At 44.9% G+C, this 288,358-nt stretch overlaps 1 protein-coding gene across 1 annotated transcript; it reads left to right on the forward strand.

Annotated features, from left to right (window-relative positions):
* The first annotated feature begins 104,921 nt into the window (after window positions 1-104,921).
* Window positions 104,922-225,066, forward strand: LOC146829758 (nicotinamide N-methyltransferase-like). Its single transcript, XM_085606724.1, has 3 exons — window positions 104,922-105,091; window positions 171,105-171,312; window positions 224,223-225,066. Exons 1-3 carry the CDS (start codon window positions 104,944-104,946, stop codon window positions 224,656-224,658), a joined length of 792 nt encoding a protein of 263 aa, XP_085462850.1. The 5' UTR covers window positions 104,922-104,943; the 3' UTR covers window positions 224,659-225,066.
* The last annotated feature ends 63,292 nt before the right edge of the window (window positions 225,067-288,358 follow it).

The raw sequence follows: 288,358 nt of genomic DNA on the forward strand, positions 1-288,358 counted from the left end.
AACATCCTACTCACAGGGTAATAAGGCAGGGACACACCTAGCAAGACATTTGAGGATTCGCAGGGAAAGTGAATATAGAGGAGAACTATGGCTCCCTTCAGAAAAAATGGAAACCTCAGACAAGGGAAAGGCACAAGCATTAGGGCAGTTCTATACAACCCTATATACCTCAAACAAGGTAGACCCGCAGGTTTAGCAAGATTACCTACACAGGATAGATCTGCCAGAAGTGAAATGCACACAAAACTAACTCTTGGGGGAACCCATTAATGAGGAAGAGGTTAGACAGGCCATTGACTCACTAAAGCTGCATAAATCACCGGACCCAGATGGCCTGACAGCCCAGTTTTATAAAACGTATAGTGTATAATTGATCCCTCACCTAACTTCCCTCTTTAATTATATAGCAGCAATGGGGAGAATGACACCAACAATGAGAGAGGCAGTCATTACAGTCTTGCCGAAACCAGGTAAGGACTTGGAGAACTGTGATTCCTATCACCCCATAGCACTCCTCAATCGCGACACAAAGCTCTACTCCAAGATCTTAGCCACACATATAAAGAACTTAATGCCTAACTTTATCCACCCAGATCAATCGGGCTTTATTAAGGGATGGCAGACCCAAGACAACATACGGAGAGTAATACACTTAATCGAGAAGGCCAATAAAAAAATATCCCAGCAGTGCTTCTTGGTCTAGTTACAGACTACTTGACTGGGTACACTGGTCCTTTTTATTCAGCACTCTGAGCTGATTTGGCCTCTGCGAGTCCTTCATTGCAATTGTCCGGGCTAACTATGTGGCTCCCTGCTCCACGATAATCGTAAATGGAATGAGCTCGGATGTGTTTCAACTGGGGAGGGGACTGCGACAGGGGTGCCAGCTTTATCCCTTCCTCTTTGCCTTGAGCATGGAACCTCTCACAGCAAAGATAAGGGAACACCAAGCGATCAAAGGAATAAGCTTTGGGTCAGTGGATCATAAGATCTCACTATTTGCCGATGATATCATAATGACCCTAAAAGACCCCCCAAACTCCCTGTCTACACTGCAAAAATAACTCAAACTCTATGAGGAAGCAGTGGGCTTTTGCATAAACATATACAAATCCTCTCTCCGTAACTTAAGACTACCCAATGTAGAGCTGGATGATGTTCATGACCTCCTTTCAGTGGGTGCAAAAAGAGCTTACTTATCTCAGTATCAACCTGACTCCCAAGATTGCTGGCTTATTTGTGGCCAATTGTCCTTCACTTCTCCACAAAGTACAGAGTGATCTTAAGCACTGGGCCCAATGTACCTCTCATTGCTAGGCAGGATACTTGCAATTAAGATGGTAATTCTGCCAAAGTTCCAGAGTTTACAAGTTTCCATGGAGGGAGATTACCTGAAATCAGTTTTCACTTTCCTGACGAGGTTTATCTAGCAAAATAAAAGAGCCCGCCTCTCTTATAAACCTCCGTGGCATCCGAGAGCTGAGGGGGGGCTAGTGCTTTCAGATTTTAATACAAACCAGCCCAATTACATGTCATTGCAGAAAGGTCTCAAATAAAGTCATACAAGCACTGGCTCCATATGGACCAGGCGATAGCAGGGCTGGTTATTTGGGACTTATTGTGGAAACCGAAGGCAGACCGTTCGCCTAACACATTCATAAGCACACCCATGAGAGCAACCTTACAAGTCTGGGAATAGGAGGTCAAGATGGCTGATTGGACACCATTTCAATCTCCATTCACTCCTATACATTACAACCCAGCCTTCCCACAAGTGCTGCAACAAGGGTCCTTTGATGCATGGAAGGAGAGGGATTGTCTCATCCTAACACACCTATTTAATAATTGGGACAGCCTTGCCTTTGAGAATTGTAAACAAGACTTTCGGCAACCGAACACCAAACACTACCATTACTTGCAAATATGACATTGGGCTTTACAATCATACATTAGCAAGGCAGCAACATGGGAACTCACACAATTAGAGCGCTTCGCCAAAAGGGTCAAAGTGAATAAAGGCACAATATCTTTTCTGTACTCCTTACTTCTTCACACTCTGCCTTCCTCAAACCATGGCACATGGCTTTTTGGAAGCATACACTGTGACACAAAGTACAGTAGGGACAATGGAGGTTGTTGTTGGGGGGATATAGATTGCCACAAGCACTCTTCGGGCTTGTGGGAAGCACATTACAAACTATGTTATGATTGTTACCTATATTCTGCTAAATTCTACTGTTTTTCCCTAATAAATCAGATATATGCTGGAGAGATTGTGGCATGTTGGGCAATTTTGGGCAATTTTGCTCACATATGGTGGGACTACCCAATGACGCAACCATTTTGGGTTGAGGTTTTGGCCCAAATCAAGGACATGTTAGGATATCCACTCCCAGAATCCCCCGGATATGTCTTGCTGGGCCTGCAAGACTCCTTTTTGGAATCTCAAACAAAAACAGATTGAGATATAGTGTGGCTCTGCTTAGGAGCGGTGAACTGGTGATAGCTGCAGTATGGGTGAAGAGAGAGGCCCTCATCTTGACACAATGGCATGCCTAGCTGTGGCAGGCAGTCACAATGGAAAAAATGAGTGACATATTTAGAGATGATTTTAAGCATTTTGAATATGCTTGGGGTTCTCTTTAGGCCTGGGCGGTAAATTCCGTTCCGCTCGCGGAATTTGCAGAATTTGCGGAATTTCGCGTTCCGCGGAGAACGTGAAATTGCTCAAAAGTGTGCTTTCCGCGATTTTGCGAAATTTTTGCTTGTTCGCGTTCTCAAAATGCGTGTTCGCGAGATATTTCTCCCCGAGCACGCAAACAGCAATTGTGAACAGGAAAAAAGCATCGCGAACAAGCAATTCCGCGTGTTCGCGGAATTTCTGCGTGTTCGCGGAGATTTTTTTCCGTTTCGCGGAGATTTGCGTAACGCGATTACGCAAATTCCGCCCACCCCTAGTTCTCTTATAAGCTATCTTTACAGGGGCATTCCTCTTGTGGCCTACCCCACCATAATACGTGCACTACATCTATTTCAGTTCTTAATAATAATCTTCAATACAAAAAGATGTCCCTATACAGTATAAACTTACAAGCATCTCACCTGAGTACCATGCAATGTTTTGTTCCCTTTTTTCTTTTGTTTTGCTTATAAGGAGGGAAGGGTAGAGATAGGAAGGGAGGGAGTTGTTCAAGGGGAACAATTGGAACTATGCAGGCTCAGAGTGTGAGGAACAAGCATTAATAAACTTGGGCAGAGAGTTTCCATGAGAAACAGGGGAACGCTATACATAGATATAGCTGCTAGAGGCTTTCTCATGGATTTGTGATATGATGTTGACTGACCTGTATTGAAATTTCATATGTTATAAGACAAAATGACAATAAAAGTAACTTGGACAAAAAAAAGAAATTAAAATCACTAATGGACTCCTACGCCATGGATCAAACTCCTCCCATATTTGTAACTTACCTGTGAAATTCATTGGTAAATTCTAAAATTATCAGAAACTGTTAGTTTTTTTTTTCAGACAGTAAATGTGATGTACCACTCCTAATATGGAATTACTAGTAATGGAACATTTTCCTTCACTTTTTTCACAGAAATTAATGTATGTAGCAAATCAAAATATTCCCTTCATTTTTAAAAAAATTATCAAGACATTCTATTAGACAGTTATATTGACCCTTTACTACTCTCTTCTAAAGAATCCCAATCTGGTTTAGTAACTTGCTGGAGCCCAGACCCTGTTGCGGCACCCACTGCAACTCCCGTTTAACATCATAGTGGAGTCACAAACCTTCATGGGAGTTGAAAAAGCCATTTCCAATAATACTACTATTGTTTTTCAACAACATTTCACATTCAAATATACTACTGAATTGAGAAAGTTAAATTTCTGAACTTAGAAGACATGTAAAGTACTCCATTTTATATTTTAGAGTCACACTGTACTTGAAACCCTTCCCCCACACTCCTTCACCTCAGTTTCCATAGCAACAGCTTACGAAACATTCTACTGTACCAGTAATCCAAACATTCAGCATCTTTCTTGCTGCAGCACATCAGCTTCCAATTCAACAGTAGGAGGTGGGGGTGTCTACCTTAAAATGTTAGCATATCTAGTGTATTGTAACTTTTGAAGATTTGTCTACAGCAAATCAGAAATATAGTTATTTTTCAAACTAACATACTACCTATTTTTAAGTATGTAATTTTTATCAGCTGCCAATCACTTCTCTCCTTTTAACAAACCAGATTATCTCCTCCATCTAAGGTGCCTTTCATTGTACAGCTACAAACTTCTTCTGCATCCTTCTGCTCCTTCCTTCAAAATGCTTACAGTATGGATTGTGAGTCAAAGGTATGTTTTCTGGAGCAACATGTTTGGTAGAGTTAGCGGTGTTATTTCTACATAATGTGGATAGTGAATGGTTCAGGCAAAGAGGATTAAAGTGGTGCCAATTGCTGCCTTTGGTTAAAAGCATTTTGTATTTACAACCCCCTGACCTCATCATGTTGCACTGTGGTGGCAATGACCGAGGCACACTGACTGGAGTAGAGCTGGAAATCCTAATGAAGGATACCTTTGCACAACAGATGTTGCTTTTCCCTCACAGTCTTTGTGTACTCTAATATATGACAGACCGAAATGGAAGTGGTCAAATCAATTCGGTCCACAAATTGACAGAGCCTGGAAACATGTTATTAAACTTGTTTCTGCTTACCTCAGAGACCTTAGCATGGGCTCTATCTACAACAACAACCTGTGGTTTGACATGCATGCAATCTATAGAAGTGATGGAGCTGACTTAACAGATGAAGGCAGCAGGGTATTTCTCAACAACCTGAAATTGTGCATCCGCACTTGCATGCAGCTCCAACAAACTCATAATGAACACAAAGGCTCTTCTCAGAACCGCCCTATCACAAAAAATTGAAAAGTATATATTTTGAAACTACATTTTTCAAAAACATTTTTCAGAATCACACAAACCCATCATGGATCCACAAAGCAAAAGCATGAACTTCACGCACAACAATACACTTTAGATTTTTTACTGCAATTTTAACTCTATAAATATTAAAATGTTTTTCTAAGTAGTTTTGCAAATGTATAAGTGTGATTGCAACTGTCTGTTTCACTTTGGATATGTCTTTAATGGGCTTCACAAGTGTCTGAGTTGGTGTGTCAGTGTCTAAGTGGGTGTTTGGGAGGGTGTGTTAGTCTCTGAGTAGGTCTCTGACAGGCTACATCAGTAACTGAATGGATCTGGGAAAAGATGTGAAAGGATGTGTCAATGTCTGTGTGGGTCTGTGAGAGGATGTATTAGTGTCTGAGTGAGTCTGTTAGTAGGTGTCTTAGTGTTTGAGTGGATTGGTGAGGGGGTGCGTCAGTGTCTGTATGGGTCAGTGAGTGGATATGTCAGTGTCTGAGTGGGACTGCAAGTGATTGCACAAGTGTCTAAAAGTGGGTGCATCAGTGTCTGAGTGGGTCTGTAAGTGGGTGTATCAGTGTCTGAATGGTTTTATGAGTGGGTACATAACTTTATGAATTGCTCTGTACAGTTTGAGTAAGTATGTGACTCTATACATTATTGAATGAATTAATATCTGAATATGTTTTATTTATATATTTTGGATAGATGCCTCAGGGACTTTACACAGGGGCTGCGCTGAGCACAGTGACGGGTTCACAACTCCGCCCATGTGGAAACCATCAAGTTCTCTTCCTCAGCATGCATGCATTTCCTTTTGCTCACTTTATACTTTGATTTCTTTGATAATGGATCATGGTCGTCTTACAAGATTGTGTTTTACTTTTGTTGTGTCCATGCATACAGTCTGTTTTTCTTTCTCAAACCTTTCCCAAAACCCCACTTCCCATCCATTCATCAATCCCTAACCCTCTTCCCCCGGGCTGTGTGATTTATATTGAAGTGTGATGTGACTACATTAAATGTACACCAACAATTGATCACACGCTTGCTGGGGCAGATGTGGTGAAAGCAACACTAATTGAATTTTAACTAAGGCAGGGCAAGGATCTTCTTCTGCTTGCCCACCCATGCTGTAGTTTACTTTGTTCTACTACTCCTCCCACAGTCTCTCAGTCAAGGGACTTTCTCTTTCTGTTTTTGAAATGCTATTGCCAGTGTCTACTACTACCACCACAATAATGGCATCTTCTCCGTTCATTTGGGAAACCAACCATGCAGCCATCAGTGTGCCAAACTTCAGCATCAATCACAGGTAAGATACGTTTGGTGGGAGGTATGGACCCTGAGGAGAGACTGACAGTACTATTATGACAATTAAAATAACTCAGTGAGGGGTACTGCATCTATCGGTTTGTGTGTTACAAAATCGGCAGATCTTTTAAATCAAACACTGGCTGCGGGCATGCAGCAGCAAGGAAACAAAGTAACAAACCATGTAACTTAGATTGAATTCAGAAAACAGTAACCCACCACAAAACATTAACATCGTATGTTTAAGTAAATAATATAAAATGTAATATCCCCTAACAAAAATAAACTATCCCACTCTGACCTAACCCACCCCCCTCCCTAACCCCAACCAATGTCCACAACAAAAGTCCAAGTCCCAATGTTCGATAGTGAATCCCAAATGCCCAAAACCCCACCCACCAACAAAAGGTATTAAAAAAGGGGCAAATGACAAGGTCCTCTATAGTCGGCGGGCCTTCAGGTGTTTATCCACCAGGATTTTTACCCGCTTCTCTAGGTTCTCCTCTAAGCGGGCCATCCAGCGGAGCAGCTGGTCGCGAAATGCCCTGCAGTTACATGCAGGGTGGGGGACAGCAGTGGTTGAGATGGAGGAGCGGCGGCGGGCGGCTGCCGGACCACGGCGCCGTGAAACTGGAGGGAGGGCCTGAATGGGGCCCGGGGCATTGGAGGAGGCTGCAGCTGCAGCCGCCTCCTCCTCCTCCTCCTCCGCCTGAGCCACCAGCCGGCGATATTCTTCGCAAATGGCCTCCAGTTTACGGTGCCGGGCCCTGGCGGCCAACTCCTACCTCGATGGTTTTGGTGTGGATGTGGAAGGAGTATCTATATCAAGAAAGAAAAAGAACATGTTGTAGCCAATACTCTTAGCAAAACAAACACTAAAATCATTCAACACATAGTGTCACAGTATCACTAGCAAGCACAGTACATAACATTTGTGATTTGGTGGTAAGTATCTATACTCCTACTTCCTTGGACTCTAACATTTTTGGGAGTTTCCGACATTATACTCATACTATGTACTCCGGTACACCAGTCGTGTTGTTCTTATCTCTAGTTTAGTGCAATTACATAACCTTGTTGTAGCCGGCATGCCAGCTCAGTCAGCTAAGCTTGCACCCAAGAGAAACAGATATGAGTCACATGATGCATACTCACGTTAGTTTTATTGACTACTACTGTCTGCAGGTGGGGAAGCTCATATTTTTGTATTATGCCTTACGGCCGGTGGCACTGGCCATACTCTGTCTGTTACATGAGGGCAAATGAACAATTTCACTTACACCCTGCCCTGGGTACTACAAAAAGACTGATTATTTATCTGATCCAATGATCATTGCTTATATTTATATTATAGATGGTAATACGACATCAGGTCAGTAGCGGTCGCTGGGTGGAGTGCTGCCGGGCGGTGACGTGGGAAGGTGCAGGGTGGGGATAGCAAACTATGGATTAAGGACAATCACAGGTAATTAAACAATACATTAAAAAAAAAAATAATTGTTGCACGCACTGCATCGCATTCGGCGGTGCAGTGCGCACAATGAAAATAATTGTATTTATTTTTATGTTGATTACCTGTATTTGGCCGTAATATATAGTTTACTTGCCAGTGCCACCCACCCTGCCCCTCCCCATGTCACCGTCCGCCAGCACTCCCACCACCAACCGCTACTGCAGAGGGTACTTCGCTTTCATTGATTGTGTAACCATAACCAACAGATAGGCCACCCTTTGCAGGCTGGCTGAACCAATCGAAAATACATTAATCGGTAGGGAGTGGTCCCCGGAGTCAGAGGAATATATATATATATGTATATGACGTGCTTGCAAACTACTGCGAGTCAACTGTATGCTGATAATACTACCTATATTCCCCCACGCTTTGCTACTGTGGCGCAGTTTCTTTTACATTTTCTTCAAAGTAAGACTCTCCAGTGACACTTTCCACCTATGCTGTCTATTGATGATAGTACATCCAGGCATACATCCATTAAAGTAAACGTTTATCCTTCTTTTTTATATATCTCATAACAAACCTTAGTTGGTTTCACCAACAACCACCCATGCTTCCGCTCCTTCCTTGCTTTCCTTGGCTTTGAGTTTGAACCAAACACAGCTGATTCTTGCTATCTAGCACTATCCACCCATACTTTGTCGCCCACCCAGGCAGGCATTCTCTTTCACCTTACACCCATCCGCATGCTTCCAACAACATATGCTTCTCTGCCAGTCAGTCATATTATTTATCTTGCCCGTTCTTCCACCCTTCTTTCCCTCTTTGTTAAACACATCCATCAAGGTCATCTGATGTGAGTTTGTCTTCTCCATAAAACCTTCACAGCTGATTTTGGAGTCAACTTGAAGAGGCCATTGGTTACTCAACTCATGCTGCTAATGCTAAGTAAAGGGTCTCTTCTTCAAACGTTGTATAATGTACACTACAACTTAATAAATAAGTCGCACAGTACAGTGAAGTAGTGAACACACTTCTATCTAGTAGTAATGTATGTCAAGAAGCAAATGAATATAACTTACCACCTTCAGCCACTGCTGCTGGCTCCCCCCCTGTCGCTCCTGCAGGTGCCGCCAGTTCTCCTGCCCCCTCCGGAATGGCCGCATCGCCGCTGGCCCCGCCGGCACTGGTAGTGTGCCTAGAAAAAAACATCACAAATTTTTAGATGCCTGGAAACCTCCCCCTATTTTATTAGTGTTCACTTGGAACATTGAAAAAAAGGTTAATACAACATACATCAGCACTAGAGTAGTAAGTACAGTCAGTAGACAGACACTAGTAGTGATATGGTTCCTAGGGTCATCTAGTCCTACTCTACTCTTTTGAAAGTTAGCCTGAGCCATGTGTAACCCTTTTAGATTCATCATGTCGACTATTACTCTTTTGGTGCATATTTAATTATGCCTGGCAGCTTATTGACATGTGCAGTAGACGCCTTTGAGGCCACATGACTGTTGCGTACAAGTGAAGAGGTCGAAAAACAAGCCACTTTGTTATTGAGATTGGTTAGTCCGTATTGCTTAGCAATCACATACATGTTACACTTTTTGCCATGACTGCAAAATGCTTGCATTCACCAGTATACTATCTAACGGCTAACGCGCAGCATTTTTCTCATATAATAGGCGGAAGATTCCCTTCTACATACCAGAGATTTACAGAGCTTATGATGCATGATGCAACCAGTATTTCTACGTTCTACGGTGAGGGGTCTTCCAGGATTCAAAAGATCTTGTCTCTTGTTCTTGTTGTCATGCACTTGTAAATGTTTACTGTTTTAATCTTAGGCTTTTTGCTGGCTTATTGACGATGGCTGTAGTAAATTAAATTTCATATAACGACGTACAGAGTTTGTTACTTGTTTCAAATAAACCTTTTGAACTTACACATAGACTCTGTGGTATTTGGTGTGGTGGGGTGGACTTACACAAGTAAGTGAGCAAAATCGTGTTATTATGTTCTGGGTTGTCTAACTTGTCTGTCTCAGCCAACATCAGCATTGTGCATCTTTTTTGTGGGGGGGGTCGGGAGTGGGACCCTAATGTGAGACACTATAGCTAATCGGTCAGGGGATCGTGGGTTCTTCGGACTGAGGTGTGATCAGTAAGGTCCAACCTCCCATCGCCAACATCCTATTTTGTTGTGCATAGTTCTGTATGTGGCTTTGCAGAATCACTATGTGGTAAATAAAAATACCGGACTGAATTTCATACGGAATCTTAAAATAAAGTAAATAGCTCAAAATAACAAGAGGCAGAATCCGTGGTATAAGAGGTTTTCTAAATGGGCTTTATTCCATTCAAAATGGCCGACTCGAGTCGCGGCCTTCAGGTTCCGTCACCACGAGGGTTCAGGAAGTGAAGTACAATATTTTATTGACAGACATGTATTTTTATAATAAGTGCATTACAATGAAACGAATGTAGAAGGCGTAACATTTGATAAGAAAAGTGACAAAATAGGTACGTAATTGAAACTAGGCGTAATAAGGAATAAAAGAAACATGATTGGTTAGGATTATCAGACATAGGTGGATCTATAAGATAATACTTGGCATAGATGCGCGCGCAGCAGCATGACGTGTAATTGACGTGCAACTAGGGGGTGAAGGGGACTTGACATTTAGCTCTACATGTGGAGACGAGAAGTCTGGGGGGTCAAGTCAACCTAATCCCAAATCATATCTAACATCCTATGTTTAAAGAACTATGTTATCCACAAGGAAGGACTTTCGGACAGAATCTATTCTATACTGACTGTGTGTGCGTGTACAAGCGTCTAAGTGTCTATATGAGATGCAAGGGGCAGAAAACTTTCCATGGCAGCAGGGCTATGAATCACTTGCAGGAGGACGGACAGGCTGAGTCCTTTGCTTGTGAGCTAAAGGAAATGTTTACCTAAATCACTAGACAGGAATGCATCGGCTGGAGAGCAAAATAGATAATTCGAAGGTGAAATACAGCTTCTTGGCAGGCATGCGAAAACTGGCCGAGGCAGGCACCGTTAGCTGCACAGGGAGTAGGACAAAGTTCATGGATACAGATGCGAGCTCAAGCTGAAGCTGTCAGAGACAGAGAGCAGGGAAAGGCTTTGAGGACAGAATTGGGCCTACTTGCCTGAACTGTAAAAATGTAGTGACTTAGCCATATAAAGTCGGTGGCCTTTCATACCTAGGAATCGAATATCCAGCCCATCGATGGCGGATCTGACAGAGAACATGTCGACGGTAGACACACATATGTTTGCGTCTGGGAAACTGGAACTGGAGGGAACATACATGTACTTGTAACATGCATATAGATCCGTTGGGGTCCAAGATAGGGGACATAACTGATCAGGAAAATCCACATTTCCACATTCCCTCCTTGTCCCCTACTTGCCCTTCAAAAGATATCAATCTTCATCATTCCATCGATTTGCTCATGGAGCATCATTTCTTCTTCCTTCTTCTTCCGGCATTTTGAACGAGAACTTTGATATGGAATGCATGATGTGGCACACAGACCACAAATCGCTGGTCCACATTGCAGACATAAACAACAACTGAAGAGCATAAGAAGGCCAATACCTAGGAAGGATAGAACTCTCCATCCCCAGGCTGATATCACACTCCAAAACCACCCGGACCACGTCCAAGTGCCTGGATTTTCGTGTATCTGGCTTACAATCTTATGAAGGCGTGTTATAGCTTTATATACAGATGGCGAATTTTCTGGTATGAATATGCAGCAGCTGGATCCGATGACCCTGCAAGCTCCGCCCCTATCGGCCAGGATGACGTCAAGGACAAGACGATTCTGGAGAACAACAATTCTCATCGCTGATTGTTCCTCTGTCAGATTGCCTAGGGCGGCTATAGTCTCGTTTACTACAGCTTCAAGAGTCTTGGTGAGTCTGCGTATCAGCTTACTATTTGATATTGTACCTATATAGGGAAAGATACCTTTATTGAAATCTACATACTTGTCCCATGCCGTCTCAGTATAATCGACAACTGGGAGATCTCTTCGCTCTCTATTGCGTACTAAATGAACATTTCGATAATAATCAGGGGGAGCTAGGAAAACAGGTGGCAAAAGGAATGCTATGTAACAGGTACCATCCCAATCTAGAGGCAGACGCATATATGCCGTCTGACCACATATAAAGTAAGAATGGTGAGAAGCTCTAAATGAAGATTTGCCTTGATCACTATATTCTATTGTAGTAACACATTTACTATGGCCCATATGTATGGAACCAACTTTTCTCACACATAATTCACCCTTAACTGGAAAGACTGACATAGTGGGCAGAATTAGTTCAACTTCGGATTTGACATTCAGAATCATAAGATTAGGCGTAAAATTACCTAATTTATACACTTCATTTTCTAAATCAGTTCCTGTTCTACTGGGGCGACCCTCCTTATTAGGATGACAGACTTTGAATAAAACTAGATTCAGATTTCCCCATATCCAATGTTGTTGATAAACGGCTGTGTCTGGGTCTATGGAATTTAATAAACTAAACCATGCTCCACAGGAGCCATTGTGTGTAAATGGATGTGGAAAGAAAGGCAGAACTCCTTTGTTATTCTGATAGGGAGGGAGTCGGCCACACACCCAACAATTGGTGGCATTACTAGTCTGATGGGAATGATGTAACATACTAATGAATGTGTTATTGCGCAGCGCAAGTCTATAGGACAACTCATGTGGCGGTAGGTCACTAAAAGAATGTTCATCAGTTATATTGAAAACACGTTTAGAAACAGGATAATACATATGCAACAATATACTTGCAGTAACTATTAAAAAACTCAAGGAAAACAAAATTAATAAAGTCACAATACAGTGGTTACGCAGTAATTTACAATAAGCATGTCGTTTCATTATGATTCTGGACTCTACATGATTCAGACCTAAGGGACACATGTCGGGACAGATTCAACCGCTTCACCTTGGAGAGGACTTAAACAATCAAATCGTCCGACAGCTTGGATCTGGACCTGAGTTTCTGCTTATAGAGTTCGGTGCTACTGGCCTCAGCCAAAGGTAGCTTTGAGTCAATGGGGGAAGACACACGGGAAGTACTGTTTGTGTCAGGAGGAAGTCCATAAAATTTTTTTATATGGCTGGAATGCACCCATCCTTTTCTTCCTTCGATCTTCACAGCTGTTCTGGTCGTCAACAGGACCAACTTAGGAAGCCTCCACCTTGGCTCCAGTTGGGTTTTCCGATCAAAATTTCTGATGAGAACATAATCACCGGGAATTACATCATGAGGTTTCACCTCGGTGTTGTCGGGAAAAGCTGCGACTACCTGTGAACGACAAGATTGTAGTGCAGACATCAAGGAAGCCAGGTAATCTGTCAGCATATTACAGTCAACATCAGTTATTTTACGGGGTATAGGCGTCCCCCACATATTCGGTGGTCTACCAAAGATCACTTCATAAGGGGATAGCCCTGTTCGAGAGTGTGCTACCATTCTCATGTAGAATAGCGCAACTGGTAAGGCTACTATCCAGTCCACACCTTTTTCCTGACATATTTTAGACAATCTGATTTTTAAAAGTTGATTATGTCGTTCCACGAGACCTGCTGCCTCGGGGTGTCGGACACAGTGGAATTTCCACTGATATCCCAACAAAAGTGAGACATGTTTCATTAATTCGGATGAGAAAGGCTGACCGTTATCTGAATATACAACACGTGGTAAACCGTACCGTGGGAAGAATTCTCGAACTAGCTGCTTGGCAGTAGTCGGGGCAGTGTAATCTGATACGGGATACGCCTCTGTCCAACGGGAGAGAGCGCAGACAACTACGAGGACATATTTGAATCCTCGACAACGTTCCATCTGAATATAATCCATCTGGAGGACTTCAAAAGGATGGTCAGGAGGCTGAAATCCACCCTGCTCTACGGGAACACTCTTTCCTGGATTAAACTGACAACATATCATACAGGTACGAACTTTTTGTTTAGCTGCTGCTCGTAAATGTTTATTGAACCAAATGTGCTGAATGCTGTCTAGCATAGCCTTCTCTCCTAAATGTGCTGGACTGTGAACTGTAGCTATAATGGCTTGAACCATGGAATCAGGGAGAAACCATACAGATTTCTCCTTCGTCATCCATCCTTGATCTGTCTGGATCCCTCCTAGTTCAGTCCACTTCTTTATTTCTTCTGCTGTGGCATGTGTCTGTATGTCAATTACGTCAAGTGCGGGATCCTTAATTGTCATACACTGTGTTGGTGTCTGAACTATTGGCTTTGTCATGTCTAATGTGCGATTCTGAGCAGTCTGTTTAGCTGTTCTGTCAGCTAAGTCATTGCCTTGAGAAATGGTATCAGTAACCTTCGTGTGTGCTTTACATTTCATAATCGATATAGCAGTGGGTAGATGTATTGCGTCTAACAAGGCATGAATGAGGGGTCCATGCTGAATGTGGGCACCATGGGAGGTTAAATAACCTCTCTCTCGCCACAGCACGCCGAAGTCGTGTACAACTCCGAATGCATAACGTGAGTCAGTGTATACATTAACTTTCTTATTTGTGGCTTGAATACAGGCTTGCGTTAGAGCAATAAGTTCTGCTGCTTGGGCTGACAGAGTATCTATACAATGTGTCTCAATAACTTCAGTGTCTGTTGTGACTGCATACGCGGCCACTAAATCTCCTGTACTTGTTCTCATGCACGATCCGTCTACATACAACGTCAGGTCTGGATCTAACAATGGAACGTCTGTCAAGTCTTGTCTAGGTTTCGTCTTTATTTCAATGATTTCAACACAATCATGAGCTAGTGGGTCTGTTCCAATTACAGGTAATAGTGTAGCAGGATTCAATGTATTACACCGTCGGATCTCTATGTGTGGTTGAAACAATGTCAGTTCATAACCGGTAAGCCTTGCTATGGTCAAGTGTTGTGTTTGTGTTCGGTTCACAAGAACCTCTACTGCATGTGGTACTTGTACTGTCAATGGGTGTCCTAATACTATGGCATCGCTTTGTCTGATAGCTAAGGCTGTCGCTGCCACTGATTTCAGGCATGCAGGCAAAGCCTGAGCTACGGGATCTAATGTACTGGAAAAATAAGCACATGGCTTGCGTGATCCTGCTTGATCCTGAGTGAGTACTGACAAGGCAGTACCTTCGCGTTCTGTAACAAAGAGTGTAAAATGTTTGCTATAACATGGTGTTGCTAAAACAGGTGCTTGACATAAAGCTTCCTTTAGGCTTTCAAAAGCTTGTGTATGTTCCTGAGTCCAAGGGAGAACAGTCGATGTGGCTGCCTCCTGTGTGGTTAACTGAATGAGTGGTTTTGCTAGAAATGCGTACTGAGGGATCCACTGCCTACAATATGAAGTGAGGCCTATGAAAGCTCGCACCTCCTTTTGTGTCTGGGGTATTGACATATTAGCAATTAACTGGATGCGATCTGGTGTAAGCTGCCTTCCCTCCTTGGACAGCGAGTGACCAAGATAAATAACTCGCTGAACACAGAATTGCAGCTTAGAAGGGGACACCTTGTGCCCCTTGTCGGCTAGGAAATGTAAAACTGTCAGAGAAGCTTTTTCACATTCTGGCTCGCTTCTCGCGGTGATCAGCAGATCATCGACATATTGAAGCAGTGCAGTATTGACTGGCATGTGGATACTGTCGAGTTCTCGTTTCAGTGCTTGGCTGTAGATGCTGGGGCTTTCTGTGAATCCTTGGGGAGCGCGTGAGAATTTAAAACTGCGCCCATTTAAACTGAATCCGAACAAGTATTGGCTTTCCGGATCTATTGGGACGCTGAAAAAAGCATTCTTGAGATCGATTACAGTAAAGAATGTTGCTTCGGAATCAATTGCTGTCAACAATGATGATATATCAGGGACCACAGGGAATTGTGGTACAATACACTTGTTTAGTTCACGCAAATCAATAACCAATCGGTACACTGGTGGAGCAGTAGGGTCAGTTCGTTTAAGAATCGGAATTATCGGTGAATTACATACATTGGAGTCTGTTTCTACAACTACTCCCTGGGCAATCAGCTCATCAATGATTTTCAGCAAAGCCACTACAGCATCATGCGGTAACTTGTATTGTCGCATTCGTGGTAGTACCACTCCTGCTTTGAGTGTAACTCGGTATGGTGTAATATTCATGCAACCAACATCCGTAGGGCCTTGTGCCCATAGATGTACTGGTAACGTCTGTAGTCGGGGATCCATGTCTCTAGACACATAGTGACCTTTAAAATCACGTAAAAACAACCTTACTCCTTCCGGAGAACAACATATTATGGCTCCTAATGCTTTCAGAGTTTTAATTCCTAACAGATTTTCTGGGCATGATTTAGTAAGCAATAAATCTGTAGTTCGTGTCAAAGGTCCTATCGTAAGTGGTAGAGGCTGTGATACTTCATTAACAATAGGTTTTCCTGAAAAACCAAGGGAAACATTTTGAGAGCCTGAGAGGGGTGCCCCCGGAACTTCACTTCGTTTTATAGTTGTTCGACTTGCCCCTGTATCGAGTAAGAATTTTCTATCTTGACCTAATAATTCACTATGTACATAAGGTCCTTCTTGATCTACAGGAATCTCGATAAGCGGTAAGTCAACTTCCCTCTCTAGGCTGGTTCATGCGTAGCGCTGATACTCAGGGTATTCATACTGTGCAGTCTGATACATTTGTCGTGTTGTGGTTTGTGTGGCAGTAGCAGGCAACGGTGGTGCAGCTGGCACAAACTGTATGGGTTGCTGTGAGGCTGGCATGGACTGTCCATGCTGCATAGCTCCTTGCTCATTCTGATCTTGTCTAACTAATCGTGGTCTCTCCTTTGCAATACCTGTAGCTATATTACGTTTCAGGACTGGACAATCGTGTACATAATGGCCTAGTTGTTTACAGTAATTGCAGGTTCCTTTTACAGGAACTGCAGAATCACCAGAATGTGTCACACCCTTTTTGTGACCATCTGCTGGTACTGTCTGAGAAACTAGCATTTTCATTTTTGTATCCTTCATGCGTCTATGCTCGTGTTCTTGTTCATCCCTAATTCTATTGTGATGATACTGTAACATTTGTAGCATTTGCGACGGAGTGTTACTTTGCCAGGTACTCTCGAATTTCAATATTCTATTCTTCACTGGGGGCAATGCATTTTCCACTAATTTCGTCACAAATAGATGTGGATATGAGTCACTACTTGCTTTTATACCACTATTTATACCAAAACATTTTTCAAATCGAGCATAATAATCGCTTGTGTCTTCATCTTGCTTTTGTTTGCAGGCGGTGATTGCACCCCAATCTTCCTTTTTTGTAGTTAATAAACGTGGCAGTACCTGTACTAGTAAACCTGGTAACAGTTTAACTTTATCCCCGAGCCCTGAACCTGCAGTTCGGCCCCTTTCTTCCTCTGCCAATGCTGTCCAGTCTATCTTTTGGTCTCCCACTTCCCACTCTTTTTCTTTCAGTTTTTCATAAATGCCAGCAGGCAAAAGCACCTTTAATATCGTCATAATATCAGGAAAGGTGTACTCTCCCATTAGTAACATGTCTTTAATTTCTCGGTGGAAACCCGCTGGGTCCTTGTCGTGACTAGGTACTACTTTCTTCATTTCTAATAATTCCATTTTTGATATGGGTGTGTAAACAAATACACGGTGAAACTCATTGTCTTCGCCTTTTATTGGGTGCACTTCTCGTAAAGGATTTTGTCTATCCATATAGTACGGCGTTCTTTCTCTGTGGGACAGCGAGAGAGAATCCGGACTTACAAAAAGGACATACTGTTTACGTGACACTAATATCTCTTTAATTAGCTTGTTACTAGAACCTCTCCATCTGTTCGTGAGTAGTTCCGTTAATATATCAGGTAAAGGACCAGGGTCAGCATGTTGGCTCTTATATAATATGAGGAGTTGCTGAATCATATAGATTCCAGCTAAACGTTGTTCATCTGTACTGAGATTGAGAAACGTGTGTGCTACGGTCTCATCACCGTATTTTTCAGGACTAACGATCCAGTGAACAGCTGATCTGGCTAATTCTTGCTCATCCATGGAATCGAGGAGGTGGTAACCCCTTCGTTCTCGTAGTATTTTATCTGCGGCTTGAAACGAATGTTCAGGAGACTTCAGATTTATTACAGGCGTCGGAAACGTTCTGTTATTATTTGGGCATACAGAGTGTATGGGATCAGAAAAACATCTAGTATTTTCACAGGATCTTCCTCTGCCTACATAGGCTATGGTCTCTGACTGTCTTGCGGAATTCCCTGATTCGGACACTTCATCTTGCTCAAACTCGTCTGTTCCCAATCTCTCTTCATGAATACGTTCTATTTCTTTACGGATTTTTCGGCACATGGCTATTATACAATTTTGCTTATCGTGTCTCCCTTCTGATATATTCTGACTCCATCTTGTAAGAGTAAGCATTGCATTCGGGTCTACCCCCGGACGATCTTGATTTCTGATTACACAGTTTATGAGGAAACGTAACAGTTCCCCCTGTATCTCTACTTTCTGGAATTCCATAGCTCTGCTAATACATCCTGGATCTCGTCCTGTTTGAACAAAATGATATATGTTATCTAGATGCGTAATCATCCCTGGTAACCTCGCTAAATACTCTGCGGCTCGCCTGATACGTAATGATGCCAGGACCATTTCGTCCTCTTTACCAACCACCGGATCATATCTACAATTTACAAGGAGTTCCTTAAGCGTACGTTCACTTACAAACTTAGGTGTACGTGAATGTGCTGACTCTTGAAAAACAAGTTTATTTATTCTAGGTGGTGTAAAGGTACTGCTAGCACCTCCCGTGGCCCCATCTGGGGCGTCGGGTGTGAATGGGTTCGTCGAACGTGACACAGCAACTATGGGTGTCGATACCCCTGTAGAGTCGACTGCGGAGACAGATGCGGAAACAGATGTGCTTGCCGAAGTTTGCGTCGGGACTTGCTGTTGCACGGGGACAGATACCTGATCCTGACGTTGAACCCCTCCGCCGGACGGTCTATGTGGTGTGGCGTTAGCATACTCGGGAGCTGCATCATCTAGATATGAGGAAAGAAAAACGTCTTCTGCGGTTCTGGGATGCCCTTTTTGATGTACCTTAATTGGAAATAATGGGGGTGGCAAGTCTTTTGGCATCTCTGGATCAGCCTTAGGTAGTCCTTCGGCTAGAAGGGGATACATACCATTCATAAGAGCATTTCTTTGTCTATTTACTTGTTCTGATTTCACTCGGATACCTTCCTTAATTAATAGATTTTCTTCAACTTTATTTGAACTTTCTTTACTCCTCTCTTCTTGTCTACGTGCTTTTTCTGTTCGTCTATGAGATTCTTTACGCCATAACTCAACAGCGTCTTTCTGTGACTGTCTGACCTTTCTTTTCCATAACTCTTCCTCCACTTTCATGATGCACTCTGCATCCCAGGTTCCCGCTACGGGCCACCTTTGACTTTCCGGTAATCCCTTGGTATAATCTACCCATAGATCAAGAAACAATATGGCATCTAAGCCATGCTTATGGTACATGAAATGTCCTGGAGTGTCTCTAGGAGGAATAGGAACTGCTTCTTCAAGCACCCCTTTTCTGGTAGTAATCTGTCTTAACTTCGAGAAGAGCGGCATATTGACAACTGATCTGATACTTACTCTTGAATTTTCTTAATACAAAAAAACACAATAATGAACGGTGAACAATGGACAATCATTCATACCACAATATGCAAGACATTTTCTGAATACTTTAAACATTAAACATTAAACATTATAACAATGATCGACAATGATGACAGTCTGCTTAACTAATCACCACGCTGAATTCTTGACAATAACTGAATACTTCGGAATACTTGATATACTGCTAAACAGTACATATACACTGCTAAACAGTGCAGACCGGATTTGTGTACCCAAATCCGTCTTGACCGGCACAACCTATGTGCGCGTCAACACGCCTCCCCGGCGATGGTACTCACCGAGTAGCTTCTTGAAACGGAAGGCCTCAGAGAATGGACAGGACTCGACGACTGCGGACATCGGACCCTCTGGACATCGGGATTTCGGAAAACCTGGTGGGCCTCTGTATACCTCGGATCTTGCTCTCTCAGCTAGGCTCTGGTCGGGATACTTCGCACTTCTCACCGCCTCGTCTGGGTTGATCGCAGCCTCAGTCGCCCCCGCTTGACCGGAGGGAGCTTACAGGAAATCCTGCTGGTACGCGTTTATGGTCCGTCCAGCTGTGGCAGGAGACCGGGCCTGCAACGCACCGCCGGCGCGTGAGATGAGAAAGTGTCCCTATTCGGGCGCCATTATGTGGTAAATAAAAATACCGGACTGAATTTCATACGGAATCTTAAAATAAAGTAAATAGCTCAAAATAACAAGAGGCAGAATCCGTGGTATAAGAGGTTTTCTAAATGGGCTTTATTCCATTCAAAATGGCCGACTCGAGTCGCGGCCTTCAGGTTCCGTCACCACGAGGGTTCAGGAAGTGAAGTACAATATTTTATTGACAGACATGTATTTTTATAATAAGTGCATTACAATGAAACGAATGTAGAAGGCGTAACATTTGATAAGAAAAGTGACAAAATAGGTACGTAATTGAAACTAGGCGTAATAAGGAATAAAAGAAACATGATTGGTTAGGATTATCAGACATAGGTGGATCTATAAGATAATACTTGGCATAGATGCGCGCGCAGCAGCATGACGTGTAATTGACGTGCAACTAGGGGGTGAAGGGGACTTGACATTTAGCTCTACATGTGGAGACGAGAAGTCTGGGGGGTCAAGTCAACCTAATCCCAAATCATATCTAACATCCTATGTTTAAAGAACTATGTTATCCACAAGGAAGGACTTTCGGACAGAATCTATTCTATACTGACTGTGTGTGCGTGTACAAGCGTCTAAGTGTCTATATGAGATGCAAGGGGCAGAAAACTTTCCATGGCAGCAGGGCTATGAATCACTTGCAGGAGGACGGACAGGCTGAGTCCTTTGCTTGTGAGCTAAAGGAAATGTTTACCTAAATCACTAGACAGGAATGCATCGGCTGGAGAGCAAAATAGATAATTCGAAGGTGAAATACAGCTTCTTGGCAGGCATGCGAAAACTGGCCGAGGCAGGCACCGTTAGCTGCACAGGGAGTAGGACAAAGTTCATGGATACAGATGCGAGCTCAAGCTGAAGCTGTCAGAGACAGAGAGCAGGGAAAGGCTTTGAGGACAGAATTGGGCCTACTTGCCTGAACTGTAAAAATGTAGTGACTTAGCCATATAAAGTCGGTGGCCTTTCATACCTAGGAATCGAATATCCAGCCCATCGATGGCGGATCTGACAGAGAACATGTCGACGGTAGACACACATATGTTTGCGTCTGGGAAACTGGAACTGGAGGGAACATACATGTACTTGTAACATGCATATAGATCCGTTGGGGTCCAAGATAGGGGACATAACTGATCAGGAAAATCCACATTTCCACAACTACAACAAAAGTAGTATCATGTACTATCCGATCCAAAATACTAGTCAAATATCTGGTTGGCCATTTTGTTTGTGGTAATTGTCAAAGCCTCAACATTGAGAAGACTAGAAGAGGACAACCCAAAGGACAGGACACAGTGGCTAGAGCTATTGGTCAATCAGAGTTTTATTATTCCAAAGAAAACCTTCAATAAAGAGTGGGCAACTGTGCAAGCTTCACTACAGACAGAATAATAGTAGTAGTAGTAGTACAGCGAGTCATAGCAGAGGCAGTTAGAAGGAACTTAGTTAGAGGCAGCGATAAACAGAATTTGGAAACAGATAGTCAAGGTCAAAGAAGCTTTTGTAAACAATAGAATTAGAAAGTGGAACCATAATTTATAGTTCAGAAAAAAAAGATGCAGTAAAAGTTAGGGAAATATAACTGTCAATATAACCACTGGAGGACTTATTAGGGCCAGCAGGAGCCTCGGTAGAGGAGCGGTCCTGTGGTTCCCCCGCCGACTCCGACCCCGTCTTCTTGCCCCTGGGTGGTGCTGATGATCATGTAAAATATAATAAAGAAAGAGACAAACATTAAGGAGTGCTGTGAAACAAATAATAAATCATTTGGAAAAATAAGTCAAACAACATTTTAGGAAACAACAATTGCAATAAAATTGACCTATCTAATCAGATGGATCGACTACTGGCTCACACAATTAGAGCGCTTCGCCAAAAGGGTCAAAGTGAATAAAGGCACAATATCTTTTCTGTACTCCTTACTTCTTCACACTCTGCCTTCCTCAAACCATAGCACATGGCTTTTTGGAAGCATACACTGGGTCACAAAGTACAGGAGGGACAATGGAGGTTGTTGTTGGGGGGATATAGATTGCCACTATCACTCTTTGGGCTTGTGGGAAGCACATTACAAACTATGTTATGATTGTTACCTATATTCTGCTAAATTATACTGTCTTTTCCCTAATAAATCAGATATATGCTGGAGAGATTGTGGCATGTTGGGCAATTTTGCTCACATATGGTGGGACTACCCAATGATGCAACCATTTTGGGTTGAGGTTTTGGCCCAAATCAAGGACATGTTAGGATATCCACTCCCAGAATCCCCAGGATATGTCTTGCTGGGCCTGCAAGACTCCTTTTTGGAATCTCAAACAAAAACAGATTGAGATATAGTGTGGCTCTGCTTGGGAGCGGTGAACTGGTGATAGCTGCAGTATGGGTGAAGAGAGAGGCCCTCATCTTGACACAATGGCATGCCTAGCTGTGGCAGGCAGTCACAATGGAAAAAATGAGTGACATATTTAGAGATGATTTTAAGCATTTTGAATATGCTTGGGGTCCTCTTATAAGCTATCTTTATAGGGGCATTCCTCTTGTGGCCTGCCCCACCATAATACGTGCACTACATCTATTTCAGTTCTTAATAATAATCTTCAATACAAAAAGATGTCCCTATACAGTATAAACTTACAAGCATCTCACCTGAGTACCATGCAATGTTTTGTTCCCTTTTTTCTTTTGTTTTGCTTATAAGGATGGAAGGGTAGAGATAGGGAGGGAGGGAGTTGTTCAAGGGGAACAATTGGAATTATGCAGGCTCAGAGTGTGAGGAACAAGCATTAATAAACTTGGGCAGAGAGTTTCCATGAGAAACAGGGGAACGCTATACATATATATAGCTGCCAGAGGCTTTCTCATGGTTTTGTGATATGATGTTGACTGACCTGTATTGAAATTTCATATGTTATAAGTCAAAATTACAATAAAAGTTACTTGGACAAAAAAAAGAAATTAAAATCACTAATGGACTCCTATGCCATGGATCAAACTCCTCCCATATTTGTAACTTACCTGTGAAATTCATTGGTAGATTCTAAAATTATCAGAAACTGTTAGTTTTTTTTTTTCAGACAGTAAATGTGATGTACCACTCCTAATATGGAATTACTAGTAATGGAACATTTTTCTTCACTTTTTTCACAGAAATTAATGTATGTAGCAAATCAAAATATTCCCTTCATTTTAAAAAAATGTATCAAGACATTCTATTAGACAGTTATATTGACCCTTTACTACTCTCTTCTAAAGAATCCCAATCTGGTTTAGTAAATTGCTGGAGCCCAGACCCTGTTGCGGCACCCACTGCAACTCCCGTTTAACATCATAGTGGAGTCACAAACCTTCATGGGAGTTGAAAAAGCCATTTCCAATAATACTACTATCGTTTTTCAACAACATTTCGCATTCAAATATACTACTGCATTGAGAAAGTAAAATTTCTGAACTTAGAAGACATGTAAAGTACTCCATTTTATATTTTAGAGTCACACTGTACTTGAAACCCTTCCCCTACACTCCTTCACCTCAGTTTCCATAGCAACAGCTTACGAAACATTCTACTGTACCAGTAATTCAAACATTCAGCATCTTTCTTGCTGCAGCACATCAGCTTCCAATTCAACAGTAGGAGGTGGGGGTGTCTAACTTAAAATGTTAGCATATCTAGTGTATTGTAACTTTTGAAGATTTGTCCACAGCAAATCAGAAATATAGTTACTTTTCAAACTAACATACTACCTATTTTTAAGTATGTAATTTTTATCAGCTACCAATCACTTCTCTCTTTTTAACAAACCAGATTATCTCCTCCATCTAAGGTGCCTTTCATTGTACAGCTACAAACTTCTTCTGCATCCTTCTGCTCCTTCCTTCAAAATGTTTACAGTATGGATTGTGAGTCACAGGTATGTTTTCTGGAGCACCATGTTTGGTAGAGTCAGTGGTGTTGATTAAGACTTATTTCTACATAATGTGGATAGTGAATGGTTCAGGCAAATAGGATTAAAGTGGTACCAATTGCCGCCTTTGGTTAAAAGCATTTTGTATTTACAAACCCCTGACCTCATCATTTTGCACTGTGGTGGCAATGACCTAGGCACACTGACTGGAGTAGAGCTGGAAATCCTAATGAAGGATACCTTTGCACAACAGGTGTTGCTTTTCCCTCACAGTCTTTGTGTACTCTAATATATGACAGACCGAAATGGAAGTGGTCAAATCAATTCGGTCCACAAATTGACAGAGCCTGGAAACATGTTATTAAACTTGTTTCTGCTTACCTCAGAGACCTTGGCATGGGCTCTATCTACAACAACAACCTGTGGTGTGACATGCATGCAATCTATAGAAGTGATGGAGCTGACTTAACAGATGAAGGCAGCAGGGTATTTCTCAACAACCTGAAATTGTGCATCCGCACTTACATGCAGCTCCAACAAACTCCTAATGAACACAAAGGCTCTTCTCAGAGCCGCCCTATCACAAAAAATTGAAAAGTATATATTTTGAAACTACATTTTTCAAAAATGTTTTTCAGAATCACACAAACCCATCATGGATCCTCAAAGCAAAAGCATGAACTTCACGCACAACAATACACTTTAGATTTTTTACTACAATTTTAACTCTATAAATATTAAAATGTTTTTCTAAGTAGTTTTGCAAATGTATAAGTGTGATTGCAACTGTCTGTTTCACTTTGGATATGTCTTTAATAGGCTTCACAAGTGTCTGAGTTGGTGTGTCAGTGTCTAAGTGGGTGTTTGGGAGGGTGTGTTAGTCTCTGAGTAGGTCTCTGACAGGCTACATCAGTAACTGAATGGGTCTGGGAAAAGATGTGAAAGGATGTGTCAATGTCTGTGTGGGTCTGTGAGAGGATGTATTAGTGTCTGAGTGAGTCTGTTAGTAGGTGTCTTAGTGTCTGAGTGGATTGGTGAGGGGGTGCGTCAGTGTCTGTATGGGTCAGTGAGTGGATATTTCAGTGTCTGAGTGGGACTGCAAGTGATTGCACACGTGTCTAAACGTGGGTGCATCAGTGTCTGAGTGGGTCTGTAAGTGGGTGCATCAGTGTCTGAATGGCTTTATGAGTGGGTACATAACTTTATGAATTGCTCTGTACAGTTTGAGTATGTGACTCAATACATTATTGAATGAATTAATATCTGAATATGTTTTATTGATATATTTTGGATAGACCTGCAATGCCTCAGGGACTTTACACAGGGGCTGAGCTGAGCACAGTGACGGGGTCACAACTCTGCCCATGTGGAAAAAATATATATTATTTTTGGGGGAGGGGGCTCTGTGGCCCCCCTTATATGGGATGATTGTGGCTCAGGGGACCCCATCCCTTGAGATCTACCCTTCACTTTTACTTTTAAAACATCTGAGGGGGGCCAGGTAGGCTCCTTCTAGGCTGTGTTTTTCTCTAGTTACCCCATCCCCTGGGTGCTGGCCACACTACTGGGTGTCCTGATTCCATTCAGGGCACTCAGTCATTTTTGTTTATGACCGCGAGGGGATCCTCAAAGCCCCCATGGCCCCTGCCGGCTCCCCACGTCCTGTGTCAGCTGGCATTGCTTTTGCACGGAGGGAGCTGCTAAACATTTATCTCCATCTGTCCAAAAGCAAATTTGCTCTGCTTCAAGAACAGGGAGAGCATTTTCTGGTCTTGCTTACTTGAAGCAGAGCAGAGTTTGCTATGTTGTCTCCCGCAAAGCCATAGCAAACCACAATTTCCTGTGGTGGGCATCTTGGAACATTGCTGGGGCTGCTACTGGGGGGACGGGTGGCAGTCCCCAGAGACTTCTATGGCTCCTGGAAGGGTACACACGGCCCCCTTCTATTGTAGAACACAGCCCTGGAGACATTGTGGTCCCCAGGGCTACACCATGGGTTCACAGATTCTCTGACATACCCCCACACACTCTCATATAAACTTTCATACATCCACTCAAAATTTCACACTACTATTCTCAAAGCCATTGACACACCCAAAACAGTACTTACAGACCCAATCTTGGATTCATATGTCTACACCTACATCCACTCAGTCATCCATACAGCCACTCATACACCAACTGGCTCACTAATACAGCCAATGGTATATCCACTCATACATCCATACAGCCACTCACACACTGCAAGTAACTCATATAGCTACTCACACACCTACTTACTTACCTAGAGAGTCACTCACACAGCCATTTACTCACCTTTGCAGTTTTACACACAGTCACTCACTTATTCATACAGATACTAACACATACTCGCTCACCTGTGCAACCACTATCACAATTCCTCACTCACACATATGGTCACTCATTTACTCCAATGCTCACCTATATTGCCTTTAACACAGGTTACCCACCCATATACCACTGACACATTTATTCACAAACCAACATACCCATACATACACTCAGTCACCTATACAGGCCCTCACTTACACACTCACTAATCCATACAGCCACTGACCCATCCATGCAAGCAGTCACACGCACTCTCACCAAGCCACACAGATACTCATACACCCATCCAGGAACTGAGACACACAATCAATCACCCAGAAAGCCACACACATACCTACTCACCAACCCACACAACCACTTAGACACCATCAGACAGACTGATAATGACATTCTCAATACCTACTCACTCACCCATACGTTCACTGACACACCTAATCTCTCACTTATGCAGTGAGTCACGTACTCATCCATACAGGGAGTCATACAACCACTAAATCATCAATACACCTTGTTATATACATTTAGCACTCATAAACATTTTGAAAACCTCCACAGTCAATGGATGATATCATCAGTAAAGTCGTCAGAGGTGTAATTTGAGATGTAATCAGTGATGTCACTGACCATGTCAGGAGGGATGTGATATGTGAGGTCATAAGCAGTGTAAGTTATAGTTAGCTCAGCTTACTATGATGGCTGAAATTCTCTGTTTTTGTACAAATTAAATGTCAGACTAACCATAAAGTTCCTGTAACATGCTTTTTTTGCTGAATATCTAAGGTTTTTTAAATGCTAATTCCTAACTTTAACACCCCAAAACCCGTGATTTTTTCAGTGAATTTCTAAGGATTTTTAAATGCTAATTCCTAATTAAAATGTCCCTGTTAAGAGGCAAGACAAGTGAAGAAAGACATTGAAACGAGCAGCAAGAAGCACAAAAGGTGCAGAACAAAGCCAAAGAGGTGCAGAAAGAGGCAAGATAGGTGCAGAAAGAGGCACAAGAGGTGCAGAAAGAGGCAAGAGAAAAGGAAGAAAGGTGTAGAAAGAAGCAAGAGAACTGAAGAAGTAAGCAAGAGGGGCACAGAAAGAAGCAAGAGAAGTGATTAAAGAGGCAAGAGAGGTACAGACAGAGGCAAGAGAGGTACAGAAAGAAGCAAGAGACACACAGAAAGAAGCAAGAGAGGTGGTGAAAGAAACAAGAGAGGTGCAAAAAGAAGCAAGAGAAGTACAGAAAGAGTCAAGAGAGGTACAGAAAGAAGCAGGAGAGGTGCAGAAAGAAGCAATTGAGGTGCTGAAAGAAGAAAGAGGTGCTGAAAGAGGTAAGAGAGGTGTAAAAAGAGGTATGAGAGGAGCAGAAAGGGGCAAAACAAGTGCAGAAAGAGAATGACAGGTGCCAAAAGAGGAAGAAAGGTGCAGAAAGAAGAAGACAAAAGAAGAAAGAAGCAAGAGAAGTGCTGAAAGAAGCAAGAGAGGTGTAGAACGAAGCAAGAGAGGTGTATAAAGAAGAGAGTGAGGTTCAGAAAGAGGCAATTGAGGTACAGAAAGAGGCAAGTGAGGTGCAAAAAAGAAGCAAGAGAGTTGCAGAAAGAAGAAAGAGAGGCACAGACAGAGGAAGAAAGGTGCAGAAAGAGGAAGAAAGTTGCAGAAAGAAGCAATAGACGTGCAAAAAGAGGCAAGGTTAGTGCAGAAAGAAGCAGGAAAGGTGCAGAAAGAAGCAAGAGAGATGAATAAAGAGGTAAGAGAGGTGTAGAAAGAAGCAAGAGAAGTGCATAAAGAAGCAAGAGAGTTGCAGAAAGAAGAAATTGGGATGCAGGAAGAGGTAAGAGAAGTTCAGAAAGAGGCAAGAGAAATGCAGACAGAGGAAAGAGAGGTGTAGAAAGTGGCAAGAGAAGTGCAGAAAGAAGCAAGAGAAGTGCCAAAAGAAGAGAGTGAGGTGCAGAAAGAGGAAAAAGTGAGGTGCAGAAAGCGGAAAGAAACATGCAGAAAGAGGCTAAAGAAGTGCTGCAGAAAGAGTAACAATATTATAGAAAGAAACAAGAGTAGTGCAGAAAGAAGCAAAAGAGGTGCAGAAAGAAGCAAGAGAGTTGTAAAAAGAGGCAAGAGAACAGCAGAAAGAGGCAAGAGAAGTGTAGGAATAAGCAAGAGAGGTGCAGAAAAAAGCATGAGATTAGCAGAGAGAAGTAAGAAATGTGCATAAAGAGGTAATAGAGGTACAGAAAAAGCAAGAGAAGTGCGGAAAGAAGCAAGGCAGGTGCAGAAAGAGGTAAAAGAAGGCAGAAAAAAGCAAGTCAACTGCAGAAAGAGGAACAAAGAGAAAGAAATGTGCAGAACAAGAAAGAGAAGTGTAGAAAAAAGAGAGGGAGGTGCAAAAAGAGGCAAGAGAGGTACAGAAGAAGCAAGAAAAGTGCTGAACGAGGCAAGTGAGGAACAGAAAAGCAAGAGAGATGCAGAAAAAAGCAAGAGAGGTACATAAAGAAGCAAGAGAGCTACAGAAAGAGGAAGAAAGGTACAGAAAGAAGCAAAAGAGGTGCAGAAAGAAGCACAACAATGCAGAAAGAAGCAAGAGAGGTACAGAAAGCAGCAAGAGATGTACAGAAGAAGGGAGTGAGGTGCAGCAAGTGGCAAGAGAGGTGCAAAAAGAGGTAAGTGATGTGCGGAAAGAAGCAAAAGAGTTGCAGAAAGAAGCAAGGGTGTTGTAAAAAGAAGCAAGAGAACTGCAGAAAGAGGCAAGAGAAGTGCAGAGAGAAGCAATAGAGGTGCAGAAAGATGCAAGAGAAGTAAAGAAAGAAGCAAGAGCGGTGCAGAAAGTTGCAAGAGATTTACCAAAAGATGCAAAAGAGGTGCAGAAAGAAGCAAGAGAGTTATAGAAAAAAGCAAGAGAACAGCAGAAAGAGGCAGGAGAAGTGAAAAAAGAGGTTAGACAGATACAGAAAGTAGCAAGAGATATGCAGAAAGAAGCAAGAGAGGTGCAGAAAGAAGCAAGAGATGTGCAGAAAGAAAAAGAACTGTGCAGAAAGTAGCAAGAGAAGTGCAAAAAGAGACAAGAGAAGTACATAAAGAGGTATGACATGTACCGAAAGAAGCAAGAGAAGTGCAAAAAGAAGCAAGACAGGTGCAGAAAGAGGTAAAAGAAGGGCAGTAAGAAGCAAGAGAACTGCAGAAAGAGAAAGAAAGGTGCAGAAAAAGCAAGTGAAGTGTAGAAAGAAGAGTGTGAGGTGCAGAAGGAAGCAAGAGAGGTTCAGAAAGAGGCAAAAGAGGTGTAGAAAGAAGCAACATAGGTGCAAAAAGTGGCAAGAGAGGTGCAGAAAGAGGTAAGTGATGGGCGGAAAGAAGAAAAAGAGTTGCAGAAAGAAGCAGGAGAGGTGCAGAAAGAAGCAAGAGAGGTGCAGAAAGAGGCAAGAGAGATGAAGAAAGAGGTAAGAGAGGTGTAGAAAAAAGCAAGAGAAGTGCATAAAGAAGCAAGAGAGTTGCAGAAAGATGAAATTGGGATGCAGGAAGAAGTAAGAGAAGTTCAGAAAGTGGCAAGAGAAGTGCAGAAAGAAGCAAGAGAAGTGGCAAAAGAAGAGAGTGAGGTGCAGAAAGAGGCAAACGTGAGGTGCAGAAAGTGGAAAGAAACATGCAGAAAGAGGCTAAAGAAGTGCTGCAGAAAGAGTAACTATATTATAGAAAGAAACAAGAGTAGTGCAGAAAGAAGCAAAAGAGGTGCAGAAAGAAGCAAGAGAGTTGTAAAGAGAGGCAAGAGAACAGCAGAAAGAGGCAAGAGAAGTGTAGGAATAAGCAAGAGAGGTGCAGAAAAAAGCAAGAGATTAGCAGAGAGAAGTAAGAAATGTGCATAAAGAGGTAATAGAGGTACAGAAAAAGCAAGAGAAGTGCGGAAAGAAGCAAGGCAGGTGCAGAAAGAGGTAAAAGAAGGCAGAAAAAAGCAAGAAAACTGCAGAAAGAGGAACAAAGAGAAAGAAATGTGCAGAACAAGAAAGAGAAGTGTAGAAAAAAGAGAGGGAGGTGCAAAAAGAGGCAAGAGAGGTACAGAAGAAGCAAGAAAAGTGCTGAACGAGGCAAGTGAGGAACAGAAAAGCAAGAGAGATGCAGAAAAAAGCAAGAGAGGTACATAAAGAAGCAAGAGAGGTACAGAAAGAGGAAGAAAGGTACAGAAAGAAGCAAAAGAGGTGCAGAAAGATGCACAACAATGCAGAAAGAAGCAAGAGAGGTACAGAAAGAAGCAAGAGATGTACAGAAGAAGGGGGTGAGGTGCAGAAAATGGCAAGAGAGGTGCAGAAAGAGGTAAGTGATGTGCGGAAAGAAGCAAAAGAGTTGCAGAAAGAAGCAAGGGTGTTGTAAAAAGAAGCAAGAGAACTGCAGAAAGAGACAAGAGAAGTGCAGAGAGAAGCAATAGAGGTGCAGAAAGATGCAAGAGAAGTAAAGAAAGAAGCAAGAGCGGTGCAGAAAGAAGCAAGAGATGTGCAGAAAGAAGAGTGTGAGGTTCAGAAAGAAGCAAGAGAGGTACAGAAAGAGGCAAAAGAGGTGTAGAAAGAAGCAACATAGGTGCAAATGGTGGCAAGAGAGGTGCAGAAAGAGGTAAGTGATGTGCGGAAAGCAGCAAAAGAGTTGCAGAAAGAAGCAAGGGTGTTGTAAAAAGAAGCAAGAGAACTGCAGAAAGAGGCAAGAGAAGTGCAGAGAGAAGCAATAGAGGTGCAGAAAGATGCAAGAGAAGTAAAGAAGGAAGCAAGAGCGGTGCAGAAAGTTGCAAGAGATTTACCAAACGATGCAAAAGAGGTGCAGAAAGAAGCAAGAGAGTTGTAGAAAAAAGCAAGAGAACAGCAGAAAGAGGCAGGAGAAGTGAAGAAAGAGGTTAGAGAGATACAGAAAGTAGCAAGAGATATGCAGAAAGAAGCAAGAGAGGTGCAGAAAGAAGCAAGAGATGTGCAGAAAGAAAAAGAACTGTGAAGAAAGTAGCAAGAGAAGTGCAAAAAGAGACAAGAGAAGTACATAAAGAGGTATGACATGTACTGAAAGAAGCAAGAGAAGTGTAAAAAGAAGCAAAACAGGTGCAGAAAGAGGTAAAAGAAGGGCAGTAAGAAGCAAGAGAACTGCAGAAAGAGGAATAAAGGTGCAGAAAGAGAAAGAAAGGTGCAGAAAAAGCAAGTGAAGTGTAGAAAGAAGAGTGTGAGGTGCAGAAAGAAGCAAGAGAGGTACAGAAAGAGGCAAAAGAGGTGTAGAAAGAAGCAACATAGGTGCAAAAAGTGGCAAGAGAGGTGCAGAAAGAGGTAAGTGATGTGCGGAAAGAAGCAAAAGAGTTGCAGAAAGAAGCAAGAGAGGTGCAGAAAGAAGAAATTGGGATGCAGGAAGAGGTAAGAGAAGTTCAGAAAGAGGCAAGAGAAATGCAGACAGAGGCAAGAGAGGTGCAGAAAGTGGCAAGAGAAGTGCAGAAAGAAGCAAGAGAAGTGCCAAAAGAAGAGAGTGAGGTGCAGAAAGAGGCAAAAGTGAGGTACAGAAAGTGGAAAGAAACATGCAGAAAGAGGCTAAAGAAGTGCTGCAGAAAGAGTAACAATATTATAGAAAGAAACAAGAGTAGTGCGGAAAGAAGCAAAAGAGGTGCAGAAAGAAGCAAGAGAGTTGTAAAAAGAGGCAAGAGAACAGCAGAAAGAGGCAAGAGAAGTGTAGGAATAAGCAAGAGAGGTGCAGAAAAAAGCAAGAGATTAGCAGAGAGAAGTAAGAAATGTGCATAAAAAGGTAATAGAGGTACAGAAAAAGCAAGAGAAGTGCGGAAAGAAGCAAGGCAGGTGCAGAAAGAGGTAAAAGAAGGCAGAAAAAAGCAAGAAAACTGCAGAAAGAGGAAGAAAGAGAAAGAAATGTGCAGAACAAGAAAGAGAAGTGTAGAAAAAAGAGAGGGAGGTGCAGAAAGAGGCAAGAGAGGTACAGAAGAAGCAAGAAAAGTGCTGAACGAGGCAAGTGAGGAACAGAAAAGCAAGAGAGATGCAGAAAAAAACAAGAGAGGTACATAAAGAAGCAAGAGAGGTACAGAAAGAGGAAGAAAGGTACAGAAAGAAGCAAAAGAGGTGCAGAAAGAAGCACACAAATGCAGAAAGAAGCAAGAGAGGTACAGAAAGAAGCAAGAGATGTACAGAAGAAGGGAGTGAGGTGCAGAAAGTGGCAAGAGAGGTGGAGAAAGAGGTAAGTGATGTGCGGAAAGAAGCAAAAGAGTTGCAGAAAGACGCAAGGGTATTGAAAAAAGAAGCAAGAGAACTGCAGAAAGAGGCAAGAGAAGTGCAGAGAGAAGCAATAGATGTGCAGAAAGATGCAAGAGAAGTAAAGAAAGAAGCAAGAGCGGTGCAGAAAGTTGCAAGAGATTTACCAAAAGATGCAAAAGAGGTGCAGAAAGAAGCAAGAGAGTTGTAGAAAAAAGCAAGAGAACAGCAGAAAGAGGCAGGAGAAGTGAAGAAAGAGGTTAGAGAGATACAGAAAGTAGCAAGAGATATGCAGAAAGAAGCAAGAGAGGTGCAGAAAGAAGCAAGAGATGTGCAGAAAGAAAAAGAACTGTGCAGAAAGTAGCAAGAGAAGTGCAAAAAGAGACAAGAGAAGTACATAAAGAGGTATGGCATGTACCGGAAGAAGCAAGAGAAGTGCAAAAAGAAGCAAGACAGGTGCAGAAAGAGGTAAAAGAAGGGCAGTAAGAAGCAAGAGAACTGCAGAAAGAGGAATAAAGGTGCAGAAAGAGAAAGAAAGGTGCAGAAAAAGCAAGTGAAGTGTAGAAAGAAGAGAGTGAGGTGCAGAAAGAAGCAAGAGAGGTACAGAAAGAGGCAAAAGAGGTGTAGAAAGAAGCAACATAGGTGCAAAAAGAGGCAAGAGAGGTGCAGAAAGAGGTAAGTGATGTGCGGAAAGAAGCAAAAGAGTTGCAGAAAGAAGCAAGGGGTGTTGTAAAAAGAAGCAAAAGAACTGCAGAAAGAGGCAAGAGAAGTGCAGAGAGAAGCAATAGAGGTGCAGAAAGATGCAAGAGAAGTAAAGAAAGAAGCAAGAGCGGTGCAGAAAGTTGCAAGAGATTTACCAAAAGATGCAAAAGAGGTGCAGAAAGAAGCAAGAGAGTTGTAGAAAAAAGCAAGAGGACAGCAGAAAGAGACAGGAGAAGTGAAGAAAGAGGTTAGAGAGATACAGAAAGTAGCAAGAGATATGCAGAAAGAAGCAAGAGAGGTGCAGAAAGAAGCAAGAGATGTGCAGAAAGAAAAAGAACTGTGCAGAAAGTAGCAAGACAAGTGCAAAAAGAGACAAGAGAAGTACACAAAGAGGTATGACATGTACCGAAAGAAGCAAGAGAAGTGCAAAAAGAAGCAAGACAGGTGCAGAAAGAGGTAAAAGAAGGGCAGTAAGAAGCAAGAGAACTGCAGAAAGAGGAATAAAGGTGCAGAAAGAGAAAGAAAGGTGCAGAAAAAGCAAGTGAAGTGTAGAAAGAAGAGTGTGCGGTGCAGAAAGAAGCAAGAGAGGTACAGAAAGAGGCAAAAGAGGTGTAGAAAGAAGCAACATAGGTGCAAAAAGAGGCAAGAGAAGTGCAGAAAGAGGCAAAAGATGTGCATAATGAGGCAATGGGTGTGTAGAAAGAAGCAAGAGCGGTACAGAAAGAAGAGAGAGAGGTGCAGAAAGAGGCAAGTGAGGTGCAGAAAAAAAGTAAGAGAGGTGCAGAAACAGGGAGAAAGGTGCAGAAAGTGGAAGAAATATGCAGAAATGAGCAAGAGGGGTGCAGAAAGAAGCCAGTTTAGTGCACAAAGAAGCAAAATAGGTGAAGAAGAAGAGAGTGAGGTGCAGAAAGAGGCAAGAGAGGTGCAGAAAGAAGCAAGAGAGATGTAGAAAGAGGCAAAGGAAATGCAGAACGAGGAAGAAAGGTACAGAAATAAGCAAGAGATGTGCAGAAAGAAGCAAGAGAGGTGCTGAAAGAAACAAGAGAAGTGCAAAAAGAGGCAAGTGAAGTGCAGAAAGAGGTAAGCGGGGTACAGAAATAGGCAAGAGAAGTGCAGAAAGAAGTAAAATAAGTGCAGAAATAAGCAAGAGAGGTGCAGAAAGAAGAGAGTGATGTGCATAAAGAGGTAAGATAGGTGCAGAAAGAGGCGACAGACATGCAGAAAGAGGCGAGAGAGGTGAAGAAAGAGGTAAGAAAGGTGTGGAAAGAAGTGAGAAAAATACAGAAAGAAGCAAGAGAGTTACAGAAAGAAGCAAGTGAGGTATAGAAACAGGCAATTGATGAGCTGAAAGAGGTAAGGGCAGTGCAGAAAGGGGCAAGAGAGTTATAGAAAGAGGCAAGGGAGGTGCAGATAGAAGCAATAGATGTGCAGAAAGAAGCAAGTGAGGTCCAGTAAGAAGCAAGTGAGGTACAAAAAGAGGCAAGAGAGGTGCAAAAAGAGTCTATAGAGGTGCAGAAAGAGGCAAGAGAAAGGTACAGAAAAAAGTGCAGAGTGAGGCAAACGAAGTGCAGAACAAGGATGAAAGGTACAGAAAGAAGCAAAAGAAATGCAGAAAGAAGCAAGAGAGGTGCAGAAAGTAGCAAGAAAACTGAAGAAAGAGGTAAGGGAGGTACAGAAAGTAGCAAGAGATATGCAGAAAGAGGCAAGACAACTGCATAAAGAGTCAAGTGAAACGCAGAAAGAGGCAAAAGAGGTACAGAAAGAGGCAAGAGAAGTGCATAAAGAAGCAAGTGAATTGCAGAAAGAAGCAAGAGAGGTGCATAAAAAAGAGAGTGATGTGCAGAAAGAGGCAAGAGAGCTGCAGAAAGAGGCAAGAGGGGTGCAGAAAGAGGTAAGAAATGTGCAGAAAGAAGCAAGAGAAGTAGAGAAAGAAGCAGTAGAGGTACAGAAAGAAGCAAGAGGGGTGTAGAAACAGGCTTTTGATATGCTGAAAGAGGCAAAGGCAGTGCAGAAAGAGCAAGAGTTGCAGAAAGAGGCAAAGAAGGTACAGAAAGAAGCAAGAGAGGTGCAGAAAGAAGCAAGTGAGGTCCAGTAAGACGCAAGAGGGGTGCAAAAAAGAGGCAATAGAGGTTAGAGAAGTGCAAAAGGAGGCAAGAGAAGTGTAGAAAGAGGAAGAAAGGTGCAGAAAGTGGAAGAAAGGCACTGAAAGAAGCAAGAGAAGAGCAGAAAGAAGCAAGAGACACGCAGAAAGAAGCAAGAGAGGTACAGAAAGAAGAGAGTGAGGTACAGAGAGAGGCAAGTGAGGTGCAGAAAGAGGCAATAGAGGTGCAGAAGAGAAGCAAGAGAGGTGCAGAAAGAAGGAGAAAGGTGCAGAAAGAAGCAATAGAGGTAGAGAGATAGGCAAGAGCAGTGCAGAAAAAAACAATAGAGGTACAGAAAGAAGGGAGGTACAGAAGAGGCAAGAGAAGTGCAAAAAGGTGCAGAAAGAATCAAGATAAGTGCAGAAAGAGTCAAGATAAGTGGGCAAAAAGAGGAAGAAAGGTGCGGAAACAAGGAAGACAATTTCAGAAAGAGGTAAGAGAAGTGCAGAAAGAAGCAAAAAAGGTTTTCACACCATTAGTAGCAATTTAACACCCATATTTAGCAATAAGTAACAGGTGACCATTTGAGCTTTGCAAAGTGCCTTCCACTACGTTGTAACACATGTCACTGCATTTTTCGTAACATTTGAGCCCTTTGAGCTAGAAACAAGTTTTTTTTGTTCATAACTGCAGATTATGCTGCAGATGATGGATTATGTGGAAAATGTGGAACATTTATAATAATGCGAAAATCTGCGTGCCCGAACAGTCACATAATTCCAGTGGCCCTCCTCATACCGCTGCCTAGTTCCAGAAGTGCTCCTCTGTGGTTGCTTCTTTTTATAGTTTAGCTTCTATGGAAATGAGGAAGACTAAACCTGAGTTTACCACTCCACAACAGAGACTACCATTCTACATAATTACTCTCCATAAGGCATAATCCCACTCCACATAATTGCCATACACTGAATAACTTTTACTTTCTATCCACATAATTTGACTGCACAACATACCCATAATTCCACTACACACAACTACATCCACTCCACTCCAAAAAGCATTAGTAAAACACTTTTACATTTACAATGTCAATAGCTCTAACTTTTGCAAATTTCAGACCTATTACATTCCAAATGCTTGTTTAAATAGTAGTCACATTTGCAGAGTGGTGGAGAAAGGGGATTAGGCCTCCAACCAGCGCCCAGGACTTCTGCTGCGTAGGACTTCTTGGCCCCAAAGTCCCTCAGGAGTAAAGTGGACTTCATCCCCTAACCAGTAGTGTGCCATGAGGCGTGCTTGCAGAGTGGTGGAGAAAGGGCGGCGTGTTCTCTGAAATCCTCTTAGCAATCCCATTGTGGGACTTACTGGAGGTAACAGTAGGGGTAGTTGGCCCCAAGGATATCCTTGTGGGCAATTTACCCCTCATATCACCCGCAGTAACTCTCACACAGCAGGATTGCTAAGTTCTGATAACAGGCCATGCCCCCTTTACCCACCACTCTCCAAATGCACTTCCTGGTGTGTTCTAAGTTGGGAAATGAAGTCCCTTACACTGCTGGGGGTCCCTAGGAGCCAACTATTTTACCTGTTACCTCAGTAAGCCCCACACAGGGGGACTGCTGAGAGGTGGTCACAGGCCACACCCCCTTTCTCCACCACTCTGCAAACACGCCTCCTGGCATGCTCTTGGATGGGGGAAGAAGTCCCCTTGCCTCTTTAGAGTTCCTAGGAGCCAACTAGCTCTCCTGTTACCTCCAATAAGCCCCACACAGCTGGATTGCTGAGAGATAGTCAGAGGCCATGCCCCCTTTTTACACCACTCTGCAAATTTCCCCCCAGTGCACTGCTGCTTGGGGGATGAAGTCCACTTTAGTCCTGAGGTTCTCAGGACACAAGGGGGCCTTACTGTCCTACCACCAGTGCACCAAGAGGTGTTTTTGCATAGTGGTGTAAAAAGGGGTGTGGCCTGCAACCACCTCTCAGCAATCCCACTGTATGGGGCTTACTGGAGGTGGCAGGTGGACTAGTTGGTCTCTAAGGGACCTCAGCAACAAAGGGAACTTCATCGCAAGAGCATGCCAGGAGGCACATTTGCAGAGTAGTGTAGAGAGGGTGCGGGACCTCCTGCAAGTTGCCAGACTAATTTCTCCCCCTATTTTAGGAAGGGGGATGGGTGCCCCCCTCCCCTTGATTCTTTTTGGGCCCTGGGGACCTCATCCCTCAGGGCCTATCCCCTTTTTTAAAATTTAAAATAAAACAGGAGGAGACCCGTAGACCCCTCCTGAGGCCAATTGTGGCCCCAGGGTCCCCATCCCCTTGCCCTGGCCCATATTTTCAATGTATGTTTTTTAAGGAAGCGGGACCCCGTGACCCCACTTTCTTGCGACAGTTTGTCCCCTGGGGACCCAATCCCCAGGGCCTGCCCTCTATTTAATAATTTTTTGCCTTTTTTGGAGGGGTCCCGCAGCCCCCCTCCTGCGGCCGATCATGCCCTGGGGACCTCATCTCCTGGGGCATGGCCACATCCTCTGTTTATTTTGAATTAAAAATGGGTAGGGGGTCCTGCACTGCCCCCCCACCACAGCCATGTTCTTTACTTGGTTAGGTAATTGTCAAGATGTATATATTTCTTCTTAAGGTTCTCGTCAGAGAATCAGGCAGAGTTTCCTCATCTTACAGGGTTTGTCATTTGTGAAGCATTTAGTTGTTAAAATTAGTGTGCCTTATATATTTATGATTCAATTATTTTAAATATATATATTGCCTACTGGCAGACACCAGTAGGTAGTTATAGTTAGGACCTAGTTTCCATAGGAAAAGGGTTTTTTGATTTGCCAATATCTTTGGCGCCATTTCATGAATCTTTGCTAAATTTTCAAAACTAATGGCCTGCTCACTTCGGCTGCTGTGTTAAAAGTTTTGGGGTGATTCATCAAGCGGGGGCCAAGAAAAAAGAGGGGTCCCAACACATGTTTTTCTGCCGAACTGCTGAATGGAATTACATCACATTTGGCAAAAAAGGTAACTCTTGGTTCAGAAAGCGTTCTTTTTGTTAAATTGTGAAAATCCGTTCAGTAGTTCCTGAAAAATGTAAATATTTACAAATATCCACATATCCCCACAAAGTATCCGCGAACCCTCCCGATCTTGAGCCTGAGATCTGATTGGCTGCCAACCAGGAAGTGTCGGCAGCCATCTTGTGACTCCGTTGAAATGAGTCATGTTGGACTTGGCCCTTTTTGCAGGGTCATCCTTGAACTTTTTGCCTTCCTCCTATATTTTTTCTGACCTGTTGTTGGCTGTTTTATGACTTTGGGCACTTTACCACTGCTGATCAGTGCTAAAGTGCATATGCTCTCCCTATTGTAAATGAATGTATTGATTAGTGATTCCATGATTGACTGATTTGGTTTACCTGTCAGACCCTAGTATAGTGCACTGAGTGTGCCCAAGGCTTGTAAATCCAAATGCTGCTGGTAGGCTTGCAGCACTGGTTGTGCCACCCACAGAAGCAGCCTTGTAAAATGTGTCTAAGGTCTGCCATTGCAGAGCCTGCGTGCAGTCTGGTACTGTCATGCTGACTGGGCAAGTGCACCCACTTGCCAGTCCCTAAACCTTCCCTTTTTTTCATATCAGACACCCCTATGGTAGGCCCAAGGGCAGGGTACATTGTAAGTACAAGGTAGGACATGCCCTGGTATGTGTGGCATGTTCTAATAGTGAATTACTGCCATTTTCATTTTTCACTATTGCAAGGCTACCTGTTCTCCATAGGCCAGAATGGGCAGTTTGGTTATTACATTTTATGATCCTAAACTGACTCAGGGAACATGGTAGAAATTCGAATTTAGTATGCCGGAACTCAGAATGATAAAATACATCTTTTAGTGAAGTTGGTTTTAACATTCTGTGTTTGAAAATACCACTTTTAGAAAGTAGGTATTTTCTTGTCAAACCATTCAAACCTGCCTCTGCAAGGCTGTGTATTCCCTGTCTGGAGTTTGAGTGACAGGGCTTGAAAATTCCTGGAGACAGGGTGAGTCAGCACAGGGCTGAATAGAGAGATCTCCATGTAGATGAGTGGGAGGAGTTGCACCTGGGACCTGAATAGGGCTGTGCTTTCCCTCCACAGTGCTGGCTCCACCCCCTGTGGTGCGTCTGATGTCTCTGCCCTGCACTGTGAAAGGAGAGAAGGAATCCTGTCAACAAAGTGCTCCAGGGCTGGGCTTTCCCTCCACAATGCTGGCTCCACCTCATGTGGGGCGTCTGATATTTCTGCCCTACACTGTGAAAGGAAAGGAGAAGTCTGGTAAACAGAGTGCTCAGGAACTGGTTTGGACTGGGCAAAGGCCCCGCTCCCCTCAGAGAACAAAGGATTTTGGGGTATAAGTAGTGGGACCCTGATCCCTAGAAATTAGATCACTTTTGGAACAAGAAGAAACCTTTACTGAGGAGCAGAACCTGAAGAAACTGAGGAGAGACTATCCCTAAGCTGAAGTGCTGCTTGGGGGATTGGCCTGCAGTGGTTTGCCTGCCTGCCAAAGGAAGGAGAAGAGACGTTGTGTGCTTATTTCAACTTGTAAGGATCTCCAAGGGCTTGGAACAGAGCTTGCCTCCTGCTGAAGTCTTAGACAACAGACTTCAACCCCCAGCTCCCCAGAGTTCTTTGGAAGTGCCTGCTGTTTTGGGCCTTCTGAGGGACTGCATGTTGCAAGGAGCTGGAAGCACGACTCAACGAAGCCAAAGCTTGTCGCCGTAGCTGCTGCTGCCGTATCACTTCTGAACAAGGGTGTCGCCGCTGGAGTTGTCGCACTGCACCGCATCGAGAGAAGCGTCTCACAATGAAGAGGAAGTGTGTCGCTGTCGCTGCTGCCTGCCGTCGCACTTCTGAACAAGGGTGTCGCCGTTGGAGTTGTCACACTGCACCGCATCGAGAGAAGTGTCTCGCAATGAGTAAGAAGCGTGTTGCCGTCGCTGTTGCTGCCATCGCACTTCTGAACAAGGGTGTCGCCGCTGGAACTTTCGCATTGCACCGCATCGGAGAAAGCGCCTTGCATCCCCGAGAAGCGCGCTGCCTTTGGAGCTGCTGCCGTCGCATTTCTGAACAAGGATGTCGCCGCTGTAGTTGTCGCATCGTGCGGAAGCTTCACACATCGTGGGAGAAGAGTGTCACAGTTGGAGCTGTTGCCATCGCACTTCTGAACAAGGGTGTCGCCGCTGCAGTCCACGCATCGAAACGAGAACTTCTCGCATCCCTGGAGAAGCGTGCCGCATCTGGAAGATCTTAACTTCTTTATTTCTTTGCACCAGAACTTTGCCGCATTTCAATCGCTGTGACATTGCTTGTCGTGGAAGCGCAACGTATCGTAAGGTACATTGCGCAAAGTGTCTCATCTTAAGAATTGAACTGAACTAAGCTAAAAACTACCATCTTAAAGTAATAGTATTGTGTATTTCTGTTGTTTATGGTCTTGTGGTAAATCTATATAAAGTATACGTATTTTTGATATAAAACCTATGTGGTGTCCATTTGTAGTGTTGTCACTGGATTACTGTATATGGTCACAAATGCTTTACACACTGCCTCTGAGATAAGCCTGTCTGCTTGTGCCAAGCTACCAAGGGGGTGAACAGGGGTTATTTTAGGAGTGTACCCCCTTACCCTGACTAGAGGCAAGGGTCCCTATTTGTCACTAGTGCATACCTCTGCCAACTAGAGACCCCCAAATCTAACAAGTCACAAGAAAAAACTTTTAAAAAAAGGAAAATTAAAAAAAAAGGAAAAGAGGCAGGGTAGAAACATCATGACCCCCTAGGCCTGTTGAGGGGGTCCCACAGGGATTCCAAGAGCCAAAAAAAGCATTTTTTAGAACATTTCAGCATGAGTGGCATAGGGTCCGCGGATCCCGCAGAAAGTTTGTTTTAAAAAAGAATTGCAGGTTCCTGCGCTTCATTTGTTTTAAGCCCCCCAGAGGGCCTGGTCCCGGGGGCAATTAGGAATTATGGTTCCTGGGCCTGTGGGGGCCCCTGCTGCCCGGGGGGACTGCCACCTCCCTGGGGCTAACTTGAAAAAATAATAACTATAACCAACAAAAAATAATCATGGAATTTGAACAAGCCATTTCAGTCAATCAAAATATAAGAAGACACCTACACCAATCTGCATATTCTCTACCAAAAGGAAGTAAAGGGTGCACACAGTTCAGGGAGTCCCCAAAGGTATGGTGGAGGTATACACAGATAAAACATTACTCTCAATTTAGTGGTAGCTGGACTGAGCAGTTAAGCTTGTCAGAGGGTAGTGTTAAGCATTTACTGTACACATTCAGGCAACAAACCATGTCACACACTCAAAGCCTAAATCCAGACCAATTGTTGGTATAAAGAAGTTGTTACTTTGTTGTTTTTATTCTAGAACCAAGTATCACTTAGTGTAGGTAAGTTATACAGTATATCAAAGTAGTAATAATTTAGCTTAGAGAAAGCTTTCTGTAATTATCCAATCAATCCAATCCAGATTTAGACTTTACAATGACAAAGGTATGCAATGTGATGTAATGTTACAGTTCCATATAGAGGAAAACAAGGTTAGTGACTTACAGGTAAGTACTCGGTTTTGTAGTTCAGTTTCAGGCTGGTGTTACAACAAACAAATGATGGACGGAATGCTGACAATGCAGACATTCTCCCCAGTCAAGAGATCTGGGTTAAATCCATCGTTCTTTTGCCCACTACGCCACCCCAGTTTAGACATGGCCATATGCAAATCAGTCTTGACCCTGTGCCTCATGGGAACAGTCCAGCCCGAACTGCCAAGCCATGTCTTCCCTGGACCGGAATCAAGCATCCTAGGACCGGTTTCTGGCTATCAGCCGTCATCAGCCAGGATAGCTTGACTCCAGTGGCGTAGTGAGCACGGGTCCCACGTCTGGGAATACCCATCCCACTTAGGGCGAAAAGCGTTACAACAAACAAATGATGGACGGAATGCTGACAATGCAGACATTCTCCCCCAGTCAAGAGATCTGGGTTAAATCCATCGTTCTTTTGCCCACTACGCCACCCCAGTTTAGACATGGCCATATGCAAATCAGTCTTGACCCTGTGCCTCATGGGAACAGTCCAGCCCGAACTGCCAAGCCATGTCTTCCCTGGACCGGAATCAAGCATCCTAGGACCGGTTTCTGGCTATCAGCCGTCATCAGCCAGGATAGCTTGACTCCAGTGGCGTAGTGAGCACGGGTCCCACGTCTGGGAATACCCATCCCACTTAGGGCGAAAAGCGTTACAACAAACAAATGATGGACGGAATGCTGACAATGCAGACATTCTCCCCCAGTCAAGAGATCTGGGTTAAATCCATCGTTCTTTTGCCCACTACGCCACCCCAGTTTAGACATGGCCATATGCAAATCAGTCTTGACCCTGTGCCTCATGGGAACAGTCCAGCCCGAACTGCCAAGCCATGTCTTCCCTGGACCGGAATCAAGCATCCTAGGACCGGTTTCTGGCTATCAGCCGTCATCAGCCAGGATAGCTAGACTCCAGTGGCGTAGTGAGCACGGGTCCCACGTCTGGGAATACCCATCCCACTTAGGGCGAAAAGCGTTACAACAAACAAATGATGGACGGAATGCTGACAATGCAGACATTCTCCCCCAGTCAAGAGATCTGGGTTAAATCCATCGTTCTTTTGCCCACTACGCCACCCCAGTTTAGACATGGCCATATGCAAATCAGTCTTGACCCTGTGCCTCATGGGAACATTCCAGCCCGAACTGCCAAGCCATGTCTTCCCTGGACCGGAATCAAGCATCCTAGGACCGGTTTCTGGCTATCAGCCGTCATCAGCCAGGATAGCTTGACTCCAGTGGCGTAGTGAGCACGGGTCCCACGTCTGGGAATACCCATCCCACTTAGGGCGAAAAGCGTTACAACAAACAAATGATGGACGGAATGCTGACAATGCAGACATTCTCCCCCAGTCAAGAGATCTGGGTTAAATCCATCGTTCTTTTGCCCACTACGCCACCCCAGTTTAGACATGGCCATATGCAAATCAGTCTTGACCCTGTGCCTCATGGGAACAGTCCAGCCCGAACTGCCAAGCCATGTCTTCCCTGGACCGGAATCAAGCATCCTAGGACCGGTTTCTGGCTATCAGCCGTCATCAGCCAGGATAGCTTGACTCCAGTGGCGTAGTGAGCACGGGTCCCACGTCTGGGAATACCCATCCCACTTAGGGCGAAAAGCGTTACAACAAACAAATGATGGACGGAATGCTGACAATGCAGACATTCTCCCCCAGTCAAGAGATCTGGGTTAAATCCATCGTTCTTTTGCCCACTACGCCACCCCAGTTTAGACATGGCCATATGCAAATCAGTCTTGACCCTGTGCCTCATGGGAACAGTCCAGCCCGAACTGCCAAGCCATGTCTTCCCTGGACCGGAATCAAGCATCCTAGGACCGGTTTCTGGCTATCAGCCGTCATCAGCCAGGATAGCTTGACTCCAGTGGCGTAGTGAGCACGGGTCCCACGTCTGGGAATACCCATCCCACTTAGGGCGAAAAGCGTTACAACAAACAAATGATGGACGGAATGCTGACAATGCAGACATTCTCCCCCAGTCAAGAGATCTGGGTTAAATCCATGGTTCTTTTGCCCACTACGCCACCCCAGTTTAGACATGGCCATATGCAAATCAGTCTTGACCCTGTGCCTCATGGGAACAGTCCAGCCCGAACTGCCAAGCCATGTCTTCCCTGGACCGGAATCAAGCATCCTAGGACCGGTTTCTGGCTATCAGCCGTCATCAGCCAGGATAGCTTGACTCCAGTGGCGTAGTGAGCACGGGTCCCACGTCTGGGAATACCCATCCCACTTAGGGCGAAAAGCGTTACAACAAACAAATGATGGACGGAATGCTGACAATGCACCTACACAGGGCAGGGGTCAGGTAGGTAAAGGGAGTGTACCCTCAGCTGTAAGGGGTGGCTGGGTGCAGAGGTAAAAGGAGAGGTTGGGGTCTAATGTTGAGCAATGTAGACAGGGGATACTCGTAGAGCACCGGCCACAGGTAGGTATATATATGATTCTAACCTTTTTAGATACGTTATCGGATGCACCCCTTGTTGCCCTATTATTGATTGTGTTAGCGTCCAGAAGAAGGTGTGACCAAGATTGCAGGTCTTCAGCGAAACACACGTCGGTGCATTTCTAGATAACAAGACTTGATTATTAGAATGTATGGCATTTCAAGCAATGATGGCTAAAGAAATTATTTGTTACATATATGTATGCAGAATAATTGAATTCTGACTTTTAATTTTCTTCTTTTTGTTTTTAGCACTGGTTCTTGTTTTTTTGGTTGTCTTGTTTATTTTTATGTTTTTCTTATGTGTTGAATAAATGTGACAAGAGTTGTATGAGTGTTGAACTTGGGTATTAGAGAGGTAAGCTCTATGATGCCCAAATGTTTGGTACATCTTTTCTTTGGTATTTAGGGATTTCTGGAATGTTTTGTAGTGTGATATGTATAGGTATATGTATTTTTATATGATGATGATGATTATAATAAATAATTTATACTTTTGATAATAATTTTGCATGAAGTTATTAATATGTCTGATTTAACTTTATTGTGATAAATATATACATACACACTATGACTCCGCAATGATTTAGTAAGTATCTTTTAAAGTATTGTGAGATTTTCCACCAAATAAAACCTCTACAGGCGGTTTGTTTTTTCGATTCATGCATTTGATTCCCTGATCCTTCTTCCTGATTATTTATTGTTCAGGGGCCCTCTTTTTTGTATCATTCCTGTGATTGCCACAAGAGTACTAAGAGTCCCCACGTAACTTTTATTGAATACTGAGAAAGTACCTTGCTAACTTTCACTCCAATAGCACCCTGATACAACATGCAGATGAATGAATGAATGAATAGAGGTCTTGTAAAGCACAAACTTTGCTCGAAGGTGTCAAGGCGCTACAGAAGGGCAGGCAAACAGTGGTACATGTGAGGCTTATTTTGGCAGACTGGTAAAAAGCCAGGTCTTCAAGGCTTTGCAAAAACAGAGTGAGATTCTTGTCTAGAAATTACAGATGGGAAGTGGTTCCAGAGCCTCGCAGCAGCAATGGAAAAGGGTCTACCCCCCCACATGACTCTCTTAAACCTGGGAACTACCAGCAGATTTTTATTGGCCGATATCAATTGCTTGGTAGGAACATAACGCTGAAAGAGACATTTAATGCCTTCTGAGCCTTGATTGTAGAAAGCCTTGAGTGTAAGACAGAGAGGCTTGAACAGAATTGTCTGATCTAAAGGGAGCCAGTACAGCTTTCTTACAGTAGCTGAGACTGTGTGGGATCTGGGGAGGTCCATCACCATCCTGGCTGCCGCGTTCTGTACCAGCTGCAGACGATGGATAAGAAATTTATTAATACCCAGATCGATGGCATTTCAATAGTCTAATCTGGGCAACACTAGAGCAATGACGGCCTGCTTACAAGAGGCTAAAGATAAACATTGGGACATTTTCCTAAGGAACCTAATGGTCCTGAAGCAGGTGGACACCGTTCTATTAATCTGAGGGCTCAAGTAAAGAGAATTGTCCACAATGACGCCAAGGTTTTTACCTTGGTACACTGGAAGTGGACAGGGGCAAAGGGTGTTGGGCCACCAGGCATTGGACCAGATCTGCAGTTTATTTCCGAAGATCAAAACCTCAGTTTTGTTTCTGTTCAGTTTAAGTTAATTTTCTACCATCCAAACAGATACTGCCTGCAAGCAGTTATTGAAATTAACGGCAGATGTCTTTACGCTGTTAGTGATGGACACCATAACTTGAGGTGTTGTCAGCATAGGACACCACCTCTAGTCTAAAGGATCTACCGATCCTGGCATGCGGGGCAATGTACACGTTGAAAAGGGTAGGGCTCAATGAGGAGCCTTGAGGGACTCCACAAAACACGTGACCAGGGGCCGAATAAAATTGCTCAGTTTTTACCACTTGTACCTGGTCACTGAGGAATGAGGTAAGCAACCTAAGAACAGTGCCCCCACCCCCATTTCCTTGAGCCAATTCATCAGTCTCAAAGGAGATATGGTGTCGAAGGTCGCAGTAAGGTCAAGGAGAATCAACAGCGTGGTATATCTGGCGTCAACCTGATCGCAAATGTTGTCACGGAGGTTAACGCCATCTTCGCGCTGTGATTGCTTCTGAAACCATGCAGCGAGTCATCCAGCAATTGATTTTCCTCTCGGTGGAAGCTGAGATGTAAATTCAGGTGCTTCTCCAGGTTTTTGCAGGAACAGGTAAAAGGGAAAAAGGGCGATAATTTTTCAGTTCAGCCGGATCCAATGAAGGTTTCTTTAGGAGTGGTTTAACGGCCACAGTCTTCCAGGGAATAGGATGCTGCTGCCCAGCCGAGAAAGCTCTATTGATCACTGAGGTAAGGTTGGGTATAATGACCTCCCTCCCTAATTTCAAAAACTTAAAAGGACAGGGCTCCAAAGGGGACCCGGAAGTGATTTCCCCTAGTAATCAATCTGTATCCTCTAAGGACAAGAGGGGGAAGGTGAGGAGCTTCCCTTCCTCAGTAATGGTAGCACTGTTAATGAGAGGGGGGGAGAGGTCAGTAGTGACTGGGTTGTGAGTCTCAGCGTTGACAGTTTTCAAGGCAGAGTATATATTCAAGATCCTAGAATGGAAAACACTAGCCATTCTGTCACACGGTCCTGGGAAATATCCATGTGACCGGAGACTGAGGGACTGAAAGAGAATTAATTAAATAAAAAAGCTCCCTGGGAGATCTCAGGGAATCTGTAATCTTGGAATAAAAAGAGACCTTTTCCTCAAAGATGGCAGACTTATATTCCCTTAGTTGTTGATTATGTAAGGCTCTTCCTGCTGGGGTGAGATCCAACCACCAAATCCTTTCCTGATGACGACAAGATTGTCTTAGTTTTCTCAGCCTATCTGAAAACCAGGGGGCAGAGGGCTTTTTCCTAGCCATATAGTGCTCCTAATGGGGGCTAAGCTGTCTGTGGCTGCTAAAAGCCAGTTGGAGAGTTTGGTGGCCGCCAAGTTAACATCCATGCTGGAAGGACATGGATAGTTGTTAAGTGAATTAAGAAGAGTCTCCTTACTAATACAATTAAAAATGTTCTTCCTTTCTGATGAATTATTTTTCTTTTGAGTTGTACAGGATACAGGGGGATGGAGTGGGGCGGCATAATGGTTGGACCAGGAGAGTTGCAGAGGTTCTCTTACCAAAAGCCTAGAGTTGTTAGAAAAGATGCCGTCCAAAGTATGACCAGCTATATGGGTGGGGCCCAAAACCAACCGTGGTAGACCACAGCAGTCCAATGTTTCTAGAAAAATTTGTGTTTCCTTGCATAGAGTCTTGTCCAAATTTGATTTGATTTGATTTTTAAATTTATAAAGCGCAACGATTGCCCGAGGGCGTCTTGGCGCTGGACTTGGCTGGACGTATACAAGAAACAGAGACGTCTTAACTAGCAGGACTCCTCAGTCAGTTTGAGAAAAGCCATGTTTTTAAAGATCTTCTGAAGGAAATGAGAGAGGTGCTGTTTTTAATCGCTAGTGGTAGAAGATTGCAGGTTCTCGCAGTTGCTATCAGAAAACTTCTGCCTCCCCATCGTGCCTGTCTGTACCTGGGTATTTGAAGCAGTTTTAGCTGTGAGGATCTGAGGTTTCTAGGTGGCACATAATATTTCAGATGTGATTTCAGATATAGGGGACCTCTGCCCTCGAGTGCTTTAAATGCAATACATTGCGATTTAAATACTATTCTTTTTCTCACTGGTAGCCAGTGTAGCGCTCCTAGTCAATGTGACACTAATTCATATTTCGGAATGTCCAATATCAATCTGGCTGCAGCGTTCTGTAAGCGTTGTAGTTTTTGTAGTTATTGGGTCTGGATCCCCACATAGAGGGCGTTCCAATAGTCCAACCCAGACAGCGCTAAGGTGGTTACTAAAGTTTTTAGAGCATCGTCGGGAATAAAGGAGCGAATCTTCCTGATCATTTTCAGGATACACCAAAAAGTGGCAGAGAGATTATTGATTTGGCTGTCAAAAGTCAGTCTATTATCAAAGATCACGCCTAGATTTTTTGCCTTGACGACAGGTGTTGGACAGTCTCCCAGGTTGGCCGGCCACCATTTCGGAGACCAGACTGGAGGGTTAGAGCCGACCAGCAGGACTTCCGTTTTCTCACCATTCAGCTTTAGGCAATTGGTCTGCATCCAGATGTTAACATGAGACATTCAATTGTTAAAGCATTCAGCAGTCTCATCCTCGTTGTTAGTTATGGACGCGACCACCTGGGTGTCTTCTGCATAGGAGATCATGGAAAAGCCATACTGCCTGATCATCAAGGCCAGAGGAGCCACATAAATGTTAAATAGCATGGGGCTCTGGGACGAGCCCTGAGGCACCACGCATGGTAGAATTAAAACTTTGGAGCTGGAGCCGCCCAGTTCGACTGAGAACGATCTATCAACAAGATATGAAGTTAGTAGAGCAGTAGCGGATTCCAGCATGCCCAGCTTCCCCAATCTGTCAATTAGTATTGTGTGATTGACAGTGTCGAAGGCCGCCGATAGGTCTAACAAAATCAAGGCGGCCTTCCCTCCTTCATCTAATGATCTTCTAAACTCCTCAGTTGCTGTAATCAGAGCGGTCTCAGTTTCGTGGCCCTCTCTGAAGCCATATTGGGAGTGATCTAAAAGGTTATTCGAGGAGATATAGGAGGTAATGGAAATTAAAGTCCCCCAGGGGGGTGAGATTAGATCTTGTCAAGTAGGGTTCTATAAGATTACTGAAATCCTGGCTAAACAAAGCTCTCAGTCCAGGGGGCTGATAGGTCAAGATACCCAAGAAACTTTCTGGTGGATAACATTTTAGTGAGAAATATAATGCCTGAGAGGGGTCAAGAGAAGTGGTGAGTGCCTCCGAGTGGCTGGAATAGATGTCCTTATAAAGAATACTTAGACCCCCAGATGACATCCTGATATGTTGCTCATCTGAAGCAATATGTCGTCAGGACACAATAGCTCTCCTAATTGCACTAGCTAAGAAGGGATACAAGGTGGAGAAGGGGGAGGTGCAATATGTACAGCAGGAGGTTAGCTATCTAGGTCAACTGATTTCAGGGGGCAGTTGACGGGTTACCCCAGAACGTGCAAACTCCATTTGGCTATGCCACCACCACACACTGAAAAGAGAATGCAAACATTCTTTGGCCTTTGCAATTACATACTGCAGTGGATCTCTAATTGCAGCACGCTCAGCAACCCCTTACTTGAGCCTAAAAAAAGGACAAACACTGGCAGCAAGAAACTAAGGTGAACATCCAAAATGCACAATGCTTTCTGTAAACTCAAAACTGAGTTAACGCGCTCACCTGTGCTAGGGACACCTGGCTATAATAAGGAATTCTTCTTATTTAAGCACAGTGATGGGTGAGTCTTGTCAGCTGTCTTGATGTAGAAATATACATTGAGGCACAAACCTCTTTGCGTACGACAGAGGGCATCTATGCTCGGTCATGCAGGATTACTTCCGATGTGAACAAGCTCTGGCAGCAGCAACTTTTGCCATCGTTAAAAGCCCTTCCATTGTAATGGAGCACCACTAACACTGTATGCAGAACTTCAGTGTTTGTGGCCTTACAAAAGTATAGAGCACACAGACTACACAATGGGTTTCGAGTTACGAACTGATGCTCTCTAGACGGTCACTAAAAATAGTGCAATATCACCTGGTGAACCCAGTCACCTTCATAGCCCGTGAAGTACAAGAGGGAGAGGAGATTTTTTCACTGGGCAACATACACACCCAATTGTATCAGCTAGACAGAGAAGGATCCCATCCTAGACAGTGAGACACTGTTCGTTGACGGGTTCTCTGTAATAGATCATGAAACAGAGGTCAGACACACAGGGCAGCAGTAGTGACAGCTCGTAGCCACACGCCTTCTGAAATGCTACAAGTAACGGCACAGCTAACCCTCCTACCACACTTCTCAGCACAGGCAGCAGAGTTAATAGCAATGATTGAAACTCTCACCCAAAGCACAGGGAAGACAGTAGCAATTTACTCAGACTTAGCCTATGTCATCAACACAGTAAATTCGAGCATATTGAGGTGGAAAAGGGAAGGTTACTGAAATCAGAAGGTAGACCTGTCATGCACAAGGACCTCCATGAACTACTAACTAATGCATTGGCACTACCTAAGTGCATAGCAGTAGTAAAGTGTGATGTGTATACTGAGGGCAATGACTTTATATCATGAGGAAATGTTAGAAATGGGAATCTCTAGTTGTCAGAGGTATGCACGCTGCCCAATTAGGGACTGTCACGCTATCCATGGTAAGGGGATCACACTGCTAAGATAACCCCTGCTCACCCTCTTTGTAGCTTGGCACGTGCAATCAGGCTTATCTCAGAGGAAATGTGTAATGCATTTGTACAAACACACCCCCAACACTGTGAAAACACACAAAAAAGAGTCCACACTAGTTTAGAAAACAAAATCCAATATTTATCTGAATGAAACAAGACCAAAATGACAACAATTCAACATATGCAAAGCAAAATGTCACTTGTCAAAGGTTCAAATCAGTTCCTAGGAATCTGGATGCATCACTTTTAGTACAAAGATGAAGACAGGTGCAGGGGACGTGAGGTAATGGAATAGCAAAGCAATGTGTTAATTCCTTACTCTCTGGGGATGTGATGCATTGATTGTGTACTGCCAAGGAAGGTGATGCGTTGGTTCCTTACTGCAGTGCAGGGGAGGTGATGCTTCAATTCCTTACTGTCAGGAGAGGTGATGCATTGATTCCTTTCTGTGAGGTGAGGCGATGAGACCTTGATTCCTTACTGCTGGGCGATTTTGATGGCGAAGTTGGCACCCAGGTACCATGCGTCGAAAATCCAGACATGTTGTGTCGATGTGGTGGCAGCGGAGCAGGCGCTGAGTCAATCTCACAGCCACGAAACATATGATGCGTTGATTCTTCTCAGTGCACTGAGTTAGTGGCACCTGGAGTGCTGAGAAGGGTATCAGGCAGATGTTGACATCCACGACAGGTGTGAGCAACTCCGTTAGTCTGCCAGTACAGTTTTCTTGACTCTGACCGTTGGCGTGTGGAGTTGGTTCTGGTGGTGGTGGCATGTGCCTCCTGCAGTGATGCAATGTCCGGGCTGGTCAGAACTCAATGTGATGTGTGAGCCCTGGTGGATCACAGTTGAGTCTGGAGGCAGCGGACAGCGCAGGGCCACAGACACATGGCGGTGAAGACCCCAAGGCCAGAGGCTCAGAGGCCATCCAATAACTCACCGGACAGCTGCACTAAATAAATTATGACTGAGTTCCCAATGTGTGTCCTACTCGACCGCAGTGTAGTCCTGAGGAAGCGGTCAGCAGGGGCCCACAGCCACGTGTCGTTGGCTTGCCATGCTCAGAGTTAGTGACACCAGAGCAGTTGTTGGCAGTGTTCGATTACCTCCGTAAAGCAGATACTTTTTTCCTCCGGACTGCACCACGTCTTCCTCTTAATCCTCTCCATGCGTTCAATGATATAAACTCTGCCATACAGAAATCAAGACTCAGTTCCAACTGGGTGACCTAGTTGACCGCAGTGTAGGCCGAAGGCAGTAGTCAGAAAGGGACCACAGACAGGTGCTGTGCGGATGCTATGCACATAGCTGTTGGCACCACATCAAAGGAAGTATAGTGACATAAAATCTACCATAAAGTGTGTACTCTGCCATTACGTAATCAAGACTCAGTTCCAAATGTGTGACCGACCTGGCAGCTGTGTAGGCCGGTGGAGTTTGTAAACGAGAAAGGAGTACTGTGGTCCTGTGTAGCGGAGGACGTGATGGTTTGAGGAGGCTGCTAAGCTCACGGGCCTCGGGCTTGGGGCTTGCGCCGGCATGTGGTGGGCCCTCCTTGACACACACTGGTGTCGGCAGGTGGGCAGTGAGGCTCGGATGCGCTGTGGTGGGCATGACGGGTCCGTGACCAGAAGTCCAGGGTGCAGAAGGTGCACAGGTTCGCAGGCGACACTGCTCACGGCGACGGCGACGGCGTCGGCCTCGTGGCGGGCTGGGAGGCGCTGTCCTGGCAGACATGTTGGGCATTCTGGAGGAGGACCACGCCCAGAGCTACATGCTTTTCATTCACACCCCTACGCTGGCCTGGCATATGCTGGGCCAGCCGACTCCGCACACGCTTCCGGGGGGGACATCACATGCTATATTCCCAGAGTTGTGGTTTGTATGATTGTGGAGTTTGGGGGGTGTGGTGTGTTTATTTGGTACTTGCCAACGAGCAGTGCATTTCCATGGGGGCCATCCTGGTAGCGCCGGTTGCTGATGGACTGTAGGAAGAAATAGGAATCATGCACCATGCCTGGGTAGTTAGCAGTGACGTTGGTGGCAATTCCCAGGTGGTCCACTGTTGCCTGCACATTGATGGAATGTGTGTGCTTTCTGTTGAGGTCATTGTGTGCAGTGTCACCCGGGGGCACAAGTAAGACATGTGTGCAGTCAATTGCCCCCTAACACGTGCGGGATGCTAGCTATGGTGTAGATGCCTTGCTTGGTCTCCAGCTGTTCATGTGCAGTATGGGAGAAGTATGGGTACTGTGGTACCAGGCTGCCAATGGCATCCAGGACAGGTGTGAGGGACTTGGATGGGGCTGGATGTGAGACTCCTAAGACTCTGGCAGTTGTTGGTTGGAAGGTCCCAGAGGCCAACAGGTGCAGCACAGCCAGCAGTTTTGTCTGCGGAGGTATGTTGGTTTTCCACTGTGTTGGTACCGTCAGCCTGTGGGTAATTGTTGTCAGGATGCGTAGGATGGTTGTCCTTTTGAGCCTGTGGTGGGCAATGGCATTCTCTGGTGTTGGGTCTGTGAGGTTGGTGCATTTTCTGAAGGTCGCTGTCTTGGTCTGCGCTGCCTCTCTGGTGGTCTGGGGGGCGAGGGGATCGGGGGGGTGGCGGTCCTGGGGGTGGTGGCAGTGGGTGTTGTGGCCCTGTTGGGGCTCTGTGCTGCATGATCAGTGGCTCCATGGCATCTGTTGGTCTTCAGGTGTGGCTATGGGCTGTGCTCCCTTGGCTTCTGCCGGTTGTCGTCCGACTTTACACCAGGTCAGAGCAGGTGTTAGTTTCCTGCTGCTAACGTACCTTATCGCATGATTTGTCTTCTTATCGCTGATGTAGCTGGTCATAGAGAATGTTGTGGAGTGGTGTTGTCGCGGCGTTTTGCTTGGGAACACCTACTCTGTTTGTCATTAGAGATAGTTGCCGGGGTCATCCATGGCGATGTGTTTTGACGAAGTTATTGACGGAAAAGTGGTGATATGGGCTGTTAGCACCAGCTTGTGAATGGGGCGTTGAATTTATCGCAACTTTGGCTGCGCTAAAGTACTGATCACTCTGCGATAGCTCCTTTAGAATATGCCCCATGATTTTTAAGCCCTGGTGAGAGAAAAACTGCCAATTCAATTTTCCCTTGTGGCGAATGGATCAATTGGCTAACATTGAATCTTTTTATTTATAAGTGAATATTGTCAGGAGTCCCCTACACATATACACCAAGGTATCTAACTATTAATTGAAATAAATACAACAATTAGCCACTCTTTTATTTGTAATAACTATTACCAAAAAGAATCTATTAATCTTTCTTTTCTGTGAACCATATTTTAGCATTCCAGCTGCCGTCTCCCAACTGGCCAGCCTTTCCCAGGCTGAGCCAGAGTTGCTTGATGAGGTATTAAGTTTCCTGTCAGAGTAGACAATGGAGTTTCTGCTGGTGGAAACCTTTAACTGCAGAAGTCAAAAGGAAAGAAGGGAATGTGGGTGCCAGTATGGTCTTCAAAGGGAGACTGCCAGTTTGGGACAAGCACAGGCTGACTCACACATCCTGTACCCCCAGCTACAAAGGTGCCACAGTAAGTAGATTAGTCAGGAAGTTGGAAGGGGTGTGTTAGTAAAACATAGCCACACCAGTGGGTTGACTTAGCCACATCTAACCCAAAAGGAGAGACTTTCTCCAAGTTGGATTTTGAGGGAATTGTGCCTTCTGGGACAAGAATATTGGAGGAAGTGGTCATACACCTGGGTGACACTCCTCATCCTATTGGTCAGGGGTGCCCTCCTGCTTGATGCTCTGAAGCTGGGAATAAATATGGGAGAGCTACATAGCTCATCAAAGCTGCTGCCTAAAACTACATGGAGAAGAAGGACTGCCCTATTGGAACCCTGTCCTGCACCCTAAAGGATTGCACTCTGAAGGACTACACCTGCTGCACACTTGGCACTACAGCTTTCAGGAAGTTGCTTTGTTTCTAAAAGGATAAAGGAGTGGACTCCCTGCAAGCTACATGTTAACAGAGCTCACCTGAATCATCTCCATGAAAAAGTCCCCATCCTGGAGTGGTTCCAGTGGACTTTCGAAGATGTGGCCAGGTGCATTGTTGTAATTTTAGTGCCAACATCCCAAGGACCATCTCAGAGATTCTAGACTCCTGGATTGGTGTTCTGGAAACTTTGAGTTCTCAAGGAGGAACTTCAGGAAGAAGTTTCAAATGTTTCGAGAAGTTTGGAGCAACTTTAAAGAAAAAGCTCCATAAACCGAACAGGTGCATTTTTGGAGCTGTAATTCTAGACCCCAAGAGGCAAACCAGAGCATCTGAACCCTTGGCTGGTGCTGTAGATCACTTTCTGACATAAAGAAACACTTCTTGAATTAAGTGTAATAAACATTTGACTTTGTATGGGTCCAGCACAACCTTTTTTAACCCTCTGAGTGCTATTTGCTTCTAAGCTCTAGTTTTACTTTTATTCTTTTGAAATTCATATCTCTAGTTCCTTACATTGGATTCTTGTCATTTTAGTGACTAGTTGTTCATATAAATATATTCTATATTTATAAATTGATGTTGGATTTTGATTGCATGTTTTGTCTTATTTATTGTATTGGGGTCTTTAAAAGTTTTATACACCTGTCTCCTAAGTTAAGCCTGCCTGCTCATTGCCAGTTTCCAAATGTAGATTATTGTGGAGTTTGCATGACACATGTCCATAGCCAAACTGAAAAGTAGCAGTACCTAAGATGGAGGGTTGAAGAATTTCCAGGCAGCAGATGTAAATAATAGAGCTCCTCCAAAAGATGCCAATGATCCTTTTGGGCAATCTGAATATATGAGAGATGTGTAGACACAGAGCATCTGGTGCCGAAGTTATGGATTTGATTAACCACCTGGAGTTATGGAGAGCAGTAGGATTGGCTCCACGAGTTCATATGCAAGACTAGCTGTTATCAGTCATCAGTGATTGGCACTGTCCTGAAGAGACCCATGGTTTGGTTCCATTATTAGATGAAATGTCAACCGTCTCATGGGGTTATCCTATTGAAATTGTTTGAATATTCATAGGATCACACTTGAGGTATGACTCAATGTGGAGACATCACACCATTATAATATGTATATTTGTAGTGAGCACCTTTACTGCACCTTGCAGAATCCACACTGAGTTTTCTACTCTAATTTGATGATGTTGTGAGATTACATGTCATGTTGACATGATACTTTGGGCTCATTATCTCATTTATTGATATCTTATCATACCTATGTAGAATTGTTTTCATGGCTGTGATAGATCTATGATTTGAGTGTTGCCCACAGGATCATTCTGTTTGCATTTTTATATTTGGTGCAGGTTCAAGTCTGGGTGTTGGGAGTTGGTTTTTGTAATTTGGTATATGGAATAACCTGACAGGTCAATGCAAGGATTCAGTTTTCTTGTTTCCCCTCCTGAAGAAAAAGAATCCTGAATAGGCACATACAATGTTCAGCAGCAGCTGGTACTGGGAATTAAATGGGGCATTTATAGTAAACCTAATAAACCTGAAGGAAAGATTTTAATTAATTTTGAGTATGCATTGCACAAGCTTCTATTTACATTCTGAAGTGAGAAACAAATTCACCATTAAACCATCTCAGTTCTGGTGGAACAACAGAAAGTGAATAGGGCTAATGAGATCCCCAATTTCCTTCTGTTCCTGTGGCTGCCTTTGTGATAACCGAGGCCAGAAGCAATCCAGGGGTCACAGCTGTGACCCCTGGTGACCCCTAAATGACACCCACAGAAGTGGTGACCAAGAAACGTGCTGTACCTGAAAGTTGAGATGTATACCGCCAGCTCTCCTTATCAGTTTTGGGATCAGGAACCTGCGAACTTCAACCAACCAAGACTGGCCACAGTCACTTAAAAGTTTGATTGTACTTACAAAATATGAATTGCCTTCATCTGTTGCTCTGATAGGTCAATCAATCAGCTAATCAGCGTTTGTGTAGTGCAGCGCTGTTGGACAGGCCACACGAAGGGCTTGCTTCCTCCCCGCATGACAGGGCCCAAGCCCCGGCCCACCAGGCGTGACCCACGGAAATCACCCGCACCCCATCTCCCGACGGAACTCCTGCCCTCGGACCTCCATGTATCACGGGCCCCAGCCCCCACCGGCTCCCCCGGCCGGGTCAAGCCGCCATCTTGGGCCCTGCGCCACGAGGCCGCGTGGCCTCCACCCGACCCTGGGCCTGGCCGGCCCCGACATCCCGGCACCACCATCCACCCAGGAGGTGAGCGGACCACTTGGCAGGTCAATGGGAGAACGAAGCGCCAAGGACTCTCCCCCGCCAGGTGTCGATCGCCTCCAGCTCCCCCAAGCCCCGGCTCCACCCCCTGCTGGGTGTCTGGACACCTTCATCCCGGACCCTCCGACCTCCAAGTGCGAGGGTCCGGACATCACAGGGCGCCTGCCCTATAACTGGAGCAGCTCTGGAGCAGGAAGGCAGTTGTATCCTGGAGTCGAGAGACACCGAGAGAACTCAGCCTTGACGGACTACTGGCGCTGCCGTAGCCCTATCTTGCGAACTATCGTCCTGCCTGCTGGCGCTGCCGCGGCCTTCTGCAACATCCATCCTCGTCGGGACCTGCTGGCGCTGCCGCGGCCCGTTGTAACGACCATCTTCACCGGGACCTGCTGGCGCTGCCGCGGACCGTACATCGACCATCTTCACCAGGACCTGCTGGCGCTGCCGCGGACCGTGTATCGACCATCTCTACCGGGACCTGCTGGCGCTGCCGCGGCCCGTACCAGCTAAACCACCAAGCTCGAGGATTGTGAGCTAACCACCAGACCATCTCAACTACCAGACTGGTAACCGGACAGTCCCGCTACCCCCTTTTCCTACCTTGAGAGACTTGAATCGAGGGGACCCCTGAGTCCAGACCTCCTTGTACCATTCCATCGTACCTTAAGAAGTGCTTATAAAGAACGCTAAACCTTCTTCTTGTGTGGTATCTGTCTGTGGGGGGGGAAGTTATTTGTCTGTACGATCGCTAGAGACGGCTCTCCCCGGAGACCTCTCCCCCTGTCCTCGGCCGACCCTCCCGGTCCGTCTAACATTGGTGGCCAGCGGCGCGATCCGAATCAACGCATAATCGTACAGAGAGTAGCTCAACCCACGACAAAACCACGATGTCAGCCAAAGATAGCGGTTCCACTGAAAAGTTCCAAATGGATAAGTTGGAAGAATATAGCCACCGCGAACTTAAACAATTCTGTATGGAACTAGGCATTGCTACCACCGGCCTGAGTACCAAAGACGATTTGAAGCGCGCCCTTGAGTCGTGGGCAGAAACTGGGATCGCCGGATCCTCCGACCAAAACAGTGTCACACCAGAGGGGAACGCCACGGCTCCCGAGGAGCGGGGAACGGGCCTCTCGCAGAAGGAGATCCAAGAAAGAGAAAGAACCAGATTACACGAGTTGGAAATGGCACGACTCAAGATGGACGGTGAACTAAAATTTGCCGAGCAGAAACTAAATCTAGAGCATATGCGGCTCCGAGAAGAACGAGAAGAAAAGCAGAGACAGAGAGAGCTTGAGGAAAAAAGAATAACACTCGATCACAAGCGCAAACTGGCGGAAATAGAACTTCGGAAACAGAATAAAGAACCGGGGGTGCCTGAGCGACCGCACACCCCGGGGCCAACCGAGAAAAAAGTCCACATCCCCAAGGATGTTGTCCGAGAGTATGTCCGAGAAGACGACATACAACAGTGGTTCAAAGCCTACGAGATCGCCATGACCTCCCACCGGATCGCCCGGAGTGATTGGGGAGCCGGACTATGGGGGAGGTTCGTCAACGAAGGTCGCGATGCCCTGTTGCAGCTCCCAGATCACCAAATGACGTCCTACGACCACATGAAGGCTGCCCTCCTCACCCGCTACGGCCTCACACCCGAGATGTACCGCCAGAGGTTCAGAGATTGCACCCGGATCCCGGGTACAACTTGGGTGGAGTATGTTAACTATTTCAGCCGAGCCTTCGAGGGTTGGATCAAGGGGAGCCATGTAACGACCTACGAACAACTCTTTAACCTTATGGTATGGGAACACCTGTCGAACAACTGTTTCGTCGAGCTCAGGCAGCATCTCCTCGACAGTAAATTGACTGACCCCCGGCAGCTCGCCGCCGAAGCTGACCGATGGGAAAGCACCCGAGTGGGCCGGAGAGGGCCACACGAGCAAAACCGAAGCAACCAAGGCCAGCACCGTCCTCGGGGAGGAGGAGGAGGCCAGGGGCGAGGGAGAGACCCCCTACCGGCAACACCCGTGGCCAGCACCCCGCCTCCGGCCGGCCGGGGCAACCCCCCGATGCATCCTGGGTTCCGAGCCAACGTCACGTGCCACCGATGCCAGCAAGTCGGCCACTACGCCAATGACCCGAGCTGCCCGCAGAACCAAACGCCCAAGCCCCGCCAGGTAGCTGCCGCCGCCCTGGGGGAAGAGCGACTATCAGAGGAACAGGAAGAGTATGAGCCGGCCCAGCAAGAGTGGGAACCGGCCGCCATGGTTCTGGCGTGCCTAGGGGGAAAAGACATGGTCCCGCGGGCTCCCCTACCCGCTAACACCAGGAAATACGGTCAGTGGGTGACCATTAATGGACATCGGGCCGAGGCCTTGCGTGACACAGGCGCCAGTGTGACGGCCGTCCGCTGTCACCTGGTGAAGCCCGAGCAGATCCTGCCGAACATTCTCTGCCCCGTCCGCTCAGCCGACAATTCTGAAAGTCTGTGCCAAATGGCCTGCGTTCCATTCGAATGGGGAGGGGTCTCCGGCCAGTTGAAAGTGACGGTCCGGGATGATGCCCCCGTGGACTGCCTCCTGGGAAATGTCCTTGAGAGTTCCCCGTGGGCCACCGTCGAGAGAAGAGAGCACCTGGGGATGCTGGGCCTCCCGGACTGGGCCTGCATAACCACCCGGTCCATGGCCGCCCGTGCCGTCCCCCGATCAGAAGAACCGGAATGGCCAGCACCTCCGCCCCCGGTCGCCCCAGTAGGAGACAACGACGAGGCCAACCCCACGGAACCGACGACCGAAGGGGACGCGCAACCCCCGGACCTTCCCGGCCTGGCTCAGTGGCGTCAAGAAGGGGGGCCCACCCAAGAACAGTTCCGCCAGGAACAAAAGACCTGCCCCTCCCTCGAGGGACTCCACCAACAAGCCAGCACCCAGAGCGCAGGGGACTCCACCGGATCTCACTGGGTCTACTGGGATAACGACCTGCTATACAGCGAACAAAGAATCGCAGAGCTAGGGGCCGGTCGAGTGCTGGTGGTACCTCTCCGCTTCAGAGACTTCCTGCTCAACCTGGCCCACGATGTCCCCCTGGCTGGACACCTGGGCCAGGACAAAACTTACAGTCGCCTGGTGACCCACTTTTTCTGGCCGAAGATGAGGAACGACGTCCTGAACCACTGCCGGTCCTGCCCCACGTGCCAAGCCAGCGGGAAGAGTGGCCGTAAGCTGAAAGCCCCTCTGCAACCCTTCCCAGTGGTCACCACCCCGTTCGAGAGGGTGGGAATAGACATTGTGGGGCCCCTGGACCCCCGCACGGCACAAGGACACAGGTTCATCCTGGTACTGGTGGACCACGCCACCCGCTACCCCGAGGCGGTGCCCCTACGAACTGTGACAGCTCCGGTGGTTGGCCGGGCCCTAATGGGGATCTTCTCCCGGGTGGGCTTCCCCCGAGAAGTCGTCAGCGACCGAGGCACGAACTTCATCTCCAAATACATGAAGTCCCTCTGGCAACAATGCGGGGTCACCTACAGATTCACGACCCCCTATCACCCCCAAGGGAACGGACTAGTGGAGCGATTCAACCGCACTCTCAAGGGGATGATTGGGGGATTGGAAGAGCCCCTCCGTCGCCAGTGGGATGTACTACTCCCGTGCCTCCTCTTCGCCTACCGAGAAGTTCCCCAGAAGTCCCTCGGTTTTAGCCCTTTCGAACTCCTGTACGGGCACCCGGTGCGAGGGCCCCTCAGCCTAGTCAAAGAAGGTTGGGAGATGGCCCCCCTAAAGACCCCTCCAGACGTCTTCAGGTACCTCCTGGCCCTACGCAATCAGACCCGGCGCTTCAGGGAGATGGCCAAGGCGAACCTCGAGGCCAGCCAGGAAGACATGAAGAGATGGTATGATCACAATGCCTCCTCCGTCGAGTTCGAGCCTGGTCAACAAGTGTGGGTGATGTCCCCCACCGAACCCTGTGCCTTGCAAGATAAGTGGACGGGGCCCTTCAAAGTGGTCGAGCGCAAAAGCCCCGTCACTTACCTCATCGACATGGGGACCCCCCGGAACCCCCTTCGGGTCCTCCACACCAACAGACTCAAACCACACTTTGTGCGCTCAGAACTCAGCCTCCTGATGGCTACGGACAGTGGGGCAGAGGAGGACTCCGAACCCCTCCCGGATCTCCTGAAGACTCAGGAGAATGACGGTTCCGTGGACGGGGTCCGGCTCTCTGATGCCCTCACCCCGGAGCAACGCCAGGGCTGCCGGGACCTCCTGCTGCGGTTCGCTACCCTGTTCTCCCTCACCCCCGGGGTCACCCCTTGGTGTTTGCACGACGTGGACACCGGGGACAGTCCCCCTATCCGACACCGGGCCTACCGCGTACCAGATCGGGTACGGGCCTGCATACAAGAGGAAGTGGCCAAAATGCTCACGATCGGGGTCATCGAGCCCTCGGACAGTCCCTGGGCCAGCCCGGTTGTATTAGTCCCCAAAGCCGCTGCCCCCGGCGCCACACCTGAACTGAGATTCTGCGTCGACTACCGGGGCTTGAACGCTGTCACCCGGACCGACGCTCATCCTATCCCCCGAGCGGACGAATTGATCGACCGGCTGGGGGCCGCCCGCTACCTCAGTATCTTCGACCTAACAGCGGGCTACTGGCAGATCGGTCTCACACCCCGGGCTCAGGAACGGTCAGCCTTCTCTACTCCCGATGGCCACTACCAATTCAAGGTCATGCCCTTCGGCATGAAGAACGCCCCCGCCACGTTTCAACGTCTTGTGAACCAGGTCTTGGCGGGGCTCGAAGAGTTCAGCGCTGCCTACCTGGACGATATCGCTGTATACAGCCGCCACTGGTCCGACCACCTCCTCCACCTCCAAGAGGTCCTACAGGCCCTCCAGCGGGCCGGCCTCACGATTAAGGCCGGCAAATGCCAAATTGGTCAAGGGTCCGTGACCTACCTTGGGCACCAGGTGGGAAGCGGGCTGGTGGCCCCGCTGCAACTTAAGATTGCTGCCATCCAGGCCTGGCAGCCCCCCGTCACCCAGACCGAGGTCCGAGCCTTCTTGGGGCTCACCGGCTACTACCGGCGGTTCGTGAAGGACTACGGCAGCATCGTGGGGCCCCTCACGGGTCTCACGGCCAAAAACCAACCGAAGCGGATTAGCTGGACCCCCGATTGTCAAGCGGCCTTCGAGAAGCTGAAGGCCGCCCTGTGCACCGCCCCTGTGCTCCAGGCCCCCGATTACAGTCGGGAATTCGTGGTACAGACAGACGCCTCCGACCACGGCATCGGAGCGGTTCTTTCCCAATTGAACCCCGAAGGTCATGACCAGCCGGTGGCCTTCATCAGCCGACGTCTCCTGGCCCGAGAACAGCGCTGGAGCACAATCGAGAGGGAGGCCTTCGCAGTGGTGTGGGCCCTCAAAAAGCTCCGGCCCTATCTCTTCGGTACCCACTTCCGGGTACAAACCGACCATCGACCCCTGCAGTGGCTGATGCAGATGCGGGGGGAGAACCCAAAACTATTGCGCTGGTCCATCTCCCTGCAGGGAATGAACTTCACCGTGGAGCACCGACCGGGCCAAGACCACGCCAACGCAGACGGCCTGTCACGCTTTTTCCGCCTCGACGAGGAGAGTCCCCAAGAAGATGGGTGACTCTCCCCGCCTTCAGCTGGGGGGGGACGCATGTTGGACAGGCCACACGAAGGGCTTGCTTCCTCCACCATAACAGGGCCCAAGCCCCGGCCCGCCAGGCGTGACCCACGGAAATCACCCGCACCCCGTCTCCCGACGGAACTCCTGCCCTCGGACCTCCATGTATCACGGGCCCCAGCCCCCACCGGCTCCCCCGGCCGGGTCAAGCCGCCATCTTGGGCCCTGCGCCACGAGGCCGCGTGGCCTCCACCCGACCCTGGGCCTGGCCGGCCCCGACATCCCGGCACCACCATCCACCCAGGAGGTGAGCGGACCACTTGGCAGGTCAATGGGAGAACGAAGCGCCAAGGACTCTCCCCCGCCAGGTGTCGATCGCCTCCAGCTCCCCCAAGCCCCGGCTCCACCCCCTGCTGGGTGTCTGGACACCTTCATCCCGGACCCTCCGACCTCCAAGTGCGAGGGTCCGGACATCAAAGGGCGCCTGCCCTATAACTGGAGCAGCTCTGGAGCAGGAAGGCAGTTGTATCCTGGAGTCGAGAGACACCGAGAGAACTCAGCCTTGACGGACTACTGGCGCTGCCGTAGCCCTATCTTGCGAACTATCGTCCTGCCTGCTGGCGCTGCCGCGGCCTTCTGCAACATCCATCCTCGTCGGGACCTGCTGGCGCTGCCGTGGCCCGTTGTAACGACCATCTTCACCGGGACCTGCTGGCGCTGCCGCGGACCGTACATCGACCATCTTCACCAGGACCTGCTGGCGCTGCCGCGGACCGTGTATCGACCATCTCTACCGGGACCTGCTGGCGCTGCCGCGGCCCGTACCAGCTAAACCACCAAGCTCGAGGATTGTGAGCTAACCACCAGACCATCTCAACTACCAGACTGGTAACCGGACTGTCCCGCTACCCCCTTTTCCTACCTTGAGAGACTTGAATCGAGGGGACCCCTGAGTCCAGACCTCCTTGTACCATTCCATCGTACCTTAAGAAGTGCTTATAAAGAACGCTAAACCTTCTTCTTGTGTGGTATCTGTCTGTGGGCGGGGAAGTTATTTGTCTGTACGATCGCTAGAGACGGCTCTCCCCGGAGACCTCTCCCCCTGTCCTCGGCCGACCCTCCCGGTCCGTCTAACAAGCGCTGTCACCCCTAGAGGTATCTAGGGGTTAATGGTGCCAGTTCTCCTTTGAAAAGCCACATCTTGAGTTTCTTTCTGAAGTCTGACATGGAGGGTGCTGTTTGGGGTAGAGTGGTAGGTCCTTCCAAGTCTTGACTAAGTCTGGGCAGTGAACTAAGCTCCACTCGAAGAGTTTGCAGAGATTTCTGCACTCGACGTTATGCAAAGCAGAGATTTTTCCCTCGCTCGTGCTCGTCAGCATCAAGTTGGTGAGCGCGAGCGAGGAAAATCCACCTCCCAGTGAGAATTTTCCTCATTTGCGATCATCAACAACAACTTGGTGAGAGCGAGCATGCAAACACAACCTCCCAGGAGAATTTTCAATGCAGGCGGACAGATTTCTCATTACGAGTGGTCACGTATGCTCGTGACCTATTGCATTGAGAAACTGTCCGCTCACGTTGAGAAAGCTGCCTTTTGAGTAAAAATCTACTTGAGCGGCAGGAAGGTAGCAGCGCCCGCTTGCGCTGTGTAAGGTGCCGCACAGTGCAGACAAGCACCTGGCACTGAAAACCACTGCAAACAGCATTTATCCAACACACTCTGCCACTTTCAGGTGTCTTGCAGGTAGATGGAAGTTCAGTCGATGGTTGATATGGGATGGTACTTGATTGTGTAGAGCTTTCTAAGCGTGCGTGACATCTTGAACTGGCATCTCTTCTGGATGGGGAGTTATTAAAGGTTTCTAAGGTGGGGTGATGTGGGTCTGTTTTGGAAGGTCCAGGATTAGTCTGGATGCTGCATTCTGTAAGGTCTGGAGTCTTTTGAGGAGTGGGGAGGAGACGCCTGCATTATGAGTATTGCTGTAATCCAGGCAGCTGGTGACGAGGGCCTGGGTTTATTAAGTGTATATTCTTTGTCTTGTAACCCATATCTTTTAAACTGCACTTGTGTCATATTTCATCTTCCTTTAGATCTCTATGCTATAGGGAACAGTAGATAGACAGACAGACAGACAGACAGACAGACAGACAGACAGACAGACAGACAGACAGACAGACAGACAGACAGATAGATAGATAGATAGATAGATAGATAGATAGATAGATAGATAGATAGATAGATAGATAGATAGATAGATAGATAGATAGATAGATAGATAGATAGATAGATAGATAGATAGATAGATAGATACCGGACATAAGATCCTTCTTGGCATGATGTAGATACATCTATTTTGAATTTATTTTATATCATTTGAGATTTACCAGTAGAGGAGTCGGTACTCCTGAGGTGCATGACATGAACCTCAGGGCACAGACAGAAAGATGTGCACACAATTCAATATTTGACTGATCACATAATGCATTCAATAGTGTATTTAGGTATTTTTAAGATGGATTGTCTTTGAAGGTAAGTGAAGGGAGCTGTTTTTACCAAGCATAGGCCGCATAATGAGCTTGTGAGCACCTCCACTGGCTCTCATTTAATATTGGCTGGCAGTGAAATCCAGCAAAGCAAGCCTGTTTGTGTATTAAGGGTGGATTTCTTTACTGTGGTTTATAATATGCTTCAGTTCATTGAAGTGTGTACATCAAGACTACATGACTCACACTGTATTATGTTAAGCAGATGCTCACCACGGAGCCTTCATCCATGCCGCTATGTCTTACTCATCTGAGTCACACAACAATGTGAATAAAATGAAGTATGGAGCTGAGTCGCCGGTGGCACAACTATGCAGTAGTTCTTTAGCTCTGAAAATATTTGCCATTATCGTATGTTTGTGAGTGTTGCCTTAGTGGCTGCCTGTGCTCTGGGTGAAGCTTCTATGTGGCCACAAGATCATTATTTTGCTTGTGAGAAGTGCAGTCTCAAATGCTGCAATAACAGGAGGCTGCAAACCGTCACGAGCCCACAGGAGTCTTAAGGTTGTGCGGCTGCTACTTCCTTTATGAACAAATTCTGCTACTTCTTTTTGTTTTACTGATTTTAATGTGAGCATCATTGGGCGTGTCTGCCCCATCTTCAACCTCACTGCATGCTACACTTTCATTCTGCTTTTAACCCCATACCCCAGTATTCCTAATGCCATTGTGATACTGCTACCACACATGGGTACACACCTGTGGTGTCCTGGTTTCTGGCCCTGTTCCAGCGCGGCTAGAACTGGGCTTACTCTCTACGGTCACCGCTTTCTCCCTCACTTCCAGGCAGGCAGGCCCTTCCGGTGGTGTGTGGGCTAGTTTTTCCACTTCGCCTCCTACTTAGCCTTATGCCGGAGTGGACGTGAGCAGTGAGCGCGCCACCAGCGTTCCAAAAGCTCCCTAAAGGCAAACCCATCTGCACAAGTCCCCTCCTGGACCGCGCCCAGAACCAGAATCTCTGCATTTTCACCCAGAAACTAGGCACATTATCAAATACTCCTGGGAAGAATTACTTATCCTAACTAAGGCTGACAATAACTTTACCAGCCCTCTGATGGATCTACAAAGTGAGCCCACGCATTGCCACCAGTGCAAAATGCATCTGAGCTTCAGTAAAATGAAGGCACAAACAATCACAACGAGGAACCACAAGGGTATTCCAGGGTATGCTGATTAACGCTCGGTCTCTACTAAAACACAACAGAAAATTTGCAGAAATGGTGGGCTCTCATACACTCAACCTGGCATTTGTTACAGAAACATGGGCGGATGAATCCTCGGGACTGGACCTTGCCATAGCAAATCAAGCAGGGTATTGCTATGATTACTTACCGGTAATCCCCATTACTCTTAGTCCTACTCGTCCTCGACCCAGTCATCACTAATGAGGTATTCCACAAGACAGGAAACAAAACAGGAAACGCTTTTTAGGCTCCACCCACCCTCCCGTCAGGGGCTATAAGAACCCAGCCAACCAAAAGCACATCCTGACATACCAAGCAACAAAGGCCTGATCAGGGAGGGCGGGCGGGAAGTATGACTGGGTCGAGGACGAGTAGGACTAAGAGTAATGGGGATTACCGGTAAGTAATCATAGCATTACCTCTACGTCCCTCGTCCTCGACCCAGTCATCACTAATGAGGCATACCAAAGCACCCCCAACAACAGGCCTTTGGCAAACCACACAGAAAACAGAGACCGAACACAAAGAGGCGTGCAGCAAAAATTAGTTTAATGAAAAAACACAGAATCAGGGAGGCGGAACAACCTCCACAGCACGCAACACACCGCTACCGAAATTGGGTCGCTCAGACAGAGCACAATTCAAGCGATAGTGCCTCACAAAAGTAGACTCAGAGGCCCACGTCCCAGCCCGACAGATCTCATCAAGGGAAACCCCATGAAAAGCAGCCCAGGAAGCAGAAACACCCCTAGTGGAACGGGCTTGAACACCAGAAGGGCAAGGCAAACCAGATCCCTGATAAGCCAAAGAAATAACAGACTTGATCCAGCGACCAAGAGTAAGCCGAGACGCAGCTTTACCCTGACCAGCCAAACCAAAAGTCACAAAAAGGGAGTCCGAGGAACGGAACCCCGCAGACCGTGCAACATAAAGGGATAAAGCACGCCGCACATCCAAAGAGTGAAGCAACAACTCAGCAGGGGAAGAAGGAGAAGGACAGAAAGAAGGAAGAATCAACTCCTGAGAGCAATGAACCCTAGAACGAATCTTGGGAACAAAACCAGGATCCAAAGAAAGGACCACCGCGTCATCCAAGAAACGCAAAAAGGGAGGAGAACAACGCAAAGCAGTGAGTTCACCCAACCGCCTGGCAGAAGTCACAGCAACCAAAAACGCCACCTTAAACGAGAGAAACTTAAGGTTCACCGACTCCAATGGCTCAAAAGGAGCAGACTGCAGAGCACCCAAGACCAAAGAGAGATCCCAAGGAGGAACCGGAGAGCGTGAAGAAGGAGATGACAGAGAGAAACTCCGGAACAAACGGGAAACCAACAAACCATCCGCAGGAGGAAGAGAAGCCGGATCCCGGAAAGCCCGAAGAGCAGCCCACTGGCCCCTCAGAGTAGACAAGGCATATTTCTTCCGAAACCCATCCAAGAAAAACTGCAGAATGGAAGCGATAGGACAAGAGACAGGAGAGAGACCAAGCCCCGCACACCAAGATGAGAAAGAAGCCCAATGTTTAGAGTAGGAGGACAAAGTGGAACCCCTACGAGACCCTTGCATCACAGTGATGAGGTGATCAGGCAAACCCCGGACCCCAAGCGACAACCGTTCAACCTCCAAACCGCCAAGGTGAGAGGGACCAGGAGGGAAGGGGAGGGGGACCTCAGGGGAGACGGATAACGTGGCAGAATCCAAGGAGGGCCCACCGCCAGGCTCAACAACAAAGGGAACCAGGATCTCCGCGGCCAGTGAGGTAAGACCGCCACCACCTGGGCACCCAACCTCTGGACCTTCAGCAAGAAGGCAGGAATCAGGGGGAAGGGGGGGAAGGCGTACAGCAACCAAGGGGGCCACTGAAGAGACAACGCCTCCACCCCCCAAGCACCCAACTCCGGGGCCCGAGAACAAAACAGGGGGAGTTGAGCATCTGCCCGGGAGGCAAACAAGTCCAGCAGGGGAGTCCCGAACCTCCGACAGATCAACCGGAACACCCTGGGGGAGAGACACAGGGAGAGGGAAGATGGGAACTTGCGACTCAAGGCGTCCGCCACCACATTGTCTACCCCCCGGATATGCTGAGCCGAGAGAGCCAGAAGATGACGCTCCGCCCAACCTGCAATCGCACAAGCCACCAAATTCAAGGAAGGGCTGCGAGTACTGCCCTGGTGGTTGATGTAAGCCACAGTCACGGTGTTGTCCGACCTAACCAGGACATTGCACCCCAGCAGACGGGAATGGAAGAAACGAAGAGCCCTGGCCACAGCAGACAGTTCCCTCCAATTGGACGAGCGACGGGACTCCATCCGGAGCCAGCGAGCCTGAACGGACCACTGACCCAACGTGGCCCCCCAACCGGCCGCACTGGCATCCGTCGTCAACACCAAAGGGGGCGGCAGGTGAATCCACATCCCCTTCGAGAGATTCGCGGAATCCAGCCACCACTGGAGATCCGACACCACCCCCAAGGACACAGGCACAGACAGAGAATAGTCCTGAACTGGAAACGGCACCCAACGCTGAACATGCCACAGCAGAGGCCGCAGATGAACCCTGGCCCAGGGTACCGTGAAGACAGTAGCGGCCATATGACCCTGAACCTCGAGCCACTGAAGAAGGGGGGCCGCAGCCTGGGACAACAAGATCCGCAACAGGGACTGAAGACGCCGAATCCGAGAATCCGGCAGGAACACCTTGCCCAGGACGGAGTCGAAGACGGCCCCAATGAAAGTCCGTTGAGTGGCAGGAAGAAGCTGGCACTTTGGAAGGTTCACCAGAAAACCATGACTTTCTAGCGTAAGGATGGTCAAAGAAAGGTGCAGAGTCATGACTTCCGGGGAAGGAGCCTGGAGCAGCCAATCGTCCAGGTAGGGGAACACCGACACCCCCCGGAGGTGAAGAAGGGCCACCAACGGAGCAACCACCTTGGTGAACACCTGGGGAGCGGACCGGAGACCAAACGGAAGGACACAGAACTGCCAATGATGACCCTCTAGGCAGAAACGCAGGTACATCTGATCCTCCTGGGCCACCGGCACATGAAGGTAGGCGTCCTGGAGATCCAGAGTAGTAAACACCCATCCGGCCTGAATCAGCGGGACCACTCGCTGCAAGGTCTCCATCTTGAACGGGATCTTCTTCACAAACAGGTTCAGACTCCGGAGATTGATGACAAGCCGGAATCCCCCCGTGACTTTCGGCACCAGGAAAACAATCGAATAGGTCCCCAGACCCCGCTCCAACCTGGGAACGGGAACAATAGAGTTCTTGAAAAACAGGGCCTGAACACCGTCCCTCAGGGATTGGCGACGGGAGTGGCACAAGGGAGTCGGAGTCCGCACCACACCCGAGGGAGGCGGAGGGGACAGGAACTCGATCCGATACCCCCGGCCCAGGACATCCAGCACCCACTGATCCGAGGTTGACAGACGCCAGGCTGGAAGGAACAACCTCAATCTCCCACCAACCATGGGCGTCACTCCAGCGGGACCCACGAACGGAGGGGCATAGTCAGGAACGCTGCGGCCCAGGACCAGCATCACGAGGAGGTTTCTTCTGGAACTTCAGAGGAAAACCACGACCAGCTCCACGAGAACCTTTAAAGGAGGACTGCTGAAACCGGGAAGGTTGACGAAAAGACTTGCGAGAAGGTTGCCTCCGGAAGGAAAAGGAATGTTTACGCTGTTTAAACACTTTATGCAGCCTGTCTTCCAAGGCATCCCCAAAGAGACGAGGGCCAGTAAAAGGCAAACGTAAGGCCATGGACCTCTGGGCGGCATCAGTATTCCAACCTTTCAACAACAGATTCCTACGAGCAGCGATAGAGGAACCACAAGACAGAGCAGAAGCACGTACGGAATCAAAGGCAATATCCGATAGGAACTCAGCCTGATGTTCCATCGATTCCAGCAAATCCGGACAGCAACCACCCTCCTGCATAGTCGAGAACAAAGTCTTAAAGTCAGTCAAAAGTGATTGAGCCACATAAGCACCGTAAATACCTGAACGGATGGCAAGGTGAGAACCAGCATAGGACTTGCGCAAAGCAGTGTCAATCTTTTTATCCACTCCATCGCGAAGAATGTAATCATCAGCCATGGAAGGACGACCAACCAAACTAGCGACAATGGAGTCCACACGTACAGACTCAGGAAAGGACTCCTCCATGTCCTGCAACGGGTAGAGCTTCGACATGAAGCGCGGCAACATAATATGATCAGGGTCCTTCCACTCATTCAAGAGTGCATCCATCACAAACGGATGCACAGGAAGCGAAGACGTAACAGGCTTCCTAAATTGCGGTAGAACTGCATCCGAAGAAGTACTGGCCACAGCGTCATCTGGGAACCCCATGTTCTCACGCACATGAGAAAGTAAGTCCGGCAACAGTTCCCTGGAGATATACTTTCCCTTCAGATCCACCGCATCCAAAGAAGCATCATCAGAGGATCCCGAAGAGGAAATGTCAGAGTAAAGGGCCGCGTTCCCACCAGAACGACCCCCAGCAGACTTTTTGGAGGACTTCAGGTCAGATAAGGTCTCCAAAATAAGACGTTTCAAACGGTCATCATCCAGCTTGGGACGCTTCCCAGGGGTAACAGGATCTGCACTGTCCAGAGGAGAAGAGGAAGAAGACACAGGAGACACATGCCTCCTCTTCTTATGATGCTTCCCCATCAAAGCAGCAGTCCAAAAGTAACTAGAAGAGCAAAACAGCAAGACCAACACGGAGCAGCGAAGACAGAGAACAGACGACCAACCTCCTTTTCAAGAACAGGAACCTAGAAAAACCCCGCCCCCAACAACCCGGCAGAAATCAGAAACCGAGGCAAAAGGGGGCGTGGCCAAAATCGGAACCAGAAAACAAGGCAGCGCGCGGCCGCCGAAGGCAGACAATCCACGAACTGCAGCAGCGCAACCGGAGCCCACCCGGGTGCTGCAAAGCCAGGAAAAAAAAAAAAAACACCGGAACCGGAGCCCACCCGGGCGCTGTCCAAACTGCCGGAAAACGAAGGAGCACTCGGCCCCCAACCCGAGCGCTCCCTGGCCGGAGACGAGCAGCGCAACCGGAGCCCACCTGGGCGCTGCCGACAGTGCCGGAAAACGAAGGAGCACTCGGTCCCCAACCCGAGCGCTCCCAGGACCAAGGTGAGCAGCGCCACCGGAGCCCACCCGGGCGTAGCCAGCACCGCCACAGAAAATCGGAGCACTCGGCACCCCAACCCGAGTGCCCCAGAAATGCAGCGGAGAATGGAGAGCCTGGACCCCACCCCGGGCGCTACACACAGAAGGCAGGGAAGGAAAGCAGACGGAGCGCCCGGCCCCATGGAACACACAGAGACACTCAGGCGATCCGCAAAGGCAAGGAGAAACTCACGTGACCAGCGGAACAGGCACCCAGGAAGCCAGCACAGCCCAGCAGGACCAGCAACCAGGAACCTGCAGAGTCCAGGAAGCCCCGCAGCCCGACTCAACGAAGTCCCACGGAGGTCCAGCAGCGCCCCCAAAGCCCAGCAGAGGAGGACACCACAAGACACCACGAAGCAGGTAAGTGCCCGGCACCTATCCCAGCGTCCCCGTCAGGTCCACCGACAGGAAACAAAACAGGATGTGCTTTTGGTTGGCTGGGTTCTTATAGCCCCTGACGGGAGGGTGGGTGGAGCCTAAAAAGCGTTTCCTGTTTTGTTTCCTGTCTTGTGGAATACCTCATTAGTGATGACTGGGTCGAGGACGAGGGACGTAGAGGTAATCTATTGCTAGAGCTGACAGAGCAAATAAGCGAGGAGGGGGACTAACAATTACCTCTAAAGACAATCTGCAAGTCTCAGGATCCACAACTGGAAGATCCCCAGACTGTGAAACACTATCCTTTCAGATCAGGTTAAATAAACATTAAACATTAAAGGGCCTTCTTTTATATAGACCTCCTAAGGCAAGAACCTCCTTTATGAACGCTATCAGCCTTTTTTTAGAATCCAGCACAGCAGTATCTGAATTCACAATATTAGGAGATTTCAATTATCATCTGGAAAAACAAGAGGACTATGACACAGCCCTCCTAGTCAATACTATGGCCAGTTTCTCCCTCACTCAGATTGTCGAACATAATACTCATGTCGCAGGCACACCCTTTTTACATCGAATCCAGCCATAAAGGTCTCCGAAGTGGGACCCATCCCCTGGTCACACCACAAAGTTATAATGTTTAGGATAAGCACGGTTCAGCACATCCCGTATCCGCATAACCCCTTGGTCCCCGTCAAAGGTCGGAAATGGGGAAATAGAAACCCCCTCACTCTACAGTCATCCCTATACCCTACAAAGCCGGACCTTACCACTGATGCTAACGCGGTTGTCCACAGGCTTTCCACTTGCAGTCGACTCGTTAGCTCCAATGAAGTCCTTCTACTCCAGGCGGAAAACTAACGTAGAGCACAAAAACACATCTGAAGAAGGGCAGAAAGACTATGGAGTGTAAACTACAACCAATAGAAAAAACTAAATACGCACGAGCACTGGCATACTATAAGAAATGGATACTAGAAGAACAAGCATTTGCAATGCAATCGGTCTCGCCTTTGGGACCGTATATGTATTTAGCTATGCAGCCCATTAGCCTGGGTGCTGAAACAGTTATTTTCTGTGTGATTGTGTCCTCGCTAGTTGGCATTGCCTTTCAGTGCCTCTACATACATCACCACACCTTAATTGTCCCGTTAAACTTTAAGCATAGCACCCTCTCTGATCAGAGGCTGGGTATTTAATCGTTGAGACACAACCTAATTCATTTAATTTCATTTGAAAACTTTATTTCGGTCAAAGACCATAAAAGTTGCAGAAAATATAAAAATATTTCACATCACTCATAAACCAATTCACAGCAGCAATTCGAATAACATGATTTACAAATTTCAATAATCTGATCCCAAAACACTGATATCTCCCACAAACCACTACTAAATTACTGTGTGCCATTAGCTGCAACCCCTGCATTGCATTTCTGTTCCAGGGGCTCAGCACATGCATACACACACCCAGACGTGCAGGCATTTGCCATTCATATGAGCTGTTTGGACTTTGTTTACGCAGCAAATTTTCTCTTTTCTTCTTTGCGCTTTAAGCTGGACTCAGGGTGCCTCTGAACCTGCCTTTAGCGATTAGGAGGTGAGGCGTTCATTATAGGGAGGACAACGTGAAACGCGGCCAGGGGTCGAGTTCTCACCAGCTACTCTGGTTTTTAAAGGGCAGTAATCTAATTAGGGGTATACACTTTATATTCTAGACTATGTGTTTTTTTTATCTCTGATCTCAGATATGCTTCTCTGGGTGGGAGGGAGGTGGTGAAAAGTTAACAAGTGTTTTGTTACAAAATCGGAAGTTCTCCAGGTCCTATATCTGTGTATTAGAGGCCTTAACACAAAGCTGTTATAGGAAAATGCAAGCTTACCTCAAAATAAATACATAAGAAGCGTCCACAATGTAAAATGTGCCCTCTCTATTCATTACGTTACTAATAGAAGCTCCCTTCACACAGTTACATCACTTCACAACTCCCATACCCCTGGACAGCAGCAATTAAATATTTCTCACATAGACTATTAAATATCTACTTGCCACTGAAAACCAGTCCCGCACACACCACCTATATTAATTCTGCAACCTGCAGAACATATACTAGTCAAATAGAATGTCGTATATTGTACAACTACACGCTTGTTTTACACAAATATCACACATATCTATTAGGTACAAGTAATACAACACAAAAGTGTTTTTTATTTTTATTACAATTAACGCAATACCAGACAACACTTATACACCAGGACATCAACGGGGCCCTCAGGGCGCACCTCTTCCAGCCGGAATGCAACCTCCTGCGCCAGACTAGCAGCATTTCCGTTTGTCACTCAGTTCCATCAGTCACCAAAGCACTGTTTTTAAACTTACAGCTGTTTATATTTTCTTTTGTTTTCCGGCCGTACTTATGATGCCATCTTAACATATCTTATAAATACTAAGCCAGGCTTAGCAGATATGAACTTTGTAGGCTTTTGCCTTCACCTTTCTCTTCCCCTCTGTATTTATTACTTACTGTGCTGTAATTAATGGACATTTTAACCATTAGTTGTTATGCACTCCAACATGGTTTACTGTATGATTAATGGCGCTCAGAAAGCGCGGTGTCTCTGAAGCAGGCACGCCATCCTGATGGAGGGAGCGAGAGAGGAGAAGAGACAGGGCCGCAAGCAGCGTCCATGCGCATCTTGCTAAACTCTTTGTTTAATAGGGCAGTAAGTGGGTGAAAGAGGATAGCATAGGTCTGTGCACTCTCTGCCAGGGCTTACTCAAACAAGGTGCTCGTGCACAATCTCCGATTGTGTGTATGCTGAAAAACGTGCCCAAGACTGCCCCACACACACCTGACGAATGCTGTACACCCCGTCCCTTAACTTCTAAAACAGGGGTGTGCCGAACACTATCGAAGCCCGTTACTAACAAAAAAGACTGGGAAAAGTATGAGTATGCCCTTCCAGCTCCGTCCCTCTGTCTGTCTCCAGTCCATTATCTAACTGCAGTAACCTACTACACAGTGGGACACTTTAAAGTGTAGAGTGATCTGTTGTAATCTTGAATTGGTTGGTTATATGTGTGGGGCTATGTTACTTTAAGTATAGAATACTCATATGATTCCAATGTTGCCATGCTTGGTGACAGAGCTGTGTTCTGGAGTGTGACCACTGTATGCTGATTTCTGGTGGGATTGCCAACGCTTCTCTGTGCTCCTAATAAACTACTATTCTTGTCTATCTCTGGTGTGCGGATCTATCTACAACAAATGGCGACGATTTAGCTACACCTCGTACAAGAAGACACACCTTGAACTATGAAGATAGAATTGATACGAATTTGCCAAGAGAAGAAGGATAAAAGTCAAGGGAGCACAGAGTGAACCTTTGGTTCAATTGGTAAGCAGAATCCACATTCGCGCTTAACAACGGGAGGAATGGAGTAATTTTGGTATTACCAAGATATATTGAAATCGATCAACGTTGAAGAAAACCGATCGTGAGGAGAATTTAAACATTCAGTGGGCAAAGTAGACTGTGAGTATTTAATGCCTGACATCGTTTATCGAAACTACCCATGCGGACCGAAAGAAATCGAGTAAGGTGAGCGTCCAAATTGTAAAAGAAATACAGGGAACGTGTACTTTACCGTTGGGGTATACCTCGCGAGGCCATCCCGACATTGATGAGTGCGCGTGAAGTATTTCAAAAGATGCCATCTGCTCGAGAGAACCGTGACGATTCGACTTGGTTGTAGTGCGTCAGCAGGAGATCTACATCATCACGTCTCCACGCCACAACGTAAAAAAAAAAAATCGTCATCAGCACGCTCACTCGCGCAACGTGTCCTTGTTGTTGTACGTGCTCTTCAGTTACCAAGGTAACGAACTCGGAGTCTTGTACGGAAGCAATTACCAGGTGTGTTTCTTCACGAAGGGACTAAATATCAACGCGCTGGGGAAAGGGAACGATTATTTCAACGAACATTGACGATACGGTACCAAAAAGGAACATTAATGTAACTGAAACGTTTTCAAAAAAAAAAAATTTTGTTTTTTAGGTTGGCAAATTGTGGGGACACCAGTAGTGAATATCAAGCATATAGAAGAAACAGATGTATGAACATGTCTCTAGTTTGTACCTGGCTATAGGAAGTGGTTGGTTTAATTGTTCACTTTGCAGGCTAATATAATAATTTGTTTATTTATTTTATTTTTTTTGTTGTGTAAAAAAAAAAAAAAAAAGAGAGCATATATAAATAACAGCTAAACAAGAAGTTGCATTCGAACAAGACCATAGACAATGGAAGGAAGTACTGTGGTGCCACCACCATTATTCCTACAACAACCAGGTGATCCTCCCATAGAGTGGGATGAATGGATCGATATTTTTGAAAATTATATAATAGCACTAGATGGGAAAGATTTTAATGCAGAAAGGAAAAAAGCATTGTTATTAAGCACTTTGGGGAAAGAAGGACAGCATGCTTTTAGATTTCTACCAGTGGGAACAGATGGTGAAGGTAGAGTGATCACAAATGTTTACAATGAAGCAAAAGAAAGATTAAGGAAGCAGTATGCTAAAGAAGTGAATATTGTAATGTGTAGGCATAAGTTTTACACGCAACCCCAAAGATGTGATGAAACGATTGACCAGTTCGTCACACGCTTACGTGAGTTATCCCTTAAGTGTCATTTTGGCGCAATGAGGGATGAAATGATTAGAGACCAACTTATTGTGCAATGTTGCAACAAAAAAATGCAAGAGAGATTATGGGCGGCAAAAAACCCAACGTTAGGTAATGCCATTGACATAGCTAAGGTGGTGGAACAGTCAGAGACATGTATGAAAGAAATGGAAAAGAAAGAAAGTACGACTAGTACGACGAATGTGATACAAGAGGATGTGGCTGCTGTAAGCAATAATAAGAATAGTGAGTCTGGTGGGAAGTTACCCTCTAAAAGAAATAATAATAACTCTGAAGGAAATTCAGAGTATAACAAAACGTATGAGAAAATGTGCACAAGGTGTGGAAGTACATACCACTTGGCCGACTATAAGAGATGTTATGCTCTTGATAAAACATGTAAGAAATGCGGACGTAAAGGTCATTTCTACAAAATGTGCAAAACAAACAGTAGACCGAAGGTAGCAGTTGTACAAAATAATGATGATAAGGTAGTGACGACTTGTGTTGATAAAGGCTTAAATAAGATATTGTGTGTTGAAGAGGATGATTTGACTATGGCATTGGGAAGGAGAATAAGACCCAAGGCGATATTTCAAATACAAGGAAAAGACACTGAGTTAATGGTGGATTCGGGGTCTTTCTGGACAATTATCCCTCGAGCAACTTATAAGGAAAACTGGCCAGAGGTAGCGTTACTTCCCAAAGATATAAATCCAGGAGGATATCAAGGGGAAAGGATAGATATTGAGGGTTACATGCTCACTGATATTGTGTTTCAGGGAAGGTGTGTGAAAGGTAAAGTGTATGTGGCACGCAGTGGACCACCGATTTTAGGTTGGGCACATCAGTATGATCTCCATATCATTCTAAATCCCAGGGCGGAACAACAGGTAATGGTAGTAGATGAGATCACAACGGAAAGTATTATTGATGGTATGACGAACCTGTTCTCAGAAGGGATTGGGGAGCTTAAAGGGTATGTGCATAAAATAATACTCAAGCCAGATGCGGTCCCTATGCAACACAGAGTGAGAAGGGTTCCAATCATTGCTAGACAGGAGGTTAAACGTATGCTTGACGAGATGAGTGAACAAGGTATTATTGAACAAATTGAAACATCCAGATGGATTTCACCGGTTGTGATCACGAGCAAACCTGACGGTAGTTACAGGTTCTGTGTGGACTTGCGCACGTTAAATCAGAACATTGTAGTAGATACGTTTCCCTTGCCTAATATAAATGAATTGATTTTGTCATTAAAGGGTGGAAGGTATTTTTCTAAATTGGATTTACGTAGTGCGTATCACCAAATCAAATTGCATGAGGAGTCCAAACCATTGACAGCATTTATAACAACTGAGGGGATATTTCAATTTACAAGGATGCCTTTTGGCTTGGCATCCGCGGCTGGAGTGTTTCAGAGGATGATGGGGTCAGTACTGAAGGGTATAAAGAATGTAGTATATTTCCAAGATGATGTGCTGGTGTTTGGAGACACAAAGGAGCATCATAATCTGGTACTTAAGGAAGTGTTGGAAAAAATGGATAGTGCAGGTTTAACCTTAAAGAAAGAAAAATGCAAATTTGCGGTGGAGGAGGTAGAATATTTAGGGTACACGCTATCAGCTAGTGGTATTAGGCCAAAGAGAGATTTGTTAGAGGCCATAAAGAAAGCTCCGGCTCCTTCAGATAAAGACCAGTTGAGATCATTCCTTGGTCTAATTGAATATTATGCAAAATTTGTGCATAATTTTGCGGGGAAAACTGAGGTTATTAAAGCTCTTTTGAGAAAAGGACATAAATATGTGTGGTCCACTGATCAACAACTGGCGTTTGAAAAAATCAAGAAAGAAATTTGTGATGCGGAGATTTTGACTCCGTTTGATACGAAGTTAAGATCAATTTTGACTGTGGATGCTAGTGCGGTGGGGATCGGTGCGGTCTTGGCACAGGTTCATGGTCCAGATAGGAAAACGGTTGCTTTCGCCTCAAGGTCCCTTACGAGCTCTGAAAGAAATTACTCAGTGATAGAGAAAGAAGCTTTGGCTGCAGCGTGGGGTGCTGAGTATTTTAGAATGTACCTATGGGGTTTCCAATTCACATTGGAGACGGATCACAAACCACTCGTAAAGATTTTGTCTCCTGGAGGTGCGAATAAAGGTTCTGCAAGACTGGCTAGATTAGCTGCTCGTTTACAAGAGTACTTATACAGGATTGATTATATTGCTGGATGGAGAAATTGCCAGGCAGATGGGTTATCAAGGTTACCTTTACCTTGGGATGAAGTGGACAAATCTAATGTGGAGTCTTTTCAATGTGAGGGTGCTGTAGCTACAATGGTTGAAATGGTAAGTTGGACTAATGGTGCTGTTGGTGAGAAGGAATGGAATGCTTGTATGGACAAAGATGAAAGTTTAAAGGTAGTGAGGGGTTTAATAGTGAAAGGAGGTAGAAGGGAGAGTACCCTCCCCATTGCAGTAAGACCTTTTTTAAAGGTTCTTGGAGACTTGTCCATCGTGGATGGTGAGACTAACATTATAATGAAGGAAGATAAAATTGTTCCTCCGTTAGATATGAGGTTTGTGTTATTTAAACTCGCACATGAGGGTCACATGGGTCAGTCTCTTACAAAGAAGAGGATAAGAGAACACTTTTGGTGGCCAGCTATGGACAAGGAAATTTCTGATTGGGTCGAGTCATGTGCAGAGTGTTTTGAAAGTGAGAAAAGATTAAAAGTGGGTAACCAATTGAATTTGGGTAAAATTGTTGATCCCGAATTACCGTGGCACACGGTTTGTTTGGATTTCATAGGTCCATTTTCCAACATGAAGTACAATCTCAAGTTTGGGATAGTTATGGTGGATGTCACATCAAAGTGGCTGGTTGTAAGATTTGTCAAGGAAATAACCACCAAAAGCACTATTAACATCTTATCTGAAGTTTTTAGAGAGGAAGGCTTTCCTGTTAAATTGGTCACTGATAATGGCACTCAACTAATTTCAACTGAGATGACTTCATTTTTGGAGTCCTGTGGAATTGTGCATGTTAAAACGTCTTTGTACAACCCACAGGGGAATGGCATGGTTGAGAGGGCTAACCGAATGATAAAAGGGGTGATACAATTGGCTGTAGCAAGCAGAGAGGATGTGGAAAAGTTGGTCAATGATTTGGTATGGGCGTATCGCACTACAGAAAACACTGTTTCGGGTAAAATTCCATTTGTGGTTATGAGGGGGCGTGCAGCAAGTACTAAATTAGTTCCTGCTTGGATGAAAGGGTGTTTGGGTTTAGCTAGCCTTGGTGGTGATATTAAAGGGGTAGGAAAAGATTTGTTGCCTAAGACAAATATAGAACCTAATGATTGGGTGAAAGTGAAACCGGGACGTATTTGTGCTGGATTTACCAAGTTTCGTGGACCGTATAAAGTGAGAGGTGTCCACAGTAGACATGTTACGCTTTACAATGGGGAAAATTGGAATTTGAGAAGGGTGGCACTTTATAAGAAGAAAAAAACAGGTGATGGGAATGATGGGATTGCTGGGATTGCTGGTGGTAATGGGGGTGTAAGTTTTAATCCCCATTTTCTCATGAGTGATGGTGAAGCTAGTGGAAGGGTTACTGAAACTACACCCAGTGATTCTGGTGACTGTATTACCAATAGGGTTAGGCCTGAAAGGTTAAGATGTCCACCCAGATACTTACAAGATTATGTATGTGGGGATTCATTGTAAATGTGGTAAAATGAAGGATTGGGGGTAGTGATAGTTTGTGATCAAATGTTATGTTTTGTTCTTATTTATTAATGTGTTTTTTTTCTTCCTTTATGTAAGGAAGGAGGATATGTTGTAATCTTGAATTGGTTGGTTATATGTGTGGGGCTATGTTACTTTAAGTATAGAATACTCATATGATTCCAATGTTGCCATGCTTGGTGACAGAGCTGTGTTCTGGAGTGTGACCACTGTATGCTGATTTCTGGTGGGATTGCCAACGCTTCTCTGTGCTCCTAATAAACTACTATTCTTGTCTATCTCTGGTGTGCGGATCTATCTACAACATGATCGTGCATGAATCAAGGTACCACGGATCACACCACATGTTGCGGCACTCTTCACAGTAGCCTATTAGTAAAATACACGTGTGCGTAACTGTGCTTGTCTGCATACAGCTACTGACAAGTGTTATATGTACGTGTGTCTGCTAATAATACACTACACACAATGCTTATGTATGACTACCGACAGCTCAAGGTGAATGGCATGAAGATGTCCTGTTTATTAGTTCACGTAGTCTACCCTTTTTTTCACCTGTATTGTACCACGCTACTTCCTGCCTTGTAGATCAGGTCTAGTGCTGCATTCGGCCCAGCAGTCTTCTACACACTTTCAAAACACACAGAGAAGAAAAATGGGGGCCCACTCCGAAAGACAGGGCCGCGGGCAGCGTCGAGGCGCATCCCGCTAGAATGTGTTTTTTAGTAGGGCAGTAAGTAGGTAAACAAGATACAATGACATAGCGTGTCACTTGGAGCTGGCACCGCAGAGTTTTACGCGGAAATTTCATGTCGGGCAGAGCTGCCAGTGCCACCCCTGCCTCTTCAGGATAGATTCAAGTGGCCTTACCAAAAACGATGTTGTGTTTTTATTTGCGGTCTAATTCTCATTCTGCACTACATTGACATAGTGGTAATAAACGCCATCAATTAAGAAAAAAAACGGTCATTTATTAAACCATAACATGCTGGGCCAACACTGCGGTTCTCTCCTCCGAGGGCCATTAATCAGCACAGTGACACAGGCGCACCTATTAAAGACCGTAAGATTAAATGACCCACAGCAAACGTCAGGGGTGCCAGAGCCATTTTACACCACAACATTGTGTTATTCCGACAATCTTATTACTATAATCTACTGTGCTCACGCGGTTGTAATTCACTGCAGGCAGGGATCGTTGCGAAGGGTGCAGGTGCGCTGAGAGCGCCGACTGGTGACTGGGCAGGCTGTCCGCCGCTTCCCTGCTTGTGCTGTCTCTGCCTCCCACAGTGATTTGGAAAAACGCCACTGTTTTGTCACGCATGCGTACGATGTAAGACATCGCGCGCATGCGAGACAAAGAGTGCAAAGTCTGCCACCAATCAAAAAACAAACAAGCACTGAAAATGCAATAGGGCTCGTGTTTACGAGAGCCCTATTGCATTTTAAACGGAAGTGCAGGAATTAAAGAAGGCACGAATGGGAGGGGATGGGGGGCTGGTTGTGGTAAAAAAATTATGGACTGTGGGAGGGAACAGGGAGAGGCAGGGGAACAAAACGGTATTTAAAGTAAAGGGGCTGATAGCCTCGGAAGAACAAAAATGACGACATGGCCGCCGGGAGGCGGGACTAAGAAGCCAAAAACCAATCACAATGCTGAATTTATGATTCAAGCCAATGAAAATTATAGACGGAAAGTGGGCGGAGCTTCCCCCAGCTATAGTGTATACTGCATGCCTCGCAAAGCGAGCAGCGCATGCGCTGCAACGCTAGTCGAGACCTAAAAATGTATGTACTTTTCCTCAAAATTCCTACATGCAAGAAACTCTAGTAAAGAGCTCTTTCTAACACTTACAACATTAGCTAAACTACCTGGACCACCCAGGGTGGAAAGCAGTGCTGAATTTTGCAACATACTGGCACAGTTGTTCAGAAATAAAGTAGAGAGTGTGTACAAATCTTTAGGGACTGCGTTGGCATCCCTGAATACACCACAGCAGTCACACATCCCACTCCTTCCAATCTACTTGCCTCCTTTTCGACCCCTGTAATAGAACAGATCATCCAGGTGGTAAAGACATCTAAAAATGGGGCCCAGCAGACCCCTGTCCTCCTAAAATACTGCTCCTGATTCCCAATATTTTTAGTGAACAGCTGAGTTTAGTATTAGTTCAATGAGATAATCTGATCAGGCAATTTTACAGATGCTTGAAAAATAGCATCAATTCTTCTATTCTTGAAAAAACCAAACCGCGATCCTGCGGATCCGAGGAACTATCGACACATCCCCAGATTCCCTTTCCCGGCCAAGGTGCCGGGGAAAATACTAAATGCACAACTCACTACATTCATCTCTTCCAGGGACCTCCTAGAGCCCTCACAGTATGGGTTCTGGCAGGAGCATGGAACTGAGACAGCTCTGATCATGGCTGCAGAAAAACTTAGAGCATTATTGGACACAGGGGGCGATGCCGCCCTGATTTTGTTACATTTATCAGTGGCCTTTGACACAGTAAACCACCAGGCTATCAGAGCTGGGGATCAGAGATACTGCTCTTATGCTAATGACATCTTTTCTCTCCAATAGGACCCTATCAGTAGAGTTTGGAGCCTTTTCATCCAAGCCCTTTACACTTCCCTGCTGTGTGCCCAAGAATTTGTCCCTGAGCCCCACATTTTTAAATATATATGTGTTCCTGCTGGCCACAATCATCAGAAAGTTTGGCTTCTCAGTAGTCTCATACGCTGATTATACCCAGTTAGTGGAAAAGAGAAAATATGCTGTTCCTAGGGGTGACAAGGGGGGACAAGGCAAAGGGGCGGGCCACGTCAGTGGTGGCTGTTTCCCGTAAGGTGCTAGGCAGAGTAAGAATTGGCTCTAATACAACCTGAGGGGTGTCATGCTTCATCATAGGGCATCTCCTCATTGGGCCAGTGCTGCAATGCCCAACGGGCCCTGCAGGAGGGGCTCTTTGTTGAAGGTGTTCTCTGTTTGCCACTGCGAAGCTAGATGGTGTATATGTGACGGTGCCTTAATGTAGTGAGTAGATGTGGGATAGTGAATGTGCATTTCTTTCTCTGAACATATTCTTTTATCTCTCATCATCTGAGACAAAGGTACATTGTCCAGTAATTGTGGAGGATGAAAACTTTGAAAATGTAATGCGTTATTTCTATCTGTTGGTTTCGTAAACGTACTACTGATTATTTCAGCCTCACTCTTTTCAATCCATACATCCAAAAATGCAATACTAGTTATATTGATGGTTTGAGTGAATTTAGTCATTCCTGGTGTTCAATTCAACGATGTGTCACTCCAAATATCAGAAATGTATCTGCAACTAGATGTTCACTCCATTCTTTGATGGACAAACTATTATGTTCCTGTTCAAACTTTGAAGATCCAAGGAATGGTTGGGTCGTGCACAGACCGGGCAAGTGGAAAAAGTGAAGAATTTGTCGGGTGCCACTGAGGTATCACTCTCATAACCCTGGGAGTGTGAACAGACAAAATGATTCTCATGCGTTGGCTGGGCACAGGCAACGTCCCTCTGGGCACACCTCTTCAAGCAAGAGCTTAAAACGTGTTTAAACCATCTGAGCTCAACGTTAAGTGAGGATGCAGTGAATACTTAATGTCAAAATATGTATTGGTCACTGATTTTTTCAAAATGCTTCGTGCGCTTTAAATGCACTGATGATGATATTATATATACTCCATATCATCTGGTTATCATGGTCCCAATGCATTTTGGGCCCATCTGGCCCTTCATCAGGGGAATCTAAACAAAGAGATACACATATATGACTAAACATTTGCAATGAGAGGTTACGCCATAAAACAAAAGCCAATAGAGGACCCTGCCAATGAGTTTACAGGTAGTGCCAAGGTACTATGATGGCCACATTGTCATGTTCTACGATAAATAAATAAACACAACGAAAAACGGGAGAAAACGTACCATGCGAAGCGAGGGTGTATTGCTCGAATCGCGGTGGTTAGAAAAACATACGACATGCGTTGCCAACAGTGGAAAAAGAAGTGGACCCAAACCAGGCCGTGTTCAGTGCTCGGTAAAAATGCGGGAGGGACGAACGGAAAAAGGTATTGGCAAACTATGCGCCATTTGAAAATGAATCATATACAAACTTCAGGCGGAAAAGTGAAACGAGTGACATTGATAAGTTCGTGAAATGTGAACTAGCATGCAAACAACTAAAACACGCGAGTGCTCCGGTTAAAGTAAGTATTTACCTTGTGCTGGTGGTTCAGCGTTTCGGGCTGTGTTAATATAGCAGTGCCGATCAACGGTCACAGGTTGTGAATGAAGCTGCTCGAAACAAGGCGCGCATATAAAACTAAGAGGAGCCGGTGTAAGCCGGAAATGATGTGCGGTTGTTAGACCGCATAGCCGTTTTACACTAGTGGGAATAGTCGGCGCCATATTGCAAGTATTAGTGAAGGAGCAATGGTGTGAATGGATCACGTAAACATTATCCAATCGTACTTTACCAATGACACGAAAAAGGAAAGACGACAAATGGGGAATATGGTGAAAAGCAAAAAGTCGAGAGTGTGTGAAAAAATAATGGTGAAAGGAAGAGCTGCAAACATGCACATGCAAGAGTTCGAATTCATAGATAGCAAGCGAATTCCAAGCGGTCGTTGAGACCCTTCGGTTTCAGAGAGTCCAGTTTATAAATCCAGTAGTTCTCGCGTTGCAGTAAAAAGGGGTCATTGGCTCTGCCCTCCATCTTTGTCACAGTTTCCAGAACTAGAAATTTCAGTTGCGAAATGTTGTGTTGTTTCTCTAGAAAATGAGTAGCCACTGTTGATTTCAAATTGCCAGTGCGTATATTGCTTTTGTGCTCAAGTATACGTGTCTTGATCTTCCTTATGGTTTTGCCAACATATACCAGGCCGCAAGGGCATTTTAATAGATAAATGACATTGATGGTGTCACAAGTAGCATTGACATGTAATTTGATAGGAGTGCCTCTCATTGGATGTGCAACTGAATTGCCCTTAATGATGCTGTTGCAGTTACTGCAGTTTAGACAGGGAACTGTTCCTCGAAAAGGTGTAATGGGTGCATCAATCCTAGGACGGATTAGCTCTTGAATGTTATTGCTTCTGGTGTATGCAAACATCGGTGGATTGCTGAAAATGCCATTGAAATCAGTCTCAAACGTCAACATTGGCCAATGTTTTCTGATTGATTGTTTGAACTTGTGACTCATGGTGGAAAACCGGGAAACCATTACCATGCGGTGCTGTTCTTTGCGTGTAGTAGGTTGTAACAGCCTTTCACGTGTTGTGTTGGCCACTTTTGTAATGGCGTTGGAAACAACCTCCTGGGGATATCCACGAATAGTGAAACGATGTGCCATAGCCTGGATTTGATCTTGCGATTCTGAATGATCTGACACAATTCTTTTCACCCGAAGTAACTGTGAAAATGGTAGATGGTTCTTCAATGCCGGTTGATGGAAACTGGTGTAGTGTAACAGGTTGTTGCGATCGGTGTTTTTCCTGAACAAAGTGGTGGTGAGTTGATTGTCACGTATTGTCAGCTGAACATCCAAATATGTTATAGATGCCTCATTGAAATTGAAAGTAAATTGAATGCGGTCATTTATCTGATTTAGGTTTGTCAAGGCTATCTTGAGAGAGTCTAGTGAGCCAAACCATAAGACGAAAATGTCATCTATGTAACGCAGAAATAGGCGTGCATGTACCTTCCATGTATCCAAACTCAGAATGTATTTACTTTCAAATGCATGCATGAACAAATTCGCGTAGGTAGGCGCGGCACAATTGCCCATCGATGTACCAGTGAGCTGTAGATAAAAATTGTTGTTCCATCTGAAATAGCTCTGATACAGTGTGAAGGTGAGAAGTTCCATCAAGAACACTTGTAAATCATGGTCCAGATCAGACTGTAGTAATACCTCTTCAATTGCTTCAATTCCTAGGTCATTAGGAATAGTGGTGTAGAGTGACTTGACGTCTATGGTGCACAGCCACACTTCTTCGTCATTAGGCAATGTGACCTGATTGATCTTGAGTAGAAAATCGGTAGTGTCCTTAACGTATGCGTTCATACGTGAAACAAACTAGATGCTCATTTGCAACAGTTTGTACATCGATGGGCAATTGTGCCGCGCCTACCTACGCGATCCACCGCAGAGACTGGGCCCATCAAATATACCTTCAGCAGCTAAACCCAGAGGCATCATTGTGTACTTTTTATTCTATTCTGACCTAATGGCAATTCTCAATGCTGCAAAACAACACAAACAAATGATATGGTCTGGACACAAAATTTTCTTCAGGCAGGATGTTTAAAAGTTAACTGCCAACTGTCGCAAAGAATTTTTAGATCTTATACCATCGCTTAGATCCATGAATGCTCGCTATGGACTCATCCACCCTTGCTTTTTTAAAGTAACCTACAAAGATCGTACTTTTACTTTTGAAGATCCAGCGGAACTTCGTAAACTCATTCACGTTCATAGACAAGACGCCATGGACCTAAGCAAACCTTAATTGAATTCTTGTTCATATTCTTCCATTTCTTTTAGATGTTCCCTGTGTACCTCTGTGGTTGATGTTCAAATCCAAGTCACTGTTATGTATGTGGTGTTATATCCACTTCGCAGCAATGCACCCTAACGTTTGGTAAGTTTCCCTCCTTATTGTTCCTGTATGTTGCTATTTTTTTTTTGCGACTTACCTCCTGTGTTCCTCCTTTTTATTTGTAGTAGTCAACTTGCTTCTCCTCTGTGCTCCCCATTTGGATTGGGCCGTGTTGTCTTTTTCACCCCCCCTCCTGCATTATTGTCCTCCTTATAACTGTTCAATATGACTAAAGCTCTTTGGTCATCTTTTTTCTGCTATCTTCTTTAGGGCGATAATGTTCCCCTTTCCTTTTACTTTTCTATCCTCTTGTCTTTTTCCTTTCTTCTCTCATTCAATATTGTCCTGCCTTTTATTTTACTATATGTATCTCTCTTCATTCTATATTTTTGGTATCTTTTGAATCTCTTATCAGTTCATGGTGGAGTTCCCACCATACATGTTCTCTTATCCTCCTTCCTCCGCATTATTTCATCTCCTTACAATTTTCTTTTATATCGATCCTTTACCTTCCTTTATGAACCTCTTTCCTACTCAGATATTCACTTCTCTGTTGTTTATCTCTTATTCTCTGGATGTTATCTTTTCTATTATCTATTTTTGTATAAACTTCTTTGATGAAAGGTCTGCGTATAGTTTCATGTTAAGGGTATTCGTAACCCTGTCAAAAAACAACGTGTTTTGTCTCACCTTGCTAAATTAAAATGTCAGGTTGCATTTTTGCAAGAGTCACATCTCAGGGAACAGGATTTATCTTCTCTCCGTAAACAATGGGTGGGAGATGTTTTCTGTTCTCCTGCTGTGAATAACAAAAATGGAGTGGTTATACTTTTTCATAAATCCTTGAATGTCTCCCTCCAGAATGAACTGAAAGACGTTAACGGTAGATGGCTTTTCTTAAATGTTAAAGTTAATGATGCTCAATTATCTTTTTGCAATGTTTATGGTCCTAACAGTGTTGATTTAACCTTTTGGAATGACTTCTCTACTCTCCTCTCCTCACATGCTTCCGAAAATCTAATTGTAGGTGGTGTAGGTGGTGATTGTAATCAGCTTATGGACCCTTTTATAGATAGAAAATCCCAAGTGAAGTATATCCCCAATAAAATGCAAAATACTTTTTATAAAGCTATCACTTCCAGAGGCCTGATAGATTCTTGGAGAACTTCCCACCCTGATGCTCTAGAATTTTATTTTTTCTCCCCTGCGCATAAATCACACTCATGTATTGACTACATCTTTATCACTCAACCCGCCCTACAATACATGACCAACACAGAGATTGGCTCCATTCTCATCTCAGACCATGCTCCCGTCAGATGGATTATCCCTCGTCACATTGGCATTTCAACAATTCCCTCTTACTAGATACGCAATTCACTGATCAGTTCAAGATATTCACCTAGGAATTCTTCCTAAATAACCTCTCCTCTACTTCTCAGTATCATTTTATATGGGATGCCTTTAAGGCTGCTGCCAGGGGTTTTATTATTAACTTTGTTTCCCAGAAAAAGAAAAAAGCTATCTTTAATTCTACACATATCCTGACCCACATTAAGGCCTTAGAACATAGGTACTTTACTTCTAATAGTCCTGATACACGTTCAGCTCTTATGACAGCCAAATTACAATACAATAAACAGTTGTTAGATTCAGCTTGCAATAATCTCCTGAAATTTAATGCCAAAATGTATGGTGGATGGAATAAAGCAAGCAAATCTTTGGCTAACTATTTAAAAATTAAAAAACAAAAATCTAAAATTACAGATAATTCTGGAACTTGACATATTTTGAACGCTAAAATACTTGACTGCTTTACTGATTACTATACTACTCTCTACACTCCAGAATCCAATCCCACTCCTGACCAAATAGACTCCTTTTTCCAGAATATTCCCAAATCTCCTAAAGGTCCCTCTTACTTCTCATGTTTAAATGCACCCATTCTAGAACAGGAAATCACTGAAGCCATTACTCTTTTACCCAAGGACAAAACACCCAGTCCTGATGGATTCACTGTTCGTTTTTTCTTTATTTTAAACAACGGCTGGTCCCCCAGCTACTTAGACTAATTACTCATTTTCTCACTACTTTCGAATCACGTGGATCCTTCACTCAAGCAATGTTATGCTTAATACATAAGAAAGATAAGGATCCCTCCCTTTGTAAAAACTACAGACCGATTTCCTTGATTAATACCGACTGTAAAATCTATGCTAAATTGCTTGCCCTTCGTATGAATAAAGTAATCCCAGACTTCATCAATATATATCAATCTGGCTTCATTAAAGGACGCTCTATCACCGACAACTCTAGAACATTTCTTAATATTATCCACTTGGCTCTAAATTAAATTTTCCCGTTGCCGCCATCACGCTGGATGCTGAAAAAGCATTTGACAGGTTTAACTGGGACTTTATTTTTGGTGCACTTAAGTGGCATGGCTTTAGCCCACCCCTTATTAAATATATTCATCTGCTATATTTGGCTCCTACTACTTCTATTTGGATGAATGGATGTCAATCTGCTTATTTCCCACTTCTTAGAGGGACAAGACAGGGGTGTCCTCTTTCCCCTCTCCTATTTATTCTTGCCTTAGAGCCCTTTCTAGAAAAACTTAGACGTTAACCACAATATACAGGCTTTAAATTTAATAATATTGACATCAAATTCACTGCCTGTGCTGATGATATCCTCCTATATATCTCCAACCCATCAACTTCCCTCCCAGCATTTTTCTCCCTTCTACAAGAATATTCTTCTGTCTCTGGATATAAGTTAAATATTGATAAATCCGAGGTCCTGTCCTTAAATAAATATTGTCCTCCATATATGTATCAAGACACTGGATTCGAATGGAACTCCAAAAGCATTAAATGTCCTAGGGACTCTTTATGCTAATAATATCAAGGAAACTATTAAAATAAAAATCGCGGAAATCCTAAAAAAATTATCAAATCTTACGGAAAGTTGGCCTCCACTTTTTCTTTCCTGGTGGGGCAGATTAGCCACGATTAAAATGATGCTTCTTCCAATCATTAATTTTGTCCTTTCTATGCTCTCAGTTTCTCTTCCCAATTCCTTTTGTTGTACTATTTACCGCTCTTTGACTAAATTTCTTTGGAATAATCGCAAGGCCAGGGTTTCACTCTCTCGTATACAACTTCCCAAAGAACTGAGAGGAGTAAATTTCCCAATCTTAAACGGTATCACTCTGCGTTTTCTTTGAAACAAATATGGTCCTTTTTATCTGAATCGGTTCCTCCTCCGGTCACAGCATGGAGCTCAATAGAACAAGCGCAATACACACCTTTTTCTTTTCTATCAGCCACCCGTCTCTCCCAACCTCCTAAATGTCTCTTTTCACCTACTTTCATTCACTCTAAAACTATAGCTACCTCCCTGCTGACTACTCACCTGTCACCTGCGGAACACGTTCTTCGCACTCCAATTTGGTATAACAAACATCTCAAAATTAACCACAGAGCTTTATTTTGGAAGGAATGGATCGATAAAGGCATCATCACACTCGACCATTTATTAAAAGATGGTTCCACTATGGTATCTCACTCGTACGAGCCCACCAATACCCCTTTCTCAAAGACTATACAACACTTCTTCTCTCTCAAAGTATCCCTGCTACCGCACATGATCACTTCATTTCTTCTCCTTTGGATTTCTCAACTCAATTTAAAGCTGATGTTATTTACAAGTTACTTTCCTGTCCTGCCAATATCTGAACTAAATCTAAAGTAGAAATTTTGTGGGAAAAGGACCTGTCACAAGATTTTTCTTTTCCAATATGGGACTTCATTTGGTCTAAAATTCACACTTCCTCCCGCTCTGCTAGTACAACCCAGACCTTATATTACTTTTATAACAGACTCTGTTTTACACCTACTGACTTACATAGATTCAAGTTGCTGGATTCCTCGAAGTGTTGGTCTTGTTCCCACGAACGCAGTGATTTTCTGCATATGTTTTTTCACTGTCCCAAAGTTAAGGCTTTGTGGTTGCGTATATGGTCCAAATTGAAAAAAATGTTAACTACAAATGTACCTTTTGATGTTTTGCATGTTTTCTTAGGTAGCTCCTCTAAGGTTTGGAATGTGCACAGTAATGTGGGTAAATTTATTGATTTGTTTTTAGCCATTTCCTTTCAGATTATTACTACTAATTGGAAGGATACTTCGGAAATTTCTTTTCAAGCTTGGTGGAATTTGCTTTGTCACCATCATAGACTTGATCAAGCTTACACCTCCTCTACGTCTTTGTGGATACGAAAAGACTTGTTGTGGTTACCATTAACATCTTTTCTCTCACGTTGTGCCATTTGATTGTAATTATATAGGATACCAAAGTGCTGTTTAGTATTTAAAAAAAAATTATATTTCTCTCAGTTTATTGCTCCTCCTCCTTATTCTTTCCTTTTCTGTTCCCCTCCCCCTCTCTCCCCTTTCTCTTCCTTTCTTCTTTCTGACTCTCTCTTTATTTAAAACTTAAAAATTGCATTTACTCTTAGTAGAGATTGTATCTGTTGAGGATGCTTTTATGTTCTCATTGCCTTACGTATCTTGTTTTATCTCTCATCCTCTACCTTCAATGCATGTACTGATGTTTTACTTGGTTTATTACCTCAAAGAAGCATTCTAAACTAAAAAAAAAAGAATAAAGGTGGGTGTAAAACTCCTCTCTGCTGGTGGAGTTTATAGAGTTTTTACCACTCTGCCCTCCGCTTGGAGCTCGTAGTCCAACAAAAGCTCCTTCTCCTGCATTGTGGCAGAATTTTACTGGTGCCAGCCATATGAGCAGTTGTGTGAATGCTAACACAGCCTCCCAGTCCTTGTCTCTTAGCTCACTGTCCATGATCCCAATTGCTTCCCAGTCCACTAAAGTCTCTTTTTGACTATCTATGCTGGCTCTGATAGATTATTGTTACTTATTGTCTCTTTCCACTCCATATCGTAAAGAGAACTTGTATTTGTAAACAGCCCCGTGTATATAGCACTAGGTCAGTCAAGTATTCAAGGAAGCAGCCCTTTGTATTATTTCCCCATTGTGTCTCAAATGCCCCAGGACATGGTGAAACGCACTGTTAGGTCTCACCAGCCGCATTCGAGCACAATGATAGTGACAAGTGGCATACTTTATGAAACCAGTAGTTAATTAGGAATGACTGTAAGCTTTGCTTGCAAAACTCATCTCCTTGTCACACACAGACAGATGCACACACATTTTTTATTTATTTATTTATTTAAGGATTTGTAAAGCGCCTGGTGACCCGAAGGCATCCCCGCGCTGTTAGAGCTGAGTTGGTCGGAAGGCGAGAGGAAATTTACTTAGGGAAGAGCAGAGTTTTGAGATGTTTGCGGAAACGCAGGTGGCAGGGTTCCAGTCGCAGACTGCGGGGAAGAGAGTTCCAGCGATTGGACGCCTTGACGGAGAAGCGACGGCCTCCAGAGCGCACCTTCCTAAACCTGGGAACACTCACCAGTCCTTCATTGTCCGAGCGCAAGGATCTCGGAGCTTTGTAAGGGGTTATCATGTCTCCCAGGATCATTGGACCTTGTCCGTAGAGGAGCTTGTGTGTAATGCACATTGCCTTAAATTCGATCCTTTCTCGGACTGGTAGACAATGCAGAGCCTTAAGCGCAGGTCTAGCAGAGGATCTAGAAGGGAGACCCATCAGCATCTGGGCTGCTGCGTTTTGGGTTCGTTGGAGCTTGCTCAGAGTGACTTCTGGGGCTCCTAAATAGACAGCATTGCTGAAGTCCAAACGTGCCAAGACCAGTCCTTGGACCAGGAGTTTCCTGGATTGAGGGGGAAGTAGGGGGAGGATCTTGCGGACTGACCTCATAAGTGCAAAGCAGGTTCCTGCTGTTTTAGTCGCCTGGGTCTTCATGGAAAGGTCCGTTTCGAGCCAGACCCCAAGACTCTTGATTTCTTTTTTTGGGGCCGGTACCTCACCCATAACATCGGGCCAGACAGAAGATGGAATTGCTGACCACTTCTTCCCCATCAGCATAACTTCCGTTTTGGATCCATTAAGTTGGAGTGAGGACTCGCACATCCAGAGATGAATTTTCTGGAGGCAGTGCAAAAGGTTATCTGGGTATTGCTCAAGATGGGAGAGCGAGACGACCAATTGCGTTTCGTCCGCATAGCTCACAATCTTGATGCCGAAGGGGGTGACTACCTCCTCCAAGGGGGCCATATATGCATTAAAAAGAGTGGGACTAAGTGAGGAACCCTGAGGGACCCCACTTGTCAAAGGAAGAGAGTCAGAGCGGGAGTTGTTATCCCAGACCTGGAATGAGCGACCCGAGAGGAAAGACTCTATCCAGGCCAGCGCGGTGCCCCCAAGTCCCGCCCTGGCCAGCCGGTGGAGCAGGACACGGTGGTTCACCGTGTCAAAGGCTGCGCTAAGGTCCAGGAGGATCACTGCCACTGATCCCCCCCGAGTCCAAAATGCACCTTGCCTCCTCGATGACAGCGAGGAGAGCAGTATCCGTGCCTTGGCCAGGGCGGAACCCCGTTTGGGAGCGTCGAAGCAGTTTATTTGATTCCAGAAACTGGGACAGCTGGGCGTTAACTAGTTTTTCAGCGATTTTGCTGATGCCCGGGAGGAGCGAGATTGGCCTATAGTTGGCCAGAACGGCGGGGTCCAGGTGAGGTTTTTTAAGAAGGGCTTTGACCACCGCCTCCTTCCAGCTAGGAGGAACGACGCCTTGGGACAGCGAAGCATTAATCAGATCCAGGACTGGAGAGACAATCGCTGAGGAAATTGATTTTAGAAACCTCATGGGGGCAGGGTCACCCGGAGAGCCACTTTTCATTTTGGCCAGAGTTTTTTCAACTTCGACCAGCGAGACTGCTCTGAAGGCATTCAGCTGCGGGGGATGGTCGCCTGCAGGACAAGTGTTGGGCGTGGCGTTATCCCAGCAGGATGGCTGGTTCGGCTGTGGAAGAGAAGTAAGAATATGGGAGACTTTAGAGTCAAAATATTTGGCCAGTTCATTACTCCTATCCGACGGATTCCTGGTAGGTAAGGGGGGTTGTGGAATCTTAAGGAGTTCCTTAACAATAAGATAGGATTCTCTGGCGGAGTTTGTGGCGTTTTTAATCCTATTGTCGTAGTAGGAGGTTTTGGAGAGTTTAAGAGCGGATTTATATACCCTCACGGTCCTCCGGTAGGAGTCTTTACTGGAGTGGAGCCAGTCCTTCCTCCACAGTCGCTCCGCTTTTTTGCATTCCTTGCGGAGGGCTCTGAGTTCCGTGCTAAACCAGGGGGCCGAGCCAGTCATTCCGCTCTTATTTTCACGAGTTTTAATAGGTAGGATGGAGTCGAGTGAATCGCAAATCCATTTCCTAAAATTGCTGTCAGCAACGACAGGGTCCTCTGAGGGGGCATAGATGGTTGATTCCAGAGCTCTGGCCCAGTCCTCAGTAGAGAGTCTGGACCATGCCCTGTCCACATCAAGCATGCATCCACCCTCAACACACCCAATCAACAATTCTGCATGTTTCTTATGTGCTAATAAATAATAATAATGCTTTGTTTGTTTGGCATACTTTGATATCTGGTATGTTGCGCTCACACTTTCCCATCCCCTCTAGTTGCTTGAGTTGTAGTGCCACACTCTACAAGCAGTTTAGAGGAGGGGGCCCTGAGAAGGGCATGTAATTAGACCTCTGTGACCACCAGAGCTCAGGGAGGGAAAGGGAAGTTGGAAGCCAGAAGGGGTGGGTTGCCAGGACTAATAGTGGGAGGAGAAGGAGCCCTGGTGTAATTTAATGCTGCAAATTCTCTTTTTTTTTATAGACGCACATGCCTCATCCGTTTCATGCCCAAAACCTAGCTAATCAGGTAGCAAGACACTGCTTCAAGTATGCTATGGGGGCAGTGCATGCTCGGATTGGCTGAGATTTTTCCTTGTTCGCGATTGTCAACATCAAGTTGGCAAGCGCGAGCATGAAAAATCAACCTCCCGGCGAGATTTCTCAACACAGGTGGTCAGATTTCTCATTATGAGTGGTCATTTGCATTGAGAAAGCTGCAGCTTGACTAAAAATCTACTCGAGCAGCAGAAATGAAGCAGCGCCTTTTTGCGGTGTGCATGGTGCCCTTCGCAATGATTGCACAGTGCAGACAAGCACCTGGCACTGAAAATCACTGTGCTTTTGCACTTTACGGAGTTCCACGTAGCAGAACTCCACGAACTCCACCCAGGCTTAGAGTGAACCTCTGCGAGCTCCGCCCAGGCCTAGTAAAGAAACAATGCCGGCATGAATGATAACGTACATGGAGATAACATCTATCTGACTGAACAACAATGTCACGAAACAATCATGTAATTGTGAGTAGAGATATTGAACTAGATATGGGAAAATTTGACTTTCAATTGTTCAATAGTCTCAAGCTCCTAGAGTAAGACCTGTGTTTTGGTGCATAAACTTCTTTGTAAATATTCACCTGGATTTTCCACTGGAGCAACCACCAATAGTTGCACTTAACATGAGAGAAGTGATTAGGCCAATGAGAATGCATCAAGCATATTACACTGCAATGCAATTATCGATCAACAAACAAGTCATATGTGAAGATTTGCTATGTCCTCATAGCCTGCTTGAATGATGTCAATTCCGGATGAGAAAGGGACATCCAACATTTTTGGCTATTTGCCGACTCAATTAATTTTGTTCTGCAGAATATACATCCTTAATCCTCAATGCTGACAGAGTCTACAGTGTTAGATCTAGTCGTTGCTAATCTGCATACTGTCACAGCTTCACCATCATCGTTATCAGCAGGGAAACCCTTTTCACCTGTGATGTTTTGAGAGATGTATGGAACCTTTACCATCACTGATATCTGGAGAAAACAATTTAGACTTGCTGAAATTGAGTTCCACCCATTCAGTATGCCTGGATTGTATTGCTTTTTGGATCACTGTTTTTTTTTACTGTAGGCGAGTCTCACTACAAGTGTCTCATCCACTGTAATGTCATAGCAAATGAACTGCGTGTGTTTACAACTATTGTCCACGGTCTGCCTTTTATGAGAAGGCTATTGCAATTCAGCAAGGATAAGGGGCACTTGCCTGGTTAAACTTGAACTTATGGGCACCCATGTGTGCACATGTGGGAGGGTTGTGCATTTGAAACTACTTTGATGACAGTCCAGCAACTGTGCACAGGTAGCCTGGTGCAGAGGAAACCCCGTAGGTTCAATTTTGACCTGGGGTAGTTCTTAAAATGTTAGTGTACACTCCAAGGGAAAGTCAGTGTGATTTACTGCTTTGACTGCAGTGACACTTTATGACACACTTAGGGGAAAAGCTGCCTTAGTGTGTAGTTTTGCTTCCCTTTGGCCTATAAAGTCCAGTGACATATCAAAATGGGGTGGAACGTGTGCGGGAAAGCCACTTCTGAGAGTTACAAGAGGGTATCTGTAAAACTGTTGGGTCATCCAGGATTATCATATTCCTCTGGGGCATCACAGGATTGGAGCCCAGGCCTCTTGTCAACCTGTTTTGTGAAGTTAATTACATTTCTCTCCAGCAGCAGGAGAAAAGGCTGACATACAGTAAAATTAAACTGCTTCCCTCAGCTGCTGAGCAAGAAAGGGTAGAGCTAAATATCAGCATTTGTTAATTTCTTGGCATACTATACTAGGGCTGGGGACAGCGCAGGCCCACTGAACAAAGGCGGAAGCCCAGACAACTCGATCCAATACAGGAACGGGCACCTATTTGAACTTTTGTTGGGAAAGACCTAAGCAGTGATGTCAGCAAGGGGCAGAGCTCAGACCTCAGAGGCAGATGTGAACAGTGACTCCTAGATAACACCATGTTGAACTGTCCCAGCAGTATGTGCAGGAGGGTTGGGACGGGGGTGGTGAGGTGATCTGGCAACCCAGGATTGACAAGAGGGCGCTTGGCTTTTAGAACCTTCTACACCCCCTTTAAAAACTTTTGGAAATGGGGGAGAGCTCTCCAGGTTGGTGCAGATTATGTTTTTGGTTTCTGGGCCCTGAGACCGTGACATCCATGGAAAACTGGAGGCAGGAACCACCTGATGACCAAAAAGTACTAAGGAGTCTGCCCAAGTTGATTTCAAGACCAATGGTCTCTCCAAGAACCAGTAAGGATGCCCCCTTATATCCCGGAGGAGCTGTTGGTGTAAAGTTCTGCACTTTTGCACCCAAGAGCAAAGACCAGGACAAAATCTGATGCAGGGTGCCAGTGGAAATAGCTCCCTGCAAGTTATACTGCTTTGTAGACCAGGAAGCCTGCTAAATTTCCTGATGGCTAGAGCTCACCAACAGGAGTGAAACAAGTCTAGGTTCATCAAAATCGGTAAAGTTATACCCAAGTTGATGCATTTTCAAGCTTTGCAACCTTTCTCCTCTACTAACACCAGAAGCCATGGGGCTCTGCTGGATTTCTTATAAATAACCCAGAGGTGGGCCAGGACCTGGGGGTTGGTCATTTTTTATTTATTTTCCTCAAAGAGGGGGTGTGAGTGTCCCCATATGCCCTGGGGCAAACAAAAAGCTAATATTAGGCCCCAAGAACCCAATTCTGGGACCTCAAGCACCAGGATGACCCAGATGGCCAACTGTGTCCTCCATGCCCATGTCTTGGGGGCAGAGAGTCCACAGTAGAAAGCCCACATGGAGCACTGGAAGGAGAAGGAGGAAAGGCTGGTTACTGCACCGGCTGAGGAAGAAGCGAAGCACAAGGGAGCTGGCCTGGGTAATGGGGGTCTTGGTGCTCCATCCGTGGCCCCTTCTACTTCATTTACATTGGGGGTGTCATGGGGGACGGAGCATCCATCTACATAGCAGAAAGGAAATCAAGTTCTGAGGCTGCTTACAAACTGCATGGCTGTCCCAAAAACAGCAGGAGGGTTGATAATAAAGTTTTGACTGACTGAAGTGCCTCATAATGCTCTACAGGGATTGCCAATTTACATATTTTCTTGTCATGCGGTGGCCCCAGGAGGGCAGGGGCACCACCAACAGAGTTAGTAAGTTTTATAGGGGGGCTGTAGGAGTGACAGCAGCCCCCCAGAAGTAATGTTTGTACTACTGACCCTATGTTTGCATGATCCAGGAATCAAAGGCTCTTTGGAATTTTCCACTTAACTTTTTAAAGCACTCCCATAGCTAGAGATGTTGTCCTACAGCTAAGAGTGTAGCATTCTAGAGGCACTTGTTCTATGGCTGCATTTATTGTTGCCTGAATGTATATAAGGAAGATATATGGAGTAAATCGCTTTCTAGAGGTTGACTGTATGGTTTATGTGATCAGAAACTGCAATCTCTAGGGGTTGTTTATGATTGTATTTTTATGGCTTGAAAGTAAATAAGAAGCACACAGAGACTGTTTATGTTTATGCTAACATGCTTTATTGATGTAATAATATTGCTGATAGTGAATACGGATCCAGGTGAATGCGCTTCATTAACATTGATAAGTGGATTATTGCATTTACACACAACATGATTGAACTTTTAATGTGTGACTTGTTGATCTTTATGTGTAATGTAGTTCCTATTTCCCTTATAGGCTCTGCGCATTGGAATAATATACACTATAGTTTTTGCATAGGACTAAGGTCAGTATGCCTCCATCGAGTACATTAAACTTAATTACTTGTGTACCAGCTAACTCAAACGTCACTAGAAACTTCGCAAATAAACAAGAAGGGAGTAGTTTCTGACAACCGCATAAAGATGACAACTTTTTTTGCCTTAGAATCGTAACGAGTCTCAGAATCGTCAAAACAATAATTAATAGTTTCACTCAGTCAATCGTGCAAGCTTAGTTTCTTCAGAGTTACACAGAAATAGATAGGCGGGCGTTTCAATAAAAGGATTTATTGAACAGTCTTGTTTCTCGTGTAAGAGATATGAGCTGCTACAATCATTAGACAGTAAGCAAGATATAATACGCACAGCGTAAGCACTAAGAATAAATATTACTGCAATAGCATTGTCTTTTAGCTATTACATATATTCATATATACATACATAAATAACACAGGCTAAAAAGTGAATACTCGTCTGATGCTTCTAAATAGTTCTACCCCAGTGTACCTAACCTAAGTGTAGTACAAGGTAAGAAGTCGGTGCTGTTTTCTATAGTATGGTAGATACTAAGTTTAAATGCCAAGAGTCCCTCTAGGTTCTAGTCAGCTCCATACCTTAAAATGAGAGAAGTGGGAATCTCTTTCCGAATCTCAAACTCCAACACCCCGCGAAGGGAGTCAGAACACTGGAAGCTGGATTCTCTGAGAGCAGGGATGACAGCATCTGGTTAGTGCGTCAGGCGGGGACTCGAATTCCTTCCGAACTTGCTGTGGCGAGCCATATCGAGCTGAGCCGTGCCGAGCCGTGGTAAGGGAAGGTATATTTATACCTGGAAGGTACTTAGGAATGCTAGCATTGACGTAAAGTCAGGCAGAGGAAGACGTCATACATGAACCCCTAAGGAATAGTAGTTCATGCATAATAGATGAGTTCTTGGAGAAATCAATAATCCTAGCTAGGGAAAGTCCCGATGGCTTAAGGGTCTGGTTTCTAAGAACTCGTTGTGACGTGGGATGGACGGATGTTGGTGACCATGCCCTTTATTTGGATAGCATGGCTAATGCCTAAATAAGGACTGGGATTCTATGCCTAAATAAGGGCAATGTGAATTGTGCCTATGATTCAGGGAAACCTATGTACGGTCATCTAAATCGAAACACAACAGATGCTTTGACGAAGGAAATAGAGTTACTATATATGTTTGTATGACCCTTTAGGAGGTCAAAGGTGATTATGCAATGTCATCAATGGGTTATTCAATCTGCCTTATGTATATATTTGTAAAGCAGCATGCCTTATTTATTAGTGTGGATGTGTGTAATAAATGTACTTTTCCATTTTCTCAAGAAAACACACTGAATAGACAGTTGTTTATTGTTAATATTGTGTGCTAGCAAATTGTGATTACCACCTCAAACCACCTCCCTTTAGTAGGTCTTGGCCTGCTCTCAGAAGGAGAGTGTTAACTAATGCAATGGGTGTGCTGCTGGTGATTGGCCCAGGGAACCAAGACTTCATATGGGCTTGGTGTGGATCGGGTAGTAGAATGCCATACTTCTCACCAGCATGCAGCTGCCAGCATATTCGTTCACCATTGATACAAATTCAGTCTGTAGGAGTGACAGCAATGCCCAGATCATCAATGTTTAGTCACCTAACTTCCAATGAAGTGTTGTTCCACAGGCAGACTGCTCACACATAATCAGATAGTTTGGCAATTGAAGTGAGGGTGCGAAACACCAACTTCCTTTTCCTAGCATGATCACCTGACCTGGTTTCGAGATGCACATGAGAGTGCAGTCAAGTAGAGGGGGCTACCTTGAGGCTGTGTCCTTATGGATACACCATCACAGGCGTGTTAATCTAGGAGCAGTGTAAACCTTCAGATGATTCATGCACGGTTGAATATAGTGGTAACCCTGCCCCAAACTGACAGACAACAGGACTAACGATATTTCCAGGAAGCAGAATTACTGCAGGATTATAAATGGACTCTGTTATGAAATTTAGGAAATACAGGCAAATTTGTATTTTCTTATTTCTCAGCAGAGTTTTAACTGGAGATTTTGGGAGGTCACAGCAACTTAAATCTACTGGAGAAAGTAAACAGATCAGTAATGTTCCAGGTGATCTCATAATTCAGATGGAGCTAATAATTAGGTCTCAGTGGAGTTAAGAGGTCTCTCCTAATGAAGGATGAACATTCCTGGGAGAGGGGAGCATTCGCCAATCTGGATTGGACTAATAATTGTACATGTTTAAGCTTTTTAAGAAAAGATTTGGGATGCTCAGAGCAACTCCATCAAAAAAAAGGGGGGGGGACCAAGGAGCCAGTTAATGGTCCAGTGTCCATGCTCCCAAAGATTATATTACCACAAAAAAGGTTGTGCACTGTTCCAAAGATAGGGTCCAGAGATTGACCCATATGTCTTATACAGAAGACAAAAAAGAAAAGATAGGAGTCCCAGGTTAAACAGCCCCACCACAAGGGGGAAAGCACATGTCTTGCCTCTTGATGCCCTCACACACCCCGAGGGGTGTCATGCTTCATCATCGGGCTATGCTCCTCGTCAGGCCGGCGCTGCAATTCCCAACGGGCCCCCCGAAGGGTCACTTTCTCGGAGATCTTTTGAGGCATGCCGGATGGTGTATGAGGGTGTGTGGGGTGTGGGTTTTAAATGAGGGTCACTAGAATGTGTGTGAAGTGGATTAAAAATGGCTGGGGGTTATATTGATGTAGTAACCCTCCTGCCAAAAATAAAAACTCTAATTTAGAGTAAGGTCCCCAAGGACACATTGTACCTCGGTGTCATTAAAAACGGTCAACATGTTTCGCGCCTCTGTCGCTATGCAAGTCGTTGGCGCTTCATCAGGACCAAAGAAGTGCAAAAGGTAGTGAAATGCACATGAGTGTGTGCGTGAATATAAAATTGAAAGATAAATACCCACAATATATGTCAGGGCGGGCCAATTGTACTGCTCCTGAACATAACCTAGGACACAGAAACAAAAAAGGATACAGTTACAAAGGACGTGCATTAGACTGGCTTAATGCAACGTACTGTGCCACAATCGTGTGCACCACATACCAATGTCATACAAAGAAAAGAGGAAAAAGGACGAGACCAATTGGGGATACATAACTCCCTTGTCTGTTGTTTACTTAAAACATGGAGGATACCAAGGCAGGTGTATCGTGGTGTGTCAATATTACAAGGAAACCCTCTTGTATGACGAGCGGAGAGTTTCCCTATTCGTAGTGATATCCGCTCCATTATAAAAGGGGGGTTTCTCCACTTGTTGAGATCCCAGACAAGTTTTACTAGACATCCAACAAACAAATTCCCTTGAGGTATGCTTACCTCTAAATGAGCACAAATCACCTCAATGGCTGTTGGCGATTAGACGCCCGCACCGTGTCAGGTTGCTGAGATAAAGGCATGACAAAAAGTAGGCACAAGTGAAACGGGGGGTGCTGTCATCACATCCAAAGACATAGGTTACGTGACCTTATCCCCAATCGTCATCGGGTACTCACTGTCGATAGCAGGTGCCTGTACTTCTTACACCTACACGTCCAACCGCCAAGCCAGTAATGCATTGGAGGCAGCGGGACGGAGTTTTTAAACTAGTAGGTTCCTCGATAAATCCTACTTCCGGGGCGTGCCATGCTTAAAGTTGCAAAAGCGCATGCGTGCAGATGCGCCCTTACTGTGCATGCGCAAACCGGGGCTAGTAATCCCCTGAGCATGGGCGTCCCGAGTGGAGGTTTATTATTAATGGCACTCTATGCGATCAAAACACAGCCCATAAAACGTGTACCGGTCAATGTCAGGGTGAAGCGATCTGGTCGTAAAAGGTAGGTAAAGTCCTCCTAATGACTGCGTCTACTAAACTCTAAACGTAGATCACAGTAGGCATACCCATAATGGTTAGTGGAGTATAGCCCATGCCACGTATTTATCTGGGATAATCAAATTACTACCTCTTGTGTATTGTTGCAACAGAAATAGGTTGGTAGTAAAAAGAGATAAGAGGAATAAAAAGAATGGGGGGCCTCCACCACTGAACCCACATTACAAGGAGAAAGTATCACTCATATACAAGCCTAGGAGCCTTACATTTTGAGGATATATAGGTCTCATGTATGAAGGGAAATGGAAAACAGAAGGGAAAGAAAAGATAAACGGTCCCTCGGCAAAACTGCCGTGCAAATATTCCATCAAAAAAAAGGGGGGGGACCAAGGAGCCAGTTAATGGTCCAGTGTCCATGCTCCCAAAGATTATATTACCACAAAAAAGGTTGGGCACTGTTCCAAAGATAGGGTCCAGAGATTGACCCATATGTCTTATACAGAAGACAAAAAAGAAAAGATAGGAGTCCCAGGTTAAACAGACCCACCACAAGGGGGAAAGCACATGTCTTGCCTCTTGATGCCCTCACACACCCCGAGGGGTGTCATGCTTCATCATCGGGCTATGCTCCTCGTCAGGCCGGCGCTGCAATTCCCAACGGGCCCCCCGAAGGGTCACTTTCTCGGAGATCTTTTGAGGCATGCCGGATGGTGTATGAGGCATGCCTCAAAAGATCTCCGAGAAAGTGACCCTTCGGGGGGCCCGTTGGGAATTGCAGCGCCGGCCTGACGAGGAGCATAGCCCGATGATGAAGCATGACACCCCTCGGGGTGTGTGAGGGCATCAAGAGGCAAGACATGTGCTTTCCCCCTTGTGGTGGGTCTGTTTAACCCGGGACTCCTATCTTTTCTTTTTTGTCTTCTGTATAAGACATATGGGTCAATCTCTGGACCCTATCTTTGGAACAGTGCCCAACCTTTTTTGTGGTAATAAATGCTCAGAGCAACTGACATCTCCATGGGAACGTAAACAGCTTTGCATTGTTCCAGTGGGTCTCATAATTCTGGTGGACTAGTAAGATTGGGTACAGGTCCCACTGGATATAAGAGTCCTCTCCCAATGAGCAACAACCATTCTTGGTACAAGGAAGCATTTGCCTATCTGGATTGTATTGCTGTTTGTACACATTTAAGCATTTTATGAAATAAAGCCATTATTTGGTTTCCTTTAGAACCAGGCAATGAGCATGTGCTTTTCAAGGGCATACATTTGATGCCATGGTCACAACAACTTAGCCAACATATAGATGAATTCAACCTCCATGAGACCTCCCAATCAGGATTCAGGCAAGGCTGTAGCACAGAAACTGACATGCGCAATATCTTAGATGACATCCACAGAGCCTTGGACGGGGAAAGCAAGCCTACTTATACTAGTTGACTTATGGGAATGCCATCTTTACAGGGACGCTAAAAATTCACCTTGCCCCCCCAGAACAGTTCTCCACATGGCAGCCTATGAGGTTTTAAACAGTTTGAACCTATCATAGTGGTCCTCAAGACACTCAACTGGCTTCCCATTGAAGGAAGATGTATTTGCATCCCCCACAAAGCTCTTCACACACATACTTTCAACTATCTGGTCAACAAACTTACAAAAGCAGAAAGAACCAGAACTCTGAGAAGTTCCAACTCACTTCTTCTAAAAAGGAAATCCAACCAAATTTGCTCTGTCTCTGGAAATGCACCCAGGATATGGAATTCACTTCCAAGAAATCTCAGATGCAACACCTCCTTCTACTTCAAAAGGGACCTGAAACTCCTTCTCCTCAACAAATACTTTAACATGCACGCTAACATACTTTCTTTGAGACCAGACCCTTTGCGAGAGTCAGTTGTATGCTTGTTTCAACTGTCTTATATGTCATTTACTCTTTTAACTCATGCTGTTCTAACTGTCTGCATATTGTTTCCCCCTTACTGCCTAATGATTCCCTTTGTCTCTATTTTATACAAGTTCTTGAACCTAGGGTCTTGCATTATATGTAAAGCCTTTTTATGAAAAGTGTTCTGCTACCTTCAGGTCTAGCTAATGCTATATGAGACCTTTAAATAATAAATACATAATACCCTTCTAGACACATGCACAGTTATGCATGTGGTTGTGTAAGGTGTTCTGTCATGGTTGAAAGTGTTGCACTTGGAAACAGTAAAAACTCAGAAGGAGCGACAGACTAAAAATATGAATTCAGTCTAAGACAATTGACTCTAAAGCCTACAGTGAAAATGAAGCTGAAGTAATATGCAGGTGTAATGATATTTCCCTCTGTTTGAAGATCATTTAAAAGTAAAATTTCAGGGTATAAAGCAACTGTTCAAAAAACAGAAAATTAATGTATGAGGAAGCAACGCCAGAGAAAATGGCCTCTAATCTGAGCCTGAAGGAACTCTATGAAAGATTTTATGATTCAGGAACGATGAAGGAAATATATTTAGTAGAAGAATCTGGCTTTTTTGAAGATTTTATTCTTAATTCGTTTTCCTATTTCAACAAAATCTACTCATCAGGTATGTACTACTTATGTCCCTGCTCATCGACAGACAGCAGTGTTTGTATAATTCTGTTGTTAGCAGATGAACTCAGTGGTATTAATATTGTCTGGCATAGATTGTATGTCCCAACCGCTTGCTGGTTATACTTGTTATGGTTTATGATGCATCAGTTATGATTGGAATTGTATAAGAAATAAAAAACACATTATGGATGGGGGCGTCTCTGTTGCAATAACCATAAATACTTTCCCATCATGCTCTTTTTCTTCCTCCTCTCCTCTGTCTTCATTAACCTGTGGTCATAATACTGAAATATGGCACAAGGCTGTGTAATGTTTACTCACCTGCTTTTAAGAGTCCAGGTGTATTGTGTAATGACATGCAATTTTATAGATGCCTTTTGTGATGGCTGATGGACATAAAATGCATGTTATCAATAGGGTTTTTGTCATATATCTGCCAATTCATCCCAAACAACTTTAGTCCTGAGCTAAATATGCAGGTGTTAATGATCTACTAGGGTAGTTACTATTAGGACTAGTTGTAATTTGCATCAGTTTGACTGGAAAGACATATAGATTAAATTCATTTGCATAGTTAATGAAAATTATCGTAAAAACAAAGCATAATAGGACGAAGTACTAAACAGAGGTGTAAAAACCTATGAGCCAAGTCGTCAGGTTGCGATTCAATTAAATGTATACATTTCTTGCAAGGATTCCAAAACATAATGGAACCAATCAAACACAGATGCAGTTTCTTTACACAATCCATAGACGCCACTGAGGGTCTTCCCCTTCCACTCACCCTCTAAGTCTCAGTACCATTAAAGGGGCCTTTAGAAGATGCTGTCCCTGGGCTCTTGGCGCGGGGCGGAGTCAAACAATATGAAGCTGCGATTCATGCCTGTACCAAATAGTCTGCAGCAAAGCAGCTGCTTTTCCTACCAATATTTATGAAATTCTAGCAAGAGAAACAAATGAAATCTAAGGCAAACAAATTAATTTTTGGCAAAATGAATAGAGTAACCAAGGTAAGATTGATTCATTTGGTGAGGTAACAAGCCCTGAAACATCTGTGCGTATCTACTGCTTCTCATGGCTTCAACATTATTATGATAACAAACTTCCCCTGCACCTCAGGACCACCTCATTGCTCCAGGAGTTCAGGAAAGTACTCAAGACCTGACTGATCAACTGAGCAGTGTACTTAAGTGACCAGCAACCTCAGCACCTTGTGATCCTTACAGCTGATTTATCATGCTATAGAAATACCATGATTGATTGGATATAAGAAATTGATCTGATTAGGAAGACCTCAATGCTGATTATATGGTAATTTATTATCTTACATGTGATTAAATATGTTAGTCAAGGCTGAATGAATTAAACAGGGATTAGAGTACTGTCCACATCAATTAAAACATTTGTGCAAGGTTAAACTTTTCAGAGAATTAACGGTGATGCTCTAGTTTTAAAACAAATATTGGCAAAACATGCTTTGTGCACATATGCTTGATTTTTTTAGTAGACACTCTGGTCAGGTTTATACCTTTGCTGTAAAATCAGATTATCCGAGTTACAGCCTGAAAGTGGGACACTATGCAGTGTCAGCCCATTCTGATCAGGTTCCTTTAAAACCCTCCAGTCCACAACTTAAAGGTATTAATTTAGCAGGGCTAATTTAAAAAATGGGCAGCTCAGATGGATCAAAAAGATTTTTCATCAAGTGAAAAAAGGCCGAACCGAAACATTTGTCTTTAACTTAAAGGAGGTGTATTGGAGGGAGTGGCCTCCTCTTGGGAGCATATTTATGACCCCTTACATTGCTGTTGAGTCACTTTATGTGATATTCCTGCAGGGCAAAACTTGAAATCATATCTATGATGCCTTGCAAAGCCACTTTGTGTGGCTTTCAAGTGCCTCATAGATATGAAGCAAGCGGGGCAAGGCAAACCGCTGCTTTGCCTTAATCTGCATTAGGGAGGTCTTACATGGCCATTGTGGTGGGTGTTCCCTTGCAATACCCACGAATATTGACCCTTCCCCAGATTTACAAAACCATGTAAACCTGGGGATGCTCCAACCCCTTACACCTCCCCAGGAGAGGCGCAACAAGGAGAAATGAGGAATAACATTATTTCTTCTTGAGTTTTCCTCTTTTCATGTGTGCTGTATTCTGCAGCACACATAGAAAGAGGAAAAGCCTCTCAGGATTTTTTACGTGCAAGAAGATGCCCGTTCCTGTGGAAAAACAATCCTGACAACACCACAGGCCCCCTTGCACCATGGTGCAAGGGTGCCTGCTTTGGGGCTAGGCTGCAAAAATGGCACCAGCGCAGCAAGAAAGGCCAGTAATGCACCATATTGGATAAATACAGTGCATGTCGTCCATTTCACTTTGAAGTAGGGCAGCACAGCAAGGTGCCAGGCTGCCCTGCGCTACGTTAAATCCCTATAAATGAGGCCTTTGGTGTTGCTAGGCAGTAACCCTTTCAAAGGCGCCTCCACTGAAAAAATGCTTTCAATGTTTAAATATCTTAAGACAAAGACCACAATCTGCATCACATGTTTATTGTCAGATCAGTTCAAATAAGCTTTATGCGACAGATTTCGTCATAAAAGCATAAATAGATAAAGCAATTACATTTGACCACAATAAAAGCATTAATATATGTACTTAGATATTGGATAAGGGTCACAATGACAGAACCAATCAGACCATCCATTGCCCCCTTTCTCCACCACTCCACAAACACAGATTATGGTGCACTGCTGGCTGGGGGATGAAGTCCCCTTGGCTCCAGATGGTCCTTGGGGGCAAATTACCCCTCCTGGTACCTCCAGGAAGTCCCACATAGTGCGATTTTTGAGAGTCTTTAAAGGCCATCCCCACTTTTCCCACCACTCTGCAAACGCACCTCCTGGCACACTACTGCATTAGGGAGGAAGTCCACTTAAGTCCTGAGACCCTCAGGAGGCAAGGGAACGTCACTTCCACACCAGCAGTGCACCAAGAGGTATGTTTTCAGAGTGGTTGAGAAAGAGTGCATGGCTTCCGATCACCTCTCAGCAATCCCACTCTGTGGAACTTATTGGAGGTAACAGGAGGTATTTTTCACCCCTAAGGACACTCAGCAGCCAAGGGGACTTCATCCCTTAACCAGCGGCATGCCAGGAGGCACGATTGGAGAGTGCTGCAGAAAGGAGATGGGGCCTCTGCCATCGTGCTGGTACCAATTTCTTCTTTAAAAATAAATGATAAAGGAAGGGGGCTGTGTCGCCCCACCCCGTTCCTTGGGTCATATTTGGCCCTGGGGACCCCATACCCCAGGGTCAAGCATTTTTAGAATGCGGAGGGAGGCCACACAGCCCCCCCATTCCCAGGACCAATTGCAGCCACCGGAAACCCATTCCCTGAGGACCAGCATTTCTTTTTAATTTATTTATTTTTTAATGCAAGGAAGAGGGTGATGTGTCCCCCGTTCCCTGGGTGAATTTAAGCACCAAGGACAACATTCCCCGGGGCCTGCACTTCATTTGTTTTTAAACAAGGAAGGGGGCCAAGCGCCTCTCCCCCCAGGCCAAATTCTGCCCCAAGGAGTCAGCACTGCTTCTTGACACAGGGAACTGCTGAACATGCAGCTCCCTGGACCTCAACTCAGTTTGTCTGTTTCCCTGCTTGCTTGACAGCAGGAAGGGAAACAGACATGCTCCGCTTTCAGCAAGTCAGAGCATTTTCATCAGAGCTCAGTTTGCTATGGCTTGGCAGGAGCGGTGCTCCCACCAAGCCATAGCAAATTGCAATGTCCCGATGGTGGTCATCCTGGGACATTGCTGGAGCCGCGCTGGGTGGTGGTGGTCCCCAGGGCCATCTAGGGCTCTAGGAGGATGTTACCATTAGGCCCGGGGAGGTGGTGGTCCCTGGGGCCAGGGGTCTGCAATGGACCCTCTTCAATGTATTGTTTGTTGCCTGGGGAGGTGGTGGTCCATGGGGCTGTGGGGGTACCAGGTGGGTCCCTTCATTCCTATTAACTATCCGAGAGAGGTGGTGGTCCCTGGGGCTACGGGGGGCACCGTAGGGCCTCCTCCCTTTTTTTAAATAATGTATCTGCCCCACGGAAGTGGTTGTCCCTGGGGAAGTGGGGGAGGTGGTATGACCTCACTTGCATTTCTTTAAAAACAACTGTGTGCCCCAGGAAGGTGGCAACCCCTGGGGTTAGCAGGCAAGAGGTCTAGGTCTAGTTTTATTGTTTTTTTTAAATTCTTTTTTAAGGTCGAGTATTATTGTTTACAGCCTCAGGGAGGTGGTGGTGTCTGGGGATTTTTATAACCCATACAAGGGGGCCCCTGATCCCCCTTCCTTCATGCCCCTGGGATTTGGCCCACCCTGGGCTTTAAAAAAACACACATTTTTTTAAATTTTGTCATGGATTTGTGAATCAACCTATGGCAACATTTTTAAAAACAGTGCTTTTTACCCCCAAGGGACCCCCACCACTTTTGAGTGGTCAGGGTATTCCTACCATGACCCTTTTCTTTCTTTTTTTACTTTGTTTGTGGGACTCAGCTTTAGTCTTGTTAAAGTATTGGCAGCAAGTCAAATTTTTGTAGGATTCGTGAATCCACTTTAAGAACTGCTGAATGGATTTACAGTAAAAGACAAAAAGCACCGTTGCAGAAACATCTAACTTTGTGCCTGATTTTGTATAATTCCATTCAGAAGTTCGGGTTGTAGTCGGCTGTAGTCATGTTCAAAACATGAACAATCCCCATAGACATAACATAAAATATATATATATTCACTGAAAAAAACAAAGGTTTCAGGGGCGTTATAGTTAGGAATTGGCATTTAAAAAACCTTAGAAATTCACTGAAAAAACCATAGGTTTCAGGGGTGTTATAGTTAGCTGGACATTTCTCTCGTACAAAACCCTAGAAATTCCCCTGTTATAGTTAGTTCAGCTAACTATAACTTACGCCCCCGCAATGCACTGCTGATGACGTCACATATTACATCACTCATGACATGGTCAGTGACATCACTGATGACATCACTGATGACATCTCAAATGACATCACTGATGACATCACTGATGACATCATCCAGTGAATGTGTGTTTTTCTGTCAAGTTGAAATATGTTTTATATATTTATAGTGAAAGGCCTGTGGAAGAATGAGTGGATGTACAAGTGTGTGAATGGATGATTTTCTAGGTGCGTAACTGACTCTATAAGTGAGTCCTTAAATGTATCTTACTGCAGACTAGTGACTAAACTGTGTGAATGTCTGTATGTGTCTGTGTGTAGGTGTATAAGTGGCTGCATGGTTTTGTGAATACCTATATGAGTGTCTATATGGGTTGTTGATTGGTTGTCTGAGTATCTGTATGAGTGCCTGAGTGTTTGTGTGGGTAGGGTGTGTGTGACTCTATGCATAGATGTGTGAGTGGGTGATTCTATGGGTGCATGGTTTTAAGAGTGCATCTGTGATGAACTGTATGGTTGGGTGAGTGTATGTATGGGTGTGTTAGGGATTGAATGTATATCTCAGTGGTACATCTGTGACTAACTACATATGTGAAAGGCAGTATATATGTGTGTAAGAGTATATAAGTGGGTATATATGAGAGTGTGTGATTGTGAGAGTGGCTGTATGGATGAGTGTGTGCTTGTATCAATGATTGTATAAGAGCGTAAGAATGTGGTACTATTTTTATGAGTAAGTGAACTTGAATGTGTTTAACTGTATAGGTGAGTAAATTCGACTGTGTTTAATTACTTGCACGACTGACTAGGTGTGTCAGAACCTCAATGGATGATTGGCGGTGTGTGAGTGTCTATATAGGTGTATAAATGCATATGATAGTCTTGTACGGAGTGACTGTAAGTATGAGTGACTGTACAGGTGAGTGAGTGGAGGTGTATGTAGACCTAAGAGTTAATGAGTGAGTATGTAGTTGTTGGTATTGGAGTATCTATGATTTTCAAAATGGCCGTCTGAAATTTTGAGTCAGTGTATCAAAGGTTAAATTAAGGTGTGAGAAGATGCACTAATTTATCACATGGATGATGTCATCAGTGATGTCATCAGTGATGTCATTTGAGATGTCATCAGTGATGTCACTGACCATGTCATGAGTGATGTAATTTGTGACGTCATCAGCAGTACATTGCGGGGGCGCAAGTTATAGTTAGCAGAACTAACTATAACAGGGGAATTTCTAGGGTTTTGTACGAGGGAAATGTCCAGCTAACTATAACACCCCTGAAACCTATGGTTTTTTCAGTGAATTTCTAAGGGTTTTTAAATGTCAATTCCTAACTATAACGTCCCTGAAACCTTTGGTTTTTTTCAGTGATTTTCAAAGGTTTTTTAAATGCTAATTCCTATCTTTAACTTATCTCTGAAGATATCATGTTTAATGATTTTGATTGAATTTCTATATTTTTCAAATTCAGTGTGTCAATTTCAATAATTTATTTTTTTTTAAATACTTTTTTATCACCATTTTTTAAACTTATTTTTCAATTAATTCTTTAAAAATTAAAAAATATTATTTTTTTATATTTTTCAAAATATTTTTTAAACTATATGTTCAAAACTTTCTTTTATATATTTTTTCCCATGTTTTTGGATTTGCGCATCCTAAGCGCACCGTTCTCGATCCCTACGCGTTAGCATCCGCGCATGGTATGCGTCGGGTACGTGTTTAGTGCGCGAATGCAATGCGACCGGTACGCGACTCCCAGCCGATGCGCGACACGTTCGATGTACGTAACGCGCCGTTTAGGCGCTTCCGCGATGCGTCATCTGCGTCTATGACACGGTAGGTACGCGGATCCCGCAAAATATTTAACATTTAAAAACACATATATATGTATTTCATGTGAATATTAATGGAAGACAAACTCTAAACTAGTCTTAAAACTAATACATTTTTGCATCTAATCCTATAATTTTTTCGAATTCAATTTCGCGGATGCGCGCTGGGTGCGTGCTGCGTATGCGCAGGGTGCGCGGATCCCATGTGACCTGCAAAAAAAGAGATTTGATTGGTTCATTACACTTCCTGTTCTAACTATTGAAAGACCCCACCCAATTCAAACATTCTTCTTTCACCTTCTTTGGAGGAGCTTCTCTTTGCAGAGAAGAAGATTTTTTAGACTAAGTATACACTTAGCTCTAACTTTTTTCAACTAAAAATGGCTTCAGGGCAGCAGGCATCACCTGCATCTCCTCACTCATCTGAGGATGAATTTTTGGAGGAGGCACCACCCAAAGAACGTTTTTCTTCAGCGGTGTGGAAATTTTTTACTTTTCCCGAGGGGCAGAATAAGACCAATGCCACCTTGGTCACATGCAAGATTTGCAAAAGAGTGCTGTCGTGAGGGGATCCTAACAAGAAATACACTTGCGGCACGGCAAGTATGATGAAGCACCTGAGGACCCTTCATCCAAACAATCTTGCACGACAAGAGTGCAAACGGATGAGAAACACTCCTGCTCCTGCGCCATCCACCTCATCGCAGCCAAGCACTTCAAGAGTGCATCCATCAGCCCAAAATTTGGACATCCGTCCTCAATTTCAATATTTAAAAGTGCTCTGCACTAAGTGCAATGTGACTTTGTGCTACGGTGAGCAGTCAATCGATCTGATCTGCCGCCGGCATGAAAGTCACATTTGCTAGTTTTTTTTTGTTCCCTGAAGTTCATTGTTTGGTTCCTCCTGTTTTTTTTTTCCAGAAAAACCAAAAAAATCACAAAATTGTTAGAAAAACCAACAAAAAAGATATAAAAGAAGAAAAAAGAAAAAAAAAGTTCTTGGAAGAACTAACTTTCCTGGTTTAAAAAAAGAGCTACATTTCTTTGTAGTGTGTGAAAGTTTAGATGAATGTATGTGTAGTACATAATTGAGTGAATGAATGCATTAGTAGTGTATGATGAATGTATAAGTGCAGAACTATGAGGATGTGCTGCAGCATCACACAGTAACCTCTTTAACTGCAGTGTGCTGTAGTACTTCCGAAGCACAGGGATGCAACATATGTACATAAATATGTTGCAAATCTATGCTTCTCTCTGCACGGCTGCTTAAACTGCAGCCATGTGGTGACACAGGCACCCTTGCACCATAGTGCAAGGATATCTCTGTCATGTGCTCTTTGTTTTTCTACAGGAAGACACACCTTCCTGCACAAAAACAATGAGAAAATGCATTTTTCTCCTTCAATGTATGATGAGTGAGGAGATGCAGGTGATGCCTGCTGCCCTGAAGCCATTTTCAGTATTCAGAAAAGGCATTTAGGAGTCCTAAAGTTAGGACTCCTAACTTCTGTGAATACCGAAGTGAGTAAGTGTCTCCTGTGAATACCAAAATGAGTAAGTGCCTTCTGTGAATACGAAAATCGTAGTAAGTTTAGGATTTTGTCTTAAGTTAGTTCTGTGAATCGGGCCCCTTGTTTCTAGCTCACAAGGCTCAAATCTTAACAACATGCTGCAAAACATGTCACAGCATGGTGGAAGACCCTTTGCAAAGCTGGAATGGACATGAGTTACTTGTTGCTAAATGGGGGTGTTAACTGGGTACTAATGGTGCACAAACCTCTCTTGCTTCTTGCTGCACCTCTATTGCCTCTTTCTGTATTTCTCTTGCTTCTTTCTGTACCTTTCTTCCTCTTTCTGCACCTCACTCTCTTTTTTCTTCACTGCTCTTGCCTCTTTCTGCACCTCACTCTGTTCTTTCTGCACCTCTCTTGCCTCTCTCTGCATCTCACTCTCTTCTTTATGCACATCCCTTGCCTCTTTCTGTACCTCTGTTGCCTCTTTATGCACCTCACGTGCCTCTTTCTACACTTCTCTTGCCTCTTTGTGCACTTCACTTTCTTCTTTCTGCCTCTCTCTTGCCTCTTTCTGCACTTTTCTTGCTTCTTTCAGCACTTCTCTTGCTTATTACTGCAATTCACTTGCCTCTTTCTTCACTTCTCTTGCCTCTTTCTGTACCTATTGTGCATCGTTCTACAACTCAAGTGCCTCTTTCTGCACGTCATTCTCTTCTTTCTGCTATACTCTTGCCTCATTCTGTACCTCTCTGGCCTCATTCTGCACCTCTCTTCCCTCTTTCTGCTCTTCACTCTCTTCTTTCTGCCCCTCTCTTGCCTCTTTCTGTACTTTTCTTGCTTCTTTCAGCACCTCCTTTGCCTCTTTCTGTACTTTTCTCACCTCTTTCTGCACTTTTCGTGCTTTTTTCAGCACTTCTCTTGCTTATTACCGCAATTCACTTGCCTCTTTCTTCACTTCTCTTGCCTCTTTCTGTACCTATTGTGGATCCTTCTACAACTCAAGTGCCTGTTTCTGGACCTCACTCTCTTTTTTCTGCTATACTCTTGCCTCATTCTGTACCTATCTTGCCTCATTCTGCACCCCGCTTCCCTCTTTCTGCACCTCACTCTCTTCTTTATGCACCTCTCTTGCCCTTTTCTGTATTTCTCCTGCCTCTATCTGTACTTATATTGCCTCTTTCTGTACCTTTCTTGACTCTTTCTGTACCTCTCTTGCCTCTTTCTGCACATCTATTGCCTCTTTCTGAACTTCTCTTGCTCTTTCTGTACCTCTCTTGCCCCTTTCTGCACCTCACTTTCCTCTTTATGTGACTCAGAGTCTTCTTTCTGCACTTCTCTTGCCTCTTTCTACACTTCTCTTGCCAATTTCTGCACTTCACTTGTGTCTTTCTGCACTGCTATTTCCTCATTTAATACCTCTCTTCAATCTTTATGCGCCCTACTTGCCTCTTTCTGCACTTCCGTTGCCTCTTTCTATACTTCTCTTGCCTCTTTCTGTATCTCTCTTGCCTTTTTCTGCACCACACTTTCCTCTTTCTGCACCTCACTCTCTTCTTTCTCCACCTCTCTTGCCTCTTTCTGAACTTCTTTTGCCTCTTTCTGCACTTCTCTTGCTCTGCCGAGTCTGATGGCTCAGTGGACTACTGCATCCACTGTGTCCTACCTCATGGTCACAGGTTCAAATCTCGGCAGGTCCACTCAGCCTTTCATCCATCTGAGTTTGATAAAATGAGTACCATTGAGTTGGGTAACATTACACATCTGGTATTCAGCACCAAGATGCCTACGCTTGAACATGCGCTTTACAAATACACATGTTATGTTGTGTCTTTCTTTACCTCTCTTGTCTCTTTCTGTACCAGTTCTGAACTTCTCTTGCTTCTTTCTGCACTTATCTTGCATCTGTCTGCACCTCTCTTGCTTCTTTCTGCACTTCTCTTGCCTATTTCTGCACTTCTCTTTCCTCTTTCTGCACTTCTCTTGCCTCTTTCTATACCTCTATTGCCTCTTTCTGCACTTCCCTTGACTCATTCTCTACTTCTCTTGCATCTTTCTGCACTTCTCTTCCTTCTTTCTTCAACTCTCTTGCTTCTTTCTATGCTTATCTTGCCTCTTTCTGCACTAAACTTGCCTCTTGCTATACCTCTCTTGCCTCTTTTGCACAATTCTTTCTCTTTCTGCACTTCTCTAGCTTCTTTCTGTATGTCTCTTTCTTCTTTCTGCACTGCACTTGCCACTTTCTAGAACTTCTCTTGCCTCATTCTGTCCTCTCTTGCCTCATGCTGCACCTCACTTGCCTCTTTCTGCACCTCTACTGCCTCTTCCTGCACTTCTCTTGCCTCTTTCTGTACCTTACTTACCTCTCTCTGCATTTCTCTTACCTCTTTCTGCTCTTGTCTTGCCTCTTTCTGCACCTCACATGCCTCTTTCTGCACTTCACTGTCGTCTTTCCGCACCTCTATTGCCTCTTTCGGCACTCAATTGCCTCTTTCTGCACTTCTCTTGCCACTATCTATACCCCCCTTGCCTCTTTCTGCACTTCTCTTGCCTCTTTCTGCACTTCTCCTCCCCCTTTTTGTACCTCTATTACTTCTTTCTTCACCTCACTTGACTCTTACTGCATTGCTCTTGCCTCTTTCTGCACCTCTCTCTATTATTTTTGCACCTTTCTTGACTCTTTATGCAACACGCTTGCCTATTTCTGTACTTCTCTTGTCTCATTCTGCACCTCACTCTCTTCTTTCTGTACCGCTCTTGCCTCTTTATCACCTCTACTGCTACTTTCTGAGCCTCTCTGGCCTCTTTATACACTTCTCTTGCCTCTTTCTGCACTTCACTTGCCTCTTTCTGTACCTCTCTTGCCTCTTGCTGCACCTCATTTGTCTTTTTCAACACCTCACTCTGAGAAGTTGGCCTGATATATGCTGTCCACTAGTTCTAGTGGGCACCTTGAATCAGTCCAAACAACCCCTAATGGTGAATTGGTTAAAGACAACCTTTATTGAAAGCTATCCTAGTGGTAGCTATGGAGAGCCACCTTCAGGCTAAGTCTTGAAGGAATGTAAAGCAGCTTGTTTTACCAGTCTATAATCTCTTGAATGATCAAATGAAAGGACAACCACACCAGGTATATATTTAAAATATATGTATTTAAGATCAAACACACCCCTCTAGTCTCTTTATGAGACTGGAGTTCAAAGTACTTAGGTTACAAGTTAGTTATCAACAATATTAACACAAATACATGTTTGGGCCCTAGGGGCGTACCAAACCATATACCAAAAAAGTGGTATAAGAACCACGACTGAACTAGACACAGGGCCTAGAGCCGGTAGAATCGGTGGGAACCCAAGGAACCACCCAAGGTAGTGACACAGGGGACCCACGGGGGCCGTGTGCAGTGTGTAAACACAACCGCGGGTTCCTGTTAGCTTCTATGGCCAATGTCACGGTTGGAAATTGAAAGATTAGGGACACTTAGAATTGAGTCAGGCCCAAACCCTTTTGGACTTAAGCAGTTTTAGGGCTAGTACCCACGGGAACACCGGAGTACTCATGTTACCTCACCCAGGGAAGCCGGGTGCATAGGTGTCTTTTGGTGTCGGGTCATGTCGTCGATTTCAATGGAAGCTGGCGAAGAAGTGCTGCTGCCATGAAGAGAAGTGTCCGCAGAGATCCAAGCCTGGATCTGGGATGTAAGGAACCTGAAAGCAGAGGGGACAGAGTCTGGGTCACTTGCCAGTGACCGAGGGCAGGATGGACTAATGCCCACAGATGTCAGGTGCTTCAGGCTTGTTGTCGGGTGCCTTGACTCTTCAGCCACAAGGTCCAGGAGGCGTCGACGAAATCCACGAGCCGGATTCGAGCTGTCTCACAAAGTCTGTCGAGTGCTGCGGTGTCGGTGACCAGAATGGATCCAACAAGCCTTGGCAACGGCAAGTCTTATGGAAAGAGAAGAAGGACGTCGGTGCAGACCAGCAAGGTCTGAGGGACTCACCCAGTGAGGGTAAGTCAGGGCACGACTGGAGCAACCAGGAAAGCCCAAGCAGAAGTGGAGTTGCCTTTGTGGGGTTCCACTAGCTAACGGGCTAGCGATCGCGAAGGAGCCTCGAGTGGTCGCACTGGAAACTGGCCCACGGGTCACTCGTGGAGTGGAGGCCAGAGATCTTCGGTGCAGTCAGTGCTCAAGGCTGGGCTACTCGGAGCCCAAAGCAGAACTTCAGGAAAACACAAGAAGTTGATGTACCAGCAATAGTATGCTGTGCCCAGGGGTCACAGTTCCTCATCACCCACGATAGCCACTGGGCTCAGCTTTGCTGTGGACTCAGGGTAGCCTCGGGGAAGTCAGGAAATTCACCTCTGGTGATGCAGAGACTTTGGCTTCCAACGGGAGCTTCGGAATTGCAGATCGGACAGTTGTTTCTTTGGTGTCTGCCAAGCAGGGGATTCACTCCTTGACTCCAAGGGAGATTTCTTCAGTCTTCTAGTCAGGATAGAAAGTTGAAGGTCCAGGATATATATTGAAGAGTTTCATCCAGGGTAATCTAAAGTCTCAAGGACTGGGTTCCTATACTTATACTAAGTTTGGGGGTTGGACATACTCTAGGGACCCACCTACGGGAGGGTTTGGAAAGAGGGGTGGTTACACCCATTTCCTTTGTCCAGTTTCGCACCAGAGCAGGGACAGGTAGCCCCTGCAACCGGTTTGAACTGGACTATGCACAGGGACACCAAGTGTGCCCCCAGTACAGGACTTCAAAGCACCCGAGATTGCTCCCGCCCAGCCCCAATACACATCTGCCTGTCTGGGGAGGTGGTTACACCTCCCTGGGACAGGAAACCTATTGTCCAGGCCTCCCCTGATGGAGTTTCGGTTAGCAGCAGGAGGCCAGACCCATGTCTGTGGCAGAGGCATCCATTTTGAGATTCCAGGGCTGTAGAAACTCCTACCGGGTTAGACCAGTGTGAACATGTCTCTCCCTCTAGAAGGGTGAAATGCGACCCCCGCCACCAGAACTGGCGGGGGGCAGTATTCCAAAGCATTTGACACGAAACACAACATGTTTCCGTGCAGCCATCCCAAAGTTAGCATTTACCGCGAGGTTATAATGCATTTAAGAGTATATGGTCAGGCTGCACCACAAACAGCATCAGAGGAGATACTCCGAACGCTGCAAAGGGGCCCTGCTCAAGCAGGGGCACCCTCTCACATAAAAACCAAGCACTCTGCCTTCAGGATTGTTAAAGCCTGCCATAAGAGTGACTTATAGGTTTTATATGTGTGTGCAATGGTAGTGATATAGGTAGCCTATACCACTGTAAGGGGCGCAAGCACACCCTTACCCAGGCTGCAGTAGTAGACCGGTGGTGCCATTTTGGAGTGCTTCCCAGGGGTGGCATAATACATGCTTCAGCCCCTGGTAGGCCTCTGAGGTACCTGTGCCCTAGGTACATAGTATACCATATACTCGGGACTTATAAGGCACTCCAGAATCCAATTAGATATGTACCTAATTGTGAGACGTTGGCCTGGTAAATGCTGGTCACTAGTTAAAGTGGCCACCTTGCACCAGTACAATTCGACTCTTATGGTAGATAGGTTTAAGACAACCTTTTAAATAAAGCTATCCTAGTGGTGACTGTGGAGAGCAGCCTTCAGGCTAAGTCTCAGAGGAATGTAAAGCAGCTTGTTTTACCTTATAATCTCTTGAATTACTAAATGAAAGGACACCCCACAGGTATATATATAATATATATATGTATTTATTACTAGACACACTCTACTAATCTCTTTATGAGATTAGAAGTCAAGGACATATTCACAAATCAACATTTCACAACAAGTCAAGCACTTATATGGTATACCAGACCATATACTAAAAAAGAGGTATAAGAAGAACGACTTTAGAATGGAGAAGGCCTGAATTCTTCAGAAGCACTGGGGCCTCAATAATCCACCCAAGGCAGGTAAGTAAAAGACCCACGGGAGACGCATGCAGTGTGAGAACACAGCCGCGGATCCCAATAGACTTCAATGGAGCAAGTCGCGGTTGGAATTTTAAAGTTTTAGGATACTTCGGGAGAGTCTACAAGCAAGTCACTTGCAGGGTAAGTAATTCTAGAGCCAACACACACAGGAGCACCAGAGTTTTTGAGTTACCTCACCCAGGGAAGCCGGGTGCATAGGTGTCTTTTGTTGTCGTGTCGCGGCGTCATTTGCAATCGGTGCCAAAGAAGACTTGCTGCTTGTGAAGACAGGAGAAGTGTCTGGTGGAATCCAAGGCTGGATTCTGAAGAAAGAAGACCTGAAAGCAGAGGAGACAGTGTTCAAAGTCACTTGCTAGTGACCGGGGGCCAGGAAGCTGGATGCCCACAGTAGTCGGGTGATTTCAGGTGATCACGGGTGTCTTGACTCTTCAGTCACGATGCCCAGGAGGTGTCGATGACAACCAGGAGCTGTATTCGGAGTGTCCCACAAAGTCTGCAGCTTACTGAGGTGTCGGCAACTGGATTCGAGCCAACAAGCCTTGATAACAGCAAGCCTCATGGAAAGTGAATAAAGTCAGCGGTGCAGACCAGCAAGGTCTGAGGGACTCACCTAGTGAGGGTAAGTCAGGACATGCCTGGAGCAATGAGGGGAGCCCTTTGGTTCTGTAGAAAAGTCTTCAGGGAACCCACAAGCCAACCAGCAAGGGATCTCAAAGACACCTTGGGAGGATTCCCTCACCAGGAGCCCACGGTCACTCAGGATGAGGTAGGCCTCTGATTTTCAGAGAAAATCCTGCTGGAGGCTTGGGCCATATGTGGTCCAAAGCACAAATTCGTAGAATGTTGTGAAGGGGTTGCACTTGACAATAGTGCACGATACCTGGGTATTGCTGTTCCTCATCACTCGTGGGATCCACTCACCTCAGCTTTGCTGGAGACTCAAGATGGCCATTGTGAAGTCAGGCAATCTACTTCCAGGGCTGCAGGGACTTCGGACTCCAGCGGGAGTGGGAAAGTTTGCGACTGTTGATGCAAAGTTTTGGTGCCTGCCAAGCAGGGGAGTCACTACTTGACTCCAAGGGAGAATCTTCAGTCTTCCAAAGGTAGTGGAACATCGAAGGTCCAGGATTCTTCTTCAGAGCATCGTCCAGGGATATCTAGTTTGCAATGGCAAGGGTTCCCTAACTTATACTACAAGGAAGGGAGGGACTAGCTCTATGACCACTCCTATGGGAGGGTCAGGGGAGTGGGTGGCTACACCCACTTCCCTTTGTCCAGTTTCGTGCCAGAGCAGGGGCTGGTAGCCCCTGGACCGGTTTGAGCTGGAATATGCGCAGCAGCAGGGGGGCAGCCCAGTGTCTGTGCTGGTGGCATCCATTTTGTGATGCTAGGGCTCTTCAGGATGCTACTGTGTTTCCACAGTGGGTACATGTCTGTGCCTCTAGAAGGGTGGGATCATACTCCCACACCAGTTACTGGTGTGGGGGTATGATTCCAAAGCGTTTGACACCAAACACAACATGTTTTGATGCAGCCATCCCAAAGTTAGCATTTACTGCTAGGTTATAATGCACTTAAGAGTATATGGTTTAACCGCATCCACAAACAGCTACAGAGAAGAGCTGCATAGGGGTCCTGCTCAGGCAGAGGCACCCCCTCACATGGAAACAAGCACCCTGCCCTCAGGATTGTTAGGGCCTGCCTTTGGGATGACTGATAGGTTTATATGTGTGTGTAAAGTGAGATATAGGGAACCTATACCTCAGTGAGGAGTGCTAACACTACCTCACCCAGGCTGCAGTAGCAGGCCTGTGGTGTCAGATTTAGTCTGCTTCCCAGGGTTGGCATAATACATGCTTCAGGCCCTGGTAGGCCTGTGAAGTACCTTTGCCCTTGGTACCTAAGGTACCATACACTAGGGGCTCATAAGGTACCACAGTATCCAAACACTAGTGCATCTAATATGCACTCCAAGGGGCAGATTTATGTTTCCTGGCGCATCCCTGCAAATCAGCAGGGATGCGCCAGGAAAGATGCGTCACGCAAGTTTACCCTTGCGCCACCACAGATGCACCGCATTTACAATGCAGCGCATCATGGTGCAAGGATAAACAGATGCGTGACGCATCTGATGGCATAAGGGCGGCGCATTGCTGGAGTCGTGTCGCAAGCACGATGCAACTCCAGCAATGCTCAGGGGCTGCCCATACCGAACATGCTGCATCATGCCTTACGCCTGCTTCAAGCAGGCACAGGGTTTTGACGCAGCAGCGTCGGAAAAGTGACTCAGTGAAATCTTGTAGATTTCACTGAGTCACTTTTCCGAAGGCTTTTTCTGACGGAACACCCACCCTGCATACATTAAACCTGACGCAGGTTTAATGTAGCGCAGGGCTTTACAACGTGACTCATCTCCCTAGATGCGTCACGTTGTAAATAAGGCGCAACATGGCACATGGTTTGAGCCGCCGCCGCGTCACAGAAGTGACCCAACAGCGGCGTAAATGTCTCGCAAGGGGCTTGTAAATCTGCCCCCAAGTTGTTTAGAGAGAACAGAGAGGCTGGTCCCCTGATTAGCAGGGTCCCAGCCAGACTAAAAACAGAAACCAGTGTAAACATCAGAAAAGAAGTGGGGGCAACAAAAGTGCAGATCCTACTCTCCTACACTAATGTACATGCAAACCATTTTAGAGAGGAAACAGCTTGGCTGTGGTCTTGATTAGCAGGGCCACAGCCTAAGGTCGAAAAACAGTGAAACACCAGAAAAAAGTGGAGGGTACCCATGTGAAACAGATCCTACTCTCCTACACTCACTAGCCTCATTCTGCACCTAACTCTCTTCTGTCTGCACTTCTCTTGCCTCTTTCTTTACCTCTTGTGCCTCTTACTGCACCTTACTTGCATCTTTCTACACCACACTCACCTCTTTCTGCACCTGACTTGCCTCATTCTACACTTCTCTTGTCTCTTTCTGCAGCTCACTCTCTTCTTTCAGCACCTTACTTTCATCTTTTGTACCTCTTTTGCCTCTTTCTGTACCTCACTTGCCTCTTTCTGTACTTCTCTTGCCTTTTTCTGCACCTCATTTGCTTCTTTTTGCACCTCTATTGCCTATTGCTTTCTTGCGTCCTTCTGCACTTCTCTTGCCTCTTTCTATACTCTCTTTCCTCTTTCTGCACTTCTCTTGCCTCTTTCTGCATGTTGCTTGCTTCTATCCACACTTCTCTCGCCTCTTTCTGCACCTCTCTTCCTTCCTTCTTCACCTCTCTTGCATCTTTATGCACTTCTCTTGCCTCTTTCTGTATTCTCCTGCCTCTTTCTGCTGCTCACTTGCCTCCTTCTGCATCTCACTCTCATTATTCTGCACCTTGCATCTTTCTGCATCGCTCTATTTCTCCTTTCTGCACCTCTCTTGCTTCTTTCTCCACATTCCTTTCCACTTTCTGCACTTCTCTTGCCTCTTTTTGCACTTCTCTTGCTTCTTTCTGCACCTCTCTTGCTTCTTTCTGCACTTCTCCTTCCTCTTTCTATACCTCTATTACTTCGTTCTTCATCTCACTTCCCTCTTTATGCACTGCTCTTGCCTCTTTTGTGCACCTCACTCTATTCTTTCTGCACCTTTCTTGCCTCTTTCTGTCTGTCTCTTTCTTCTTTCTGCCCTGCCCTTGCCACTTTCTAAAACTTCTCTTGCCTCATTCTGTACCTCTCTTTCCTCATTCTGCACCTCACTTGCCTCTTTCTGCACATCTCTGGCCTCTTTCTGCACCTCACTTTCTTCTTTTTGCTCCTCTCTTGCCTCTTTCCACACCTCATTTGCTTCTTTCTGCACATCGATTGCCTCTTTCTGTACCTTTCTTGCATCTTTATGCACTTCTCTTGCCTCATTCTGTACTCTCTTGCCTCTTTCAGCTGCTCACTTGCCTCTTTCTGAATCTCACTCTCTTTCTTTCTGCACCTATCTTGCCTCTTTCTGCATCTCTCTAGTTCTCCTTGCTGCACCTCTCTTGCTTCTTTCTCTACCTTCCTTTCCTCTTTCTGCAATTCTCTTGCCTCTTTCTGCACTTCTCTTGCTTCTTTCTGTACCTCTCTTGCTACTTTCTGCACTTCTCTTGCCTATTTCTGCACTTCTCTTGCCTCTTTCTATACCTTTCTTGCCTCTTTCTGCACTTATCTTGCCTCCTTATACACTTCAGTTGCTTCTTTCTGTACTTGTCTTGCTTCTTTCTTCACCTCTCTTGCTTCTTTCTGTACTTCTCTTGCCTCTTGCTTCACCTCTCTTGCCTTTTTTTCAGATTTATTCCTCTTTCTGCACTTCTCTTTACTCTTTCTTCACCTCTCTTGCTTCTTTCTGTACTTCTCTCGCAACTTTCTGCACTTCTCTTTCTACTTTCTGCACGACACTTGCTTCTTTTTGCACCTTTCTTGCTTCTTTCTTCACCTCGTTTTCCTCATTCTGTATTTCTCTTGCCTGTTTGTATACCTCTCTTGCCTCTTTCTGCAGATCTCTTGCCTCTTTATGCACTTCTCTTGCTTCTTTCCGCACTTCTCTTGCATCTTTCTGTACCTCTCTTGCTTCTTTCTGTACTTCTCCTGCATATTTCTACAATTCTCTTGCCCCTTTCTGTAGCTCTCTTGCCTCATTCTGAACCTCACGTGCCTCTTTCTGTACTTCTCTCGCCTCTTTCTGCACATCATTTGCTTCTTTCTGCTGCTCACTTGCCTCTTTCTGAATCTCACTCGCTTTATTTCTGCACCCTATCTTGCCTCTTTCTACATCTCTCTAGTTCTCCTTGCTGCACCTCACTTGCTTCTTTCTCTACCTTCCTTTCCTCTTTCTGCACTTCTCCTGCCTCTTTCTGCACTTCTCTTGCTTGTTTCTGCACTTCATTGCCTATTTCTGCACTTCTCTTTCTCCTTTCTCCACTTATCTTGCCTCTTTATACACTTCACTTGCTTCTTTCTGCACTTGTCTTGCTTCTTTCTTCACCTCACTTGCTTCTTTTTGTACTTCTCTTGCCTCTTTCTATATTTCTCTTGCTTCTTTTTGCACCTCACCCTCTACTTTCTGCACCTCTGTTGCATCTTTCTGCACTTCTCTTTCTACTTTCTGCACTACTCTTGCTTCTTTCTGCACCTTTCTTGCTTCTTTCTTCACCTTGTTTTCTTCATTCTGTACTTCTCTTGTCTGTTTATATGCCTCTCTTGCCTCTTTCTGCAGATCTCTTGCCTCCTTCTGCACTTCTCTTGCTTCTTTCTGCACTTCTTTTGCATCTTTCTGTACCTTTCTTGCTTCTTTCTGTACTTCTCCTGCATGTTTCTGCAATTCTCTTGCCCTTTGTTGTGCTTCTCTTGCCTCTTTCTACACTTCTCTTGCCTCTTTCTGCACTTCTCTTGCCTCATTCTGCAGCTTACTTGCCTCTTTCTGCAGTACTCTTGCCTCTTTCTGCACCTCACTCTCTTATCTCTGCACCGCACTTACCTCTTTCTGAACTTCTCTTGCTCCATTCTATACTTTTCTTGCTTCTTTCTACACCTCTCTTGCCTCGTTCTGCACCTCATTTGATTCTTTCTACACCTCTATAGCCTTTTGCTGTACCTTTCTTACCTCTTTCTGCACTTGTCTTGCCTCTTTCTGTACTCTTTTGCCTCTTTCTGCTGTTCACTTGCGTCTTTCTGCACCTCACTCTATTTATTCTGCACTTCTCTTACCTCAGTCTGCATTTCTCTATTTCTCCTTTTTGCACCTCTCTTGCTTCTTTCTCTACCTTCCTTTCCTCTTTCTGCACTTCTCTTGCCTCTTTCTGTGCTTCTCTTGCTTCTTTCCGTACCTCTCTAGTTTCTTTCTGCATTTCTGTACTTCTCTTTCCCCTTTCTGCACTTCCCTCGACTCTTTCTATACCCTTCTTGCCTCTTTCTGCACTTTTATTGCCTCTTTATGCACTTCACTTGCTTCTTTCTTCACTTCTCTTGCTTGATTCTTCTCCTCTCTTGCTTTTTCTGCACGTCTTCCTCTTTATGCACTTCTCTTGCTTCTTTCTGCATGTCGCAAGCTTCTATCGGCACTGCTCTTGCCTCTTTCTGCACTTCTCTTACCTCTTTCTACATTTCTCTTGCTTCTTTGTGCACCTCACTCTCTTCTTTCTGCACATCAATTGCCTCTTTCTGCACTACTCTTGCTTCTTTCTTCACCTCTCTTGCCTCTTTCTGCACTTCTCTTGCTTCTTTCTGCACCTCTATTGCCTCTTTCTGCACTTCTTCTGCTTATTTCTCCACCTCTTTTTCCTCATTGTGTACTTCTCTTATCTCTTTCCATACCTCTCTTGCCTCTTTCTGCAACTCTCTTACCTCTTGTTGTCTTCTTCATTCTGCACTTCTCTTGCATCTTTCTGTACCTCTCTTGCTTCTTTCTGCTCTTCTCATGCCTCTTTCTACATTTCTCTTGCCTCTTTCTTCAGTTCTCTTGCCTCTTCCTGTACTTATTTTGCCTCTTTCTGAACATTTCTTACTCTTTCAGCACCCCTCTTGTTTTTATCTGCACTTCTCTTGCCTCTTTCCGTACTTGTCTTGGCTCTTTCTGCAGCTTACTTGCCTCTTTCTGCAGTACTCTAGCCTCTTTCTGCACACCACTCTCTTCTTTCTGCACCTCTATTGCCTCTTTCTGAACTTCTCTTGCTCCATTCTGTACTTTTCATGCTTCTTTCTGCACCTCTCTTGCATCTTTCTGTACTTCTCTTGCCTTGTTCTGTGCCTTTCTTGCCTCTGGCTGTACCTCTCTAGCCTCTTTCTGCACCTCACTTGCCTCTTTCTGTACTTCTCTTGCCTCTTTCTACACCAAACATGCCTCTTTCTGCACTTCACATGCCTCTTTCTATACCTTACTCTCTTCTGTCTGCAACCTACTTGCCTCTATCTGCACTTCTCTTACCTCTTTCTACACCTTTATTGCTTCTTTCCACACCTCCCTTGCATCTTTCTGTACCTCACTCAACACTTACTGCAATCTTTCTTGCCTCTTTATGTACTTCTTTTAACTCTTTCTGTACTTCTTGTGCCTCTTTCTGCACATCTCTTGCCTCTTTCTGCACTTCGCTTACCTCTTTCTGCACTTTTTTTGCCTCTTTCTGCACCTCATGTGCCTCTTTCTGCACCTCACTTGTCTTCTTTCTGCACATCTATTGCCTCTTTCTGCACTTCTATTACCTGTTTATGTATTTCTACTGCCTCTTTCTGTATCTCTCTTGCCTCTTTCTGGACTTCTCATTCCCATTTCTGCACTTCTCCTCCCTCTGTATGTACCTCTATTGCCTCTTTCTTCATCTCACTTGCCTCTTTCTGCACTTCTCTTGCCTCTTTCTGCATCTCACTCTCTTATTTATGTACCTCTCTTGCCTGTTTCTGCTCTTCTCTTGCCTCTTTCTGCAAGACTATTGCCTGTTTCTGTCCCTCTCTTTCCTCTTTCTGCACCACATTTGCCTCTTTCTGCACCTCACTTGCCTCTTTCTGCATCTCACTCTCTTCTTTCTGTACTTTTCTTGCCTCTTTCTGCACTTCTCTATTTTTCCTTTCTGCACCTCTCTTGCTTCTTTCTCGACCTTCCTTTCCTCTTTCTGCAATTCTCTTGCCTCTTTCTGTACTTCTCTTGCTTCTATCTGCATCTCTATTGCTTCTTTCTGCACCTCTCTTGCCTATTTCTGCACTTCTCTTTTCTTTTCTGCACTTCTCTTGACTCTTTCTATAACCCTTCTTGCCTCTTTCTGCACTTCTATTGCCTCTTTCTGCACTTCACTTGCTTATTTCTTTACTTCTCTTGTTTGTTTATTCACCTCTCTTACTTCTTTCTGCACATTTCTTCTTCTTTCTGCACTTCTCTTGCCTCTTTCTGCATTCCTCTTGCTTCTTTCTGCATTCCTCTTGCTCCTTTTTGCACCTCACTCTCTTCTTTCTGCACTTCTCTTGCTAATTTCTGCACTACTCTTGCTTCTTTCTTCACCTCCCCTTCCTCTTTCTGTACTTCTCTTGCTTATTTCTCCACCTCTTTTTCCTCGTTCTGTACGTCTCTTGCCTCTTTGCATACCTTCTCTTGCCTCTTTCTGTACTTCTCTTGCTTCTTTCTGCACCTCTATTGCTTCTTTCTGCAATTCTCTTACCTCTTTCTCTATTTCTTTCTGCACTTCTGTTGCATCTTTCAGTACCTCTCTTGCTTCTTTTTGCACTTCTCTTGCCTATTTGTGCAATTCTCTTGCCCCTTTAGCTCTTCTCTTGCCTCTTTCTACACTTATCTTGCCTCTTTCTTCACTTCTTTTGCCTCTTCCTGTACTTATGTTGCCCCTTTCTGAATATGTCTTACTCTTTCAGCACCCGTCTTGTTATTTTCTGCACTTCCCTTGCCTCTTTCTGTACTTGTCTTGCCTCTTTCTGCAGCTTACTTGCCTCTTTCTGCAGTACTCTAGCCTCTTTCTGCACATCACTCTCTTCTTTCTGCACCTCTCTTGCCTCTTTCTGAACTTCTCTTGCACCATTCTGTACTTTTCATGCTTCTTTCTGCACCTCTCTTGCCTCTCTCTGCAATTCACTTGCCTTGTTCTGTGCTTCTCTTGCCTCTGGCCGTACCTTTCTAGCCTCTTTCTGCACCTCGCTTGCCTCTATCTGCACTTCTCTTACCTCTTTCTGTACCTCTATTGCTTCTTTCTACACCTCACTTGCATCTTTCTGCACCTCACTCAACTCTTACTGCAATCGTTCTTGCCTCTTTCTGCACTTCTCATTCTTCATTCTGCACATCTCTTGCCTCTTTCTGTACTTCGCTTACCTCTTTCTGCACTTTTCTCGCTTCTTTCTGCACCTCATGTGCCTCTTTCTGCAACTGACTGTCTTCTCTCTGCACCTCTATTGTCTCTTTCTGCATTTCTATTGCCTGTTTATGCACTTCTATTGCCTCTTTCTGTACCTCTCTTGCCTCTTTCTGCACTTCTCCTCCCTCTGTCTGTACCTCTATTGCCTCTTTCTTCATCTCACTTGCCTCTTTCTGCACTTCTCTTGCCTCTTTCTGCATCTCACTCACTTATTTATGTACCTCTCTTGCCTGTTTCTGCACTTCTTTTCCCTCCGCCTGCAAGACTCTTGTCTGTTTCTGTCCCTCTCTTACCTCTTTCTGTAGCATGTTTGCCTCCTTCTGCATCTCACTCTCTTCTTTCTGCGCTTCTCTTGCCTCTTTAACTCTTGCCTCTTTCTGCACCTCACTTGCCTCTTTCTTCACTTCTCTTGTCTCTTTCTGCACATCACTCTCTTCTTTTTGCTACTCTCTCGCCTCTTGCCTCTTCCTGTACCTCACTTGCCTCTTTCTGAACTTGGCTGGCCTCTTTCTGAACTTTTCCAGCCTGATTCTGTCCCTTTCTTGCCTCTTTCTGCACCTCACTTGCCTCTTTCTGCACCTCACTCTGTTCTTTCTGCATTTCTCTTGCCTCTTTCTGAAAGACTCTTTCCTGTTTCTGTACCTCTCTTACCTCTTTCTACACCACATTTGTCTCTTTCAGCACCTCACTTGCCTCTTTCTGCATCTCACTCTCTTCTTTCTGCACTTCTCTTGCCTCTATCTCTCTTGCCTCTTTCTGTACCTCACTTTCCTCTTTCTTCACTTCTCTTGTCTCTTTCTGCACATCACTCTCTTCTTTTTGCTCCTCTCTCACCTCTTTCTGCACTTCACTCTCTTCTTTCAGCAGCTCTCTTGAGTCTTTCTGTATCTCTCTTGCCTCTTTCTGTACCTCTCTTGCCTCTTTCTGCACCTCACTTGCCTCTTTCTGCACCTGACTCTCTTCTTTCTGCTCTTCTCTTGCCTCTTTTTGCACCTGACTTGACTCTTGCTGTACCTCACTGTCTTCTTTCTACACCTCTCCTGCTTCTTTCTGCACATCACTCTATTCTTTCTGCACATCTCTTGCCTCTTTATGCACTTTTTTGCTTCTGTCTGTACTTCTCTTGCCTCTTCCTGTACCTCACTTGCCTCTTTCTGAACTCTGCTGGCCTCTTTCTGAACTTTTCCAGCCTGATTCTGTCCCTCTCTTGCCTCTTTCTGCATCTCACTTGCCTCTTTCTGCACCTCACTCTGTTCTTTCTGCATTTCTCATGCCTCTTTCTGCAAGACTCATTCCTGTTTCTGCACCTCTCTTATCTCTTTCTGCACCACATTTGCCTCTTTCTGTACCTCACTTGCCTCGTTCTGCACCTCACTCTCTTCTTTCTGCTCTTCTCTTGCCTCTTTCTGCACATCACTCTTTTCTTTCTGCACCTCTCTTGCCTCTTTATGCACTTCTTTTGCTTCGTTCTGTACTTCTCTTGCCTCTTTCTGTACCTCACTTGCCTCTTTCTGAACTTGTCTTGCTTTTTTCTGAAATTTTCTTGCCTCTTACTGCACCCTTTTTGCCTCTTGCTGTACCTAACATGCCTTTCTGCATTTTATTTGTCTTTTTCTGCACTTCGCATGCCTCTTTATGCACCTCACTCTTCTTTTTTACCTCTCTTGCCTCTTTCTGCACTTCTCATGCCTTTTTCTGCACTTCTCTTGACACTTTCTGTACTTCTCCTTCCTCTTTCTGTACTCTCTTCCGTCTTTCTCACCGTACTTGTCTCTCTCTGCATTTCTCTTGCCTCTTTCTGTACTTTTCTTGCCTCTTTCTTTATCTCTCTTGCCTCTTTCTGCACCTCACTGGTCTCTTTCTGCACCTCACTCTGTTCTCCGTGCATCTTACTTGCCTCTGTCTGCACCTCGCTTGCCTCTCTCTGAACTTTTCTTGCCTCTTTCTGCACATTTCTTGCCTCTTTCTGCACCTAACATGCATTTCTGCACTACTCTTGCCTCTTTCTGCACTTCTCATGCCTCTTTATGTACCTCACTTTTCTTTTTGTACCTGTCTTGCCTCTTTCTACACTTCTCTTGCCTCTTTCTGCACTTCACCTGCCTCTTTTTTTTACCTCTCTAGCCTCTTTCTGCACCTCACTTGCCTCTATCTGCACTTCTCTTACCTCTTTCTGTACCTCTATTGCTTCTTTCTGCACCTCACTTGCATCTTTCTGGACCTCACTCAACTCTTACTGCAATCGTTCTTGCCTCTTTCTGCACTTCTCATTCTTCATTCTGCACATCTCTTGCCTCTTTCTGTACTTCGCTTACCTCTTTCTGCACTTTTCTCGCTTCTTTCTGCACATCATGTGCCTCTTTCTGCAACTGACTGTCTTCTCTCTGCACCTCTATTGTCTCTTTCTGCATTTCTATTGCCTGTTTATGCACTTCTATTGCCTCTTTCTGTACCTCTCTTGCCTCTTTCTGCACTTCTCCTCCCTCTGTCTGTACCTCTATTGCCTCTTTCTTCATCTCACTTGCCTCTTTCTGCACTTCTCTTGCCTCTTTCTGCATCTCACTCACTTATTTATGTACCTCTCTTGCCTGTTTCTGCACTTCTTTTCCCTCCGCCTGCAAGACTCTTGTCTGTTTCTGTCCCTCTCTTACCTCTTTCTGTAGCATGTTTGCCTCCTTCTGCATCTCACTCTCTTCTTTCTGCGCTTCTCTTGCCTCTTTAACTCTTGCCTCTTTCTGCACCTCACTTGCCTCTTTCTTCACTTCTCTTGTCTCTTTCTGCACATCACTCTCTTCTTTTTGCTACTCTCTCGCCTCTTGCCTCTTCCTGTACCTCACTTGCCTCTTTCTGAACTTGGCTGGCCTCTTTCTGAACTTTTCCAGCCTGATTCTGTCCCTTTCTTGCCTCTTTCAGCACCTCACTTGCCTCTTTCTGCACCTCACTCTGTTATTTCTGCATTTCTCTTGCCTCTTTCTGAAAGACTCTTTCCTGTTTCTGTACCTCTCTTACCTCTTTCTACACCACATTTGTCTCTTTCAGCACCTCACTTGCCTCTTTCTGCATCTCACTCTCTTCTTTCTGCACTTCTCTTGCCTCTATCTCTCTTGCCTCTTTCTGTACCTCACTTGCCTCTTTCTTCACTTCTCTTGTCTCTTTCTGCACATCACTCTCTTCTTTTTGCTCCTCTCTCACCTCTTTCTGCACTTCACTCTCTTCTTTCAGCAGCTCTCTTGAGTCTTTCTGTATCTCTCTTGCCTCTTTCTGTACCTCTCTTGCCTCTTTCTGCACCTCACTTGCCTCTTTCTGCACCTGACTCTCTTCTTTCTGCTCTTCTCTTGCCTCTTTTTGCACCTGACTTGACTCTTGCTGTACCTCACTCTCTTCTTTCTACACCTCTCCTGCTTCTTTCTGCACATCACTCTATTCTTTCTGCACATCTCTTGCCTCTTTATGCACTTTTTTGCCTCTGTCTGTACTTCTCTTGCCTCTTCCTGTACCTCACTTGCCTCTTTCTGAACTCTGCTGGCCTCTTTCTGAACTTTTCCAGCCTGATTCTGTCCCTCTCTTGCCTCTTTCTGCATCTCACTTGCCTCTTTCTGCACCTCACTCTGTTCTTTCTGCATTTCTCATGCCTCTTTCTGCAAGACTCATTCCTGTTTCTGCACCTCTCTTATCTCTTTCTGCATCACATTTGCATCTTTCTGTACCTCACTTGCCTCTTTCTGCACCTCACTCTGTTCTTTCTGGTCTTCTCTTGCCTCTTTCTGCACATCACTCTTTTCTTTCTGCACCTCTCTTGCCTCTTTATGCACTTCTTTTGCTTCGTTCTGTACTTCTCTTGCCTCTTTCTGTACCTCACTTGCCTCTTTGTGAACTTGTCTTGCCTTTTTCTGAAATTTTCTTGCCTCTTACTGCACCCTTTTTGAGTCTTGCTGTACCTAACATGCCTTTCTGCATTTTATTTGTCTTTTTCTGCACTTCGCATGCCTCTTTATGCACCTCACTCTTCTTTTTTACCTCTCTTGCCTCTTTCTGCACTTCTCTAGCCCCTTTCTGCACTTCTCATGCCTTTTTCTGCACTTCTCTTGACACTTTCTGTACTTCTCCTTCCTCTTTCTGTACTCTCTTCCGTCTTTCTCACCTTACTTGTCTCTCTCTGCATTTCTCTTGCCTCTTTCTGTACTTTTCTTGCCTCTTTCTTTATCTCTCTTGCCTCTTTCTGCACCACACTGGTCTCTTTCTGCACCTCACTCTGTTCTCCGTGCATCTTACTTGCCTCTTTCTGCACCTCGCTTGCCTCTCTCTGAACTTTTCTTGCCTCTTTCTGCACCTTTCTTGCCTCTTTCTGCACCTAACATGCATTTCTGCACTACTCTTGCCTCTTTCTGCACTTCTCATGCCTCTTTATGTACCTCACTTTTCTTTTTGTACCTGTCTTGCCTCTTTCTACACTTCTCTTGCCTCTTTCTGCACTTCACCTGCCTCTTTTTTTTACCTCTCTAGCCTCTTTTGGCACCTCATCTGCCTCTGTCTGTACTTCTCTCTCCTCTGTCTGTACTTCTCTTGCCTCTTTCTGCAAATCTATTGCCTCTTTCTGCACCTCACTTGCATATTTCTGCTCTTCTCTTACCTCTTTCTAACATTTCTTCCTCTTTCTGCACTTCTCTTGCATCTTTCTGCACTTCTCTTGCTTCTTTCTGCACCTTTCTTGCCTCTTTCTTCACTTCTCTTGTCTCTTTCCGTACTTCTCTTGATTCTTTCTGTACCTCTCTTTCATCTTTCTGCAACTTACTTGCCTCTTTCTGCATTTCTCTTGACTATTTCTGCACCTCACTCTCTTCTTTCTGCACCTATTGCCTCTTTCTGCACTTCTCTTGCTCATTTCTGCACTACTCTTGCTTCTTTCTGCACTTCTCTTGTCTCTTTCTGCACATTTCTTACTCTTTCTGCACCTCTCTTGTTTTTTTCCGCACTTCTCTTTCTTTTTTCTGTACTTCTTTCACCTCTTTCTGTACTCAAATGCAAAGTACAAGCTGTCAAGTTTAAAGGTCTGTGTGCTCTTGTGACTGAAGTTTATGTCTACTTGTACATGTATTCTCACATATGTTATGCATCTGAAGATGGTAGCTTAAAAGCGGGTAGCTTCTCCTATAGGTGGACAAATCTTCTTAGTGCTGCTCTGTCATTCAGTTACACAGGCAGACATTTCTTACTTATGTAGGTGTTTTAGGGCCCCTCAAATATACTATTGAATACCCATGTGCCCTGTATTATGAGCAGAAAGAAATACATACACCTTCTTGTACAAATATTTACAGAGTATGCTGTTTGAAACACAGGTATTCCAGTATTTGTATGTTGATTTTTATGTAACATGTCACTAGGTAAAAGCACAGACACACAATTTGGTGAGACTTACAACAGTGACATGGTTAGGATTGCTGTTTTACATTTGGTAGGCCTAACATTCTGAGCAGTCGATGAATAGTGAACCTTTAAGAGAAAAGTGGGGTTTTATACATCTTGGGAGAAGGATTAGTGATTAGGCAACTTTGTATGAGTCTGCACCTCTCTTGCTTATTTCTGTACCTTTCTTCCTCTTTCTGCACCTCTCTTGCTTCTTTCTGCACGTTTGTTCTCTTCCTGCACATGTCCTACCAATGTTGGCATAGCTAGAAATTAACATTTAAAAAACACTAGAAATTTACTGAAAAAAACACAAGTTTTCTTTGACTTAAAAGTTAAAAATTAGGATTTAATAAACCTTAGAAATTCACTGAAAAAAACACAGGTTTCAGGGACTTTATCATTGGAAATTAGTATTTAAAAAACATTAGAAATTCACTGAAAAAAACACAGGTTTCAGGGGCATTATAGTTAGTAAATAGCATTTAAAAAACCTTTGAAATTCAGTGAAAAAAACACAGGTTTCAGGGCCTTTAAAGCTAGAAATTAGTATTTAAAGAACCTTAGAAATTCACTGAAAAACCCACAGGTTTCAGGGGTGTTATAGTTAGTAATTAGCATTTAAAAAACCTAAGAAATTCATAGAAAAAACTACAGGTTTCAGGGATTTTATAGTTAGGAATTAGAATTTTAAAAAACCTTAGATATTAAGTAAAAAAATACACGTTTCAGGGACGTTATAGTTAGGCTGACATTTAACTTGTACAAAACCAGAGAAATTCAGCTGTTATAGTTAGTTGAGATAACTATAACTTGCGCCCCGCAATGCACTGCTGATGACATCACATAATACATCATTCATTACATCACTGATGACATCACTGATGACATCTCAAATGTTATCACTCATGACATCACTGATGACATCATCCAATTAACATCTGATGCACCTCCTCACATTCTAATATAACCTTTCATATGCCCACCATAGACACACATATACCAGATAGTACATACCCACTCACTGATTCATAGGTCTACACACACATCCACTCACTCATTCAATCACTCATACACACAGTCACTCATCAATACAGCTACTGATATATACACTCATACATCTATACAGAAACTCACACACTGCCACTCACCCATAGAGTTATCTCTTTCCATTTTTGCCCTTCCGCAGTCTTGCTCTACTTCTAAGTACCTGCGAAATTACACTGGCTTCCAGTGAAAAAAAGAGTCAAGTTCAAAGCCTAGTGCATTGCACCCAGAATCTTTCATGCCCAGGCCCCCTTAACTCTGACCAACCTTCTCACTCCTTATAAGCCTGAAAGTGACCTTCGCTCATCACACCAACTTCGGGGGTGCACCCCCATGTTAAAAGGGCATGAGCAGGAGGACGCTCTTTCCGTCTGCTGGCTGCATCCTTCTGGAACACTCTCCCTAGCACCATCAGGAACCTTCAGGATCTCAGGGTGTTTTGGAAGGCCGTCAAGACCTGCCTCTTCCCCTGAGTTCCCCGGTTGCAGTTTCTCCCTCCTTTTGGTCTTGTATGGCAGATTTTAGCACTGGGATGCCCCGTTGCTGGGGCAGCCGTGCGGTCTACAAATCTGATAACATAACACAACATAACACACCTAATCATCACCCAAAGAATCAATCACACTGCCATTTACTCACTTATACAGTTATACACATACCACCTCACTTATTTATACAGCTACTAACACATACTTACTCTCTTATACAATCCCATACTCAAGCACTCACTCATCTATACAACCACTCTCACAATCACTCTCACTCTCACCTATAGTCACTAATATACTCTATCACTCACATATACTGCTTTTCACATATGTAGTTACTCACACATATACCACTGAGACATCCATTCACTCACCCAAACAGCCATATACACACTCACTCACCCATACAGCCCCTCACAGATGCCCTCCTTAACCCATACACCCAGTGTATCACCCACTCACATATCTATGCAGGCAGTCACCCACCTCTCCCACCTACCCTCACAGACACTCAGGAACCCATACAGGTACCCAGACAGCCAATTATCAACCCATATAGACACTCATGTAGCTACTCACCAACCCATGTAGCCACTTACACACCAACTGACAGATGGATACAGACATTCATACAGATTATTCATTCACCCATGCATTTACTAAGACAAGTTTAATCACTCACTTATACAGTCAGTCACACACCCACTAAATCATCCATTTAGATACTCATAAACCCACTCACTCTACAATACACCTTGGCAGGAGAAGAGGCAGAGGAAACAAAGGCGCAAAGGGGCCAAACAGCGGCACAACCAGTGGGAAGAACAAGAGGAAGTAAATGATACAATCCTTTCCACAAATACCACTGCAGTCATTAATCTAACCACAATTCCATTATCAGCCAAAGAAGAAGAAATACTCCAACTTGGTCTTTCATTTTGCCCTCCTGCGGAATTTAATTATGTTTCCACCAGAATTGACACATTCAAATACACCAGAATGTTGAAATTAAAAAAACATTTCGCAATGTATCCTAACAAATATAAAGTACCAGCAGTTCAAAGGGGCACTGGGCTCCAGAATGACCTTCGGAATTTACAGGTCAACGATATGAACTTAATATTGGAACTAGGACAAATGGGCAATGAAGAGGAGCTTGAACAGGCAGACATTGCAGAAGTACCATTCCAACACGCGGAATCAACTGCATCAGAACAGGGTTTGGTGATTGGGGAAAGTGTGTCGACAGGTTTTAGACCTCGGTCTAAATTTATTCCCACTACTGCAAAGGATTCAGTGGACATTTTTCACGAATTGGTGACTAATGATTTAAAGAATTTGGAGAAATGTACAGGTTCCCTGCATAAAAAATGGTCACAGCAACAAAAAAATTGCATGGATCTTATTAAGAAACTATCTTTAAATAACGATTGTATTGTTCAGAATGCTGATAAGGGTGGCAATGTAGTTTTGTGGGGTAGACAGAAATACCTTGATGAAGCGTATAAGCAACTAAACAATAGAAACAACTATGCAAGAATTTCACCTAATATGATGCAAAATAGCAATTCAGTGTTTAATACCAAACTACAGCAATGGTACGATCAAGGTCTGTTATCACATGACGAATTTCGATATTTGGAGATTAAAAATCCAGTGACCCCAGTCTTTTATCTCATACCAAAAGTACACAAAGATCTCAATAATCCCCCAGGAAGACCGATTATTTCGGCCATTGGCAGTAGTTTGGAGAACACGTCTAGATTTGTCGATTCATTTTTATGCCCCATGGTAAAACTACTCCCGTCATTTATTCAAGACACAGGCGATTTCCTAAAAAGCATTTATGATGTACCATGGGAAAATGACATGTTGTTAATGACGATTGATGGCACCACACTCTATACGAGTATAAAACATCAAGATGGCCTAAATGCCATAAAATACTATCTAGGAACAAGACCTATTTCACTGTGGGCTCATAGTCAAATGTTATGCTCCATGGTAGAATATTGCCTGAAGAATAATTTCTTTCTTTTCAATGGGGAATTGTTCCACCAACTCTGTGGCACTGCGATGGGCACCTGCTTCGCCCCCAGTTATGCCAATCTACACATGGGCTGGTGGGAGGAGCAGGTGGTCCGTCAGCAGTGTCATGATGAATGGGACAATAATATCCTCCATTGGAGTCGTTTTATTGATGATTTGTTTATTATTTGGAGGGGAACAGAAACATCAGCCAATGATTTTGTTAAAAAACTTCAGACGAACAATCTTAATCTAAAGTTTACCAGTACCATAAGTAAAAATGAAGTGAATTTTTTAGACCTCACAGTCTATGTGAAGAATGGCCACTTACAGACACAGATATTTCGGAAACCAACAGCAGGAAACACGTTGCTACATGCAACAAGTTTCCATCCCAGTAATCTCATTAAGAGCATCCCCTATGGGGAGTGTCTAAGAACAATGCGTAATTGTAGCGAAGTCGACACTAGGGAAAAAGAACTCCAGACCTTACGCTCCCGCTTTAAATCTAGAGGGTATGGAGCTGAATGCATTCAGAGTGCAATCCATAAGGTCAAACTCAAAACAAGAGAAGAAATTTTATTTGAGCCCTCGGAAACAAATAAACGCAAACAGAAACAATCACAAGATTCAAATGAATGTAGATTGGTGACTTCATATAACAAACAACATGGGCAAGTACGTAAAATTCTGTCGAAACATTGGCATCTGATACGCAATGACCCTATTTTAGGCAAAATTGTGTCAAACAAACCCCTAATAACATTCAGAAGAGCCAAATCATTTAAACAATTGCTAGTCAGCAATATGGCACCGAAATCTTGCAAACAACCCCTCAAAACTTCATGGTTAAGATGACAAGATGGATTCCTGAGATGCGTGAAGTGTAAGGCATGCCAGCATGGTGTGAACACCAAGAAGTTTACAACAGGCTGCTCAAAAACTGAGAAAAACATCAGAGGGCAGTTTGACTGTAAAACGGATTTTGCCGTCTACATGCTGAGTTGCCCATGCAATCTTCAGTACGTGGGCAGTACAATTCTCCCTGTTCACAAAAGAATATTGCAACATCTAAGGGCCATCAAAAACGTGGATAAAACATACCCGGTAGCACGCCACTTCGCGATTTGCCATGATAGTAATGTGACAGGCTTATCGTACTTTGTCATTGATGCGATCCCACCCAATGTGAGAGGTGGTGACAGACAGAAAGCTTTAAGAAAACTAGAATCACGTTATATTGTGGAACTAAATAGTAAAGCACCAATGGGCCTTAAGATTGAAGAAGATTTGTATACACATTTATAGGGCCTTTGTAGAGCTTGCTATACCCTTTCTGGATTTTCCGTTTTTATTTATTTGTGAATAGTACATTGTAGTATTTATAAATGTATGGATTATTAGTTTTGTTAAGTAGGAATTAATGAATTGTGTTATATCACTTTAATTTCGATTCATGTGAGGTATCTAGTAACCAGATAAGCCAGAAAAATCAGGTATGCCCACTGGGGCTGAATTAGAGGAAAGTGTCAAAACAATGTAGCAAACCCACATGGGTGAATGGTCTCTTCTTGGCAATTGCCACTGTTTGCATGGCGCTTTTTAGAAAATGGACCGTGGTTTATAAAAATGTTATAATATATTTGTAAATAGAGATCTATTAATGTGGATCAATTCTGAATGTGTTATACTTTACTTAAAGTTGCATCCTGTTATCGCTTTATCAATTGTAATAGGTAAAAACTACGAGTCTTTTTTCTCGCATACTCAATTTGTAGTCCTCACATGACCGTATCACGTGCACAGTTTAAATGGTGGAAATTGTTTGGCAAAACTTTGTTGGTGAACAAGCCTGCTGGTTCAGGCGAAACGCGTCCGACAGAGCCACTGAATAAACCCTGGTTGGAATTGTCAAAGACATAGCGTCATGTCCTTTTGTTACGAGAGGAGTGCTGTTTATATTTAGCGGACCGAGCTTGGAGGTCCGCCTGACGACGCACCCGCTGATCTGGAGTTTGCGGTGGCTGTTCTAAGCAACGTGGCAAAGGATATATATATATATATTCACTGAAAAAACCATAGGTTTCACACATGTTATAGTTAGCGGAAATTTTACTGATAAAAAACCAATGAAATTGCCCCGTTATAGTTAGTGCTGGCAACTATAACTCACGCGACCGCAATCCTCTGCTGATGCTAATACTGTATTTAGACACTTATTTGCCCATGTCTTCTTCCATACATTTTTAGCTATACATATATTACAAATATTTTTTTTTCATAAAGACACATATGTCATCAGCAGAAGATTGCGGTCGCGTGAGTTATAGTTGCCAGCACTAACTATAACGGGGCAATTTCATTGGTTTTTTATCAGTAAAATTTCCGCTAACTATAACATGTGTGAAACCTATGGTTTTTTCAGTGAATTTGCAAGGTTTTTTAAATGCTAATTCCTAACTATAACGTGTGTGAAACCTATGGTTTTTTCAGTGAATTTGTACGGTTTTTTAAATGCTAAGTGACTTTACGCCATTCGTGGCGTGCGCGCCCACTTAACGCAGTTCGTTCCGTGCGCGCACGGTGCGCTTCGCGCACCGTGCGCGCACAGTGAGCACGCGGTGCGCGCTTTACGCAGTTAGTGCCGTGCCCACGTTACGCTAGATGGGCCATGTACGCACGATGCGCTTCGCGCACCGTGCGCACATGGAGGACATATTATGCGCTTCCTTGTGATAGGTAATCTGTTAAAATTTTTTGGGAAATTTCTGTGCTCTGATAAGCCATGCACAAATGGTGGCCTTCGGCCACCATTTGCACAAGGGGTGGAGAAAGTGTGGATAGTGTTTTTTTTATTTTTATTTTTTTACCGTACGCTTACGGTAAGCGTACGGTAAGCGTACCCCGCGAAATTGCCGAAAAAAAAATAATGCCGTTTTTGCTCTTGGGGGATGTTTGGGGACTCCCTCAACATGACTATGTGAGAGGGAGTTGTCAAAACATCCCCATAACATGTTTTTGCCCATCATGTTTGATACATAACACTCAGTGCGGTAGACAAAATGGCGGACGCTGCTTCCTGGTTTCTGCCGATTCGAATGTTTACTAAGATCTAAGAGCCAATCAGAATCGCGCTCGCGCACGCCACCGTACGCTTACCGTAAGCGTACGGTAAGCGTACCGTAAGCGGGCTCAGATATATATATTGATTTAAAGGCTATTTTCTCAGAATCTACTGAACAGATTTACACCAAACCTACAAAAGGCACTTCCTTGACCTAGGGACTACCTCTCTGCCAAATTTCTAGTAATTCTGTTCAGCCGTTCGGGCTGTAGCTCGTTCTAAAGGTCCTATGGAAAAATGCATGGGAAAAACGCGTTTTGGGACCCCCCTTTTATCTCAGCCCCCGCTTGACGAATCCCCCCGAGACTTTCAGGGTAGGAGCGGAGCGTAGCGCCCCACCTATTTTGAGAAATTCGCGAGGATTCGTCGACCGGCGCCAAAGTTATTCAAAATAGCATGTTGAGGTTTTCCTATGGAAACGTGGTCCTAACTATAACTACCTACTGGCGACCGCCAGTAGGTAATATATATATATATATGTATATGTATATGTATATCTATATATATATTCACTGAAAAAACCATAGGTTTCACACATGTTATAGTTAGCTGGACATTTTACTGATAAAAAAACAAATGAAATTCCCCTGTTATAGTTACTGTAGGCAACTATAACTCACGCGACCGTAATCCTCTGCTGATGCTAATACTGTATTTAGACACTTATTTGCCCATGTCTTCTTCCATTAAATTTTAGCTATACATATATTACAAATATTTTTTTTTCATAAAGACACATATGTCATCAGCAGAGGATTACGGTCGCGTGAGTTATAGTTGCCTACAGTAACTATAACAGGGGAATTTCATTGGTTTTTTATCAGTAAAATGTCCAGCTAACTATAACATGTGTGAAACCTATGGTTTTTTCAGTGAATTTGCAAGGTTTTTTAAATGCTAATTCCTAACTATAACGCGTGTGCAACCTATGGTTTTTTCAGTGAATTTGTACGTTTTTTTAAATGCTAAGTTACTTTACGCCATTTGTGGCGTGCGCGCCCACTTAACGCAGTTCGTTCCGTGCGCGCACGGTGCGCTTCGCGCACCGTGCGCGCACCGTGAGCACGCGGTGCGCTTTGCGCACCGCGTGCCCACGTTACGCTAGATGGGCCATGAACGCACGATGCGCTTCGCGCACCGTGCGCACATGGAGGTCATATGATGAGCATCGTTGTGACAGGTAAAATATATGTTTTGTTTATCTCTGATGAGCCATGCACAAAAGGTGCCCTTCGGGCACTTTTTGCACACGGGGTGGGGAGAATGTGGATATATATATTTTTTTTTTATTATTTCTTACCGTCCGCGTACGGTAAGCATAATCGGCGAAATTTTCAAAAAAATTAAAATTGCCTTTTTTCACTTGGGGGATCGTTGGGGACTCCCTCGACATGGCTAGGTGCTTGGGAGCTGTGTAAACAGCCCCTTTACATGATTTGCACTTTGTTTTTCAACCCCTTGTCAGAGTGCGAGAGAGAAAATGGCGGCCGCCGCTTCCTGGTTTCGACCGATTTGAATGTTTACTAAGATCTAAGGGCCAATCAGAATCGCGCTCGCGCACGCCACCGTACGCGTACGGTAAGCGCACCGTAAGCGCACCGTAAGCTGGCTCAGATATATATATTGATTTAAAGGCTATTTTCTCAGAATCTACTGAACAGATTTACACCAAACCTACAAAAGGCACTTCCTTGACCTGAGGACTACCACTCTGCCAAATTTCAAGTAATTCTGTTCAGCCGTTCGGGCTGTAGCTGTGTCTAAAGGTCCTATGGAAAAATGCATGAGAAAAACGCGTTTTGGGACCCCCCTTTTATCTCAGCCCCCGCTTGACGAATCCCCCCGAGACTTTCAGGGTAGGAGCGGAGCGTAGCGCCCCACCTATTTTGAAATATTCGCGAGGATTCGTCAACCGGCGCCAAAGTTATTCAAAATAGAATGTTGCGGATTTCCTATGGAAACGTGGTCCTAACTATAACTACCTACTGGCGACCGCCAGTAGGTAATATATATATAAGCTCCAACTGTCTCCTACCGAAGTTCAAGCCCATTGAGGGGTGGCGCGAAGCCGGTGGAGAAACCGGTAATCCAATATCCAGTCAAAACGGAGTTCCATTCACGCTCGTGGACCAAAAACACACCAAATTTACCAAAGTAAAGTAACCATAAGGGGGTTTATTAGCTCCATAAACCCGCCGTGACGCGTTTCACCCGTGAATTGGGCTTGTTGAAAAACCATTGAAATTCCCCCGTTATAGTTAGTGCAGGGAACTATAACTCATGCGACCGCAATCCTCTGCTGATGATGTCAGATATTACATCACTGTATTTAGACACTTATTTACCCATGTCTTCTTCCATTAATTTTTAGCTATACATATATTACAAATATTTTTGTTTCAGAAAGACACATATGTCATCAGTGATGTAATATCTGACGTCATCAGCAGAGGATTGCGGTCGCATGATTTATAGTTGCCTGCACTAACTATAACGGGGGAATTTCAATGGTTTTTCACGAGTGAAATGTCCAGCTAACTATAACATGTGTGAAACCTATGGTTTTTTAAGTGAATTTGCAAGGTTTCTTAAATGCTAATTCCTAACTATAACGTGTGTGAAACCTATGGTTTTTTCAGTGAATTTGTACAGTTTTTTAAATGCTAAGTTACGTTTTTTATTTTATTTTTGTAAGGTTTTTCACCGTGCCCGTACCGTACGCACCGCGCGCGCTGTGGGCGTGTGGTGCGCTTCGCGCACCGCACGCTCACGTTACGCAGTTCGCTGAATTTTTCCGTTTCTACCGTACGTGCACGCTACGCGCACTCCGCGATTTTTCGAAACAAAATTAAAATAAATTTTGGCCCTTGGGGGTCCTTCTGGGACCCCCTGACAAAGGCTAGGGGGTCAGGAATTGTCCACCCTGCCCCCTTTTCACGTTCTCCACCTTTGTTTTTCACCCCCTCAGACTGCGAGAGACAAAATGGCGGCCGACACTTCCTGGTTTCGACCGATTCGAATGTTTACTAATATCTAACAACCAATCAGAATCGCGCTCGCGCACGGCAGCGTGCGCGTACGGTTAGTTTACCGTACGCGCACGGTGCACGCTTATAGATATATATATGCTTTTAAATGCTATTTTCTCAGGAAATACTGAACAGATTTGCACCAGACCTGCAAAAGGCACATCCCTGACCTGAGGACTACCTCTCTGCCAAATTTCAAGTAATTCTGTTCAGCCGTTCGGGCTGTAGCTCGGACTAAAGGTCCTATGGAAAAATGCATGGGGAAAACGCGTTTTGGGACCCCCCCTTTTTCTCAGCCCACGCTTGACGAATCCCCCCGAGACTTTCAGGGAAGGAGCGGAGCGGAGCGCCACACCTATTTTGAAAATTTCGCGAGGATTCGTCAATCGGCGCCAAAGTTATTCCAAATAGAATGTTGTGGATTTCCTATGGAAACACGATCCTAACTATAACTATCTACTGGCGGCCGCCAGTAGATAATATATATATATATATGCATATGTATATATATATATATATATATATATATATATATATATTTGAGATGTAATCAGTGATGTCACTGACCATATCGTGAGTGATGTAATATGTGACGTCATCAGCAGTGCATTGCATTCAGCAAAAAGGAGCTATGAAAATACTCTAGCTTTCTGGAAGTGGAACATTTGTTTTCAGACACAGTGAGCTGCATGTTTAGCAGCTCCCTGTGTCTGAAAACAATGCTGGCTCCTGCAGGAGGTGGGAACCAGCAGTGAATGTGGGGGCCCTCAGTTTCCCTGAGGGTACCCAGCACAAATGGCTGGGCCCCGGGGGATTGGGTCCCCAGGGCAAAAATAGACCCATTCAGGGGGCCGTCTGGCCCCCCTCTCCACTTTATAAATGGCCATGCCTTGGGGGATATGGTCGCCCCAGGGAGTACAGCCACCCTTTCTTATAAAAATGAATGGTATAAAAAAGCCAGGCCCAAGGTGATGGGGTCCACAGGCCATAATCAACCGGGGAAGCCCCCTGTCTCAAAAGAATTCTTTCTAGTCATATGCTGCTTAGACCAGAGATCGTGATCTCAAATTTTGAAAACCAGAACTATGTAAACTTGCCTAGAAATGCTGCCCATTTGGTCCTGCCTCAAATGTATTAACAGTATGCTACGTTTTTTTCCCAGGATGATGGACAGCTTACTAAAAGACTCCCTGGAGCGTGTTTCCTGCCAATTTTGGAGATGGGGTTGATGTTTAGTAATACAATTGCATCTCCACCAAACAAAGAATCACTTAGTTCTGTAAAGTACAAATCATTTTCTCTGCAGTTCCACATTGTTTAGTTATTTGTTGAAGAAGCTGGAGCATCAATCACATTGGCAAAGTTACAAACACACAAGGCCACCGTAGAGATTTCCTCAGCATTATTTACACTGCTAAAGTGTAGTCTATATATTTACCCAACTGGGTAGCACCTACTAAGTAGTCAGTACAAAGTATTCCAATTGGGTAGAGGTGTTTCACAAAACGGTGGCCTCTTCTTGGATAAATACGCAGGACAGGATACATTCTGTCACAATGCTCATTTCATAGAAAATAAACCAAAACAAATTAGAGTTAGGAATTAAGCTTTAAAAAACATAGAAACTCAAAGAAAAAAACAAAGGTTACAGGGAAGTTATAGTTAGGAATAAGAATTAAAAAAACAAGAAATTCACTGAAAAAAACAAAGGTTATAAGGACATTGTAGTTAGATTGACATTTCACTCATACAGCACTACAGAAAATCAGCAGTTATAGTCACCTTAGCTAACAATAACTCCCATACAAAATCTCGTACATCCATTCCAACACAACCGCTGGCATACTGTTAGACGGACCGGGAGGGTCGGCCGAGGACAAGGGGAGAGGTCTCCGGGGAGAGCCGCCTCCAGCGATCGTACAGATAAATAACTTCCCCCCACAGACAGACACCACACAAGGAGAAGATTTAGCGTTCTTTATAGGCAATTTCTTACGGTACAATGGAAGGTACAAGGAGGTCTGGACTCAGGGGTCCCCTCGATTCAAGTCTCTCAAGATGGGGAAAGGGGGTAGCGGGACAGTCTGGTTACCAGTCTGGTAGTTGAGGTGGTACGGTGGATAGCTCACAATCCTCGAGCTCGGTGTTCTAGCTGGGACGGGCCGCGGCAGCGCCAGCAGGTCCCGGTGGAGATGGTTGATACACGGTCCGCGGCAGCGCCAGCAGGTCCCGGAGAGATGGTCGATGCACGGTCCGCGGCAGCGCCAGCAGGTCCCGGTGAGGATGGTCGTTACAACGGGCCGCGGCAGCGCCAGCAGGTCCCGACGAGGATGGATGTTGCAGAAGGCTGCGGCAGCGCCAGCAGGCAGGACGATAGTTCACAAGATAGGGCTACGGCAGCGCCAGTAGTCCGTCAAGGCTGAGTTCTCTCGGTGTCTCTCGACTCCAGGATACAACTGCCGTCCTGCTCCGGAGCTGCCCTAGTTATAGGTCTGGCGCCCTTTGATGTCCGGACCCTCGCACTTGGAGGTCGGAGGGTCCGGGATGAAGGTGTCCAGACACCCAGCAGGGGGTGGAGCCAGCGCCTGGGGGAGCTGGAGGCGATCGGCACCTGGCGGGGGAGAGCCCTTGACGCTTCGTTCTCCCATTGACCTGCCAAGTGGTCCGCTCACCTCCTGGGTGGATGGTGGTGCCGGGATGCCGGGGCCGGCCAGGCCCAGGGTTAGGGTCGGGTGGAGGCCACGCGGCCTCGTGGCGCAGGGCCCAAGATGGCGGCTTGATCCGGCCGGGGGAGCCGGTGGTGGCTCGGTCCCGTGATACATGGAGGTCCGGGGGCAGGAGTTCCGTCGGGAGACGGAGTGCGGGTGATTCGTGTGGGTCACGCCTGGCGGGCCGGGGCTTAGGCCCTGTCATGCGGGGAGGGAGCAAGCCCTTCGTGTGGCCTGTCCAACATGCGTCCCCCCCAGCTGAAGGCGGGGAGAGTCACCCATCTTCCTGGGGACTCTCCTCGTCGAGGCGGAAGAAGCGTGACAGGCCATCTGCGTTGGCGTGGTCTTGGCCCGGTCGGTGTTCCACGGTGAAGTCCATTCCCTGCAGGGAGATGGACCAGCGCAATAGTTTTGGGTTCTCCCCCCGCATCTGCATCAGCCACTGCAGGGGTCGATGGTCGGTTTGTACCCGGAAGTGGGTACCGAAGAGATAGGGCCGGAGCTTTTTGAGGGCCCACACCACTGCGAAGGCCTCCCTCTCGATTGTGCTCCAGCGCTGTTCTCGGGCCAGGAGACGTCTGCTGATGAAGGCCACAGGCTGGTCATGGCCCTCGGGGTTCAGTTGGGAAAGAACCGCTCCGATGCCGTGGTCGGAGGCGTCTGTCTGTACAATGAATTCCCGACTGTAATCGGGGGCCTGGAGCACAGGGGCGGTGCACAGGGCGGCCTTCAGCTTTTCGAAGGCCGCTTGACAGTCGGTGGTCCAGTTAATCCGCTTCGGCTGGTTTTTGGACGTGAGACCCGTGAGGGGCCCCACAATGCTGCCGTAGTCCCTCACGAACCGCCGGTAGTAGCCGGTGAGTCCCAAGAAGGCTCGGACCTCGGTCTGGGTGACGGGGGGCTGCCAGGACTGGATGGCAGCAATTTTAGGTTGCAGCGGGGCCACCAGCCCGCTTCCCACCTGGTGCCCGAGGTAGGTCACGGACCCTTGACCAATTTGGCATTTGCCAGCCTTAATCGTGAGTCCGGCCCGCTGGAGGGCCTGCAGGACCTCTTGGAGGTGGAGGAGGTGGTCGGACCAGTGGCGGCTGTACACCGCGATATCGTCCAGGTAGGCAGCGCTGAACTCCTCGAGCCCCGCCAAGACCTGGTTCACTAGACGTTGAAAAGTAGCGGGGGCATTCTTCATGCCGAAGGGCATGACCTTGAAGTGGTAGTGGCCATCGGGGGTAGAGAAGGCAGACCGTTCCTGAGCCCGGGGTGTGAGACCGATCTGCCAGTAGCCCGCTGTTAGGTCGAAGATGCTGAGATAGCGGGCGGCCCCCAGCCGGTCGATCAATTCATCTGCTCGGGGGATAGGATGAGCGTCGGTCCGGGTGACAGCGTTCAAGCCCCGGTAGTCGACGCAGAATCTCAGTTCAGGCGTGGTGCCGGGGGCAGCGGCTTTGGGGACCAGTACAACTGGGCTGGCCCAGGGGCTGTCCGAGGGCTCGATGACCCCGATCGTGAGCATTTTGGCCACTTCCTCTTGGATGCAGGCCCGTACCCGATCTGGCACGCGGTAGGCCCGGTGTCGGACAGGGGGACTGTCCCCGGTGTCCACGTCGTGCAAGCACCAAGGGGTGATCCCGGGGGTGAGGGAGAACAGTGTAGCGAACCGCAGTAGGAGGTCCCGGCAGCCCTGGCGTTGCTCTGGGGTGAGGGCATCGGAGAGCCGGACCCCGTCCACGGAACCGTCGTTCTCCTGAGTCTTCAGGAGATCCGGGAGGGGTTCGGAGTCTTCCTCCGCCCCACTGTCCGTAGCCATCAGGAGGCTGAGTTCTGAGCGCACAAAGTGTGGTTTGAGTCTGTTGGTGTGGAGGACCCGAAGGGGGTTCCGGGGGGTCCCCATGTCGATGAGGTAAGTGACGGGGCTTTTGCGCTCGACCACTTTGAAGGGCCCCGTCCACTTATCTTGCAAGGCACATGGTTCGGTGGGGGACATCACCCACACTTGTTGACCAGGTTCGAACTCGACGGAGGAGGCATTGTGATCGTACCATTTTTTCATGTCCTCCTGACTGGCCTCGAGGTTCGCTTTTGCCATCTCCCTGAAGCGTCGGGTCTGATTGCGGAGGGCCAGGAGGTACTTGAAGACGTCTGGAGGGGTCTTTAGGGGGGCCATCTCCCAACCTTCTTTGACTAGGCTCAGGGGCCCTCGCACAGGGTGCCCGTACAGGAGTTCGAAAGGGCTAAAGCCGAGGGACTTCTGGGGAACTTCTCGATAGGCGAAGAGGAGGCACGGGAGTAGTACATCCCACTGGCGACGGAGGGGCTCTTCCAATCCCCCAATCATCCCCTTGAGGGTGCGGTTGAATCGCTCCACTAGTCCGTTCCCTTGGGGGTGATAGGGGGTCGTGAATCGGTAGGTGACCCCGCACTGTTGCCAGAGGGACTTCATATATTTCGAGATAAAGTTCGTGCCTCGGTCGCTGACGACTTCTCGGGGGAAGCCCACTCGGGAGAAGATCCCCATTAGGGCCCGGCCAACCACCGGGGCTGTTACAGTTCGTAGGGGCACCGCCTCGGGGTAGCGGGTGGCGTGGTCCACCAGTACCAGGATGAACCTATGTCCTTGTGCCGTGCGGGGGTCCAGGGGCCCCACAATGTCTATTCCTACCCTCTCGAACGGGGTGGTGACCACTGGGAAGGGTTGCAGAGGGGCTTTCAGCTTACGGCCGCTCTTCCCACTGGCTTGGCACGTGGGGCAGGACCGGCAGTGGTTAAGGACGTCGTTCCGCATCTTCGGCCAGAAAAAGTGAGTCACTAGGCGACTGTAGGTTTTGTCCTGGCCCAGGTGTCCAGCCAGGGGGACATCGTGGGCCAGAGTTAGTAGGAAGTCTCTGAAGCGGAGAGGCACCACCAGCACTCGACTGGCCCTAGTTCTGCGATTCTTTGTTCGCTGTATAGCAGGTCGTTATCCCAATAGACCCAATGAGTTCCGGTGGAGTCCCCTGCGCTCTGGGCGCTGGCTTGCTGGCGGAGCCCCTCGAGGGAGGGGCAGGTCTTTTGCTCCTGGCGGAACTGCTCTTGGGTGGGCCCCCCTTCTTGACGCCACTGAGCCAGGCCGGGAAGGTCCTGGGGTTGTGCGACCCCTTCGGCCGTTGGTTCTGGGGGGTTGGTCTCGTCGTGGTCCTCTACTGGGGCGACCGGGGGCGGAGGTGCTGGCCATTCTGGATCTTCTGATCGGGGGACGGCACGGGCGGCCATGGACCGGGTGGTTACGCAGGCCCAGTCCGGGAGGCCCAGCATCCCCAGGTGCTCTCTTCTTTCGACGGTGGCCCACGGGGAACTCTCAAGGTCATTCCCCAGGAGGCAGTCCACGGGTGCATCATCCCGGACCGTCACCTTCAACAGGCCGGAGACCCCTCCCCATTCGAAGGGGACGCAGGCCATTTGACACAGACTCTCGGAATTGTCGGCTGAGCGGACGGGGCAGAGAATGTTCGGCAGGATCTGCTCGGGCTTCACCAGGTGACAGCGGACGGCCGTCACACTGGCGCCTGTGTCACGTAAGGCCTCGGCCCGACGTCCATTAATGGTCACCCATTGGCCATATTTCCGGGTGTTGGCGGGTAGGGGGGCCCGCGGAACCATGTCCTTTCCCCCTAGGCATGCTAGAACCATGGCGGCCGGTTCCCACTCTTGCTGGGCCGGCTCATATTCTTCCTGTTCCTCTGATAGTCGTTCTTCCCCCAGGGCGGCGGCCGCTACCTGGCGGGGCTTTGGTGTTTGGTTCTGCGGGCAGCTCGGGTCATTGGCGTAGTGGCCGACTCGCTGGCATCGGTGGCACGTGACGTTGGCTCGGAACCCCGGGCGCATCGGGGGGTTGCCCCGCCCGGCCGGGGGCAGGGTGCTGGCCACGGGTGTTGCCGGGATGGTGTCTCTCCCTCGCCCCTGGCCTCCTCCTCCTCCCCGGGGACGGTGCTGGCCTTGGTTGTTTCGGTTTTGCTCGTGCGGTCCTCTCCGGCCCACTCGGGTGCTTTCCCATCGGTCAGCTTCGGCGGCGAGTTGCCGGGGGTCAGTCAATTTACTGTCGAGGAGGTGCTGCCTGAGCTCGACGAAACAGTTGTTCGACAGGTGCTCCCATACCATAAGGTTAAAGAGTTGCTCGTAGGTCGTTACATGGCTCCCCTTGATCCAACCCTCGAAGGCTCGGCTGAAATAGTTGACGTACTCCACCTAAGTTGTACCCGGGATCCGGGTGCAGTCTCTGAACCTCTGGCGGTACATCTCGGGCGTGAGGCTGTAGCGGGTGAGGAGGGCAGCCTTCATGTGGTCGTAGGACGACATCTGGTGATCTGGGAGCTGCAATAGGGCATCGCGGCCTTCGTTGACGAACCTCCCCCATAGTCCGGCTCCCCAATCACTCCGGTCGATCCGGTGGGAGGTCATGGCGATCTCGTAGGCTTTGAACCACTGTTGTATGTCGTCCTCTCGGACATATTCTCGGACAACATCCTTGGGGATGTGGACTTTTCTCTCGGTTGCTCCCGGGGTGTGCGGTCGCTCAGGCACCCCCGGTTCTTTATTCTGTTTCCGGAGTTCTATTTCCGCCAGTTTGCGCTCGTGTTCGAGTGTTATTCTTTTTTCCTCGAGCTCTCTCTGTCTCTGTTTTTCTTCTCGCTCTTCTCGGAGCCGCAGATGTTCTAGATTTAGTTTCTGCTCGGCTAACTTTAGTTCACCGTCCATCTTGAGTCGTGCCATTTCCAACTCATGTAATCTGGTTCTTTCTCTTTCTTGGATCTCCTCCTGCGAGAGGCCCGTTCCCCGCTCCTCGGGAGCCGTGGCGTTCCCCTCTGGTGCGACACTGTTTTGGTCGGGGATCCGGTGACCCCAGTTTCCGCCCACGACTCAAGGGCGCGCTTTAAATCGTCTTTTGTACTCAGGCCGGTGGTAGCAATGCCTAGTTCCATGCAGAATTGTTTAAGTTCGCGGTGGCTATATTCTTCCAACTTATCCATTTGGAACTTTTCAGTGGAACCGCTATCTTTGGCTGACATCGTGGTTTTGTCGTGGGGTGAGCTACTCTCTGTACGATTACGCGTTGATTCGGATCGCGCCGCTGGCCACCAATGTTAGACGGACCGGGAGGGTCGGCCGAGGACAAGGGGAGAGGTCTCCGGGGAGAGCCGCCTCCAGCGATCGTACAGATAAATAACTTCCCCCCCACAGACAGACACCACACAAGGAGAAGATTTAGCGTTCTTTATAGGCAATTTCTTACGGTACGATGGAAGGTACAAGGAGGTCTGGACTCAGGGGTCCCCTCGATTCAAGTCTCTCAAGATGGGGAAAGGGGGTAGCGGGACAGTCTGGTTACCAGTCTGGTAGTTGAGGTGGTACGGTGGATAGCTCACAATCCTCGAGCTCGGTGTTCTAGCTGGGACGGGCCGCGGCAGCGCCAGCAGGTCCCGGTGGAGATGGTTGATACACGGTCCGCGGCAGCGCCAGCAGGTCCCGGAGAGATGGTCGATGCACGGTCCGCGGCAGCGCCAGCAGGTCCCGGTGAGGATGGTCGTTACAACGGGCCGCGGCAGCGCCAGCAGGTCCCGACGAGGATGGATGTTGCAGAAGGCCGCGGCAGCGCCAGCAGGCAGGACGATAGTTCACAAGATAGGGCTACGGCAGCGCCAGTAGTCCGTCAAGGCTGAGTTCTCTCGGTGTCTCTCGACTCCAGGATACAACTGCCGTCCTGCTCCGGAGCTGCCCTAGTTATAGGTCTGGCGCCCTTTGATGTCCGGACCCTCGCACTTGGAGGTCGGAGGGTCCGGGATGAAGGTGTCCAGACACCCAGCAGGGGGTGGAGCCAGCGCCTGGGGGAGCTGGAGGCGATCGGCACCTGGCGGGGGAGAGCCCTTGACGCTTCGTTCTCCCATTGACCTGCCAAGTGGTCCGCTCACCTCCTGGGTGGATGGTGGTGCCGGGATGCCGGGGCCGGCTAGGCCCAGGGTTAGGGTCGGGTGGAGGCCACGCGGCCTCGTGGCGCAGGGCCCAAGATGGCGGCTTGATCCGGCCGGGGGAGCCGGTGGTGGCTCGGTCCCGTGATACATGGAGGTCCGGGGGCAGGAGTTCCGTCGGGAGACGGAGTGCGGGTGATTCGTGTGGGTCACGCCTGGCGGGCCGGGGCTTAGGCCCTGTCATGCGGGGAGGGAGCAAGCCCTTCGTGTGGCCTGTCCAACACATACCTATTCACAGACCCATTCAAACACTTCTACCCACTAATTAATGGAGCCACTCAGATATCAACTCACCGATACAGCCACTAATACAACCACTGTCTCAAATATCAAGTCAGAGAAAGGAGCGTGGCCTCTGAAGACCTGTTAGCAACCCCGCAGTATGGGACTTACTGAAGGCCTCAGATGTCCAGTTCTAATCACATATACAGGTGGTAAATTGGGGGAAGCCCACCTGTATACTTGATTACAACAAGTATGTGTTTGGAGTGGATGTGAATGACCAGGTTTTTCAGCCATACAAGCGAGTCGCAAAACTCACACTTGGTATAAGAAGCTGTTTACCCACTAGAGACAATTGGTAGCATACAATATGTCTGTCGCTTATCATCAGAACCCCGGGAGATGAGCAATGACTTTCTTTAGCTTTCAGTTGATCACCATTAAAAGTCTTACTGCTACAGAAGAAGCAGCCTCCAGTTCATCTAATGTTGAGGAAATGGCAAGTCTACAGGATTGGCACTTTTCTAACTGCATTCCTGCAACAGCTAGAAAGACTAAACTATATTGTTGTTGGAGAGGTTGCTCTAAGCAAGGAAAGGGGCAGGAGACTTATTTTTACTTCCCCAGTGCCTATCTCACACAGCCTTATGTTTAACAAATTGCATTATCTTGTAGCATACAACAGTGTAGTATTGGGAAATTGGCTGAGATGGAGCTGCCCTATGCCTTTTAGTGGCTATGCATGGACACATAACTTCAATGAGCCACTACTTCACTCGGCAAGTAGCCTCACAAATTGTTTACTCTAATTGAGGAAATCATGGACTTGCTATGGCCTGCTCGACACCTTTATCTGCCATTAGAATGTGGTAGGTAATCTGTTCGCTGTATGACAAGTGCATTACTATCACCACAGTGCACATAACCCATTGGGTCGGTCACCCCCTCGCACCGTGCACACTCCTCTGGAGTGAGCTCAGGCTGCCCCTCGTTGCCACCAGCGCCGCCGCTGCCAGCAGCTGTGTTGCTGTGCACCGCTGATTGGTGCTCAGACCCCGCCTGCGCCGCGTTTGTATTGCGAATCCGATTGCCTGTGTAATTCTGCTCCTTGTTTTCTCCTGTGCCCCGTGTAGTTTATTTTTTGTTCCTCTGTGTTTTTGTTCCCCTCCTGTCTCTCCCGGCCCCTGCCGCGCTTCCCGCCACCTCCCCACTCCCCACCGCTGCCCCCTGCGGCCCCGCCCCCTTCCCTATACAGCCCTACCCATTTGCCGCCCCGCTCCCGCCTCCCAGCTGCTCCTCCCTCGCTCCGCCCCCCCCACTCTCCACTTATGGCAGAGTGGCAAACGCGCAGCGTTGACGCGCAGCGGGCGCGCCAAAGGTAAGCCCGTCTGCGCCCCTCCGCGCCTGGACCGCGCCCAGTGCCAGGACCCCTGGCCCCCGCAGTGCCCACCCCACCCGCCGGACGTACGACACCGCCACCCTCAACGCACTCAACACCGGCCGATCCCCTGGATGCTACCGAGCCACCCCGAGACGCACCCACGGACCCTTCAGCTGCCGCGCCTGCAAGTTCACCTGCAGCCGGACCGGCTCTGCACCAGCACCCACCAAGCTGAACACCAGCAGCAACCACCTGAAGTGCATCCTGCTCAACACCCGCTCCGTCCATAGACACGCCGTTCAACTCTGGAGCCTCCTCGACACCACAGCCCCTGACGTCGCCTTCCTCGCGGAAACCTGGATGAACGACTCCTCAGCACCCGACATCGCCATCGCCATCCCGGACGGATACAAGATCACCCGAAGGGACCGCGTCAACCAGATGGGAGGAGGCATCGCCATCATCTACAGGGACACCATCCGCATCACGACCAACACCGACGACACCCTGACATCCGCCGAACACCTGCACTTCCAGATCCACACCGACCCCAAGACCACCCTCAGAGGCACCCTCATCTACTGACCCCTGGGACCACGCACACAATTCAGCGACGACATCACCGACTTCATCAGCCCGCACGCCCTCCCCTCCGCTGACTACATCCCCTCCTCGGAGACATCAACTTCCACCTGGAGAACAACAACGACCGCAACACTACCACCCTGCTTGACAACCTCGCCAACCTCGGACTGAAGCTGCTGGTGACCACCCCCACCCACCTCGCCGGACTCACACTCGACGCCGTCTTCTCATCCAGCAAGGACATCGTCTTCAGCCACACCACCGGACTCCACTGGACGGACCACAGCTGCGTCCACTTCACCTTCAGAAGAACCACGACCCACCACCACCAGCAACAGGTTGCTCGTAGAAGCTGGAACAAGATCACAGCAGACCAGCTCGCTGCTTCCCTGAGCCAGCACCCTCCCGCCAGCTCAGCGAACCCCAGCCAGGCCGCCGACAACCTCACGAAGTGGATCAGCAACTGCGCGGACGAACTTGCCCCACTGAGGACCCTGCCTAGCAGACCCGGCAGCAAGAAGGCCCCATGGTTCACCGACGAACTCAAGAGCTCCAAGAAGAACTGCCGAGCCCTCGAGAAAGCCTGGAGAAGGGAGCCAACACCGGACAACATGACTGCCCTCAAGCTCGCCACCCGGAAGCACTATCAACTGATCCACGCCACCAAGAAAACAGCATTCAAGGACCGGCTGGACAACAACGCACACAACTGCAAGGAACTCTTCAACATCGTGAAAGAGCTCTCCAACCCCAACGCCGGAACCAACGACATCACCCCATCGCAAGACCTCTGCAACTCCCTCGCCTCCTACTTCCACAACAAGATCACAGACATACACAACAGCTTCAGCACACAACCGCACCAACGCCCCCCACCACCACCCTCAACGCCTGGACCCCGATCAACACAAAAGACACCACCCGCACGATGAACACCATCCACTCCGGATCTCTGACCGACCCCTGCCCTCACCACATCTTCAACAAGGCCGACGCTGTCATCGCTCCCCACCTGCGGGACATCATCAACACCTCCTTCGACTCCGCCACCTTCCCTGAGAGCTGGAAGCACGCCGAACTCAGCAGCAACCACCTGAAGTGCATCCTGCTCAACACCCGCTCCGTCCATAGACACGCCGTTCAACTCTGGAGCCTCCTCGACACCACAGCCCCTGACGTCGCCTTCCTCGCGGAAACCTGGATGAACGACTCCTCAGCACCCGACATCGCCATCGCCATCCCGGACGGATACAAGATCACCCGAAGGGACCGCGTCAACCAGATGGGAGGAGGCATCGCCATCATCTACAGGGACACCATCCGCATCACGACCAACACCGACGACACCCTGACATCCGCCGAACACCTGCACTTCCAGATCCACACCGACCCCAAGACCACCCTCAGAGGCACCCTCATCTACTGACCCCTGGGACCACGCACACAATTCAGCGACGACATCACCGACTTCATCAGCCCGCACGCCCTCCCCTCCGCTGACTACATCCTCCTCGGAGACATCAACTTCCACCTGGAGAACAACAACGACCGCAACACTACCACCCTGCTTGACAACCTCGCCAACCTCGGACTGAAGCTGCTGGTGACCACCCCCACCCACCTCGCCGGACTCACACTCGACGCCGTCTTCTCATCCAGCAAGGACATCGTCTTCAGCCACACCACCGGACTCCACTGGACGGACCACAGCTGCGTCCACTTCACCTTCAGAAGAACCACGACCCACCACCACCAGCAACAGGTTGCTCGTAGAAGCTGGAACAAGATCACAGCAGACCAGCTCGCTGCTTCCCTGAGCCAGCACCCTCCCGCCAGCTCAGCGAACCCCAGCCAGGCCGCCGACAACCTCACGAAGTGGATCAGCAACTGCGCGGACGAACTTGCCCCACTGAGGACCCTGCCTAGCAGACCCGGCAGCAAGAAGGCCCCATGGTTCACCGACGAACTCAAGAGCTCCAAGAAGAACTGCCGAGCCCTCGAGAAAGCCTGGAGAAGGGAGCCAACACCGGACAACATGACTGCCCTCAAGCTCGCCACCCGGAAGCACTATCAACTGATCCACGCCACCAAGAAAACAGCATTCAAGGACCGGCTGGACAACAACGCACACAACTGCAAGGAACTCTTCAACATCGTGAAAGAGCTCTCCAACCCCAACGCCGGAACCAACGACATCACCCCATCGCAAGACCTCTGCAACTCCCTCACCTCCTACTTCCACAACAAGATCACAGACATACACAACAGCTTCAGCACACAACCGCACCAACGCCCCCCACCACCACCCTCAACGCCTGGACCCCGATCAACACAAAAGACACCACCCGCACGATGAACACCATCCACTCCGGATCTCTGACCGACCCCTGCCCTCACCACATCTTCAACAAGGCCGACGCTGTCATCGCTCCCCACCTGCGGGACATCATCAACACCTCCTTCGACTCCGCCACCTTCCCTGAGAGCTGGAAGCACGCCGAACTCAGCGCTCTACTGAAGAAGCCAACAGCGGACCCCACCGAACTCAAAAACTACCGCCCCATCTCGCTCCTCCCGTTTCCAGCCAAAGTCATCGAGAAGACCGTCAACAAGCAGCTGGCCGCCTTCCTCGAGACGAATGGATCCCTCGACCCCTCACAGTCTGGCTTCCGAGCCAACCACAGCACAGAGACCGCCCTCATCGCTGCCACCGATGACATCCGAGCCCTGCTGGACAACGGAGAAACGGCGGCCCTCATCCTCCTAGACCTCTCCGCAGCATTCGACACTGTCTGCCACCGCACCCTAGTGCAGTGCCTCAGCAACGTCGGAATCCAGGAGAAGGCACTGGAATGGATCATCTCCTTCCTCAGCGGAAGGACACAGAGAGTCCGCCTACCACCGTACAAGTCAGAGGCCACCAAAGTCATCTGCGGCGTCCCTCAAGGATCCTCGCTCAGCCCCACCCTCTTCAACGTCTACATGAGCCCCCTCGCGGCCATCGCACGCCAACACAACCTCAACATCATCTCCTACGCCGACGACACCCAGCTTATCCTCTCCCTGACCAACGACCCCGCCGCCGCCAGAACCAACCTCCACGAAGGGATGAAAGACGTAGCCGAGTGGATGACGACCAGCCGCCTGAAACTGAACTCAGACAAGACGGAAGTCCTCATCCTGGGCTCCTCGCCCTCCACCTGGGACGACTCCTGGTGGCCCCCCGCCCTGGGCACCGCACCCAAACCGACAGACCACGCACGCAACCTGGGCTTCATCCTGGACTCCTCCCTCTCCATGACCAGACAAGTCAACGCCGTCTCCTCATCATGCTTCAACATCCTACGCATGCTACGCAAGATCTTCCGGTGGATCCCCACCGAGACCAGGAAGACGGTCACCCAGGCCATCATCACCAGCTGACTGGACTACGGCAACGCCCTCTACGCCGGAACCACCGCCAAGCTCCAGAAGAGACTCCAGCGGATCCAGAACGCCTCAGCCAGACTCATCCTCGACATCCCCCGATGCAGCCACATCTCCAGACATCTGAGAGACCTGCACTGGCTCCCCGTCAACAGGAGAATCACCTTCCGTCTCCTGACCCACGCACACAAAGCCCTACACGACCAAGGCCCGAGCTACCTCAACAACCGCCTCAACTTCTATGCTCCCAAACGCCACCTCTAATCGACCAGTCACGCCCTCGCCGCCGTCTCCCGCATCCGAAGAGCGACAACAGGAGGAAGGTCTCCTACCTGGCCGCCAAGACCTGGAACTCCCTCCCGACCAACCTACGCCTGACCCAAGACCACCTGTTCTTCAGGAAGAAGCTCAAGACCTGGCTGTTTGAGCAGTAGCGGCACCCCCCCCCCCCCAAGCGCCTTGAGACCCTCCGGGTGAGTAGTGCGCTCTATAAATACCTTGATTGATTGATTGATTGATAACAGTGGACAGAGCATAGGCCACGTTGTCATGGTGTAGACTGTTAGAAATTGGGTCTCTAATTGCAAAAGTGTGTACCCTGTCATAGTAAGGACCACAATCTTAGTCAGGGTATGTTAGATAAACACTCTGAATTAACCTGTGCTCACTCTCTGGTAGCTTTACACAGAGCAGGTAGGCTTAACTTAAAAGACAATGGGGCACATGCATCGAGATAAGGAATTGCGATTCCTTAATAGCAATTTTTAAGGAATCGCTATTTAGGAGTCTCAATTCCTTCTGCATGTAGGTTTTGCAAAATTAACAGCGATTCCTGCACATTCCCATTCAAGTGGTGTAGGTCCAGTTATTCTCACCCAGGCAGAGAGGGCATCAGGCAGCAGGAAGGTCAGCACAGGAGAAAACACAATTCTTCCAGGTCAGCAGTCCAGCAGAGTGACAGCTTTTGAGCAGCACAGCAGTCATTCTTCCTGGCAGAGTGTACTGAGTTGGTAGGGTCAGAAGCCCAGTTTCTATACCGGGTGGTGCCTTTTAAGTGAGCAAGACTTCCTGACCTGACTCCAAACTCACTACAGGGGGTTAAGTAGTCCTTTCTGTAGGAGTAGGACACAGCCCATTCAGGTGTAAGTGTCAGCTATGCCATCATTCTACCCAGGATGACCCATCAGGATGTGAATGGGCCATCTTGAACACTTAAGCTTCCTTTTTGTGTGGATGTCTAGAGGGAATGCACAAGGCCCAGCTGCCACCCATCCCAGATGCATTTTGGAGACAGGCAGCAGGAACACAAAGCTTAAGAGCAGAAAAACACCAATTTCCTAAAAGTGTCATTTTTAAAGTTGTAATAATAAATCCAACTGTGACATTAAAGAGGGTTTTTTAATACAAGTTCAAAGGTACCAAACATGGTAGTTCTACTCATTTTCATTCACAAATTGCACTTCTTAAATGCAATAAGTTATTCTCAATGTTAGCCTGTGAGAGGGGTAGGCCTCACAGTAGAGAAAAAACATGGGAGTTTTTCACTAAAGGTCATGTAAAATTAAAAAGTATGTGTCCTGCCTTTTACTTACACAACACCCTGCCTTACGGGCTACCTAGATATTATCTTAGGGGTGATGTATGTGTAATATTAGGGGAGTTTAAGCCTTGGCAAGGGGTTTTATATGCCACATGCGACATAGTAGCAAACCATCATATGCAGTGGCTGGCTTGAGATGTGGTTAAAGGGCTACTTAAGTGGGAGGCACAATCAGTGATTCAGGCCCACTTGTAGCATTTCATTTATAGGCCCTGGGCACATACAGTACACATACCTTACTAGGACCTTATAGGTAAATTAAATATGCCAATTGTGGATAAACCAATGTTACCATGTCCAGGGGATTGAGCACATTTACTTTAGCACTGGTTAGTAGTGGTAAAGTGTCCAGAGTCCTAAGCCCAACAAAAACAGATCAGCAAAAATTGAGTCAAAACGTTTTGGGGTAGACTGCCCTAAGGCTTACAAGTCTAACATCTCCTACGGGGAAAACCCGAAAGCCTCTAGTAGTTTTTGAAGAGCTTTTAAGGGAATGGTATATGGCCAACAAGGGTGTCATGCACATTCAAGTTTAAATATTTATATATATATATATATATATTCACTGAAAAAACCAGAGGTTTCACACATGTTATAGTTAGCTGGACATTTCACTCGTACAAAACCATTGAAATTTCCCCGTTATAGTTAGTTCAGCTAACTATAACTCGCGCGCCCGCAATCCACTGCTGATGACATCACATATTACATCACTTATGACATGGTCAGTGACATCACTCATGACATCACTGATGACATCTCAAATGACATCACTGATGGCATCACTGATGACGTCATCCATGTGATAAATTACCACATCTTCTCACACCCTAATATAACCTTTGATATACCGACTCAAAATGTAAGAGTTCCATTCTCAAAACCATACATACTGCAATACCAATAACTGCATACCCACTTATTAACTTTTAGGTCTTCATACACCTCCACACACTCACCTGTACAGTCACTCATACTTACAGTCACTCCATACAAAACTATCATATGCATTTATACACCTATATAGACACTCACACACTACCAATCATCCATAGAGGTACTCTCACACCTACTCAGTCATGCAAATAATCACACTCCCATTTACTCACCTATGCGGTTATACACACTCAAGTTCACTTACTCATAAAAATAGTATCACATTCTTACGCTCTAATAGAATCATTGATACTAGCACACACTCATCCATACAGTCACTCTCACAATCACACACTCTCACATCTACCCACTTATATACTCTTACACGCATATATACTGCCTTTCACATATGTAGTTAGTCACAAATGTACCACTGAGATATACATTCAATCCGTGACACACCCACACACATACACTCACTCAACCATACAGTCCTTCACAGATGCACTCTTAAAACCATGCACCCATAGAATCACCCACTTCCACATCTATGCATAGAGTCACACATACCCTACCCGCACAAACACTCAGGAACCCATACAGATACTGAGACAAGCAATCAATAACTCATATAGACACTTATATAGGTATTCACAAAATCATGCCACCACTTATACACCAACACACAGACACAAACAAACATTTACACAGTTTAGTCACTAGTCTGCAGTAAGATACATTTAACGACTCACTTATAGAGTCAGTTACGCACCACAGAAAATCACCCATTACACACTCATTCTTCAACAGGCCTTTCCCTATATATATCAAACATATTAAAACTGTTCAGAAATACATACTCAATGGATGATGTCATCAGTGATGTCATCAGTGATGTCATTTGAGATGTCATCAGTCATGTCATGAGTGATGTCACTGACCATGTCATGAGTGATGTAATATGTGACGTCATCAGCAGTGGATTGCGGGCGCGCGAGTTATAGTTAGCTGAACTAACTATAACGGGGAAATTTCAATGGTTTTGTACGAGTGAAATGTCCAGCTAACTATAACATGTGTGAAACCTCTGTTTTTTTCAGTGAATTTGCAAGGTTTTTTAAATGCTAATACCTAACTATAACGTGTGTGAAACCTATGGTTTTTTCAGTGAATTTGCAAGTTTTTTTAAATGCTAATTCCTAACTATAACGTGTGTGAAACCTATGTTTTTTTTAGTGAATTTGTACGTTTTTTTAAATGCTAAGTTATGTATTTATTAATATATATTTTTTTCAGGTCCTTCACCGTGTGCGCACCGTACGCGCACCATGCGCTTCGCGCACCAAGCGCCCACGATGGGGTGCGCGCACAGTGCGCACACCCCGCGCTTTTTCGAAAAAAAAAATATTTTTTTCATCCTTGGGGTCCTTCAGTGACCCCCTGACAAAGGCTAGGGGGTCAGGAACTGTCCACCCTGCCCCATTTTCACATTCTCCACCTTTGTTTTTCACTGCCTCAGACTACGAGAGACAAAATGGCGGCCGACACTTCCTGATTTCGACCGACTGGAATGTTTACTGTCATGTAACCACCAATCAGAATTACACTCGCGCACGGCAGCGTGCGCGTACGGTATGCTTACCGTACGCGTACGGTGCGCGCCTATAGATATATATGTACTTTTAACTGAAATTTTCTCAGGAACTACTGAACTGATTGACTCCAGATATTGAAAAGGCACATCCCTGACCTGAGGACTTTCTCTTTGCCAAATTTCAAATAATTCTGTTCAGCCGTTCGGGCTGTACCTTGGACTAAAGGTCCCTATGGAAAAATGCATGGGGAAAATGCGTTTTGGGACCCCCCTTTTTCTCGGGCCCCGCTTGACTAATCACCCTGAGACTTTCAGGGTAGGAGCGGAGTGGAGCGCCCCACCTATTTTGAAAAGTTTGCGAGGATTCGTCAACCGGCGCCAAAGTTATTCAAAATAGAATTTTCAGATTTCCTATGGAAACACGGTCCTAACTATAACTATCTACTGGCGACCGCCAGTAGATAATATATATTTCTAATGTCTCAGAAGGTGACATACAGATTCATTCAAAAGAAACAAACCAAGAAAACCAAAATGATCACGGTAGATCAAGACAATTTCTGAAGCAAACAAATGAAAACAGGTGTACGTAATGTGAGTATTTTTCAAATGGGCTGTATAATGCAAAAGTAATTAGCAGATGAACATGGGGTGTGAGGTCATTCATCGCGCCTGTATAAAATACATGTGACCATAGATCGATATATGACCAGTCCCCTCTGTATAGGGAATCAGTCAATCCTTTAGAGCAGATGGTTCATTGATGTGGATCCCAGAGTTGATTTCCAAAGAATAAGTGGAACCATCTTCGGTATTTCTGTCTCTATTGTCAGCAATCGGCAACTCCATCCTCAGGACTGTGTTTGCTAAGAGAAATTTATAATGATCCCTAATAAAATATTTCAGACACCAAAGAAGAGTCATACTGGGAGTTTTATAAAGTGTATGTACATTTCCATATGTATAGACTTGTATGTCAGCATTTCGAAGTTGGATGTTATGGGTAGGCTCTGTGGAATCAATCGGGTGGGAGCAAGGCAGCACCATGCCTTGGTAATGGCAACATTGGATCTTGAGGAGACTCCCATTGATCTTGGCTTGAGCCGTTCCTGCTGTGGGCACAAGGCCCAGCCATGAAAGTAGTGCAGGATATTTGGGTTAAAGCTGGGTGGTAGGACTTTTGTGGATTCCTGTAGTTTCCAGAATTTTCCATGATAGAAATGTAATGAAAATTAGTGATTTTAGGCACATTTTGAGGTCTGTGGGCATTGTAGACAGGAAATATTTGTGGGATTCAGACAAGGCACATCACTCTGGTATTACCTGGGAGTTTACTTTTCAAATATGTGTTTGGTTGGTAGGTTTACATCGGTGGGTGCTGCTGAGCACGTCCCCAAACACCACAACTAACCCTATAACTGATCTTTATGCCCTTTGTTTGCTGGTCTCATGGCCCTCCCACAAATATGGGGCACTATTCATATCAGGTGATGCGTAGAAACTCAGGATGGTAGGAAATTTGCCTCCAGAGGTTTCTCCTTTTGTGGTAATCTTAACAGGGGTCCCCGAATTGGGCAAGCATGAAGTTGAATCTCCCATAACTCTAAAGAACAGGGTTGTGCATTGGCTCAACCAAAATAGACCTTTGCCCATGCACACAGTGTGCAAGATACTCATGGTTAGGAGGGTCCCATGGGTAGGTCACTTGGCTAAAAACATAAGGGGGGATTGCATTTTAATCAACTTCAATGACCCCAAAATAGTTGAGTATATCTGCAACTGGAGACACTCAAGTTCAGGAACATCTATTCGCTCTCTTCCCCTGACCTATTTCTATCCCCCTGGTCACTTTACTCCACTAATGGATGGGTGGACATTGGTACAGCGGAATGGGAGGGGATTGCCGCAAGGGGGTTGGCCCAGACCTATACCACCTCTAGATTCTATTTCCACCCAAAATCGATTTAGTAGTTTGGAGGCTGTCCACTGACTCCAGGGTAGAGGGGGAACATCAACTAGTCTTTTGCTCCCCCTAGGTTGCTGTACCTCTGGTTCCACAACATCATTAAAATCTTCGGGTCTAGAACTATCCACCCCCGTCATATCAATACAGAGGGTTATTAATAATACTGATCTATATTTGGATCATTCCCCAAGTGTTCCAATTCCCTGTGATGGTTCTCCCAGCCACCTTAAGCTTGCTTCGTGGAATGTGGCAGGTTTGCGCAGCAAGCTTTCTCTCCCGGATTGGAATGCTTTTATTGACGGGTATGACCTGTGTTTGTTCCAGGAAGCCTGGAGCCTTGAGCCGCTGTATAAGCCGGGCTTCTCCTGTTTTTTTGTACCAGCCACCTCGGTAGGTCGAGGCCGTCCATCTGGTGGACTCATGGTATGGGTTAGGGTAGAACTTAATCTTAAGATCACCCATCACACTTGCCCTACATTAGATGTAATGAGACTCTCCATCAAGTGCACCAAGAGCAACTATTCCTGGGAACTCTTCAATGTATATGCACGAGGAACCCAAGGGGGTGCAAAATCTCCTACTATCTCAGCTCTTTCAGATTTGCTCCATTGCTGCCCCTCCGATTCCCTTCTTCTGGTTGCTGGCGACCTCAATTGCTCATTTGAGCCCCTTGCAACTGACGACATTCTAGGAATCTATGACAAGGATGCTAGATGGGGCATTCCTTCATTGTCACTTAAGCCAGTGAAGAGATGGTCACCGGTTGTTATCCAAATAAATGCTCTATCGCTAGAATTTGGGCTAAGAGCTGTCAACGGGCGCACGATTTCTGACGTAATGGGAGCCAACACTTTTAACAGGGTCCCCTGCCAAAGCAGAATTGACTAAATAATGGTTGACTGGAGGGCATGGAAATTTGTTGTAGATATGGCTATTATACCAACAATAGATAGTGATCACAACGTTTTGTCCCTTAAAATGTCGGAAACGTGGCATAGGAAAGATCTCACTCCCTCTTCTGGAACACGAATGCTGACCAAGACAGTCTTACCATCTAACTGTAACAGGTTCCTTAAGTGACCTAAAACTAACCACCCTCGAAGAAATTCTTGCTGATCAGACTCTTAAGCTTTCTGCAGTTTGCAGGGATAGGGTTGGCCCTGCTGCTGCAGTAAAAGTTTATGTGGAAACTATAGATTCGATCAGCACTTTATTTCTTGATCACAGCAAAAAGCGTCAGACGAGTGTTAAGCCAGCACAGAAGTGATTTAATAGGAATTGCAGATCGACAAAAGATAGCCTGGTCCTTGCCATCAAATCTAACAATCCGGGTGATGTTCGGCTGGCAAGATTGCATTATAGGCAGGCCCTCGTAGCTGCAAAGAGGGAATGGGAAGAGCTGTGCTGGGATAGTATAAAAATTGCATGCCACTCAAAGAACGCCAAGCTCTTCTGGTTTATAGTGAGAAGATCTAATAGCTGCGAACCGGACCAAATTCCCAACCACATAACGGGTAGGGAATGGTTTGAGCACTTCAGGAAATTATATTTAGGGGATGAGCAAATGGGCGACCTATGGCCCCGAGCTGGGATCACAGTTATTGATCCTGATCAGGCCTCATTTATTAGGATAGAGAAAAGGGAGGTCGAAGCAGCCATCAATAAGATTGTATCTGCTAAAGCCCCGGGACCAGATGGTTTCCCGGGTGATTTATTTAAAGCCAACGTCGAGGGATGGGCCTCTTACTTTGAGATTTTTATTAATGCTTTGCTGGAGGGCTCGCCGGTACCGAATTCTTGGAATGGAGCCGAGGTAATCCCTATCTACAAGAGGGGTCCAAGGGGGGACCCAGCCAACTACCGCCCAATTAGTCTTATTGACACTGGACAGAAGTTGGCTGGCTCATGGGCAGATGATAATGATATAATTTCACAGTTTCAGGCGGGTTTTTGGACTTGTACAACCACGATCGACCAGGCATTTAGGCTGGTGCTTCTATACTGGAAGGTGGTCACCATTGGCAAGGGCGGCCTTTATTTGGCGTACATTGACCTCAAGACCGCCTTTGACCTGGTCCCTCGTGACCGTTTGTGGCTGACCCTGGACGAGATGGGGATTCCTCCATGTATTCTGAATCTCTTGATTCGGATGCATGAAGGTAACTATGCTCGCATTAGATGGGGGTCTCAGGAGCAAAAAACTCATAAAATCCCGGTGAATAGAGGGGTCCGCCAAGGCTGTCTATTGGCCCCTACACTTTTCACACTTTTTGTGAATGGTGTAGTTTCTTTCCTGCTTGAAGTCAATGCTGATGTCCCTGTCCTGGCGGGGGATAAAGTCCCAGCTTTACTTTTTGCGGACGATACACTTTTAATATCGAAAACACCAGCAGGAGTACAGAAGCTACTGGATCGCTTCTCTTTGTTTTGCAAGTTGAAGGGCCTTGCCATCAACACTGCCAAAACCAAACTCCTTTATTTCAACCCGAGCAGATCATCTAGATCCACCCTGACTCTCGATGGGAAGCCATTGGAGCGTGTTAAAGAGTTCGACTACCTAGGGATTAGAATCTCTGATAAACTCAAATGGCAGCCTCATATTGACAACATGGTGCTAAACCATAGGCGGGTAGTAGGAGCTCTAGGGAGGGAATTTCGTGCCTCCACTACTGAACCCATTGCTCCAGCTTTAGAAATATACGCTGCCAAAGCTGTAGGCTGTGCCCTTTACGGTGCAGAATTATGGGGTTTTGCTTGTGTAGATGCACTTGTTACTGGAGAAAACAAGTTTTTCAGGGAGCTTCTATCGCTCCCAAGGGGCACTCCAACCAAGACACTATTGAGTGACTTGGGCCGGCGGTCTATTAAAGACCTAGTCACTCTGCGTCCTCTTCTATATTGGGCACGGCTATGGCGTACCCCTGAGCTCTCTAGATACGCCTAAGAGAGGTTATGAACCTTCATGGAGCCCATAAAATAGACTGGCTTGTTAACATAAAGAAGCTTCTGGTGGCAACAGGCCTCACAACCGCTTGGGACTCTGGGGCACCGTTATCAACGGAAGTAACCAAGAGAGCCTTCTGGGCATGGGTCAATATCCAGGAGCAGAGGGATCCAAACCCAAGCAGACTGACTGAGGCATTTCGCCAGCACAAGGCTATGCCCACCTGGAACCTTACCTCGATTTTATTATGAATCCTAGGGATATATCACTTTTTGTTCAGTTTAGATTTGGGACCCTTCCCCTTCGTGATCGTACAAGTAGGTGGAATCCCCCACACCAGACTCCCGTCGATTGCCCAAACTGTCCAGGTGTTACTGAGAATATCTCTCATCTTTTCTTTGTATGCCCAGCTTATTTAAAACCCAGACTGAAATGGCTCAAACCTGTGTGCATGGAGCTTGGAACGAGGGACTACTCCGTTGCACTTAAAATTCTCAAGACTGACGCTAATACTACTATAGTGTGCGGGGTGGCTAAATTCCTCGGCTGGGCATGGCTGATCAGGCAGAAGGCTACTTGATTAATTCTAATGAATTGTGTTTTATGTCTAAATGTGCTTTTATGATATTACATGTCGAAATAAAGCTTTGTTGATTGATGATTGATTGATTGAAATTTGTAACTCTCCTATAGATTCCAGAACATTCTGTCACAGAAATGTGAGGAAAAAGTGTTCTTTTAGTCAAGGTTTGAGGTTTGCAGAGGCATCTGAGTAAGAAACTCTAGTGAGAGGCTCTCAAGTAACCTCATCACAAATGTCCCTAGGTGTCTTGTTTTAAAAAATGTGCAGGTTTTGCTAAGTTTCCTTTGCTGCCAGCAGAGCTACGGACCACAAGCCACAGATGCCCACATTGCAAAAAAGGGTCAGTTTTCAGAGGAAAAATGTGACATGTCAATGTTGTGTTTTGAATCCATTTCTGTGGCGGACACTAGGCCTACCCACAGAAGTGAGGTGACATTTTTACTGGGAGACTTGTTGGATTTCTGGGAGGTATGACATTTGAGGCTCCCGAAAGATTACAGAAGTTTTCCTTACAGAAATGTGAGTTGGATCACACCACCATGAATTCTCTTAGATGCATAGTTTAAAAAACACATACAGGTTTGCTATCTTTCCTTAGGTGCAGGCTGAGCTTGGGCCCAAATTCCACACCTACCCACAGTGCAAAATTAGGGTCAGTTTTCAGTGGAAAAATGTGATGTGTCCATGTCGGAAATGTATTGCTCCCACAGATTCTTTGGAGAAAATGTGTGTTTTCAGTCAACATTTGGGGTTTGCAAGGGCTTCTACGTAGGAAAAGCTGGTGATAGCCACTCATGCCACCCCAACCTGGATTCCCCTGGGTAGGTAGTTTTTTTTAAAAAATTGCAATTTTGCAAAGACTCTCCAGGTGCCAGCTGAGCTAGGGTCCAAAATCCACAGATACTCATATTGAAAAAAAGGGTCGGTTTTAGAGAAAACATGTGTTGTGTCCATTTTGATTTTTGAGCCCTTTTCTGTAATGGGCTCTAGGCCTACGCCCACAACTGAGGTGTCATTTGTATCAGTAGACACATAATTGTAGAACATTTGTTATTACCAATTGGATTTCTCTGAATTTGTGCCTTCCAAACGTAAGCTAGTGCGTGACAAAGAAGACATTTTGAAAAATGCCCACTGAATCATCTGCTAATATGGGTACCCACAAATTCAAAGATCTGCAAATAACCACTGCTCCTAAACTCCACGACAGGGATCTATTTTAGAAATACATAGGTTTCCTTGAAACCTATTTTTCACTCCATATAAGTTACCAAATGAATTGTTCACAAAAAAAAGATTGTAATGTGCATTCCAGTTGACTCAGGTTCTTTTATAACCTACAAATCCTGTATGTCCTAGCAAACAGAAGATTCTAGCAGCCATAATGGTGTATTGCTTTTGCGAATTGCAATTGTTAAAAGATGAAAACATTGCCACAAATGGCTGTTTTTTCCTACTTATTTTCACTATTGTTTTACTTCAACAGCTAGTTTATCTGAGAAACCCTTAGCTGATGTACACAAATGACCCCTTGCTGAATTCAGAATGTTGTTGAATTTTCTCAAATCAATAGCTTTCTGGGATGACCTATGGATTCCAGACCAGTTTCCACGAAAAACTGGATGTAGGTTGAAAGCACAAACATTTGTAAACATGGGCTACCTCTTTGAAAAATGCTAAATTAAGGTAAGGAAATAGCTTTTTGATTCAGTTTTGCTTGTTAATGAAAGCTAAGAAGATGGTAACTTTAGCACAGGAAACCTTTTGTTGATGCCATTTTTAGGGAAAAAATTCCAGACACTTTTATGCAATTAACATTTTTCCCTCATTTTCATGAAAAACACAACATGTACCTCTATTATGGTGATTTTATCTATCCCCTCCAAGGGAATCCACAAATCGTGGTTACCATTAGAATACTCAGGACAGTGCTGGCTGAGGTACAAGTTTCAAGTCAGTCAGTTAATGGTGGGATTAATCCTGGAGAGCAACCAGGCATACCTTCTGGCAGGCATCTAGAATAGAGGAGATCTCAGAAGGACTTCACACTTAGTAAGTAATGTGCTGATGAGCACTGAGAGCCTAAAGAGAGCTGCCTATTGTCTCTATTGAGAGGCAGTCAGCCATGTCTTGTGGTGTCAGTATGGAGATATGAGGATGTGTGGATTGCAGGCTATAGACATGACGGGCCCAATTAACAAAGATAAATGTACACCTTTGTAAAAAACCTAACTGTACTACTTATTGGTATTCACAAAGGTAAGCTTAAACCAAAAGACTAACTTAACTACATTTCATTATTCACAAAGCTAAGTTACTACTAGTAAAGTTATACTCTTGGTCTTAGTTTACCTTTGTGAATATCCAAAAGTAGTGAAGGTAGATTGTTGGTCTAAGTTTACCTTACAAAAGTTTAAGTTTACACATGTGAATCGGGCTTGGTGAGAGTAAGTGACCTGGTGCATGTACTGTTTGAGCTGGATGCAAGAGAAATCTTGTCTTCTAATCCAAAACACTAGAAAGCACCCTCTTACCTGTAGTTCTAGATGTAAATGTCTCTGCTTCTTATAGTCAACAAGTAGGGTTGCCACCTGACCAGTAGTGTAGCTCTGCCACAGGTTACTATACACCATGAGCTGTTGCGGGCAATTAATAAATACCAGCAATAATCTAGCCAATATTTCGATACCTGTCCTGTGTGCCTAAAAGTCTGTTGTATTTATGTCCCTGTTTGATTCCAGAGTTGGCAGCCTGATTAACAAACGGCCCTTTGTAGTACATTTTTTAGTACTTCAAAACATACTACAAAATGTATGTTTTGCCTATACTCAAATGTGCGGAATTCCCTGACCCGACTGAGGAATCTCCGCACATGTAAGTATAGATTTTAGCTGTAAATGCAGGAGGGTCATAGGGGTTTTGCGGGGAAAGGGGCAGACTTATCACTAAAAGTGATAGGATTAGTGAGATAAAAGAGGGGCTTAGGGAGGATCAGAGAGGGGTTTAGGGAGGGAGGTCACCCACCCTCACAAGAGAAAATAAATTGCTGTACAATGGGGATGGAGACATGTGGCTTACACTTTTGTAGTACATTTGCCCTAAGAAGTTGAAGTATTTGTGTAGGGGTTGAATCTGCTAGTTTGAAAGAAACAAGAAGCACTGTGTAGGACAGGTATAGGGAAAGCTTGTGAATGTAAGGTACAGAGGGAAAGTGACTGAAGCAACACAGCTGCATAAAATGAAAGGTGAAAAAAACAAGTGAAGCAGGAGAAAGAACAGGGAATGTAATAAAGAGAAAAGAGGGGCATATTAATATAAGATAGGCTAGAGAGTGAGAGGAAAAAGGAAACATACCTATGACAGCACCACAGCTCTGTTGATAAATATGTTGCATAATCACAGCAAGAATGGTTAAGAAGTGGGATGCTGTAGTGTGGCTGATTATTCTCATTGAAAGAAAAGGCAACTCCATCTACTAAAGACCTGAAGAAAGCAATGACATGGCACCCAAAATCCACCCATCCTGTCCGAATACTGAAACTAACAAGTATGCAAGGAAATGACACTCTTCTTTCTTTGCCACCACTGAGACACTGCATCTCAAATGAAAGGTTGTAGGGCCTGGACCCTAAGGCAGATTTGGTGAGTGGTGAGGGTCAAGGCAGAGCCTAAGAGGGGATGCAGTAGCCTCATGTGTCCTAAGAGGAACACAATATGTAACATATTAATATTAATGATGAGTGAAATGGACATGTCCATTTATTCTCTCTAGCTGATGAGACATTACGTGTAACACTTTATCGATTTCTGTTCACTCAAGTATGAACTTTTTCTAAACAGGTGATGTTAAAGGAGACTCCCTGGTTGGACTTTCCTATGGCCCTTACATCCATTACACTCTGCCAGCCTGTGAGTATTTCAACGAGATCACCTTCGCTTGTGCAGATGATAAATCCATCCAGGAGATTCAGAAATGGCTGAAGAATGAACCTGACGCTGTGAACACAAGTCATACAATAAAGATGATTTGTGAGCTTCAAGGCTGTGGGTAAGGATCCAACTTTCTATTTCACCTTATTTTCTCTTCAGACCCTCATCGTATAACCCTTAGAAAGAACGTGAACGTGCGCGGTGCTTGTGGAGGGGGCTTATTAGAGAGAGGGGGACTAGGTTGGCTACGGGCAGTCACAGTAATTATGGTTAGTGGACGACGACAACCACGGGCGATGGTTGACCCTTTTATTTCTAGCCTCTGGTCCGTGCCCGGGCCTGAAGGCTGTGAAAGTGCAACAAAGTATAGCAGTGGCCAGGTGGCTCACTACATGGCTGAGCAGACCAACACGGCAGCTGCCACCTCACTTGCAGCCTCACGTCTCAGCCTAGTGAGGCCAACCCAAGCCTGTTCCAGCACCCCGTGCCTCATCAGGTCATCCCTCCTGGCCGCAGACAGGGTTGAAGTACCTCCCTGATGGCAGCACACTTCTCTGTCATTGTCTTTCCTTCCCAATTAAGCCAATTAGTCTATATATACAGCCTTATCGCAGAAAATCTATCCAAAAGTTGAAAAGGAAATCCCACCCTACACTGAATGCAGGCCCACAGTGCGGATAAAACTGGCTCTTCAGGCTGAGGAGATTTAACTGCTGCTAAAGCCCCCCCCCGCCTATGAATTAACCAACCCCTAAACTTCTTCAGGACTAGACTCATCCACTTAACCGAAATTGCGGGGGCAGACTAACTTCTTGATGCCACTCCTGTGACCCCATTTTGATTGGTTTCTGCCTGCTTATATTTGTTCAGGGGCCTATTGCAATCTCTTGCCGCCCATGCAGCGCAGGTGGGCCCCCAACCTTTCAAGGGGGCCTTTTTCATCCCAAGGCCAAGAAATATCTGCGAGGTATGGGATACTTGGGTTCACCTCATCATAATCAGTGGGGGGTGGTCATTTTGTGTCATGCTTCTGTACGTGCTGCACAAAATACACACCACCTATAGAAACCTCTGAAGCACAACGCAGCCATCTTTCAACATTTGAACAAAGCCAAAATGTGGCCATTAGTCAATGAGGCGGTCATTTTAAAAATAACAGGCAAGCCCCATTGATTTCACTAATAAGTCATAAAATATGAATACTGCAGAGAAACACTCATCAGTGCTAATGAATCTGCATGTTTGATATGTTATATTTCTCCTCTGTTAACAATTCCTATGTACATTTTTAAAACGTGGCAAACATTTGGCTGCTTTCACCCATTTTTGCATAGTCATTAAAATAATTCTAATCTAAGGACTCTTTTAGAAAACTTTTAAAGACCTTTCTATTTGAATAATTATTTTCCCTCTTTTACTCCTTATCTGCTTAGTGCTGGGAAACCCAGTGTAGGCAGCCACGCACTTTATACATTCTGCTGAATAGAATAGAATCATGAATGGTATACCTGGTGAATTAGCATTTTCTCTGATTTAGGGCAATTCATGTGACTTGAACTTGAAAAAAAATTCAGCTCCTTCTCATTTCTTGTGAACTCATAGAACACTGTTTTTGAATTGGAAGCAGTGGCGTGAGGTATTCGAACAATACCTTGACACCATTGATGGAAGCACTTTCACCACTAAAAAGAACAAAAAAGTCCCCCCTTGCCAGTACCACACATCAGGGGTTAGACTGAAGTATTTTAGGTGTCGTGTGCATATCATCACACTAACATGCATAAGTAATGCATTTATAATGCTGCCCTGCCTATCCCAGTGAGTTATGTGCTGCTTGAGCTTGCTGTGTAGAAATACACTGTGGCCCCTTATTCATTCCTAAGTCAACATGGACAACTCACACTGAACTCTACATATTTGTTAGAGGAACCACACAGGCTGTTAGTTTAATCCAGCCAAGCAGGGCAGCATAAGTCTACGGCGTGGTTTTTAACCCCTTCAGTGCCACGCCCTTTCTCCCTCCTGTGCCGGGCGTTACATTAGCAGGCGGGGTTCATGACGAGATAGTCTCGTCATGGGCACAGCGCAACCATGCTCCATGACGAGACTATCTCATCATGGGCACAGAAGAGGTTAATAGACTAACAATCCATTACCCAGAAGAGGACACTGCAGAGCCCTCACTTGGATCCAGGGAAGGTGCCTTACCTGTTTCAAGGAGGTGCCACCTCACTGTTTTCCATGCCATACCCGCCACTGCCACACTGATGTCGCCTCTGGTCGCTGGACTGGAGCAGCATGAAATATGAAGCATTGGTAAGTTGGTAAAAGCCACCTGTTGCATAAAGATGGTAAAGCATTTCAGCATGGAGTGAGTGTACAAAAGGGAGGGTATCTGGCCTCCTTCTTTCTTAATGTGGGTTAAGAATGGTCTTAGGTATGGGACCATTCAGGGAAAGGAGACGTAAGCTAAATGCTGATGCTGGGGATAACAGAGGCAGTAAACTAGTGGACACTGATTATTGAATCAAAGGCAGAACAGGGGAGGAAAGTCTTCAAAATATGCCAGAACATCTGTAAGTCTGACTCCTGCAGTCCCCACCTCAGCACACACTAGTCCCCCAGTCAGACATTGCTACCACTCAGGTGGGGCCCATGATGATAAACAACTCATCTGCCTCCACGTGTGTTGGGAGGTCAGCTGAGGGCACTGGCTTGTGTCTGGAGATAGACATTGCACTGCCACAGTAGATTAGTTCCATTCCATTCCAGGTGTTTTGCTGCAGTTTCAAGATCTTTTTAAACTTCCTGTTGCTCATAAGAGTCTCATTTCACATATTTGTTCATTTCCAGGCACTTCAATGTTTGTTTTTACTCACAAGAAAGTGTCACTCTAAGTGTCACACAGTTGATGAATATGTCTCACTCTTAAAACCTCTGGATAAAAGATTCAATCCTAAGTAAAGTATAGTTTTAGAGCCACAATTATAAAGGTGTCAGTTTCCAGACAAACCTATTGAGGAATGTGCTTCCACTTTCAGAACACAAGCAACCCCAGGCAAGTATCAACATCTTAACGATGAAATCATTAGAGACCATTTAATTAAGAAAGTCAATAGAAAGAAAATCCAGAAAAGAATATTTCAACTGAAGATCCTGACTTATAAACTGCATTAAAACATAGCCAGAAGTACTTATAACTCTGAACCATGTATGAGAGACAGAATAGCATGGGTGCACAAAGTAAGGAAATCAGACAAATGTACAATCCAGGAGACAAACATAAGGCTGTTTAAATGTAGGTTTCATATGAGAATCCAGCATGCAAAAGTGTGCCTGAGAAAAATGGATGTATATATTCCTGTTGTGGTAGCAAGTCTCATGTGGGGAATGCCAAACTGTGCTCAGCCCAAAATCAAATGTGTTATTTTAGGCCAGCAGGAATCAACATTTTATTCATGTGTGCAAGTCCAATTTAAGCAACAAAGGAAGTGTCAACCATACTGTTAAAGTAATTGATAATATCACTGAAGATGGAGAATTCTTTTTTTAATGAAACCTACTTCGAGTGTGGAAAGGAGGATGTGGTTGAGATACGATCCAAGGTTGGAATCATAGAAAATAAACATGATGTGATATTGGAGTTAATGGACAGGAAGTAAAATTAAGGCTTGATTCAGGATTTCCATTTACTATTATTGGCCAGGAGCAGTTTAGAAGTTTAGAACGACTACTGGAACCTATTATCACAATGTCTTATTACTGAGAGGAGAGGGATATGCACACAGACTCTTAGTTATTGGGAGCGAGGTGCACTGTGGGAATGTTTACAGTGGGACAAACAGGATTATGACTCTACTACTTGTGGGGGAGTTCCATCCACCCCAAGTAATAATTTACTTTGTAACAAAAACAATGCAGCCATACCCGTGGTATACATAATGAAACAGGACTGTAATTTATTTGGTTGAAATACTCAAGGTAATTTCAACATTGTTTTTGAACCCAACCATCTAGACTAAGTGTTGATGAACCAGAAACTATTTAGTGTTGGATGTTTTGTAGTGTATATAGTGAGGGACAGGAAGTGAACAGATGAGTATCCAGGGGTATGCTGGGTAAAATGACCAGTTTTTAACACCACATAGTTTGGAAAAACAATAGAGAGCTAAATTAGAAAAACTGTGTCCTTTAGGCATACTTGAGTGTAGTCTGAATAGCTGGCTTCCATTTTGTTGGCATGGAAAAGAAATAGGTTATTGAGGTTATATGTGCATCTATATGATCAGAATTATAATATATATATGTGGACTGCTAACCCCTCCCAAACATTAACAAAATGCTTGCCACACACAATGGAACAGTTTCGTTCACATTGCTTGCTATATTCTGTGACTTGCTATCGGATTGAAAAGCATGAATACTCAATATATCTTATGTCCTTTGTGACACAGTAGGGAACATTGCATCATATGTATGCCATCAGGATTAGTATTAGCTTTCTTGTATGCCAATTGAATTATTTGAGAAAGTCATCTTTTTTGCCCTGATCACCCTCATTTTTTGTGGATACTGGGGGTAACTGACTCTGACTAATCCCAGTGCTCTGCTTATCAGACCCATGGCCAGTGCTTTCATTATAAGGTTTAGGGTTATTAGGCTTAATTGCAATTGGTGCTGACAGCATATCTGTAAGCCCCTAGTATAAAATAGACCATGTAGGTTTACAGGCCCAACAGACTTAATGAACTACTGTGTTGCCTGCTGTCATTTTAAAGGCAGCACTGTTTTTCAGGCTGCCTTTACATTACATGTATATGTGTTAGAAATGGCTAGGGCATGAGTCTAAGCCAGGCAGAAACCACCACTCTAGTCAGGGCAAGGGAGTTACACGCTGAAGATAATCCCTGCTCACCCCCTTGGTAGCTTGGCATGAGCAGTCAGGCTTATCACAGAAGCAATGTGTAAAGCGTTTGCGCAACACACACACACACAGCAGCAACACACTAGACACACCACAAAAGAAACTCCGCACAAGTTTATATAAAACATAGCCTTTGTATTATCATAAACACATTAGAAACATAATCACACATTTACACTGGGCCAACTGGCACAGGCAATATTCACAGGGGATTCTATACAGGACAGGGCCAATTGGGCCACTGTCAGAACCATCAGAACAGGTAAGTAAATATAAAACGCAACCAGTAACTACTGGTCCCATAATGACCTAAGTATTATCACATTAGCATTAGACACCATCCTAAAATATCATAGCATGACATTAGGCAATAAATCACATTAGGCCCAAACCTCATTAGCATAAACACATTACGCACAAGGCCTCAACAGCATAAACACAGTATGCAATAACCTCATAAGCATAAATCACATTGAGGGGCATAAATCAGGGCGCATAGATCAGCCATTTAAATGAGAACAAGTGCGGGGTGGGCTCCTGCCTCGCTGAAATTCCAAATTATGGCAGAAATACGGGGTGGGCTCCAGCTTCTCGTCTGAGCACGCGAGAATCCCGATGCTGGGGATTCCCTCTCCACGATGTGCAGCACAGTGCTGCGGAGCACGCACGCCCCTCTTCCTCTTGGAAACAAAAGTAAAGCGCTCACGAGTTACTAGGGGCCCCAGCTCTAGCAGCAAAGTTTTTAGGGGCACAAGGCTGGGCCCAGGCAGGCCAGCTCACAGGGACTACCAGCAGGGAGGCAGTCCCTTGTGGCCGTTCTTCCTGGAGCCCAACAGCAGTAGCCCCCAGCACAGAAACAAGCACACTTTTCATGGGGTCACAGCCTCTATATTTATATCACAATTTTCTTTGTCGGTAGTACAGGGCTTTGGGGGAACCAGCCAAAACTGGTTCAGGGGGGAATTGGAGCACTCTGTTTACCAGGCTCCTCATCCCCTTTGTCAGGTGGGGGCTTGTCATCAGACATAACACAGGGAGGTGGGGCCAACATTGTACAGGCTAGGCACAGACCTACTCAAGGACCAGGGACTTCTCCTCCCACTATTCCAAATGCATATGTCCCATTCAGCCTAGCGCTGACTCACCCTGTTCCTCCGGGAGCCACACACACCTCACCAGCCCCTGTCACCCAACAGCCAGACATCCAATCCACATCAGGCAGGCAGACACATAGCACACAGAAATGCCAACTTTTAAAAGTGGCATTTCTAAAATAGTTATAATAAATCTGTGCACACCATTGGGCAGCATTTATTATTACCTTTCCAAATATACCAAACTTGACCATGTTGTGTCTCTCATATCAGGAATTACCACTGAAACACGTATCAGGGAATCCCCACTGCATTCCTCTGGGAGGGCAGCCCCACAGTAGTGAGAAACCAAAATTACTGTTTGTCACTACCAGGACATGTAACACACTTATGTTATGTTATGTTATGTTAGGTGATATTTATATAGCGCACTGACGCCAAAGGTTTCATGGCGCTTAACCACATAAGAGTGATAACGGAACAAAATGAAAAATAACAGTAAGCTGACTAGCAAGGAAGAGGGAAAAGGGAAGTTTTTAGCAGTTTCCTAAAGTTGAGTAGGGAGGGACTCGACTTGATAGAAAGAGACAATGAGTTCCAGAGGGACGGAGCCAGAAGTGCAAAGCAGCGGCCACCGAACTTCTTGGTTTTAACTCTGGGAACAGTCAGTAGGTGAAGATGAGCAGAACGTAGGTTACATGATGGTCGATGGGCCGTAACTAAAGATTGCAAGAAAGCAGGACTGGTGCAATGAAGGGCTTTATAGATAATACACGCCACCTTAAAAGCTGCCCTTTGTCCAACTGGCAGCCAGTGAAGTTGCTGTAATAGTGATTTTGCCGACTGCCACCTAGGGAGTCCGTAAATGAGACGGGCCGCCTGGTTCTGAACAACCTGAAGGTGGTGCAAAAGACACCGAGGGAGTCCATGATAAATAGAGTTTGAAAAATCCAGGCGGGACAGAACCAGGGAGATAACAACCTGAGTTAATGCAGGTGATGAAAGTAAATGGCTGATCTTACGGATCTTCCTAAGCTGGTACATGGAGGAGGAGATGACAGCCCCTACTTGGGCTTTTAGCGAGAGATCTGCATCAATCATCACGCCAAGGCTTTTCACTTAGGTACATGTCCTATCTTTTACCTACAATGCACCCTGCCCATAGGGCTAGCTAGGGCCTACCTTAAGGGTAACGGACATGCAGTAAAAGGGGGGTCACAGACATGGCACACACTTTAGGTGCCACATCACGGGGCAGTAACACTGCGCACACAGGCCCTGCAATGGCAGAGGCCTGAGATAGGTTTGCAAGGCTACTTTGGTGGGTGGCATAATCAGCGCTGCAAGCCCATCAGTAGCATTTAATTTACCAGCCCTGGGTATATGAGATACCACTTTACAAGGAACTGATAGGTAAATTAAATAGGCCAAATAGATGTAGACCAATCTTACCATATTTAACACAGAGAGCACACACACTTTGCACTGGACAGCAGTGCTAAAGTGCCCAGAGTCCTAAAACCACCAACACCATGTCAGAAAAAAGGCTAGGAGAAATGCAAATCGTTTAGGGATGACCCTGCAAAAAGGGCCAAGTCCAACAATATAAAAATTCAACTTCGGAATTAAAGGTACTACCAAAGCCTCAAAATACATTATTTTTACATAAACCTCACCCTAAGGCAGAGGTCTTCAAACATTTTTATGCCGAGACCCCCCTGTCTAAATCATTTTGATGTAAGGACCCCCTCCTGACAAAAAGTTCTAGAACTTGGTACTCATCAGTGACATCTAGCGACAACCATAAACGCCCACAATTCCCGCAATTCATTTTTACAGTGGGAAAATAATATTAAACAGTGTTTAGGAAAGCAAAGGTCAGTGATCGTGGGCGCGTGGACAAAGGTGTGTCTAAAAACAAAGGGCCTTATTTATGAGGAATTGGCATAGGGCAGCACTGCAAGTCTTCTTGCTGCGCTGCCCTACGCCAATGTGAAAGGGCAGGAATCCACCTTATTTATTAAATGTGGTACATTCTTGTCCTTTCCCCCTGTGTTGGCGCACAAATTGCTGCCTACCGCCAACATACGCAGGGTTGTTTTTGTGCAGGAAGGGTCCCCTCGAACTCGAACTACGTAGTTTTAATTTTAGGACACAGTTGCCTCACCAAAAAACATGATTTAAGGCCAACACATAAATAATTTGATTGTGTATATCGCAAAACCAAAGGGGATGATAGACGGAGTGTTGAACATTGCAAGCACTCACCCCCAGTCAACTGATCTGGGTTCAATCATCATCATTCTTTAGCTCACTCTACCACCCCAGTTCAGACATGGCCATATGCAAATCAGTCTGACCCTGTGCCTCATGGGAATAGTCCAGCCTGAACTGCCTAGACAGGTCTTCCCTGGACCGGAAACAAGCATCCTGGGACCGGTTTCTGGCATTTCAGCCGTCTTCAGCCAGGCTAGCTTGAATCCGGTGGCAAAGTGAGTAAGGGACCCACGTCTGGGCAAACCCTGCCAACTTAGGACGAACAAGGCAAAACCAAAGGGGATGATGGATGGAGTGTTGAACATTGCAAGCACTCACCCCCAGTCAACTGATCTGGGTTTAATCCATCATCATTCTTTAGCTCACTCCGCCTTCCCATCCCTCCCATACCTGCATGTGATAGATCTCTTAGAAGGAGGTATGCAGTAAATCATTCACCCGTGTGCACAGCAGGGAGTGGAACAGAGAGTGCAAAATGTTAAATATGGAGTCTAAGATTGCAGAATTGAAATGGTATGAAGATCTTGGTCAGGTAGGGCACAACTGTTCACATTTGGTAGTCATTTAGGAGAGCCTAAGGCATAAGTTGATGGATGGCTCACAGTTAGCGTGTACCTTGTCCCCCTGCAAAATATATGAACATAGTAGCAAGGCTGATAAGTTGCTCTACTGGTTTGTACAAAGAGAGGATAAAACAAGAATTGTCTCCTATGTCAGAGCTATGGATGACCATTGTATTTCAAGTTCCCTCAAGATCATGACCGCATTTGCAGAATATTATCAGTGGTTGTACCAAGTCCACTCCCTACTGGAATAGAATAGTTGACCCTCTCATACAAGATCTTGTGGTCCAGTCTTTGTCATGGTGGACAAGACAACATTGAGTAACCATTTATGTTGGAGGAGATCCAGGAAGCTATAACTGTCTCCCCATCAGGTAAGATCCCAGGGGGCAGATTTATCAAAATGGCATGGAACAGAATGCTGCAATTGAAGACACTATGTTGCCCAGTGAATAAATGCTGCATGGTAATGTGGTCATACCGTTGTCAACCACAGCCAAAGCCTTTTCTAACTTAACCCTGTCTTTCTTGCACAATCTATCACCAGCTTCCTGTTGAGAAATCTTCAACAGGTCATTGTATATTTCATCCAAAAAAGCACTATCGACATGGGTTCAGGGACCTAATAAAAAATCCCTGAGATCCATGTAATGAGATCGAAGGTACACAGAGAAGCATCTTCACCTGGGAAAGTTTTGAGGATTTCAGCCAATCTAGGCACAACTTCCCAGCACTATATAACATCACCACCCCGAGTGTTCTGTTTGTACATATCACTGATCAGGCCTATTGATCTTAAACCCTTCGGTGTTGCACGGGAATCTAGATTGACACCTATTAGTGTCTGCCGGCCAAACCAACCACCCCCTCCAATTGCGGTCTAATGAATTGAAAGAACCATTACAGATCATGGTATCCAGTGTATCCTCACTGAAGTGTGTAAAGCGCTGCCAATTTTCAAAACGTAAGATTGTTGGAATATGCGGTGTGTTCAAATCCTTCATTTTGGCTATACCAAGACAAGAAGTTTGATGCTCTGTTTTGTTCAGTAAAATTATTTGATGTGGTATGAGGAATGCTCTAAATAAGGCCTCAGTCCCCTTAAACTGCCAAACCTCTGTCAACCCGACACCTTTTGTGTCTATGGTGCCTTTCCAAAACCAAAAGTCAAAACCCTGTATAGACAGTTGAGATAAAAAAAGGAGGCTAAGTATATCAGCTTGGTGTTTGTTAGCATATTTATCTTTGCAGGCGTAGGTGCACGCCTAAAACATTACGAGGCTGGGTGTGATGTTTCAAAACCTGAAAAATAAGCAAACTTTAATGCAAATGTCTTTGAACTACCTTTTGGCAGTGTTGGGCAGTATTCCCATTGTGTGAAATTATAAACAGCGGGTCAGATACTAGCTTTGTGTACAAATGGTGACCATAATTTTAATAACAGAACATTTCTGCATACTTAGATGTACCATGATGCATTTCATTTCATCATAGCATGAACCTTATGGTCACGGAGCAGAAACATGTTGACCAACACATAAAAGGGTAATATCCATACACCCTTTTTCATTGTTGCCATTTTTAATTATAACCACTGGGGACCGTATTAAAATATTTATTTTCCCACCAGGAGTTAGTTTTAATTCACTTATCATTTGTTTTGCACTCTGCCCCTCACTCCCCATAACATTGGTAGAATAAATCACCTCACGCTCCTCTCCTGTGGGAGAGTTGTAGCCCACACTGTGTACCTTGCGGGCACAGTGTACAAGAGGGAACCCAATGATGAAGCATGTCATCCTTCGGTGTGAGTGAGGGATCTCGTCTTTACAACAATAACTGTCCGTTTCCCCACATTCCACATACAGTTTCCTAGACTAGTGATCTAGACCATCCGGTATCCTTGTTGTGAATTTTATGATAGTGGAGTGATAACGTAGATGGGATTACTCCTTTTGCTTACCCCTATTGTGTGATTTAGATTAAAATAGATGCCTGAAAGACATACAACCTTTACAACATTACGTAGACTTATGGAGAAAAGGGAGAAGAGATAAAAAAGGGAGAAAAAGATTTAGGAGTGCAGTATTTTGGGGAAGCCTCACTCTGTAGCCAAGTGCAGATGACGCAGTGACGGGTGCTAGTCAATTGAGCAATCTTAGTAATGGAGGTGAACGTGTGCGATGGCATTAAACCTCAAAGCGGCGCATGAAAAAAACCTAGGGGGCTGGTGCCCTGACGTGGTACATGGAATATAGGCCGGAAGAGTAAAGCACATACCACAGGTATTGTAGCGGGATTGCATAAACTGCCGCAGGGTAGTAAAAACATCAGAGAACGCAATGGCCTGAATGGCCAGTTGTGTACGTCCTGATAAAGACTCGCAAATCTTTTATAACATTTCGAGTGTCATTCGAGTGCTGTGGCCAAACCCACAGGAATATGGACTATGAATCAAGATGTACTTGTAAGCTCCATCTGAGTGTAAGGTGCCACAGTGGTCCGAATAGACACAAGCAAAAGGCTTGTCTAAGATCAATAGAGATGTCTTTGCCAGATGTGCTACGGTGGAGCCTTTCATTTGCCGGCAGATGCTGCTTTCAAGGACAAAGTTCTTGGACTGTTTTGAAGGACCTAGCCATCATAGAAGTACTTCAATAATGAAACGGTAGCAGTAATCACTGCATGAGTCAAACTCAGGCACTCGTGGGCAGGTAGTATCAGTCTTAATCTGAGATCAATGTTTGGTGTTACTCTATCCCCTACTCCTGGAATCTGAGCATTCTGAATGTTTTGTGCACCTAACTTATAGGGGTACTTGAGTGGAAAGCCTTTTGGTGGTTCATAGATAAAATATTGACACCCAAATATCCCCATGCACAATATTTGAGTCATAAATATCAATGTCAAAAATATTGACATCCTATATTTACAATAGTAAGTATAAAAATATCGAAAAAAATATTGATGTAAAAAATATACATGTACAGAATATTAATTTTTTAATATATATAAAAATAATGTTAAATATATTAAATAATAAAATTAACATTAAATTTGTTTTGGATTTAATATACACTTTAACAAATATAAGAAAATTAAACATACATATATAAAATGTAATATATTACCAACTGGCGGTCGCCAGTAGGTAGTTATAGTTAGGACCAAGTTTCCATAGGAAGAGCATTTTTTGTTTTGCTTATAACTTTGGCGTCGTTGGATAAATCTTCATGAAATTTTCCAAACGAATTCCTTGTTCATATCAGCTCCTATGTGGGAAGTTTGGGGGTGATTCATCAAGGGAGGGCCGAGAAAAAAGGGTCCCAAAACGTGTTTTCTCTATGTTAATTTCCATAGGAAAATTTAGACAAGGCTACAGGTCGAACGGGTGAACGGAATTACCCCAAATTTGGCAGGGAGAGTGGTCTTGGTCTAGAAAGAACGCTTTTATTTATTTGGTGTAAATCTGTTTAGTAGTTTTTGCGAAATATCAAAATTTACAGATATCGATATTTGGGAATTCTGACATCTGATTGACTGAGGCGTTACGAGCACGAGCTTGTCGCTTATTTGTTGTGAGCGCTGCAAGCTGTTGCAACTAGGAAGTGTTGGCCGCCATTTTGTGATTCCGTTGAAGCCAGTAAGGGTAAAAAAGGGCAAAAGGAGTAGGAAAGAGGAGGGCAGTAGGGCTGTGAGGTCTGTGGGGTGATTAGGGTGGGCTACACAGGGAGTGTGAAGTGATGTATTCACCCCTACCAGTGTGAAAGTGCTGTTTTGCCCAGAGTGAGATGGTGCTGAGGTGAGATGCCAGTACACTCGGGGATGAAACCGTGAGCTGATTGCTGTAAACTGATGTGCTCTGGGCGCTGTAGGATACTGGCCGCTGTAGCATAGCTGTGCAAGTGGTGTTAGTATGGGTTTAGAGTATAGCGGTGTGAGCTCTGTGGGGTGGTTAGGGTGTGCTATACAGGGAGTGTGAAGTGAAGTATTCACCCCTAGCGGTATGAAAGTACTGTTTTGACCAGAGTAAGATGGTGCTGAGGTGACGTGCCAGTACACTCGGTATGAAACCGTGAGCTGATTGCTGTAAACTGATGTGTTCCTAGCACTGTAGCATACTGGCAGCTGTAGCATAGCTGTGCAAGTGGTGTTAGTATGGGTTTAGACTATAGCAGAAGTGGGAAGCAAACTACTCACCCCTACCAGTCTGAAGACTCAAATGGAGTGTTTTAGCAAGCTGGAATAAAGAAATAATTGTGAAGAATATAATGCAGAATGTTGCAATGCCACAGAAGACAAATGGGGAAATCAGGTGTGTTTAAGAAAGTGGCTGTGTGGGATAAAGTGATGGAGTCTGCAAGTTATATAAAACGTGTCTTTCTGTAAGTGCCATAAATGGAACCACTGGTGCAAGAGCTAAGGCATCCAGCTGAGGCAAACTCCAACCGCTTCTGCTGTTTTCAAAGCTAAGCTTCTGCATCAGTCAAATCCACATTACATGTTACAGTTCCATGTGACATAAACAATACCTATTAGACATGAATGACTGTAAATTGTAGAAGGAAAATAAAGGTAGGATACGATTACCACACTGTGCAAACCAGTTCCTAAACAATGCCGTGTTTTTTTATCTTGATCGCCAGTTCGTGAGCAGAGGCTGAGGATGAGCTAATTTGTGTGAAAGGGCTTCATGGATAAGAGGCAGGCAGAGAGATGTGAGTACAAAGAATAGATATGGTTTCAAAATGGATGTCGGGTTTAGGCTAATTTAGCAAATAAATAGCGTATTTGCATAGGCCATACATCATCCATCCCTGGTTAGTGTGGAGAAAACAGAGTTCAAATGCCTAAGCATACTTAGAAAGTTATTATATGAAAATAATTCAATTGAAGTGTATTTAAAAATGTAATAGGAAAAAGTAAAAAAAGTTGGTAAAAATCAATCCAAGAATAAAGTGAATGTCTTGGAGATTGCAGTCCGGAAGCTCTTCAGCGGCTTGAGATGCGTAATGTTCCAAGAGGCGATTGTTGCCATCGTGTGAGAAAAGCGAAGCGATCCAATTCATATCCTTGAAGGGACAGTAATGTTCCTGGAATGTTGGAGCGGCAATTTGAATTAGTAGGCAATCTGCAATATTGTCAAAGGTCGCACGTTGCAGGAGATCTTTTCGCGGCTGCACAGAAATCCCATTCCGCCCGGATACCTTTTTTGCGTTGCATCCGCCATTGCTGCACTGCCCGAACAATCAAGTTCATGGTTTTCAAGATACTCCATTACCTGCTGGATATCGGGAGCATTTGCTGGGATGTTGGCCAGGCATAGATCCATTCACCAGTCGATAGGGCAAGTTTTGCAATAAAAAGATGGTTGCACGCAGATTGTATATGTGTAAATAAATGTCATGTTGTAGCTGGCTCTGATAATAGATAGAGGCAGGCAGCCGAAAAGTTGTTCCATTTTTTCACAGTATTGATTTAGCTTTGCGTAGAGGCGTATTCTGTCGGACATGCTTGTTACCACAGAGAGCGTAGCCATTTTTAACAAGCTAAAATAATAGTAGGATGGCCGCAAACAGAGCGAGAATTATGGGCACTGTTGCTGTTATTCCAGAAATGATCGAATGAATGAAGTCTGGTATTAGACTAAAAACAGTTTGAAAGCCTGTGAGAAGGCCGGAGGAGACAATGTTAAAAAGTGTGCCAGACCTTAAATGTCAGATGTGTTGACAATTGTGTAACAATTCACGAAGTGTAATGGGAGGTTCGTATTTAAAAGGGAGTGTATTTTACTTGAAGTGCGTGCTATCTGCAGTCGATAAATTACTTTTGGGGAAGTGAGGGACACTTCTGTTTGAAACAAAAGCGCTTTCAGTTTGCTCCATTTAATAAAATCTGTTTTCAAAGTAGGTATTGAAGGCCAAGTTGAACTTTGGGAGTTACTTTGTGTGGGTGGGAATACAGATTGCCAGAGAAAGTTATACGGATTGAAACAGTAAGGACATACGGTATGTCAGCTCACATTGCGTAACAGTCCATGTTATTAAGAAGCAGATAACCGCCGTTAGAAAGCTGTGTGAATGTTGGTCTGATTGTGGTAGTTGGCGTGCTTTTAAGAAAGCACGCAGGATTGGGGGCTGTAAGCTTAGAAGTGTTGTGCAGTTGGATATTCTTGCATAGTAATGAATGATTGCCATTGTGGTCCCACTTTTCACCTGTGAGAAAAACTTCGGTATCCTCTTTAAGACAGCGATATGTAAATGGGAGAAACCACTGCCCGTGAATAAACGCACAACCTTATATAATCACATACAACATGACAAACAACATGTGCACCTTGCAGACACAACAACACTACGTTCTGTGGGAACCGTGGCTAGCCATGTACACAAACCAAACATGGCATGGCACCTCTGCCACACAATGCAGAATGTGGAGAGAGATGGGAGAAAAGTATGTGCAAAGGTGGCAAGTGATTCTCAATTATAAAAGTATACAATGCAAAGTGTTGAGGGGATGTGCAGGACAGACTTGAGTATGCAGAGCACAGACATTTTCCTGTCAACATTCACTGATGGTCTATTGAGTGAAGTCGACATTGGACGCAACCATGATTGTACATTTAGTAGGGAAGATTATGAAAACATAGCGCGTACGTGCCCCCTCCCCCCCAAATCTTTAGCATAGTGGGCTCATTCAGCATACGCAAGGCTAGCGTAGGGGAATGAATAAAAGGCTCCTTTCTCATGGTGTGGCTCTCTTCCGGAATGGGGAACATGTCTGTCAGGTCTGCGCAGCTTACACCACTATGAGGCTGACGGCGTGAGCGAAGGTGGCTGCGGGAGAAATGCTCTCAGCCTGCTGCCACCCAGAAACCGTCATGGCCGCTGTGATGCACATATGCCCCACAGTTCACCTTTCAACACCGTCCTATGTGAAAGAGGGCCCACTACGTGCCAGCGGAAGCTTTTGGGCTGAGGTCTGCAAGCTGGGAAGGCTCCTGAAATCAACACTGGCTACCGCGACACAGGCAGACAGTGCCCAGCCGGAGGCCCAGCACCGTGAAGTGCTCTGTATACTACTAACACAGTAGTCGAAGAGGTACCAACAGTGGAACGGTGTCTTGATCCCACAATGGACGATGTTAGAACTGCGTCTGAGAGTGCATATGAAGGCACTCCTTTCGACCAGCTGTAACCAACTCTAGGTCCCAACAGTGGAACGGTGTCTTGATCCCACAATGAACGATGTCCGTTATTACCTGCTGCTTGTGGGTTTTTACAGAGGTCCCTGCATCGACGTGCATCAGAGTTTGTGCTTCCGTATCTAAGTGCTGCACATGACTATTGTGCTTGGTTGGCACCAGTCGGTGGAATACACGAGGTACAGCAGGTCCAAACAGTGGAACGGGGTCTTGATCCCAGAATGGACGATGTTAGAACTGCATCCGAGAGTGCAGATGAAGGTACTCCCTTCGACCAGGTGTAACCAACTCTAGGTCCCAACAGTGGAACGGTGTCTTGATCCCAGAATGGACGATGTCCGATATTACCTGCTACTGGGTTTTCAGAGAACTCCCTCCGTTGAGGTGCATCAGACTCTGTGCTTCCATAGCTAATTACTGCACATGATTATTGGGGTTGGGTGACTGCAGTTGGTGGAGTACACCGCGGTACAGCAGGTCCGAACTATATCTGAGAGTGGAGATTAAGGTACTCCCTGCAACCAGGTGCAAGCAACTCTAGGTCCCAACAGTGGAACGGTGTCTTGATGTTATGTTAATTATGTTATGTTAATTAATTTATAGAGCGCAACGGTTACCCTGAGGTGTCCTGGCGCTGTTACCAAATCCTAATAGCTTAAATACCAAGGAGTCAGGTTGTGAGGTAAGCAGGTTTAATGGATAAATAACCAGGTTTTAATGCCCTTCTAAAGGACAGCAAATCCGGCAGATTTCTGAGCTGGGCCGGAAGATCGTTCCACGCCTTCGCTGCCCCAAAGACAAATCTTCGGCCTCCCCAAGAGAGCTTTTTTATCCTGGGGATAAGTGCCATTTTTGCAACCAATGAACGCAGATTTCTAGTAGGTATATACCACTTTAAATGCTTTTGCAGATAGTCAGGCCTGGTCCCATGAAGAGCCCTAAAAAAATTATCCTCTTCCTGACTGGAAGCCAATGTAGCTTCTGAATTTCTTTGGAAATTGTTGCAAATTTCGGGATCCCTGTCAACAATCTGGCAGCTGCGTTTTGTAGCCTTTGCAGTTTGTTTAGAAAACGTTCCTGAATGTTTAAATAAAGACTGTTGCAGTAGTCAAGTTTAGACATCACCAAGGCAGAGACCACTGTTTTCTGACTTCCTGGAGGCAGGAAAGGCAGAATTTTTTTCACCGTCCGCAAAACAAACGTAGTAGAGGAAGAGACTGAATTAATTTGGGCCCCCAAATTTAGTTTGTCATCCACAATTACTCCCAAATTTTTTACTTTTTGAACTGGGACTGGGAGTTTTCCCATACTAGCTGGCCACCATTTTGCATTCCAAAAGTTTGGGGCATTACCAAACATTATAACCTCTGTTTTATCAGAGTTCAGCTTTAGGCAGTTTACCGCCATCCAGTGACTCACTGCCATCATGCAATCATGAAATTTGTGTTCCATGCCGTCCTCCTGTCCTGGCTGCAAGGATACCACAATTTGGGTATCATCTGCTTAGGATGTTAGATCAAAACCCAAGGTCTTAATAATGGGGGCCTGTCACTGATGTCATTTGATATGTCATCAGTGATGTAATCAGTGATGTCACTGACCATGTCATGAATGATGTAATATGTGACATCATCAGCAGTGCATTGCGGGGGCGCGAGTTAAAGTTAGCTGAACTAACTAGAACGCCGGAATTTCTATGGGTTTGTACGAGTGAAATGTCCAACTAACTATAACGTTCCTGAAACCTATGTTTTTTTTCAGTTAATATAAATATATATATATATATATATATATATATATATATATAGTTCTATATATATATATATATATATATATATATATATACAAACTGGATTGGAATTCACACAAACCAGGATTGATCTTTTCAAGTTCGCGAGGAAGCTTAAATTGCATAAGTACTTTAAAACTAAACCAACAATCAAAGAAGCCAGACAAATTAAAGGAAGAATGAAGGACACAGATTTATTAACAATAGATGATGTCACAACATTGGAGTTACTGGAAGAACTACGAGAAGGAAAAGAATCAAGTAGAGACTATTGTGAAGGATCGATTACACAAAGGACTAGAAACCTAGGGATTGATCAGGAGGCACCGTGTAGCAATTTTAAACCAACTTCACAGTTTTTGCCACAAATGCCCCAGGATGCCATCGATGTCTTTTCAGAGACAGTAATTAAGGATCTATTGCAACTTCGCGAGAAGGGTAACAGAGGAGCAATAAGACGAAATCTATCAAAATCCCAAGAGGAAGCCCTAAAAGAACTACAAAAAGATTCTAATGTCGTCTACAAACCTTCCGATAAAGGGGGCAATATTGTCCTCATGCCAAGAGAACAATATGTGGGAGAAGCCTTACGCCAATTGAATGATAATCGCTACTATGAAGTAACAACAAGAAATAGATATGAAGAAAGTGTGAATAAATATCGTTTACTGATCAAGAAGTGGCATGATAGATCTATGCTGACTACTGAAGAATATCTCTTTTTAAGAATCACCAATCCGACTATTCCCACTTATTATCATTTACCAAAGGTGCATAAGGACAGAATAAACCCACCGGGCAGACCAATAGTATCTTCTTTGGGCAGCCTAACTGAAAATGTGTCTGTCTTTGTAGATCATTTTTTATTCCAATCGGTATTGCAGTTATCCTCCTATATCAGAGACACTGAGGACTTCATTGCCCGAATTGAAAAAATACAATGGGAGCCATCTTTTATCTTAATTGTACTTGATATCACAAGTCTATATACATCTATAGACCATGGACATGGACTAAAAGCGGTAGAGTATTTTTTAAACAGAAGAGCACTCAAATTGGCAGAATACAGCAGTATGTTGATTGAACTCATAGAATTTTGTCTACTAAACAACATATTTCTTTTTCAGTGAGATCTCTATAGGCAAGTCTCCGGGACCGCGATGGGCACCTGCTTCGCCCCCAGTTATGCAAACTTATTCATAGGCTGGTGGGAGGAGCAGGTGGTATGGTCCCCTCTCAATGCTAAATGGACAGCCAAGATAGCAACTTGGCACCGATATATTGACGACCTCTTTATAATTTGGAAGGGGTCGGCAAATGATGCAAGAGACTATAGTGAACATCTTAACAACAATAATGTGAACCTGTACTTCACAGGCGAGATAAGTTCAGTGGCAGTGAACTATCTCGACCTTGAAGTTAGGATACAAAATAACAAAATACCCACTGCCTTATATCGGAAGCTAACCGCAGTGAATAGCATACTACATGCCACTAGTAGCCACCCTATGAAATTGAAGAACAGCATACCATATGGGGAGCTTTTGCGTCTTAAACGTAACTGTTCCAGGGAATGTGACTTTGAAAGAACAGCTAAAGACAGCATTGAGAGATTTGCAGCCAGAGGGTATAATTTAACGCTATTACAAGACACATTGCATAAAGTGAGTAAGATACCCAGAGGAAATCTACTAGGAGAAAATACAAAGAAACAAAAAAAGAAAAAAGAGGAGGGCAAATTTCACTTAATCACAACATACTCTGAGAATGCCAATTCCTTAAAAAACATCCTTTGCAAGAATTGGCATGTTTTAAGAACAGACCCAATAATTGGGACGGATATCTCACCGGTTCCATTAGTAACCTTTAGGAAAGCGAGGTCACTTAGGGACAGATTGGTCCATAGTCATCTGGAGAACCCTATAGAAAAGAAAGGCACCCTAAGCGACATGAAAGGCTTCTACCCTTGTGGGAGATGCAAAGCATGTGCATTCAGCAAGAGAGTATTGAGTTATGAAATTAAAGGTATGAAGGAACGTAAGATCATAAGCAAGTTTGTGACATGTCAGACAACGCATGTGGTGTACTGCTTGATGTGTCCTTGTAAATTAAGGTACATCGGCAGCACTAAACATAGTGTAAAAATAAGGATTTTAGAACACATGCGTGCAATCACAAACAAGGACTTGAATTATCCTGTGGCGAGACATTTTGCCATTAAACATAACAGCAATAGAAACCTACTTCAATACTTTGGGTTAGACCATGTACCCCTCCTTATCAGAGGTGGGGACAGAGTGCTTAAACTGAGAAGATTGGAATCACGGTTTATAATTGATTTGCAGACAAAAACTCCGAATGGCTTGAATAGTGGTGAAGAGTTAACAGTACACCTAGGGATCTAGGATACGGAGATTAACAATAATTTATTTGACATTGTATATTTCTGAAACTTCTTAAACTAATGCTGCACAGATGGGTATAATGGGCCGATACACGGCAAGAATGAGAAGCATGGGTGAGGACATTAGGCGGTTCAGTATGAAAGAACCGCTAATAGCCGATCCACGGCGAGATTTAGTGATAATGAGGTGCTAAGACATCGATATTGACCATGAAATGTACAATATGTAAACAGCAATGTAATATTTATTATGAAACACGTATTGCCATAATGAATTGTTTAGCAATATGCTTCAATATAATTGTAAATACGATATATAGGTCAAAACGCTGTTGTTTGCACACTTCAAAATGGCGCCCAATTTGTAGGGGCGGAATAGTCCTTCCTCTGCTCGCATTACCCGGAAATGCTGTGTTTTTATACAAAAAAACGATGCCGCGCTACACGAACTGTAAACACACTGACGAAGGGAGAACCCGAAACGCGTCTGTGAAGCGCCATAAAATAAACTGGCTATCGAATAAAACCCGCGAGTGCTGCCTCTTTCTTCCCGGACGGGAGAGAGAACTTTGGAGTTTGATATAATACACGGGGCACCACCGTGTGAGGAGCACCCGCCATTGAGTGATCCGTTTAAAAGGTGCAGCGGAGCGAATATATATATCTTCAATGTTGCAGCCACGTTTTAAATAAGCCAACGAACCCTCCCCTCAATGTTGCATATGATTAAGAGGTTGCTTACCTCGAAACGCGTAATGCTTTGTCTGCCGAGAATAAAGGATTTTAAACAGCACGATGGAGTGGCCTGTTTCACGCAGCTGAATGTTGCGAGTGTTCTTTGGGATTTATAAGGTGTCTGACACACCTAAACGGGCCCCGACTCGAGAGGCTGTGGCGCTTTTCCCTGTCAGAAAATTTCGTCTGGATCTATATGCATGAGCGCCCGCCGGCTAAGTCAACTTACATGGACAAGGACTGAATGGCAGGGCCACACTGAGAGGCCCGCCTCACCTGGGAAATGAACTTTTGAATTGGCCAGAGTCTGCTGAGGGAATCTATCCCAGAGCACGCCGTGCTGGTAAATTGTTTTTGTTTAATGGCAAGTTACAACGAACAGAAACCGGGGAGGTCGCGGAGATTTCTTGTGTTACTCGGACCATCGGATGCAGCCACAGTATGGTACTATACCCAGTAAAGGCTTTCTTAGCATTTGGTACCGAATATATACAAGGTAAAGTTTTGCCAAGATCTACATCGAAGAAACTAAGAACTTTGTACATATGAGAGGCATTCTGGGAATTGCAGTCCTAACTTGTAGGGGTACGAGAATGTAAACTTCATATTTGCATATATGGAACTTTCAATTGCAATTTCCTTAGAGACTGTTCATGAATAAGTAACAAGGAAAGTATTTTCCATGCATTTAAAAAACGTAAAATGCAAAAATGAACTGCCTCTTTAACAAACAATTGGACACTGGTCCTTCTTCAATGTTGCAGCCACGTTTTAAATAAGCCAACGAACCCTCCCCTCAATGTTGCATATGATTAAGAGGTTGCTTACCTCGAAACGCGTAATGCTTTGTCTGCCGAGAATAAAGGATTTTAAACAGCACAATGGAGTGGCCTGTTTCACGCAGCTGAATGTTGCGAGTGTTCTTTGGGATATATATATATATATATATATATATATATATATATATATATATATTAACAGAAAAAACCATAGGTTTCAGGCACGTTATAGTTAGGAATTAGCATTTAAAAAACCTCAGAAATTCACTGAAAAAACCATAGGTTTCAGGGGTGTTATAGTTAGCTGGACTTTTCACTTGTACAAAACCATTGAAATTCCCCCGTTATAGTTAGTTCAGCTAACTATAACTCGCGCGCCCGCAATGCACTGCTGATGACGTCACATATTACATCACTCATGACATGGTCAGTGACATCACTCATGACATCACTGATGACATCTCAAATGACATCACTGATGACATCACTGATGACATCATCCAGTGAATGTGTGTTATTCTGAAAATTAAATATGTTTTATATATGTATATCTCAAGGTCGATGGAAGAATAAATGGGTATATAAGTGTCTAAATGGATGATTTGTTTTTGAAAAATTGATTGTGTAACTGACTGATTAAGTGTATCATAGTGAATACATGGCTTAGTGAGTAATGTTTAAATATGTAAATATCTGTATCAGTCTCTCACTTTGTGTATAAGTGGCTGCATGGGTTGGTGAGTAGCTACATGGGTGTCTATATAGGTTATTAGTTGGTTTTTTGAGTATCAGTCTGAGTGTCTGCATGGTTCGGTGGGGGTATTACGTAGTGCATAGGTGCATGAATGAGTGACTCACTGTTTGTATGTGTTGAACACAGTATGTGTGCAGGACTGTATGGGTGGATGAGTGTGTGTATGGGTGTGTTAGTGAGTGAATGACTGTCTCAAGAGTGTCTTTATGAGTAACTACATATGTTTTAAACTAGTATATGTGACTATTGGTGTATATATGTGAGTATATGTGAGAGTGAGAGATTGAAAGAGTTCCTGTATGAATAAGTATGTGTTTCTATAAGTGATTGTTTAAAAGACTAAGTATGTGTAAGTTTCCGTAGAAGTAAGTGTGGTGGTGTGTGTATAACTGTATATGCAAGTAAATGTATGTTTGATTCTTTATTAGCATGAGTGACTATGTGTGTGAGTAACTCTATGGATGAGTGGCATTGTGTAACAGGATGTATAGGTGTATGAGTACATATGATGAGTGAGTACATGTATGAGTGACTGTATTGGACTGTTGGTGAATGAGTGGATGTGTATGTGGATCTTAGAATTACTGAAGAGGTTGTTGTAACTGGTATTGGTATGTCCATTGTTTTGAAAATTTTAGTCTCTATTTTTGAATGTGTGTATCAAAGGTTATATTAGGGTGAGAGGAGGTCTGCCACTCTATCACAAGGATGATGTCATCAGTGATGTCATCAGTGATGTCATTTGAGATGTCATCAGTGATGTCATGAGTGATGTCACTGACCATGTCATGAGTGATGTAATATGTGACGTCATCAGCAGTGCATTGCGGGCGCGCGAGTTATAGTTAGCTGAACTAACTATAACGGGGGAATTTCAATGGTTTTGTACAAGTGAAAAGTCCAGCTAACTATAACACCCCTGAAACCTATGGTTTTTTCAGTGAATTTCTGAGGTTTTTTAAATGCTAATTCCTAACTATAACGTGCCTGAAACCTATGGTTTTTTCTGTTAATTTCAAAGGTTTTTTAAATGCTAATTTCTAACTATGCCTACAGAGATAGGACATGTGAAGAAAGAAGAAAAAATGCACAGAAAGAAACAAAAGAAGTGCAGAAAGAAGCAACAGAAGTCCTCAAATACGAAGATAAGTGCAGGAAGAAGGATAATGTGCAGAAAGAACAAAAAGAAGAGCAGAAAGAAGCCTTGTTGCAAAATCATCCTGTACCCTCAACTTTTTCAGACGGATACTGGTGGTAACTGAGTCTGACTAACCAGTCCTAGAGCCAGTGCTATGTTAAAAGACACTTAGAATACAGTGAAAACACCTACATACACTAGGGAACATTATGCGTTGGGGTCCCCATGTGATTAGCCTTACCTCCTCTATAAGCCCCTAGTATATAATAGGGCATGGGGATTAAAACTACCTCTTAAAACAGGCCACAGGGCGTTTTTGCACACGTTAACTCAGGCCCCGTCCCCTCCTTTCACCATTGTGTAAACACGCCCTGTGTCCGTTTTTAGTTGGGAGATTAAGTTCATTTGAGTCCTGAGGGTCCCTAGGGTCCAACTAGCCCACTAGGTACCTCCAGTAAGTGCCACAGAGCTGCGTTGCAGAGAGGTGTAAAAAGTGGCACGGCCTGGACCACCTCTCTGCAATGCAGCTCAGTGGCGCTTACTGGAAGCACTTGGTGGGCTAGTTAGCCCCCAGGGGCCCTCAGTATTGAAGGGAAATTATATCCCCAATTTAAAACGTGCCATGGTGCGTGTTTGCACACGTCACCTCAGGCCCCGTCCCCTCCCTTCACCACTGTGTAAACGCGCCCTGTGGCTGTTCTAAGTTGAGAGATTAAGTCCCCTTGAATCCTAAGGGTCCCTAGGGTCACACTAGACCACTAGGTACCTCCAGTAAGCGCCACAGAGCTGCGTTGCAGAGAGGTGTAAAAAGGGGCTTGGCCTCAGAACACCTGTCTGCAGCGCAGCTCCCTGGCGCATACTGGAGATGCCTGTTGGGGGCGCGTTTGCAGAGTGCTGCATGGAGGGGGCATGGCCTCCGGCACGATGCCAGTCTTTTATATATTTTATTTTTTTAAGAAGGGGGGCTGTGTGGTTCCCCTTCTTATTCTAATTTATTGGCCCTGATGACCCCATCCCCCAGGGCCTGTCTCCTAATTATATTTTTTTGACCCCAATCCCCAGGGCCGGCCACTGTTTTTTATTATTTTTAAAAAATATATATTTATAGACACACCTAGGACATGCTGGACAAACCGTACGTACCTATCACCATGACGATTTGCGTGATATTCATTTAAAGGCGACTATGTATGCAATTAATCCACGTGGAATGTATTTACACCACTAGTGAAGCTCTGACATGTCTGATGCTCTACCGTGCCTAATCCCGGTAGACACCCTTGTCGTTTATTTATACAAACATGGGTAGCTATTGACGGGCACATTTAATACACATGCACACCAAGCCATTCAAAGGGGATTCGACAAAAATTCGACCAAAACTATGCAAGAAACCCCCCTCACAGTTAATAAAACACACATCCACTGCCGGATGTGTAATACTTTTTATTTTACTCTCTGGAAAGGGGACGAACATCACTTGCGAGTCACAGCGCGCTCCTGACAGAGCCCAATGCTGTGTTACACCCACCATTGCCTGCCGAGTGTCACACACCTCTGTATTGTATTCCACTAGCTAGTGCATATGCTATGACACTCTCTAGCCCATGTGCACTGTAACACCACCCCGTGAAAATGTCATGCCACACTTGTCTTCGCACGGGTTATATTGCCCCATCTAACGTGCCTTCCTCGATGCCTATGTTATAACGCACAGTGCTATGCCATACATATTACAATTTGGGATCCATATCTTTGTCACAGTGCATATGCAACGTTACACTCCCCAGCACATATTTTATATTACAACTTTAGAGACTAGTTAGGTTACACAACACTGCCCTGTGCATATTACACTCCAAGGCGCATATCGCATAGCACGCGCTAGTGCCTGTGCTATCTCGCGCTCTCCAATGAATCTGTCATTGCGCACAATGTATTGCATATTATATTTCACGCCTGGTTCATCTTATATCACACTTTTTGGTGCATAGTTTATACCATACACTATATCTAGTTTTCATTTTCAATCGTGCTCTCAGGACTATGTTCTATATAACACTGTGTTCACCTACCCTTTTCACGGGCATTACATTTTGCGATAGGGGGTGGAGGGTCAGGGGGTGTTTTTGCCAAGTGAGCCCGGAGTCACAGTCACTAACGTCTTCTTCTTCCTGAATAAAAGTGAGATTATGCTGCATACTTGTTCATATTTTAAGTAGTTTGCACAGACAAAATGTTTTAAAAACAATAAAGTTTCTAATACCCGCCTTCTCTGAACAGTTAGCTTGCTGCCCCATCCCCCTCCTCCCTATCCTCTGTTGTGTGAATCCATGGACTAGCCTCCTCCCTCCTGCCATGCATGGTCTGATGTGCTGCCACTGCCCTCAATTTAGTATGATGTACCAGTCCACTCCTCCTGCCCTCCATTGCCCAATTCTATGCCCCATCATTGACCTCCTGCTTAAACTCTGTGCTTAGCTTGCTGCCCCTATTCTCCTTCCCCCTGCCCTCCGATGTCTTTGTGCATGCCCCTGCTCCATCCTTTTTGCCCACCATGTCCCATGGACCTGCCACTCCTATCTACTCTGAGTGTTCTGTTGAGCTGCCACTCCCCTCCCACCTGCCTAGCATTGTCAGATGACTGTAACCTGTCCCTGCCACCTCCACCCTGCCTGTCCACATGCCATGCCTCTATCCTCTTCCTCCTGTCCTACATGGTCCATTGTACTGCCACACCCTTCTGCCCTCCCTGGTCTGTTGTGCTGCAACTGATCCTCCTGCCTGCCCCGTGTGGTCTGTTGTGAGGCCCCTTCCCCTGAACTTTCTTGTCTGTGCACAGGTCCTGACCCTCCCTTCTATCCTCCATCGTCCTTTGTGCATGCCCCTGCACCCTCCTTCTTGCCCATCATAGCCATTGTGCTGCCACTAACCCTCCCACTTGCCATGCATGGTCTTCTGTGCTGCCATGGCCCCTCCCACCTTCCCTGTGTGGTCAGTTAGCTGCCCCTGACCCCCTCCCACCTTCCCTCCATGGTCTGTGTGTATGCCATCACAGTCTCACTGTTGCTCTTCATGTTGTGTCTTGCTTCTAGTGCCCATCCTGCCTGACCTCCATGGCTATCTTGCTGCTCCTGCCCTGCCCCCTTGCCCCCAGCCCTCTGTTTACATGTGCAGACCCCTACTCCCTCCCTCCTGGCTTGTCTGTTCCATTGTAATGCCCCTGATCCGTCCCTCCTGCCCTTTATGGTCTGTTATGCTGCAGCCTTTTCTCCTGTCTGTCCATTATGGTCAGCTAGCTACCATTGCCTCTTGCCCCTCTGTTCTCTGTTGTCCATGTGCATGGTCCTGTCCCCTCCCTCTTGCTTTCTATGGATTGTTGTGCTGCACTCCCGTCCTGCATGCCCTGTGTGGTGTATTGTGCTGCTGCAAACCCTGATGCCTGCCCTGCAGGGTCAGTTTGGTGCACCTCTCCATGTCTCTCCTGTCCTCTGTTATCCAAGTCCATGTCCCTATCCCATTTCCTTCCATGATCCAATGTACCATACTTGCGAACATTTTGAACTTGGTAAGAGGGAGATTTTGAAAAAAAACTGGGGTATTGATTTTCCCCTTTGAGTTACATTGAAAAAGAGGATATTGTAGACAGGAGACAGATCAAATAAAGCCCATTTGAGCTTAAAAACATTGGACGTTTCCTGGCTGTATCGGGTCTGTTGGCATGTATGGTTGTACTACCATTGCCTCTTCCTTCTGCCCACAATGGTCTATTACATTGCCACAGCCTTGAAGGAGGGTAGATTTTGTATCACAGGGGGCCCCTGGCCGTTCTGTCCACACCTGAAGTATGAGACCCTTGTCCTTGCCCTGCCAGCCGCATTTGTAGGCCGTATTAAATTGACCAGCGGGTCCTGTGTTGCTATATAATTATCCTGAGACATCCTTACCACTCAGCCAGCATAAAACCCCTGTGTAGGCCCTTCTGTTCAATATGTAGGCCTCTTTGTTAAATTGACCATAGCTCTGCAATTTTAGTGTATAGCAGTCTGAAGGCAGGTCTGCGAGGCCTTCTGCTCCAAACTAGTAGCCCCCACCCTACCCGAGTGCTCCGTGCTCGGTATCAAAGTTCAACATCCCCCTGAAGCTGTCGACATACAGTAGGCTGCATCCTGGACTGGTACTTGCTTCCTGGGCAGGTTTCCCGCTTTTAAGGAAGTGGCAACCGCAGAGCGTCAAGTTAGGAGAACTGAGGAGATTTTATACATGAATATATTGAATTTCTGTACAACACCCATTATTTTCTGCTTGCTCTATGGAACTTACGATAAGCGATTGGCCTGAGAGACTGACCTTTTCACCCAGTCCATTGTCAGCATTAAGTGGGTAAATGACGAAATGTCTGGTAAAATCTGCAGACGAAGCTTTTGGGTAGCATACGTAGGTAGATGTAGCGTGCAAAGGAGCCCACAAAATGATATAAAAAGGGAGCACCCACAGATATCGACGGACAACCTCGCCGTCTGTATGTAGGTTAACAGGCTGTGCAGGTTTTCCCCAAGAACTGGGAGCTCTTGTCTTCCTTTGCTTAAAATGTCTTGCTCTGCTTTGCTTGAAGTATCTTATTCTATTTTACCTATATGAAATGTCATGTTATGTTTAACCATTGTTCTCTTTACTTTTGCATTTAAAAGATGTTGTATTGTAATTGCAGGAATGCTTGCTCTAAGAGTAAATGTGAGTGTCCCTAGGTAACATTTTCCTTGGTGTAACTTGTTTCTCATGATGCATTTATAGATGTGTTTTCTCTCTCTCTCTGTCAGTCCATTAATTGAGATACAGAGAATATCATGACAGCTGTATGATTATCTGGATTCTGTATTTTGTACTTTATGTCTCTATTCTGCGGTTTCTTTGAAGTTGCATCTTCTCATTAAACTGACATTGTATTCTGCCTCCAATTCCATGTCTCATATGTCTGTTTTCTTCATTTTTGGAGCAAGCGTTCCTAGGCACCCCGCCTCAAATTAAGGTGCCCCTTTTGTCCCTGACTCACTCTCCTGCTCAGTTCTGTGGTGGCTCCCGGGGCTCTGGGGACCGCCCCTAGCTTCCTTGACCCGTAATAGATCTTCCCTCCAACAGCCTCTCTTGCAAGTCCTGTATTGTTGGTTTGTTGCCCCTGCCCCCCTTTCCACTGCCCTCCATAGTCTGTTGTGCTTCCACGGCCCTTCTTGCCTGCTCAGTGTGGTTAAATTGTTGCCTTTGCACCCTCCTACCTGCCTTCAATTTTCAGAGTCCGTGCCCCTGGCCTCTGCCTCTCAACAGTATCCTAATGAACAACTAGATTGCTAACATTCTATATTTATTACAAAAGTGTGGAACGCCTGACATTATCTTAATGTAATCAAAACTGTAATACCTAGAGCATTCCTTTAGAAATTACATATATGAGAGGGTCTTATTGGCTTCAAAATTATGGTTAGTGCTCTAAAAGACTAAAATAAGGACATATTTTCTGAGTTTTCAAATAGCGACAAAGCACTTTTAAATTATTTGTTATCTTTATGTTTTTTTATCTAGTTGACAACTTGATTAAATGTTGCACTTAGGGGAGAGGATGTGGTGTTACTTACAGAACTGCAGACTTTGCAACTGGGGAACCAGGTTGAAGTTTCTGCTTCAGCTCGACATTCTGTGATTCTGGTCAAATCACTTAGTCTCCCCATGTCTACAACCAAAATGAATTTGTTCTTGTGTGATGTAACCAATGCTCATGTAAAGCACTCCAATACCTGACAAGTCTGCACTATATAACACTGCAAAAACACAAAATAATAAGTGTTTTGCACACTTCTGTCATTGGGCTATATTTGGGCTATATCTGGGTGATTTTGGGCTACATTTGGGCTCTTTTGTCTCCGGTGGCCATCTTGGGAGATTTATTTGTTATGAAGGTTCCTAATTTCCTCATGTACTGCAGTCTCCTCAGTCGGAAATGCTTTCAGTTTTTTACTTTGATTCCATCATGAAGGTATTCAGATATGTCACACATTTGCCATAAATTCTGAATGTTAGCACTCTAGTTGCTCATTAGATCACTGTAGTAAAACTACTGTTCACCATGGAAGTCTGCTCCTGGTATTAAAAGTGCATGTTTCAGTCTGCATGTCAGAATTTTTTAATGAAATAGAAGAGGATTTGAGAAGTCACTCAAAATGTGCCCTCATTTTCTTTCTTCAGCATTAATCATAATTTCTATGGCAAAATGAACCCCCTCATTGTGTTCCTTTTTAAATTAAATGTTTTAAGTGTTACCAGTTTATTCCAATCAAGATGGCTTCAGGTGTGCCATACTTTTGTCATAATGAAGACTGTAAGTGCTCTAGTTGTTTTTAAGAACATTCTTGGACATTCTGTCATTGGGCTATACTTGGGCTACATCTGGGTGATATTTGGGCTACATTTGGGCTCTTTTGTCTCTGGTGGCCATCTTGGGAGCCTTATTTGTTATGAAGTTTCCTAATTTCCTCATTTACTGCAGTCTCCTCAGTAGGAAATACTTTCAGTTTTTTACTTTGATTCCATCAAGAAGGCATTCAAATGTGTCACACATTTGCCATAAAATCAGAATGTTAGCACTCTTTTTGCTCATTAGATCACTGTAGTAAAGCTACTGCTCACCAGGGAAAACTGCTGCTGGTATTGAAAGTGCATGTTTCAGTCTGCATGTCAGAATTTTTTAATGAAATAGAAGAGGATTTGAGAAGTCACTCAAAATGTGCCCTAATTTTTCTTTCTGCAGCACTAATCATACTTTTTATGGAAAAATGAACCCCCTCATTTTGTTCCTTTTTAAATTAAATGTTTTAAGAGTTACCACTTTAATCCAAGCAAGATGGCTTCAGGTGTGCCATACATTTATCATAAGTAGGACGGTTAGCGCTCTAGTAGTTCTTTGGAACACTCTGGAAAGCTGCAGTAGAACACAAAGGAATCAACTGACAGTCTCTGCCCTTGTTGGATGTACATGTTTTACTGAGAATGTCAGACTTCATTCTCACATGACTGAGAAAGATAATGTGAATTTACAGAAAATAAGCTCTCAGTTTAGCTTATAGATCACCTTCCAAACCTCTGTGGTAAAAGCATGAGAAAATATTTTTCTCTCAATCATGATATCCCAGCAGAAGGCTTTTTCACATGGTGAAATCACCTTAGAACATACCACAATTCCTAAAATGAGTATGGTACCATCAACAAATGATTTATAATGTAACTAAAGTCTTAAAACCTTCTATTAACTGCAATGCTTTTTAATGAGGTGCTATCATGTATATTGGTCCCAAGATGGCTGCCAACACTTCTTGGATGAAGTGCTGACAGCCAATCAGATCTCAGGATGAGATGTGTGGTTAGGCTCCGCCCACATATATATATTGATTTAAATGCTATTTTCTCAGGAACTACTGAACAGATTTACACCAGACCTACAAAAGGCACTTCCTTGACCTGAGGACTACCTCTCTGCCAAATTTCAAGTAACTCTGTTCAGCCGTTCGGGCTGTAGCTGTGTCTAAAGGTCCTATGGAAAAATGCATGGGAAAAACGCGTTTTGGGACCCCCCTTTTTTCTCAGCCCCCGCTTGACGAATCCCCCCGAGACTTTCAGGGTAGGAGCGGAGCGTAGCGCCCCACCTATTTTGAAAATTTCGCGAGGATTCATCGACCGGTGCCAAAGTTATTCCAAATAGAATGTTGCGGATTTCCTATGGAAACAGGGTCCTAACTATAACTATCTACTGGCGACCGCCAGTAGATAATATATATATATAAATATATAAAAATGTACAAATATATATATTTATATATATATATTAACATATATATATATATATATATATATATACATACACCTATAACATAAAATCTATTAAAAAATAACATTAAATTATACATTTAAACATTAAAATATTTAATAGTCTTTAAACTTACATTCTACACTCCATTGAGTGCAACAGTAGGGAATGTGATGGATAGCAAAGGAGAAAAATTACTATTCCCACTCGAGTGAGTGCAGCAGTAGGGACAATGTTGGATAGCGAAGGGGTAAAAAATACTATTCCCACTCCACTGAGTGCAACAGTAGGGAAAGTGTTGGATAGCAGAGGGGTAAGAATTACAACTTTCACTCCAGTGAGTGCAACAATAGAGAAAGTGTTGTTTAGGGAAGGGGTGAAAATTTTTATTCCCACTCCAGTGAGTGCAACATTAGGGAAAGTGTTGGATAGAGGAGGGATACAAATAACTATTCCTACTCCAGTGAGTGCAACAGTAGGGAAAATGGTGGATAGTGGATAAGTGAAACTTACCATTGCCACTCCAGTGAGTGCAACAGTAGGGAAAGTTTTGGATAGCGGAGCAGTATAAATTACTATTCCAACTCCAGTCAGTGCAACAGTATGGAAAATGGTGGATAGCTGATAGGTAAAACTTACCAATGCCACTCCAGTGAGTGCAACAGTTGGGAAAGTTTTTGAAAGCGGAGGGGTAAAACTTAATATTCCCACTCCAGTGTGCGCAACAGTAGAGAAAGTGTTGGATAGCGGAGGGGTAAAAATTACGATTCCCACTCCAGTGAGTACAACAGTAGGGAGAGTGTTGGATAGCGGAGGAATAAAAATTGCTATTCGCACTGCTTAAGAGCAACAGCAGGGAAAGTGTTGGATATCGAAGTGGTAAAAATTACTATTCCCACTCCAGTGAGAGTGATATTAGGGAAAGTGCTGGATAGTGGAGGGGTAAAAATTACTTTTCCCAATCCAGTTAGTTCAACAGAAGGGAAAGTGTTGGATAGCGGAGGGGTTACAATTACTATTTCCACTCCAGTGAATGCAACAGTAGGGAAAGTGTTAGATAGTGGAGGGGTGAAAATCAATATTCACACTTAAGTGAGTGCAACAGTAGGGTAAGTGTTGGATAGCGAGCAGTACAAATTACTATTGCCACTTCAATACGTGCAACAGTAGGGAAAGTGTTGGATATCAAAGTGGTAAAAATTACTATTTCCACCCCAGTGAGTGCAACAGTAGGGAAAGTGTTGCATATCGGAGGAATAACATTCACTATTCCCACTCCAGTCAGTGTAACAGTGGGGAAAGTGTTGGATAGCTGAGGGGTAAACATTTACTATTTCCACACCACTGAGTGCAACAGTAGAGAAAGTGTTGGATAGCGAGAGGTAAAAATTACTAGTCCCACTCCAGTGAGTGCAACAGTAGGGAAAGTGTTGGATAGCAGAGAGGTAAAACTTACTATTCCCACTCCAGTGAGTGCAACAGTAGGGAAAGTGTTGGATAGCGGAGAAGTGAAACTTACTATTCCCAGTCCAGTGAGTGCAACAGTAGGGAACGTGTTGGATAGCAGAGGAGTAAAAAATACTACTTCTACTGCCTAAGAGCAACAATAGGGAAAGTGTTGGATATCGAAGGGGTAAAAATAACTTTTCACACCCAAGTGAGTGCATCAGTAAGGAAAGTGTTGGATAGTGGATGGGTAAAAATGACTATTCCCACTCCAGTGAGTGCATCAGTAAAGAAAGTGTTGGATAGTGGAGGGGTAAACATTACTATTGTCAGTCCAGTGACTGCAACAGGTGGGAACATGTTTGATAGCAGAGGGGTAAAAATTACTCTTCCCTCTCCAGTGGGTGCAAACGTATGGAAAGTGTTTGATAGGATGAGAAGTAAAACTTAATATTCCCACTCCAGTGTTTGCAACAGTAGGGAAAGTTGTGGATAGCGGAGAGGTAAAACTTACTATTCCCACTCTAGCAAGTGCAACAGTAGGGAGAGTGTTGCATAGGGGAGGGGTAAAAATGTACTATTCCCACTTCAGTGAGTGGAACAGTAGGGAAAGTCTTGGACAGTGGAGGAGTAAACATTATTATTCCCACTGCTTAAGAGCAACAGTAGGGAAAGTGTTGGATGTCGAAGGGGTAGAAATTACTATTCCCACTCAAGTGAGAGGAACAGTAGGGAAAGTGTTGGATAGCAGAGGAGTAAAACTTACTATTCCCACTGCTTAATAGCAACAGTAGGGAAAGTGGATATCGAAGAGGTACAAATTACGATTCCCACTCCAGTGAGTGCAACCATAGGGAAAGTGTTGGATAGCGGGGGGTAAAAATTACTATTCTGACTCCAGTGAGGGCAAAAGTAGGGAAAGTGTTTGATAGCATAGGGGTAAAACTTACTATTCCCACTCCAGTGAGTGCAGCAGTAGGGAAAATATTGGATAACGGAGGGGTAAAAATTACTATTACCACTCCAGTGAGTGCAATAGTAGGGAAGGTGTTTGATAGCGGAGGGGTTAAAATGACTATTCCCACTCCAGTGTATGAAACAGTATGGAAAGTGTTTGATAGTAGGGGGTAAAACTTAGTATTCCCACTCCAGTGTGTTCAACAGTAGGGAAAGTGTTGGATATCGGAGGTGTAAAAATTACTATTCCTACTCCAGTGTGTGCAACAGTAGGGAAAGTGTTGGCTTGCAGAGGGGTAAAACATAATATTCCCATTGGAGTCATTTCAAAATTAAAACCAAACAAAAAATCAACTACAACACAAAAGATTTTAAAAAACAAAAAAGAAAACATATACAAATATTAAAAATTGACAAAAGAAACAAACATATTAGAATGTTAAAAAGATCTAACAAAGACCTTGATTTTTTTTATTTAGAAATAATTCACAAACAAAAAATATTTTTAAAAGTAATTATTTATAATCAAAAACATTAATTAAGACATACATTCAATCTTTTTTATTTCCTACCCTATAACACCACACAATTCACTACATACATCTAATTTGTTTAAAAGAAATACCTCCATAATTAACATAATTAAAGAAATAATATTAATTAAAAAACAAATTAAAACAGATAAAAATGAATTTACTCCCCAAAAGTTACCCCTTTAAAACTAAAACCCACACACAAAATAAAAATCACACAAAATAAAAATCAACAATTACCATAAATATTTATGAATTGATGAATTTATATATATATAGTTTTAATTGAGATCAGAGATATCGTCTTATCACATTTTTTACATACAATTGGCATACATGATGTTCTTTACAATTCCATATGTATCCTTGATTTCTACTAAATATCCAGATCATATTTCTTCTATAATTATACATATATACCCAATCCCTTGCCGCTCCTTTTTTTCCATCCATGTTGTAAGAGGTTCCCATATATTCTCGCCTTTCCTCCTGGCCCTTACCCCTTTACACCTATATTAAGCAATTTCTTGTCAGCCTAGATATAATAGCCTATAAAGACATTGAAAATATGTAGGTGGCTCAGTGTCCTTCCATACCGTGGCAATCAGTAAGGGTGCTATCACCATTGTTAAGAACACAAAATCACTCTCCCTCAGAATAAAATTTAGTTGAGCATCAAAGCCTAAAAGCATCAATGTTGAGGTAATTTTAATCTCTTTACTAAGGGCCATATGTAGGTAGCCTCACATTTACCGATTCATAAATACCGAATTTTACCGATTCGGTATTTATGAATCGGTAAATGTGATGTAGGTAATGATTCGGTAAAGTTTACCGAATCGGAAAAATTCGGTAATTATGAATCGGTATTTACCGATTCGGTAATGAGGCATACCTTCCCATTGATTCCTATGGGCCTGGAGGCCCATAGGAATCAATGGGAAGGTATGCTTCATTACCGAATCGGTAAATACCGATTCGGTAATGGGGGGAGCATATACAAGGGTGGCAGGGTGTCACATTGACACCCTGTTGCACCCCTGAATCTTGCATGTGTGCACATGTGGCGCACATACATGCCCTAAGGGCATGTATGTCTGCCACATGGCACTCTTAAATCAGCAAAATATTGCTTTTTGCAAGGTATTCGTTATTTATCACCAACCTGTATTTGGTGGTAAATAACAAATTTCTAATACTAATTTTCACTCTTTAGAGTGCTCCCTACATCTGATTTCAGGATTCGGTATTTACCGAATCGGTATTTTACCGATTTCTTAATTTCCGATTCGGTAAATACCGAATCCAGAAATCAGCCCCCTACATCGCAAATGCCTAAATACCGGTCGGTAACGGGATATTTACCGAATTTCGGCCGTTACCGACTGGTATTTGGCTTCCTACATGAGGCCCTTAGTGTCTGGAGCCAACATTTTTCAATACCCTCTTGTATCGGGTTCTGCTTTTTACAAGAATAAAACATATGTATGCTATCTGCCGGGCCCTTCTGACATCTTGGGCATTTGTCCGTTTGCCTCTTCCCCCACCCAAATAGTTTGGCCAGAATATAATAAAGATAACATATAGTTTTAAATTGGGCTTTAAGATTGGCTGACATAAGTACTTTGTTCCCAGTCTCTAATACCATATCTATATCTACTTCCTCATCCTCAAGCTTGGAGGCCCACTTAGATTCTATTTGGCCTATATCATCCGATATCTTTGCCATTGATACTTGATAAAAATCCTTTATTTTACTTTCTGGATTCTTCATAGTTTTTAGTATAGAAAACGGATCCATACTGATGAGGCCTATAGGTAGCCCTTTAGTTCGATTTTGAATTTGTAAATATGTAAAGCATGAGTATTTATGTATGCCGAATCCTTGAACTAATTCTAAAAAAGACTTTCTTTCCGCATTTGAATATAAGTCTGCCAATACTCTAATCCCCGCCTGTTCCCATTTTTTAGCTATTCCATCATAAATTGATGAATTAATTAATGATCAACTAATTATTAATTAACTAAACATTCATTACATTCCACCCTCTACCCCAATCAACACCACAACCCACACCTAAAAATCATTGCACAATTTCCATAACTAATATTATATTAATACATTAATATTAATTAAAAATAACATATTAATTATTTAAACTAATTTACTTCCCACCCTTTACCACTATAAACCCCACAACTCACATCTTGAATAACTTACACAATTACCATATTTAAATTGTAAATAATTAATTAGCATTAATTAACAAATAATTATTTATTAATTATACATAAATTACTTCCCACTCTCCTTCTGAACAAATAACAAAATTAACATAATTAATTAGCAACTAATTAATTAATATTAATTAACAAGCAATTAATAAATAATCAATAATACACAAATTCCCATATTTAACACTATAAAATGTAAGTTAAATAAATATCAATAAATACAAAATATTAATACATTAATTACTTAAATTACTTTCCATCCTATTCTCCTATAAACCGACAACCCACTCCTAAAAAGATGAGGCAATTAACATAATTGCAATGAATTAATTTATAATAATTAACAACCAATTAATAATTAATAAATATTAAATCCATTCCCACAATTAATACTATAAAATCTAAATTAAATAAAGTCCAATAAATAAAAAAATATTATTATTTTATTACAATTAAATTACTTCCCTCCCTATTCCCCTTTAAACCCACAACCCACTATAGAACTAAACAAGAAAACATGTAATAATAATAAAATGAATAACTACTAAAAATGTAACACATATATTAAAAAACAAAAGCAATAATACAAAAAAAGTTCACATACTTTTAAAACACATACTAACATACATAACACTATTTAAAACATCAATGTTTTAAACAACTATATTTTTGCAAACTATAATAATGACTTCGATATTTTCAAAAACAATATTTTATTTCTACCTCAAAGTCGATATACTTTACCATGATATTCTTGCTATCAATATTTCTGCATCATGATATCTCCAACTCGATATTTGGGTATGTCGACATTTCAAACTCAATATTCTGTCTGTGCACGACTTTTGGCATCCATTGCGTGAGGCATTTACTGCCACTATAGTTGTTCTGTCTATCTTCTTACTTGTGCAAATTGTTGCAGCAATGGCAGCAGTACAAACTGTTGCCTTGGCGGCTTCATACGCCATGGAATTCGCTTCAACGTGAATGCCAACCCATTGATGACTCAATGTATGAACAACATGAGCACTTCTTTCAGCTCATCTACCTGTTCCTAAATCGTCTTGTGCTTTACTGTACAACCTTTAGAATCTCTAAATCCATTCTAGCCCCAATAATGTAGAATTCATTATAGGACCTGGATCACACACAATAAGTGTGGGGGATTCACGATCCGAATTTCTTAGTGCCAGTATCAGGGCTTTGAGTTCTTCCAGCTGTGCCATACAGTCCCCTAGGAACTGTGTGTGTTTTCCCATGACTTAACTTCCCATCATGCTTGCACCCTTACACAATTGTGCATGTTATGGAATATTGTTTTTTCATTCCTACGGTGGGCTGGGCAGGACCCTCAGTATAAATAATGTTTTCATATCAATCTAGAGGCATGATTTAATTCAGCAGAGAATATTCTTGTTCGTACTGCAAAAATGCTTGTGTTTGTAATATAGAGTTGAATCTGTAATCTACTTTGCAGTAAGAGAGTTAGCCCATTGAATCCATCTTGGATGCAAAGCTTTAGCATTTCGGACACTTTCTTTGGTTTCGACCTCTAAGGTCAGTACCCAGGTCACAACAATTATGTGTTTCTCCTGCGCTCTCTCTCTCTCCCTAACTACAGCCGTCTGCGCCATTGTGAGTTTTTTCTCATTGGATGCAAAATACATTTCAGCATTTGTGTACAAATGTGATTTGCATGTAATAGGTTCTGTATCACCCTCATTGAAAGTGATATAGGTGTACCTGATTGGTCCAGTGACTACGCGGATCACCAGGTTAGTCGTGTTAACACGTGTGTGTAAATGTTTAGAAGCTCTCATGTCAGCTTGTACGGAGCGTGAAATATTTGTGTGTTCCTTTGTCCAATCATGCACTGAAAAAGCTGGTCTAATTAAGTAGTAAAAAGGTTTTAACCATTCTGCATAAGCCAAAATGAAAGTTTAAAATCCTACAATGGATTGTAGTCTTTTCAGAGCAGTTGGAGGTTGGAGTTTAAAAAAAACTGGCTGCCAGACTCTTGCCTTCACTTTATAGCTCATATCCAAAGTCAGGGCAATTTTTGATTTGTTGAAATTACATTTGTAGCCCAGGTGAGCAAACCCAAGAATTATGTGGTTCATCCTAGCCAAGTGTTCCATTAATTCATCGTCTATCAGATACATATCGTCGACATAGGACAATGCCTCCTCATCACAATTTTGAAGTAACTTTGTCACTCTGGCTAAAAGTAGCCCAGGGCTATTCTTTTACCCCTGTGGTGATCAACAAAATTGCGTTTAGAACCTAGCACTGAGAATTCTGTCACATATCTGCCTCCAGGTGCTATATTTTGGTAGAAAAATCCATTTGAGATATATAGTGTTGTTTTGTATTGTTTCTGCACAATATTATTCATTAGTGCAGCACTAGGTTCATTTTGTACTGTAAATGTGCATGTGAAAGCATTTAAATGACTGTAGTATAAGACTTGACTGTATGAATTATTGGATTTCATTATGGGAAACAAGGGATTATTCATGGATGAGTTACAACTCTCTATTACACCCTTGTACTCAAGTAGATTTAGATTCTCCCTGACTTGTTTCTTTGCTTCATCTTTTATTGGGTATTGTCTCTGTGGATGAGGGATGGATTTTAATGGGATTTCCTGATGAGGTGACTCATCATCCCACCCAACATGGTTTCAGTAAAGTGCAGGAGCTAGTGCTAACACCCACTCCTGTGCATATGTAACTGATTCAAGTATGAGGTCGGAGAAAACAGGTAAAATGATGCCTTCCTTCATTGGGCACTCCATTACAAACTCAGGTGGTCCATCTTGTTCAGCCAAAGAAGGTTGTAACCATATGTCAGATTCTCCAAAAGAGAGCACTACTTTGTATAAACAATGAGGGACACTTGCCCTTGTAGCAGGTGTTTCTACGGTGAAATGCTCACTCAGCGCTACTGCCTCCAGATAATCCATCAGGTTGCGGTGAGCTATTGTGACTTTTGTTGCACTTTCCAGCATTATCACTGCCTATTCCCTATTCAGAAGTAGAGTCCTCAGTAGCTTGGGCATTTCTAATTTTGATCCTGGCTGCTTTTTTCTTTTCAAATGGTGGTTTAGGAGTCCTTTGTTTGTCTTCCTGTTCAATTATGCAGTCAGAAGTGTGATGTGTCTCCCTTTTCGACTTGACTCGATCTTCCAATCTGTGCTCTTGTCTCTCTCCAAAATCTTTTGGTATGACTCCTGAAAGGAACAAGAGGAACATGTATCAGCATCCTGATACCTGTCAGGCTTCCTAATATTGTCACAGTTTCTTAAATTTTATTTTCTTTCAGTGTGTTCCAGTTGAGGAGACCCATCCCATGACTGTGTTTTGCTTTGTTTTGTTTATTATACCATTTCTTCTTGGAAGAATCAGATGCTTGCTTAGACTTAATATTTTCAGAATTTCTGCTTTTGCTTTCAAGGTCTGGCTCCCAAATTATCTCTACCTAGTGAAGCATATATTTCTTTGATAATCTTAGGCAATTCTCACACTTGCTGTGCAGGAGTGAACTACCCCTTTAATGTTACTTAAACTAATTGCAGATACTTGGGCAAAATTGTCCATTAGTTTCATTCCCAGGTCCAGGGCATGTTCTGTTCTGTACTCATTCTATATTTGTTTCAGCACATCTGATATGACTGTTATCCATGAGTTCTGGTATAAACGGCATCAAAGATTGGACCTCAAGTGACACAGTCTTCTTTTGGGGAGCCATCCTGATTGGCAAGCAAATTGTTAATATTCTGTGCTTTTCCTGCAGACTCATATGGGAAAAAACTCCTTTGTGCTGAGCCATCTTCCGAGCTATCCAGAACAGAATTTGCTCCAGACTGGTGGGAATCTTTCCCGTAATGGCATTCAGTGTTTGGGGGCTAATATCCTTGGTAGTCAATCAAGGTTGTGCAGCCTGAGCAGCCTGAGCAGGTTGAACTGTCAGTGTTCTCATTATGTAGTGTATGAGATTCTTATGAATTTTTATGAAATCTCTTTCAAGTGTACGCATTCCTGCTGCTGGTAAAGTAGCAAAGTCTGGGTTCAGTGTTTAAGAAGCTACGACTGGCCAGGTCACTCCTTCTATACTGAGTGGACTGAGTCTCACATTTTCTGTGGTATGGGGTAGGGAGCCTATAAACCAATTGATATGCTCTTGGGAAGTTAATGGGACTTCTATATCCACAGATGGAAATTATACTTCAGGTGGTTCATCTTCAATTTAAGTGTGAAACAACTGTGTGTGCATCTGCAGTAGAATTACTCTGTTCTGAATGATTTGTGCATCTCAACCACATAGGTTACACCTCCACCCATTGACAGGAGGTCATGTTGTAATAGTTTCATAGTAACTGCCTGTCTGTAATTTTCTGTAATGTTTACACCTGCTCTTTAATGTCCTCACTCGCTTCCCCGTTTAAAGACACAGTGTAAAGAAATAGAGTATTGTATTTAAATGAATTTTATGGAGATATGGTATGCACAATGAGGACAACTTTTAATCCTCCAATATTAGATAACCTACTGCCAATATGCAGGGTATACCTACTCAGCTGAGACAGAATTCTCTCCCTTCCCACTTAAGACATCTCTGGTTAAAGTATGAGTAGAGGTCTCTGAGAAAGCGTGACTGAACTACTCAGATTGACCTTTAAAAAAGAACCCAACCAACGTTGGTGGAGCCATGTCGTGTAGTTATTACTAATCCATTAGGATATGCATGTTTGTTGGACAACATAAACTAGGGGCTTGGTGCCTAGCCTTTTTCTGGATATTTTGGCCTAGAGACCAGCTGGCTCACAGTGCCACTGTAAGCCCCCCTAACCTTACCAGGGAGCAAATTGTTCCTGGCAACCAATGAACATGACAACCCTGACCCCTCAGGGATCATGGAAAAAGTATAGAATCTTTAGCTCAGTCACTCATGCTCACTTATTCTCAGAGAGGTATCCAGAGAATACACAAAGGGACATTTTCAATATATTTATTGAATCAACGTTATTCTTGTATAAAATATGTGCGCTGCAATGATTAATAGACAAAAGCAGATACAAGTGAGAATAAGCACCAAAAGGGTAAACAGTAGATACAGTTCTACCATGGTACAAAAACAGTGTATATATGCTGACGTATAAAACAAGTCAGTTATCAAGCGAACTCCTACTATGCAAAGCCTAATCTAGCTGTACCTAGAGTGTTTAAAGGTATGTAGCTAAGAACCCCCCCAAGGGATAATCCGACCCTATTACCTGATGGGAGAGTATGCTGGACCCTGTCTTGGTCATGGACTAGACATGCCTCACAAGATGTCAGGCCGCTGCGTGGTGAAATCTCAGCATGCAAGTACCCACGGTATCAGCAGAAGTGCCTCCTTTTCTAATCAGGATGCTTATCTTTTATAATAGAAAGCAGCCTTGCGATGTGCATTTACTTTAGTTATGTATAGATATGTAGAGAGCAATGAAATTCATACAGAGCATGAGAAGAGACCGTGTACAAGATGTTCATGGCATTGTAATAATGGTGAGTGAAGCTAGATGTGAAAACAAGTTTAGGTTCAGAGAAACTAATCCAACATTGTCACACAAGCAAATATGGGCAAAAGGTCACTGCTTAAAAATAGGACAATGTGAGAAATAAGCTGATTTGATACATCGACCTAACCTGAGGCTATAACACGGCGATGCATGACAGGGAGAGAGCGGCAATTCTCCATAACTACTAAGATATGAAACATCCGTGCCCTGGCACCTTTTTGCCATGATTCAAGGGTGTCTACATTACAGACAGGATTGTTTTAGTAAATGAAGGTACACCTCCAAGCACAAAAACAAACCTTTGAGTCAGTTTCCTCTTTTTAAGTGTGCCGCGGAATGTGACAGTGCTGTCTCCCTGTTGATAAATTGAAACATGAAGACTTCCAGCCCTGTCACAGAGAACAAAGACGCATACCCCTCCACTGTGTCTTTTATTAAACTATCTTAACAATCCAGATTCCATTCTTGTGCTCCAACCCAATGTGTTTCGTAATCTCACAGTCCTTCCTTACGGGCCATTTATGGACATTATGAAACTGCAGTGTTTTTTCAGCACCACAATTTGCATAGGAACAATTAGGCTCCTGTGAGCGTCCTTGTGGCTTTTTAAATACTGCATTATGGGTCTAAGAGCTCTCTGCATTATATGCTGTCCAATCATTTAAGAATAGGTAAGTAAAGTGTCCAACTCATAAAACAAGAAACCCAGGTTGTCTTTATCAATAAAATTACCAGGGTTTCCATCAGGGATTCCAGTTCCATGTCCCTTGGAATGCTTCAATATACGGTGGTGCTGTGTCCCGACTTATAAACCACATTAAATTCCGGTATCTGTGGCAGATACACGAGGTGCGGTGTTCCTTCTACGTGTTCATTGTGGAGATCCATTTAGGTGGTTATTCAGCCTCTCCTTTTTATAAAATATTTTCTTTCTACTCACAGTTTCCACTTTTCTCATTTCCCCACTTCTATTGGAAAACTTGGGTTTTGGTCCTCTTTTCTTTCAGTTTTCCAATTTATTTTTGTTGTTCTTCCACCAGTTTTTGACTTTTTTTCATTCTTTCAGTTCTGATTATACATTTTACATTATTTATTGCAAATCCATGCACATATTTCTTTTTTGTAGAAAATAAAGTGGATGCTCTTATACTTGAAGCCTTTGTCCTGAAGATGACCCCTAAAGTACTCGTGGGTCGAAACGCCGTTGACGCTTGAACCGTGGCCTAAATAAGAGCGGACACAATTGTTGATTTATGTTTTTTTGTACATCTTGTTTTGTTGTGTTTTTCCTCTGCCATTGTTTGTTCAATTTACACCTGTCAGTGTTCACACTTTTATCTTTGTTTATCTAACTGTATGAGCGCCATTATTATTATGTTTTTTTTTGGAATATACATTAAACATTATCTTTTGATATCATTTTGGTAAATGGTTATTGCGAAAATTCAGTCAGCACTGGGCTTTTTCTTCTGTTCAACTATCTTCTGTTTAGATTTTACTTTATTTGTTATTTTGGCTCATGAACCGCTGTTTGGAATAGAGCAATTCCATTTTTAGGCTTGATACCACTCTCATAGAGGCATACTTAGCTCTGCCTAATTTAGGTCTCCCGCAGGCATGTGCCTATTGCGGCATGTCAGTATGACTGGGCAATTATTTCACTTAGTTTTAAGTGTTATTAATTAAGAGAGACCCCGGAGTGCTGGAGGTCAGGGGTTACTGGCACTGCATGCCCTTGGTGATGATTGATGAGCACATGTAGACTTACCTAGAGTTTCTATACCCAACACTCAGCCTTTGTGGCACATGCAGCAGGGTCCACAGGGAAGGGTAACAAAGGGATAGCAAAGGGGACAATCTTTAACATGACACAGTAGTACCTGGCTCTGCTCCTACTCCTCCAGGCTAAGGTGCCCTTCTCTGACTCTGGTGCATTTCGGGTCTTGCTTTCTATCCCTATCTTCTTTTCATGGCTCAAACCAGCAGCTCAGTTCAGTTGATGCAGTGGCTCTGGGTGGGGGAGTGCGTAAGTACACAATCAATGCAACCTTGTTGACATGCGCCGTCATCACCAACATGGACTGCACACAGTGAGGTGCTGTATGCATTCCAAGCCTCATTTTGGCTTGATGCATTGCTTTGTTCACAATTACGATACCTTCTAATTGCAGGGGAGGACGGCGTTGGGTGGAGTTTTTGCCAAACTTCACTCCCTAAGAGGAGTGCGGAGTACTAAAAGCTCGCAAACTCCACCGGCAGAGCAGTGCTAACCGCCCATTCCAAGTAAAAACTTGAGAAACGCTGAATCTTCTCATAGTTTGTGCTTTCAAGGCAAAATTTGTATACATCCACACTGGCTAAGTTCATTCTGGTGTTTGGACAGAAAGTCACACCTTTATTTAGCAGATTCCTATGTTTTTGATGTAAGTTTTTTCTGATATATAAATTACCAAGCCATCCATTGTGGTTTGTATATTGATATTCCTCATTTCCTTCCACTTCTGTCACCTCTTCCTTTGCCTTTTCTGGCTGCATGTGGAGCAGTTGGGGCTCTTCTACCTCCTGCTCCTCGAGTTGTCATTCGGAGGAGGTAATTTCTCCGGAAATATCCAATTTTGACCAAGTAGTCATACGTCCCTCATCCTCTGAACTGACTTCAGAACTTTCTAGGCTTGACAGAGGGCTTATTTTCTTGAAGGGCTAGTTTTTAGGGATCAGGGCTGTTTTTAGGTGTTTGGGCTAGTTTTTAGGGCTTAGATATTTGTGCTTTTGAGTTGTTTTAGTTGAATTTCGGTCTTTAGGTGAAAAATCATACCCGTTTCCTGTGATTCAATCATGATGGGGCTTGAAGGGTAGTCAGGGAAAAAGGGGTTTTATGTCGCTCCAAGTGTGAAAATGATCGGACAAGTGGAACTGGTAAAAAAACTTTTGTTTCTGAGGTGCCAGTGGCCAATGTTATCCAATCGGTCAATTTGGAGATTCTTAAGAAAGGCTTTTGGAGTGTTCCAGGTGAAAGTGTCTTCTGTCACTGATGGCTGGGGATGTCTACTGAGTATGCAATTTGGTTGCCAAATATATATAGTCACTGAACAGTTTACAGTGGAGTTATAATTAGGAAATATAATTATAACAAATTATGAAATTAACTGAAAAACCGAAGGTTATAGGGATGTTCTATATTTCACTCATCTAAAACCATGGTAATTCAGCAGTTATAGTTACCTGAGCTAAATATAACCTACGACCCCACAATGCACTGCTTATAACCTCACATATTACATCATTCATGACAGAATTTCCTGACATAAACATGGTTACATGAGGCTTCTTCGCTAGATGTAGTTGCAGCACTACCACATAACTACAGTATCACTAGAAGGGGCCATAAGGATAATTTAGGAGGTCGTGTAGCCATTATCTATAGAGACATATATCAGTGCAAAACAGAGGAGCTTCCTTCTTCAGCCTGCAAAGCCCTTCTCTTCTCACTCGGCCTTAAGCCAAATTTACTGTCTCAGGTGTCTTAATTTATCGATCACCAGGATACGCTACAAGCTGGTTCTCCAGATTAGCTAACCTAATCTCCTCATACACGTTTAAATATGCCAAATCCCCCCTACTAGGACATTATAACATGTATCTAGAAAATGCTGCATGCAAACTTAGCAATACTCTGATTGAGGACCTGGCTGACTAAATCTCAATTTAATTAACTCTTCATTCACACATAAATCTGGTTACCTGCTGATTCCCATTTTTTCCAACATCACTGATATTACCTCTGATCCATCCTTAAATTTACATAGGTAAGGCCATCTTGCAGTGCCTTTACTATACCATCCCATTTCTCATTCATTCCTGCTACATCTGAGCCCAAAGCTATTCTCAGAAACAGGGTCAAACTTGACCTTTTTGCTCTAAAAAGTATCATCTATCAAACACTGTTCCTCCATTAGTACAGAAGGTCAATCAGGTTTTCCCTGTGGTTGAGAACTGGCTCCTGAGCTCCCTTGACTCTATTCTACCAGTTAAGCTTAAATCAGTGTTCGGACAACACCTCCCTGTACCCTGCTTTAATAAGACCATACAAGAGGAAAATAAACTTTGTAAGGGACTCAAAAGGGCTTGGGTGGAATCTGTGTTGCAAGAATTCAAAATTAAAATATAAACAGTTATGCAAATGTGTCATATGCACTGCAGAAATGCTAAAGCTGCTTTCTACTCTACAAAAATAATAAAAGCTCAAAACTTTCTAAATTCAAAGTGGTCCAAGACCTGTCAGACCCCAGGAACACCACTTACCCTTTCTCTCACAGGTCCAATGTGAAGAGCTGGCAGACTTTTTTGTGGAGGAAGTAAGAAACATTTGCCTTACCTTGGCTGCAGCATGAACTGACAAGAATCAGTCTGGTAATACCAGCCTATACTCCAACTTAATTCCTTAATTTTAGACCCATTTCTTTGCTGCCTATTTTCTCCAAAGTTTTGGAGAAGGTCATTAACTTCCAAATCACTGCATATGTAGAAGCCCAGAATGCGCTCAATCCTTCCTAGGATTCAGAGCTGAGCACAGAAGAGTATCTTCCCTTATAGGAGTTACGGAACACCTCCTGTGACTCCAGGAGAAGGGTGGTACTGCCACGCTCATTCTACTAGATTTCAGCACAGCCTTTGATACTGTGTCTCATGATAGGCCTCCAAGGCTTGGCTATTTCCTGGTTAAAATCATTTCTGGCATATCACACTTTGCAGCTTTTCACAGTGAACACAATGTCTAGTTTTATCTCACTCACTTCAGGAGTTCCTCAGGGTTCTTCTGTCAGCCTCATGCTTTTTAATATCTATGCCCTCCCTCTGACAGACGGAGTGGAAAAGCTCTGGCCTGACTCTGTTCTCATATGCTGATGACACACAAATGATTTTCTCTGTGTCATCTGAGCAGGAAGCCAGTATGGAAGACCTCAACTCTTGCCTCGGTTTTGTCTCCTCCTGGATGACCTCAACATTTCTGAAATAAATGGTAACAAAACTGTTGTCATGATGCTGGACAGGAAACCCCAGCTTTGGGATCCCCAACACTGGCCAGCTACTCTGAGAGCACTCCCTGAACCTGTCTCCAATGTGAAGAATGTGGGATTCTGGCTTGACTCTAGCTTGTCCATTTAGTTTCAGGCTGCTAAAATTGCTTCCTACTGCTTTGTCCTTATGAAATTGCTGAAAAGGATCTCATGGATACTTCCTTTTTCTGCCCAAAGAACCGTCGTCCAGGCCATGATATTATCAAGGTTGGACTACAGTAATATCCTATACCTCAGCGCTGTCAAGAAAGTGATCAGACGTCTTCAGGTGGTCCAAAACTCTGCTATTAGGCTCCTATTTTAGCTTCCCAAACACTCTTCTGTTTCTGATCTTCTCTGTGATCTCCACTGGCTCACAGTGGACAAATGCATTAACTTCAAGTCTCTTTGCTTTATGCACAAAATCAACTCAAACGTGAAACCTTTTCACAAGGAATAAAAAACCTGGTCATTTTTGGTCACTTTCTGTGGACCCTGTTCCTAATTGCTGGGAAACCCTATGGATAGCTATGCGCTATACAATACATCAATAATAATAATGACATCACCGATGACATCTCAAATGGCATCACTAATGACATCACTGATAACATTATCCCAATGGGAGATGCTGGTCCCTGGGACATTTATTAGCCCTAGGAGGGGATACCGTGTGCCCCACTCCTTTAAGTGCAACATGCACCTGGGACTAGGCGCCCACCTAGGGGCCTATTATTAAAGAAGCATGGGAGCCCGCACTTCTATTTTGACGAGAGCCAGGGCTCCAGATGGGATCTTGCAGAAAGTTTTAAAAAACATTATTTTGCCCTGCTAGGGTCCCTCTGGAACACACCCCTCTCCAAGAAGCCTAGAGGATCAGGGTATTCAGTCAGTCAATGAGTCTTTATTCGATTAACATCATAAAAGACATACTATACATATTTTTTTAAAAATTCATATAAAATACAATATCATATAACAATACAAGATAAAAATATTAAGATCATGTAGGATATTTCATAGTAGTCAAATTATTAAGACATAATGACTAAACATAGTAAGAATTAATAAAACACACACCAATCTAACCTAAAATCCATAGTGATAGCGCTAATTTATAACAACTGAAACCATGTGGGACACATATCAAGGATTGAGTTTCCGTAACCTAAGAATCCACGCCCAACTAATAAATTTGGCAACACCTATTACAACATGTTTAGATGTGTCCGTTTCCAAAATTCTACTGGCAACCTGTGCAGAACGGGTGCTCATCAATCTGCATACGGGACGAAGCCATATACGGCGAGGGAGAAGGTAAGTTGGACAACAAAAAAGAAAATGATCCATAGATTCGATCATATCCACACAAAAGGGGCACTTATCACTACCAAGAGGACTCCAGCTTTTAGTGAGCCCTCGCAGTGGTAGGGTGCCCACTCTAAACTGATGATACAGTTTACGATTAAGATGTTTCATAATGGTGTCCCAATAACCTTCGTAAACAGACTCGTCCTTAATAGCAAAAAATGTAGCAGTCATGGAGCTACCCGAAAGGGAGGCAAATCTCCTGTTCTTAATCATACACCAATAGGCGTCCCTTAGAACATTTTTCGTCTGGAAAACTGCAGTATCTGGGTTGGCCCAAAGGTCACCCAACCCAAGATCAGTCAGCAAGGTTTTAACACCAGACAACCATGATATCCTATGTGAACCCTCGAGCCCTTTAACTTCCAAGAGGGCTTTAGCATAAATAGATAATTCGGGTGTAGTCCACAGGTGTCGCCAAAACGCCAGGGGTCTATACCCTGCCATGTCCTCTAGAGGCTGAATTCCCAAGTCATATAATAATGGAATGCGCGGTGTTGATTGTGGAAGCCCTATTGCTGACCGGATAAATTTGTTCTGGGCAGTCTTCAGTTTGGACAAATTACTAAATCCCCAAATTTCGGCACCATATAGAATGGCAGGAAGAATCTTGGAGCCATAAATCTTCATTAGGGGAGCTATTGGTTTTGTTAAAGAATGATTATGCTCTTTCAACGGAGCTCCACCTAATTGGGCGTGTTTAAGAGCGAGGATATCCAGCTGGTGTGACCAGCTACAGGTCTCGCTAAAGGTAACCCCTAAATAAGTAAACACAGCCGTTTGATCCAAACTGACGCCACCCAAACATACCCGCGCATTAATGCGCCTGGGGCCTCGAAAAACCACGAACTTTGTCTTCCCAACGTTTATTTCCAACTCATGTTCGCGACAAAATACCTCAAAGCGAGACAGGGCTAGCTGCAAGCCCTGTCTTGTCTTTGAAATCAGAAGAGTATCGTCTGCGAACATGAGTAGGGGAATCTTCATTCCAGCCAAAGAGGGTGCATCAGTTGGGTGGTTGGAAAAGTAGCTTATAACCCTGTTGATAAATAGTGAAAACAGGGTGGGGGCAAGCACACACCCTTGGCGAACACCTTTGGATACTTTAAATCTGTCCGTCAGATCAGGGTATTCATACCTTGACCACATCTCTTTTTCATTTTTTTGTGGGACTCAGCTGTAGCTGAGTGTTAAGTTGGCTGCCAAAACTTCTTGGTTTGGAATATTGACAGCCAATCAGAATTCAGCACAAAGCATGTTAGATCCTTGGAGGATCTCTGTCACTATATATACAATTAGGTTTTGTTTTGAATATTTCCATAACTACTGAACGGATTGACACCAAATCACAAAACGGTACTCCCCTTGGCCAATATCTAACTTTCTGCCAAATTTGGTGCAAATCTGTTCAGCACTTCAGAATGTAGCTGGGACATTTTTGTTGGCTTCTGCTTGACAGATCACCCTGATAATTTCCTTGCACAACAAGGATCACAATGGCAGCTTTTATAAGAAAAATGTGTGAAGATTCATCAACCGACGTCGAAGATATAGGCAAATCAAAAAATGTTTTTCCTATGGAAGCATAGTCCTAACTTCAACAACCTACTATCAACTGATATACATTCAACACATTCAATAATAAACAAATGATAATAGATATATTTAAATAATATTAAGAAAAGTATAGAAGTCTGGAAATGATAGATATGCTATTCCCAACAGAAGGTAAAGTGTTGGACTTTGGAGGGGTTAGATTTACTCAAATACTATTCCCACTCTAGTCTGTGCAACAGTAGGCAATGCATTGGACTTCAGAGGAATTAAATGTACTATTCCCACTCCAGTCTGTACAACAGTAAATAAATCTTTGGACTATGGATGTGTAAAATGTACTATTCCCACTGCAGTTTGTGCAACAGCGAAGAAAAAGTTGGACTCTAAGGGATTGCATTTACTATTTCCATTCCAGCCCGTGCAACAGTAGGGAAAGCGTTGGACTTCTGAGGGGTTACATTTACCACTCCAACTCCATTCTGTGCAACAGTAGGGAAAGCATTTGACAATAGAGGGGTCAAATTTACCATTCCCACTCCAGTCTGAGCACTAATAGAAAGGGCACTGGACTTCAGAGCGAATAAAATTGCTATTCCCACTCCAGTCAATGTAACAGTAGGGAAAGTGTTGGACTTCGGAGGGGTTACATTTAGTACTCCCATTCCAGTCTGTGCAACACCAGGGAAAGTATTTCACTTCAAACATATATCACAATTGAATAAGCCTTTTAATTTACAACACATATGAAACGTATAATGATCATTTTTAATTTACCAAATATAAAATAATATATATATATATATATATAAATGAAACAACTATAAAAAAATTGAGAGGAATAATAAAGAATTTAGGGCCAGATGTACGACCCACCAATTTGTGACTCGCAAATTGTGTCGCATTTGTGACTTGGAGTTTGTGACTCGCAAATTGGGATGTATGCCAGTGTCTCAGACACTGTTAGCGATTATTAATGGGGTCGCAAATTGCATTCCTCATGAATATTAATGAGGAAGTGGCAATTTGGGACCCCCTTAGGAATGGCTAGCACTCCCAGGGATGGTGGCCTGCTGGAGTCAGCAGACCACCATGTTTGGGACTGCTTTCAAATAAAGCCGTCCTTTTTTTCAAGATGCAGCCTGTTTTCCTGAAAGGAAAACGGGTGGCATTTGAAAAAGAAAAATGAAAGTTTTCAGTTGAATTATTTTGAGGGCAGACAGTGGTCCCTGGGACCACTGCCTGCTCTAAAAGATATTTTTTCACAAATCCACAAAGGGGAAGGGGTCCCCATTCCTGTTTGAGAGTGGTTTACCACCTACTTGAAATAGGTGGTAAACTGTGAGTGTTTTACGGCCGCAAATGCGGTCGCAAAACAATTGACTATGACATGGTGACTCGCTATTAGGAAGGGACACCCCTTCCTAATAGCGGGAGTCGCAAATGCTATTTTGTGAGTCAGTGACTTGCAAAATAGCATATGTACATGCCATTAGACTTTTTGCGGCCACAAAAAAAGGTGGTACATCTAGCCCTTAATAATTCATTATCAATTTAAAATGCTTTATTTATTACTTAATTAACTTTCCGCACTATACCCCCACAAACCTAACAGTCCACACTTAAAATACAAATAAAATAAAAAAGTATAACACAATTCACATAATTAATAACCAAGTACATAATTATTAATAAATTAATCATTAATTGTTAACTAATTTTAACTAACTACCTTTCCACCCTGTACCTCTACAAACCCAACAGCCCACACCTAAAATGTATTAATTATACTTAAATATTTTCCTATCCTCTGCCTCTGCAGACCTAGCAACCTGCTCCAACACTGACTACATGTTAGCAATTACATTATAGTTTATAAATAACTTAAATTTACAAAGTATATTTAAAAATCTTATTAACAATTAAACAAATAATAACATAAACATTTAATATAGAAACTAAAACACATAAAAACATTAAAAAAACATTGAAAATTATATTAACAAAATGTGATGTTCTTGACAACAATATTTCTGCATCACAATATTTTTGTATCATTATACTTTTTTTCTGATGTTTCTGTAACTCGATATTTGAAACTGAAAATGTTATCAAAGTGCCATTTCAAGTTTATTTGGAATAATTCTGTGGTTGCAAGATGCAGTAGAATGAAGGCTATGGATGGATTTGACCCATAATTTTGTTTGTTTTGGTTGTCACCATTTTAGAAAGGAGGAAGGAAAAAGGATTAAAATGGTGGTCTGATCCATCTACTGGGATCTGGGACCTGACTTTCAGAGTGCCTTCCTTGGACAATATTAGACCAAGCTATTATGGAAGTTGGTGAGGAACACAGTTGAGTAGGAGTCACATGAAGTGTCGATTGATGGTGGAGGAAAGAAGCACTGATTGTTAATGTATTTGGCAATGACCACATTTCCCAAAACATGCATTTTATTACCATTGCCTAGACTTTGGAATCTCTGAATAACCCTTCCCCTATGTGTAAACAATATTCTTGCTTGTCTAGCGAACTACTAATTCCAGAAAGCAAAACAGATGTCAGGATGGTTATGGCAGAAGTGTAGTGACATCTGTATTGCCTTATGGTTCATAAACCAGAGATTTGCTGCAGAGAAGTGTGTGGTACAAAGTGAGGAGCATAGGCTAAGGGGGCAGCCATATTGAAACCAGCTATACATTTTCATAAAACTGTCTTGAATATGATCATCTTTACATTCCAAAACATGTGTCAATCAACAAAAAAAGCATGTTAATTAAGTTGTATCTCTTTGTTTTCAGTGACACATGGACCGAGAAGGAACACATGTTACGAACAAAAGTCAAAAGAGTTCTCAAACATGATGTTACAAGCCGTAATCCTCTGTCTTCTGTAACCCACCCTCAGGCTGACTGTCTGCTTTTGACACACTGTTTGGAGCACTTTGTCACAGACAAGAAGTCCTACTGTGAAGCCCTGAAAAATGTATCCTCGCTGTTAAAGACCGGAGGACATCTAATAATGAGTGCTGCCCTTGAAGCAACGTTTTACATGTGCGGCGACTTCAAGTTTCCTATTTTCTGCTTGGATGAGGGTTTTCTGAAGGATGCTATCAAGGGGGCTGGTTATGTCATTGAGGAAGATTACATTTTTAATCGGAAAACAGAAAGATTGTATGATATATTAGATCATAAATATATTGTCATTTTGAAAGCACGCAAAGAAAGAGAAATGTAGTCTTCAAATAAAAAAGACAAAACTGGCAGGAGGCAAACTGGTACAAAATTGAGATCAGGATAACATCAAATTCCTTCTTTTCCAGTTTTTCTATGATGTCTTAAATCCTTTCTTTAAATTATAGGTCAAAAAATGTTCCATCAAGTTGAACATACAATGATGGGTAATAATAGTGAGTAGTTTATGCACAAATGTAAGTAGTTGTAGTGAGTAGTTGATACATAAATGTGAGAAGTTGTAGTAGTAGTGAGTGCTTGATGCATAAATGTGAGTAGTTGAAATATTACTGAGTAATTAATGCATAAGTGCGAATAGCTCTAGTAGTAGTTGATGCATAATTGTGAGTGGTTATAGTAGGGGTGAATAGTTGATGCATAAATCCAGTCAATAAACAGAAATGTCATCCTGCCTCCTCGTATTGACTTTCTTGACTTCAAATGTTTTGTTTTTAATTATAAAGCCAACAATCTGGATCCTCATTCTCACAACTGTAGCCATGAACCAGAGGCCTGTCTTGACTAATGCCAATTTGTAGGATAGATGAGTCAGTAGTTCATATTACCTCCATTTTTTTCAAAGATGATTGGGGTACAGGGTGCTAGCCACCCACTGTCTCCCCCTCCTTTATCTTAGACTGCTGTGCAATGCCTTTGACCATTGACTTTGTTTATCCATCTTACCCCCAGTAATGTATGCATAATTTGAATTATGCTAAGAGTGCACAGAATCATCTGCATTCATGATTTCCAAACAAAACCCTGACCTGAATGGGCATCTGAATAACTGATGCTTCTCCTTTTTTATGGTATCACTCTGGCTTATGGTCTCACAGAATTGTCCATTGCCAGACAATTATGTGAGTATACACGGAAAAAGGCTTTAGCATGACATGTAGATAGCCAAAAATACATGTGTTGATTGGACAGAAGATGTGTGCATCCACAAGAAGTGCTTGCTGTAGACACATCTATGATAATTTTGATTACCGATCCACTACCTGAGGTTGAACTTTCAAGGGGCTACGCATAGTATTCAATTGTCTTAGATAACTAAATAATTGATGATGTTTTTCTCAGGCAGTAATACAAATGGTACAAAGATTATATTTAAACAACTTGGATTTTTTGGTCTGGTTCGCCAGAGCAACTGTCACCTGGCGGTTTAACCTACACCAATATTATTCTACAGTTCTGTGCTTCTACAGACCTATTGGCTTTGCCAATGCTTGTTTACTATTTGTTTGAAATTTCGCAAACTATGATTCATGATCAGAAAATAATTTCAACTGCATAATCTTTATTTTGGAACCCACTAATGATGAATAGCTATGTTATTTTCATTACCATGTCATGGTCATGTTATTCTTTTATTTAGCTACATACTTTTTGTTAATTTTGGGCTGGGTTTTACACAGATGTGTAGAAATGTATGATTCTGCTTATGGAGCAGGCACAGTTGCAGTTTGTTGGGTCTCTTAATGCAGAACCCTTGAGCTTCCTTGCATTAGGGCACATAGCAGATGACACACTTGCAGTGCCAGTACTTTGCCTCATTTTCTTTTTAAATTGCCCTGATTCTGTAATTCTACACTCATTTACCATAAACCTGCATTCATCCCAGGAGACGGACATATCATCAGCTGAGTGACTGCAAACATGAATTGACTCCCTCTTTGAAAAACTCCTCTGAAGGCACTGAGCAAGTGAATGAGGCAACCAAGGCTGCCACTCATTTAATGGAAGGTTTGGTTGCAGAGACAATATGTTCCTTCCCCAGGGAAAATTAGGGAACAATGTGTCCAAATGGTGCATATTACACCTCAGTTCAAAAGGAATTTGGCCAAATATTTAGAGGCTTTCTAAGTAGTTCTGCATAAACACTAACAAAAAAATAAAATTTATCAAGGGCTGCCAACTGTACTTGAACATTGTCAGAAATGTTGAAGAATTCTCTATTTTCAAGGTCTACTTAAAAAAACAGGAGACAGCAGCTTTACTCCTCATGCCTCTCGCTCACAGACACTCCACGGATCCACTGAACCAGCAGTGGAGGACATTCTCCTCACACCAGGCAGCCAAGGCATGTAACAACCGCCACCTGCACCTTAGGACCGCACCTTTGCTCAAGCATTTAAGGAAAGAACTCAAGACCTGGCTGTTTGAATGTTAGCTGTTCCATGCAGCAGATAATTGTCCAGTGCCTTGAGACCCTTGTGGGTGATTTGCCATGCTCTACAAATGCTTGATTGATTGAGCTTCTCACAGGACAGTTTGCAAACAATTTGACTAAGAATCATACAGGTTTATACAGACATTTGTGATGGAGCACTCCAGTAAAAAAAAATATTTATTCACCCAAGGTATTTTTTGGCAGTGAGAGATTACCCTGATTTAGCTTTTCTCCTTTCCATCTTACTCTAATTTTTGGTTTGATGTTTCTCTTTACTCTTATGGTCCTTCCTTCCTTTCTTTAGACTTTTCATTTATTTGCTTCTACCCTTGCCCCCATCTTCCTTATTCCCATCTTTCTTTTTTCCATTTCTTTCATTCTTACTTTCCTTATATATATATATTCACTGAAAAACCACAGTTTTCAGGGATGTTATAGTTAGTTGGAGATTTCACTCATACAAAACCAGAGAAATTCGGCTGTTATAGTTAGTTGTGTTAACTATAACTCGCGCCCCCGCAATGCACTGCTGATGACGTTACTTATTACATCACTCATGACATGCTCAGTGACATCACTGATGACATCTCAAATGACATCACTGATGGCATCACTGATGACATCATCCAGTGAATGGGTGTTTCTATAAAGTATAACAATATTTTTTATATATATATGCCAAGGTGTATGGAAGTATGAGTGGGTGTATGAGTGTCTGAATAGATGATTTAGTAGTTGTGTGACTGACTGTATGAGTGAGTTATTAAATGTGTCTTACTGAATGCATGGGTTAGAGACTAAACTATGTGAATGTCTTTATCAGTCTGTTAGTTAGTGTGTAAGAGGTTGCATGGCCTGGTGAGTAGCTACATGAGTGTCTGTATGAGTTATTTATTGGTTGACTGAGTATCTATAACGGTGTCTGAGTGTCTTTGTGGGTGGGTGGGTGGTTGTGTGACTCTGTGCGTAGATATGTGAGTGGTTGGTTCACTGGGTGTATAGGTTCAAGAGTGCATATGGAAACACCTGAATGGGTGGGTGAGTGTGTGTATGGGTGTGTTGGTGAGTAAATGGATGTCTCAGTGGTGCATGTGTGAGTAACTACATATGTTTTAAAGCAGTATATGTGAGTGTTGTAGTATATAAATGACTATATGTGAGAGTGAGTGATTGCAAGAGTATCTGTATGGATGAGTGTGTGTTTCTATGAGTGATTGTTTAAGAGAGTAAGTATGTGTTAGTATCTGTATAAATAAGTGTGGTGGTGTGTGTATGACTTCATAAGCAAGGAAATGTGATAGTTTCTTTGCATGACTGACCAGGTGTATGAGTAACTCTTTCGGTGAGTGGCAGTGTGTGAATGTCTACATGGATTTATGAGTAGATATATCAGTGGCTGTTAAGATGAATGACTGTGTATGAGTTACTGTATGGGTTAATGGGTGGATGTGTGTGTAGATGTATGAATCACTGAGCAGGTATGTACTAACTGCCATTTGTCTGTCTATGGTTTCGATATTGGTGGTCTGTATTTTAGAGTGGGTGTATGAAAGGTTTTATTATGGTATGAGGAGGTGCATCAGATGATCAAGTGGATGATGTCATCAGTGAATCAGTGATGTCATTTGAGTTGTCATCAGTGATGTCATCATGAGTGATGTAATATGTGATGTCATCAGCAGTGCATTGCAGGGGTACGAGTTATAGTTAGGTCTACTAACTATAACGGCCGAATTTCTATGGTTTTATACAAGTAAAGTCTCCAACTAACTATAACGTCCCTGAAACCTATGTTTTTTCAGTGAATTTCAAAGGTTTTTTAAATGCTAATTTCTAACTATGCCTACAAAGGTAGAACATGTGAAGAAAGAGGAAGAAAAGCGCAAAAAGAAGCAAGACAAATGCAGAAAGAGGCAACAGAAATCCAGAAAGATGAAAAAGTGCAGGAAGAAGAAGAGATGTGGAGAAAGAACTAACTGAGAAGCAGAAAGAGGCCTTGTTGCAAAATCATCTTGTGCCCACAACTTTTTCAGATGGGTACTGGTAGTGACTGACTCTGACTAACCAGGCCTAGAGCCAGTGTTATGCTAAAAGACACTTAGAATACAGTGAAAACACCTACATACACTAGGGAACACTATGCGTTGGGGTACCCCTGTGATTAGCATGACCTCCTCTGTAGGGCCCTAGAACATAATAGGGCAGGGGGATTAAAACTACCTCTAAATCAGAGGTGCAGAAATATGCTACTTTAACTAGTAGTCACATTTGCAGAGTGGTGAAGAAAGGGTGCTGGGCGTCCAACCATCGCTCAGGAATTCTGCTGTGTAGGACTTACAAGAGGTACCAGGAGGAATTCTTGGCCCCCAAACTCCCCTAGGACTAAATAGGGCATCATCCCCCATCCCATAGTCTGCGACGAGGCACGTTTGCAGAGTGGTTAAGAAAGGGGGCCATGGCCTCCGAAGACGTCTTAGCAATCCCACTGTGTGGGACTTACTGGAGGTAAGAAGAGGGGTAGTTGGCCCCCCAAGGACTTTCTTGGGGGCCAACTTCCCAAACTATTACCTCCAGTCAGTCCCACACAGCAGCATTGGTAAGTACGCGCACCAGGCAACGCCCTCTTCACTCACCACTCTACAAACGCTCTCCCTGGCACGCTCTTGGATGGGGATTGAAGTCCCCTTCACTGCTGAGGGTCCTTTAGGGGCCAACTAGCCTACCTTTTACCTCCAGTAAGTCCCACACAGTGGGATTGGTGAGAGCTAGACAAAGGCCATGCCCCCTTTCTCCACAACTATGCAAACGCGCCCCCTGGTGCATTGTAAGTTAGGGGATTAAGTCCCCTTGAATCCTGAGGGTCCCTGGGGTCCAACTAGCCCACCAGGTACCTCCTGTAAGCGCCACGAGTTGCATTGCAGAGAGGTATTAAAAGGGGGGTGGCCTGGACCACCTCTCTGCAATGCAGGCCTGTGGAGCTTACTGGAGGTACCTGGTGGGCTAGGTGGCCCCCAGGGGCCCTCAGGATTGAAGGGGAATGAATTCCCCAACTTAAAACACGCCACAGGGCGTGTTTGCACACATGTCACCTCAGGCCCCGCCCCCTCCATTCATCACTGTGCAAACATGCCCTGTGGCACGTTTTAAGTTGGGGGATTCATTCCCCTTCAATCCTGAGGGCCCCTGGGGGCCGCCAACTAGCCCACCAGATACCTCCAGTGACAGCCACAGAGATGCGTTGCAGAGAGGTATAAAAAGGGGCATGGCCTGGACCACCTCTCTTGAACGCAGGGCCGTGGCGCATACTGGAGGTACCTGGTGGGCTAGTTGGCCCCCAGGGGCCTCAGGATTGAAGGGGAATTAATTCCCCAAATTAAAACGCACCACAGAGCGTGTTTGCACACATGTCAACTCTGGCCCCGCCCACTCCCTTCAGCACTGTGCAAACGTGCCATGTGGTGCCCTTGAATCCTGAGGGTACCTGGGGGCCAACTAGCCCACTAGGTACCTCCAGTAAGCGCAAATTTGTAAGGTTTTTTAAATGCAAATTTGTAGCTATAATGTACCTGAAATCTATGGCTTTTTCAGTGAATTTCAAAGGTTTTTAAAATGCTAATTTCTAATTATTTTCTTATTTAAACCTATAGTTTTTTCAGTGATTTTAAATTATCACCTATTGAAAACAGCCGATATCCCCAGTTTTCCAGCTTTCACAAAAAAAAATCATCACAAATGACAACAACAACTAACAGTAATAATATACAGAGTAGACGTTCCCATGCAAAAATTAACACAAAAGCACCAGTTCCCAATATTTTCAACGAGCAGCCAAATATGGGGTGCGATCCAAAAACAGGGAATAAGCCATGTTTGCGGTAGGTATCTAACATCTGCATTTTACTGGTGTAAACCAGAATGACTACCTACAATGTGAAAGGGATCGCAGCCCAGAATCACATTTGAAGCGCAAAATATGTCGTACTGATCACACAGCTCAAAGACCCATGAAGGCCACAACACTCACTGCCACCAGCCTCAGGACAACCCCCCGGACCACTCCCCTCCCTACTACCACCGAGGCAGCGCAGAACAGGACAGCGGACCTTCCAAAAACGGTATGGTCCCTCAGCCACAAAATACTTGAATATTGGCAGATATGGCAAGCAAATATATGTGAAGGAACTCATCCATCAATAATAATAATGCACACAATATCAAGTGTAGCGGTGATGTGCTGGACAGACCTCACTATACAGATCATAAACCTCTCCATTTGTACATATACTGCTGGTGCTTGTAGTGTTGTGCACAATAGATGCAACCATGTTACCTCAGGCAGTGGGGAAGATCTCGGACATGTAGCTGTGTTGTCCTACCCTGGAAGCGGAAGCGCAGTGGGCGGGTCCAACGTATGCTACTCCAGCATAGGAGTATGAATAAATATGCCGGGGCTCTGGGCGTGGTTCACTTGTGAACTGTGAAGACCAACAAGTCTGCCAGAGCGGCGGGCCTCACCCTGCCACGTGACTGCCGCCATGACCGCAGGTCTTCTCAACACAGGCCCGCTGCGAACCCAGCAGCACAACATCGCAGACTTATGTCTGTAAAGACTACTGCCTTCAATCTACACTGCAGACAGCAGGCATCACAATTCAGATGGAGTAGCGTTTGCAGATGATGCAGTCCAGTACGCAAGATATATTGCTCCCAGTGAGGCCGTCTTGGACCATGCATCATCGCAGGGTGCGCACACGCTGAGTGCTTCAGGTGTCACTAACTCAGTGCACCACAAGTCATCGCCACATGGGCTTATCAAGGCAGAATTCAAAAGACATTGGTCTGAGTGCGGCCCCCCGGACCACGCATCATCACGGGCTCCGCACATGCTGGTTGCTTTAGGTACCACTAACTGTGCTGCTCAACTCAACGCCACGTGGCTGTGAGCCCTTGTTGACCGCTGCCTCTGGCCTACACTGTGGTCAGCAGAGATCACAATTCAAATTCAGTCTTGATTCATTAATTTCAGAGTCCAGTAGGCAACTAAGTATAACGTCCCTCAGACCTACATAATATCCTTTTAGTATCCTTGCTTCAAGAACTTGTTTTATATCAATTATAGCTTTACTACAATGACCAAATTCATCTTGCAAGTCCAAATGAACACTGAATGGCAGTCTACACTGCGGATAGCAGAGCTCACAATTTCAACTATTATGTCCCTGAAACCTACATATTTCTACAATGTATTCCATACATAGTTCATGTTTTCTTCCATATGCCTACACTGCTGTCAGCCGAGCTCGCAATTTGAATTCAGTCTTGCTTTATTAATGGCAGAGAGAATTGTGCTCTATGTCCTCGGATGTGACAAAAAGCACTCCTCGATGTCTGTGTTGACTACTGCCTTTGATGTACACTAGCGATAGCAGGGCTGGTCCAATGATCACCATTGTACTTGTTGCTAGCACCAACCATTCCAGAGGGTTGGCTTACAATCACCCCACACGCATCCACCACAGATGTCACTGGATATGTGACCCTGGTAATAAAAAGGAATCGAACATACGTGCCCGTACCCAGTTACACTATCTATCTGTGTCTGTGTGTTCATTATGTATGCAACATGCTGCCCCTAGGCACTACCACATTACATAGTGCTCCGGACAGCATATGCAACCATCTTACCTTTGACAGTGGGGAAAAACTTTAGTTATGTAACTTTGTCTCGGTCATTGTACAAGTACGTACGTAGAGACTGCATCATTAGAGTACTGCAAGCAGAGTGTATAGTGAATTTATAAGTGCGTGAGGACCGTCGCAGTGATTGTACAAATGCATATGTTGGCGCAGCTTAACTTCGACAACAAGCTTGTCTCTAATTGGCTGCCCTCCATGTGCCAAAAACTGAAACTTCAACTTTCCATGGGCCTGTATTGCTACAGCTGCAACACTCCCCTGAATGTGCAATAAACATTCATATCCACACAGCTGTCTCATGTCACCATCTTTCTTGTGTGGAACTATGGATGAATATAGGGTCAGTAATTCCCCGTAACTTTCACGTTGGCCATATTGTTGGACTTGGCTCACAGAATGACACTTTGGCTTTTGCAACCCGGGTGACGGTAGCACTCCAACACGGACACCCGCATCCAGTGTTGTCAGATTTTTAAAGTTTTCTATTTCCCAAAGCCAACCAAAAAGTAGTCCACAGGACACATGACCCTACTAATAAAGAAGACTAGGCGAACGTGCTCTATGCCAATTTTAGAGTCGCTCGCAACGCATGCACTGCGGCCGGCACAGTCACACCACCACTGTGATGGCCCATCCCGGTGGTCCGGACACTTGATGTTTTGTGTACTCTGCTGCACTGCAGTGTAGGCCTGAGCCCAACAGCGAGGGCCCACCTTCTCACTGAGTCAGTAGCACCGCAAGCACTGAGTGGGTGTACAACCTGCGATGATGATAGGTGCACAAGTATGTCCTCTGCCATGGCAATATCAAGACTCAGTTCCAAATGTGAGACCTATTAGCTTGCAGAACGGAGCTGCATGATGTGGAGGGTGCCGTGACAGCGAAAAGGTGAGCAGTGAGGCCTTGGTGCGCAGCGTCGAGCAGATACCTCTGGGCGGTGGGAGTGGATGGGGTACAGCAGCCTGAATGTAGAAAGACGGCAGAGCGATTTAGGTGTACGCACTCGTATATACTCTGCCACAGCATCGGATTGGTAACGCAGGCACTGGTGCAATGCCTGAGGAGCCGAGTTCCAACTGTGGGCTGCTTTTTGGAGCAGTCTGGGAGGGCAGATTTGGGCGGTGTCACTGTTGTTTGGATACAGCCAGCGTCCCAGTGGGTGTCTGAATGGCCTTTTTGGAGGCAGATGGGCATCATTACCTCACGTTTAGCAACAGGAAGAGGTGTCACTTTCTTTCTCTTGCAGGGGCCGTCCATTTATGTATGCATAACTAGCAGGGCAGGGGGCCTGAGCAGAAGAGGTCTCACTTTTTTTTTAAGTCACCAGTGAAAACATATTTGTGCATTTTTTTGTATCTCCCCAACCCCCCTTTTTTAAATAAAATGTTGCCGAAGCAGTGTTTTGAGGAAAGACAATATACAAATGTGGGCAACTTTTTTTAGGCGTGCCCGGGCCGATTTTGAATTCTAATCCAACCCTGCTCTGCCATTACTAATTCTGTACTATCTTTCAGGTGTGGGAGCTTGAGAGTTCCACTAGGTCGCGGAACGTGGTTGGAGGCAGAGCAGTGGCATAAAGGTAAGCTGTGACGGTTTTGTACACCGTGTGGGCACTCAGTGTCCCTCCTCATCTCTTTCTTTCTCTCCCTCACACTCTTTCTATCTCCCTCTTCCTCTTACACTTTGTCTCTTTCTCTTTCTCTCTCTCTGTTTCTCTCTCTCTCACTCTTCCTCTGTTTCTCTGTTTCTCTGTTCCTCTTTCTCACACTTTTTCTCTCTCTCTTCCTCTCTCTCACTTTTTCTCTCTCTCTCTTCGTCTTTCTCACTCTTTCTCTCTATCTTCTTCTCACTTTCTTTCTTTTTCTCTCTCTCTTTCTCTCACTCTCACTGTTTCTCTATTTCCCTCTGCCTTCTGCACACTCTTTCTTTCTCTCTCTCTTCCTTTCTCCTTTGATGGACGCATGACACACAATCTTATCTTGCTTTTTATCTAACAGGCGGTAATCACGAATTAACGTTCACCCCCCCAACACCACCAAAGCTGAACGTGCGAAAAATCTGCAATGATGCGTGGCCGTCCTGAACGCATGACAAAGTTACTTTGGCACGTGGTAGACCCTCTTACACACATGCCGGTGGTGGAAGGTGAGCAGAGAGACTTCTTTCCACAGCAGCGGGCAGTCACCTCTGGGCAGTGGGAGTGGATAGTGTGCAGCAGTCTGGGCACACAAGAGTGCACAGACACCTCCGAGCAGTGGAAGTGGATGGGGTGCATCAGACTCATTGCGCATTAGCAAAACAGAGAATTACACGTGTGCAGTTATATGTACTCTGTAATTACTAATTCTATATTATCTTTCAGATCACTAAACTTGAGGGCTGCACTATCTCCCAGCACGTGGTTGGAGACACACCAGTGGCACAAAGGTGAGCTGCGAAGATTTTCTCCATTGTCAACACTCCCTCTCCATCACTTCCTTTCTCTCTCACACACTTTCTCTCTTTCTCTTTCTCTGTCTCTTCCTCTCTCTCTCATTCTTTCTTTCTCTCTTCCTCTCTTTCACTCTTTCTCTCTCTCTCTTCCTCTCTCTCACTCTTTATCCCTCTCTCACTTTTTCTCTCTCTCTCTTCGTCTTTCTCACTCTTTCTCTCTGTCTTCTTCTCACTTTCTTTCTTTTTCTCTCTCTCTTTCTCTCACTCTCACTGTTTCTCTATTTCCCTCTGTCTTCTGCTCACTCTTTCTTTTTTCTCTCTCTCTTCCTTTCTACTTTGATGGATGCATGACACACAATCTTATCTTGCTTTTTATCTAACAGGCTGTGAATCACAAATCGATGTTCACCCCCCAAACACCTCCAAAGCTGAACGTGCGAAAAATCTGCATTGATGCATGGTCATCCTGAACGCATGAAAAAGTTGCTTCGGCATGTGGTGGACCCTCTTTTACACACACGCCGGTGGTGGAAGGTGAGCAGAGAGACTTCTTTCCACAGCAGCGGGAAGTCAGCTCTGGGCGGTGGGAGTGGATAGTGTGCAGCAGCCTGGGTGCACAAGAGCGCACAGACACCTCTGAGCAGTGGGAGTGGATGGGTTGTAGCAGCCTGAGAGTGCATTGGCGAAACAGAGAATTACGCGTGTGCAGTTGTATGTACTTTGTAATTACTAATTCCATATTATCTTTCAGATCACTAAACTTTAGGGCTGCACTATCTCCCAGTAAATGGTTGGAGACACACCAGTGGCACAAAGGTGAGCTGCAAAGATTTTCTCCAGTGTCAACACTCCCTCTACATCACTTCATTCCTCTCTCTCACACTTTCTCTCTTTCTCTGTTTCTTCCTCTCTCTCTCATTCTTTCTTTCTCTTTTTCTCTCTCTCACTCTTTCTCTCTCTCGCTTCCTCTCTCTCACTCTTTATTTCTCTCTCTTCCTCTCTCTCACACTGTTTCTCCCTTTCTATCTTCCTTGTATCCTACTCTTTCTCTCTTTTTCTCTCACTCTTTCTCCTCCTCTCTCTCTCACTCTTTCTCTCTTCCTCTCTCACTTTCTCTCTCTCTCTTCCTCACTCTCACTCTTTCTCTCTCTTTCTTCCTCTCTCTCACACTGTTTCTCTCTTTCTCTCTTCCTTGAAACAGAATTATGCGTGTGCAGTTGTATGTACTCTGCAATAACTAAATCTATTCTATCTTTCAGATCACTAAACTTGACGGTGCACTATGTCCTGGCACGTTGTTGGAGACACAACGGTGGCTAAAAGGTGAGCTGCGAAGATTTTCTCCTGTGTCAACACTCCCTCTCCATCTCTTCCTTACTCTCTCTCACACTTTTTCTCTTTATATGTCTCTTCTTCTCTCTCTCATTCTTTCTTTATCTCTTCCTCTCTCTCACTCTTTCTTTCACTCCCACTCTCACTTTTTCTCTCTCTCTTCCTCTCTCTCACACTGTTTCTCTCTTTATCTCTCTCTCTTCCTCTCTCTCACACTGTTACTCTCGTTGTCTTCCTCTCTGTCTCACTCTTTCTCTCTTTGTCTAGCTTCCTCTCTTTCATTCTTTCTCTCTTCCTCTCTCACTCTTTCTCTCACTCTTTTCCTCTCTCTCACACTTTCTCTCCCTCTTCCTCTCTCTCACACTGATTCTCTCTTTCCCTCTTCCTCGTATCTCACTATTTCTCTCTTTCTCTCTCTTTCTCTGTCTTCTTCTCTCTCACACTGTTTCTCTCTTCCTTGTAGATCAGTATTTCTCTCTTCCTCTCTCTCACTCTTTCTCTCTCTCTCTCTCTCTTTCTCTCTCTCACTCTTTCTCACACTGTTTCTCTTTATCTCATCCTTGTATCTTACTTGTGCTCTCTTTCTCTCTCTTACTCTATCTCCCTTTCTCTGTCTTCCTCTCTCTCACTCTTTCTCTGTCTTCCTCTCAATCTAACTTTTTCTATCTTCCTCTCTCTCTCTTCCTCTCTCTCACACTTTCTCTCTCTCTCTAGCTCCTTTGCTGGACACATGATGCACCATCTTATCTTTCTTTTTGTCTTGCAGGCTGTGAATCACAAATGGACCAGCGATGAGCCACGGCTGTACATAGTTTTATTTGTTATTGTTTTGTTTTAGCAAAATGTTTTATATGTAAATCTATACATGACTAAGATTCTTATTTCTCCACCCTCACAAGCATCTTTTTATTAATAGTTCGTAGAGGGACACTTCTGGGCCCAATAAGGTTGTGGGAGTATGCTGGTGATGTGGGAAGTGGGTGCGTTACCCGCTAATATGGGGAGATGCAGCATGAAAGGGGTATCTCTCACAGAAAGAGCTCCGGTATGTTTTCAGAAATGCCTCAGACAGATGCCAGCTGACGGAGTGAATCACAAAATGTCTTTTCAATGCTCATATGGTGTGACTTATGAACAGTGATGTCATCAGTGATATCATTGACCATGTCATGAGTGATGTAATATGTGACGTCATCAGCAGTGCATTGTGGGGGCGCGAGTTATAGTTATCTGAACTAACTATAACAGGGGAATTTCTAGGGTTTTGTACGAGGGAAATGTCCAGCTAACTATAACACCCCTGAAACCTATGGTTTTTTCAGTGAATTTCTAAGGTTTTTTAAATGCCAATCCCTAACTATAACGCCCCAGACACCTATGGTTTTTTCAGTGAATTCCAGAGGCTTTTTAAATGCCAATTCCTAACTATAACGTGCATGAAACCTATGGTTTTTTCAGTGAATTTCAACGGTTTTTTAAAGGCCAATTCCTAACTATAACGCCCCAGAAACCTATGGTTTTTTCAGTGAATTTCAGAGGTTTTTTAAATGCCAATTCCTAACTATAACGTGCATGAAACCAATGGTTTTTTCAGTGAATTTCAAAGGTTTTTAAAATGCTAATTCCTATCTATAACTTATCTCTGAAGATATCATGAAAAGCATTCTTTTTTAAAAGTAGGGTGCACATTAGTTTTGTGGAAAAGCATCTGTGTGATTGGTTAAGAAAAAGCAGTTTCAACGTGGAGTACATATCATAGGATAAAATTTGCTCAGCTCAACCACATCTGCTACTTGCATTTGGAAGGCACTGTTCGAACTTGAAACAATCGTCAACTTTTAACCTGCACGTGTCGTTAAATGTTCAAGAAAATGTTACAAAAAAATATCGTAAAGTTTTTAAAAAAATTGATGAACTTTTAACCTGCACATATTGTAGAATGTTCTAGAAAGTGTGTTGATAGAATATGTTGCACTTCTGACTTCTATGTGTTATTGAATATTAAAAAAACCGGTTCATATGGAAAATTAAAAAGAAACCAATAGAGAAGTTTTGAAACCTAAACGAATCAAGGAACTATTCTAATTTATTCTTTACATGTATTTATGTGTGCAGCAACAAAATTATAGACACAACAGCACTAGGAAAAGGAAGAAACGGGGAGTGGGGGGAGGGGGAAGATTGGCAGAATGGCACACATGCACAATTAAGTTAAACACACATATAGACTAACAATGGCCAAAATGAAACACACCAACAAGGAGCACAAGTCACACAACCTGCCAACATCACACCACTGAACGAGCATAGAAGTGAAAACCAAGCTGCATTCATACAGGATGTGTACAAAGGCCAGTCGTTGGTGCTGTGGGATGTCTGCGACCGTGGTCATCATGGATGAGATTCCCAGCATGTGGCACATGGTCGAGTTCACTGTGTGTTATGTTGCCAAACGGCTGCTCCTCCCTCCCACAAGCCCCCACACTTTTGTACGGTGAGCTGTTGATTCTCATGCACTCGTACAGCACGCCATTGTAATGTCCATTTGCGCATGTCCTGCTACATTCCAACTACAACATCACAGTGCCGTTTGGAGGTGGTGCATGCCACTTTACAACATCGACTGCTGCGGCTCTTGTAACAGGCCACACCAGAACACAGAGACACACTTACCGCACTTCCTGTACACGGACATGTCCGAGGCACCCCGTTCCCCTTGCCGGATAGGCACACCCCTGCACTGACCTGTGAACGACAGACCAGCCCACACCAGTTGTGCATGCAGGAGGATGCGTACGTAGCTACACATCCAGGCTCACTGCCAACACTGAGGTAACAGCACACTGTGATGTTGCAGGGCCCGTGCCTATCATGCTAAGACAATGACCACAGGGACACACTTACTAAGATGTGGGTTTGGGGGGCATTGGTGGTCCTGAAGTTGTTGAGATGAGTGTTCTGGCCCTCATGGGTATCCCTGTATCATGCTCATCGACTCTATGGCACCTGTGGGTGTTCTGGTGTGGCTCTTGGCTGTGTTCCCTTTCATGGTGCAGGTAGTTGTCCTGCTTAACACCAGCAGAAATCAGGTGTAAAATCCCTGGTGCTAATGTGTCTTATCACCGGAATTTGTATCACATTGCAATTGGTGTGAAAGTTGTGATGTGATTTTTTTCATGTACACAACAATATACAAACTGAGCAGTGTATCTCGTCAAGATCCAGCACCTGATGCACTATTCCCAATCAATATAATTACAATGAGATTTCTTAATAGATTTTGTGTGTACAATGTTAGTACAGCCAATACCTCAGTGCAATACAATACAGGATTTTAGTATTTAGAATAAATCGCAAAGGTGCACCTCGTGTCTTTTTGCACGGGAACGGCTACTCTCCATTTCATTATCAGCACTTTAACGGAAGTAAAGTTGAGATAAATCTAACACACTATTCAGAAGTTGGTGCAAACTGCAGATATCACCAGTATTCCAGCGATAAGTGCCCCAAAATTTAACACAATGGTGGACTCCATCAAATAACAGTAATAAGAACAAGAAAGAGTCACACAGCAGTTAAGAGAACAACCAAAAACATTATTATTTTTTTTTCAAGCTTTATTTTTTATAATAATAAATATATAAACGATAAACTATTTTCAAACTTTATTTTTTTATTAACATAAATATAAACAATAAACTAATAAACAAAATGTAACAACAATAATACAAAACAACAAGGCGGAACACGCCTGTGGGATCCACGGATGTCGACGACAGACCTGAAAAATCAGAAAGATTGTTAAAAAAAAACAACATGGTATTCTCAACAAAATACCACAAGAAACAAATCACAGATATATAAAATGTATACAGCTAACAAAATTTTATAAGTTTAACTTACAAAAACTGTAAATGTTGCCGCTTTAAAATATTTACCAAATATTAGGAATTTTTTTTCAGCAGGCACCACACCCACAACGTTTTTCTTCAGTGGTGAAGACATTTTTAACTTTTTCCAAGGGGCAAACAAAGACCAATGCCACCTTCTTCATTCGCAAGATTTGCCAAAGAGTTATGTTACGAGGGGATCCTAACAAAAACTACTCGTGCGGCACAGCAAGTATGATAAAACACCTAAGGACCCTTCATCCAAACAATCTTGCATGAGAAGAGTGCAAACAGATGAGAAACACTCCTGTTCTGTATCTGTAAAAAAGAATCACAAATAAATGTATATTAATAACTTTCAAATTTATACTATTCCATTACTGTACAAACACATTTTATGTAAAAACTGACTAAGAAACTATAGCCCTGAACCACAATGACGATCGTTAAAACACTACATGCGTAGTGCATGCTACTTTGAAGCAGTTCATGCCCTTAAGCCTACCTCACTAAAAGACTACATGCTAACTGACTAAATGATTACAGTACTATAAGGAGACACACTGGGTGAGTAACATGGTGTTTGCTAGAAGTGTATGAATACTAACTGGGGAATTGAAGGTGTAGCTGATTAGAAAACTGAATGCATACTGGATAGGCTTTTAAAGCAGTCCATGTGCTAAGGCCCGGCTCACTGCATGAGTACTTGGGTACTGACTGAATGATTAGACTACAGCAAGGAGACTGCCTGGATGAATTTATAACTGGTAGGCTTTTCGCACAGGGAATGGATTAGTACTTGGTACTGAATGGGTCAATAGACGAGTGCAAAGGGAGTGACAGGATGTTTGCTGGACTATATGGATACTGACTAGGGAATTGAAAGTGTAAAAGACAAGTCTCTAGGTGGTTAGAAGACTGCATGTATAGTGCATAGGGGTTTGAAGCAGTCCATGTGCTAAGGCCTGGCTCAGTGCATGAATACTTAGACATTGACTGAATCATTAGAGTACTGGAAAGAGAGTGTCTTGGTGAATTTATAAGTGTTTGGGTTTTGGCACAGTGAATGGATTACTACATGGTGCTGAATGGGTCACTAGAAGACTGCAAAGGGAGTGACAGGGTGTTTCCTGGAAGTGTATGTACACTGACTAGGGAATCGAAGGTGTGAAAAACAATTGTGTAGGTGGTTAGAGAACTACATGCATACTGCATAGACATTTGAAGCAGTCTACTTGGTAATGAATGGTTCACAACATAAGTACTTAGAAACTGACTAAATCATCAGACTACGTCTAGGACAGTGCCTGGGTAAACATTTTACATTTTCAGTTGTGGTGCAGTAAAGACAATACTACATGGTACTGCACTTTAGTGTCAAAGCATGACTCATTTTATCAATGCATAAGCAAACACTGGCTTCTAATGCTACTAAAACTTGACAACATGACAGGTTTTATAACAGTTATCTGTCAGCAAATACACGATATTACCAAACGCTTCTCTCACAGTGGTTCCCAAATGCACACAGACTCACAGTGTGATTCTAGACAAGCACCACTATCCCTAGGAGTTTACCAAAACTCATTCTGATCTGATATTATCTTTATTTCGACTTAAAAAGTCATAAAAGAGATTACAATGCATTACACAGCAAATCTTAACACATTTAGAAAAAATAAAATCTATAATAAGGATCCGCTCATAATTAATAATCATAACAATTTCCTCATTTATACATTATATCTACGGAGATGCAACTCCTCATTTATAACCTTCGAGCCCCTTATAATAAACATTGGAGGACCAAACTCATTTTGCCACAAAAGATCTTCTGATGTTCCACATGGCAGCTAAGAATTTACAAACAGCAAAAACAGTTAGTGGGGATAGGTCAGTTTTTAATATTCAATAAGAAAGTGAGCAATGCCTAATCCCCCAGTTTCTACACAGGGGAATGATCCACTTCTTCCTGGGCTTTACATAGGAAGGACAAAAGAATATAACATGGATATCATTCTCCAGCTTCTCAGAGCAAACTGAACAATTTTTGCTGGTAGATAGGTGCCATCTACTAGTAAGGGCTCTTATTGGTAAGGAGTTGTATCTCCATTGGAGAAAGAGTTTCCTTAGCCCATTGTGACTGATATTGTCCAATACAGTCTCCATCTTATAATAATCTTTCGATAATATACAGGTACTGGACATTATCCCCAATTGATCATTCGATAAGCAGATAGACAAATTAAGCTCATAATACCGGTTGACCAGGTCCTTGCGTGATAAGTTCCTACTGGCCTCTTCCAGGTTAGTCCACATTAAAGGGCAGCCCAACCTCTCAAATTCCTGCTTTATATATTTTAACCAGGGAAGTTTCCTTATAAGTGGGATTTGTAATAGTTCCTTAAGCTCTTGCCTATAGCTAAAAAGTTCAGGGGTTATCCATAAACGCCTCCAAAATGTTAGAGGCTTCAGACCCAGTTCCTCCTTTAATGGTCTTATTCCCAGATCAAGCCTGAGGGGAAGAAGGGGTGAGCTAATAGGCAGAGAAGCTAACTGCCTAAGAAACTTATTTTCAGTGGCAGGGATTGCAGGGGCACACTTGTGTCCCCACAATTCACCACCATATATTACGCGCCTGCATTTTGTAGATTTCAAGAGGGGGCCCAATAGGTTTAGTCGTCGACTTGTTCCACAATTTAATGATCCCCCCTGCCTTTTGTGTTAACTTGAGTTGGGATTTGGTCTGGTGTTGAGCCCAGGTCATATTATCGTTTAAAGTCAGACCCAGATACTCAAACGTCTGTACTCTTACTAGACTCACACCATCTATTACCGGATTTGGCTGGGTTGTCTTAGGAGGATTAAAAATCATATATTTCGTCTTGGCCGTATTTATTTCCAGCCCCCTATCAGAGCAAAATGCGGCAAAACCCTATAGAACTCGTTGTTTTCCCATAGGTGTTTTGGCGAGTAAGAGGGTATCGTCAGCGAACATAATTGCTGATATCCTTATACCACCAAGATTTGGTGCATCTCTGTTAGGGACCGCATTCAGGTGGGAGATAACTCCGTTTACATAGAGGCAGAACAGGGTTGGCGCCAAAACGCAACCCTGCCTAACCCCCCTGTCAACGGGAAAGCTGGTTGACAATTTGCCTTCTCTCCCACACCTGACCTTTGCGAAATTGTGAGTATGGAGTCTTATAATGACATCCAGAAGAGCGGCGGGTACTCCTAAGCCCCGTAACATTCCATAATTTCCTGCGTGGAACCAAATCAAAGGCCGCACGCAGGTCTACGAAGACAATATAAAGAGAACCACCCTCGACCTTCGCCGTCTTCCAAAAATGCATAGCCAGTCTAAAGATCTGGTTGATGGTGGATACACTCTTTCTGAAGCCCGCCTATTACTGGCTCATAATCTCTGATTCTTCTATCCAATCCAAAAGAAGATCCAGAATCAGCCTTGAAAAAAGTTTTTGAAAACTCATTCACTACACTGGAAGTGGTAAGGGAACTGCACACAATCGTCATATTTCATGACTACACTTTACTGTCAATACCTAAATCATTTAATGGAAGCATAAGCCATAACTGTCTTCTAATGCTACTAAAACTTCACAACATGACATGTTTTAAAACAGTTATCTGTCAGCAAATACACGATTATGTATTATGATTCTAGACAAGCACCACTATCCCTAGGAGTTTACCAAAACTCATTCACTACAGTGGAAGAGGTAAGGGAACTGCACACAAACTACATATTTCACGACTGCACTTTAGTGGCAATGCCTGACTCATTTAATCAACACATAAGCAAACACTGGCTTCTACTGCTACTAAAACTTGATATCATGACAGGGTTTTATAACAGTTATCTGTCAGCAAATACACAATGTTACCAAACGCTTCTCTCACAGTGGTTCCCAAATGCATACAAACTCACAGTGTGATGCTAGACAAGCACCACTATCCCTAGGAGTTTACCAAAACTCATTCACTACACTGGAAGTGGTAAGGGAACTGCACACAATCGTCATATTTCACGACTACACTTTACTGTCAATACCTAACTCATTTAATGGAAGCATAAGCCATAACTGTCTTCTAATGCTATTAAAACTTCACAACATGACATGTTTTAAAACAGTTATCTGTCAGCAAATACACGATGTTACCAAACACTTCTCTCACAGTGGTTCCCAAATGTACACAGACTCACATTATGATTCTAGACAAGCACCACTATCCCTAGGAGTTTACCAAAACTCATTCACTACAGTGAAATAGGTAAGGGAACTGCACACAAACTACATATTTCACGACTGCACTTTAGTGGCAATGCCTGACTCATTTAATCAACACATAAGCAAACACTGGCTTCTACTGCTACTAAAACTTGACATCATGACAGGGTTTTATAACAGTTATCTGTCAGCAAATACACAATGTTACCAAACGCTTCTCTCACAGTGGTTCCCAAATGCACACAGACTCACAGTGTGATTCTAGACAAGCACCACTATCCCTAGGAGTTTACCAAAACTCATTCACTACACTGGAAGTGGTAAGGGAACTGCACACAATCTACATATTTCACGACTACACTTTACTGTCAATACCTAACTAATTTAATGGAAGCATAAGCCATAACAGTCTTCTAATGCTACTAAAACTTCACAACATGACATGTTTTAAAACAGTTATCTGTCAGCAAATACACGATGTTACCAAACGCTTCTCTCACAGTGGTTCCCAAATGTACACAGACTCACAGTGTGATTCTAGACAAGCACCACTATCCCTAGGAGTTTACCAAAACTCATTCACTACACTGGAAGTGGTAAGGGAACTGCACACAATCTACATATTTCACGACTGCACTTTAGTGTCAATGCCTGACTCATTTAATCAACACATAAGCAAAGACTGGCTTCTAATGCTACTAAAACTTTGACAACATGACAGGTTTTAAAACAATTATCTGTCAGCAAATACACGATGTTGCCAAACGCTTCTCTCACAGTGGTTCCCAAATGCACACAGTCTCACAGTGGGATTCTAGACAAGCACCACTATCCCTAGGACTTTACCAAAACTCATTCACTACAGTGGAAGTGGTAAAGGAACTGCACACAATCTACATATTTCACGACTGCACTTTAATGTCAATGCCTGACTAATTTAATCAACGCATAAGCAATGACTGGCTTCTAATGCTACTAAAACTTGACAACATGACAGGTTTTAAAACAGTTATCTGTCAGCAAATACACAATGTTACCAAATGCTTCTCTCACAGTGGTTCCCAAATGCACACAGACTCACAGTGTGATTCTAGACAGCACCACTATCCCTAGGAGTTTACCAAAATTCATTCACTACAGTGGAAGTGGTAAGGGAACTGCACACAATCTACATATTTCACAACTACACTTTACTGTCAATACCTAACTCATTTAATGAAAGCATAAGCCATAACTGTCTTCTAATGCTACTAAAACTTCACAACATGACATGTTTTAAAACAGGTATCTCTCAGCAAATACACAATGTTACCAAACGCTTCTCTCACAGTGGTTCCCAAATGCACACAGACTCACAGTGGGATTCTAGACAAGCACCACTATCCCTAGGACTTTACCAAAACTCATTCACTACAGTGGAAGTGGTAAAGGAACTGCACACAATCTACATATTTCACAACTGCACTTTAGTGTCAATGCCTGACTCATTTAATCAACGCATAGGCAAAGACTGGCTTCTAATGCTACTAAAACTTGACAACATGACAGGTTTTAAAACAGTTATCTGTCAGCAAATACACAATGTTACCAAACGCTTCTCTCACAGTGGTTCCCAAATGCACACAGATTCACAGTGTGATTCTAGACAAGCACCACTATCCCTAGGAGTTTACCAAAACTCATTCACTACAGTGGAAGTGGTAAGGGAACTGCACACAATCTACATATTTCACGACTGCACTTTAGTGTCAATGCCTGACTCATTTAATCAACACATAAGCAATGACTGGCTTCTAATGCTGTTAGAACTTGACAACATGACAGGATTTAAAATAGTTATCTGTCAGCAAATACACAATGTTACCATATGCTTCTCTCACATTGGTTCCCAAATGCACACAGACTCACAGTGTGATTCTAGACAACAACCACTATCCCTACGAGTTTACCAAACCTTATTTACTACTATGGAAGTGGTAAGGGAACTGCACACAATGTGCATATTTCAAAAGTGCACTTTTGTATCAAAGCCTGACTCATTTAATCAACGCATAAGCAAAGACTGGCTTCTAATGCTACAGTAGGCGTACCTTCGTCGTGCCAGAGTCCTGCCCGTCTGCGCCCGTCCGCGCTAGGGAAGCGCGGCTCGCGGCAGAACTCTGGACTTGGCCATCATGACTATACTTTTGAGAACTTATAGTAGGGCCGATCTACTGGCCCTTCGAGACCGATGTACACGCTGCGAGTTTTTGCCTGTAGTCCCGCTGTGTGGCCCATATCATTGTAGGTGTGGTGCTTGGTCATTGGAACCCCCCTCTCTTATACGCTCCTTGGGGCCTGTTATAAAGAGGATAGGTCAACGGGACCTGAGTATCTGGAGCTTAAACGTCAGATCTGTGGTAAAGCACAATCAGGAGGTTTACGACCTTCTTATTGATGGTTCGCCGGATGTGCTTTTTCTGACGGAAACGTGGCTCCAGGACTCTGACTCCTCGATAATTAACCTAGCCTTTCCCCCAGAGTATGCTATTTTCACTTTAAATCGGACGACTAGAGGTGGAGGTATTGTGATGGCCACCAAACGGTGTTATCCCTGCGAGTGGAAAGCCGTTGAACTTTTGGGGTGTGAGGGTGCCCTATTTAAAATAGCGTTTAGTCACCAGTTTACCTTCTCTGGGCTATTAATTTATCAGGCTCCGGGCTGTGACTCTGGTTTTAGGGCTGCTCTTCCTGAGTATATTAGCATAGAGGCACTAGGATGCGCAAATTTTAATGTTGTGGGAGATCTTAATCTCCATTTGGACTGCCCTTCTTTACCCTCTATTAGGAGCTTTCTGGCGGATCTTGAGGCTTTACAGCTTTCGCAGATGATTACTTTCCCCACACATAAAGGTGGTCATATTCTTGACCCGTTCTTCACAAATCTAGAAGGACTCAGAGTTCTTGGTTCCTCCCAGTTGGTCTGGACAGACCACATGCTGGTGAAAACGGCATGCTCTTTGTCTGACTCTCCTTTTCTATCTCAGGATAGACTTGTTCTTAAACGACACTGGAACAAATTAAGACTGGAGGATTTTTACCATCAGCTCGAGAAGGTTCCTTTAGGTCCGCTCACCGAGGTCGATTGTGGATACGACTCCTTCTGTGAGTGGATATCTGGTGCCCTCGATTCTCTGATTCCTATGTGCTGGTCCAAGTGTCACCGGAAGGAGCCGAGCCCTTGGTATGACACTTCCTTGGCATCTCTTAAGAGGGCCTGTAGACAGGCCGAAAGATTATGGAGGAAGTCGTACGACCCAGACCTGAAAATATGTTATCTGGCCAAGGTCAAGATTTATCACAGGGCAGTGTGTCAAACTTGCACTTCCTTTTATGCTCAACAGTTTCAGAACTCTGCCAATCCATCGAAACTTATTTTTAAAGTATTAAAGGACTTGATGGCGAAGAGAGCAACTGCAGTGGAAATATGCTCGGACTCACATTGTGAGGGTTTGGCCTCTTTCTTCCATGAAAAAGTGCAAGCCATCTATCGCACTTTCCGAACGGGTTCCCTGATGCTAGAGCAGGTTGGTTGCACCTTAGGTGAGGGGAATGTCTTCCCATCTTACCCCCCTTATCTCTGGAGGTGTTTGACTTTCTCAGCGCCAAAATCAAGTCTGGATCTCCGGCAGACCCACTGAAACCGGCCCAACTTAAGACCCTGGCACCGGTTTGCCGTACCCCGGTCCGGTGCTGTCCTTGATCAACCTGTCTCTCTCTTCTGGAGTGGTTCCCGTTAGATGGAAGCAGGCAGTAGTCACGCCAATTCTGAAGAAGGCGACCCTTAACCCCCTTAAACCTGAAAGCTACCGCCCTATCTCCCTTCTCCCTTGGGCCACGAAAATAGCGGAGGCCCATGTGAATGACACTCTTACAGACCATCTTGGTAGGCTTAACATTCTCGACCCTACCCAGAACGGGTTACGTGCGGGTTACAGCACGGAGACGGCCCTTCTCTCGATGGTCGAGCATCTGCGTTCCGTGCTGGATTCCGGTCGGACGGCGGCACTACTGTTATTAGATCTTAGTGCCGCCTTCGACACGGGATTCTGATTCGGCGTCTTGAGGAGGTGGGCGTTTCTGGCTCCGCCTTGCACTGGTTTCGTTCCTTCCTTACGGATAGGTCATTCCAGGTGGCGATCCCGCCCGGTAAGTCGGCATCCTACCCGCTAGACCAGGGAGTCCCACAGGGGTCTTCACTGAGTCCCACCCTTTTCAATCTGTATGTGAGACCGTTGGCTGTGGTCGTCAAGCGGTGGGGCCTGACCATGGTCTCTTACGCAGATGACACGCAGCTGGCGGTCACACTGAGTGGGGACTCAGACCTGGAGGCTCCCAGGTTCTGTGATGGTCTGTGGGAATTGGCTAACTGGATGAATTCCAACTGTCTCCAGTTAAACACCAAGAAGACGGAGATTATGGTCGTTGGTAAACAGGTGGCTTTGTGGGATGACAAATGGTGGCCTTCGGAGTTGGGTGTGACTCCCCTCCCAGCGGCAGAGATAAAAAACTTGGGGGTGTGGCTTGATCCTTCTCTGAGTTTCATCTGTCATACCAAGAAGGTGGCGGCTTCTTGCTATGGCATCATCAGAGGACTTCGACCCATCCTCAAGTTCTTTGATGCACCCACAAGACAGCTGGTGGTCCAAGCATCAGTGCTGTCCAGGCTGGACTATGCCAGCTCCCTACTGGCGGGGATAAACCAGTCAGAATCTCTGCGGCTCCAGCGGGTTCAAAACGCTGCGGCCCGACTGGTGACAGGTCTGCCTAGGCGATGCTCGGTGTCCAATACTCTGCGCTCTCTCCACTGGCTCCCTGTGCAGCTTATCTGTTGTGTCTCGTCTCCTTTTGTCCGCTTTTAGTGCTGTGTTGTATTCACCTTCTCAAAGCGCCAGGACGCCCCTTTGCTGGGGCAGCTGTGCACGGTACAAATAAAAATAACATAACATAACATAACGAAACTTGACAACATGACAGGTTCTAAAAGAGTTATCTGTCAGCAAATACAAGATATTACTAAATGCTTCTCTCACAGTGGTTCCCAAATGCACACAGGCTCTCTGCGTGATTCTAGACAAACAACACTATCCCTTGCACTATACCAAAACACATTTCTTCATCTAGAAGTAGTACTACATTTTAGTATAGAAACATGACATAACTCATTTCACAAATTCATAAACAATGACTGGTTTCCAATTCTACCAAAATATAAAAACTGCATAGTTATCTGTCTACAAACACATGAAAAAAACAAATCCTTATCACAAAATGGTTTCTACATGCACACACACTGTCAATAAGATTGTAGAGAAAAAGAAGTACTCCCTACACTTTAGCAGAAGAAATACATTAGTCTGATTAAAATAAAAATAGTCTACATACATCCCCTCACGATTAAATAGCTCACCTTTCAAGATGTTTTGCAGATTAAGAAGTATATCAGTCACACACCAGATATCAGTCACACACCAGATTTTCTTATACAGATTCTCTGCACTTTGCACCTGTCAGCAGAACCAAAGAATGCCAAAGTTTCCCTCACATTTTCCACACATATACATGTAAACATCAAATCACATTCCTTCCCACATAAATTCAAAAGCAAACACACATTTCTATTGGTTAAACATTTCAACCCTTTCCAAATGACATAAACTTCAACCCTTCCCCCAATCTGCCTTCTGCCCGTTACCATAGAAACAGGTCATGGAACACTGTACTGAGCACACAGGTCACAAGTTCAGCACACAAAATGTTGCTAATCAAAACAGCAAGTGTGCTTGACTTCTTAACATATCAGCTTATCATATATAATGTTCCTGTTAACCAATAAGAATCATGCATTTAAAAAACAGAAATATGCACCCTACCTTTCAGTGTAGAAGGTTGTTAAACAACCAATGATTTCTTGTCTTTTTTCAAAATTGCATCTTAGCCACCATTTTAGAAACATCTTACTTTCCAAACTGCCATTTCATTTACAGAGACCATCTGAGTGCATCCAGACCTCCTAACAAGATGCTTACAGTGTGGATTGTGGGACACAGCTACATATTCTGGAGCAACAGGTATGCAGAAAACAAAGGCATTCACAAAGACCTAGGTTTGCCAAATGTAGACATTAATTGGATTGGACAGAGAGGGTAAAAGTGGCACCAATTGATGCCATTGGTGAAATCCTTCATGCAAATCCAACACCCTGACCTCATAATAGTGTGCTGTGGTGGCAATGACCTAGGCACTTTGACAGGGGTAGGTCTGGAAATGCTTATGAAGGACACCTTTGCAGAACTGATTTCACTTTTCCCTAAAACTGCCTTTGTGTACTCTAACATATGCCAAAGGCAGAAGTGGAACTGGTCCGATCATTTTTGTCCACAGATTGAGAAAGCTAGGAAACATGTGAATAAATCTGTTTCTGCTTTTCTCCGAGACTACAGAATGGGGTCCATTTACAATAACAATCTGCGCTATCATATGAAAGAGATGTATAGGAGAGATGGAGTACACTTTACTGATGAAGGAAACAGAGTCTTCCTCAACAACTTTAGGCTCTGTATAGGTACTTACTTATAAGTACCAAAAACTCTCAATGAACACAACGGCTCTTTTTAGAGCCTCTCAAGAACAAAACACTTAAGCTTAATCTTTATCTCCCAACAATTTCATTTTTTTCCCCTTGGATCTGCGAACCCACCGCGAGTGGATCCGTGCATCCAACGCGATAGGATGCGCGCACCATGCGCGCATTTCGCCGTTTTTTTTTTTTTAAAAGGGGCCCCAGGGGGTCCTTCTAGGACCCCCTAAGCACCTCTAGAGGGTCAGAGTATTTCCACTCTGCCCCCTTTATATGTGTTACACACTTATTCCCCTTGCTTCTTCAGCCTCGCTTCTACCGAGGCAGAAAATGGCCGCCAACAGTTCCTGGTTTCGAATGTAGAGAGACACTCGACAGCCAATTAGCATTCAGCGCGCGATTGGGAGTGTGCTCGCTCGGTTCGGGGATGGTGCGCATACGGTGCGGGTAGGGTCCGCGGATCCTCCCCGTTCATAGATATCACTAACTTTTTTACTCTAATTTTCTCAGGAACTACTGAACAGATTCACACCATTTATGCAAAAGGCACGAGTCTGAACTGAGGACTACCTCTTTGCCAAATTTGGTGTCATTTCGTTCAGCAGTTCAGGCTGTAGCTGCGACAACAGATCCTATGGAAAATTGCATGGGGAAAAAGCGTTTTGGGACCCCCCTTTTTTCTCGGCCCCTGCTTGACGAATCATCACAAAACTTTTAGGGTAGGAGCGGAGCTGGCCAAAAGTTTGTAAAATTTCGCGAAGATTCGTCAATCGTCGCCAGACTTATTGGGAATATAATGTTGCGTATTTCCTATGGAAAATAGGTCCTAACTATAACTATCTACTGGCGACCGCCAGTAGATAATGTATGTATATATTACCTACTGGCGGTCGCCAGTAGGTAGTTATAGTTAGGACCCTGTTTCCATAGGAAATCCGCAACATTCTATTTTGAATAACTTTGGCGCCGGTCGACGAATCCTCGCGAATTTCTCAAAATAGGTGGGGCGCTACGCTCCGCTCCTACCCTGAAAGTCTCGGGGGGATTCGTCAAGCGGGGGCTGAGATAAAAGGGGGGTCCCAAAACGCGTTTTTCCCATGCATTTTTCCATAGGACCTTTAGACAGGGCTACAGCCCGAACGGCTGAACAGAATTACTAGAAATTTGGCAGAGAGGTAGTCCTCAGGTCAAGGAAGTGCCTTTTGTAGGTTTGGTGTAAATCTGTTCAGTAGATTCTGAGAAAATAGCCTTTAAATCAATATATATATCTGAGCCAGCTTACGGTACGCTTACCGTAAGCTTACCGTACGCGTACGGTGGCGTGCGCGAGCGCGATTCTGATTGGCTGTTAGATCTTAGTAAACATTCGAATCGGCCGAAACCAGGAAGCGGCGGCCGCCATTTTGTGTATTTCACTCCGGTAAAAAAGAGTGATATCTTGAAAAGGGGGCAAGGGAGAGAGTTACAGACCCCCTAACATTTGTAAGGCGGTCAAAGAAGGACAGAAAAGTACAAAGAAAACATTTATTGATTTTTAAAAAAATCACGGGGTACGCGTACGGTAAGCTTATGGTAAGCGTACGGTAAAAAAAAAGAAAAAAAAGAAATGAAATTCAGATTTAAGTGTTTAGATATTAGGGGGCTCTAAAAAGAGCCGTTGTGTTTATTAAGTGATTTTTTAGTGGTACCTACAAGTAAGTACCGATGCAGAGTCTAAGGTTCAAGAGGAAGACTCTGTTCCCTTCATCATTGAAGTGCACACCATCTCCTCTATAAATGTCTTGCATGTCGTAACGCAAGTTGTTGTGGTAAATGGAACCCATACCATAGTCACGGAGGAAAGCAGAAACAGATTTGTTGACGTGCTTTCTTGCTTTGTCAATCTGCGGACAGAAATGATTGGACCAGTTCCATTTTTGCCTTTGGCACATGTTAGAAAACACAAAGGCAGTTTTAGGGAAAAGTGAAAACAGTTGTGCAAAGGTGTCCTTCATAAGCATTTCCAGACCTACCCCAGTCAAAGTGCCTAGGTCATTGCCACCACAGTGCACTATTATGAGGTCAGGGTGTTGGATTTGCATGAAGGATTTCACCAATGGCATCAATTGGTGCCACTTTAACCCTCTCTGACCAATCCATTTAATGTCTACATTTGGCAAAGCAAGGTCTCTCACCATACCTGTTTTCTCTGCAAACTTTTCACTCCAGAAGACATAGCTGTGCCCTACAATCCACACTGTGAACATCTTCAAAGGAGAACTGGATGCACTCAGGAGGTGTCTTTCAGTAGAATGGCAATATGAAAAGAAAGACAGTTTGGAAATGGAGGCATACATATTTTTTTTTAAAAAAAAAAGAACTGATTGGCTGTTTCATACCATTCTAGAATAAAACCTAGGCTGTATGTGTAAATTAATAGAAGCATGTTTTGTATTGGTACAGAAAAATGTGTTACCAAAGAACAGTACTATGGATTTGCTGTTAGGTTTGAAAAGTCAAGCACTCTTGCTCTGTGGAATTGAAACATTGTTTGGCGAACTTCTGACCTGACTCCACACAGCAGTGTTCCATGAGCTGTTGCTATGGTAGCAGGCAGAAGTCAAGTTGGGGGAAGGGTACTAGGCAGAAGTCAAGTTGGGGGAAGGGTACTTTTGGAAAAGGGTTGGTTTTCAACCAATAGAAATGTGTGATTACATTTGAAAAAAAGGGGGAAGCACTGAGATTTGAAACTTACATGTATATGTGTGGAAAAATAGAGGGAAACTTTGCCATTATCTGGTTCTGCTGAGAGGAGAGAGGTGTAGAGAACAGAGATCCTGGCTCTGATAATCTGCTGTTTGAGTGCCACATTTCTTTCACAACTAACTAATTTTAAAGGTGAGGTTAGAGTTTGAGAGGAGATGTATATGGTAAATTAAGAAATGAATAATAGAAATGTAATTCTTTTTGTTGAAGTTGCGTTTATTATTTTCTGTTTTGGGAGAAATTTAAATGTGAGGAACATGTAAAATAATATGGACTATGTTTTCACGATAAATTAAGGTGTATTGGTATAAAAAATGAATAGTTTAAGGGTTTGAGGTTGGACTCAGTAATGCAAATACATTCAGCATCACTAAGGCTGGTTGCCCTTGGTGGAATGTAGGCAGTCACCCAGGTTACACATGTTGGGAAATATAGGCAGAGATTTATTGTGTACAACTCTGGTAATTTTATATTTGCATTAGTAGGAAAAAGGGGGAGCGATTTTTTGGTGCAGAAGCAGACTCTTAGCACACACCCAGCTCCTTTCCATGTATAATCATGCACAGTATTTACAAGCGAGTGGGGTTTGAGGTTTCAGTCTGTAATGCAAATACATTCAGCATCACTAAGGCTGGTTGCCCTTGCTGGAGTGTAGGCAGTCACCCAGGATACACATGGTGGTGGTCTGAAAAAGCAGTTTGGACATGTGCATTTTAAAAAATCTGAAAAGTGGATTCATAATGTGTCAGTCTGTAAAAGTGATTATCACTTGCCAAAAAAAAAGAGCAGTAAGTGTGCATTCAAATTGGCAAAGAAATTTCGTTTTGTGACTAATGTGAAAACATGACTCTGTGTGCAAATAGGAATTACAGGCAGAGATTTATTGCGTTTTGCTCTGGTGATTTCACAGTTGCATTAGTAGGAAAAAGGGGGAGCGATTTTTTGGTGCAGAAGCAGACTCTTAGCACACACCCAGCTCCTTTCCATGTATAATCATGCACAGTATTTACAAGCGAGTGGGGTTTGAGGTTTCAGTCTGTAATGCAAATACATTCAGCATCACTAAGGCTGGTTGCCCTTGCTGGAGTGTAGGCAGTCACCCAGGATACACATGGTGGTGGTCTGAAAAAGCAGTCTGGACATGGGCTTTTTAAAAAATCTGAAAAGTGGATTCAAAATGTGTCAGTCTGTAAAAGTGAATATCACTTGCCAAAAAAAAGAGCAGTAAGTGTGCATTCAAATTGGCAAAGAAATTTCGTTTTGTGACTAATGTGAAAACATGACTCTGTGTGCATATAGGAATTACAGGCAGAGATTTATTGCGTATTGCTCTGGAGATTTCACATTTGCATTAGATGGAAAGGGGGAGCCATTTTTTTGTGCAGAAGCAGACTCTTAGCACACACCCAGCTGCTTATCCTGTGGAATCATGCACAGTATTCACAACCGAGTGGGGTTTGAGGTTTCAGTCTGTAATGCAAATACATTCAGCATCACTAAGACTGGTTGCCCTTGCTGGAGTGTAGGCAGTCACCCAGGATACACATGGTGGTGGTCTGAAAAAGCAGTCTGGACATGGGCTTTTTTGAGAATCTGAAAAGTGGATTCATAATGTGTCAGTCTGTAAAAGTGATTATCACTTGCCAAAAAAAAAGAGCAGTAAGTGTGCTTTCAAATTGGCAAAGAAATTTCGTTTTGTGATTAATGTGAAAACATGACTCTGTGTGCAAATAGGAATTACAGGCAGAGATTTATTGCGTATTGCTCTGGTGATTTCACAGTTGCATTAGATGGAAAGGGGAAGCCATTTTTTTGTGCAGAAGCAGACTCTTAGCACACACCCAGCTGCTTACCCTGTGGAATCATGCACAGTATTCACAAGCGAGTGGGGTTTGAGGTTTCAGTCTGTAATGCAAATACATTCAGCATCACTAAGGCTGGTTGCCCTTGCTGGAGTGTAGGCAGTCACCCAGGATACACATGGTGCTGGTCTGAAAAAGCAGTTTGGACATGTGCTTTTTTAAGAATCTGAAAAGTGGATTCAAAATGTGTCAGTCTGTAAAAGTGTTTATCACTTGCCAAAAAAAAGAGTAGTAAGTGTGCTTTCAAATTGGCAAAGAAATTTCGTTTTCTGACTAATATCAAACCATGACTCTGTGTGCAAAGAGGAATTATAGACAGAGATTTATTGCGTATTACTCTGGTAATTTTACATTTGCATTATAGTTAGGACCCTGTTTCCATAGGAAATCCGCAACATTCTATTTTGAATAACTTTGGCGCCGGTCGACGAATCCTCGCGAATTTCTCAAAATAGGTGGGGCGCTACGCTCCGCTCCTACCCTGAAAGTCTCGGGGGGATTCGTCAAGCGGGGGCTGAGATAAAAGGGGGGTCCCAAAACGCGTTTTTCCCATGCATTTTTCCATAGGACCTTTAGACAGGGCTACAGCCCGAACGGCTGAACAGAATTACTAGAAATTTGGCAGAGAGGTAGTCCTCAGGTCAAGGAAGTGCCTTTTGTAGGTTTGGTGTAAATCTGTTCAGTAGATTCTGAGAAAATAGCCTTTAAATCAATATATATATCTGAGCCAGCTTACGGTGCGCTTACGGTGCGCTTACGGTACGCTTACGGTACGCTTACGGCAAAAGTACGCATGCGCGTAAAAAAGACACGCGCTTGCGCGCATGCGCATAACAGTCACTACCCGACACTTCCGCGTAACGTGCGCGTGTAGCGTACACGCGTACGCGTCCCACGCGGAGTACGCGCGGCTACGCAAATTGCGTAACTATACGCAAACAGCGTAGATAAATTACGGACATTGCGTAAACCGTATGCCTACCGTAAGCTTACGGTACGCGTACTAAAAAAAAAATTTAAAAAAAGGAAAAAATGTATTGCTAATAAATTTTACCTGTTTATTTTATAAAATATTTTTAAAAAAACATATTATAGAATTTTAAAAATTTAACCATGGTCTTAAAAAAAGGATAGAAAATTAAAAAAAAAATATGTTTAAAAAATAGAAGAAAATAAAAAAATTAGCATTTAAAAAACCTTGCAAATTCACTGAAAAAACCATGGGTTTCACACACGTTATAGTTAGGAATTAGCATTTTAAAAACCTTGCAAATTCAATGAAAAAACCATGGGTTTCACACACGTTATAGTTAGGAATTAGCATTTAAAAAACCTTAGAAATTCAATGAAAAAACCAAAGGTTTCACACATGTTATAGTTAGCTGGACATTTCACTCGTAAAAAACCAATGAAATTTCCCCGTTATAGTTAGTTCAGCTAACTATAACTCGCGCGCCCGCAATGCACTACTGATGACGTCACATATTACATCACTCATGACATGGTCACTGACATCCCTCATGACATCACTGATGACATCTCAAATGACATCACTGATGACATCATTCAGAGAATGTGTGTTTTTCAGAAAATTACATATGTTTTATATATGTATATCTCAAGGTCGATGGAAGAATAAATGGGTATATAAGTGTCTAAATGGATGAATTGTTTTTGAAAAATTGATTGTATAACTGACTGATTAAGTGTATCTTAGTGAATACATGGCTTAGTGAGTAATGTTTAAATATGTAAATATCTGTATCAGTCTCTCACTTTGTGTATAAGTGGCTGCATGGGTTGGTGAGTAGCTACATGGGTGTCTATATAGGTTATTAGTTGGTTTTTTGAGTATCAGTGTCTGATGTCTGTATGGTTCGGTGGGGGGTATTACGTAGTGCATAGGTGCATGAATGAGTGACTCACTCTTTGTATGTGTTGAAGACAGCATGTGTGCAGGACTCTATGGGTGAATGAGTGTGTGCATGGGTGTGTTAGTGAGTGAATGACTGTCTCAATAGTGTCTCTATGAGTAACTACATATGTTTTAAACTAGTATATGTGACAATTGGTGTATATAAGCGAGTATATGTGAGAGTGAGAGATTGGAAGAGTTCCTGTATGAATAAGTATGTGTTTCTATAAGTGATTGTTTAAAAGACTAAGTATGTGTAAGTTTCTTTAGAAGTAAGTGTGGCGGTGTGTGTATAACTGTATATGCAAGTAAATGGATGTTTGATTCTTTATTAGCATGAGTGACTATGTGTGTGAGTACCTCTATGGATGAGTGGCATTGTGTAACAGGATGTATACGTGTATGAGTACATATGATGAGTGAGTACATGTATGAGTGACTGTACAGGACTGTTGGTGAATGAGTGGATGTGTATGTGGATCTTAGAATTACTGAATAGGTTGTTGTAACTGGTATTGGTATGTCCATTGTTTTTTAAATTTTAATTTCTATTTTTGAATGTGTGTATCAAAGGTTATATTAGGGGCAGAGGTGGTCTGCCACTCTATCACAAGGATGATGTCATCAGTGATGTCATCAGTGATGTCATTTGAGATGTCATCAGTGATGTCACTGACCATGTCATGAGTGATGTAATATGTGACGTCATCAGCAGTGCATTGCGGGCGCGCGAGTTATAGTTAGCTGAACTAACTATAACGGGGGAATTTCATTGGTTTTTTACGAGTGAAATGTCCAGCTAACTATAACATGTGTGAAACCTTTGGTTTTTTCATTGAATTTCTAAGGTTTTTTAAATGCTAATTCCTAACTATAATGTGTGTGAAACCCATGGTTTTTTCAGTGAATATATATATATATATAAATATATATATATGAAAAAACCATAGGTTTCAGGGATGTTATGGATAGAAATTAGCATTTAAAAAACCTTAGAAATTCACTGAAAAAAACATAGGTTTCAGGGACGTTATAGTTACTTGGACATTTGACTCATATAAAACCAGAGAAATGTTCCCTTTATAGTTAGTTGAGCCATAATGCACTGGCGATGACGTCACATATTACATCACTCATTGCATGATCAGTGACATCACTCATGACATCACTTATGACATCTCAAATGACATCACTGATGACATCACTAATGACATCATCCAGTGAATGTGTGTTTCTGTAAAGTTTAAATATTTTTCATATATATCTATGCCAAGGTCTATTGAAGAATGAGTGGATGTAGAAGTGCCTGAATGGATTATGTAGTAGATGTATGACTGACTGTATAAGTCACTGATTGAACATATGTTACTGAATGCATGGGTTAGTGACTAAACTGTGTGAATATCTATATTAATCTCTCAGTTTGTGTGTAAGCAGGTGCATGGGTTGGTGAGTAGCTACATCAGTGTCTATATGGGTTATTGATTGATTGTATGAGTATCTGTATGGGTGTCTGAGTGTCTATTTGTGGGTGGGTGGGGGGTTTCTGACTCTGTGCATACATGTCTGAATGGCTGATTTACTGGTTGTATCGATTCAAAAGTACATCTCACAAGGGTTGTATGGGTAGCTGACTGTGTGTACATGTGTGTTGATTAGTGAAGTGATGTCTCAGTTGTATATATGTGAGTAACTATATATGTTTTTAGACAGTATATGTGAGTGTTGGGGTATATAATTGACTATACGTGAGTGAGAGTGATTGCAAGAGTGTCTACTTACATGAATGTGTATTTGTATTAGCGATTGTTGGAAAGGCGTCCGCCGGAAGGGGGTTCGAACACGTCTTGCCCACCCCTTTGACCCACCTCTCCCAAGTAAGCCGAACCAGGCGCGCACACCCTGAGCTGCACTGTGAACAGAGGGACACCACACGTATTCTTTGTAGGATGATAAGTTCTTTTATCGATGATTTCAGGGATCTTTATGACCCAAAAGGCAAATAGTACAGCAGTGGCACAACGTACCACAATTCAGTCGTGGGGAATGGGGGTAGCGGGACAGTCTTTCAAGATAGTGTCTCTGCGAAATACCCTGCGGAAGCTCACAATCCTCGAGCTGGAGGGTGTCGTGTCTCTGGCCGATCTCTTATCGAGTCGTCCTCAAGGGGAGCGCCGCGAGTCTCTCAGCAGGCACAGGTGGTCGGAGTTCAGGAGCCGCGATTCCGTCAGCAGGCTCAGATGGTTCAATGCTGGGGGCCGCGAGTCGCTCAGCAGGCCTAGATGGTTCAATGCTGGGGGCCGCGAGTCGCTCAGCAGGCCTAGGTGGTTCAGTGTTCGGGAGCCGCGACCTCGTCCGCAGGGCTCAGATGGTTCAATAGCAAGAGGCCGCGAGTCACTCAGCAGGCCCAGGTGACTTCAGCGTTCAGGAGCCGCGACCTCGTCCGCAGGGCTCAGATGGTTCAATAGCAAGAGGCCGCGAGTCACTCAGCAGGCCCAGGTGACTTCAGCGTTCAGGAGCCGCGACAGCGTCAGCAGGCTCAGATGGTTCCAGGTCTTCTCTGTCCTTGTTCCTCCGGCACCGCTTGTTATACTCCGCTGGTTCTTTGAAGTCCGGAGTGCTCGCAGAGGGGGGGACTGGGGTGACGGAGGGGGTTCGGCGGGATTTCCTGCCGCTCACTTCTTGGTCTTTTCAGGTGGGTCTGGGAGGGACCCCAGACGCTCGGTAGGGGAGGCGCCTGCTCCCCAGGGGCCTGGTGGCCGATTGAGTCCTCCCGGGGAAGGCGACCCGAGGTGTGACTGGGCTGGCGCCTCTGGGTCTGGCTCGAGGGTTCCCGCTCCCTCGGTTGGGCATGCGTGGTAGGGTGTTGAGTCTGTCAGGTCTCTGGCCGGCCCGTGGATCGGGGGTGGCTGGGGCGGCCGGAGTCGGGGATGTCGGGTCTTGAGGGTGGTTGCAGGTTGGCGGGATGATGGAGAGGGCCACGCCGTGAGGCCGGTCTCACACGCGTCCCCCCAGCTGAAAGGCGTGGAGAACTACCCATCCACTGGGGGGTTCTCCTCGCCGAAGCGGAAGAACCGGGACAGGCCGTCGGCGTTGGCATGATCCGTCCCGGGGCGATGTCCGACAGTGAAGTCCATCCCTTGGAGAGAGATGGACCATCGTAGTAGCTTGGGGTTCTCCCCCCTCATCCGCATTAGCCACTGCAAGGGCCGGTGGTCCGTCTGTACTCGAAAATGGGTTCCGAACAAGTAGGGCCGCAGTTTCTTGAGGGCCCAGACTACGGCAAAGGCCTCTCGCTCTATAGTGCTCCAACGCTGCTCTCTCGGCAGCAGCCTTCGGCTGATGAAGGCTATGGGCTGATCAATGCCCTTGTCGTCAAACTGCGAGAGCACGGCCCCGATGCCATGTTCGGATGCATCGGTCTGGACCACGAACTCTCGGGAGTAGTCGGGGGCCTTGAGTACGGGAGCGGTGCACATGGCGGTTTTCAAGGCGTCGAACGCCTGCTGGCACTGGGGGGTCCACTGCACCTTCTGCGGAAGTTTTTTGGAGGTCAACTCTGTGAGGGGCCCTGCGATACTACCATAATTTTTAATGAACCTCCGGTAGTACCCCGTAAGGCCCAGGAAGGCCCGAACCTCTGTCTGCGTGGTGGGGGGCTCCCAGGACTTGATGGCATCGATCTTCGGCTGGAGAGGGGCGACCTGGCCGCTGCCCACCTGATGCCCCAGGTAGACCACGGAGCCTTGTCCGAGCTGGCATTTGCTGGCTTTCACTGTCAGGCCCGCTTGGCGCAGGGCCATAAGTACTTGTCGGAGGTGCTGGAGATGCTCGTGCCATTGAGAGCTGAATACGGCGATGTCGTCAAGGTACGCTGCGCTGAACTCCTCGAGTCCGGCCAGGACCTTGTTCACCAACCGCTGGAACGTGGCTGGGGCGTTTTTCATCCCGAACGGCATGACCCTGAAGCGGTAGTGGCCATCTGGCGTGGAGAAGGCAGAGCGCTCTCTCACCCCTTCCGTGAGAGCGATCTGCCAGTACCCACAGGTCAGGTCGAAAGTGCTGAGGAACTGGGCGGCCCCCAGGCGGTCAATGAGCTCGTTGGCTCGGGGAATAGGGTGAGCGTCTGCGCGGGTGACCGCATTGAGCCCCCGATAGTCTACACAGAATCTTAGTTCGGGGGCGACCCCTGGGGAGGCAGCCTTCGGGACCAGAACCACCGGGCTGTCGGAGGGCTCGATGACCCCCAGGTTGAGCATTTTCTGTACCTCGGTCTTGATGCAGGTGCGGACCCGGTCAGGCACCCGGTAGGCTCTGTGTCTCACAGGCGGGCAGTCGCCGGTGTCTACGTCGTGGACACACCAGTCGGTCACCCTTGGAATGAGGGAGAAAAGGTCTGCGAATTGTCCGAGCAGCTGGCGGCAGTCGTCGGCCTGCTGGGGAGTGAGGGTGTCCGACAGTTTCACACCCTCCACGGAACCGTCCAGTTCTTTTGTGTACAGGAGATCGGGCAGGGGTTCAGTGTCCTCTTCTGCCCCCTCATCGGTGGCCAGTAGCAAACTCAGTTCTGTCCTTACGAAGTGGGGCTTGAGACGGTTTACGTGGAGGACCCGGAGGGGGTTCCGTGGGGATTGTACGTCGACCAGATACGTGACCTGGCTCTTCCGTTCGACCACCTTGAATGGGCCAGTCCACTTGTCTTGTAAGGCGCAGGGTCTCACCGGAGCCATGACCCAAACCTGCTGGCCCGGCAGGAACTCGACCAAGGTTGCGTTCTGGTCATACCAGCGCTTCATTTCTTCCTGGCTGGCCTCGAGGTTAGCCTCTGCAAGTTCCCTAAACTTCCTCGTCTGGTTGCGGAGCGCCAGGATGTAGCGGAACACATCTGGGGGTGTTCCCCGAGGGCTTGTCTCCCAGCCCTCTTTGACCAGGCTTAGGGGCCCCCGAACGGGATGTCCGTACAGCAGTTCGAAGGGGCTGAACCCCAGAGACTTTTGGGGAACCTCCCGGTACGCGAACAGGAGGCAAGGGAGGAGGACGTCCCATTTCCGGCGCAGGGGCTCTTCGAGGCCCAGGATCATTCCCTTCAGAGTTCGGTTGAAGCGTTCCACCAGGCCGTTGCCCTGGGGGTGGTAGAGGGTCGTGAATTTATACGTGACTCCGCACTGCTACCACAGGGACTTCATGTAGCGGGATATAAAGTTCGTGCCGCGATCACTCACAACCTCGCGAGGAAATCCGACCCGGGAGAAGATCCCCATGAGAGCCCGGCCCACCACGGGAGCCGTCACGGTGCGGAGGGGGATGGCCTCGGGGTAGCGGGTGGCATGGTCCACCAGGACGAGGATGAATCTGTGGCCCTGGGCGGTCTTCGGATCCAGGGGTCCCACGATGTCGATGCCGACCCGCTCGAACGGGGTACTTACAACGGGGAACGGTTGTAAGGGAGCTTTGCGTTTTCCGCCACTCTTCCCACTGCCCTGGCACGTGAGGCAGGACTTGCAGTGTGTTTCTACATTCGCTCGCATCTTGGGCCAATAGAAGTGGGTCACCAATCGCTGGTATGTCTTGTCTTGGCCTAAGTGTCCTGCCAAGGGTACATCGTGGGCCAGGCCCAGGAGGAGGCTCCGGAACCGCAGGGGTACCACCAGTACTCGTGCTGCGCCTAGCTCGGCGGACTTTTGCTCGCTGTAGAGGAGGCCATTGTCCCAATAGACCCAATGGGTCCCGGTTTGATCACCGGCGACCTGGGCTTCGGCTTGTTGTCTAAGTCCCTCGAGGGAGGGGCAAGTGGTCTGTTCCTGCCAGAACTCTTCGCGGGAGGGCCCCCCTTCGCAGTGCCACTGGGCCAACTCGGGCAGTTCTTCGGGTTCCATCGGGGCCTCTGGGGCGGAAGGTTCCGGTCCTTCCCCTGGGTTAGTGTCTCCTACTTCCTTGGAAGGAGGGTTGTCTGCTTCTGGTAGGGGGTCCCTGTTCTCGGGGGAAGTGTTCGGTAAGAGGGCTTCACCGCCCTTGGAGGGGGCCATTCGTGCGGTCATGGAGCGCGTGGTGGCGCAGACCCACTCCGGTAGGCCCATCATCTCTAGGTGGGCTCTTCGTTCCACCTGCCCCCACGGGGAATTTTCCAGGTCGTTGCCCAGGAGGCAGTCTACGGGCTGCGAGGTCCGGACCGCTACCTTTAGTTCTCCGGAGACCCCTCCCCACTCGAAGGGCACCAGGGCCATCTGGCAGAGGCTCTCAGAATTGTCGGAGGATACGACCGGACAGAGGGCCCCGGCTAGGATCTGGTCTTCGGCAATTAGGCTGCGGTGGACCGCGGTGACACTCGCCCCGGTGTCGCGAAGGCCCTCGACTCGGTGGCCGTTGATAGTCACCTGCTGTCGGTATTTCTCTGTGTTGGCGGGCAAGGGTGTCCCGGGGACCATTTCTCGATCCCCAATGGAGACCAGGGCCATGGCCGCCGGTTCCCATTCCTCGGAGTCTTCCATTTCTTCCCCCAGAGCCACGGAGGCCATCTGCCGGGTCGTGGGGTTGGTCGTTGTGGTTCGCTGATACTGGGGACACTGGGGGTCATTGGCGAAGTGTCCGGGCTTCTGGCAGCGGAAGCAGGTGATCCTAGCTCGTGGACCTGGTCGTCCTGGGGCTCCGGTGCTGGCTGGAGACTGGGCCGAACCCGCCGTTGGTGGGCTGCTGGGGGGGCTGGTGGAGGACCCCCCGGCAAAGTCTCTTGTTCGGCCGTGGTTCCCTCCGCCCCTCTGGCGGGGGGGACCCTGACTGTTGCGGCCGTAGTCCCCCACGGGGCCCCGGGTGGCCCGGGTGTTCACCCAACGATCAGCCTCAGCGGCCAGCTTCCGAGGGTCGGTGAGTTTACTGTCTAGGAGATGCTGGCGCAGTTCTATAAAGCAATTGGCCGCTAAATGTTCCCAGGCGATCAGATCGAACAGTTCTTCGAAGGTGGAGACCTTGCTGCCCTTGATCCACCCGTCCAGAGCTCGGCTGTAAAAGTTCACGTATTCGACCCACGTGGTGCCCGGTATCTTTTTGCAATCTCGGAACCGTTGTCGGTACATTTCGGGGGTGAGTCCGTACCGGCCCACGAGGGCTTCCTTCATGTGGCTGTAGGAGTTCATGACCGCGGAGGGCAGATCGAGCAGAGTATCTCTTCCTTCGCTTAAGAACCGGCCCCATAGGCCAGCCCCCCAATCCTTCTGCGGGACTCGGTGAGAGGTCATGGCGACTTCGTAGGCTTTAAACCACTGCTGGATATCATCGTTCTTATAATACTCCTTGACCACATCCTTGGGGATGTGGACTTTGGTTTCCCCGGCGGGAGCGGGCTGGGGATTCCCGGGCGGCTGTGACTTTTCGTGTCTAGCCCGCCACTCAATTTCCTTCAGGCCGCGTTCATGTTCTAGCTGGAGTTTCTTTTCGTCGTGCTCCCTTTGGAGTCTCTTCTCTTCGAGTTCCCCTTGTAGCCGTAACTGCTCGACGGCTAACTTCTTCTCTGCCAGTTTTATCTCTCCCTCGATTTTTAGTTTTGCCAGTTCCAGTTCGTGGTTGCGGCTTCTCTCTCGGTCCGCTAGTTCCTCGGCGGACAGGTTCCCCTCTGGCCCGTTGTTTCTCGCCGGGGTGCTTGTTTGTTCATGGGTAGAGTCTCCTTCCGTTTGGGTCGGGGGCGCCCCCGTCTCGACCCAGGCTTTCAGTACTTTCTGGTAGTCCTCCTTTGTGCTCAGTCCGGTGGTAGCGATGCCAAGGTCTTTGCAAAACTGTTTTAGTTCTCTATGTGTGTAATAGTCCAATTGATCTTCTCGGAACGGTGAGCTTATTTCGGTACCTGTGGCACCCAGGGAGGTTTCTCCTTCCATTTCTGTTTGGTAGTGCGTCAGTCGTTTACTGCACGCTCTCCTTCGGTGTCGGCTCGGATCCCGTCTTCTGCCACCAAATGTTGGAAAGGCGTCCGCCGGAAGGGGGTTCGAACACGTCTTGCCCACCCCTTTGACCCACCTCTCCCAAGTAAGCCGAACCAGGCGCGCACACCCTGAGCTGCACTGTGAACAGAGGGACACCACACGTATTCTTTGTAGGACGATAAGTTCTTTTATCGATGATTTCAGGGATCTTTATGACCCAAAAGGCAAATAGTACAGCAGTGGCACAACGTACCACAATTCAGTCGTGGGGAATGGGGGTAGCGGGACAGTCTTTCAAGATAGTGTCTCTGCGAAATACCCTGCGGAAGCTCACAATCCTCGAGCTGGAGGGTGTCGTGTCTCTGGCCGATCTCTTATCGAGTCGTCCTCAAGGGGAGCGCCGCGAGTCTCTCAGCAGGCACAGGTGGTCGGAGTTCAGGAGCCGCGATTCCGTCAGCAGGCTCAGATGGTTCAATGCTGGGGGCCGCGAGTCGCTCAGCAGGCCTAGATGGTTCAATGCTGGGGGCCGCGAGTCGCTCAGCAGGCCTAGGTGGTTCAGTGTTCGGGAGCCGCGACCTCGTCCGCAGGGCTCAGATGGTTCAATAGCAAGAGGCCGCGAGTCACTTAGCAGGCCCAGGTGACTTCAGCGTTCAGGAGCCGCGACCTCGTCCGCAGGGCTCAGATGGTTCAATAGCAAGAGGCCGCGAGTCACTCAGCAGGCCCAGGTGACTTCAGCGTTCAGGAGCCGCGACAGCGTCAGCAGGCTCAGATGGTTCCAGGTCTTCTCTGTCCTTGTTCCTCCGGCACCCCTTGTTATACTCCGCTGGTTCTTTGAAGTCCGGAGTGCTCGCAGAGGGGGGGACTGGGGTGACGGAGGGGGTTCGGCGGGATTTCCTGCCGCTCACTTCTTGGTCTTTTCAGGTGGGTCTGGGAGGGACCCCAGACGCTCGGTAGGGGAGGCGCCTGCTCCCCAGGGGCCTGGTGGCCGATTGAGTCCTCCCGGGGAAGGCGACCCGAGGTGTGACTGGGCTGGCGCCTCTGGGTCTGGCTCGAGGGTTCCCGCTCCCTCGGTTGGGCATGCGTGGTAGGGTGTTGAGTCTGTCAGGTCTCTGGCCGGCCCGTGGATCGGGGGTGGCTGGGGCGGCCGGAGTCGGGGATGTCGGGTCTTGAGGGTGGTTGCAGGTTGGCGGGATGATGGAGAGGGCCGCGCCGTGAGGCCGGTCTCATAGCGATTGTATAAGAGTAATTATTTTTTAGTATCTAAATAAATAAGGGAGGTGGTGTGTGTATAAATAAGTCAGGTGGTGTGTATATATCTGCATAGGTGACTACACGGGTGTGTGATTGATTTTTGGCATGACTGAGTAGATGTGTGAGTATCTCTTTGGATCAGCAGCACTGTGTGAATGTATGTATAGGTGTATGAGTACATAGTATACTGATATAATGATGAGTGACAGCATGTATGAGTGACTGTATGAGTATATGTCTAGCTCACAATATACAGATAGGAATCAGTGGATGTGTATCTAGTATCTGGTATTGGTGTGTCTATGGTTTCGAAAATGGTAGTATGTATTTCAGAGTATGTGTATCAAAGGTTATATTAGAGTGTGAGGAGGTGTGTCAGACTATCAAGTGGATGATGTCATCAGTGATGTCATGAGTGATGTAATTTGAGATGTCATGAGTGATGTCACTGACCATGTCATAAGTGATGTAATATGTGACATCATCACCAGTGCATTGTGGGCTCGCGAGTTTTAGTTATCTCAACTAACTATAACGTGTGAATTTCTCTGGTTTTATATGAATCAAATGTCCAAGTAACTATAACGTCCCTGAAACAAATGGTTTTTTCTAACCCTGGGCGTAGTTCGCGAAGTAGCGCTACGCGAAGCTACGCAAAGTGCACTTTGCACTACGCGAGCTACGCGTAGCACTTCGCGAACTGCGTAGTACCCTGTTCGCACTGTGCAAGATGCTGTTTTCAATGATTGCACAGTGCGGACAAGCAGCCGGCACTGTGCAATCATTGAAAACGGCATCTTGCACAGTGCGAGCTGTAGTTTTCTGCCGCTCGAGTAGATTTTTACTCGAGCGGCAGCTTTCTCAACGCGGACTGGTAGTTTCTCATCGCGAGTGGTCGCGAGCATACGCGACCACTCGCAATGAGAATCCTGACCTCCCCGCGTTGAGAATCTCGCCGGGAGGTTTATTTTCTATGCTTGCGATCGGCAACTTGATGTTGCTGATCGCGAACGAGGAAAAGGTCTCGCCGGATGTCATTTTGCTTGCTCGAGGTCGCCAACTTGCACTTGAGGACCGCGAGCAAGCAAAAAATGACCGCTGCACTACGCTACGCGTGTTTGCACTGTGCTACGTGCAATTCGCGTAGTGCGAAGCAGCGCAAACTTCGCAAACTACGCGAGCGTAGCGTCGTGCTTTGCCCAGGCTTAGTTTTTTCAGTGAATTTCTAAGGTTTTTTAAATGGTAATTTCTAACTATAACATGCCTTAACACTATGTTTTTTCAGTGAATTTCTAAGGTTTTTTAAATTTCTAATTTCTAACTATAACGTCCCTGAAACCTATGGTTTTTTAAATGCTAGTTTCTAACTATAACATGCCTGAAACCTATGGTATTTTCAGTGCATTTCAAATGTTTTTTAAATGCTAATTTCTATCTATAACGTGCCTGAAACCTATTTTATTTAGTGAATTTCAATATTTTTTAATGCTAACTTCTAATTATAATGTTCATTTAACCTATAGTTTTTTCCAATACCCAAGAAGGACACAACACCCACTGCCACAACCCTCAGGACCTCCCGTCCGTACAACCCCTCTCCCTACTACCACCAAGGCAGTGCAGAACAGGACAGCGAACCCTCCAAAAACGGCATGGTCCCTTAGCCATATAATAGCTCAATGTTGGGAAATGTGGCAATCGTTTTTTCAGTAAAAAGTTTTTTTAAATACTAATATCTAACTTTAATCTTACTGAGACCTGTGTTTTTTTGTGAATTTAAAGGTTATTTAAAGACTAATTTATAATTATAATAAACCTTTGTTTTTCTCAAAGTAATATTTTGTTACTTTAATATCTTAAAAATAGTTTTAGTATTTTTTTATTTATTATTGTCTTCTTGTTTTTTAAATATGAAACAAGTACATACAGTATGAAAGGGAGCCCAGCCCAGAGCCACATCTGAAGACCAACACATGTCATAGTCCTACTGATCAAGCAGCTCCGACACCCAAAAATGCCACAACACCCACCACCACCCCCAAGACCCCCCCTACCACCTAGGCAGCTCAAAACAAGACAGCGAACTTTCCAAAAACGGCATGGGCCCCTCAACCATACAATAGCTGAATATTGGGACAGGTGTGAACAAACTATATGTGAAGGAAGCAATTCACCCATGAATACCAATGCACACAATGCAAAGTGTAGCGATGAAATGCTGGAAACATCTCAGTATGCAGAATACACACCTCTCCATGTGCACAAATACTACTGTTGCTTGTAGTGTTGTGGACAGTGGACCCAACCATGTTACATAAAACACTAGGGACGATCTCAGTCATGTAGATGTATCATCCCCCCCTGTAAGAGTAACCGGAGTGGGCTGGTCCGACGTACGCCACTTCAGCTTAGCAGTGTGAATAAATAGGCCGGGACTCTGGGCGTGGTTCACTTGTGAACTGTGAAGACCAACGACTGTGCCAGAGCGGCGGGCCTCACCCTGCCACGAGGCTGCCACCATGTCTGCAGGTGTCCTCGACACAGGCCCCCTGCGAACCCAGCGGCACAGCACTGCAGACTTATGTCTGTACAGACTACTGCCTTCGATCTACACTGCGGACAGCAGTCATCACAATTCAGATGGAGTAGCAATTGCAGATGACGCAGTCCAGTACGCAAGATACATTCCTCCCAGTGAAACCTCTTGGACCACGCATCATGCCTTGGTGCACGCACGCTGAGCGCCAACGGTACCACTAACTCAGTGCACCACAAGTCATCGACACATGGCCTTACTGAGGCAGAATTCAACAGACAAAAGACATTGCCCCAAGTGCGGCCCCCCTGGACAATGCATCATCGCAGGGTACGTATACGCTGAATGCCAAAGGTACTACTAACTCAGTGCACCATAAGTCATCACCACGTGGCCTTATTGAGGCAGAATTCAATAGACAAAAGACATTGATCTGAGTGCGGCCCTCCCGGACCATGCATCATCACAGGGTACGTACACGCTGAGCGCCAAAGGTACTACTAACTCAGTGCACCATAAGTCATCGCAAGGAACAGTGAACAGTTTTATGTAAGCAGTGAGGCATACTTTCATTTGAAAATCACCCTAAAATACTTATAATATAAAAAGAACAGAAGAATCGAAGCACATTAATGATTGCAATCCACTAATTTTGAAGATGTGGAATGCAAATATGCACATACAATATGTTGCAGATAACTCAATTACTGTTCCTCGCATACTATCCAAATAGAATTCCATACCTGGAAAACATATGTCTATGAAATACTGCAACATTATAGTTTTAGACAAAATATTACAGAAAAAATAAATGAAGGGAAATATGCTGTTATTGGATCTGATGGATGTTTCTTAAAGAAAGCCAAAGGAAATTTGATTAATCACAGGAAATTAAGCTGTGATACTACAGATAAGAGAGAGTTTTTCTATTCAGCTCTTCTGCAACTCTTCAATCCTCGGAGGACTTGGAATTACTTGGAGATTACTTTCTTTCAAAGCATGTAAAGACATAGCTACCAGTGAGGCCCACCAGGACCATGCATCATCGCAGGGTGCACACACGCTGAGTGCTTCAGGTGCCACTAACTCACTGCACCACAAGTCATCGCCACATGGTTTTATTGAGGCAGAATTCAACGCAAGCCGCAACACATGGTGCCACTAAACCTGTTCAACACAAGCCGGTGACACGTGGTGCCACTAACCCTGTTCAACACAAGGCGAATGATCCCACATGTGGAACTGTGTCCTGAGTCCTGAATGGCAGTGAACCTAAGTCGGTGGCAGCAACCACAGCACCAGACTCCCTTTGATCAGTAAGCCATATTTCCATATGCAAGGCCGGTGACACATGATGCCACTACCCATGTACAATACAAGACACAACACGTGGTGCCACTAACCCTGTTCAACACAAGCTGATCCCACATGTGGAACTGTGTCCTGAGTAAGGGTGGGCGTAGTTCGCGAAGTAGCACTTCGCGAAGCTACGCAAAGTGAAGTTCGCACTACGCGAGCTACGCGTAGCACTTCGCGAACTGCGTAGTAACACGTTCGCACTGTGCAAGATGTTGTTTTCAATGATTGCACAGTGCGGACAAGCAACCGGCACTGTGCAATCATTGAAAATGGCATCTTGCACAGTGCGAGCTGTAGTTTTCTGCTGCTCGAGAAGATTTTTACTCGAGCGGCAGCTTTCTCAACGCGAACTGGTAGTTTCTCATCGCGAGCGGTCGCGAGCATACGCGACCCCTCGCAATGAGAAACCTGACCTCCTCGCGTTGGGAATCTCGCCGGGAGGTTTATTTTCCATGCTCGCGATCGCGAACAAGGAAAAAGTCTCGCCGGGATGTCATTTTGCTTGCTCGCGGTCGCCAACTTGACGTTGAGGACCGCGAGCAAGCAAAAAATGACCGCAGCACTACGCAACACTACGCTACGCATGTTCGCACTGTGCTACGTGCAGTTCGCGTAGTGCGAAGTAGCGTGAACTTCGCAAACTACGCGAGCGTAGCGTAGTGCTTTGCCCAGGCCTAGTCCTGAGTCCTGAATGGCAGTGTCCCCAAGTCTGTGGCAGCAACCACAGCAGCATACTCCCTTTGATCAGTTAGGCATATTTCCATATGTAAGGCCGGCGACACGTGGTGCCACGAACCCTGTTCAACACAAGTTGATTCCACATGTGGAACTGTGTCCTGAGTCCTGAATGGCAGTGACCCCAACTTCGTGGCAGCGACCACAGCACCAGGCTCCCTTCGATTAGTGACGCATATTTGCATATGGAAGGCCGGCGACACGTGGTGCCACTGAACCCAAACTACGCAGGCCAGTGGGGCCACCAACCTATGCATGTGGCTGTGGGCCCTTGCTCACAGCTACCTCTGGCCTACACTGCGGTCATCAGGGCTCACAGTTCAGATACAGTCGCGATTGCAGATGACGCAGTAGGCAAGAGACTTAGCTCCCACTGCGGCCCATCCGCACCAAGCAGCATCACAGGCTCATACACTTCGACAGTGTATTCTATACATATTTCATCTTTTCATGATACTCCTACACTGCGGTCAGCAGGGCTCACAATTAAAATTAAATCTTGATTCATTAATTACAGAGTCCACTAGGCAAGTAACTATCACAGGCCTAAAACCTACATAATATCCTTTTAGTATCCTTGCTTCAAGAACTTTTTTTATATCAGTTATAGCTTTAGTACAATCAACAAATTCATCTTCAAGTGCAAACAAACATTCAATAACAGTCTACACTGCGGGCAACAGAGCTCGCAATTCGAATTTTTGACACGTGGTGAAACTAACCCTGTTCAACACAAGTCGCGACACGTGGTGCCACTAACCCTGTTCAACACAAGCCGATCCCACATGTGGAACTGTGTCCTGAGTCCTGAATGGCAGTGACCCCAACTTCGTGGCAGTTACCACAGCACAAGACTCCCTTTGATCAGTCAGGCATATTTCCATATGCCAGGCTGGCGACACGTGGTGCCACTAACCCTGTACAACAGAAGGCGCGACACGTGTTGCCGCTAACCCTGTTCAATACAAACCAATCCCACATGTGGAAGTGTGTCTTGAGTCCTGAATGACAGTAACTCCAACTTCATTGCAGCGACAACAGCACCAGACTCCCTTCAGTTTTATTTGTTGTTGTTTTGTTTAAATAAAATATTTTATATTTAAATCTATACATTACTAAGATTCTTGTTAGTTGAACCGCACAGGGACAATTCTGGGCCCAAGAAGGTTGTAGAAGGTATGTTGGTAATGTGGGAAGAGGGTGAATTACCTGCTGATGTGGGGAGAGGCAGCATAAAAGGGGTATCTCTCACAGAACTCTGGTATGTTTTAAAAAAAGCCTTGGACAGATGCCAGCTTATGGACTGAATCACAAAATGGATTTTTAATGCTTATGTAGTGTGACTTATGAACAGTTAGCACCCAGGCTCGCAGAGGGACAACTGCGGCCTGTCCGGTTGACTCACAGACTCAGTACTATGAGCCGTCCGCTCCCAAAAGAACAGCAGCGTAGTATCTCGCGGAGGTACAGGCACAGCAGCGTCCTAGCTCACAAAGATCGAGAGCTTCGGGCCGACGGACTGGCTTCTAACGCTATAGCTGCAAAATGGTGATGTTGGGAAGAGGGAGCGTGAAAGGGTTAGCTCGCACAGACAGAGCTCCGATATATTAAATTGCCCTCGGGACCTTTCTTTTATATTTTCACCCGATGCAAGAAAGCGTGTTTTCTGGACCATGACCTTTCTCCCTACCAAATGTGGCGTAATTCCATTCAGCAGTTTGACCTGTAGCCTTATCTAAAGTTTCCTATGGAAAATCCATTGAGAAAACTCCCCCACATAGCTACCTGACGCAGGCGTACTCACTGTTGGTGTGCAGGGCAGTGCTCTAGTTGTCAACATGTCACGGTCACTCCCTGAGAGCAGGTTTGCACACACACCACACCCATCCGGCACATGCGTCACATGCCATGTGACCATGCAAATGTAATGCATCGACAATGTTACATCCTTTACTGCCGGTGGTGACTGGATGGCAGACGCTCCACAGGTCTCAATCCTAAAGTGTCCATGAAAAGTTGCACAGAGGGTTAGTCGCACCCTGAGCTGTATGGCCATCAGGAGTCTACTACCACATGGCGCGGACATGACTTGCACAGGGTTAGTGCCACCCGAAGCTGATGTGGCCATCAGGGGCCTACCACCACGTGGCATGGACTTGAGTTGCACAGGGTTAGTCGTACCCTAAGTTGTATGGCTGTCAGCGGCCTACCACCACGTGGCGCTGACTTGCATTGCACAGGGTTAGCGGCACCAAAAGCTGATGTGGTCTCCGCCATTGATGACTCAGGACTCAGCGACATGTGTGGGTTCTGCCTGGCCACGGAAAAGCTGATGTGGAGTGCCCACTGGTAGACACTCCTGTGGCAGCAGGTAATTTTTGGGTCATGGATGCGCAGGGGTGGCAGTATCTCTCTCTCTCTCTCACTTCCCTCTCTTCACTCTTTTGCTCACTCTCTTCCTTACTTTCCTTCTCTTTCTCTATCTTCCTTCTCCCTTTCTCACTACATTTTCCTTCTCTGTGTCTCGCTCCTTTGATAAGCGCATTGAGGAAATATGAATTTTTATGATCGATTGTGTCCCCTATCTTAGACCCCAACGGCTCCATGTGCATGCTACAAGTACATGTATGTTCCCTACACTTCAAGCTATGAAGACGCAAATACATATGCGTCCAACGTCAACATGTCCTCTTTCAGATCCACCATGAATGGGTCGAATATTCCGTTCCTAAGTATGCCTTGCCACCGTCTTTATATGGTATACTTTTCACGTTTTTCAGCTCTGGCAAGGTAGGCCCTGAATTCTGCCATCGAGCTTTTCCTGCCTTCTGCCTCTGAATGCTCCAGCCTGGACCTGTATCTGTATCCATGACCTTTGTCTTACTTCCTGCGCGGCTAATGGTGCCTGGCCCGGCCTGTTGCCTGCCAAAACTGTATTCAGCCTTCAAGTTATCTGCTCCGCTCCTCGAGAAATGCATTCCTGTCTAGTAGTTTAGGTAAACATCCTTCCAGCTACAGAGCAAAGGGCCCGGCCTTACTGTCTCCGTGCAAGTAATTCATGGCTTCTGTTGCCATGGTAGGCCCATGCCCCCTCGCATCTCATGTAGATACATAGACGCTTATACACGCACTAGAAGTTAGTATAGGATAGCCTCTGCCTGAGAGACCTTTCCTTCCAGATAATACAGTTCCTTAAACACAAGATATTAGATACGATTTGGGATTAGGTTGTTCTGACATCCCAGACTTCTGTCTCCTCATGTAGGGCTAAATGTCAAGTCCCCTTCACCCTCCAGTATATGCGTCAATCACACGTCATGCTACTGTGCGCGCATATTTGGCATGTATTTCTGCTGATTTTGCAGGATTCTCTTATGGATCCACCCACTTGTGTCATCATCATAATGACGTTTCTAGTACATGCCCTCATGCACGCCTATTGTAACGCCTTTATTCATTACGTATGTGTATTCTTATCTCTCTTCTCAGCTGTCACGCCTTCTGCATATGTCTTCACTGTAATGCATTTACTATATATATGATAACCTGTCAATAAAGTATTGCTCTATCCCTTCCCGAACCTTAGTGGTGACGGAATACGATTGCCTGGTTCTAACCAATTCCTTTGTAAGGAATAAACCCATTTTAAAACCTCAAATACCACGGATTCTGCCTCTTATTTTTACTGAGTTATTCTTATTGAATTTTACAGCATAAATTAAGTCTAGGTAATTAATGCCACAGCCGGACGGACAACTACGCGTACCCGCAGGATTTCCTGTATCTCCCTCAGGCCAACGGGGGTGACTGAGGCTGCGATCAACACCCAGACGAGGCGGTGAGGAGTGCGGAGGATCCCGACCAGAGCCTAGCTGAGAGAGCAAGATCCGAGGTATACAGAGGCCCACCAGATTCCGAAGTTCCGAAGTATCTAAGTCACGAGTCGAGTCCAGTCCAGTTTGGTCTAGTCCAGTCCAGACTTCCGAGGCCTTCTGTTCCGTTCCGTGCTTCCCGGTGAGTACCGTTGCTGGGGACGCATCTAGACGTGCACATTGGTTTTTGCCGGTCAAGACGGGTTTGGGTACACAGACCTGGTCTGCACTGTTTCAGCAGTGTATCTGTACTGTTTAGCAGTACATCTAGTATTATGCAGTTAACTAGTTTTATTCTAATTATTATTGTTCGTTCTAAAATGTTTTAATATGTTTTAAATGTCGTGGTATGAGTGATTGTTCGACCTTCATTACTGTGTTTATTGTATTAATTGTGTTCAAGTCCGAGTAAGAACCAAGTAGCAAGGTTCAAGATGCCGTTATTCTCGAAATTAAGACAGATAAAAACTAGAAAAGGGATACTCGAGGAAGCCGTTCCCATTCCACCTATGGACACTCCAGGGTACTTTATGTACCATAAGCATGGCCTAGATGCCGTATTATATCTCGAATTGTGGGTAGACTACACCAAGGATTTAGCAGAGAATCAGAGATGGCCCGTTGCTGGGACATGGCATGCAGATTGCATCATGAGAGTAGAAGAAGCATTATGGAAAAAGAAAGCCAGACAGTCACAGAAAGATGCCATTGAATTATGGCGTAAAGAATCGCATAGACGCACAGAGAAAGCGCTCAGAAAAGAAGAGAAAAGTAGGGAGGATTCAGAAAAAGCCCGAGAAAATGTATTAATTGAGGAAGGTATCCGAGCAAAAGCCGAACAAGTAGACAGACAACGAAACACTCTTATGAATGGTATGTATCCTCTTCTGGCCGAGGGTTTACCTAAGGCCACCCAGGAAGTACCGAAAGATCTGCCACCTCCATTGCTTCCGACTAAAGTGCACCCCAAGACCGCAAAGGACGTTTTCCTTTCTTCCTATTTAGACGATGTAGCCCCCGAATATGTTAATACTCCGCAGCCACGCACACCACCTGCTAATGACGCTCGACCCCGAGATAATCCGCCCCCACTTCTGCAGCAACATACTACTCCATCCGTTCCAAATCTTCCACCTGTTCCTCCACTTCTTCCTGCACCTATTCTTCCTACCTTACACCCAACGAATCCTTTTGGACCTAGCACCTCAGGAGGTGCGACAGGAAGTTTTCATACGCCGCCATCAGTGCGTCGATTGACTTATAGGGATTTAGCCCACCAACGTACCCCGCAAACAGCGAATTATGACATACTTAAAGAGCCTCTTACAGATTGTAGATATGATCCAGTACCAGGTAAAGACGACAGAATGATGCTATCATCAGTACGTCTACGACGAGTTGCGAACTATTTAATGATATTACCAGGAATGATTGAACATCTAGACAAAATATATCACTTTGTCCAAACAGGGCAAGGTCCTGAAAGTATTGGCGAGGCCATGGCATACCAGAAAGTGGACACGCAAAAACTGTTGTTACGCTTCTTTATAAACTGCCTGATAAGACACAGAGATAGGCCAGGTGTAGACGCGGAAGAAATGAGAGCCCTTAACAAATGGGGCCAGAATATAGCAGACGGAAAACATGATAAACAGAATAGTATAGAAAGTATGTACCGAAGGATCAGAAAAAAAGTAGAACAAATATGTGAAAAAGAACAGCCTGAAAGAGAAACAGATGCAGATAAAACTGAGTCCTCAGGCGATGAGGAACAACTAGAAATGACAACAGGACAATTACAATTACCAGCTAGAGAAACGATAGCTTATGTAGGTAAAGGAAGATCCTTCAATGATCCAATACGTCCGATACGTCCAGAAAGTAAGAGAATTTTTCAAGCAGCTATGTCAAACCCAAAGACCCCTGATCATTTGTTTCAGGCTACTGATAAAATACTTCAAGAACGAATGGGGTACCATGTACTCGATTCTATGGATAAACAAGAATTAGCCAGGTCAGCAGTACAATGGGCTGACAGTTCTGATAAATATAGTGATGACGCCCTAGTACATACGTTTTTGAATCTTTCACCAGACGAACAGCGTTTAGCTGGTATATACATGATACAACATCTCCTTATATTATATAAAGGCCAACACTCCGATCCTGGTCCCCTACCTGATATACTGATAGAACTACTCATGAATAAATGGAGAGGTCTAGGTACCGATCTAATTAAAGTAATTCTAGAATATCGACACAGACACAGTGCCTTTTTGTGTCCAGAACATGATCCAGCTCCCTCCATGGAAAGAAAGACGTATTACTTAGACAGACAGAATCCCTTACGCGAAGTGCACCCAATTAGAAATGAGGATAATACTTTTAGACGCGTGTTTGTGTACACGCCTATAACTAAAATAGAACTCTTGGAAATGAAAAAATTAGTGCCCAGCCATGACAGAGATCCAGCAGGTTTCCACCGTGAAATAAAAGACATGTTACTCATGGGTGATTATACCTATCCTGACATTATGAAAATATTGAAAGTATTATTGCCTGCCGGTATTTACGAGAAACTCAAAGAAAAAGAGTGGGAGGTGGGAGAACAAAAGATTTATTGGACCGCATTAGAAAACGAAGAAAATGCCCGAACTGCAGGCGTAGGGCTTGGGGACAAAACTAAAGCATTACCAGGATTATTAGTACAAGTGTTGCCACGTTTATTAACTACGAAAAAGGAAGACTGGGGAGCAATCTCAGCTTGCAAACAGAAACCCGATGAAGACACTAGTGATTTTTATTCCCGATTTGAAAAATGTTTTGGTATTAATAGCGGCCTGAAAGCAAGTAGCGATTCATATCCACATCTTTTTGTAACAAAATTAGTCGAAAATTCCTTGCCTCAGGTTAAGAACAGAGTATTGAAAGTAGAGAGCTCTTGGCAAGCTAATACCCCGTCACAAATGTTACAAATGTTACAGTACCACCAGAATAGAATTAGAGAAGAACAAGAACACGAACAAAGACGTATGAAAGACACGAAAATGAAAATGCTCGTCGCCCAGTCAGTTCCAGCTGACAGTCATAAAAAGGGTGCGACACAGTCCAACAATTCAGCGGTTCCTGTTAAAGGGACATGCAACTATTGTAAACAGCCAGGTCATTATATAAACGATTGCGCAGTTCTGAAACATAATATCTCTACGGGTAAAACCGAGGAGAGACCACGTCTGCCTAGACAGGATCAGATCCAACAACAAGTACCTCAGAATGTACAGCCTATGCAAGCTGCACAACAGACCGTAGCGGTACCACAGTCACAGCCTATTGCCGCAACACAAAACACGACACAACAGATGTACCAGTATGCACAAAATGACTATCCCGATTATCAGCGATACACATGAAACAGCCTAGAGAGGGAAGTTGGCTTACCCCTTATTGAGGTTCCCGTAGATCAAGAGGGTCCTTATGTACATAGTCAAGTATTAGGGAAAGACAGAAAGTTTTTAATTGATACAGGGGCAAGCAGAACAACTATAAGTCACGACGAGGTTCCAGGGGCACCCCTCTCAGGCTCACAGAATATTTCCCTTGGATTTTCAGGAAAACCTATTGTTAACGAAGTATCGCAACCTCTTCCTCTTGCAGTTGGTCCATTGACACGGACTACAGATCTATTGCTTACAAAATCATGCCCAGAAAACTTGTTAGGTATAAAGACACTGAAAGCTCTAGGAGCTGTAATATGTTGTTCCCCGGAGGGGGTACGACTATTTTTGCGTGACTTTAAAGGTCACTATGTATTTAGAGACATGGATCACCGGTTACAGAATGTCCCTGCACATTTATGGGCACAAGGCCCTACTGATGTAGGTTGTATGCACATTACACCATATCGAGTCACACTCAAAGCAGGAGTGGTATTACCACGAATCCGACAATACAAGTTACCTCCAGATGCTGTAGTGGCTTTGCTGCAAATCATTGACGAGCTCATTGCACAAGGAGTGGTTGTGGAAACAGACTCCAATGTATGTAATTCTCCTATAATTCCGGTTCTTAAACAAACTGATCCAAAAGCACCCCCAGTTTATCGATTGATTATTGATCTGCGCGAATTGAATAAATGCATTGTACCACAATATCCCGTGGTTCCAGATATCTCTTCACTATTGACAGCTATTGATTCAGAAGCAACGTTCTTTACTGTAATTGACCTCAAGAACGCCTTCTTTAGCGTCCCAATTGATCCGGAAAGCCAATATTTGTTCGGATTTAGTTTAAATGGATGAAGCTTCAAATTTGCACGCGCACCTCAAGGATTCACAGAAAGCCCCAGCATCTACAGCCAAGCACTGAAAAGACAACTTGACAGTATCCACATGCCTGTTAACACTGCCCTGCTTCAGTATGTCGATGATCTGCTGATCACCGCCCGAAGCGAACCCGAATGTGAAAAAGCATCACTGACGGTTTTACATTTTCTGGCCGACAAGGGGCACAAGGTGTCCCCTTCGAAGCTGCAATTCTGTGTTCAGCAAGTTGTGTACCTTGGGCACTTGCTGTCCAAGGGGGGAAGACAGCTCACACCTGATCGCATCCAGTTAATTGTAAACATGCCACCACCCAAGACACAAAAGGAGGTGCGGGCCTTCATAGGTCTCACTTCGTACTGTAGACAATGGATTCCCCAATATGCATTTCTAGTAAAGCCACTCATTCAGTTGACAACCCAGGAGGCAGCGACTTCGACTGTCCTCCCTTGGACTCAGGCACATACACAAGCTTTTGAAGACTTAAAGAAAGCCTTATGTCAAGCACCTGTTTTAGCGACACCATGTTACAGTAAGCCTTTTACACTTTTTGTTACAGAACGCGAAGGTACTGCCTTGTCAGTACTCACTCAGGAACAAGCAGGTTCACACAAGCCGTGTGCTTACTTTTCTAGCACATTAGATCCAGTAGCTCAGGCTCTGCCTACGTGCCTGAAATCAGTCGCAGCAACAGCTTTAGCAATCAGACAAAGCGATTCCATAGTATTAGGACATCAATTGACAGTTCAAGTTCCACACTCCGTGGAAGTTCTTTTAAACCGAACTCAGACTCAGCACTTGACTATAGCACGACTGACAGGTTACGAATTAACATTGTTTCAGCCACACATAGAAATCAGACGTTGTAGTACATTAAATCCTGCCACACTTTTGCCATTAAGTGGAACAGACCCATTGGCACATGATTGTATTGAAGTCATTACTATTACGACAAAACCCAGACAAGACTTGACAGACATTCCATTACCAGATCCAGACCTGACACTTTATGTGGATGGTTCATGCATGAGAACAAGTACAGGAGAATTTGTGGCCGCTTACGCAGTCACGACAGACACCGAAGTTATTGAAACGAATTGTATTGACACATTGTCAGCTCAAGCAGCAGAGCTCATCGCTCTGACACAAGCCTGTATTCAAGCCAAAAATAAAAGAGTCAACATATACACAGATTCACGTTATGCATTCGGAGTTGTACATGACTTCGGAGTCCTTTGGCGAGAGAGGGGTTATTTGACTTCTCACGGTGCCAACATTCAACACGGTCCCCTTATTCAAGCTCTGTTAGATGCAATACATCTGCCTACTTCGATATCTATCATGAAGTGCAAGGCCCATACAAAAGTCACCGATATCATTTCCCAGGGTAACGACCTAGCAGACCGAACAGCTAAGCAAACAGCACAGAATCGAACTCATGCAACAGACTTGACAAAGACAATAGTTCCGACATCGACACACTGCATGACAGTTAGGGATCCCGCCCTTGATGTAATTGACATACAGACACATGCTACGCCAGAGGAAATCAAGAAATGGACTGAACTAGGAGGGATCCAAACAGATCAGGAATGGATGACGAAGGGAAAATCTACATGGTTTCTCCCCGACTCAATGGTTCAAGTTATCATTAACACAATACATAGTCCAGCACATCTAGGAGAGAAAGCTATGTTAGACAGTATTCAAAATATTTGATTTAATAAACACTTACGAGCTGCAGCCAAACAGAAAGTCCGTACTTGTATGATTTGTTGTCAGTTCAACCCAGGTAAAGGTGTACCTGTAGAGCAAGGTGGATTTCAACCTCCTGATCACCCTTTTGAAGTCCTCCAGATGGATTATATCCAGATGGAACGTTGTCGAGGATTCAAATATGTCCTCGTAGTTGTATGCGCTCTTTCCCGTTGGACAGAAGCATATCCAGTCTCAGATTACACTGCCCCGACCACTGCCAAGCAGCTGGTTCGTGAATTCTTCCCACGGTATGGTTTGCCCCGTATCGTGTACTCAGATAATGGCCAACCGTTCTCATCCGAGCTAATGAAACACATTTCACTCCTGTTAGGCTATCAATGGAAATTCCACTGTGTCCGGCATCCCGAGGCAGCAGGTCTCGTGGAACGTCACAACCAGACTCTGAAAATTCGACTTTCTAAAATCTGTAGAGAGAAAGGCGTCGACTGGATAGTAGCCTTACCAGTTGCACTCTTTTACATGAGAATGGTAGCACATTCTCGCACAGGGCTACCCCCGTACGAGGTGGTCTTCGGTAGGCCACCAAATATGTGGGGGACGCCTATACCTCGTAAAATCACTGATGTTGATTGTAATATGCTGACAGATTACCTTGCTTCCTTGATGTCTGCACTACAATCTTGCCGTTCACAGGTAGCTGCAGCCTTTCCCGACAACACCGAGGTGAAGCCCCATGAAGTGGTTCCCGGAGATTTTGTTTTCATAAGAAATTTCGACAGGAGGAGCCCGTTGGAGCCTCACTGGCAAACGCCGAAATTAGTACTTCTGACCACGAGGACAGCAGTGAAGGTCGAGGGTCGCAAGGGTTGGCTACACTCGAGCCATATCAAGAAATTTCATGGACTACCTTCTGATTTGAACTCTCAGCCCTGCCCTCCTCCACAGACTGATTCAAAACTCCCCCTGGTCGAGAGAACTGATGCCCAAGAATACAAACTGAAACTAAGGTCTAGCAAGTCAGACAATTTGATTGTTTAAGTCCTCTCCTAGGTGAATCGGTTAAATTAGTCTCTGACATGTATCCTCTAGACCGAAATCAAGAGAAAGATAGACAGAGACAGCTCAAGAAACGTGCATATTGTAAATCACTTCATAGTCACTGTATCGTGACATTGTTGATTATGTTTTTTCTAAATCTTCTGATTATTGCTGCAAGTATACTGTTGCACATATACTATCCTATTTTCAAGCGTGCACATTCTGCTTACAATGATACTGCCGAACATTCTTTTAGCGAATTACCTTCACATGAATTGCCCTATAGACTTGCGCTGCGCAACAACACATTCATTAGTATGTTACATCACTCCCATCAAGCCAGCAACGCTACAAATTGTTGGATATGTGGCCGACTCCCTCCCTATCAGAAATACAAGGGAGTTCTGCCTCTCTTTCCGTATCCATTCACACACAATGGTTCCTGTGGCGCATGGTTTAGTTTGATTAATTCTTTAGATTCGAATACTGTAGTTTACCAGAGCAACTGGGTATGGGGAAACCTGAACCTAGTTTTGCTTAAAGCCTGTTACCCTAACAAGGAGGGACTTCCCAAAAGGACAGGAACTGACCTAGAAAATGAAGTATATGGATTAGGTAACTTTACACTTAACCTCATGATTCTGAATGTTGAATCCGAAGCTGCACTAGTCTTGCCTGCCATGTCCATATTACCAGTCAAAGGTGAATTATGTGTAAGAAAGAATGGTTCAGTACACCTGGGTCATAGTAAATGTACTACTGTGATCGAATTCAGTGATAGAGGCAAGTCTACATTTAGAGCTTCCCGTCATTCCTACTTCATTTGTGGTCATACCGCATATATACGTTTACCTCTAGATTGGGATGGTACCTGTTACATTGCATTCCTTCTGCCACCTGTTTTCCTAGCCCCTCCTGATTATCATAGAAACACCCATCTAGTACACAATAGACCCCAGAGAGATCTCCCGATTGTCGACTACACTGAAACAGCATGGGAACAATATACAGACTTCAATAAAGGTCTCTTTCCCTACATAGGAGTTGTCTCTAATAGTAAACTGATACACAGATTAACCAGAACCCTTGAAGCAGTAGTGAATGAAACTACCTCTGCCCTAGGCAACTTAACAGAGGAGCAGTCTGCGATGCGGATTGTTGTTCTCCAAAATCGTCTTGTCCTTGACGTCATCCTGGCCGATAGGGGCGGAGCGTGTAGAGTCATCGGATCAAGTTGTTGTGTTTTCATTCCAGAAAACGCGCCATCCGTATATAAAGCCATAACACGTCTTCATAAGATTGCAAGCCAGATACATCAGAATCCAGGCACCTGGACATGGTCCGGTTGGTTCTGGAGCGTGTTGTCAGCCTGGGGATGGAAAGTCCTATCCTTCCTAGGTATTGGCCTTCTCATAGTATTCAGTTGCTGCCTGTGTCTACAATGTGGACCAGCGATTTGCGGCCTGTGTGCCACATCATGTATTCCACGTTCAAGTTCTCGTTCAAAATCCCGGAAGAAGAAAGAAGAGCAAATGATGTTACATGAACAGATTGATGGATTCCTGAGGATCGATATCTCATGAAGGGTCCGTAGGGGACAAGGAGGGAATGAGGAAATATGAATTTTTATGATCGATTGTGTCCCCTATCTTAGACCCCAACGGCTCCATGTGCATGCTACAAGTACATGTATGTTCCCTCCACTTCAAGCTATGAAGACGCAAATACATATGCGTCCAACGTCAACATGTCCTCTTTCAGATCCACCATGAATGGGTCGAATATTCCGTTCCTAAGTATGCCTTGCCACCGTCTTTATATGGTATACTTTTCACGTTTTTCAGCTCTGGCAAGGTAGGCCCTGAATTCTGCCATCGAGCTTTTCCTGCCTTCTGCCTCTGAATGCTCCAGCCTGGACCTGTATCTGTATCCATGACCTTTGTCTTACTTCCTGCGCGGCTAATGGTGCCTGGCCCGGCCTGTTGCCTGCCAAAACTGTATTCAGCCTTCAAGTTATCTGCTCCGCTCCTCGAGAAATGCATTCCTGTCTAGTAGTTTAGGTAAACATCCTTCCAGCTACAGAGCAAAGGGCCCGGCCTTACTGTCTCCGTGCAAGTAATTCATGGCTTCTGTTGCCATGGTAGGCCCATGCCCCCTCGCATCTCATGTAGATACATAGACGCTTATACACGCACTAGAAGTTAGTATAGGATAGCCTCTGCCTGAGAGACCTTTCCTTCCAGATAATACAGTTCCTTAAACACAAGATATTAGATACGATTTGGGATTAGGTTGTTCTGACATCCCAGACTTCTGTCTCCTCATGTAGGGCTAAATGTCAAGTCCCCTTCACCCTCCAGTATATGCGTCAATCACACGTCATGCTACTGTGCGCGCATATTTGGCATGTATTTCTGCTGATTTTGCAGGATTCTCTTATGGATCCACCCACTTGTGTCATCATCATAATGACGTTTCTAGTACATGCCCTCATGCACGCCTATTGTAACGCCTTTATTCATTACGTATGTGTATTCTTATCTCTCTTCTCAGCTGTCACGCCTTCTGCATATGTCTTCACTGTAATGCATTTACTATATATATGATAACCTGTCAATAAAGTATTGCTCTATCCCTTCCCGAACCTTAGTGGTGACGGAATACGATTGCCTGGTTCGAACCAATTCCTTTGTAAGGAATAAACCCATTTTAAAACCTCAAATACCACGGATTCTGCCTCTTATTTTTACTGAGTTATTCTTATTGAATTTTACCGCATAAATTAAGTCTAGGTAATTAAATTTACCACAGCATTACACACGTCCTTATTTTGTGCTTTATTTTCCAGGCTGTGTCGTCGACATTCATGGTCCCGACAGGAGTCTTCCGTCTTGTTGTTTTGTGTTCATTTTGTTAAATTTACTTTATCCTTTATATATATGTTTAGAAAAAAATAAAGTTTGAAGAAAAAAAAATAATCAATAAAGTCTTTGGTTGTTACTTAAGTGCTGTGTGACTCTTTCTCGTTCTTATTACTGTTGTTTGGTGGTGTCCACCATGGTATTAAATGTTGGGACAGTTATCACTGGAATACTGGTGATGTCTGCAGTTTGCACCAACTTCTGAATAGTGTGTTAGATTTATCTCAACTGTAGTTGCATTAAAGTGCTGATAATGAGATGCAGAGTAGCGTTCCCATGCAAAAACACACGAGGTGTACCTTTGCGATTTATTCTAAATACTAAAATCCTGTATTGAATTGCACTGTGGTAGTGGGTGCATTTGCAGTGTTCACACAAAATCAATGAAGAAATCTCATTGTATTTATATTGATTGGGAATAGTGGGTCAGGTGCTGGATCTTGACAGGATACACTGCCCAGTTAATTTGTTTTTCTCTACACGAAAAAACCACATCACAACTTTCACAACGAAAAGCAAAAACTGCGATGTGAAACAAATTCTGGCGATAAGCCGCGTTAGCACCAGAGATTTTACACCTGCTTTCTGCTGGTGTTAAGCAGGAACACTACCTGCAGAATGAAAGAGAACACAGCCAAGAGCCACACCTGAACATCCACAAGTGCCATAGAGCCAATGAGCATGATACACGGATACCCATAAGGGCCATAACACTCATCGCAACAACCCCTGGACCACCAACGTCCCCTGAACCCGAATTGTGTTAGCATGAGCCCTGCAACATCAGTGTGCTGTCTTCAGCGGATGTTACCATGTCACCTCAGTGTTGTCAGTGAGCCTGGAGATGTATCTACGCATGCATCCTCCTGCATGCACAAGTGGAAAAGGGAACGGGATGTCTCACACATGTTGGTGTGCAAGAAGTGCGGTAAGTGTGTCTCTGTGTTCTGGTGTGGCCGCCACAAGGACCTCAGCAGTCGATGTTGTAAAGTGGCATGCACCACCTCCAAACAGCAGTGTCACGGTATGATTGGAATGCTGCAGGACATGCGCGAATAGGCATTACAATGGTGTGCCATTGGAGTGCATGGGATACAACAGCGCAGCGCACAAAAGTGTGGGGGCTCATGGGAGGGAGGAGCAGCTGTTTGGCAACATAAAATACAGTGAACCTGCCCATGTGCCATGTGCTGGGCATCTCATCCATGATGACCAGGGTCGCAGACATCCTAGAACACCCACGACTGGCCTTTATACACATATTGTATGAATGCAGCTGGAGAAGTTACTGTAAGGATGAAAGGTTCTTTGTCTGAGCTATCTTGCGCTAACACATCTGCTGCTCCGAGAAGGAACTTGCAAGTGGCCAGCCACCCCTGACACATACGATAATATTTGCATCTGTCTCCCACACTACACACTGCCCGATTTGAGAACAACGAGTGGACATCCCACACTCAAAAGTCCTTTGTCGTAGTTAGTGTGCATGAAATGGCCTTCACATGTACTCCCATCACAACCCTGCCCTGCACCCATTGCACACAGACCCGGCTCATTGCACCAAGCTGTGCCATTTCATCCACAAGACTGGCACACGGCAAGCCAGTGCAGCTACAAGCAGAGCCACGGACGCATAGCAGGGCAGTCCAAACACATGGTTGACTCCATTCACGTCCACCTATACCTTGCGCGTCTGCTGCATGTCCTGGGTGCTCTGCCTTTGGCAGTGCTGCAGATCACTTACCAGCACCATATACAAGTTACCGTGTTCCTAACAAAACTTCCTCCTACTACGTATAAAATATTGTTGACACTACTTGGACAGGTGTGGCACAGTGCCCAAAGCACATGACTTCACAGCATAGGACACACAGTTTGGGCTCACAGTTTCATCCCTGAGTCCAGCAGCAGCTCAATTTAGCAGCATGACACTCTAAGCAATACCTCACTTAATTTCCGGACCCCGCACTTTCAGACCGGTAGGGGTCAGTAGTTCAGCGGCTTTATCCCCGAGTCCGGCAGCAGCTCAGCTTACGCCCCCAGTGCCATCAGACCCATACGAGTGAGTAGTTTGCACCGAATGTATTTGATACGCACAAATTTACCTTCGCACTTCCTGTATAACACCCCCTATGCACCATACACAAGTTCTAATGCTCAAAACAAAAGTTCCTCCAAGTAGGTATAACTATATGCTGACACTACTTGCACAGATGTGGCACAGCAGCCAGAGCACATGACTTCACAGCATATGGCACACAGTTTGGACTCACACTTTCATCCCCGAGTCCGGCAGCAGCTCAGCTTAGCAGCATGAGACTCTAGACAATACCTCACATATTTTCTGTACCCCAGCACTTTCAGACCAGTAGGGGCCAGTAGTTCATCCTAGTAGGTATAAACACATGCTGACACTACTTCCACAGGTGTGGTGCAACGGAGAGGGCACATGACACACAGTTTGGGCTCACGCTTTAATCCCCGAGTGCCGCAGCAGCTCACCTTAGCAGCATCAGACTCTCGGCAATACCTCACTTAATTTCCGTAGCCCAGCACTTTGAGACCGGTAGGGATGAGTAGTTCGCTTCGCACCCACGTATTGCACACCCTAAACACCCCACAGAGATTACAGTGCTCCTACCCTCCTCTTTCCTACCTTTTTCGCCCTTTTTTCCCCTTACTCGCTTCAACAGAGTCACAAAATGCCTGCCAACACTTCTTAGTTGCAACCGTTCACACACCTCGCAGCCAATAAGCAGCCTCAGCCAATCAGATGGCAGAATTCCCAAATATTGATATCTGTAAATTTCGATATTTCTCCAAAACTACTGAACGGATTTACACCAAATAAACAAAAGCGTGCTTTCCAGACCAAGACCCTTCTCCCTGCCAAATTTGGGGTAATTCCAATCACCCGTTCAACCTGTAGCCTTGTCTAAAGTTTTTTCTCAGCCCCCCTTGACAAATCACCCCCAAACTTTCAACATAGGAGCTGATATGAACAAAGAATTTGTTTGGAAATTTCATGAAGATTCATCAAATGAGGCCAAAGTTATAAGCAAAATAAAAAATGCTCTTCCTATGGAAACTTGGCCCTAACTATAACTACCCACTGGCGACCGCCA

This window comes from Triturus cristatus, chromosome 5_2, assembly GCF_964204655.1.
Source record: "Triturus cristatus chromosome 5_2, aTriCri1.1, whole genome shotgun sequence".
NCBI lineage: Eukaryota > Metazoa > Chordata > Amphibia > Caudata > Salamandridae > Triturus > Triturus cristatus.

Excerpts from the sequence above, each read along its gene's own strand:
- LOC146829758 (XM_085606724.1), top strand. The coding sequence starts at position 104,944 with ATGGCCTCTAATCTGAGCCTGAAGGAACTCTATGAAAGATTTTATGAT. Across the intron at positions 105,092-171,104 it reads CAACAAAATCTACTCATCAG|GTGATGTTAAAGGAGACTCC; the intron begins GTATGTACTACT and ends TTTTCTAAACAG. Across the intron at positions 171,313-224,222 it reads TGTGAGCTTCAAGGCTGTGG|TGACACATGGACCGAGAAGG; the intron begins GTAAGGATCCAA and ends CTTTGTTTTCAG.